Raw genomic sequence first — 243,793 nt, 5'->3', positions numbered from 1 at the left:
GAGCGAAAGAAGAAAGAAAGTGGTTCGAGGAGAGATCAGACTCATGTCTGAATGCCACCAGGCCATCAGTGCTGTTAGGAGACATGACGTTAGATCACATTAACCTGCAGAGCCAGACTGAATGGGGGGCTGGGGGCTAGAGGCTAGTGGTTTTCCTCGCCTTCCATGTGGAAGTGGTAAGTTTTCAAGTAGGCTTTTGGCTTATCTGTCCTTCCCCGCTTTGTTTCAAACACCAAGTTTAGTACATTAGACATGAAGTACAAAAAGGATAGGAGGAGTGTAGGTGTCTATGGATTATTATTTCGTTATTTCATGTCTACAAGGCTCTGTGTGAAAGGAAAAATGTTAAAATGTCTAGATCCTGTAATTTCTTTGCTTTAAATTTTATCCTAAAGTGTGTTTTTTTTTCCTAACATGTATTTGGATTGAGAGTTTGAGTGCTGGTAGTCTCCAGCGGAGAGAGCCATGTCCAATTGTTGGTGAAACCCTGTGTTTTGCTATTAATGTTTAGTATTTTCTGTTATTATATAAATACAAAAATGAAAATGTACCAAAACACTTATCAAGGTTTTATAAATATAAATTGAAAAAAAAGGACATGAGAGCCATTTTGTTTGTGCGAGGCGTAGAAGAAAACAGCAAACATGTACTCCTACACGCTGCCCTTGAAAAGTTTTCCATCTGCCACGTCCGGGTCAGCTGACTATCTTTTATTAGCGCTTCATTAAAATTCATTAATTGCCTCCTTTCTCCTGGGCAGAAGCAGAATTAACAGAAGTGGAACTGTCACGTATTGGAACACGAGGCGCTCCAGTTACGCTCAAAAGGACAACACACACGTGCTTTAAAGTAGTAGATGTAAATTTTATTTACTTGTTCTGTACATAAAGGGTCAATACCAGCACAAGTGTTAACCATGGGAAATATTAACACGTGTCAATGGTATAAGAAAATAAAAAGGCACAATTCTTTTAATTCTGAAGTCCAAGACAGGCTTTCCTAGAAGTTGGGAACACAGTAATACTGTTAATGCCATTACTAAACAACTCAGAAGCACGAGAAGTTCCCCTCAAGGAGGGCTAATTGACAGTCAGGGTGTGTATTGCTTAAGTAGTAGGGTTTGATCAAGTCTCATGACGCCACGCTGGTCACAGACCAGGAGGCTATGAAATCAGAACCATGAGGAAATACATGACGTAAAGCAGCATTTGGCCACAAGCGTCTCCTTGCACACAGGCAACCAGCAGGCCTGTTTCCCTTTTGTTGAAGGAACACATCCCAGCAAAGAAAAAAGGAGCAAGTAAAAACCATTTCAACCCAAAGCTTTGAGGTGAGGAAGAGGCAGGTTTTTTTTTTTTTACTTATATATGGATTTTTTTTTTTTTACAGCAGATAAGGGGTGGACAATCCTATGTTTAAAAAAGAAATGATGGCAACATTCCCATCACTGACATGAGGCCATTTGCATAAAGAGCGCATTTAAATAAAGCTAGTTAAAAATCCTAAATAGACGAGTACATTAAAAACATTGGGAGGAGAATGAATGCGGAAAAATGCATTTATCAGACTCTCCTTTTATTTTATTTTTTTTTTTAAAGGCATTTATTGAAATGTAATTGGCTGACAGATTTTTAGGGGTATCCATGGGATGTGCTATAGTGGGAAGTGCTGTAGTGCTCGGGTGTCGCTTGCATTGCAAACAAGCTAATCTTTAGGTACAGCGTTGTTGTGCTCCAAGCCATGCAAAGACACCCCCCCCCACATAAATCCCTGGCTAGTCCATGGCTAAATTGTTGATCAGGTGGCACATATTTAACAACAACAAAAAAGGTTTGTCCATGACACAAAAATCACATTGCGTGTGCTTAGAATATTAGACTAGCTTCTTGTTAGCTCCTCGTAGCCTGAGTCCATGGGTAGCCCACTTTGTACAAATAATCACTCACAAACGCAACATACACGCCCGAAAATTGTCAAGCTGTGTGGTAAATATACACTGCGAACACAAATGTAGAAATGTAATGGAACCCGGTGTGAGAACACTGTTTTGTCAGGGGAGTCAGGTTTTTAGTTCGATCCGAGGATGTAAACAGTCAAAGCCTCTGGCAGCAGCGGCAAAACATAGGAAGAAAGGGGGTGGGCCTTGTCAGGGTACCGCCTCTCAGCAGGAAAAGCACAAAGTGACACTTTGGGAGGGGGAGAGAGAGAAAGAGAGGAAGGTTGGGATTTGGGGGGCACCCAAAAGACTCACGTACAGCTCGGTCCAGGCAAGAAGGTTCCAGTCACTTGGCTCGGGTCATTCAGTCACTCTCGTCTGGGTTCTGGGGGTCTACAATTTTCACGTGGGTGAATGGGAAGAGACCCCTGCGCCCGTTCACCTCACCCTCCCACTGACCACTGATGTTCATGCGCGTCACCTTGACTATGTCGCCCACCTGAGGGGAGGAGGAAGAGGGGGCGAGTTAACACAGGACCAGCATAGACAGAATGAGCCTATAATATTAGCATCTCACATATGTCAACAACATATCTGGATAGATTTCGTTTCACTACAAAGGCCCTGACCACATGGGAACGCTCATGGGAATTTTGGAAAAAAACATTTTTAAACACTTTTGTGCCATCATTCATATTCTCATGTGCTTGCTATGCTAACTACTAAGAGGATCTTTCGCAGAGTAAACCTTCACACCACTTGGTTTCCAAACTACGCACACATTTATGTGATTCCTTTACATCTGCAACAATATCTAATAGAACGTAAATGCCTGAGATTACATAAAGTATGTTTAATGTCAGGAGATGCTCCAATGGCGATCAACAAATCATGAGGGTGATGCACTTCTTCAAGGGTAAGATTGCACCGATCAAAACATCACGTCAAATAAGTTGATAGTCTTATTACAATAACAGCAACCTTCCTACCTCATACAAAAGCACAATAAGCATTTTGTCAAAGCGTTCCTTCAAAGCCATCCTTGTTTCGTCCTGAATAGCCCCACTACCATAGTGTCCTGACCGTAGCCTACAATGTGTGCGGTCAAACCAATAAAAACTAACTTAATACATTTTTAAAAAACAGAAATGGATTAAGCAGATGACTGCGAAGACTAGGGTTGAGGTGGTTGTGACATTAAACGCAACCTCATTCTGTTTAACACTGTGTGGTCTTCATCTGGACGAGAGAAGAAAAGCCACACACACGGAAGCGCACGTGAAGACACGCCATTTGTACTTTTAACTGAAGTTCCACTTCAAAAGGACAGCAGGTCACATTGTCTGTCACAATCATCTTTTACGGCACTCCGGAATGCCAAGAATGCTGCAGCCCAAAGCTTTGGTGGGATGCCTGACCGACAACTATTAAAAAAAAAAAAGGTCAGCTGGATCAATTGGTCAAAGAACCACAGTGCACCGAAACTAAGTAACACCCTCGTATAAGATGATACTTTGTTGATGTACACACAAATACATAGTAAATAAATGTGAATATTTAATCGAATTTGATTAATCAAATTATATGCATTATTGGCCTAATTTAAGCATTTTCAAACATTAATGTGGCTCAATGAATGACACATAAGAATGTAGAAGATGTGATAATAGTCACAGCCAAAAAACAGGAGCTCTCTCAATGCAAGCGTGTAAGATTGGGAAATGTGTATTTATGTCTAGTATATGCCTACTAAAATGTTATGTCTTCTATAGTGGATAATATAAATGTAAAGGGGGCTATAGACTTAAAACGGATATTAGTTGCAAACAGAATTTCTCTACACTAAAAAAATATTAAATTTATAAAGAATACTACTTCATAATGTGATCAATTATTTACAATTGTGCTTCTTTCGACTTCAACTACTTCAGAGTGACGCAACGGGGCCCTGCTGGATGCTCATGGTACATTTTATATATTTTATAAGTAGGGTATTCTACATTTGCAACAGTGTTCCACAGAGGAAGCATTCAAACGTGTAGATTTATTCGGTACAATCAATCACCGTACCACCGTCGTGGAATGGTATAAGCTGCAGCAAAAGCAGGCTATCAATTTTCACAAGTCATTAAACATGGCATCCAGCTCTCTTTTTGCAACTGTTCATCTTTTTTTACTTTATTTTGACAAGACGATCACACATGTTCCTACTAAATATACACCTAAACTTCCATTTGAATGATGGAGTAGAGGGATACATTTATTTCTTGTTTCCTGTGTGGTTTCTTAGACTCCCATGCTACATCAAATGATGACACATTCTCCAACACGTATTTCCCCATTACCTACTATTTGCAGAGCTGCTTAATTGACCGTGCAATTGCATCATTACTATGAAATGAAATATCCCATCTAGGTGGCGGGGTAGACAACTGCACTTAAGTAATCATGCCTAGCAGGGTTGGATGCTATTACATGTTCCTTATAATCAAGGCTAGGGGAGAAGACATAGGACTAATAGTGTTGCTGAGTATAAAAGGGAGTAAGCGCCAGCTGATGCAGTATAGACATTGGGTCTGCTTTTACAGTGGAGCACCTTGCAACCCTATTACATGTTTCAACATGTTAGCGGGAGTGAAGGCAGATCTCAATGAGATATCAGTCATATCCCGTGCTGTGCAACAGCGCTAATGATAACATTGCAGTGGATAATCTAGCTAGGCTACTGCCTCATTTGCCACCAAACTGTAACACAATCTCGACTCAACTCCCACTGTACAGATATCCACATGAATTATCGAGGGTCTTTGTTTGAAAAGGTTAACATTTTTACCTGAATTTAGATCAAATGTAATGTATAGCTCAAATGGGCTAAAGCAGAATTTGGCTGACCTGCCTGTGCTCTGCCAAGAGCTCTTAACAGTCTGTTATATTTCTAAAGAGTCTACTGCCGATAAGTGATTGCTCCAAAAAGCTCTTGGTGCAACAATGCATTTAGCTCCTAATGCACGAGTAGACAAGCTACATGTGCATATTGATGACTTGTCAGTTTTGATATTGTGATTGGTGCATGCTCCAGATTTCTGGTTCGATGTAAAATGTAATGGACAAACATTCACACTGAAATAAGGCATATGGCGTTTACCTCCAACGCAAGAGCTGTTTTGTCATAGGCGCAGGGCACTCGTTTCTGGATGGCCTTTGCAATGACGGGTCCGTTCTGCAACGACGGCAGCGGAGTGATGACGGCTCCGGGAGTGCCAGGAGGAAGCGGCGAAGGGGTCTGCGGCTGGGCGTAGGCATGGATGAGGGCGTGCGAAGGCTCGGGGATGCCGTAGCTGTTGGAGTTGCGGGATCCGAGGGTGGGCTGGCCCGGGTGGGGCGAAGGTCGTACCAGTTTCTCGACATAGGGCACAGGGATCATGCCGACGCGGCCTTCTTTGCTCTTGGCGCTCCACCATTGCTCCTCTGGCTTCTCCAAGATGATTAGAATCTCACCCTTCTTGAAGGGGAGGTCCTCTGCGTCGCTGCCAGTGAAGTCATACAGAGTCCGAACATACTCCAGGTTCTCTTCTTGGCCAACCATGGGCTGGATGGGACCACAGACTGTGCTTGGGTACCTTGGAGTTGATGAAACACAGGAGGGAGACATAAGTAATGTAGACTACACCCATGTAACTTTGGATTTTTCCCATGCAAGTAGTTAGTAAACCAGGACAAAATGGTATACTTTCATCAAGCTAGAAAGAGAAACCATGGGTGAGGACCCCCTGCATCATTGAATAATCTAGCCAAATGCTTCAAAGGTAAAGGTGGTTATAGGGGTGTTATATCTTGTGAAGAGGACTCTGATAATGTTAACATCTTTCAAAAGGTTGTAAACAGGTTTTCCATGCTACGGCTATGAAAATATTACATTTATAACAAAGGAACCACAAAAAGACAAATAAAGTTGATAGATTTAGTAAATTTGATGATTGTGAAGATTTGCTCCACAATAATCTGTTTATGAAGTTATCATATTGCCCCATATTGATTTCCAGTAGGCAATTGTGCTTATCGCAACATTCGGTAATGATAAATAGTTGTTAATAGAAACGTTCAACTGATTACTGTAATTTAATTTCCACTCATTCTCATGGGGAAATGTATTAGAAACCTGAATGAATCCAAGGCCAAAGATGGTGTTCAATTCTATGAATCCACCAAACCATGTATACATTTTATGTATTCTAAAGGAGGCTTTTACTTTAACAACCTCCCAAAATGTGGTATGACGCGCATTCTATTCATTTCGGAGGACTCCAAGCTGCATGAGTGGTTGTAGAGGAGCCATGTGCACCATCTTCACGTTTGTCTTGATCCTCCATGACATAACAGTCTGCAGTCTGCCTGAAAGTAGGTTACTTCTGATAAAAATAGCCAACCTAGATAAAGTTGATCTGCAGGCAATCTGAGGAGGAGACGACGTGTGTACTTTAATCCTTCCTACCTGAGAGCTGGTTCTATCAGCGTGGTCGTGTCCAGGTAGTGGATTTTGTAGAACTCCAAAAGGGCAGGGAGGTGCTCAAACTCCTGGTCCCCAATCTTAAACCTCTTACTGGGCAAAGAGTTGATGATATAGTGAGAGACTTTGGAGTTCTCAGACACAGACAGCACATAGTCGCCGGGGCAGGTGGACGAATCCCGAACCAGAAACATGCCATGTCTCTGTCCCTGTAACCTATTCTGTGCCTCTTGGCGTGACACGGGTCCGAAATACCAGGCCGAGCGATCAGATGAGTCAAAGCGAGCAGTGGACATCTCTGTTTAAAAATAAATTAAAAAGGTCAGCCTACAGGTGAGGAAAACGACAACCTGGTCTCTCGACTGGGGGTGTTGACGTCACTGCAAAGCGGAGGTTGCAGGGCAGCTCATTCGGCCGCCCCACCTTGCAGGTTGTGGAGCTCCCCTCAACCAAACTACCTGACGTGCTCACAAACGGCAGGCTCGGATCCAACTTTGGACCATATTGTGCTTCCTGTGGTCAGCAGGGTCGAGGAGGACACACAAAGAAAAAAAACTTCACACAAATAAACATGGACGGCCGTCAACGCAACAAATGTTCAATGAAGCTTCCCCTTTTGCTTCCTCCTTACGATAAGATTTTCGTCTAGTAAGTTATCTCCTCTGGTCAGGGTCTGTTCTGAGAAGGCGACGAAGCGGAGGGAGCGGTGTCCTCGCTTAGTCTGTTAATTCCTCATGTCTGCTCAACGTCGCCGGTGGAAAATTATTTAGCAGAATCTTCTCGGGGTCTTAAGGTAAGGCACGCGTCGCGGAAAGGCCTCCTTGAATCCCGCTTCTCGAGTCGGAGCGGACTTTGGAGGCGCCGAAGGAGAAAAATGGCGGCCCGCCACACGTCTTCTTTACCCGAGAGAAGATTGCACAACAGCGGCTGGTCTCGTGCGCGTGCATGTCACGTTACACGGGAGCGACCGCGCGCGTTCCTCTCCGCTCGGTCGCTTTGGAGTATTTCCCAAATACTTTGTCCTATTCCTCCTCGTCTGCGCTTCCCTACCGATAAGCCGAGGAGCTGGAGTACGAGGCTAAAAAATGGCGACGGGAGGGCAGGTCCCGCTCTTGAAGTGTGCACGTCACTGACGCCCGGAGGGGGAGGTGGGAGAAGGAAGAGAGCGAGGGAGGGGAGGAAAGCGGTGGGCGGGTGACGAGGCTGGGCCAGCCCCTCCCCCGCAGCTGTCAATCATGTTGCCGTGACGCAGCATTGGTGTACTACATTATCAGGTCCTGTATTTTAATAAATGCCATTTCTCACACAATCTATTATATTATTTATTTTCATAACATTGTGACCTTTTTTGTTTACTTTTTTTCTCTGAATATTTTGACTACATTTCTGCTTTTATTTTTAAATATTATTTTCCAACTATTTCAACGTTCTAGTGTAAATTTTCTTCTTGTAATTACAACTTCACTTCCATAATATTTAGACTGTATATACTTTATTAACTTAAAATAACTTGACTTGCTTTTCTTCTTGTCACTCACGCGCACAGCAGTGACCTGGAGTGATGCCACAAATGTATGGGAAACACATGTTCTATCAGTGCGTAGTAGCTCAAACTGAAAGTGAAACAAAAAATAAATGACGCAGCATTGTTGCATATTAACCAGGTAGTCTTTCATGATGTGAAGTTAGCATGATCATAATTGACATGAAGCTTAACATAAAGTTTTTTTAAGGTGTTAGGTAACAGTGACTAAGCGTGAAAAGCGGCGGGCAGCACCGTTCCTCTGCTTTTGAGGTTTCGGTCACCATCTCCCTTGTGGCTGCAGCTGCCTCAACAGAGCAGCTCTGAGCACTGCGACACTGTGTGCATGCTAATGGAGCTCAGACCATTGAGCATCAGCGGCTGTAGGGCTTGCTCGTTCCGTACACCTATGCCAAAACAAGCAAAAACATACTAAATATTTGTTTATCATAGACATAAACAAACACCATTGTGCTTGCTTGTGGACGGAGGACTATGAATACTTTCTTTGCATGATAATAAGAACGTTGAAGCACCATTCAGGTATGTTTGGTTAAAATAAGGAACCAGTAGGTCCAACAGCAGGCCAACTTTTAATACAAAAATAAAATAAAGTTTTGATTTGATACACTAGCTTCCTTTTGTGTCTTTTTTGTCATCTGGCCATTATACCCACAGGAAGTGAAAATACGAACTTGTTTAACAGAGTCACCAACACTTAAACATCAAAAATAAATGCCTGAGTCAGTCCGCTACCGGAAATATATTCCATATTGCATTCAGTCATTCAGTGGCGGGGAATAAAAAATGGACCTGAGCCATCCCGCAGGTGGCTGGCGGCGAGAGAGGTGATGATGAGCTGTTATCTTCTCAAAGCACTGTCGCCTTGACGTGGCCTCTGTGCACAGCACGAGTCCTCTTCTGGCGCTCCGCCACGGTGGAGCCGATGCTTTGTGTGAGCGCTGGCAGGGTCACACCCGTTCTGGGAGAGACGAGAGGCTGTTGTGTAGGTTGTTTGTCGTGCATTTCTATCGTTTCCTCACTGTAAACATTTCTTTAATGACATTTATTGGTATTTTATTTCTTTGATGACCTTTTAATTTATTTCTCAAGTGCCCTGAAAAGCGCCATCAATTCAATAAATGTAGCATAACAGCCATTAAAGATCAAATAGGTAGGCTTAATGCAGAAGATATATATTCATATTTACATACGTTTTTGCAGTTTGCAGACCCAGTTTAGGAAACATGTTGATGTCTGAGGATTTGCTGGAAAAAAAAACGTAATATAAGAAAAGTCAGGTAAATTTGATGCTCTTGATACTTTACCTGGTGCTATCAATGAGGTATGTTTTGGTCAGATTGTAGTTTTCTGGGGTGATCTTCTTGTTGAGCATGATGTCTGTCAGCAAAGCCTTGTAGCGTATAATCTAGAAGGCACAATGAGGAAGAGCAGAAGGTTTATTTTATCACGAGAAAACAGGAAGCTTTCCGACTCTGGAAACGTACTTCTTGAGACTGTAAACTGTTGGTGTTGTAGAGCTGCCGGATGAGGAGCTCACACTCCCGCAGGTTGGAAGCGCGGGGAGGATGGGATGATGGATTGTTTTGAACTTGTCTAGGCTGCGCTCCCGGCATCTCTGAGCCACGGTTAGGTCTGCAGTGTCCCACATTAGATAGATTACCCATCAGTGAGCTACAGATAGACATTTTATGGGGCCTATTATAATAGAGCCTATTATAAGTCAAAATGCATACTTAAGCAAATGTTTCATATTTTTGGCCCACATGAAGCAATTTCATGTAAATGAACTAACATAAAAATATAAGGCATGCAAAAGACGCATACAAAGACACTGACAAAATAGTCAACGCTGGTCACTAGGTATCAGTAATGTTACTGTAATATTCTGTGAGATACACAAGCACCAGACGTGCTTCTACTGCAGGTTTTAATGATCTCACAACAGGCTAAAACATGGGCCACAGTTTGTGTTGGGCTACTAAATCATGGCAAGCTGAAACTGAACTCTGAACCCCCAAACTCACTCTGCTCCCTAGAGAACATGACATGAGCACAAGACGTATGTCTTAAATTGCTTATGTATGCTTATTATGTTATATTGGGTAAAATGACTGTAAAGGTGACTATAGGGGTGTTAGTTCACATCTAGGGGGCTCTAATGTTGAAAAATCATTTAGAGGGTCGTAAACTAAGATTCCTTGTTCATAAATAAACATTTTTAAGCTGTGTAATCCCAGCATCGGGGTTAGGTTTTGGGCAAAAAAAATAATAAAACAAGAAAAAATAAAAATATAATAATAATATAAAATGAATAAAACAAGCAATAAAAAATACATAATTGGTGACTAATACAATTCTCTCTAGTCTGACTAACTTGAGATGTGTTGGGAATTCACCTGAGCAAATGGGTCTGTGAGGGTCCTTTTGCCTGAGTTGCTGGACCAAAAGCCACAAGACTGTTTTTTTGACCTATACAAAGAACAGCACTCAGTTTGTTACATAAAACTGAGACAATGTACAAAAACCCAAGCAAAACCTTTTGACGGCATTCAGGTCAATGCACTATTGGGCCCCGACAAATGAAGGTAAATGAACGTACTCTGTGAGTATTGTATTTTTGTAAAACCTCTGTAATTAAACCTCCATCTCACCTTTTCTACTTGACTTGGGATCCTCCATGATCAGCTTGTACTTCAACTCTGCAACATCCACACGACAAAAGGCACATCAGGGGTTCATGATGGAGGAAACAAGAGGAATGTTAAATAAACTGAAACACTGAAACCGGACTTCATGTCTACATCCAACAGACAGGACAACAGTGCCAACATAGTACGTACCCTGATTAAATACCTTTTGCATTTAATTACCAGGAGCAAGATAGATGTGGAGTCATTGCTATTGTCTACTAAAATGAAAACACTCTAGTACAGGGGTGGGCAATCTTTTTGACTCGCGGGCCGCATTGATATGACAAAATTTACAGGGGGGGGGGGGCAGACTATATATTTTACACGTAACAGTCCACCTGGTATTATTGTATCTGTAAAATTGTCATGCAATCTGCTATTATTATTTATTATTTTATATTTATATTTAAATATTTAAAAAAATAATAAAATATTATAATAATTACAATAAAATTAAAATAATAATTATTATGTTATTATTATGTAAAATATGCAAATATAACAATAATATATATAATTAATATAATAACTAGCATTAATATAATAATTCTAATAATCATAATAGTTCTAATAATAATTATAATAATAATAATAATTATTATTATTATTATTATGTGCTTTTTTTCAGGAGCACTTAGTAAACAACAGACCATGTCAAAAAAGGAAATTGATAAAACCATCAAAAGGTTGGCTCAGGCCATGATGCCAGGTTGTATGTTGAGTTTAAATGAAATACTTTGGAAAGATTGGGCGGGCCGTATTCAAACACTTGGCGGGCCAGATGTGGCCCCCGGGCCGTAGTTTGCCCACCCCACTAGAGTCTAGTATCTTATAGTAGGCGCTTTGCTTATGCTTTTATTTCGAAGCTTACTTGGCACAGGCAGGAAGTCACTGCGTGCACGAGCCCAAGTGCAGAGAGCTAAAGTGCAGCTAGCTAAATGCTAAAAAGTAAAGTTACTCCTCACCTTTGTTCTCCCTTCTAAGATATTCCACTTCTTCGTGAAGCTTCTCCAGAGTGTGTTTATGTTGTTGCTGTAAGAACTCAATATTCCTCTGTAGCGAGGTGACCCGGGGGTTTGAGTCGCCCTGACCGGACCCAGCTGTCACAGCCTTCGGCCCCTCTCTGTCCCTCAGGGCGGGCACATTCAGTGGCTGCAGGCGGTGCAGCGGTAATCGTCGTGGCGGGCAAGGAATTCCGAGACGCCCGACTCGGCTCCACTGTGGCAGGTGTCGCACCGGCGGGAGATTATTGTTGGACATGGCCTTGCTTCATCCGGCTAGCATCGGCATTAGCCCCGTCTTCTTGTTAGCAAAGTAGCGGCAACTTTGTAAGCTAAATCAGATTAGCAACATGGTTGTTTGTTTTCTTAGATGCGGACAAGCAAGTCGGCATTGTTATTGCATTTAATTACAACATTAATAAACTGCGACAGTGCTCCATATAACCAGACGGACAACTTAAAACTGCCCTACGTTCGGACGCCAAGTTGCTATGGCGACAGTACCCTTCCGTTCATGAGGCGTTCAATTTACCTCGGATTCACAATGACATTCATTGTTTCGTATTTAAAGTATTTAAACACACGTATTGGTACGACACAGATGTGAAATAAATATGTTAAAAGTTCACGGTATTTATACATGGAAACGTCAGGACCACGTCCGTACGGATATGTTGCCCAGCTCTTGTGTGTAACCAAGCTTGAGACCTGTACTGGTTCGCAATTGTAAAAAAAATAAAAATAAAAATTAATAATATTGTACTATTAGACCACATGTTCTAAAAATAGTTTACGGAATATCTTAAACGTTTTGAGTCGGGATGTTTTTCCCTATATATACAGGAAATTCCTAGTTTTTGAGAACCGAGCATTGCCCGACGTGACCTGACGATGTCCAATCAAAGGAGGTGTAAACAAAGCATTTTGATTGGTACAGATTTTAAGGGGCGATACTAAAGCAAGCAATTATATAATACTAACTACATTGCACTGCACTGCATATATAGTAAAGTAAATAATCTAAGTAAGCGAATATTGTCATTTTCACATTTTGTTTTTTGGCCCAAAAAAGAGCCCTGTATTAATTATGACAAAATGTACCTTAAAAAAGTAATGTTTATGTTATTTAATCAGTCCGAGCAATTTTAATTGGTTCCCAAGAGGTAGGCATGCCAGTCTGACTTGATGTGGAAAACATGACTTTCATCGCTAAATATTAACAAAATGCTGAGCATGTCTCCAAGAGAGTTAAGGACAGAAAAACACAATCACTGCAACGCGACCATTCCTTTAGCTTTATTCGTGTTGAAACTAACAGTAAGGGTTATATCACACACAGGAGACATTGAGATAGTGTCTTGTCATACAGATGACAACATGAAAATGCCTTGAAGTCTTTTTCTTTGGGGAAAAAAAGAAGAGATGGTATGGTACTGTTCCCTCAACATCTGCAGATCCATAAATACAACAACAGCAATAACTTAATTTACATTTCCTAGAGGCGATAGCGCACATGAAAATGACAACAGTCACAAAGTCAAATCTCTGGACACCTCATGGGAGAGTGCGAACCTTCACGATGGTTACACTTCATCTTTATCGTCATGGGATGCCACGACCGTGACAGGAAAGTCGGCATCCCGCTCAAGGACATACAGCAGAAAACAACACGTGCCCCAACCTCTACCTCCTCATCGTCGTCTATCTCAATGCCTGCACACATTTTCTTCATGGTGACCCCGAGCTGAGACGGTAATAATTGGGATGGCCAGTAGGAACCACTGTAGGGAACTATAAAAAGTGACACATGCATGGGTTTTATTTAGTAAAGAGGTCATCGCCACTGGATACTGACTGAGCAGGAAGAGAGGTGGGGCCCGAATGATATGATATTAGGAATGTACAATTCAAACAACCATTAGACACATGCTCACAGCTGTGAAGGAAGAATATAGCTGATTTTATCTTTTTTCATGACTAAAGGCCTCAAAGCAAATAGACAGTATAAGAGGGGGAAAAAGGTTTCTTGCATTCTTCTCTACCAACAGTGCTACTATACTGGATCTCTGTGTAAACTATCTTTAGCCTTTCAAAACAGGAACTGCCTTATAAATACAAAAAAAAGAAAAGTAGTACTGGGCCTCACGGTAGAAGGAGGGTGTGAAGGAGAATTAGGGCCACACTGGGTAACAGCTTGAGTAAAATGATGCAATCTTAGGAGAAAAAAGTTGTAATATCAAAAGAATAAAAGGCAGAATTCAATCAGAATATTGCGAGAAAGAAGTTGAAATGTTACGAGAACAAATCTGTAATATGCTGAGAAAAAATATATATTTTAAGAGTAGTAATTTTACCTGGTTAATACATACTGGGTTAATGATAGAAAAATAATTATTGCGATTATTTTATTGTAATAGCACACTTTTTCCTCATCATGACGAAAATCGTATTATAGCAAAAAATCGTGACATATGATATGTTGTAATATTAAGTGAAAAAGTTGTCATGTTATGGGAATAAATTAATATATAAAAAAAGAGAAAATTTTGAGTTGACGATGAAAAAAGTGCCTGCGATAATTTGAGTCAAAATAACACAACTTTTCCTCGTAACAAGAGGCTAAAGTTGTCAACCTTGCACTATTATAAATGTCATAGTATTGCAAGAAATAAGTCTTAATATGACTAGAAAAAGCTGTAATATTTGAACAAAAAGTTGTAATATTAAGAGTATGTTTATAATATTACATGGTCCTGTTAAGAGCAGAATAAAGTGGTAATTTTACCCAGTGAATTTAAAAATTCCCACACAAACGCAACCATCAGACCAGCAGCCCCCAGTAAATAAATTCCTGTTTTCACATAATACCAGAACTTATTTCTTGTTATGTTACAACACAAATAAAAGTCATCATTGTAGTTTTCTTTTTTCTTCTCCAGTGTGGCCCCCTCCTCCTTCGTAACCAGAGGACGTGTTGATCCTACCCGTGGAGTCAGAATGAGCTAATATTCACTCATGTGTGTTACAGCAACAGCAACATTCGCTGCACTGTGGCCATCAGTCAGAATCACAACCAGCCCCCCCTCCACACACACGCCAACATGCACACGATACACCTTTAAAGGCAGGCAACATTACGTTAACATTGACCATTTCCACCGGCCCACAACTGAGGAGAGTAAAGGGGATTCGACAGAAAGAATCCAGATAAAATATTTAACATTAGCACTCCAAATCAACACTTAAAAAAAATCAAGACAGAATCTTCACCTACTGACTACTCCGCAGCAAAACACCCTTTTTTTTTTTTAAACCCTCCTCACCGTAAAGCTTTTTTTTCATATTTTCTTAAGAAAACACTCACTGCATCCCTCTTGTTAATGGACACTCTCGCACCTAACACACAGTAACTATGATACAACTGCACTCCATGTATGGCAGTAGAAACAGAAATCAGTCAAAGTATATTGAAATAAAGCAAAGAAAACAATACTTGACATGTGTAGCATGTTCCACTCTGTACAGTACTTCAACAGTGCAAAAACATTCAGGCATGAGCGGCCGAGCAGCAGCCGAAATCCTAGCAGACTAACATTCAGACTGATGTTGACGCGGCCCCTCTCCTGTCCTATACATTCGCCTTTTTGATTATACGTGCTTTTATGCTGACATGATTGACAGATACAATGATGCAATGATGACAACAATGGGAGGGCAAGGGGGCGACTACGTACTGGACACAAGAAAACATCCTGTTTTTGGACCCACTTCTTCCACCTCCTCCTCCTGCGCCAGTCTCTCTTTATTAAAAGCAAGACGAGTCCGTAAAGTGTAAATGTAAAATCAAAAGGTATTATAAAAAGTACTCGCTTTTCGTGGTTTTGGCAGCAGTTGGTCTAATAAGCGATTGTATGCGCCTCTGGTTGAAGCAATGTACACTGTCGCAGGCAAGTCCTACCTGGTTGAAGACGTGGTCTCACGTGGGCATACATGTGACAATGATACCTCCATCTGATGAATCGTGAAGACTCATCAAGTCACCCGCTTGTACATCTTCAACAGTCGATACAAATGTCACGATCTCTCACGTAGGGCTTTCCAGTCCAGGTTCAATGGATGGCAGAAGCTCGGGATCTCACTTTTGTGAAAGTCACGATGAGATGATGAAGTTCGTCAATAATGTGCCGACAGATGACGTGTCGTGTCGCGTGCAGACTTCTCACACACAGAGCCCAGACTGCAAGGCGGTCAGGCGACGCTCTATACACTCTTTACCTGCGCAGAGAAAGAAGAGGGTCGGCCGTGCCGCTTCGGGCCTCGGTGACGCTGCTGGTTTGACGTGAACTTACATTTGCTAACACTGAGGATGTCTTCCTGTTCAGTGAGCAGCAGAGACAGTCCCTCCATCAGCAAGAGGGCTTTGTGGTAGCGCTGGATGGATGCCTCCCCCTGGTGGAACATCTCATCCAGAGCAGCAGACTGAACCTGCAAAGTCATCACAACAACATCAAGCCATTTGTTTGGCTCCTGTGGAGTGCAATGGCCTCTCCATCGAAGAGACCGAGGAACCCTTATTCAAGCGTATGGAAGAGAAGAATGCAGATTCTTTGCAATCTCCTATGGTGTCAAACAGAAGGGACATCCCTTTGAGGACAAGGGTGACCGGGCCTGAAGGTCCTGAAGCCCCAGACCATCACACTACCACCACCACATTTTCGATTTCTGGCTCCCGATTTTCGGTTTTTGCATTTGTCCTCCCCATTTTTGCCCATTCAAAGCATGCAGAAAATGCAACATTTAGCTTTTTTTCTGCAAGCGTGCTGCACATTGATATCAAATGATGTGTGCACATCTCCATCGATGTTATTATTTTATCTATGTAAACATATGGCTCTTTAAAGGGGTAAAATCCCCAAAATACAATTTGTGTTTGATATGTAAATTTCAGACTTGGGGAGTTTATAAAAGATTGACTTGCTTCAAGTGGAAAAAAATGGGTCAGGATTTTGGAAAGCTGACATTTTTTTGCCGTTAGGCACAAATAAGTGAGGATATTTAAAGGACTAAAGGATTTAAATAGTCTCTATTATAAAGTACTATAAGGCTGACGGGATGCATGACAAGCCTTCAGGGCGTTTTCACATATGCCAAGTTTGATTTGGTTCAAAGGAAATCTGGTGTGAGAACAGTGAGGTTTGTTTGAGCCGCATCTCAAAAACACACCAAAAACTAAACGTCACAAATGCCAAAACAAACAAACAAACAAACAATGAAATAGGGCTTCTTTCCCTTGTTTATCTGGCTTACCATCTGCACAGTGTGGCTGAAGAGCAGCCTCTCAGCTGTGATGGAGGTGATTTGGTCCATGAGACGCTGCTTCCTGGAGAAGAAGCGCTCCAGACGTGTGCTGAGAGAGCGGCACGATGCCACGCTGGACTTGTACAAGTCATTCAGCCGCCTCACCACTGTGAAGCCAATGTAAAAAAAAAGATGGTAACTCGGCTTGAGGAGCTGCCAAATTAGAGCGCTAATTACTGTGGACAGCTCATACCTTGTTTGACTGTGGCTGAGGGGTAAAGTTTGCCCTGTTTCACTCGCTCCATGGCTGTGTGGATGGCAGTGGACAACAGCTCTGCAGTCTTCAGGTAAAGAACCAACTGTTCCGCATGACTGACAAGACAAGAACACACAACAGCACCGTGTTGTATTAGCAGGCAAACTAAACAGTGTTCTGCGTGCTTCTTTTTTTGACTGAACTCGGGTCTCCATCCAGCGAACAGCTTCAAACAAAAGAAATGTTCATCATGGCTGATGTCCTCACCTCCACTCTCGGCTCAATGAGCTAATCTGATCTGCCACCAGGCTCTGCTGCTGCGGGAAGGCGGGGTGAGAAGCGTCACCCGGCACCCCCATCAACGCGACGCTGCGGGCCCCAGCCACCTCCATCAGACAGTAAGCGAAATCCAATGTGAAGCGCAGGCTCTGTACGGTGTCGGTGTGCTCTTGCTGCACGCCCCCCCCGCCACACACACACACAGAGACAGGAGACACACAAACGATGTGAGCGTTTTAAACAGATGGCAGGGTGCCATTTAAGTGCTGTGTCTACAACGTGTCCACTATCTGTTAACTGCGAGGGGCCACAGCGTGTTTGACATCAAGTTCACGCTCATCATTCTCTGTAGGCACACCCCCCCCTTTGTGCTTTGTGGACCTGGGCCCTCGCAGCATCCCTCTTACTTTTTCCTTTTCATAATGGAGCAGACTCCATTTTTCTGTCACTTTGATGAGTTGTGGAGGAAAGCCTTCATCTCACCTCCATCAGGGTCTCCTCAGGCAGCTCGGGGGCCTCAAAGGTAACTCGACCGCCCATGTTGGCCGTGATGGGATCAAAAAAATTATAACGAGGGCTGGAAGAGGCGTCAAAGCCGTCCCCGTAGGCGGCTGTCTGCGGGTAGCGGCTGGTGAAGGAGCCTGCAGGGCTGACTGAAGCAAACGAGCCTGAAGTGAGAAGAAATAGAGATGGCTGAAATTTTACTCTCCAATATGTTGGACTGCGATAAAAAGCAAGCACCTTTCAATTAACTCACTCGAAGAATTTAAACCACACGCTTGCTTTACTCAGAATGATGACAACTCTTAGCTCTACCGAGGATACCGATGTTGGAATTAAAAATCTAAAAAGAATCCTACCCGAGTACTTTCTCTGTCTGGATGCCTGAGGCGGGGTGCTGCCACTGGGAGGGGAGCCGATGGTGAAAACCACCTGTGCTGGGCTGCAGGAGCTCGGTCCAGGACATCCTCCACCACCTGAGGGCACCAGAGAAGAAGAAGGGGGAGGGGGGGCATTTATGTAAGTGGTGGGAGTTTTTCTTAACAGAATTGAGTGACACTCCCTACCTGCAATGTCGATAGCTTTTTCACACGCCAGGTTTTCCGTGCTGCCTCGGTCACTCACCGGTCCTCCTGGCCCAAAGGCCGCCATCAGCAACATGTCGGACAGCAGGCCAGCGCTTTGTGATCTGTAACACAACACGAATCTCAGCAAAACACCACTGGTGTCCTGATTCTAGGGTGTACAGTGATTCATTATGAGTAACACTTTCACCTTACAGAGCGTCATACATGTAATAGTAATACAGTAATGTAACAGTAATACAAGCTATACAGCAACTAGGAAGTGAAAAGGCATTGAGTCTTTTGGCTATGAAGAGATTACACATTGAGAGGAAATTGTAAATAGTTCATAGTGTTATATTTTTAAATAAATAACCTTTCATTTTGTTATTTGTGTCAATGTGAAAGTTATGCTTGAAATGTATCTTTTCACAAAAAACTGTTTTTCTCCCGTTTTTAGTCAGGAACTGATATTTTCCCGAAACGTACCTGTGTTCTACTACTGATTAATAAAAAAATAGAAAAAGGTCGAAGCAAACTTTTTTTTCTGATGAAAGTCTAATATTTCTTCACCATGTTTATGTAGCCCTCAAACAATATTCGGTGAAACAATCATCAAAAATTGCCAGTACCAGGAGGGACAGCCGGGCTTACTTTCCCAACTTCATGCTCAGGCAAACAGACGAGTTACTGTGCAACAGTATTTAAACAATAGTAGTTTTGTACAGTTGCGCCTCCCCCAACTTAAAAGTCACTCTACTATAGCCCCACTGTGGTTGGATTTTGCCAATAAGTGTAAGAATGAAAAACGACAGCTATCGCTGCACTGTTTACGACTCCCTAATAAGAACAACAGGGTTTATAATTGAGGGCAGCGACTGCCATTTCAGCCCTCACCTTCCAAATCCCCTGGTATCGTCATTCATCCTGTGGATGCAGTGTGAAGGCTGTGGGCCCTGCGTGGGCGCCGGCTGTCCTGCGTCTCTGGTCTCGACCGGTGCAGTCCTGCTGCTGGGAGAACCCATGACCAAACACTGCTGTGTCAGGAAGTTGACGAGGTTTGGAGAGCTGGGGGGCCTGGGGAATTCAAATGGAGGCATGGCCTGGAAATAAGAGGCAAAAGAGAAGACATGAATATATGAGCATTGTTTTAGCAGCCTTGTGCGCCTTAACTGAACACACAATGATTACCCTGGAGGGGGAGCCCAGGATGGTGGGAAGGGGGCTTCGCTGCATGAGCTCGCTGAGGCGTGGGGAAGAGTGTAGGGGGCGGACTGTCATCAGGCCTGCCGTGGGGACCACCACCGGGTCTGAGTGCTGCTTTCGGATTTTTTGCCTTCCGCTACCGGTGGTGCACTCCAAGAGACAGGGGGCGCTGTGGAGCCGTGTGCCCAGGCCCGTGGAGGCGTGGGGGTGCTTTTGAGCAGTGGGCCTGGATTCAGCATGCTGAGCAGCTGCAAGGTAAAGGGGCGGGGGGGGGGGGGGTAAAAGGCAGGTCAGGAGATCTGTAGCATTGGACAGCAGACAGTATAACATTGTGAAATATTATGCAGGACAAATAAACCACCCCCTGAAGAGCGTGTGCAGACTGTGACTAAAAGTGAAAGCGTACTAGTGCTTATGTATGAGAGGAAGGCTCAGGAATATATATATACATATATAATGAAAAAACACAATATATATAATAAAACAAAAAAAATACATTTATAAATTTCAGCACATAAAAATATTTTGAATAAAAAATACATATATATATATATATATATATATATGTGTACATATGAAATATATTAAAATATAAAACATTAAATAAATAATAATAAATAATATTTTAATATATTACATTATATACATTACATTCATTAGACTTAACATTAACATTTATTTAACATTAACTTAACACATAATTAAAATTCTTTCATAACAGACGAGGATGGGATTAGAGACTGCTGATAAAAAATACTTTTTTCTTTTTTTTTCTTTTTTCTTTTTTCTTATTTTCTAAGCAACTAATCCAGGACAGATATGAAAACCCTCCTTTAATTAACACAATTGATATGACACATTATTTCAGGCTTCTGGCAAACGAATGCTTTTGATGGCGATTTGCTCTGTGAATGCTTTGTCTCTATTAGGCTGCTTACATAACATCTTTGACTGAGCTCCTCGTTATCTCTTAAAAAAATAAAGGAGGGCAACATTGATCTGCAGTTAAGACTCTCATAAAGACAATCAGGTGCTTCTCGGAAGGTAATAAATCATGATAAAATCGTAAAATCAGGGCAGAGTTATGGCGAAGTAAGATTATGTATTAAAGTAAAAAGCAAACTACCTTGAGGGGAGAGCTGAAATGGTCTCGCCCCTCCCAAGGAGAGCCTTCGGGTGGTGGTCACTGTTCCGTAAGGTGGAGAAGGCCCGGTTCGAGCAAAGCCCACCGGGCTTCCGCTGCTACAGCGATGCACCGGGGTAGAGAGCCTAACAACATCAAGTGGGTGCATGTCAGTTAAAAACTCGAGGAGGTCAAATTGGCAGAGCAGTGCTTATTTTGGTGGGCACATGCCTTGGCGAGCCTTCTTGCTTGGTGGTATAAAGATGCTGCTCCAAGCGTTGGTAGTTGTGGACCTGAGTGGGAACGGGGATCGGCAGGGAGTGACCGTGGCTTCCGCTGTGACCGGCGTAGTTACTCCCCGAGGACTCACCAGGCCTGCCAGGAACAGTCAAACGAAACAATAAAATTCCCCCAAAGACCCAATTATATAAGAAAGAAGTGCACATATGACCGGGAATGCTTGGCTGTAGTTTACAACTGTTTCACAAGAAAAAAAATCGAATTTGGTACCTATTGACAGCCTGTGAATAGTCCTGTGATGTAAATGCAGTCTACAAAAATGACTGAAAACGCTGTCATGTACATGCCAGGCCAGTAGAGGGCGACGCCAATTTGTAAAGTACTCTTATGTTTACTCTCACTGTAGGAACTAAAAACAAATTCAATTGGCCTGAAGTTAGCTTCATAGGCTTGAAGAATGCATTTTTTTCTTTATTTTTGTCAAGTAGCTGCGTCGCCCCTAAAGTGTTGTTCAAATGGTCTTTGGACAACAACAACAGATTTTATGCAAGTTGGCCATAATGGCGGTACACTTTACTGTAGAGGTGTTCCAAGCACTAACGTTCATACGCCACTGAGTTTGGAGTATGCTTGAGTCAATGCATTCCTCTCTGTGGTGTTACCTGACACGACTCGGGGAGCCACTATAGGAGGGCGAGTGTGGTGGCGTTTTGGCTTGGACACACAAACCAGCAGAAGTCAGCAAGGAGCTAGATGGGCGAGGAGGGTAAGAAGGATTTCATACGAGAGAGATGATTAGATGCATTTGTTGTCTATCACGATGGAAGAAGGAGAGAAGTCAGATGCTTCTTACCCGCTGTTCATCAGACTGTCCTGCAGCACTTTGCTCTCGCTCGTCAGCTCAGCCGCTGCAGGAGATAACCACATCATCTTATATTTCTATGATCTGTTTTTAGGACAAGTCAGGTGCTCCATTTAGAGCACATCTAGAGTGGATGTCCAAAGGAGAAAGAAATCTCTTCTTACGGTTGAAATGAGCAGGCACTATGACAAAGTCATCCGTGTCACAGGAGGAGGAGTTCTTGCTGCTGCCGCCTCCTCCGGAAGAATCCTTGAGAAGAAACCCAGTGGCCTCCTGAGTGGGCGAGGCCAGTGCTTTGGCACGCAAATGCTGAACCTCAGCGAGGGATTGCTGCAGAGGCCCGGAAAAGAAAGGAGCATGAACAGTCAAAGAAGGACAAGACAATAGTGTGAAAGTGCTTATGCGAGGAGGGGAAGGCTAATGATGTGATGACCTGGGTGGCCCCCTTGAGGCCACACAGACTTCTACGTTAATCATTCACACACTGCAGAGATGATAGGAGACAAACCGGAGGAGAAGCCAGGTGGGAGGTGGAGGAGCTGCTGCAAGAGCTGGCTGAAGCAGAACTTGGGAAGCAGGTCATGGTCACAGTTGGAGTTGCTGTGGTGAAAGCAAAAAATATACAAGGTTCAATCTCTAACTGCTCTACATTACACAAGTATCATACCATTCAAAATACAGTGAAGAAAATAAGTATTTGAACACCCTGCTATTTTGCTATTTCTCCCACTTAGAAATCATGGAGGGGTCTGAAATTTTCATCGTAGGTGCATGTCCACTGTGAGAGAGATAAACTAAAAAGAAAAATCCAGAAATCACAATGCATGATTTTTTAACAATTTATTTGTGTGATACAGCTGCAAATAAGTATTTGAACACCTGTGTATCATCTAGAATTCTGACCCTGAAAGACCTGTTAGTCTGCCCATTAGAAGTCCACCTGCACTCCATGTATCATCCTGAATCAGATGCACCTGTTTGAGGTCGTTAGCTGCATAAAGACACCTGTCCACCCCATACAATCAGTAAGACTTTAACTTGTAACATGGCGAAGACCAAAGAGCTGTCCAAAGACACCAGAGACAAAATTGTACACCTCCACAAGGCTGGAAAGGGCTACGGAGCAATTACCAAGCAGCTTGGTGAAAAAAGGTCCACTGTTGGAGCTATCATTAGAAAATGGAAGAAGCTAAACATGACGGTCAATCTCAATCGGAGTGGAGCCCCATGCAAGATATCACCTCGTGGGGTCTCAATGATTCTAAGAAAGGTGAGGAATCAGCCCAGAACTACACGACAGGACTTGGTCAATGACCTGAAAAGAGCTGGGACCACCGTTTCCAAGGTTACTGTAGGTAATACACTAAGACGTCATGATGTGAAATCATGCATGGCACGAAAGGTTCCCCTGCTTAAACCAGCACATGTCAAGGCCCGTCTTAAGTTTGCATATGACCATTTGGATGATACAGAGGAGTCATGGGAGAAAGTTTTATGGTCAGATGAGACCAAAATAGAACTTTTTGGTCATAATTCCAATAAGCGTGTTTGGAGGAAGAAGAATGAAGAGTACAATCCGAAGAACACCATCCCTACTGTGAAGCATGGGGGTGGTAGCATCATGCTTTGGGGGTGTTTTTCTGCACATGGGACAGGACGAGTGCACTGCATTAAAGAGAGGATGACTGGGGCCGTGTATTGTGAGATTTTGGGGAACAACCTCCTTCCCTCTGTCAGAGCATTGAAGATGGGTCGTGGCTGGGTCTTCCAACACGACAACGACCCGAAGCACACAGCCAGGAAAACCAAGGAGTGGCTCCGTAAGAAGCATATCAAGGTTCTAGCATGGCCCAGCCAATCTCCAGACCTGAACCCAATCGAAAATCTTTGGAGGGAGCTCAAACTCCGTGTTTCTCAGCGACAGCCCAGAAACCTGACTGATCTAGAGAAGATCTGTGTGGAGGAGTGGGCCAAGATCCCTCCTGCAGTGTGTGCAAACCTGGTGAAAAACTACAGGAAACGTTTGACCTCTGTAATAGCAAACAAAGGCTACTGTACCAAATATTAACATTCATTTTCTCAGGTGTTCAAATACTTATTTGCAGCTGTATCACACAAATAAATTGTTAAAAAATCATGCATTGTGATTTCTGGATTTTTCTTTTTAGTTTATCTCTCTCACAGTGGACATGCACCTACGATGAAAATTTCAGACCCCTCCATGATTTCTAAGTGGGAGAAATAGCAAAATAGCAGGGTGTTCAAATACTTATTTTCTTCACTGTATATATATTTATTTTTTTATGAAAATTGTGACTTACTCTTTTTGATGGATGAGCTGGCGGCCTCCAAGAATGGATGTGAAAAAAACTCATCTACAGAAAACACAAGATGTGACATGAGTGGGAGGTTGTGTCTACACTGCCTTGATGGATGATTAGACAAACGGCGATTATTACAACATTATTTATAAAGCACTGTAACCTCTAGATTCACTCGAACCAGGATTTTTATTCCCAGCAGAGATTATATTCAACAAATTCCTTTAGCAATATTTTGACATCTTATTCATTTGACTTCTTTGTAATGCCTGGTTGCTTCAACAAAGTCATTTCCTGCAAATCATCTACAAAAGTACAGTATCCATTAATCAGCTTGTTTAAATACAATAAATAAGGTGAAACAAATAAGACAACAAAGCCCGAGGCTCAGAGCTAAAACCTTCTCCACCACATTGTGAAACTCAAGCCCAGGGGCCATATCAGGCCTGCGCTGCAATTTCATCACGAACCTTCAAAAATCAAATCTGAAAAATGGATCCATTATGTAGATCCCTTGTGATGAAAGTACACAAACAAGCCTTCTGTGCTTGCGATGCCAACCATCTCCACTCGTTATCGGTTATACAGTATCAGTGCGGGTTTGCCTCAAGCCTTCACTGCATTTACAGTGCAGTGCGTTCACTAACCGAAGTCCATGCGGTCCTTGTGATTGCGCTGCAGTAGGCCCCGTAAGAGATGCCTCAAATGGCTGGAAGTCTCTCTGGGAATGCTGAAAGACAGTAATTGTATTGTAATAATCACCCAGGGGCCAAATAGGGGAAAAAGAAAAGATAAAAAGATAGAAAAGATAAAAACAATAAAAAAAATAAAATGTTACTGCTCAGAATTTTGCAACATAAATGTAAAAATAATACAAATAATAAACATTTCTTTCCCTCCCACATTCCAAAAACATGCTAGGTTAATTGGCGACTCCAAATTGTCCATAGGTATGAATGTGAGTGTGAATGGTTGTTTGTCTATATGTGCCCTGTGATTGGCTGGCGACCAGTCCAGGGTGTACCCCGCCTCTCGCCCGAAGACAGCTGGGATAGGCTCCAGCACCCCCGCAACCCTCGTGAGGATAAGCGGTAGAAAATGAATGAATGAAAAAAAATAATTCTCTTCAAATTTAGACTTTCTTCTTGTGAAGTTACTGTTGATTTTTACATTTTAAAATAAAACGGGCCAATAAAAAACAAACAAACAAAAAAAAGCAGCGGGCCGCACTTTGGACACCCCTGGAATTTAAAACAGCCACACTCCAATTAGCAGATATTTTCAACCTTTTCCACTTACTTGGGGCTGAGGTTCTTGTTTTTCTCATAGAACATCCTAAGATCCTGGGGGCTGCTTGCCTACAAAATGACAACAAAAAAAAATAATTAGATGCTTTGACTGCTGAATTAATGTTAGGACCTTTAAATAAACGGCGGTACAGGTACGGTGTCAGAGAGGACCAGGCAAGAAAGACGTTTCTAGGTAAATGCTCGAAATGACTTTCTAAGATATGATTCTCAATGGATGACCCAACCTGCATGGAGAGCATTTTACCACCAGCTGAAGTGACATTTCATTAACTTTGAAGTTGACGTGTCACGATGGAGCTGTGGGGTACCGACATTAACATTCACGGGGAGCAGTGCACGTTCTCCCAGGTGAGGTCCAATATTTGCTCTCTTTAAGCGCTGCTTTTTGGCTCTATTAGCTATCTAGTGGAGTACTTATTTTATGAAGACATGCCCCGTTGTGATCATTAGCACGTCAGTCACTTCAGCGCTCATACAACGCTTATTACGTCTCTTGTGTAGCGTTTCTTCCTACCTGGAAGGGAGCCTTCCCAGTCAGGCACTGGAACACAATCGTCCCGATGCTCCACAAGTCGGCCTTGGCGTCATAGTTTTGAGACATAATGACCTCAGGTGCCTTGGAATGAGATCGAGAAGGAAAAAAAAAAAGATCAATACTTTCATTGGACTCCAATGGATTACTAATGAAGTGATTATGCATGCATTTTACAATAAAGCACTACTTTACAGACTTGGCTCTGCTTCATTCTAACAAGGTCACAGCTTAAACAATGTGGATTTAGATGGCCATCGTTTTTATTTAGAGGAGCAGACTCCATCCTATACTTGGATGCTTACCATGTACATAGGGGACCCACAGAGAGTGGCGGCCATCATGTTGTTCTGAAGGTACCTGGCGAAACCAAAGTCAGCTGTGGAGAGAGTTATTTTTATTGCCCTTTCATATCATTCTTGTATTGTATATGTTCTTCATGTACTGTGTGTACAGTGTGAGTTAATTTTGGTATAAGATCCTGATGTAAGATGCGGACTAACTTCATTTCAATTTGTTTTGATTGTAAATTTGGTACATTTTTGTACATATTTGAATGCCACACTGGCAATATCATGCCTCCTCCTCTATTTCGGTAACTTATGGTAAAGTGCAGGGTATGCTAAACTGCCTAACACAACAAAATTGTCTCATAATTATTTTAATAGTGACATCTGCGACAGTGAAATTGAATATGTGCATGCAAGCAATCGCAACCTACCAATTTTGATGCAGGTGTTGTTTGAGTGGGATTTGCGTCCTGGCGGGTAGGAGAGCAGAATGTTCTGGGGCTTGAGGTCCCTGTGGATTATGCCTTTGGCCTGCAGGACCCTCATGGCGCCCGCAATCTGCTGCAGGAAAACACGAATCGTGTCCTCGCTCAGCGTGCCTTTCGCTGCGTGACGACAAAACGGGGTCATTATTTTCCCCCAGCACTTATCGTCTCATTGTCAGACGACAAAAAAAAAAAAAACAACTCCACAGCAGCTTGCATCTGCTCACTTACAATGCAAGTAGTCGGCAAGGTCACCACCGTTACAGTACTGCAATGTGAAGAGAAAGGAAAAGATGAAGGAACATCATTTTATACAGGCAGGCTACACTCTGTTTCCTATCCATGTATTAAACTCCCGCCCCAAACACCGTGATCAGGAGCTAGATTAGGTCTTACTGTTCCGAACTGTACAGTGGTGACATGAACTATACTTTGCTGTTGGAGGAAATGAGGACTACGGAGCATCAGCAAATCAGGACATCGATTTTCTGCACTTCCAAGAAGAGGAGCCTCACGGTTACATGCAACATTAATAATTCTACGCCCCAAAAATAACCTGAGTGTTAGGATCAGATGTCCCCGCCTCGTCCTTGTGACTCAGAAAGCTGCTTTTCATGTGAAATAAAAGAAACAATTCTAGCAAAATCTATAAAGTTAGGATGTGTGGGTGGGTATGAAAGTACTGCATTTATTCATGTGTTTATTGACCATGAGGCTTCCTGTGATTACGCCATTCTCTTGTGTCCCCGCACGGCCAGCACAGGAGACAAACACAATCAGATAGATTGTATAAGGCCACAGCAGCGTGCGGACGCCATCCCCCCCCGGATGCCCTGCCTGAGAACGGGGCTAATTTTAGCTCACGTCCCTTTCAAAGCCACCCACAAAATGCTGAAACAACGCGGCGCTGAGCAAACAAAGGCCAAAGGCCGTGGCGGGGGGCTTACCTCCATCACCAGGTATACTGAGCTGGCAGTTTCCTAAAAAGTGGGAGATAAGAGTAGAGGGGGGGGCATGTCAGTGAGTGACAGACAAAGAAAGGAACAGGTGGTTCTGGAGATGGCAGATTGTGTAAACAGCCAAGTGAGTCAGTACATTTGCGTGGATGAGAAACCTTGAGCTAGAAAAACAAACCGTAGCGATAAGCAATATCGATGTGTACACTTCTAATTGAGACAAAAGACGCCTTCGAGTGAGAAACGCTGAAAACGTTTAGAGTGCTCTGCGACATTAATAACGAGGCAACAAATCAGCAGCGGAGTGAGAGACAGGGAGACACCAACCGATGCAAACATGACCAAACATTTCATCTTTACAAAACAACTTCACATCTCAGAGCATCATGGAGCGTACCTTTATGTTTTTCCTGTGAGGCAAACGTGGGCCTCGGTAAAAACAAACTCTTATCACAAGGCGACAGATGACTGTGGTCTGGAAGTGTCACGCTGAAGCCAGTGGCTGTTTTTTTTTTTTCCTCCTTTTTAAAATAATACATATATAGCTCAGCTGAATCATAGCCTCTGAGCTGTTGTTGTTCACCTGAGTTATGGCATCGATTCCCTACAGACTGCACATGATCCCTTTGTGTATCTCAAATAAAAATCCATCTATCGCTACTGCTTGTTTTTTAAATAATGATTCATATTAAATTTAAAATAACTTTGTATTGCCATTGTAAACCCGCTTGAAGCCAGACAAAACTTGTTAGTATATTGCAGCCAGCTTGAGTCGCACAGGAAATGGTCAGACTCACATTAACTCTCTTTAACAAGCGATCTTGATTTGAATACTCTCAGCCAGGATTCTGACGGCATAATAACCTTGGGCAAAAGTCACAGTTTCAGCTCTATATACCACCTATCATCCACTCCTGAGTGACCCCTGATGTGGGTAATGTCAATCGACAACGATGACAACAATGCAACCATACTGGCGCTGCTCAATGCTAACGAGGCCGCTAACGCCGATGATATCTTTTGGAACACGCCAGTGGTTTCAACACAGTTTTAGTCATAATCTGGGAAGTATGACAAATGAAGCCGTGTATCAACGGCCGTGACCTTCCTGAGCCCGAGTTCTTCTTTTGATTCCTCAAAAAAATCTATGAAAAAAGAGCACCTTTGTATGGTTAGACCCTGTAATGTAGGCCAACATTCCTTTTTTCCTTAGGTCCTCTGACATCTGATAAGATTCCTCAGTCCGGTTTGAACGCTGCAATTCTTGTCGTATGACAGTTCAAGCCCCACCCTAGGAAGTTCCAAATGTCCAGCAGAAACTCAAGCATGAGTTGCCTTGACTGTTTGTAGGTTGAAAGCATCCGTGACTGTTGACGCCAGAGGACTACTTCTCCATGGCGCCAAGACGCTAATACTGGTATTTAAATGGGCACATGAACTGGCTAGGTCTGAGCACCAGTGAGCACAGTCAGGTAATACAAACCACTGATGCACCAACAGACATTGTGTAAACAATATCTGGGTTCAACAGGACACAAACCCGGAAGTGAGACTTAAAAAAAAAAATTAGTCGGCCTTAAGGGTGTTTTTAGGAAAATAAACACTGCAGCGTCTCAGCAGAAACCACACAAAACCAGACTACCGCGTCGCATGAGACAGAAGTGGGTCATGTGGTACCGACATGGCCAACAGCCCATCTGCTCAGCGTGGCGAGCACAGACTGACGGCAAACCGGGACGGTGGGAGGTGAGATAATTAAGCTGCAGTTGTGGTTATAATCTAAGAGGGTATTACTACATACCTGAAAGTCCAGTAATGCTACAATGTTTTCATGCTTCAGTTCCTGTATCATAAAAAAGACAAGGTGAATGTTTTATTTGGCGGTTACCTTGGAAATTAATTTGTTATTGAAGTCCATCTTCAATAAATGATCTACATTTCCGAAGAAATAGGATATAAATAAAGCATAAAGGGCAGCAAAATCGTGGAAGACACATTAGTCACGCCTGTGTAGGAAACTCTAGTATTATGACATTTTTATAAGAGGGCTTCAACTACTAAAAAAGGTGTCCAGACAGTTTCATCTCACCTTGAGTATTTTGATCTCCTTCCCAAGCAGTGTCTGGGATTTAGCTAGGTTCTTCTTGTTGATGCATTTCACCGCCACCTCCCAGTCATGTTTCTGCAAAAAGAAAATGTATACTTATGTAGAAATTCACTCGGAAATTAAACGCTAATACTGAGAAAGGCAGTCTGAACAAAAACAGCAAAGTATATGAAAGTCTTGTGCAATGCCATATTCCTAATTATCATTATAACCATGCTCATATAAAAGTACTGTTCATTTAAAACGCCTCACATTTAACATTTTGCGCTACTTAACTTGGTATTCATGTCCCAATAGCATGAGGGGTGCATACTGTATTAAACATGACTTTGCACCCCAGTCATAATGTGTTTGCAAATGAGTTCCATTCTCTTGCTGCAGTAACCGTGATGTTGGACATTAACATGTGACATAAAAACAGAACATACATGAGGCACACATGCTGGCTCCTCCCTCTACTGAAAGGGGGGGGGCAGGGAGGCTACACGTGCAATCTGGACCCAGATTACATAATCACCTGCCCAGTGGAACAAATCAGAAGTGGTGTGCAGTGTGAGGGTGTTTACCAGCTCATTTTTACAACACTTCCTATGCCTGATGCAATGTTGTTGTAAGGGTACCAGGTCCAGTGCATGTGCTCCTTAAAAAAACGGATGCACCTATGTTGTGTTGCTGTCGCTGCTTTGCCTATGTGCTTTAAAAAGCGCTATACCACAGGCCTCTTCTGTTGGTGTCGTGCTTACCTCCGCAAATGCTCTTTTATGATAATGGCAGTTTGTGTCCTAATAACAATAATCTTTCGTGCCAGTTGAGTAACATGTCACAACATGTTTAACAACCGCATCGCATTAACATAACCAACCGTCTATTCGTATCGGTGAGATGTGTGATCACCCACAGCAGGTGTGTGATATTATATTCCATGTAAAATACTCACCTTTATGTTTTAGTAGACATTAATATGATTTTAAATAACATCCTGCTCGGTCAGGCAGCTAGGCCTCTTAAGGTCGCACCGTGAAAACAAACAACAAATGGCTAACACCAGGCATCACTAGCATTAGTTTAGCTTTCCATTTCACACAAATGTGCTATTAAACGTTATTAAAATATACTGACAGGGCTGTGCTGTGCTTTTTAGGACGGACAATAACACTTACCTCTCGGTGTCTGCCTTTAAAGACGACCGCAAATGCGCCATGTCCTATTAGGTCCTTCCGACTGAACTCGAATCTCCCCACCGTCTCCATGATGCGCCTCGGTCCGCTTTAGCTCTACTTCGACCGGGGCAGAGAACCAGGGCGTCTGCGGTCGCCCTTCTTGCTAGCAAGCTCGCCTTTCTCCTCCGTCAAGCGGGGGCAGCAGTAGGGACGGTCACCCCCTCTTTCACTTGCCAGGAGCTGCCGTCCAGACAACAAGCGGCCCTCTTTGCTCATGTTCGCTAGTTACGGAGGTTCACTCCCGACGAGGCCGAGGAAAGATTTCCATTTTCCGGACACCGAGCTCCTCTTCCCGGAGTGGACCGAGCGGCCTCGCAGAGGGCTCTTGTTGTTCCAGCTGTCTCTAATGACGTGCCACCTTAAAAGCAGCTCGCGCTGCGTTTTGTTTATATACAGGAGCTCCTCGCCTCTGTCGTCTCAAGCGTCAAAACGACAAAAATAAGCACTGGCTGTCAACTCAAAACCTCACTTATAATATCACATGAGTGACTATGGATAAATGCAACCCCTAATCTCTTTTGGATCAAAGCTTGGTCGAGCCAAGTCACAATAGCATCGATGGTCCCAACAAAGCAGACGGTGTAGTCGGGACTGTAACGCGCATGCGCAGAGTCATAACAGCTGTAGCTTTGACGTCAGATGGGGTGCTCCAGTAGTCAACTGTCATTATAGGGCAATCGTGCCAGGTACATGTAATAAGACCTAACCAATTATCGCAGGTTTCTCGATATTATTAACATAATTCGTTTTAATGTGGCTTTATTCTTTGAGTTTAACAATATTTATCCGTGCTTTAATGATATTCTATATATTCACCTTGCTAGCTAATTGGATAGCTAATTGAGGATTGCTACAGCTACAACCATAACAAGTCAATTTTGAATTCAATATTAAGAAATTGACCTCTTTACGATCTTCTAAGTATGGTTTTTAATAGTAGTAAAGCCCTCTAGACATTAAATAACACGTATATAGTCACCTTTGTGTTTGTATGATCTAATATAGTAGGTATGATCAGAGACATATTACAAATAAATAGCATAACAGACTTACAAATGGCTTTGCACTCGTATTAGTCGTTATAGTAGATATAAGAAGGCTAGATTAGACATTTAAGATGTAAATAAAACTCCTGTTCATGTGTGGCACAGTAAATGGGGGCGGATAGATTTGTGGAGGACAGGAAGTGACATCAGAGTTTCAGAGTTGAGTTGTAGCTTGTCACCATTTATGGTCCCAACAGTATTATGATTATGTTATTGTGCCTGTTCTAGCTTGTCACACCTAGTGGCCAATGTGAAACATTACATTCACAATTACAACAGCACCTCTTCAGGGACGTTCGATTGTTCCGAAAACACTGCACGCAGCAGCAGGAGGACGACTTCTCTCGGCGAACATAATCTGACATCAAGAAGCAGTCTTAGCTCGGCTGACAGGGAATATGAGATAGCAGCCGGTCGACACTGGGACACGCAGACTCACATTCCCAGTGTGGCGTATTGTGCTATCAGACTGGTGCTGTGATGCATTCTAAATGCATCCACAACAACAGTGTCATGTGTTTAACTGTGTCGGAAAGTAGGCCTCTGATCTTTAACAATCTGCTTTGCAGGGCAGCAGTTTTAAAGTTTGCAATTATGCTCATTTTGTTATTGAGTCAGAGACTCCTATAGAGCAGCTACACACAATAACCTGCACATAAAGCGTTCGAGTTCTTCCAGAATCGGCACCTATTCAGCTGTATTTGTTTGGATTCCGTGCTCCCTCTGTTTAATGTGCTCCCACCCACAAAAAATGCAAATAAAATATGAAGACAATGTGTTACACCAGGGGTCTCAAACTCAATTTACCTGGGGGCCACTGGAGCTTGGGTCTGGGCGAGGCTGAGCTGCATCAGGTTTTCAAAAAAAACAAAAACAAACGCATTTATTAAAAACAGAAAAATGAATAAACTTTGCTTTGGTTCCGATTTTCTACAAGAAAAGCTCTGATAAAACATTTCACTGTTCTCAAATATCTTACTTTTTATTTCTCTACACAAAATAAGATCAAGAATAAAGAAAATCAATCAATCAGTAATAAATAAATATAATAATAATAAAAAAACGGCAAATAATAAAAACTTAAGAAACCACATATAGTTGGTGGGTAGACAAATGATTTTTTTCAGATTAAAATGAACAAAGCATTATTAGAGCCCTGTAGACATGACAAAACACGACTATAGTCACATTTATACTCTTTTTATTTACAACATATTGCGCAACTGCAGGGTCTTGAGACACATGCTAACTCACAAACTAGAGAGCTAGCGACCTAAACGGTAGCCTTATTAAGTTATTTCCTTTAAACTTAAAACGCCAAAAACTTACCACTTCCACACGGATAGGGAGGATAACTATTAACAGTTATTTAACCTTTAACATGAACATTAATCAAACGTAATAATTTTTTCTGGGTACATGATACCATACAGCATCCATATCAAACTTGCGCAGGCCGCACTAACATTAAAGTTTCATATCAAGGCGGGGGCCTCAAACTAGTGTCCTGCGGGCCACATTTGGCCCGCGGGCCGCGTGTTTGAGACCACTGTGTTACACTGTATCAACATATCTGCAAAAGGTCTTTCATTATTGCTACAGCTGTAACTCGTGACAATTACTGCAGCCTTTGCTATTGGCGTGAACCATTATGAATGATAAAAAGCGGTTCATCCACTCCTCACCTCTTTGCTCTGTCATCCTTTTTGATGAGCTGGTCGTCAACAGATCGTGTGCCTGCCGCCACACTGTGAAGGTCACCGCTTCTGCAGAACCATCTGGGCGGCGAAATGAACTTGATCAGCATAATAGTTTTGTCTGCCATCTTGCATCGCCGGGCTCCAGTGTGACATCCCGGCCAATAAGGTCAATGGCAGGTAATTAAAGTGAGAATCTGTGGAAGGAAACTCGATAGCAGACAGCTCTGCGTGCTTGGAACCTCAGCATATGAGGTTGAGCCTGGTGGTGTACAAAAATGGTCAATTATTACACCCTGCTCTGTATTAAGTGTAATATCCACATTAGAGCAACAGGAAACAGCACCATCTGGTGGTGATCCTAACATCAACCTAATTCTAACATCAACAAAATCACAATTAAACATTTTTTTAAACCTACTTTCTTGATATTTTATACCACAACTGACCTAAAGACTCGGGGGGAGGGGGAGAGGGGTGTTAAATTTAGCTTCAAACTCATCTGGTCTGACAGGAAATGAAAGGGTGCGCCTTTCCTTTTCTTGGAATGTGGCCGCTGATGCTTGCCAGAGCACATAAGTGAATGAACCACGCTAACATGCATGCCCCCTCTCATGGGACCAGAAACCCTTTAAATGCCCGCAGCCAAGGTACCGGGGGCACCTCGGCAACTATTTGGGTGTTTCTCAAATGTGAATATTTCATTTTTAGTCACGCATGAAAGCAGACGTATTATTTTTGTGTCTGATATGTTCCAGTTTGTGTTGGCTCATATTGATTTGGTGCGTCTGTGGCCTAACTGATTCCCTTATTAATTGAAACAACAAGCTGCGGATTAATCATTAGTTGCAGTCCTAATTAATTCCTTCCAAAAGGTCAGGTGAAAACCAAAATATACAATTTTTCCCTGAGGCAATCAAATTAATTCAAACATGAGAACACTTTTTTATAGAAGATAATTAATGGGAAAACAATTCAAATAATTACAACAGATGAATTAAATGGAAGAACGAGTCCTTCATTTATTTTCTATGCCGCTTGTCCTCATGGGGGTATGGAGCCTATATGGGCACATACTTTTTTTTTTTCATAATAAAAATATTTCAAGTACAGTAAAGTCTCGTTATATCGATATCGGTTAAAACGAATTACTACTTATTACGATACTATTTTCATTTCCCGGCAAATTTCTAGTCTTTTATGATATAATTAGCTCCGTTAGTACGATACACGGTTATTATGATAATCCGGTTACTACGATGCCCTTTTCATCTCCCGCCAGCCAATTTGGTCTGCTTATATCGATACAAAAGCAGCTTAAATCAATCTTTGCTTAAGGATTTCAATACCAAAAAAGAACACGGCGAACGGCTGCTTCCAGTCAACTTTATTTTTCACACTTCCACCACCAGAGTGCAGCACACACAGCGGAAAACACCCGTCCCTCGCGCCTACCCCTCCGGGTGGCAACACCTTCCCTATCGATAGTTCCGGGGTGAATTATGTTCCGGGGTGAATTATGTCCCGGTAACCGGTAATCACTACAGCGTAAGTTTATTTTTATTTACTGTAGTACAAAATGTATTGTAGTACAAAAGCATGCTAGATACGCAATCCATGAACTCAAGGAGAAAATTACATGCCATATCAAAGATCCGCCCACTTTTAATGCAGTTCGGCGCAGGATCGGATATATGGATAGTCCGGTTATATCGGTATTTTTTCCGACTCCCGAGAATATCGATATAACGAGACTTTACTGTATATGCTACTAAAATGACATTCTTTTAGTCATCGAGTTTGCCTTGTAAAAATGCAGCTTTTTTTCCTCTTTTGAATGAATTTTTGACTTAATATTTTGACTTAATATACGCCTCTTTTTCTGCCGTTCTCTTTGAACAATTTCCAATCCAATTTCCAGTTCCTGCTACAATATTTTCACTTCATTCTCTTTTAAAGTCTTGGAAATGGATGGGTGGAACTCCATGCTAATAAAATATTATCTTTCTGTATATGATTGTATTCTCATAAAATTACAACTCTGTCAATCTTATCATTAAATTGTTTTTCTATTAAGACGTTCACTTTATTGTAAAATTGCTGGAAACCAAGTACTCTCAAATAGTGTGACAATTTATTTTCTTATAAAAATATTTTACATTAGAAAACACACGTTGAAATACACACTCGACTTGGAGCAACTCAAATATATTTTGACGTTTCAAACTGCAGTTCAACGTATGACAGAGCGAGAGAATAAAAATCAGTCCGGGGTGAGGAAAGAGAGCAAGTATCCATAACCGTTACAAAAATACAACCAGGCTGATGCTTCTGTGGGCTGAAAATGACAAAAAAGTTCTGCTCACGACGACACAGATGGTCCTGGACTCCATCGTTCGGAATGAAAATAAAGTCGTCACTCGGACATCTCCCCGGAGCTCCAATGTCTCCCGTCTGAGATGCCGTCCATCCAGCATGCCGTTTGTGTCTCTTCCTCGTGACCCCCCCCCTGCAAAGCTACCAACATGCCAGGCTCGCGTGTCAATCACCATCTGTCCACTTCAACTCTTTTTACAAGCTTTTGCTGCCAGGCTCAATAAAACTGAATGTCTAACCTCATCTAACTGTTGTTAGACCTTAGAACTGGACTCATGTCAATCCACCGGGCCTCATTCACCCACAATTCTTAGGAACAAATGTATGCTTAAATGTTACACAATCAGTCTAAGTCTAAGATGACCTCACGGTGCGAAGGAAACATGAATGAGTGTTTAATGTCCTGGCATGGACATATTTGCTTTTTCAATGTACTTATACGGCAAGGGGAAGGGCTTCGATGCACTTATATGGATTATCGAGGGCTTTTCATCTCCTGATATGACAAACGGAAGGTGTGTCATATCCATATATGGACCATTGAGGGTTGACCATAACCGTTCTTTCGTATGACGGAGTAGATTTCGAGAACAAAGTCCTAAATTTATGAGAAAAAAGTGGGAAATTTAAAAGAAAAAAAAGGTTGTAAATGTACAAGAATAAAATCGTAAGTTTGAAATAAAAAAAGTCGCAAATTAACAAGAAAAAAAGTCGTAATATTACCTTTACCCAAAGCCTGTTCGGGCTTTGGGTATTAAAATAATCTGTGATTTTGAGAATAAAGTCGTGATTTATGAGAATAAAGTCGTACATTCACGAGAAAAAAGTGGGAAACTTCCGAGAAAAAAGTTGTAAATGTACAAGAATAAAGTTTTAAATTTGCATTAAAAAAAGTTGCAAATAAAACAACAAAAAACTCGGAATATTACCTTTACCCAAAGCTTGTTCGGACAGAGTATTAAAATTATCTGAGATTTTGAGAATAAAGTCGTACATTTACAAGAAAAAAGTGGGAAACTTCAGAGAAAAAAGTAGTAAATGTACAAGAATAAATTTAAAATTTGCATAAAAAAAGTCTCAAATTAACAAGAAAAAAGTCATAATATTATCTTTACCCAAAGCTTGTTTGGATAGAGTATTAAAATCATCTGAGATTTTGGGAATAAAGTCGTAGATTTACGAGAAAAAAGTGGGAAATTTCCAAGAAAAAAAGTTGTAAATGTACAAAAATACATAAAAATAAATAAATTTGCCTTTAAAAAAGTCGCAAATTAACAAGAAAAAAAGTCATAATATTACCTTTACCCAAAGCCTGTTCGGACAGAGTATTAAGATTATCTGTGAGTGAGAGAATAAAGTTGTGATTTATGGGAATAAAGTTGTACATTCACAAGAAAAAAGTGGGAAATTTCCGAGAAAAAAAGTCGTAAATGTACAAGAATAAAGTTTTACATTTGCATTAAAAAAGTTGCAAATTAACAAGAAAAAAAAGTCCTAATATTACCTTTACCCAAAGCCTGTATGGACAGAGTATTAAAATCATCTGAGATTTTGAGAATAAAGTCGTACATTTACGAGAAAAAGTGGAAATTTCAGAGAAAAAAAGTCATAAATGCATAAAAGTTGTAAATTTGCATAAAAAAACCCCCAAGGCTAAAGATCACATTTTCATAACTTTTCACAGGTGTCTCAGGCAATGCCTGTTATGACGGAGAATTCAAATAATCAGAGATTCTTTATTAAATTAAATTAAAAAAATAATAAATTAAATTAAAAAATAATAACTGTAATGCCTGTTACGACGGAGAATTCAAATAATCATAGATTCTTTATTTAATTAAATAAAAAAAATTAATTAAATTAAAAAATAATAACTATAATGCCTGTTACGACAGAGAATTCAAATAATCAGGGATTCTTTATTAAATCAAATTTAAAAAAAATTAAATTAAATTAAAAAATAATAAGTGTAATGCCTGTTACGACGGAGAATTCAAATAATCAGAGATTAAAAAAAAAAAATTAAAATTAAAAAAAAATAAAATGTACGGGTTCCTTTGCCAAAGGTCACAAAAGTAGTTTTTTTAGGTCCACATATTGAGAACGAACGGCTTTTCGCAATTTTATTCGATAAGGTGACAGCTTTTAATCCCCATATGGAAAACATAGTACCTAGATGACAAAATGGTGGGCCCTTAATGCCCTTATATGGTAAATAGAAGGACTTTAGGCCCATTGTTGACTTGTTTGGGCAATCGAAGAAGAAAAAATGTATACAAATGGAGAAAGGTGACATAAAACTAAGCACCTCTAATGAGTGAATGAGGCCCGTTGTCCTGACGTCACTTCTGTTCCTGCACACATGGGGACACATCCTTATTGCAGTCCCATTAAATGAGACCATACTGGGGGTATATTTTGGTCCACCGCCAGCATTATGAATTGGATTTTGGAGCCCTGTTGAATTGGCTTCAGCCGGTGATGTCATCAGTAAATGTATAACATTTTAATTAGTGAGCTTAAGTAAAACTCGTCGGGGTACTTAAATGGCAAAAGTCAAATCTAATTTCCCGTCTGCGGCCTGATAGCCTTCCATTAATTGGATATAGAAATATCATAAAGTGTCTGAAAAAAGGTCAACCTGTTCCTTTACTTGGTCTACACTCTAATTGGTGTGTGCTTGTTCCGTGTAACTAATAACATTGATTTGTGTTTCTTGTAAAGTTTAGCTGCTCAAAGTTTCACCTCATCTATCTTTGTAACTTCTTTTTCAGACCATTACCTTTCCCATTCGAAGCGGATTGAAGCCCACCTGTGTGTTAACTGTACAGTATGTACTAGGTATGCTGCAAGGCCTTTTAGATAAACATCAAATGGCTTGAGAAATAAATAGGAGCAAAATTAGTACTTCATATGAAGAGAATGTTCCAGTTTAAATGTAAGCTGGGTGTCTTTAAATGAGTTCTTTCTTTGTTTTGGCATCATAGCGGTTGAGAGCAGAGGGCGAGCCAGAGCGTCCAGAGAGGCGGCAGCAGCCACAAGGCGGACGGGGAGGGCCGGGCGCCTAAAGGCGAGGCGGTGTCCGACGTGCACGAGCACACCTCGTAGCCGTTCTCGGCGTGGTCCGGGTGTTGGCGCACGTTGATTCTCGTCTCGGTGCTTTTGGGCTCCGCGCCCGGAGAGTCCGACTGCATTTCGGTGCACAGCAGCCAGTCTTTGGAGATGAGGCGGGGGTAGCCCTCCTCCGCCTCCATGTCGCTGCTGGGCACACGCCAGTACTCCTTCCCCTTGAAGAAGTAGGACGAACCTGGAACGGAACATGGGATTTCATTGGAGGCTTCGGGCATGCAAAGCGCAGAAAAAAAACCTCATTAGAATCTTCTAAATATGTTTTTAAAACAATATTAGAGTCCTGCAGACATGAAATAACACCCCTACAGTCCTGTTTACCCTCATATTACCTAATATAGTAGACATGGTAACCGATAATAAAGTGTAAAAACTCACATGTTAGCAATGGGAAGGTGTAGCATGATGTTATCATCCATCTTCACTATGACTATCTTTCATTACGCCACGGAGACTGCTGCCCGCTTTAAGCATAGCAACTAGTTAGCTTCCGATGTACTTATTCTAAACTTAAGAAAGCATTTGAAACAGTGGGAGAAAATGTAAGAAGCAAAAAAAAGTACCACTTCCACACAGAATGGGAGGAGAGCTCTTTTTTCACTCTGCACCCATGACTGACTCAATGGGCCAGTGCAAGTTAAAGTAATGTCGCTCAACATAATATTACTGACACCTAGTGACCAGTGTAGAGTACTACATATGACTTTTCTTGCAATATGGCTAACAATACTAATAATAAACGGTATTTATCTGTACAACCTATTGTAGGAGTTGCTAGCACCAGCATCGTTCAAGCATAAATAAAGACAGACCTGCCAACCTTGAAGAGATTTTATCAGCCCCCATCTCCAAAGTGGAGCCCACCCCATTTGGGGGGCGGGAGGAGTCAATTTTTCATTCTTACTTATCTGATTGAGCATTAGCCTTGCCAAACCATCAGCGCCCACACACTGCAAACATTCACGCACGACACCTGAGACACAGCACATATAAGCCTACGCTTGGGTGTTTATTAGCTGTTTTCCTTCCCGTTCTGAATACCAACAAGTGCTTTATCAAAGGTGAAGCTGAAGGATCAATCATGTAAACAGAACGCAAAGTTTGTTGGCTAAATGCTGACTTTGATACAGCTCCAAAGTTGCTCCTCCATGCAATGCCGTATGCTTTGGTGTATGCCGAGAGTCTATGGCGGGGTTGGGCAAACTTTTTGACTCGCGGGCCGCAGTCAGTTAACAAAATTGTCCGGAAGCCAGAATTTTAATTTGATACATGCAAACTGTCTTACGTTTACGGTCCACCTGGAATTATTTATCCGTAAAAGTGTCATACATTCTGTCCCTTTTTTTCAGGAGCACTTAAAACATCAGACCCCATCAAATAACTAATTTATAATAAATAATTTTAATTTTAATTTTAATCCGGCAACATGACTTTCAAGTAGTCTGAGTCATGTTGTAGTCGGGGATGTTCACATACTCTTTAATATGAAATTTTTTTAATTTTAATTTTAATTTTAATTTTAATTTTAATTTTAATTTTAATTTTAATTTTAATTTTAATTTTAATTTTAATTTTAATTTTAATTTTAATTTTAATTTTAATTTTAATTTTAATTTTAATTTTAATTTTAATTTTAACCTGGCAACATGACTTTCAAGTAGTCAGAGTCATGTTTTAGTCAGGGATGTTCACATACTCTTTAATATGAAAAAAAATAAAAATAAAAATAAAAATAAAAATAAAAATAAAAATAAAAATAAAAATAAAAATAAAAATAAAAATAAAGACAAAAATAAAAATAAAAATAAAAATAAAAATAAAAATAAAAATAAAAATAAAAATAAAAATAAAAATAAAAATAAAAATAAAAATAAAAATTATTTTTTTTTCATATTAAAGAGTATGTAAAGAGTAAAGAGAAAATTAAAAGAGAATAAAGAGTAAATTAAAATTAATGTTAATTTTAATTTTAATTTTAATTTTAATTTTAATTTTAATTTTAATTTTAATTTTAATTTTAATTTTAATTTTAATTTTAATTTTAATTTTAATTTTAATTTTAATTTTAATTTTAATTTTAATTTTAATTTTAATTTTAATAATTTTAACCAGGCAACATGACTTTCAAGTAGTCAGAGTCATGTTGTAGTCAGGGATGTTCACATACTCTTTAATATGAAAAAAAATTACATTTAATTTTAATTTGAAATTGAATTTGAAATTGAATTTGAATTTGAATTTGAATTTTAACCAGGCAACATGACTTTCAAGTAGTCAGAGTCATGTTTTAGTCAGGGATGTTCACATACTGTTTAATATGAAAATGTTTTTAATTTAAATCTATGTTGTACGTTAAAGGTTTAAATACTTTGGAAGCAACTGGCGGGCCGGATTGAAACACTTAGCGGGCCGCATGTGGCCCCCTGCCCGTAGTTTGCTCACCCATGGTCTACGGCCTCCTCGTGCTTGCATCGACTCCCTAGAAAACTTCTCTCTGTGCGGACTCACCGTCAGACCACCGGATGGCGTCATCCAGTTGCGGCGGCAGCCCCTTCCACAGCGTGCTGTCCTTCGGGTAGCCCAGATCCATGCGTCTCAGGTGGTCGTCGTAGCGCCAGTAGCGGTTGTCCTTGAAGAAGTAGGTTTTTTCGTTGTGAAGCCACACAAAGGCGGCATCCACTCCCTCCAAAGGCAGGCCGAAGTCGCTGATTGGGCGGGGGTAGCCCTCCTCCACGATGTTGTCTTTAAACACCCAGTACTTCAGACCTGAAGAGTGTGGACAAACATTGAGGCTGTTTGATTCTGCAGAAACGACCGTTTAAAATCCTACCTTTAAAAAAGACAATTTTGTGGTCTCCGGGCCTTTCGTACACGGCGTCCACGCTGTTCACACTGGCTGGAAGGCCTCTCCAGAATCGATGAATCTGAGCCGGACGCAGTGATACCAGGTTCTTCTCACGTGTTAGTCGCCAAAAGTACTTGCCTTTGATGGAAAGAAACCAGAATAATTTGAGCTGTGTGGTTATTTCTTACAGGATTCTACTCAAACAAACTCACTTTCATTCGTTCATTCATTTCATTCATGACAAAACGTGTGCCATATTGTACATATGTTTGCAAACCAAGGCAAAATTGTGGTTCACTAACCAGAGCGAACTCTAACTGAGGTTCCACTGTATCTTTAATCTCTTAGCTTATTCATTCATTCATTTTCTACCGCTTATCCTCACTAGGGTCGCAAGGGGTGCTGGAGCCTATCCCAGCTGTCTTGGGCGAGATGCGGGGTACACCCTGGTCTGATCGCCAGCCAATCACAGGGCACATATAGACAAACAACCATTCACACTCACATTCATAGAACATGCAAACTCCACACAGAGATGGCAGAGTGGAATTGAACTCGGGTCTCCTAGCTGTGAGGCCTGCATGCTAACCACTCGACCCAAACTAACTTTTAATATTTAAAAACCACTTTATCGATGATGCATTGTTACCCTCATTTGAGTATATCATGCAGATACTGCAATTGGCCTTTCTGTCGCAAATTAACAAAAAAAAAAAGTCGTAATATTACCTTTACCCAAAGCCTGTTCGGGCAGAGTATTAAAATCATCTGTGATTTTGAGAATAAAGTCGTGATTTATGAGAATAAAGTCGTACATTTACGAGAAAAAAGTGGGAAACTTCAGAGAAAAAAGTGGGAAACTTCCGAGAAAAAAGTGGGAAACTTCCGAGAAAAAAGTTGTAAATGTACAAGAATAAAGTTTTAAATTTGCATTAAAAAAAGTTGCAAATAAAACAAGAAAAAAGTCGGAATATTACCTTTACCCAAAGCTTGTTCGGACAGAGTATTAAAATCATCTGAGATTTTGAGAATAAAGTCGTACATTTACGAGAAAAAAGTGGGAAATTTCCAAGAAAAAAAGTCGTAAATGTACAAAAATACATAAAAATAAATAAATTTGCCTTAAAAAAAAGTCGCAAATTAACAAGAAAAAAAGTCGGAATATTACCTTTACCCAAAGCTTGTTCGGACAGAGTATTAAAATTATCTGAGATTTTGAGAATAAAGTCGTACATTTACAAGAAAAAAGTGGGAAACTTCAGAGAAAAAAGTTGCAAATGTACAAGAATAAATTTTAAATTTGCATTAAAAAAGTCTCAAAGTAACAAGAAAATTTTTTTTAATATTATCTTTACCCAAAGTTTGTTCAGACAGAGTATTAAAATCATCGAAGATTTTGGGAATAAAGTCATACATTTACGAGAAAAAAGTGGGAAATTTCCAAGAAAAAGAGTCGTAAATGTACAAAAATACATAAAAATAAATAAATTTGCCTTAAAAAAAGTTGAAAATTAACAAGAAAAAAAGTCATAATATTACCTTTACCCAAAGCTTGTTCGGACAGAGTATTAAAATTATCTGAGATTTTGAGAATAAAGTCGTACATTTACAAGAAAAAAGTGGGAAACTTCAGAGAAAAAAGTTGCAAATGTACAAGAATAAATTTTAAATTTGCATTAAAAAAGTCTCAAAGTAACAAGAAAATTTTTTTTAATATTATCTTTACCCAAAGTTTGTTCAGACAGAGTATTAAAATCATCGAAGATTTTGGGAATAAAGTCATACATTTACGAGAAAAAAGTGGGAAATTTCCAAGAAAAAAAGTCGTAAATGTACAAAAATACATAAAAATAAATAAATTTGCCTTAAAAAAAGTTGAAAATTAACAAGAAAAAAAGTCATAATATTACCTTTACCCAAAGCTTGTTCGGACAGAGTATTAAAATCATCGAAGATTTTGGGAATAAAGTCGTACATTTACGACGGAAATTTCCAAGAAAAAAAGTCGTAAATGTACAAAAATACATAAAAATAAATAAATTTGCCTTAAAAAAAGTCGCAAATTAACAAGAAAAAAAGTCATAATATTACCTTTACCCAAAGCTTGTTCGGACAGAGTATTAAAATTATCTGAGATTTTGAGAATAAAGTCGTACATTTAGAAGAAAAAAGTGGGAAACTTCAGAGAAAAAAGTAGTAAATGTACAAGAATAAATTTTAAATTTGCATTAAAAAAGTCTCAAATTAACAAGAAAAAAATTTGTAATATTATCTTTACCCAAAGCTTGTTCAGACAGAGTATTAAAATCATCGAAGATTTTGGGAATAAAGTCGTACATTTACGACGGAAATTTCCAAGAAAAAAAGTCGTAAATGTACAAAAATACATAAAAATAAATAAATTTGCCTTAAAAAAAGTTGCAAATTAACAAGAAAAAAAGTCCTAATATTACCTTTACCCAAAGCTTGTTCGGACAGAGTATTAAAATTATCTGAGATTTTGAGAATAAAGTCGTACATTTACAAGAAAAAAGTGGGAAACTTCAGAGAAAAAAGTTGTAAATGTACAAGAATAAATTTTAAATTTGCATTAAAAAAGTCTCAAATTAACAAGAAAAAAATTTGTAATATTATCTTTACCCAAAGCTTGTTCAGACAGAGTATTAAAATCATCGAAGATTTTGGGAATAAAGTCGTACATTTACGAGAAAAAAGTGGGAAATTTCCAAGAAAAAAAGTCGTAAATGTACAAAAATACATAAAAATAAATAAATTTGCCTTAAAAAAAGTCGCAAACTAACAAGAAAAAAAGTCGGAATATTACCTTTACCCAAAGCTTGTTCGGACAGAGTATTAAAATTATCTGAGATTTTGAGAATAAAGTCGTACATTTACAAGAAAAAAGTGGGAAACTTCAGAGAAAAAAGTTGTAAATGTACAAGAATAAATTAAAAATTTGCATAAAAAAAGTCTCAAATTAACAAGAAAAAAATTTGTAATATTATCTTTACCCAAAGCTTGTTCAGACAGAGTATTAAAATCATCGAAGATTTTGGGAATAAAGTCGTAGATTTATGAGAAAAAAGTGGGAAATTTCCAAGAAAAAAAGTCGTAAATGTACAAAAATACATAAAAATAAATAAATTTGCCTTAAAAAAAGTCGCAAATTAACAAGAAAAAAAGTCATAATATTACCTTTACCCAAAGCCTGTTCGGACAGAGTATTAAGATTATCTGTGAGTGAGAGAATAAAGTTGTGATTTATGGGAATAAAGTCGTACATTCACAAGAAAAAAGTGGGAAATTTCCGAGAAAAAAAGTCGTAAATGTACAAGAATAAAGTTTTACATTTGCATTAAAAAAGTCGCCTTTCTGCTCACCACAAGCCAAGTCACATATTTGCATTAAGTAAGATAAATGAATGTATTAAAAAACGCACAGTACGACCTTATTAAACATTTTGGAAAAGCTGTGTGTGTTTGCAGATATATTAGCCACACGAGCTAATGAGCATGAAAAGATAAAGTCCATATTAAAGAGATAAGACGTCTACAGCAAAGCAGGCGGGGGCTTATTGGAGCGTTTTGTTTGGAACATAAAATTCCGTGATGGTGTGAGGAGAGCCCCGGGAGCAACACATCACTTGGCTTTCTATTGATCGCTGGAGCGCCCACTCCGTGCCCGCAACCCTGTCTCTTCCTCACAATTGATCCTCGTTCACCTCGTCTCCCTCTCTCGTAATCAGCCCGCGTCTGTCTGTTTCTCTGCTACACGCTTTGTGCTTTCGGCTTTTTAAAATACCTTTGAAAAAAAAGGCCTCCCCTCGTATTTGGGCGACGGCATCAAAATGGCCGGCGCATCTGTCTGGGGCATCTTGTACCAGCCTGCGAGGGAAGGACAGTGAAGGAAGGGAATGTTAAAACGGAACCACAGGATAAAAAGACGCTTTAGATGTGAAATGTTTGCTTCAATTAGGTGAGCCTGAGATGCTCTCTTGCTGACAAGCTTTCACCCCCCCCCCCACTCCACTCCCACCCTTCAAGTGCATTTACCCACAGGGATAATAAGTGATTTCAAGTAGTGACGTGGTCGGCCTGCCAATGATGAAGCCATTAACCTCACAGGACTGTCACTGTGAGTGGGAGGCAGTCAGACCATCCGATTGTAAACAAACATGTCCTTTCATGGAGCGTGTCGACGCAACACCGCTCCCTAGCGGTCAGCAGTCGGGACCTAGGTCAAGCTAGATCCAGCGGATGAAAGACTAGTAATGAGGAGGAAACGGGATTCTCATGTCTATTGAGCCCTTTAATTAAAGAAAAACAGTTCAATTAGAAGCACGGCAACCTGGTTCAGCTCGCTTTGGCTGCTAATTAACATAACAAAAGGTACACAGTATGCATCGTGGCTGCCTGACAGCCACCCCAAGGCGTCATTGTTAGGGTGCTGAATACCCGACAATTACTTTATCTTGCCCTACTTCCTCCAAACTCACTAATGGTATTTTGTACTGACAATGTACTGTGATGGACCGTGGAATCATTTTACCACTCTTCATGATAAAACGCTAGAAGTGAAGTTTCCTGATTTTAAAAATATATGAAGAACACAGATGGACTCATGCTGTGTATTTATAACATGACAAGACGTGTGCCATATTGTACATATGTTTGCAAACCAAGGCAAAATTGTGGTTCACTAACCAGAGCGAACTCTAACTGAGGTTCCACTGTATCATTAATTATTCATTCATTTTCTACCGCTTAACCTCACCAGGGTTGCGGGGGTGCTGGAGCCTATCCCAGCTATCTTCGGGCGAGAGGCGGGGTACACCCTGGACTGATCGCCAGCCAATCACAGGGCACATATAGACAAACAACCATTCACACTCACATTCATACCTATGGACAATTTGGAGTCGCCAATTAACCTAGCATGTTTTTGGAATGTGGGAGGAAACCGGAGTACCCGGAGAAAACCCACGCATGCAAACTCCACACAGAGATGGCCAAGGGTGGAATTGAACTCGGGTCTCCTAGCTGTGAGGCCTGCATGCTAACCACTTTAACACTGTGCAGCCTCTCTCAGCTTATTTTGTATGTATTTCATTTTCCGACAAATCAATGACAAAAATGGAGGTTGCACTGTATTACGCATGATCTACTCTTTCCTTAGAAATTTCCTTAAAAGTAACATTTCATTGTTGAATTGTGCAAATGTAAATATATTATGTTCAAAACGGTTATGTAATCGAGGAAGTAAGACCTTAGGGTGTTTGCAGGGTGATGGATCAGTGTGCTTGTGTGTTTCAGAAGGTCACAAAAGTAAAGAAAAAAAAAAGATTATCACCGAAAAGGTCATAAGCTGAATTTTATGCCTTTGACATCCAAGCGGTGCTTAAGTTGTGGGAGTTGCATGAAATGCCAGGCACATCCTCTACTCACAAGACAGACGATCTGTTTTCCGGAAGGTCCAGCAGCACTGGTGGGTCTGCCGTTTGGGAGGGGTTGCCCGGTTGTGTGGTGTGGGACACGGAGTCTCGGACACCTGAGGAGGATGTACAAGTCATTTAGAAGATCTACCAGGGATGTTTTTCACTGAGGACCACAAGGACAAACCACTTAGATGTGCTAAAATGCAGGAGATATTTGCTGTGGTATCATAAGCATCATACATTTTCTTTTTGGAATATTACGACTTTATTCTGGTAATATCCTACATTTTTACACAACATAATTTTGCAAAAATTACAACTTTATTTAGTTTTGGTTGTTTCTCATAACATAACTTTACATTACTTTCTTTAATACTTCAACTCCATTCTACTAAAATTATTTTTCCTCATAATACTTCACCTTGACTTCATTCTTTGAATTAAATTATTGCAATTTTTTTTAATTTATGACTTTATTCTCATAATATTTCGACTTTATTCTTACATTATAAGTTTTTCTGAAACCTAATTTTCCAAAAATTACTTTATTTTCTTGGTAGAATCCAACTTTATTCTGTTAATATTTTGACTTTATTCTCATAAAATTACAGCTGTTTTTTTTCAATTATTACTGTCTTTCTTCTGGTAAATTTTCTTTTCATAATTAATTATGAAATAATAATAATTTCTTGCCATAATATTTTGACTTTATTTTCGGAACATTCCGGCAAGCTAATTTCCCAAATATTCCAACTTTATTTGCTGTTGTCTTTGTTTCTCATAATATCACGACTATAACTTAATGCTGCTAAAATGCCATTAATTTTCCTCATAACAATATTCTTGTAAAATAACGACTTTTCTCCTTCGATTATTAAAACTTTTTCTCTTTGGTCGTTAGTTTTGTAAAAAAAAAAACGTACAATTTTTGCTAGTGTTCTTGTTAGGTTTCATATGTATATATCTTGTTAAGTTGTAATTTTAGAAACTATTTTAAGGCCGCATATGGCCCGCGGGCCACAATACGGACACCCCTGCTTTATATAATGGCAAAAGTATCAAGACACCTAGCTATGAGCGAGAAGACCTCAGTTAGTTTTGTATTAATAACGCAAGAAGAGCAGCACAGATTCCCACAAAACATTTGGACAGATTGTACAAGTGCACAGCAAGAACCGATTGGATTTTGTGAGAATGGGAATACAAAGTGGCCAAGTTATTTCCTCTCATCACCTATTGTTGTAAATGGGGCCGTAAATCCCCCCGATGCTTTTAAAATTCACTTATTTCCGTTGTCCTCCTTCACTGTGCTTCCCTCTGCATTTCATTCCCACCTCCATGCCCATTATTCTCTCTGCTGCGTGCCGCCTCCATCAACAAACGCTGCGATAAGGTCAAATGCCCGAAAGGCACCCAATTATCTTTATCCATATTTTTGGTGATCAATACATTTGCAGTGCTCGCTCAGAGTTGATTCTTACCATAGAGTTGCCAGACGCGAACCTTGTCTTCATAGGGTAAGTCATACTTCAGAGGGTCTCCGACAGGACCCTGGTAGTACGGTCTCATAATGGACTCCATGGCTGACGTATGGACCAGGCCGATGGCGTGACCAAACTCATGGACGGCAACCGCGTACAAGTCCATCCCGTGAGAGTCTGGACCAGAAGGAGGTGAAGAGATCATTAGATTTGTTAAACGTCACAGCTATTTGTGTCGTTTGATAGTGTTTTTCTACTAATTATTACGGGGTTGTATAATACTAAAACATTGTTCTGTCCTCATATTTTGACAGTATTTTTGTCCAGTTACAATTTATATACAGTACACATGTATATTTGGTCATAATATTATAAATGTATTCTTGTTTTGTTATTGTAAAATGCAGCCTTCCCACTAATATTGTGTTTTTTCTTGGAACTTTTTCACTTTTTCCCACATTCTGTATTGCCTTTTTTGGTTCATAATATAATTTCATTTTATAGTGTTTTCCTACTAACCAATTATTATGGGGTTGTATAATACTAAAACATTGTTCTGTCCTCATATTTTGACAGTACAGTAAAGTCTCGTTATATCGATATTGTCGAGAGTCGGAAAAAATATCGATATAACCGGACTGTCGATATATCCGATCCTGCGCCGAACTGCATTAAAAGTGGGCAATAATGCACTCGACATTGTTCTATAGTATAGAACAATGTCGAGCAGCTTAAATCAATCTTTGCTTAAGGATTTCAATACCAAAAAAGAACACGGCGAACGGCTGCTTCCAGTCAACTTTATTTTTCACACTTCCACCACCAGAGCATGTCACGAACGCCAGCATGTACATATGAAAAACAGTGATTATTGCAAGCGATAAAAAGATATCTGAATACAACACAATTAAATACATGTATTTGTACGCTTGTGTCTTCGTTGGAATAGGTGTGTATGCTATGTCAGTTGGTTCTTCTGTTGCAGGCATGTGTTTGGCCAGCTATGTGGGGCGGGTTGAGCATGACCTGTGAACCAGGAAGTGCGGGAATCGGTGTGTGTGCTGTGCTCTGGTGGTGGAAGTGTGAAAAATAAAGTTGACTGGAAGCAGCCGTTCGCCGTGTTCTTTTTTGGTATTGAAATCCTTAAGCAAAGATTGATTTAAGCTGCTTTTGTATCGATATAAGCAGACCAAATTGGCTGGCGGGAGATGAAAAGGGCATCGTAGTAACTGGATTATCATAATAACCGGGTATCGTACTAACGGAACTAATTATATCATAAAAGACTAGAAATTTGCCGGGAAATTAAAATAGTATCGTAATAAGCAGTACTTCGATATAACCGATATCGATATAACGAGACTTTACTGTATTTTTGTCCAGTCATAATTTACATACAGTACATGTGTATATTTGGTCATAATATTATAAATGTACTCTTGTTTTGTTATTGTAAAATACACCCTTCCCCCTTATGTGTTTTTTCTTGTAACGTTTTCACTTTTTCCCACATTCTGTATTGCCTTTGGTTCATAATATCATTCCATTTTCTAGCGCTTTTCAAGGCACCCAAAGTGACCCCATTATTCATTCACACCTCACTCCCGGTGGTAAACTACATCTGTAGTCACAGCTACCCCCCCGGTAGCCATTTGTGTCAAAAACGCTGGCAAAACCCCCCCCCAAAAAACCACAAAATATTTCTCCCCGGGGTCATGTGATACGTTGACCTTCCGGTCAATGGAAGTTCAACGCGACACCTTGGTTTTGCTGAATTTGTAATAAAATCGTGGCATGCGAAAACCGATGTTTGACCGCATATCACACATCTGAAGGTGTCTATCGAAGCAGACGGACGCTGATTGTCCACTTCCTTTGCTGTTTCCTTTCTAGTTTAGTTCCCCTTTGGATACTCTTATTTTCTCTTTCACTTCCTTTCGTATCTCGTTTCCTGTCCTCCTTTGGTCCACAACTGTTTCCGATTCTCCTATTTAAGTTCAGGTGTGCGTCCTTTCCTTTTTTGGTTCCTTGATTGACTGCCCTTTGTTTGACGCGAGTCGTTTTACAAGTTGGCTTGTTTCCTGCCGGAGGAACCTTTATTAAAATTATAATTTTTTTACCTGCAAACATTCCTGTGTCTGCATCTAAGGGTCACGACCATGCTTGCCTGTGACGCTGATTTCTATACAACACCACAAGGTGAAACTATTACGGAGCAAACACCTTCCTTTTTGAATGAATTCACTTCACAGTAAATGTTAGCAGCATTTTGTTCTGCAGGGATTCACTGTATAATGTATTCCATACAAATGTTACTAGTATTAAACATCAGAGTGCAAAGTTAACCTTTGCGTAAGCGTATATTTTGGGATATTGTCCGAAACACGCATGGCATATTGGGAAACCAGACACGTACGGCAGATGTTACCCAAAAAAAAAGGGAGTCAAATGTCGATAAGAGCGTTTCCTCTTATCTGCTAGCTCCTTTAACTTTGTTACTTTTGTGAGTTTTGTTTGCGTGTTTATGCCCTTTTACAAGTGAAGCCTATAGGTTGTATTTTAAGAGGCGCACAAGACAGCTTTTGGTGGCTGTTAGTGCTGTCGGCCATGTGGCGGAGAGAGATAACTATGGTAATACCGCCCGAGCCCTCGGGCTGCCAATCACAAGCAAAGTGCAGGAGAGACACGTAAAAAGGCTGCAGGCGATTGAAGTGCATTTCCCCATAATGTAAAAAAAAAAAAATATATATATATATATATATATAGGAAAAGAGAAGGTCTCTAAAAACATCCTTGGTGGTCTCCGCCTTCATTAATAGCTGGTCTAAAGGTTTAGATTGGCAGTAATGGAAGCATCAGTGTGTGTGTGTGTGTGTGTTTGGGTGCTGAAAGACAATCGGGAAACATGAACACCTGTGAACGGAAGATGCCAAATGGAGAAAATGGGTGGAAAAAAGAAAAGAACATTTTGGACAAAATGTGACAAATTTGAAGAGCTTGCAACCAAAAGGCGCTAAATCCAATTTTCACTAAGTTGCATGTTTTTCATGAGTTTAATAGACCTCTGTCATGTGTATCCAAATCACATATTTTGGTCTTGAAATCATTTAAAAAAATATGAAAAAAAGTGATATGAAATTTATGCTTTCAACCAAAAGGCGCTATTTCCATTTCAGATTTCAACCAAAAGGAGCTAAATCCCTTTCTTTATTCTTTATTCTGATTGGCCCAAGTTTCCCATCTATTGATAATCTGACCAATCAGAGAGAAGAATACAATTGGCACTGCACATACAGAAAGCCAGTATCAGTGCGCATCCTGTTTTGTTTGTGTACATTAAGTACACGTATGATAGTTACAGTATGTTATGCAATTCAGGAGAACACAAATTGTGTTTTTCATGAGAAACATTATTTTACTTGTACTAAAAAACATACAATGTAAAGAGTTTGTAATGAGATGATTTTTGTCGAAATCCATCATTTCAGTCAAAAGGCGCTAAATCCGAAAATAAAAATAATTAAAAAAATATATAAAATACATGGTGTGTGCAGGATTTTTATAGCATACATTTTTATGACCTATATTGATAGCTCTTTCATTTGCAATATAGACTTGATGACCAAATAGATTGATATGTGCGTAATTAAAAATCATTGATTTTCTCGAAATCAGTCAAAATGGATTTAGCGCCTTTTGGTTGCAAGCTCTTCATTTGTTTTCTTTTGTTCGATATTTTATTTTGTGTTTATGTTTTCATTACCACAAAACTTATGACTCGATTGTTCAGCATTTTGTATATATTTTTTCTCCCAGCTAGAAAAGAGTAAGATTTCAACACAGGAAGTGTACAAATTGCAGTAATCCCTCGTTTATTGTGGTTAATTGGTTCTGTGATAAGTGAATTTCCACGAAGTAGGATTCCTTTTTCATAAGTTTAATATTTTAATATTTCCAGCCCGTATTTGCCAATATGGTTGCCATAATAAGAGAAAAGAAGACATAATAATACATAAGTAAGACTCATGCTGTGTGTTGGAGCAGACAGGAAGTGACTTTGGGGGTTTAAGAGTTGAGTTCCAGCTACAGCCCCCAACAGTACGCCGTGTTAGGGATTAATGTGTTTACTCTAAGATAAATCAAAACTGCTATAAAAGCCTGTTGTTCCACCTATTAAGTCTGGTGCTTGTGTGTCTCACCAAAGATTACAGTAACCTTACCGGCACCTAGTGACCAGCTCATATACTGTATATCAGTGATTTTCAACCACTGTGCCGCGGCACACTAGTGTACCTTGAGAAACCGTCAGGTGTACCTTGAGGAATTATCCAATATCACTTTTCATAGTTAACATTGATTAATCATCATTTGCAAATATTACTATAATCACAATATCTTTGAATGCATCTTCTTAATGCCTTATGTTTGTATTTTAGTTCATTTCGCCAAATACCTACAGTCATCCGTTACTATTAAGGAATTAATTAATACATGATCGTTGCTATTTGTTCAAACATACTGAAATACAAGTGATACGTAGTATTCTGCAGCAGTAATGACACAAACCTTTGAGACATTACCTCACATTACAGTACTTTAACACTGCATGAAGTCAGCCATGGCATGTCCAACATCACAGAGTGAAAAAGTTATTCTCCCATTCCCTGTGGAAGTGGTACATTTTGAGGCTAACTGGTCAGCTTGTTAGCACACCAGTTAGGGGCTATTTACGTAGAATGCCAGCAACATTTACAATTAATAGGAACGTATAGTTGACTATAGGGGTGTTATGTCACATCTACAGAGCTCTAATAATGTTTGACTTTGATTTTCTTTGCTCGAATTCGGACAATAGTGGCGCAGCGGAGCTCATTCTCCAAACAGACTCCTCCAGTTCCGTTCCCACAGTGAACGCTACACTGACTTGATGTATTTGTGTATATATGTACATCCATGACATCCAGCCAATAATATTAAAGTGCCAAGCGGCGAGGGATGACAGAGACACATGTTGCACATGTTGAATCATGTTGAAAGACAACCGTCGCTCATACTGTATACTGGTATACTGGGTATACTGGTATACTATACTTCATGTACAAACACATTGGCTCCGACAACCAAACAATACGACTGAATCACACAGCATATTTATCCGAGGAAGTGGGCTAATGAAGCCTTTGACGGTGACTTATGTTATGGAGAAATGTAATTATAACAACACACAATAAACACACAGTGTCAACTTTTGGATTTAGCACAGAATGCTATAAAACATAGCCTGCAGCCCAGATGGCGACTTTAATGAGATTGTGGAGTAGCAAAGCACTGGATGGAAATAAGAAGGCCGCCAGCTAGCTGAGGGCTATCCTCTTGGACGGGATTTTCATTCCTAGCACTGTCACAGTCCAACAACCCTTCTGAGGTCGTACAATTTGGAATTTAACCAGATTTTTCCGGGTAAATAGAAATAAAAAGTTTGCTTTTTTTGGGGGGCGGGGGGGATTTTTGTGACTTTTTTTGGCGACACATAATCCAGCTAATGGAGAAAAGTATGTTAACAGAGGTGAACTTTACTCTAAATAACGTTTTTCACAAAGTACACCTGACTTGTTTATCAGCATGTTGTTGATTCAAGAAAATGGAATCCAAACATGGAGGATCAGGTCACGGCGCTTCCATCAGCATCAATCTAGTTAAAAGTCCAAAAGGTGACGAGGTACTATATTGGAGAGATGAAACTAAACAGGAGCACGAGCATGGCTGCCGGCAAACACAATTATCCAAGAGGAAAGTGTTGTGAACTTCTCATTTCACAGTAACATGAGTTGGCAGCCTGGAATGGAGCTCTGTCACTTCATATAATAGAATCCATTAACTCCACAACAAAACTTTTAATTCTTTGAGAGTGAACAAACAAATAACATTTACAATTGGGCTGCCACATTCGTCATGGCACTGTGATAATGTTGAATAATTCTATTAGTGTTATATAATGGAGGGTTTTTTCAAAAATGGTTTTCAGACTTCATTCATTCATTTTCTACCGCTTATCCTCACGAGGGGTGCGAGGGGTGCTGGAGCCTATCCCAGCTGTCTTTGGTCTCGCCAGCCAATCACAGGGCACATATAGACAAACAACCATTCACACTCACATTCATACCTATGGACAATTTGGAGTCATGTTTTTGGAATGTGGGAGGAAACCGGAGTACCCGGAGAAAACCCACGCATGCACGGGGAGAACATGCAAACTCCACACAGAGATGGCCGAGGGTGGAATTGAACCCTGGTCTCCTCACTGTGAGGTCTGTGCGCTAACCACTCGACCGTCGTGCCACCCTGGTATTCAGAGTTCTGCTAACCAATTTTTACAGGGTTATATAATATAATACTAAAACATATTACAGGGTTGTATAATACTAAAACATTGTTCTGTCATAATATTATAAATGTATTCTTGTTTTGTTATTGTAAAATGCAGCCTTCCCGCCAATATTGTGTTTTTTCTTGTAACTTTTTCACTTTTTCCCATTTTTTCCTCATTCTGTATTGACTTTTTTTGGTTAAAATTTAATTTTACAACGCTTTTCTACTAACCAATTATTATGGGGTTGTATTATACTAAAACATTGTTCTGTCCTCATATTTTGACAGTATTTTTGTCCAGTTATAATTTCCATACAGTACAAATGTACATTTAGTCATAATATCATAAATGTATTCTTGTTTTGTTATTGTAAAATGCAGCCTTCCCCCCAATATTGTGTTTTTTTTTGTAACTTTTTCACTTTTTTCCACATTCTGTATTGCCTTTTTTTGGTTCATAATATCGTTCCATTTTATAGCGCTTTTCTACTAACCAATTATTATGGGGTTGTATAATACTAAAACATCGTTCTGTCATAATATTATAAATGTATTCTTGTTTTGTTATTGTAAAATGCAGCCTTCCCGCCAATATTGTGTTTTTTCTTGTAACTTTTTCACTTTTTCCCATTTTTTCCTCATTCTGTATTGACTTTTTTTGGTTAAAATTTAATTTTACAACGCTTTTCTACTAACCAATTATTATGGGGTTGTATTATACTAAAACATTGTTCTGTCCTCATATTTTGACAGTATTTTTGTCCAGTTATAATTTCCATACAGTACAAATGTACATTTAGTCATAATATCATAAATGTATTCTTGTTTTGTTATTGTAAAATGCAGCCTTCCCCCCAATATTGTGTTTTTTTTTGTAACTTTTTCACTTTTTTCCACATTCTGTATTGCCTTTTTTTGGTTCATAATATCGTTCCATTTTATAGCGCTTTTCTACTAACCAATTATTATGGGGTTGTATAATACTAAAACATCGTTCTGTCATAATATTATAAATGTATTCTTGTTTTGTTATTGTAAAATGCAGCCTTCCCGCCAATATTGTGTTTTTTCTTGTAACTTTTTCACTTTTTCCCATTTTTTCCTCATTCTGTATTGACTTTTTTTGGTTAAAATTTAATTTTACAACGCTTTTCTACTAACCAATTATTATGGGGTTGTATTATACTAAAACATTGTTCTGTCCTCATATTTTGACAGTATTTTTGTCCAGTTATAATTTCCATACAGTACAAATGTACATTTAGTCATAATATCATAAATGTATTCTTGTTTTGTTATTGTAAAATGCAGCCTTCCCCCCAATATTGTGTTTTTTTTTGTAACTTTTTCACTTTTTTCCACATTCTGTATTGCCTTTTTTTGGTTCATAATATCGTTCCATTTTATAGCGCTTTTCTACTAACCAATTATTATGGGGTTGTATAATACTAAAACATCGTTCTGTCATAATATTATAAATGTATTCTTGTTTTGTTATTGTAAAATGCAGACTTACCCCCAATATTGTGTTTTTTCTTGTAACTTTTTCACTTTTTCCCATTTTTTCCTCATTCTGTATTGATTTTTTTTGGTTCACAACATTTAATTTTAAGGCGCTTTTCTACTAACCAATTATTATGGGGTTGTATAATACTAAAACATTGTTCTGTCCTCATATTTTGACAGTATTTTTGTCCAGTCATAATTTACATACAGTACACGTGTATATTTGGTCATAATATTATAAATGTATTCTTGTTTTGTTATTGTAAAAATCCCCCTTATGTGTATTTTCTTGTAAGTTTTTCACTTTTTCCACATTCTGTATTGCCTTTTTTTGGTTCATAATATCATTCCATTTTATAGCGCTTTTCAAGGCACCCAAAGTGACCCCATTATTCATTCACACCTCACTCCCGGTGGTAAACTACATCTGTAGTCACAGCTGCTCCCGGGTAGACTAACGGAAACGTGGCTGCCAATTCGCGGCAACGGCCTCTGTGTCCACTACCAATGATTCATTCATATTCATATTCATATTCAGACACCAGATTGGGCAGCACTGGAGGCAAGGTAGGTGGACACCCCAAATACATATGGATACATAATACATGTTCCTCTGAGAATATTTTCTTTGCAAACCAAAAAGTGTGGCCATATTTGCTGAAGCAGGAATTTGTGATGTTTCTTCACAAACAACACAACGTCAGACTAAGCACTTTTCTTCTCCATCTTCCCACACGAGAATGTCTACAATAGAAAATGCTATTTCATGTTTTCGTTTTTTTTTTTAAGAAGTGGAGGGAAAAGTTGCTAAAGTAAACCATTGGTCCTTTGCTCTTTTCCAGCGTCTTCAATCAGGCGAGTTGGCAGCACGCTTTCATTTAAAGAACAGATAGAGTGGCTGCAGTGCAAAACAGGAGGCGTTGGAAACACCCGGCTGTTGTTTCAGCAAATCGTGCTTAGTTTGCAGGAATGACAAAGACAGCGTGCCATTTCCATGGAACAGCTTCATGCAAGAGCAAGGCTGGATTTCTTTTCTGCCAAACGTGCACCAAAGGTCATTTGCAACTCTGTAAGGCATTTTCACTGTCATCACACTTTTGGGACTAGGACCCACACCTTTGCAGTTTACATTTTTTACATCTGCTCTTATCTGCATCATTTGCTGTTTGCATGAAATAAATCCCTCTTAGCACAAAAAGGTAAACAGATAAGTTATCCACTAGTGAGGGAATACAGTGAACGTAATGAGATAGATAAAGGCCTGTAATGTGATACGGAAAGGCAAATAAGAAGGTGTTCATTATCTTGATATATAATCATTACGCAATAACACGCCACATGACTTTGCACCCGTAAATAGCACATTTATTTAGTCAGCGTAAGAATGAGACGTTTAAGTGTGAGGAGTCGTCCAATGTAGGTGTCTACGTATCTAGCCTACCCATTTACTGGACGGGTACGGAATGGTTCTTGTTGTTATCGTGGACCGGTGTGGCTGCTGAACGACTATACTGTGTAAGAACATGTCGTTGGCTGCCTCCGTCGGGAATGAGACAATATTTGGGGGTGAGATTTGAGGAAATTGCTGTAAGCTGATGATAGGAGATGGCACAAACCTCCTGGTCATCAAGACCAGCCCGGGAGGCCATTTATGGACTGCGGCGTTTTTTTTTTTATAGAAAATAAACCAAAAACACAAAAAACATTTTAAATAATTCTCCAAAAATAAAGTGAAAATCTAAAATAAATAAATAAATAAAATCTTTTCAATGAGAAAAAAAAGTCACAATTTTACAAGCCTAAACTTGTAATATTATGACAAAAATAATGTCATTTTAGTAGCATAGATCTGAAATATTAAGGAAAAAATAAGTACATTTTTTCACAACATTGATTAAAATGAGCTTGGGGAAAAAATTAAAATATTATGTGAATAAAGTCATAATATTATGTATGAAGATTATTCAAGAAGAAAATAAACATTTAGAAAATTTAAGAAAACAGGAATTTTTTTTTAAAGAATCATACTAATACGGCTTTTTAATAAGGCTTTGTCAATAGAAAAAAAAAACAAAAACACAAAAAACATTTTAAATAATTCTCAAAAAACAAAGTGAAAATCTAAAAAAAAAATTAAAAATTATTTTCAATGAGAAAACAGTCACAATTTTACAAGCCTAAACTTGTAATATTATGACAAAAATAATGTCATTTTAGTAGCATAGATCTGAAATATTAAGGAAAAAATAAGTATATTTTTCACAACATTGATTAAAATTAGCTTGAGGAAAAATTACAATATTATGTGAATAAAGTCATAATATTATGTATGAAGATTATTCAAGAAGAAAATAAAATTTACAAAATTTAAGAAAACAGGAAAAAATATTTTAAAGAATCATACTAATACGGCTTTTTAATAAGGCTTTGTCAATAGAAAAAAAACAAAAACACAAAAAACATTTTAAATAATTCTCAAAAAATAAAGTGAAAATCTAAAAAAAAATATATATATATTTTTAATGAGAAAAAAGTCACAATTTTACAAGCCTAAACTTGTAATATTATGACAAAAATAATGTCATTTTAGTAGCATAGATCTGAAATATTAAGGAAAAAATAAGTATATTTTTTCACAACATTGATTAAAATGAGCTTGGGGAAAAAATTAAAATATTATGTGAATAAAGTCATAATATTATGTATGAAGATTATTCAAGAAGAAAATAAACATTTAGAAAATTTAAGAAAACAGGAAAAAATATTTTAAAGAATCATACTAATACAGCTTTTTAATAAGGCTTTGTCAATAGAAAAAAAACAAAAACACAAATTTTTTTTTAAATAATTCTCAAAAAATAAAGTAAAAATCTAAAAAAAAATAATAAAATATTTTCAATGAGAAAAAAGTCACCACTTTACAAGCCTAAACTTGTAATATTATGACAAAAATAATGTTATTTTAGTAGCATAGATCTGAAATATTAAGGAAAAAATAAGTATATTTTTTCACAAGATTGATTAAAATTAGCTTGAGGAAAAATTACAATATTATGTGAATAAAGTCATAATATTATGTATGAAGATTATTCAAGAAGAAAATAAACATTTAGAAAATTTCAGAAAACAGGAAAAAATATTTTAAAGAATCATACTAATACGGCTTTTTAATAAAGCTTTGTCAATAGAAAAAAAACAAAAACACAAAAAACATTTTAAATAATTCTCAAAAAATAAAGTGAAAATCTAAAAAAAAAAATATTTTCAATAAGAAAAAAGTCACAATTTTACAAGCCTAAACTTGTAATATTATGACAAAAAATAATGTCATTTTAGTAGCATAGATCTGAAATATTAAGGAAAAAATAAGTATATTTTTTCACAACATTGATTAAAATTAGCTTGAGGAAAAATTACAATATTATGTGAATAAAGTCATAATATTATGTATGAAGATTATTCAAGAAGAAAATAAAATTTACAAAATTTAAGAAAACAGGAAAAAATATTTTAAAGAATCATACTAATACGGCTTTTTAATAAAGCTTTGTCAAAGTAAAAAAAAAATCACATCAGAGGAGATTTGAATTGAATGTTTGAATTAAAAAATAATGAATCTGATTAATTGGATAAATAATTTTTCATTGATGACCTCAAAGTATCAACATTTAGTATTAGAGTGTCTAGCACTGCCTTCATCCTGATGGGCATTGAATGCACCACAGCTGCTCAGGTTATCACCGGAATTCTATTCCACACATCCACGGTGACATCACAGAGCTCTTCATATCTCTCGCCCCTTCAAAGTGTCTAATAAAATGGTCTGGGGAGCACGACACCACAACATCTTCAATATACCCCGACGCGGCCGCTGTGCCGTTCTTTAAAATGTGGCCCAAGGCGTTGGCAGGTTCAAAACTAGACGGCAGCCGACCTTTAGTCGGGTCCACTTTATGGCTTCTTCATCTGCTCCACATCCATAACGTAGCTCTTAAATCCGCTCGGTAGTTTTTGCGTCACCGGATCCTTCATCCTTATCCTTTTATCATGAAGTTGGTATTAAAAAGTGAGATTTGGGGCTTGGAAGTTGGCAACATGTTGCATTGCCAGTGCGCCACTGGGGGGTGACGGAAGCAAAGCCTGCAGCAGGGGTGTCCAAGGTTTCCTGTGAGGGCCCCATTGTGAAAAGTGAACGGATGCAAGGGCCTTGATATTTAGTAAAGCAACTAAATATGTAGATATGCTAGAAGGTACAGTAAAGTCTCGTTATATCGATATTCTCGGGAGTCGGAAAAAATACCGATATAACCGGACTATCCATATATCCGATCCTGCGCCGAACTGCATTAAAAGTGGGCGGATCTTTGATATGGCATGTAATTTTCTCCTTGAGTTCATGGATTGCGTATCTAGCATGCTTTTGTACTACAATACATTTTGTACTACAGTAAATAAAAATAAACTTACGCTGTAGTGATTACCGGTTACCGGGACATAATTCACCCCGGAACTATCGATAGGGAAGGTGTTGCCACCCGGAGGGGTAGGCGCGAGGGACGGGTGTTTTCCGCTGTGTGTGCTGCACTCTGGTGGTGGAAGTGTGAAAAATAAAGTTGACTGGAAGCAGCCGTTCGCCGTGTTCTTTTTTGGTATTGAAATCCTTAAGCAAAGATTGATTTAAGCTGCTTTTGTATCGATATAAGCAGACCAAATTGGCTGGCGGGAGATGAAAAGGGCATCGTAGTAACCGGATTATCATAATAACCGGGTATCGTACTAACGGAGCTAATTATATCATAAAAGACTAGAACTTTGCCGGGAAATGAAAATAGTATCGTAATAAGTAGTAATTCGTTTTAACCGATATCGATATAACGAGACTTTACTGTATATGTAAATTTTTAGAAAAAGCTGCCTGGTCTTCAACTTTCTCCTTGAATATTAGTTTGTAAATTTTACTCACATAGTATTTGGACTTTATTCCCAAGACATGGTAACTTTATTCAGTTTGCTTCTCAACATGTTACAACTTAAAAAAAATGTAATCCTGAAGATTTCAACTTTTTGCTACTGAAATGATATTATTTTTCCTCTTAATATTATGTGTTTATTCAAAAAAAAATGCATATTTTGTTCTCGTTAGAATACAACTTTTTTCCTGTAAAGGTTTTCCATTTCTGTTTTTGTTTTTTTTTTTACATTTTCCAATGATTTTCATTTTTGTACATGTTTCCTCCTGTACATCATGAATATAACTTTACAACTTTTTTGCCACTAAAATTTTGTGCTGATTGTTTTTTTTTTTTTTGCTGCTGTTGTTGTTTTTGAGTTTTCTTGTTACATTAGCATAATTTCCAGTTTATTTTTTGGAATATTAAGTTGTAGGAAAAAGTCATAATGTTATGAGCACAAAGTAAAAACATTATGAAAATGAACAAAAAAAATTATAAAATAAAATTTAAATAGTCTGAAAATAGAACAAAAAACACCCCAAAAGTTGTAATTTTAATAAAATAAAGTCAAAATATTAAGAGAAAATATTATTAGTCCCAGTTTAAAAATTCTGTACTGACTGTATGGCCGCACTTTGGACACCCCAAGAATATATCGAGCATCTCCATTTAAAATGATTGTTGACTGGCAAAACACGGAGTTAAAAACAACCCTTAAAAAAAGAGAGAGGGTTTGTATGTTTTCAGTGACCTAAACATAAAATGAGTGTGGACAAAAGACAGATTAAAAGTAACAAATCATGAGGGCCTGAGCACGAAAGCGATAACCTTTTGAAGGCCCAATTGTATCTTTTCAATTCTAATTGATTTTTTTGAGGGATGAGGGGGGGATAGATAAGTTATTTAACACGTGTCACAGAACAGATTGTGTTCAACGTTGGACGTTCCACTGCAATTTTAAATATCAAGTCACAAATGTCACAACGAAAAGAGGAGACTCAGCGCTTCAAAAGTGCTCGCCAACATCTGCATTCAAGTGCTGAAATGTCATCAGTGTGTCATTGGGACCAAATAACTCTTATTGATTGTTTTTAGCCGCAGCATTCAGACAACCGCACAGTAAACAACACTCTTTATCAGGACTGGTGATTTATTGCCGTGAATTGTCTATTCTTCTTTCATTTTTAATCGTGGCCCAAAAATCACTGGTTATGTTTCCAGCTCCATACTGGCTTAGCATGTTAGCATTTTTAAAAAACATTGTATTTATTAACTATTAATTTTTTAACATTAACATTTTTTTGCCATTTTTATAAGAATTAAAGACATTAAGCGCTACCATGCTAGGTGTTGCATGCTAATGTTAGCCTTTTTTATAATTTTTATTAGTACACACTTACATACACACTTGGTGTTATAGTGGTAGCATGTAAACATTATCATGTTAGCATTGCTATCATGCTAACATTATCACAATAGCATTTTTATGCATTTTCATTCATTTGCACATTGGCAGACACACTATTTTGCTAGCTTTATCATGCTAATGTTAACAGAGTAGCCTTTTCCAGCATTTTTATTAGGACACACTTACATACACACTTGGTGTTATAAGTGGTAGCATGTAAACATTAGCATGTTAACATTGCTATCATGCTAACATTATCACAATAGCATTTTTATGCATTTTTATTCATTTGCACATTGGCAAACACACTATTTTGCTAGCTTTATCATGCTAATGTTAGCAGAGTAGCCTTTTTTACCATTTTTATTAGGACACACTTACATATGTACACACTTGGTGTTATAAGCGGTAGCATGTAAACATTATCATGTTAGCATTGCTATCATGCTAACATTATCACAATAGCATTTTTATGCATTTTTATTCATTTGCACATTGGCAGACACACTATTTTGCTAGCTTTATCATGCTAATGTTAGCAGAGTAGCCTTTTCCAGCATTTTTATTAGGACACACTTACATACACACTTGGTGTTATAAGTGGTAGCATGTAAACATTAGCATGTTAACATTGCTATCATGCTAACATTATCACAATAGCATTTTTATGCATTTTCATTCATTTGCACATTGGCAGACACACTATTTTGCTAGCTTTATCATGCTAATGTTAGCAGAGTAGCCTTTTTTACCATTTTTATTAGGACACACTTACATACACACTTGGTGTTATAAGTGGTAGCATGTAAACATTAGCATGTTAGCATTGCTATCATGCTAACATTATCACAATAGCATTTTTATGCATTTTCATTCATTTGCACATTGGCAGACACACTATTTTGCTAGCTTTATCATGCTAATGTTAGCAGAGTAGCCTTTTCCAGCATTTTTATTAGGACACACTTACATACACACTTGGTGTTATAAGTGGTAGCATGTAAACATTAGCATGTTAACATTGCTATCATGCTAACATTATCACAATAGCACTTATATCCATTTCATTCATTTTCAACATTGGCAGGCACACTATTGTGCTTGGTTTATCATGCTAATGTTAGCAGAGTAGCCTTTTTTTACCATTGTTATTAGTACATACTTACATAAACACTTAGTGTTATAAGTGGTTATAACGTTAGCATGTTAGCATTACTATCATGCTAACATTATCACAGTAGCATTTTTTTCCATTTTCATTCATTTTCACATTTGCAGACACACTATTGTGAGTAGTTTATCATGCTAATGTTAGCATTGTAGCCTTTTAGCAATTTTCATGAGTAAAAACCTATATAAATACTTAGTGCTATCATGTCAGGTGTTAGCATGTTAGCGCTATCATTCTAATATTCGCATAGTAACGTTTTTAAAATGCTAACATTAGCATTGTTGGATTTTCGCTCGATAAGTAGAGACTTATCTAAACACAGTGCCACCATGCCAGGTATCATTCATACATCAGCATGGTGCATTCAGGTGAAACGGCAGCATTGATGTTCTCGGACCCATCACTACCGTATGCTGTTTGTTTGACTTGGTCACAAATGTTCTCATAACGATGCAGGGTGAAATTGAAGTCAGATGCTGTTTCATACACAACAGGCAGAAAGTTTCCCTGTCCATTCACCATGTTTGCAGTATGTGTACGCCGTATGCAGTATATACTACCTCCACGTGGGTACCTGGAAGTAACTGCACCGTCGCTGGTGCTTCTCAGGAGAATCACTCATTTACATTTGCTTATTGTTACTCCGGACAACACTCACTTTCAGCACTCTGTGTGTGAACTTGCTAGCGCCCCGTCAAAGAGACTGAATGATTGACAGGAAGGTTCACTCAGGGTGAGTGAACCCATCCCGCTAAACAACTAACGCACCCACGTGTTGAGAAAGATGCACAAAGTGAACTCTCTTGTCATCCGGCCTGTTTGGCAGCGAGCGAGGAGGAAAACAAACACACATGCACATGTCAATATCGTATGGAAGCAGGCAAAATCATTGAGTTTGTGTTTGTTTACCATGCGGTTAATTGATTTATTGATTATCGTGACGAGCCTAATCACGACCAAAAGTCAACTAAAGTAACACGTTCTGCTATTGACAAGCAAGTTACTCAATTCACAAGTAAGAATCCAATTACCGTATTTTCTGGACTATAAGTCACTCTGGAGTAAAGGTCGCACAAGGCCAAAAATACATAATTAGGTAGAAAAAAAACATACATAAGTCGCACTGGAGTATAAGTTGGATTTAATTTATTTTAATTTATTTTACAAACTACTTGACTTGATTAGGTCCTCTTGGAAGGCAAACTCTAACATTAATAAAAGAATAGAGAACAGGCTAATAGGTGTAAGATATGCTAACACAATGCTTATTCAGCTATGTAACATAAACAGTTTTTTCATTTATAAGTCGCTCTGGAGTATAAGTCGCAGGAACAGCCAACCTATGAAAAAAAGTGCGACTTATAGTCCAAAAAACACGCTAATTAAGGCTGACAATTTGGACCATAACCCATGACAAGCTAAAACTCAACTCTGAACCTCCAATTTCACTTCCTGTCCCCCTGTCATTAAGGTCCCCTCGGGAACACAAATAAGGTGACACACTCAAGCAGGAATTATTGCTTATTGCTTATCACTTATCGGCAATTAACTGCGATAAACGCGGGATTGCTATACCTCCTGAAGATTGTTTGTGTATCTCATTTATAGGGAATATGTTTGACCTCTTTAAAAAGCCACCATTATTTGAAGCATTTCTCCTCTCCTCAGTGTGAGGACATATTAAACTTTTAAATTCAGATCATAATGATAAATAAATATTAATAAAAGAGACTGAACATGAAACAGGCCTGCTTGAATTCTTAATGAGGCCAGTGTTCTAGTTTTGGATAGAAGAGTTTCAGTCACAACAACTCTGGAATTAAATCTGGAATTTCCTACCTGGTGATCTGAAGGTCCAAGCCTCGTCGTCGTCAAAGTGCGTATCCCCAGCGGTGAACCTCTCTCCCGGGAAAAAGGCATGAGCCACGGTGCCGCCGGGCCCGTCAAAGGGATATCCATCATTGTGGTCGGCTTTGGTGAAGTCGATCTGAATGTCGGCGTCGCTCCCTGCCACCTCGTGGAAGTTCAGCGGTGCGATGTCACTCCACACCTTCAGGGCGTAATACATGAGGGCTCGAACCGTGTCCCTGCCCAGTAAGGCCGAATCCTTCGGGAAGGTCCTCACTCTGAGGGAGAGGGTGAGAGGGGATATTGGGGTGAAAGAAAGGGAATAAAAGCAATATGTCACACACGGTCTGAGAGTCCCAGGCAAAGCTTTCATCTTCTGTGAGACCTTGCAGCTGTTCCCGTGTCTGAAACCACTGGGGAAGGTGACCTTTTCTGTCAAAGTAACAATTCTGAGCACCTGCCGCACAGGCTTAATAAATCCCGACTGTTTTTCATCACATTTTGTGCTACTTGTGTATGATGTGAGGCAAAACATAATGGGATACAATACAAGTGCTGTATCAAAAATGTGGTCTAAACAGAGATAATAATGCTCTTTTTTTTAGATGATGCTTTTGTCAGGCACTATGACATCATTCATGATGGCGAGCCATCTCTTTAGCCTTTCCTCCTGGTTCCTTTCTAACACTCACTTTGTATTAAAGGAAGTGCAATTTATTTGGTTACAGCACTGGACTTTACAACGACAAGAAACATGGACCAAGAGCCTAGAATGATGGATGTGCAGAACATATAAAGCAGTTACCCCTCTAGACAGTCAAAGCATGTGTGCGTGAGAGCGAGAGCAGTGTTGTGTGCTTGTTTTTTTGTCTGTTTCTTTTTCCTGAGTCATATTGTCATATTCGTTGTGCAACTCTTGATTGTGCTATGTGAGTGTATGTCTGTTTCAAGAAGGCCTTCTATGAGAAGCTATTAGACTGAAAATGCACTGAGCTAATACGCTAAATCCAAAGATGTGATATTGTTCCGGTATTTTTCTGTGAGTCATACCTAAGCCTTGTGCAACTCGTGATTGTGCTATGTGAGTGCTGTGTGTTTCAAGAAGGCCTTCTATGACAAGCTATTAGACTGAAAATGCACTGAACTAATAGGCTGGATCCAAAGATGCAATATTGTTCCAGTATTTTTCTGTGAGTCATACCTAAGCCTTGTGCAACTATTGTGCTATGTGAGTGTTGTGTGTGTCAAGAAGGCCTTCTATGAGAAGCTATTAGACTGAAAATGCACTGAGCTAATACGCTAAATCCAAAGATGCAATATTGTTCCAGTATTTTTCTGTTAGTCATACGTACCTAAGCCTTGATTGTGCTATGTGAGTGTTGTGTGTGTCAAGAAGGCCTTCTATGAGAAGCTATTAGACTGAAAACGCACTGAGCTAATACGCTAAATCCAAAGATGTGATATTGTTCCGGTATTTTTCTGTGAGTCATACCTAAGCCTTGTGCAACTCTTGATTGTGCTATGTGAGTGTTGTGTGTTTCAAGAAGGCCTTCTATGACAAGATATTAGACTGAAAATGCACTGAGCTAATAGGCTGAATCCAAAGATGTGATATTGTTCCGGTATTTTTCTGTGAGTCATACCTAAGCCTTGTGCAACTCTTGATTGTGCTATGTGAGTGTTGTGTGTTTCAAGAAGGCCTTCTATGACAAGATATTAGACTGAAAATGCACTGAGCTAATAGGCTGAATCCAAAGATGTAATATCGTTCTGGTATTTTTCTGTGAGTCATACCTGAGCCTTGTGCAACTATTGTGCTATGTGAGTGTTGTGTGTGTCAAGAAGGCCTTCTATGACAAGCTATTAGACTGAAAATGCACTGAGCTAATAGGCTGGATTCAAAGATGCAATATTGTTCCGATATTTTTCTGTGAGTCAAACCTAAGCCTTGTGCAACTCTTGATTGTTCTATGTGAGTGTTGTCTGTTTCAAGAAAGCCTTCTATGAGAAGCTATTAGACTGAAAATGCACTGAGCTAATAGGCTGAATCCAAAGATGTAATATCGTTCTGGTATTTTTCTGTGAGTCATACCTGAGCCTTGTGCAACTATTGTGCTATGTGAGTGTTGTGTGTGTCAAGAAGGCCTTCTATGAGAAGCTATTAGACTGAAAACGCACTGAGCTAATACGCTAAATCCAAAGATGTGATATTGTTCCGGTATTTTTCTGTGAGTCAAACCTAAGCCTTGTGCAACTCTTGATTGTGCTATGTGAGTGTTGTCTGTTTCAAGAAAGCCTTCTATGAGAAGCTATTAGACTGAAAATGCACTGAGCTAATAGGCAGAATCCAAAGATGTAATATCGTTCTGGTATTTTTCTGTGAGTCATACCTGAGCCTTGTGCAACTATTGTGCTATGTGAGTGTTGTGTGTGTCAAGAAGGCCTTCTATGACAAGCTATTAGACTGAAAATGCACTGAGCTAATAGGCTGGATCCAAAGATGCAATATTGTTCCGGTATTTTTCTGTGAGTCAAACCTAAGTCTTGTGCAACTCTTGATTGTGCTATGTGAGTGTTGTCTGTTTCAAGAACGCCTTCTATGAGAAGCTATTAGACTGAAAATGCACTGAGCTAATAGGCTGGATCCAAAGATGTAATATTGTTCTGGTATTTTTCTGTTAGTCATACCTAAGCCTTGTGCAACTATTGTGCTATGTGAGTGTTGTGTGTGCCAAGAAGGCCTTCTATGAGAAGCTATTAGACTGAAAGCGCACTGAGCTAATACGCTAAATCCAAAGATGTGATATTGTTCCGGTATTTTTCTGTTAGTCATACCTAAGCCTTGTGCAACTCTTGATTGTGCTATGTGAGTGTTGTGTGTTTCAAGAAGGCTTTCTATGACAAGTATTAGACTTGAAACTGCATGGGCCAGCCATTCTGATTCTGAAGGTCCTGGGTAAATTTGATTGACACATAAAAGCGTCCAGGAAGCAGCGCAGCCAAAAGACACGCTACGAATGAAAATAATTGACTGTTGGGAATAAATGAAAGAATTTTATGGAACAAATACTAGAATTGAAGTTGAGAATGTGGGTCAGTGCGACTGAGAAGGCCTTGTTGGCCCTGACGGCACTGTTCCTGAAAGCACCGAGTGAGGTCTGAAAAAGAGTCGCACCTCATTGGTATGCGTGCACAAAGCCACATCCAAATAGGATCACATCACGTACTCGGTGGCGAAACTTTTTTCCATACACAGATGTGCCCACACAGCGACTTTATTCACACCGCTAGCAGATTCGCCCTCTGACTGCCGCTCCACCGTTTTCCAAGGTCGTTGCAAATTGCTCAACCTCCGCAGACAATTCACCTGCTTATTAAACCTAATTCAGATGAACGAGTGCGTGTGATTGTGTTCTGTGTGTAAATATAAAGATATGTGGATCCAAATTGTGTGAGCTGGCTCGGGCAATTGCGGTCAAGTCCGTCACAAGGTCAGAGCCCTGCTGTCCTGCATCCAGGATGATGTACGGGGTCCAAGGGAGATGCTTGTTTACATTAGAAGACTGTAGGTGCATGAAAAATGAGCCAGGTGTTATTTCCCTGCGGTGGCTTGTCGACATTAGATTGAACTCCACGCACCGTGGCAAGGATCTATCTTATCAGTGTGCAAATTTTAATCGCGCAAGGCCACTGCAGATTTCATGTGGATGATTTTTTTTTTCAGGCAACCATTTATGCAAAATGTGCAAATAAATCGCCATGAATTTTCAAACAGAAAAACAAGCAGGGATGGGAATAACGGCGTTTCAAATAACTTTTTTCAGTAACGGGTAATCTAACTAATTACTTTTACTTTCAGCATAACGCCGTTACAATTTTGACTCTCCGTTACAGCACGTTACTGTAGTTACTTTTGCTGGTGACTAGTTACTTTTGTAATGGAGTAACTCATTTAGTAAGTCAGTTACTTTTTTTGAGAAGTCACTAGTAACTATACTTACTTTTTTTTAAAGTAACATGCCCAACACTAGGGCTGCACGGTGATCGAGTGGTTAGCGCGCAGACCTCACAGCTAGGAGACCCGAGTTCAATCCCACAATCGGCCATCTCTGTGTGGAGTTTGCATGTTCTCCCCGTGCATGCGTGGGTTTTCTCCGGGTACTCCGGTTTCCTCCCACATTCCAAAAACATGCTAGGTTAATTAGCGACTCCAAATTGTCCATAGGTATGAATGTGAGTGTGAATGGTTGTTTGTCTATATGTGCCCTGTGATTGGCTGGCCATCAGTCCATTGTGTACGCCGCCGCTCGCCCGAAGACAGCTGGGATAGGCTCCAGCACCCCCACGTCCCTCGTGAGGATAAGCGGTAGAAAATGAATGAATGAATGCCCAACACTGAAATCAAGCACTAACCAATGCTTCACTATATAAGAAAATGAGCCGCTGCCGAACAGAATCGGAGGTAAACTTTAAAAAGGAGCCCCAAACTTCAATGTCAAACTTTTAATTACAGTTTAAAATACCCGGCAGAAAGAAAGCCACTGCCAGATTCCAGTGCGTGATTAAGCTGTTGGCTGTGTGATTCCAACACAAATGTTTACTTTCTGGGATTTTCACGACCATGACCGACAAGCAGCTGGAAATTGATAAGCCAGCAGAGGAAGTGCATGCGTAAGATTGCAGCGCCGCCGCATAAAGCCCAGTGGCTGTTAAACAGCAACACACCTCATGAGAGAGCATCATTGACTCACAAATAAATACCTGAGAACAGAGTGTGCTGTCAGACCAGTTCACATCAATCAAGTATAATACAGACGCAAAGAAGCGCTTACATCAACAAACCCCCACCCCCCAACGCGCACTATTGAACAGGCAGGCCAGCACGGACAACTGACGAGAAAGAAGGAAACAGGGCAGTGTGGTTTTAATGTCACAACATTCATTCCTGCTGCATGCGAGCCGACTTTAAACAAGTTAACCGTTTGTAAATGTGGGCATCACAGCTATCCGTGTTGGCGGTACGGTCAAAAGAGTTCAGTGTTCCACCATCAAATGCTCCTCATTTCAAGAGGATGCTTGGTTGAGATGAAATGATATTACTGTGGAAGTACCGGGTGGGACATGACCTTCAGTTTGTTAGCAAGTTTCTGAAAAATTGACCAAGGTTATCACGCCTCCAAAAAGTTAAGAACGGTTTCATTCAACTCAAGTATCCAGCATTTGTGGTATTTAACTTTGTAAGACATCATCTTCTGTGAGTGGATAGAGTAGGCTAGCTTACGTCAGAGACAGGAGAAGCCAAAGCTTATAATTGTTCGCATATAAAAAACAACAGCTTCAAAATCCAGCCGGACCCTTTGTCAGATCGCTGCCTGAACCTGGAGTAAAGAAAAGGCTCCAGCCCACTTCAAGTTAGACACAATTAACTTGGCAATTAACCCCGGAGCGATAATTTGCATCTCCCCTGCTCCCTGGAAAACAGTCCCGAGACTAATAGGCTGGAACTGCTAATACTATTTAAAGAAGAAAATAGACTTTCTTTTTGCCCTTTGTTGTTTTCTTCACCTTTCTCCGTTTGTACATTGAAATGTAGCATGCAAAGGTAATAATAGCTAGTGTGAAACCCGGTGACAGCGCACTACTGTGCATCCGTTCCAAGTGAATGCTGCAGTTAGAAACCAGAAAAGCACATTTTGTTCCTCCTAGGTCCTAAACTTCATAAAATATATCAAAAAAGCATCAACACAAACATAAAAACTGGTGATAAGTACAGTAAAGTCTCGTTATATCGATATCGGTTATATCGAAGTACTGCTTATTACGATACTATTTTCATTTCCCGGCAAATTTCTAGTCTTTTATGATATAATTAGTTCCGTTAGTACGATACCCGGTTATTATGATAATCCGGTTACTACGATGACCTTTTCATCTCCCGCCAGCCAATTTGGTCTGCTTATATCGATACAAAAGCAGCTTAAATCAATCTTTGCTTAAGGATTTCAATACCAAAAAAGAACACGGCGAACGGCTGCTTCCAGTCAACTTTATTTTTCACCCTTCCACCACCAGAGCGCAGCACACACACCGATTCCCGCACTTCCTGGTTCACAGGTCATGCTCAACCCGCCCCACATAGCTGGCCAAACACATGCCTGCAACAGAAGAACCAACTGACATAGCATACACACCTATTCCAACGAAGACACAAGCGTACAAATACATGTATTTAATTGTGTTGTATTCAGATATCTTTTTATCGCTTGCAATAATCACTGTTTTTCATATGTAAATGCTGGCGTTCGCCGTGTTCTTTTTTGGTATTGAAATAAGCAAAGATTGATTTAAGCTGCTCGACATTGTTCTATACTATAGAACAATGTCGAGTGCATTATTGCCCACTTTTAATGCAGTTCGGCGCAGGATCGGATATATGGATAGTCCCCTTATATCGATATTTTTTCCGACTCCCGACAATATCGATATAACGAGACTTTACTGTATTACTTTATTGCAGCGGTTCGCAATTATTTTCCGATCTCACAATAGAGGCTATAATCCCTACTACTAATCCCCAAATGTAACCCACTCCAACCTAAAACTTAACTTTCCGTCCCCTATCCTAGCCCTGGATCACATCCACAGCAACCCACGCAAGTATGAGTCTTATTTACTCTTATTATGTCGAATATATTGAATATAGGCGACTATAGGGGTGTTATTATCAGTTAACAGCAGGGGTCTACATGCTAATCCTGTACAGCAGGTTCTTCGTCTTGTGATGCTGGATTGACGCCCACACGTTTGCTTTGCTGCAAATGTACCTAAGAGCAATGATGGCTGACCTCTTCAAATAATCTGTTATGTGAGAAATTACTGTACGCTGGCAAGACAAAGTCTCAAGGAGGTTTTTAATCAATAAGCCATGACCAACTCGCTCACAGCTACAAGTGAGTCCCGCTCCCGCTATGCATCACTCTCATCCTTGGAGCCGGTAGGAAGCAGCAATCTTTGTTAGGGAAGACTAGTTACCTGGCATATCCGTCTTCTGGTTGTCCATTTACTCAAATGTCCTGCAATAAATAGTACAGCTGGACGCCAGGATGTAATACGGCCGCATAAAAGACTCGGTGTAGATCACCTGCTGGTGTGGACTATCAGCTAAAACCTTCCATCATGATGCAGTTGTTGGTATTCGGGTTATAGATAGAAAATAACAAGAACTGATGTTGTCAAAATAGTGTCACTACATGGCAACTACTGTTACAAATAAACATAGCAGAGGTGTGGACTCGAGTCACGGGACTATAGTCACGTCACTAAGTCATCACAATATTGCCATGACTTGAAAATGTAATGGTAATATTTTAATTTCATTTGAACATGCATCAGATTACAATCGAGTGCATCCCATAATCAGTTCCCAGTTCCACATGTCCAAAAGGAGTAGGAAGAAGCAAAGCTTATTAAATCCTACCCCTCCATCTGGTACTTTTACAATCAGTAACTGTTACATTTGCTCACTTCCTGCTTTCTAATATATTAAAAAAAAATTTTTTAAACTATTTTGTATTTTTATAAATTTTTTGTCACGTACCAAAGTACAAGGTGATATGAGCATCCAATGCCATAATGGGTACCATAGTAAGTGTCAATATAGTGATATATACAGTGCATCCGGAAAGTATTCACAGCGCTTCACTTTTTCTACATTTTGTCATGTTACAGCCTCATTCCAAACTGTATTAAATTAATCTCTTACCTCAAAATTCTACACAAAATACTCCATTATGACAATGTGAAAAAAGATTTTTTTGACATGTTTTGAATTTATTAAAAATAGAAAACAAAAAAATCACATTTACATAAGTATTCACAGCCTTTGCTTAATACTTTGTTGATCCACCTTTGGCAGCAATTACAGCCTCAAGTCTTTTTGAATATGATCCCACAAGTTTAGCACACCTATCTTTAGGCAGTTTTGCCCATTCTTCTTTGCAATAAGTCTCAAGCTCCATCAGGTTGGATGGGAGACGTCTGTGCACAGCCATTTTCAGATCTCTCCAGAGATGTTCGATCGGATTCAAGTCTGGACTCTGGCTGGGCCACTCCAGGACATTCACGGAGTGGTTCTGAAGCCAATCTTTTAAGATCTTGGCTGTGTGCTAATGTCTACTGTCTATATGGTCAAGGTACATGACCAGTCTACTGAGGTCAAGAGCGCTCTGGAGCAGGTTTTCATCCAGGATATCTCTATATATTGCTGCATTCATTTTTCCTTCTATGCTGACTAGTCTGCCAGTTCCTGCTGCTGAAAAACATCCCCACAGCATGATGCTGCCACCACCATGCTTCACTGTAGGGATGGTATTGGCCTGGTGATGAGCAGTGCCTGGTTTCCTCCAAACATGGCGCCTGGCATTCACACCAAAGAGTTCAATCTTTGTCTCATCAGACCAGAGAATTTTGTTTCTCATGGTCTGAGAGTCATTCAGGTGCTTTTTGGCAAATTCCAGACGGGCTGCCATGTTCCTTTTACTAAGGAGTGGCTTTCGTCTGGCCACTCTACCATACAGGCCTGATTGGTGGATTGCTGCAGAGATGGTTGTCCTTCTGGAAGGCTCTCCTCTCTCCACAGAGGAACGCTGGAGCTCTGACAGAGTGACCATCGGGGCCTTGGTCACCTCCCTGACTAAGGCCCTTCTTCCCCGATCGCTCAGTTTAGAAGGCCGGCCAGCTCTAGGAAGAGTCCTGGTGGTTCCAAACGTCTTCCATTTAGGAATAATGGAGGCCACTGTGCTCATTGGGACCTTCAAAGCAGCAGAAATGTTTCTGTATCCTTCCCCAGATTTGTGCCTCAAGACAATCCTGTCTCGCAGGTCTACAGACAGTTCTTTTGACTTCATGCTTGGTGTTTGTGCTCTGACATGCACAGTCAACTGTGGGACCTTATATAGACAGTTATTATATTTCCAAATCATGTCCAATCAACTGAATTTACTGCAGGTGGACTCCAATTAAGCTGTAGAAAGATCTCAAGGATGATCAGTGGAAAAAAGATGCACCTGAGCTCAATCTTGAGCTTCATGGCAAAGGCTGTGAATACTTATGTAAAAGTGATTTTTTTGTTTTCTATTTTTAATAAATTAAAAACATGTAAAAAAAACCTTTTTTCACATTGTCATAATGGAGTATTTTGTGTAGAATTTTGAGGTAAGAGATTAATTTAATTCAGTTTGGAATGAGGCTGTAACATGACAAAATGTAGAAAAAGTGAAGCGCTGTGAATACTTTCCGGATGCACTGTAATCGTCGTCAAAAATGTACATTTCTTGTACTGAAACGTAACGGTGGAAGTGTTCCTTTACAACCTCCATGACAATGTTACAGTCGTCGTACACTTCTTGATTCATTCGGTTCTTCTTGTCCTAACATACAGGTGATGTATTGGCCTTCTATCTTTATCCCCCCCCAGGAGATTGGTTTGGCCCCTCTGGGCTGTGTGCCCACGGTAGGCCAACTTCCTGAAAGAGACTCCTTTCTTAAAGTAAAGCGCTCCATTCAGTTCACGCCGCTTTTAGCTTCTTCCTTTGCACCCTCGTGCATTCTGTTCCTGTCAAAGTACAAAGTACTGTTGGTCTTTTTTTTGCCCAGCGCATCGTGCATCTCTCACATCCTTCATTACTAAGTGACATTTGACGAGGCAAGTCACAAATGAACAGCATCAAGAGTGGGGATGGCGTACACTTCTTTAGTGAATGTTGCAGTTTTTCTACCACAGATGGTGGGCAGCAAAGACATCCAAACTTTTTGAAACAGGACTAAGAATACGGCACAGGAATCACGCCACTTATATTCAGGAAATTATTTTAGAACTTTAACCTCGAGTCTACCTCCCAGGAATAAAGTATATTTATATTAAATGCATGAGCAATGTTTTTTTCCTCCCGCATCCAAATATAACCTTTGTACTAAGTTAGAATATAAGGGTATAAATCTAAACATAAAACGTTGTTTGCATTGCAAACTATTTTCACACCCTGCATGTTTTCCACAGTCGGGTACCCACTGCAGCCTGAGGCAACGCTGCACTCTGCTGAACCGAGACGCTGACCTGTCATTTGGCAACCATCAGCCGCGCACCAAAACGAAAGCAAGTGAAGCGCTAACAAATAAAAATAGCTATCATTGTTATAGTTCCAGTGAAATCTATTATCTATTTTTCTTGCGAGACTCGAAGGATGAAATGCTGCTGACAACAAAACAGCAGGGGCAAACAAACCACAGCCCTTCAGCGCTTTCGCAGGCTACTCCGATGGACGAGGAACAAAGCGCTAATACTCTGCTTTCCCCTCGTCTTATCTGTGCCAAAACCACATAATGCAATAAATAAAGAAAGAAATAAAAACGCCACGACAACAGTCAGTGCACAATAAAAGAAGAGCAACAAGTGTGAATAAACTCAGCAATCAAGGCTCAATAAAATGTGCCTGCTGGTAGATAAAATGAACAGAGGGAGCTAACTAAGCAGCCATCAAGGCGGTGGCTTGCCAAAGTGATTATCATTTATCCCCCTCAGGCACCGCGATGTCGCTACCAAATTTTAAAGCAATCATTGCAACGGCTATAAAGACATTTTGGAAACATTGCCGACCTTGTGGCTCATCTTCTCCGGATATCATTTCACTGCGGATACAACTGACCAGGAAAAAAATGGAATATTTATTAGGCTTTATATGTCTGAACAGCCAAATTTCCCTGAAATTGTGTGCTATAAAGGGTTACAAATATTCATTTTTTCAAGATATTTACACAATTTGAATCAGACCAACACAATTGAATCATGTGTCGGCCCGGCCACAAACCACCGTGTCGCCATTGTCATAACCAATGTCTATCGTACTTTTTCAAGTCCGCATGATCTACGATATCTCTCACCACAAAATCTACATTTAAAGTCCAACCTTCATCATCAAATTGTTGTCAGTGGCTACTTTTATTTAGCACTGACACCCAATTAAAAATGTATGAACAATAGTCACTTATACATGGACCCAAACGGAAAGAATCTAACCTTTGTATACACCTCATTCCCAAAGAAAAGTGCCAATCCGAATGAATATATAATCGGATTCACAGGGGTGGAATATTCCTTTCCCTAATCCGATTGAGGTATCTTGTACCCGCTTAAAGTTGTTCTTCTTTGTGGTGTTTTTCTTCTTCTGTTGTTTTCGTGTGCATTACCGTGCATTACCGAATCTAAACCCTTCTATACTTTATTCACAAGTCCAGTTTTATTAAAAAAGAAAATATATATCTATATAGAACATTTCCTAAGTTTATTTATAAAATATTAGCAAGATTGAATTTGATCTTTTCCTGTTTAAATTTATCCCGGGTGCGTTCTTTCAGCGCATGCTCAGATATGACGTAACACGCAGATCCAGACGTTCTTCATTTTAAAAATGGAGGCCAGCAATCGGCACTAGACTGCTGAGGAAAGTTTGTTTTTGATCCAAACTAATTTCAAGACCGGACAAATGAAAAACCGGCAATACGGAGTTATTCCAACAAGTGAAAGAAAAACTCAGGTAAGTCGGTATCACGTGATGTTGATGTTTACGTTTTACTGGGCATGCCCCATTGACTATTCTTTAGACAAGAGATTGGAATATTCCTTTCCATGTATACCATTGTTTTCGGAAAGGTCATTCGGAAAGAGAAAAACTCCTCAAGTAAACGTGGCTAGTGACTCCCAATGTGTGGGATGCTTTGTTTGGGCATTGGACTCCTCGGAATGATACAAGACAGGGAAAACAGACTTCATCTTGTCAATATTGAGACAATATTGCATGAAAACTGAGACTGTGTACTAAAACCGAGGCAAAATGATTTCAGTCAAAAACCGTGTGACAAACTGGGGCGTTTGAAACCCGTGTTTTTTTTATGTACTCACGTCCCACTGCTGTTGGCAAATGAGAAATTGAACTACAAGTACGGTATTTTGCGATTGAGTTCCCATCTCTTTGCCTCGCCTGATTCCGTAGGCGAATCGGCGTCGGCCAACAAAGTTGTAAAGCCCTCTTTGCTTGCAACCAATTACTCAGCTGTTTTCCACCCAATCAAACTGCTGATGCATGGTTAGCGTGATCGTATTATTTTATCGTGTAGTGTATAAACTGTTTATTGATTCTGTGAGGGGGCCCACACCTGGAGCTCTAATCGCTGTCTGTGAGCCAAAAAAAAAAACAAACTAAAATGATTGATTACAAATAATTCTCTATTCTATATACAGGAGAAATAAGATGAAATGTAATGTTAATCTAAAGGTCTCTAGCTTGCAAGGCCAACATTGAAATCAATGTGATTCATACACGGGTATTCCCGTCATTCCGGTTCATTCAGTAAAAAGATACGTCCATTCCGTTTATTTTGGTCAATTGGTCGTTAGACTGTGATCAGCCTTGTGGAGTCAGTTCGTTCACTCATGTTCACGTTCGTTCTGACCCAACAGTGCAATAACATGTGATGACTAGTGTTGTGTCGGTCAGTCATGAACGAACTAGTTCTTTTTTGTGAACTGAATGAACAAGGTCGTTGAAAGTGTCGGTCAATCTCTCGGCCTCGGTCTTTCAGGCAGGTAACCCCACCCACTCACAGAACAAGGTGCAACGATAGGATAAGACAGGCAAGGACGCAGATAGTCCCGCCCTGCAAAAGGAACGGTGAACTGACTCTCCAGCCAATCAAAAAAAGCATTTGCAACTGAACAGATTGAACGGGTATTTTAGGGGCGGTGACCTTGTTCATTCCGTTCACAAAAAATAAGTAGTTCTTTTGACCCGTTCGTTCATGACTGACACACCACTACTATGCAACTTTCTACATGATCCGGACACAGTCCGTAGAATTGATCATTAAGCATCCTGTACCTCCAAGATAGATGCCTCTTGGTCCATTTGTTCTGAGTGTTCAGGCTTCGTTTCCTGCGGCCCATTGCCCCTTCAGGCACAGGCACGTCTGGCAGGGAGCACCTGGGAGTTTTCATGAGTCCCAATGTGGCTTGATCTGTGGGAAGACAAAAAAGATAAAAGTTGTCCCTCGCCACTTTAAATGTTGCGGTTGATTATGACCCATCATTGGTTAAAAAATTATATAATAATACAAGCGTAAAGGTGACTATAGGGGTGTTATTTGTGTTATTAGCTCTAATAATGTATAATGTGAAAAGCACATTTGACGTATTTCTGACCTAAATTAAACATTTTCAAGCATAAAAATGGCAAAACTACAATACAAATATTTTATTGACAGTCATTAAGACACATTAAAATACATGTTATAATGCGACTCTCCCAATGTTATCATGTGTGAATCTACAGTATAGTATGGCTTATTTTTTGTCTTTTATGTCTACTATATTGGTTAATACAAGTTAAAGGTGACTATAGGGGTGTTATTTCACGTCTGGAAGGCTCTAATAATGTATAATGTGAAAATGCAGATTTAAGCAAATTTGACGTATTTCTGATCTAAATTAAGCATTTTCAAGCATAAAAATGGCTAAACTACAATACAAATATCAGACAGTCAGAAGACACATTAAAATACATGTTATAATGCGACTCTCTCAATGTTATCATGTGTGAATCTACAGTATATAATGACTTATTTATTGTCTATAATATATTGCTTAATACAAGTTAAAGGTGACTATAGGGGTGTTATTTCACGTCTGGAAGGCTCTAATAATGTACAATGTGAAAATGCAGGTTTAAGCAAATTTGATGTATTTCTGATCTAAATTAAGCATTTTCAAGCATAAAAAAGGCTAAACTACAATACAAATATCAGACAGTCAGAAAACACATCAAAATACATGTTATAATGCGACTCTCCCAATGTTATCATGTGTGAATCTACACTATATTATGGCTTATTTTTTGTTTTATATATTGCTTAATACAAGTTAAAGGTGACTATAGGGGTGTTATTTCACGTCTAGGAGGCTCTAATAATGTGTAACATGAAACTGCAGATTTATTTATATTTATATGTATTTCTGACCTAAATTAAGCATTTTCAAGCATAAAAATGGCTAAACTACAATACAAATACAACGCAGTCAGAAGACACATTAAAATACATGTTATAATGCGACTCTCCCAATGTTATCATGTGTGAATCTACACTATATTATGGCTTATTTTTCGTCTTATATATTGCTAAATACAAGTTAAAGGTGACTATAGGGGTGTTATTTCACGTCTAGGAGGCTCTAATGATGTGTAACGTGAAACTGCAGATTTATTTATATATTTATATGTATTTCTGACCTAAATTAAGTTAAGATAAATGAATTATTTCAAGCATAAAAATGGCTAAACTACAATACAAATACAACGCAGTCAGAAGACACATTAAAATACATGTTATAATGCGACTCTCCCAATGTTATTATGTGTGAATCTACAGTATATTATGCTTATTTTTTATTTCTTTTATGTCTCCTATATTGGTAAATACAGGTTAAAGGTGACTATAGGGGTGTTATTTCACGTCTAGAGGGCTCTAATGATGTTAAAAACAGTATTTAGAATGTCACAAACAAGTTCTCTTTTTAGCTTAAAATAATTGTTGTTGTTTCTGATGCAGCTTTATCGTTTGAGCAATCAGGTTCTTATTCGCGGACGACCATACATTAACGTTGCTAACACATGTACTGTCTTAAAGTGAATATCTCTCTCTAGCTCTCTGCACCCCCTCCAGTCATGCGTCGTGAGCTGGGCAAGCGGTAGGTGTGAAAAAGAATTGCATGGAGGGGAGTATGAGGATTTACGGCGTAATGTTTACGAGAGAGAGCAGGATGTGCACTTATCATGCTTAGACCGTCACCATGTTTTATTCACCTCAGTGTAATCTCCAGAGAGATTATAAATTTGCATTCAGATCTAACTCTGCTTGACACATGCTGTAGCCATGCGGTAAGCACGCGCACGCAAACACACAACGCGGCCGCATACCAAAGACTCCGGTCTCCTTGAGCCCTCCAAACTTCTGCATGGCTTTGATGGCTTTGGTCAGGGCCTCCTTTGTCTGAAGCTGCCCTGTCACGGGGTCGGGGGGTGGGAGGTAACCAAACTTGCTCAGCCAGTCCTGGGGGGGAGAAAATGCTTGACATGAACTTTCTAGGCTGACGTACTGTAGCTGTTGAGGAGATCGAACACCTGATCGGGTTTACTGTTTGACATGATGTGATTCTATTCACCATTGGAGAGAAACGGGGCATGGATGAGTTCATCACAATATGACAGCAACAGAATATAATAGTGAATATGATTCATTTGTTATTACGGATCTAGGGTTTTATACATGCAAAACAGCAGGTGGCGACAAAGGCATATATCTGTATTGGATAATCGGTACGTGACAAAAAATTTAAAAAAATAAAAATAAAAAAATCATAAAATAAAGTTGGCGGCACGGCTAGGAAGACCAGGGTTCGATTCCACCCTCTGCCATCTCTGTGTGGAGTTTGCATGTCCAAAAAAAAAAAAAAATAAAAATAATAAATAATAATTGGCCACTCCAAATTGTCCATAGGTATGAATGTGAGTGTGAATGGTTGTTTGTCTATATGTGCCCTGTGATTGGCTGGCCACCAGTCCAGGGTGTACCCCGCCTCTTGTCCCAAGACAAGAAAATGAATGAATGAAAAATGAATAAAGTTTTTTTTAAAAACTTACATTATACTAGGAAAGCAGGAAGTGAACAAATGTAACAGTTACTGATTGTAAAAGTACCAGATGGAGGGGTAGGATTTAGTAAGCTTCTTCCTACTACTTTTGGACATGTGGAACTGGGAATTGATTATGTGATGCATTCAATTGTAATCTGATGCATGTTCAAATGAAATTAAACCATTACCATTACCATAACGACATAATGATGTTTGGATGCCAGTGTTACATTGGGCAAAATAATTGTGGGTAGTCGCCATCATGGATATCGGCATGGACGTGTTGTCCTTTATTAGACAGCAAACTAAACAGCAATAATAACATAAACAAACAACAAAGCCTTCAAGGTGAGTCTAAGATGGATGCCACTGGTGTCTACGTTGACTGACAGCAGCAATGGAAAGCCCGCCGGATCTGCAATTTATGGTTGTATATTTTTTGCGCTCAGTTAGTTCTTCCCCTTGCTTTAAATGCACATGTTTACGCCACGCCGGGAAGAGCGGTGCAGCTGAGGCTGTGTTTATGCTGATGAGTCGTCGCAGTGATATTTCTGTACTCATTTTGCCATGAAATTGCATTTGTGTTAAAACCTGCCCAAGCCTTTTCTTATCGCAATTCATCACTGGGCAATTTAGCTGTTTTTTTGTTGCTAGAAGCGTACATGCGAAGACATCCCCAAAATGACAAATCATCTTCCTAGTTATGCTTGGCCTCTTTCATTTATGCAAATAGTTTTCATCTACTGCAGGTTCAGTATGCCAGCTGTTGCGGTGCCAATAAATCAGCTTCCTGTTTATTCTGACACTGACAGCATATTTCTAATCTGGAATTAATATCCAGAGTTTAGTGGATTAGCCGTTTTAGCCTTCAGGTGCCTCTCGCGTTTGGTCTTCAGCCCAAGCCCTTTGCTTGCGTCTGCATGAATTGTTGCTCTCTTCAACTATTTTACACAATAACATATTGAGCGGTTCAGTAATTATGTTCAGCATTATGACTTTACTGTCTGGCTACTGGAATGCAAAGAGTGCTCCTCCCAGTTTGTGTGGAAGTGGTACGTTTCTAATCTTACTTTGTCCCAGTCTGTTTGAAACCCTTTTTTAAGTGTCGAATAAACAAATTGGAGGCTAACTCATTAGCTCGTTAGCATGCTATGTTTGAAGCGGCAGCCGCTTTTTGCACCCCTGCAGGTATCCTGTAGCCTGTGCATTACAGGTGTGCAATGTGTTGTAAACAAACAATAAAAACAGTGTAAAGTTGACTATAGGGATGTTATTTCATGTCTATGGTGCTCTATGAGTGTACTATGAGTGAAAAAATTGAATCCTACTTTGTGGAAATTCACTTATCGCTTGATTTGCTCAAATTTGCTCAAACCCACCGACAGTACAATACTGATATTTTCACCTTATTGGAGCGTTTTTCGGAGCTAATTTTTGACGTTTTCGGATTTATCGCTATGATGTCATAATCCCGCATATCAACCCAATGTTTAATGTGTAGTATTTTGTCATTTAATACACACGTTTTACACAACTACATGTCACCACATGTTGAATATGTGTCGCAAAAAAGCCTATCCCAGAGCTAATGCTTGGGGTTTCTGCTTGAACTTGTGCTGGTATCTCGTGTGATGTCATGCATAACAATTTTAGTTTTGCTGGCATAATTTCCCCCAAAACATTGCTTAAATTCCAAACTGCATGACCTCAGGGGCGTTAGATTCCCTGGACCCACAGTCAAGCAAGGGCATCAGGGTGACTTAGGAACATGACTTGCTGTGGCAGAAACCCGAAAGTGAAGAAGACAAATAGAAATAGATTTCCACGCCAAGGATGCACATGCAACCTTAATTACCCTGACTAGCCCTGTGATGGAATTCTGAGAAGTAGCCTCCTTCATCGACTTGAGTGGAGCCAGATATCTTGGCTTGTCGATGAAGCCAAAGCACTCAGGGTCAGGAGTAACATAATGATTGTCATTCCATGGGTCTCGGTTCGCCATGGCGGCCGGCATGCGCAAGAAGACCGTGACACAAAAGCAGCCAAATTAACTTCTGCCATCATCCATTTTACTGGACACACCCCATCCTGGTCCTGTTCTATTCTATCCATTCACGGGACGATGCCTTTTTGAAAAGTCACTATCCTTCCTGGCATGCTTAAATAGTACATTTTGCAAATTGCTTTCTTCCAGTCAGAGTATATTCATGGGTGTTACGGTAAAGTCTCGTTATATCGATATTCTTGGGAGTCGGAAAAAATACCGATATAACCGGACTATCCATATATCCGATCCTGCGCCGAACTGCATTAAAAGTGGGCAATAATGCACTCGACATTGTTCTATAGTATAGAACAATGCCACGAACGCCAGCATGTACATATGAAAAACAGTGATTATTGCAATTTGTACGCTTGTGTCTTCGTTGGAATAGGTGTGTATGCTATGTCAGTTGGTTCTTCTGTTGCAGGCATGTGTTTAGCCAGCTATGTGGGGCGGGTTGAGCTTTTTGGTATTGAAATCCTTAAGCAAAGATTGATTTAAGCTGCTTTTGTATCGATATAAGCAGACCAAATTGGCTGGCGGGAGATGAAAAGGGCATCGTAGTAACCGGATTATCATAATAACCGGGTATCGTACTAACGGAACTAATTATATCATAAAAGACTAGAAATTTGCCGGGAAATGAAAATAGTATCGTAATAAGTAGTAATTCGTTATAACCGATATCGATATAACGAGACTTTACTGTATATTCATTTACAGTAGTTTGCTTTTAGTCAATTACCATTGGTAAACCGATGAGCTGACCTCTTTCTGTTTTATTCAAATGGATTCTTGCTGCTCCTGTTTGCATCATATGGCTGCTTTCGCTTTCGGCTACACTCCGTGATCCATGTCAGACACCGGCGTAATGATGGATGAATTGATCGCTAACAATTCAGTCGCTGTGTGAAATTGCACCACTTGTCCTCAACCACCGGAGGCACTGTTGATTCAGTCGCAACTTTTTTCCCCAAGGAAAAAGGGTGTTTATACTTGCTGGCCACAAACCGAGCTTTTCTTCCTGTCGCTTCCAGAGCAGCGAATTCAATCCTGTTTCAATATACATATTTATATAATAAATTAAAATATTTTTCAAAAAAAAAGTTTGCATGTTCTCCCTGTGCATGCGTGGGTTTTCTCCGGGTACTCCGGTTTCCTCCCACATTCCAAAAACATGCTAGGTTAATTAGCCACTCCAAATTGTCCATAGGTATGAATGTTAGTGTGAATGGTTGTTTGTCTATATGTGCACTGTGATTGGCTGGCCACCAGTCCAGGGTGTACCGCGCCTCTGGGATAGGTTCCAGCATCCCCACGACCCTCGTGAGGATAAGCAATAGAAAATGAATGAATGATAAAAAGAGGCTTGGCTTTATATTCCAAAGCGTATGTGCTTAATTGAACATTAATTTCCCCCAACCTTCATTAAGGAAACGCAGTCAAACACCCATCCTTAATTAATGTTACCCAAGTGTGACTCCAAATCATTTGATCATGAGTCACACTCACAGTGTCAAACTGTGATTAATTCCATCATCCCAGCATTGCCGAAGCAAAGGATGCTTTGTAAGTCGAAATGCATGCTATATATATCGCAGATATTTGATTATCTTTGATGCGGGAATGCAAATGGAAAGGCGTGTGTGAAGCCAGCGTTTCCCTCGCCTGCCGAAACAGAAAATGTCGTCCACTGTAATGAAGGAACTCCAGCTGCCCGTGTAAGTTTAGTGTTTTAATCTGTGATTAAGTGTGGCACGAGTGGGCCCACGCAGATGGCCGAGACTTGCAGTCTTCTTTAATCATGCATTATTTAGACGTACAGACGCAGACAAACATAAGAGCACAAAATGATGGCCAAGACTTAGCTTTTGATGATCGAGGAAACACTCACATGTTGGTGTTTCCTGTGTTGCGCCTGGCAAGGAAATGAATGCTTTAGATCGGATTATTATCCCGGGGTCACAGAGCAAAACTAGATTTATTATTTTGAGATATCTGATTTATATATGAATTTTCCAGTACAGCGCAAATTATCTGCAGAATTGATGTTACGGAACAGTTCATGTATATAAACAATGTAATTGTGACGGGGCTCCACATTACATTACAAGTGTTATGACCATAGATGTTCAACGTACTGTACTGAAAGGGGGTGGATGTGGATCTGCTTCTCTAAAATGGACAGCCATAAAAGCATAACCAGCATGTTCTCATTGCTGACAATTCCTTCTTCCAATAAGCATGCCTCTCGCTCCCCTGATATTGAATTAAAACCGTGTCAACATGACTAGCAGCTGACGTTCCACCTGTTTTTTTCAAGCGCTTTAGCTTTATGTGCCAACACTAAATCGGTGGCTAAAAACGTGCTTGTTTTTCCTCTGTGGGACAAAGTGAAAGAGTGAAATCATTTATGCCTCTCATTAGCACAGATCCTAGCGAGTTCCCTGTTGAGAAAAGATAAACGTGGGAAGCTGTACTGCACAGGTGTCCACCCATTACCCAGTGGCCCCGATGGGGCCTGTGTCAATCATGCACCTTTTTCTTCCAAATGTGTTTATTCTTTCATTCATTCATTCATTTTCTGCCGCTTATCCTCACTAGGGTCACGGGGGGGGGGGGGCATTTTTAGATTTTTCATCTGCAGTCCCTGAATTATTGTCTTCCAAATGTATTTTTTGTTAATATTCTGGCGGATCTGGAACTTATTTATTGGGTTTTCGTACATTTTGCGCCTCCGTTTCTGATGTGGCAACTTTCAGGCTGAAAAAGGGTCCTAAGACTGAGACATTGTCAACTGGTGGGTCTCAACCATCCTGGGTCTTAATCTTGTGCTTGTATTCTGATGGGATTTTTTTTTTCCCCCAGCGGAAATGTGCATGCGCGTCTGTTTCATAAAACAATGGCAAACAGAGTGAGACCTCTTGTTGCTTCCACCCCATCCAGTTTCCCCATCTGGGAACAAAAAATCTACACATCGAGATGCAAAAGAAATGCAGCTCCTTAACAGAGTTGAAAAGCCAGCTTTTCAAGAAATGCTGCAAAGGTCCAAGAGACAGTATGAATTGCTTGAGAAAATGCACGTCACAAAAACCAGCTCCCTAACAGTGAAAGATAACATTGATTCATTATTTTTGTATCGTTTATCCTCACAAGAGTCGCGGAGGTGCTGGAGCCTATCCCAGCTGTCTTTGGGCGTCAGGCGGGGTACACCCTGGACTGGTGGCCAGCCAATCACAGGGCACATATAGACAAACAACCATTCACACTCACATTCATACCTATGGACAATTTGGAGTGGCCAATTAACCTAGCATGTTTTTGGAATGTGGGAGGAAACCGGAGTACCCGGAAAACACCCACGCATGCACGGGGAGAACATGCAAACTCCACACAGAGATGGCCGAGGGTGGAATTGAACTCAACTCTCCTAGCTGTGAGGTCTGTGCGCTAACCACTCGACCGCCGTGCAGCCACTTTATTCTTTCATTTTGACAGAAAATTACGTGAAGTTCTTCTAAGCCAGTGATTCCCAAAGTGTGGACCGCGGCCCCCTGGTGGGCCGTGGTGGTACTTCCGGCGGGCCATGAGAGGTCATTAAAACTCTGATTCATTATTTTTTTAATTATTTTTATTGTAAAATATTTATTGCACGATAATAAAAAATATTTATAAGCCTAAGTAATAACCTATTGAGTGTTATTGACCTGTCACAATATTTTAGGAACCTTATACAGTTTATGATTGGAACGTAGCTCTCTGGTCATCATGCCAGTCTTGAATGCAGTTATGAAAAGTATGAGAATTAATTAGAATAAAAGTTTCGGCTTCCCTTAATTCCCCTGCTTTCATTTCAATCCTGAATAATAATAATAATAATAATAATAATAATAATAATAATAATAATAATAATAATAATAATAATAATAATAATAATAATAATAATAATAATAATAATAATAATAATAATAATAATAATAATAATAATAATAAATTAATTATGGAAAAATAATTGTTAGAAAGCCCATAATTTACATTGCATTGTATGTTCAGCTTTGAGTGCCGTTTGTCCTACGGTGTTCAGTGGTCAGTAAAAGCACCACAATGCGGGACGTTTTTTTCAGTTGAACAATTCATAGATCTCTGAGCCTTATTGCGCCTCATACATCATATCACCAGGCTGATGCTGTGCGTGAATGCATAGACGTGAGTTTTTGGCTTTATTGTGGGAGCTGTGGAGTAGTTTGGGCACCCTTTTCACAAAGTTAGACTCCCTTGTTCATCGCTGCTAATATCAGTATATCAGTATTTAAGCTAGCTATGATTAACGGTTATTCTAGTGAGTGTCATGTTTGCTTGGTTTCTTTGTTGAATTTCTGTGTGTAGCGTGCCTTTAGCTCATCATTATACAGTAAAGTCTCGTTATATTGATATTCTCGGGAGTCGGAAAAAATACCGATATAACCGGACTATCCATATATCCGATCCTGCGCCGAACTGCATTAAAAGTGGGCAATAATGCACTCGACATTGTTCTATAGTATAGAACAATGTCGAGCAGCTTAAATCAATCTTTGCTTAAGGATTTCAATACCAAAAAAGAACACGGCGAACGGCTGCTTCCAGTCAACTTTATTTTTCACACTTCCACCACCAGAGCACAGCACACACACCGATTCCCGCACTTCCTGGTTCACAGGTCATATGAAAAACAGTGATTATTGCAAGCGATAAAAAGATATCTGAATACAACACAATTAAATACATGTATTTGTACGCTTGTGTCTTCGTTGGAATAGGTGTGTATGCTATGTCAGTTGGTTCTTCTGTTGCAGGCATGTGTTTGGCCAGCTATGTGGGGCGGGTTGAGCATGACCTGTGAATCAGGAAGTGCGGGAATCGGTGTGTGTGCTGCGCTCTGGTGGTGGAAGTGTGAAAAATAAAGTTGACTGGAAGCAGCCGTTCGCCGTGTAGGAACAATTACCGGGTGTCCTCCAAATGAGAACAAATTCATCACTTTAAAAAAAAGTCTGTGGGCAGACAAACAAATACCTCAACTTCCTAAGGCCACAGAGGACGCTAGAGCAGGGGTCTCAAAAATGCGGCCCGTGGGCCAAATGTGGCCCGCAGGACACTAGTTTGAGGCCCCCGCCTTGATATGAAAGTTTAATGTTAGTGCGGCCCACGCAAGTTTGATATGGATGCTGTATGGTATCATGTACCCAGAAAAAATTATTACGTTTGATTCATGTTCATGTTAAAGGTTAAATAACTGTTAATAGTTATCCTCCCTATCCGTGTGGAAGTGGTAAGTTTTTGGCTATTTAAGTTTAAAGGAAATAACTTGAAGGCTACCGTTTAGGTGGCTAGCTCTCTAGTTTGCAAGTTAGCATGTGTCTCAAGACCCTGCAGTTGCGCAATATGTTGCGCAATATGTAAATAAAAAGAGTATAAATGTGACTATAGTCGTGTTTTGTCATGTCTACAGGGCTCTAATAATGCTTTGTTCATTTTAATCTGAAAAAAAATATTTGTCTACCTACCAGCTTTTTTATTATTTGCCATTTTATTATTATTATTATATTTATTTATTACTGATTGATTGATTTGATTGATTGATTTGTTTATTTATTTTTCATTTTATTTTGTGCAGAAAAATAAAACTTAAGATATTTGAGAACAGTGGAATGTTTTATCAGAGCTTTTATTGTAGAAAATCGGAACCAATTATAAAACGCAATTCTGCCACCTTGTGGTCATTTTTCAGCTTCAAACTTTACCAACATGTGGAGTTGCATCATTACCTCTGAGTTAAAATAGCATAGGCAAAATAATTATTTAGTTTACCTGTTTTTTTTTTAAACTGTGTTTGGTTATAACTTGGCCGGCACGGCATTCTAGTGGTTAGCGCACAGACCTCACAGCTAGGAGACCAGGTTCAATTCCACCTTCAGCCATCTCTTTGTGGCGTTTGCATGTTCTCCCCGTGCATGCGTGGGTTTTCTCCGAGTACTCCAAATTGTCCATAGGTATGAATGTGAGTGTGAATGGTTGTTTGTCTATATGTGCCCTGTGATTGGGCACAGCACCCCCGTGACTCTCGTGAGGGTAAGTGGTAGAAAATTAATGAATGGTTTTAACTTAATATTCTGTCCCCTCGTTGAGGGCACGACTGTATAACTAAAAATGTGTTGCAACGTTATTAAAATGTAATCACCGAAAATCATCATCTATCCCACACATTCTCCATGCTTCTTAAGCTTCTCTCTCGTTCACGTACGTGGGAATGAAATCGTCCAATGATTTATATACATTCTATTTCATGCTACATTATCTTATGAATAAAATTAGTTGCCTCGGAAATGTGATCCCAGTGATATCGCAACTATAAACCTTTTTTATTTTATTTTATTGATATTCGTGCAGGGCTGCACGGCGAACGAGTGGTTAGCATGCATGCATCGGCCATCTCTGTGTGGAGTTTGCATGTTCTCCCCGTGCATGCGTGGGTTTTCTCCGGGTACTCCGGTTTCCTCCCACATTCCAAAAACATGCTAGGTTAATTAGCCACTCCAAATTGTCCATAGGTATGAATGTGAGTGTGAATGGTTGTTTGTCTATATGTGCCCTGTGATTGGCTGGCCACCAGTCCAGGGTGTACCCCGCCTCTCGCCCCAAGACAGCTGGGCTAGGCTCCAGCACCCCCTTGACCGTCATGAGGATAAGCAGTATAAAATGAATGAATGAATGATATCAGTGCATAGTTTCCGCATGGTTTCAGCATCTTCTAGCAATCCATCTTCACCAACCCCATCCTTAAATTTGTGCATGTCTAACGGCTGACTCATCCAAGAGAATAGATCCTTGTCTTCCAGCTGGTCTGGATGGTGTTTTTATGCAGGCTGGCAACAGTGAAGGCTTTACAACTTAGTGTCAAAAAGGGAGAAAGCGCGAACCTCGGCAAGGCCAGTGACAAACAGCATTCTGTATTTAGCGTAAAAGCTCATCCTCCTTGCGAGAGACCCCGACATCATGGAAGAATTTTCCTCCCCACAAAAGGTCAAAGTGCCCCCTGACTTTCCCCAATGCCCTTATAAAGCTCAGCTTGTTTTGTCCTTCCTGTTGGTGAGATCTTCCACGCAACAAAGCATCTGTTTTTCTCAGTGAGCAGCTTCTAAGAGCCTTTAAATGTGCTCACCGGGATACAACACAACCTAACATTTCAATAGTCATAGTCAGTGAGTTTAGTGCAGGGGTGGGCAAATATTTTGACTCGTGGGCCGCATTGAGTTAAGAAAATTTTGTTAAGAAAATTTTCCTTGAATTATTCCGTAAAAGTGTTATACTATCAGCTGTATGTTCTCATGTCCCTTTTTTCAGGAGCACTTTAAACATCAGACCACATCAAACTATGTAATTTCATTTGACAGTTTTCCAATTTACAAGTCATGTTGCAAGTTTGTATGTTAAAAGTTGAAATAAGCGACTGGCGGGCCGGATTCAAACGCTTGGTGGGCCGCATGTGGCCCCCGGGCCATTGTTTGCCCACCCCTGGTTTAGTGAGTTTAATTCCAATTGTATATTTTGGCACTGTGAGGTCTAGCACTGAATAGACAGCCCTCGAAGCTTATTTAATCCTACCCAATCGTTTGTTCACTTCCTGTATTCAATGTACATGATTGACTTAGAGTCAGGGGCATCGGGCAAAGTCAAAGTCAACCCCAGGACCAAGTCAAAGTGCACCATGGCCACCCATCCCCAACTCCCCTCTACAACATGTAGCATCGGCTACATTAGTTTTTACAATCGCTTTTCCCTGCCTTAAGGCAGGAGTCACATCAGTAGCCTCGTCCCCCAGAGGCAACAGGACTGCATTTTGACTACTTTGACCAATGTGAAGAAAGTCAGAACCGACTGTGTGGGTGAAACCTGTCAGACAGGGTGCTCACGTGGGTGGCGAGAAGGAGAAAAAGACTCAAAAACATGACCCACAAATTCACAGGTGGGGATTTTGGAGGGCGACCAGGCACGGGGCAATGCACCTCCCCTGCCACCAGATGTTTGGTCTTAGGCCCATCTCAGATAACGCACTCCCTACACTTGTCCATATTTAGCTCAAAACCCACAGGACCCCACTCGAGTTCCCAAAACGGGCCTTTGATTGGGAATGGTGGACGTCACGGCGTACAAAAACAATCTGACATGAGATCCGTTGTCAAAAACAACGTGAATAAGACCAGGGAGACAAAAAGTGACTGCAGAGTCGAACTCTCAGGCGAAAACTCTCCAGGAACATGGATGAGCGGGCGCGGCATTTTGCTCCTCTTTAGAAGCCAAGCGCAACCCGAGCATGACCCAAGTCAAAGAGTCAAAGCAGTTACCATCCGAGAGCGAAGCAGGAACCCATGAAAGAGTTCACACAAGCTGCTAGCTTGAAGGTGGCAGGCCGTAGTCCGGTGCACCTGCACACCCGAAACCTTCCCCAGTGCTGACCAGAGCTCCGACATGAACCGGGGGTCCCCCGTTTGACATGGAATCTGACGGCAAGCCAAAACGTGCAACTCAGGTTGACCCAGACGCATGTGGGCCATGTCCGTGGCGATAGTGGAAGATAAGGGTGGGCGAGGAAGGCAGTGTTTGCGAGGGCGGACTTAGCCTGTTTATTGCCCTCAGACATCATAAATATACAGTCTTATACAATAATGGACACGGCTGGAAACATATGCAACCGTAGCGCTCTTTGAAGCAGTTGGACAGCTTTCCTTACTGCTACAAATTCTTTACTTGAAAGTATTCCACTATGGTGATGTACCCAGCAACGACAGCGTGCGTGATTATATCAAGAGCACATGATAAGTAAAAATGAAAGCAGTAGGAAAATACGCAATTGCCTGAGGAAATGGAGTATTTGGTTCACCTGGGCAAGGTGAGGATGTGATCATGTGATCAAGATAAGGGAATAAGCATAATACTAAAAGTCCACTGGGTCGGTACCAGTTGGTGCCAGTTCACGCCTATGCAATTTTCTGTGGCGCCTAGTGTCACCAATAAGGTGCCTAGTGGCTCAAACTGCCTCCCAACTGGCTCATGGTGGCCCGTAACGCAGGCAAAAATTGAGTTTGGTGGCAAGAAATTTTTTAAAATGTTGAAAATCTTCACATCGGCGCTAAGTGTCCACCAAGTGGAACCAAATGTCGCAAACAATCCGCCTATTGGAATCCACTGGAATGTAATGGCTAGCCAAGTTTCGGCAACGATGCTAGGAGTCCATTGGGCTGGTGCCAGTTGGTGCCAGTTCACGCCTATGCAATTTTCTGTGGTGCCTAGTGTCACCAATAAGGTGCCGAGTGGCTCAAACTGCCTCCCAACTGGCTCATGGTGGCCCGTAACGCAGGCAAAAATTGAGCAAGAAAAGTTTTAAAATGTTGAAAATCTTCACATCGGCGCTAAGTGTCCACCAAGTGGAACCAAATGTCGCAAACAATCCACCTATTGGAATCCACTGGAATGTAATGGCGCTAGCCAAGTTTCGCCAATGATGCTAGGAGTCCATTGGGCTGGTGCCAGTTGGTGCCAGTTCACGCCTATGCAATTTTCTGTGGCGCCTAGTGTCACCAAAAAGGTGCCGAGTGGCTCAAACTGCCTCCCAACTGGCTCATGGTGGCCCGTAACGCAGGCAAAAATTGAGCAAGAAAATTTTTAAAATGTTGAAAATCCTTGCATCGGCGCTAAGTGTCCACCAAGTGGAACCAAATATCGCAAACAATCCACCTATTGGAATCCACTGGAATGTAATGGCGCTAGCCAAGTTTCGCCAATGATGCTAGGAGTCCATTGGGCTGGTGCCAGTTGGTGCCAGTTCACGCCTATGCAATTTTCTGTGGCGCCTAGTGTCACCAAAAAGGTGCCGAGTGGCTCAAACTGCCTCCCAACTGGCTCATGGTGGCCCGTAACGCAGGCAAAAATTGAGCAAGAAAATTTTTAAAATGTTGAAAATCCTCGCATCGGCGCTAAGTGTCCACCAAGTGGAACCAAATGTCGCAAACAATCCGCCTATTGGAATCCACTGGAATGTAATGGCGCGAGCCAAGTTTCGCCAACGATGCTAGGAGTCCATTGGGCTGGTGCCAGTTGGTGCCAGTTCGCGCCAAAGATTATGTGATTGGCGTGTAGTGGCTTGATGTGTCAATTTTCTCATGTATTCCAAAAAATGAAACAATATTTTCTCAAAAAAATTTCTGCCACAATTTTGCCTCCATTTGTGTACATTGTCAGGTTAGCGTGCAATTATGGCGTGTGTTGTTAGCACACTGAGAGTCCAACTGTCCTCTTGTGGTAGTTTTTACCACAAAGCGTCCATCATGTTAGCATCCTATGAGCTAGCTTACAAATGGCATCCAGACCCGGACGTTACGTCTATGAACACGTTCCCAATTGTAGTCCCGTCAAGAATCACGTCACCAATGAAGGTTAAAGAAGCCTTAAACGCTCATTCATCATTTATATGCATTTTCAATTGTTTTCTGCATGTAAAATTAGAATTGTAAAACAATAAAATTGTGTTTTCGGCATTCTGGAACACATTCATTGGGAAATGGGAAAACATGATTTGGTTAACATCAATAAAGGTTGCTAACCAAGGTTCCACTGTATTCAGTGTGCTTTGTGATTCATTTACATTGCTTCCTATAGAAATAAAATGTTTCAGCTTTGGTATAATTCATTTTTTGGAACGGAACCAATGATGTATCATTCCGCCGATGTATTCTTCCACCATGCAACTAGTTCTCCTCATCTTCTTGTACAATATGAATAATTTATTGGAGCACATTGGTAACCAGGGAACGAGCCAAGGATTTCCTGTTATTTCCCCACCAATATGCTGTATAACTGCTGTGCTACACTTTACAAAATATCCTCCGTTATAAGTTTATCAGCTGTACTTATAATGAGGTGACTTAAAGCTGAACTTTAAACTCCATTTTTTGCTTCTAGGCCAAAAACAGTAAATGTGAAGAACTCTTTTTTTCGGTGCAGTTACTATTGCTGTAGTTCACGGAAACCGCTGTATGATCTTTGGAGTCATTTAGTGCGTATATGGTGCCAACACCTTGGGATGTGCTAAAGGCACTTTTGAAGTCAAAACACTGTAAACAAAATACTGGACGTAAACGAGCAGGAAATGTGTTGTTTTGGCCCAGATCCCACATATAGCTGCTTGGTGTTAAATCTGTGTGAAATTAAACACTGCTTCTCTGTGTGCACGACACCAACAGCATATGTTGACTCCTGAGGTCATGCTTAATCAGAGATGTTCCTTCGCTCCGTGTGTGTGTGTATGTGTGTATGAGAGAGAGAAAGAAACAATCACACTTGCAAGTGTGATGAGTGTGGGTGAGAACAGGGAGAGAACACACATTTTGTAATCAAATTGAGATTTAGCGCTTTTGAGGATACAAGTGCAAAAGGTGTGAATTGGTTTAAAAGCATCAGGGTCGTTCTCCTGAGACGGGTACCAAAAGCGTCAAGCATAAAGTATCACTTGTTCTGTGTCAGGTTGTGAGGAAAAACTTGCCACGTGTTTGTTACACGCGCAATATTGCTCACGAACGCAAACCAAGGCAAAATTTTAGCATCAGTTTTGGATGTTAACCAGAAACGGGCGCTGTTGTATTATTTACATTCACAGCTCAAATTGATGGGGAGCCCCCCAGGAAATTATTTTGATGGGTAAAAAAACAAAAACAAACAAACCCCGAAATGGTTTAGTATCTAATCTAATTCCTGATGGAGGTGTCTTCATTAAGGTTTAACAGCTGATAATGGCAACTCAATCTGAGAAATTATGTCACGACTTAAAGCATGACTTAAGTTTTTCTGTGTATATACATCAACAATATTGTGCGTTTGTTGTGTGATAGCGGTCCATGGGAATATTTGCACAGTGCAGTGGTACCTTGGTTAACGTGTTTCTGGTTAACATCCAAAACTGATGCTAAAATTTTGCCTTGGTTTGCGTTCATGTGCAATATTGCACATCTAACAATTACCCATCTTGTATCACAGAGTATATTTTTATATGGTTATAGTCTGTGTGCCACGCCCCTTGCAGTCACTCCAAAAACTACGACAGTCAGCATTGTCATATTGATGCCTATGAAGGTTTAACAGCTGATAACGGCGACTCAATCTGAGAAATTATGTCACGACTTAAAGCATGACTTAGATTTTCCGTGTATATACATCAACGATATTGTGCGTTTGTTGTGGGAAAATGATAGCGGTCCATGGGGATATTTGCACAGTGCAGTGGTACCTTGGTTAACGTGTTTCTGGTTAACATCCAAAACTGATGCTAAAATTTTGCCTTGGTTTGCGTTCATGTGCAATATTGCACATCTAACAAATACTCATCTTGTATTACGGAGTATATTTTTATATGGTTATAGTCTGTGTGCCACGCCCCATGCAGTAACTACAAAACTACGACAGTCAGCATTGTCATATTGATGCCTATGAAGGTTTAACAGCTGATAATGGCGACTCAATCTGAGAAATTATGTCACGACTTAAAGCATGACTTAGATTTTCCGTGTATATACATCAACGATATTGTGCGTTTGTTGTGGGAAAATGATAGCGGTCCATGGGACTATTTGCACAGTGCAGTGGTACCTTGGTTAACGTGTTTCTGGTTAACATCCAAAACTGATGCTAAAATTTTGCCTTGGTTTGCGTTCATGTGCAATATTGCACATCTAACAAATACTCATCTTGTATTACGGAGTATATTTTTATATGGTTATAGTCTGTGTGCCACGCCCCTTGCAGTCACTCCAAAAACTACGACAGTCAGCATTGTCATAATGATGCCTATGAAGGTTTAACAGCTGATAACGGCGACTCAATCTGAGAAATTATGTCACGACTTAAAGCATGACTTAGATTTTCCGTGTATATACATCAACGATATTGTGCGTTTGTTGTGGGAAAATGATAGCGGTCCATGGGAATATTTGCACAGTGCAGTGGTACCTTGGTTAACGTGTTTCTGGTTAACATCCAAAACTGATGCTAAAATTTTGCCATTTTGCACATCGAACAAATCTTGTATTATGGAGTATATTTTTATATGGTTATAGTCTGTGTGCCACGCCCCATGCAGTAACTACAAAACTACGACAGTAGTCATAATGATGCCTATAAAAATATCCAAATAAAATAACATTCATAACTTGCGCTCTTCATATCATCCTAGTTAGATTCTATCACTACAGCTATGAGCTGTGTTAACCTTCGATAAACCGATATATCCATTATAGTGACAGGCCTAGAGCCCTGTATACATGAAATAACACCCCTATAGTCAACTTGACACCTATGTTACCCAATAGAGTAGCATAGAGAAATAAGCTATCTTAGACATAAATAAGATGAAATTGACTCATTCGGCCATGCTCTACACTGCTAACCTGCTGCTAGCACTCGGCTAACGGGTAGCTCCAGCTTGCTGATAAACACGAAACCGCAATCCTTTATGAATGAATTTATTTTTGTTCAAACAGACATGTAGCGAAGGATTTCTATTCATCATTAACTATGTATTCCTATGCTATCCCTTTTATTATGCATTTTTATTTATTCCCTTACTTTAAACTGCATAAGTGACGACATGTAAAAGGTACAGTGTCAATGAATTATCAGGAGTAAATATGTAGAAGGGCTTCTTCATAAACCTTTTCAGGCATATTGAATTGTGCAAATTCAATTCAAAACCACATGATGCTGCTTTACCACACCTTTTTATAAAATAAATCAATAAAAAATGATCCACAACGACAATAGTTACACAGTAATGACATAACAAAGTATCGTTTTTGCTCATGCACCGTGGAGCCAAAGCTGTCAGGTCGGGGCTGGTAAAGCATCGGTCGTATTTAAAGCAGTGCAGTTGATTAAGAGAGAAAGATGACATGAGAGTTCTTAGTGTTTTGCGAAGTGTTTTAAGTGTGCTATAACCTTTTTGCATTGCACCACAGCGCCTTCCATCCCAAAAGGCTGCAAGGCGTCTTTCATCTGACGACATTTACCAGACTTAATATACAGGATAATTGCGCTGTGGTCGAGCAAGGCTGGCTGCTGCTTGTTATATGTGGCTTGCGAGCATGTGGCCATGAAGACCACATGAAAGCTTGCTTTACTCCTGCGGTGAAAAGAGCCAGAAATTCTTTTTTGTCTTTCTTCTATATATTATCTTTTTTTCCCCCCCTTCTTCAAACGAGAGGTTAAGCCATAAAAAATCTGTGGCCTTGGGATTGCGGAGAGCCACACAGGCTGGCACATTGGAAAGATCATTTTGAAGGAGAAAAAAGTGCACGGCAGAGAGTTTAAACAAACAGAACGACGCCAGAGTTAGGAGAGATGAAACTCAAAGCTGAGGCAGGCGAGCGGTAGAACTCCGTCAATACAAGTCGGGTGTTTGAGGGTTATATTCATCTTCCAGCATAGACTTCAAACTAAAATGCTTCTATATTAAAGTTTGAGACCTGCACTCATTAAAGCATACAGTATCTAGCAGGGATGGGCACCCAAACTCGGTGTCTTCATGTAAACTCAGTGCAAAATGAATGCAGACTCAGCGACCTGCAACAAGGGCTTGATGGTGATATTGAGCACGTACCACCTTGTAAGTAATGTACTGTAGCATCCTGTCAGATACGCTGTTTTTAAACTTTATTGCAGACCTAAACACAGCGCACACATTTTGTCATCGCACGTATATCGCTTCAACGTTACAACACAAGCTGGTTTTGCTGACATAACCATTGCAATTTGTTGTGTATTTTATTTCATTGTTATTTTAATTGTACAGTAAAGTCTCGTTATATCGATATCGGTTAAAACGAATTACTACTTATTACGATACTATTTTCATTTCCCGGCAAATTTCTAGTCTTTTATGATATAATTAGTTCCGTTAGTACGATACACGGTTATTATGATAATCCGGTTACTACGATGCCCTTTTCATCTCCCGCCAGCCAATTTGGTCTGCTTATATCGATACAAAAGCAGCTTAAATCAATCTTTGCTTAAGGATTTCAATACCAAAAAAGAACACGGCGAACGGCTGCTTCCAGTCAACTTTATTTTTCACACTTCCACCACCAGAGCGCAGCACACACACCAATTCCCGCACTTCCTGGTTCACAGGTCATGCTCAACCCTGGAAGCAGCCGTTCGCCGTGTTCTTTTTTGGTATTGAAATCCTTAAGCAAAGAACAATGTCGAGTGCATTATTGCCCAGGATCGGATATATAGATAGTCCAGTTATATCGGTATTTTTTCCGACTCCCGAGAATATCGATATAACGAGACTTTACTGTATTATTGAAGAAATTATGTCACGACTTAAAGCATGACTTGAGTTTTTCTGTGTATATACATCAACGATATTGTGCGTTTGTTTTGGGAAAATGATAGCGGTTTGCACAGTGCAGTGGTTACACGTGTTACATGTGCAATATTGCTCAAGAATGCAAACCAAGGCAAAATTTTAGCATCAGTTTTGGATGTTAACCAGAAACAGGCGCTGTTGTATTATTTACATTCAAAGCTCAAATTGATGACTGCTTGATTTGTATGGAGCCCCCCAGGAAATTATTTTGATGGGTAAAAAAAAAACCAAAAAAAAAACCAAATGGTTTAGTATCTAATCTAATTCCTGATGGAGGTGTCTTCATTAATGTTTAACAGCTGATGATGGCGACTCAATCTGAGAAATTATGTCACAACTTAAAGCATGACTTAAGTTTTTCTGTGTATATACATCAACAATATTGTGCGTTTGTTGTGGGAAAATGATAGCGGTCCATGGGAATATTTGCACAGTGCAGTGGTACCTTGGTTAACGTGTTTCTGGTTAACATCCAAAACTGATGCTAAAATTTTGCCTTGGTTTGCGTAACAATTACCCATCTTGTATCAAGGAGTATATTTTTATATGGCTATAGTCTGTGTGCCACGCCCCTTGCAGTCACTCCAAAAACTACGACAGTCAGCATTGTCATAATGATGCCTATGAAAATATAGAAATATTGCTAACGTTCATAACTTGCGCTCTTCATATCATCCTACTTAGATTCTATTGCTATAGCTATGAACTTTTAATTTTTAATTTTAATTGTACTATTGAAGTATTTAAAGTACTATTTTGTTCAACTTGCATGTCACAAAATATGTAGTATACTGTTATACTAAGTAACACTGTAGTATTACGCACACCGGGGTCCCAAAACCCCCAAAACAAACAAAAATGTCATCTGTTTATATTTCCTTGGTAATTCCACTCATCCATTCATTTTATATGCTGCTTATCCTTGTTATGATCGTAGGGGTGTGCTGGAGCCTATCCCAGCTGACTTCGGGCGAGAGGCGGGGTACACCCTGGCAGCATTTATTGGCAAAAGACATTGGTGATTGGCAACAGACATTGAAAGGTGTGATGTTAACAGAAAAAATGCTATTTTTTACTATTAAAAAATTGGTGCAAATTGGTGCAAAAGTTTGTGTTTCAGGGCATTTTTTCAGGATATAATGCAAAAGTAATAGAGAGAATATTTTTAATAGTATTTGTAACCTAAATTTAGATGAGATTATGGAGCATTTTGCGCTTAACGGCAAGTAAACGAGTGAAGTACTTTTGCGCTGGAAGTATCAATCATCTCATTCATCCTGCAGCAGCAGACTTCATAAGTGTGCATTTCAACCTTGTTTTGCAAACTAAATGAGGAGAGAATGTGACATTTACGAGGGTTGTTTTACGATATGGTGGAGGCTACGACTTCATCAACTTAAGTCAGCAAATTGTCTCTTCTGGTCTGTGTCCAATGTTGGAGCTGAAATCTGGAAAAGCCGGTTATGGCTCAGTGCTCTGTTCAGTGAAAAGCAGCGGAACTCATATAATCATGTTTTTGTACAGGAAGGGCTTTGAGGCTTCTTCTCCTGTGGTGTGAAATTTGGTTTTTGAAGTCGGAAAGTGGGTGTCTCACTGCAAAATTGAGAGGACCCACGATGGTAGAACCTCTAAAGTCGTACAATACAGTACTCAGTAGCAGGTTTGACAAATACACCCACCCAAAAGTCAAGTGGATATGAGACGGCGGATCTGATTGGCTGTCTGTCAAGACACGGGACGATGTTCGACCCAAATGAAGGTTGTTACTGATGCCGAGTCCAGTCAAACACTCATCAACCATGAGGAAAAATGTCTTCAAAGTTCTCGTCTCCTTCAACGCCACACAGTTTCCTGTTTGGAATTTGCATTAGAGCACCAGCTGGAAAAGTGGAAGAAAGTTGTATTCTCTGATTCATTCATTCATTTTCTAACACTTATTTTCAAGGGTCGAGGGGGTGCTGTCTTCGGACAAGAGGCGGGGTACACCCTGGACTGGTGGCCAGCCAATCACAGGGCACATATAGACAAACAACCATTCACACTCACATTCATACCTATGGACAATTTGGAGTCGCCAATTAACCTAGCATGTTTTTGGAATGTGGGAGGAAACCGGAGTACCCGGAGAAATGCACGGGGAGAACATGCAAACTTCACAGAGAGATGGCCGAGGGTGGAAATGAACCCTGGTTGCCTAGCTGTGAGGCCTGCGCGCTAACCACTCGACCGCCGTGCAGCCCTGTATTCTCTGATGATTTAAAAAAAATGACTGATCATGACTGATTTTATTTTCTTCAATGGAACAATGGAGCTTCAGTTTGTGCAGGGGCGTCAAACGGCAAGTAGTTGACCAAAACGTTTCAGCTCAAACGTGTGCTCTTGAAGGTGACGCGTAATTATAAATAGCTGAAAATAAATATTTTATTGTCCACGCCACCTCGTATGTAATAATAGATGGATGGATTTGAAAGCCACTATTCTGCAAGCAGATGGCACCCCCCCCCCCCCCCCACGCCTACTGCAGCGCTCAATCACCTCATTACACAAGTACTTTCATAAAATAAACCCACAAAGGAACACGCTTTTGTAATGATGCTGGACGTGCTGGCTTTCACACCTAGTTTCCACTTGCCGATATCGATATGTCATGGTTTCATTACACGTACGCTGGCCAGCGAAGGAGGAAGGCGGTGCCACGGAAAGCAACAAAGTGCGCGTTGAGTGTGCGTCTCTGTGTTTCAGAGCGAGTGTGTGACAGAGAGGATTAAAATGCGGCTGGTAAATGAATCATTTAATCCCCAGCTTAGAGACAGCTGGTTCTACAGAGAGCTGAGACACAACTCCTGTCTGTTGATGGAGGCGCTGGGGGAGACAACAAGAATCACACAGACGGCGGAGGAGGGAGGAAATGAGAAAGGAAGCCTTCTCTTCTCCTTGATCTTCAACCCTAAGTGACCTGGAGGTGTCTGCTTAATGGGGACTGCTGATTGTTCAATCCTTTTACATACGGAGCCGAGGATGGCGGGTTGGAGGGTTGGAGGGTTGGAGGGTTGGAGGGTTGGAGGTGGGGTTGCTCATGGAGGGAACAGAGGTAATTGAAAGAGACTCACCGCAATGTGATGTAATCCAGGGAATGCCACTAGGTGAGTGTGTGGTAACGTAGACCAGTGGTTCTTAATTATTTTCTGTCATTCATTCTGTCATTTTTTTTTCATGGCTGCTCCCAGTTTTAAATACTATTGAGAAGCTATTTATTAATTTATGTGTACAAACCTCTGTATGAGTTGCTGGCACCAGAATCGTTCAAGCATTAAAAAAGACACTTAGAGACATGCCAACCTTGACAAAATGAGGAACACTGACACTAAAAGCTACTACCTCATACCAGACGCACTGACATAGACCAGTCTGTTTTGACAGTTTTTGTTTTTTTTTTTTTTTAGAAAGTTTGGCCCCTTAAAAGATCTTTGCTCACTTTCTAACCAAAATGTCACGGGGGAGAATCAGAAAAGGTCAGGGTTAAGACGGTGGAAACACTCGTTTTCATGATTTTTACAATTAAAAAGTAAACCAATGTCGGCACTATGGCTGGCGTTCCACTATATGGTTCTATATCGTTAGACAAGTTCTTTTTCATCCCATGTGGCACACTTGGGAAAAATATCAGCAGCACAAAGAGAGAACAAAAAAAAACAACATACAGAATCAGTTACCCTCCGATCGGAATCAGGAGAGAAATCAGCTATGAATAGACTGCTCCATAAATGGACACATCAGATCTAACACCGGTCAATGACGTATACAAATGCATGTTTACCCAACCATCACACACGCTGTAAATAAAGCATTCAGTAAATAACACAGCCATATCGACTATGAGTCCCTTGAAGATAATGGAGTGTAGCTGCAGATAGGCATCTCAACAGATAAAGGATAAAGGCACTGAATCAGAGTCGGCCACTTAGTCCGGTTTTTGAAGTAAATGTCCAAAAACAGCCACAAAAAGCCCAAGAAGGAGCAAAACAAATTTGTATTTGAGTTGATCCTTCCTTTTGATGCTTGTTGAACCCTCGTGAGGTTGGGTAAAATCAACCACGATGTAATCCGCCACAGTGGTTCAAGGGAAAGTTTTTACGTGGTTGTATTCCGAGAAAATTTGGGTTGGATGCCATTGCCTTTAGAGCAGGGGTGGGCAAATATTTTGACTTGTGGGCCGCATTAAGTTAACAAAATTGTCCGGGGGGCCAGAACAAATATTTAACACACACACTATTTCATGCTGATACATCAAACTATGTACAGTAAAGTCTCGTTATATCGATATTCTCGGGAGTCGGAAAAAATACCGATATAACCGGACTATCCATATATCCGATCCTGCGCCGAACTGCATTAAAAGTGGGCGGATCTTTGATATGGCATGTAATTTTCTCCTTGAGTTCATGAATTGCGTATCTAGCATGCTTTTGTACTACAATAAATTTTGTACTACAGTAAATAAAAATAAACTTACGCTGTAGTGATTACCGGTTACCGGGACATAATTCACCCCGGAACTATCGATAGGGAAGGTGTTGCCACCCGGAGGGGTAGGCGCGAGGGACGGGTGTTTTCCGCTGTGTGTGCTGCACTCTGGTGGTGGAAGTGTGAAAAATAAAGTTGACTGGAAGCAGCCGTTCGCCGTGTTCTTTTTTGGTATTGAAATCCTTAAGCAAAGATTGATTTAAGCTGCTTTTGTATCGATATAAGCAGACCAAATTGGCTGGCGGGAGATGAAAAGGGCATCGTTGTAACCGGATTATCATAATAACCGTGTATCGTACTAACGGAGCTAATTATATCATAAAAGACTAGAAATTTGCCGGGAAATGAAAATAGTATCGTAATAAGTAGTAATTCGTTTTAACCGATATCGATATAACGAGACTTTACTGTACTTAGAAAGCAGCTGGCGGACCGGATTCAAATGCTTGGTGGGCCGCATGTGGCCCCCGGGACGTAGTTTGCCCACCCCTGCTTTAGCGGTTCCATAAACATGTTCTACTTCAATCACCTGATGGTCTCGCCACAGGCAGTCACAAACACACCCATGCGGTTTCCGATACAAGTTGCTAGCCAAGGACACTTTGACCTCAAGCCTAAGCTTCAGCTGCCCACAGCAGCTCACCCTTGTCACCCCCGGCTCATTTTTAGCCTTTACCGATGCTTCAGTCAAAGGCTCCAGAAGAGGAGATTTATCCGACAAGTCAAGTGAGAAGATGCTATCTTGTGCCTGTCCAAAAATCAATATGTAGTAGTCCGACTGCAACCACAATGGCCGCCATGTAGATGACAATGACAGGCTATAAAAAGCATTGACTTATAACTATGTAAGTGAGAACTGTATAATGCTAACACAGCAGGACAGGAGGAGTCATAACATGTTTCCACAAGGCGGTGGTCATATTCTGCTGAAAACTTGGTTTTCCTCTCAGTAAAACAAACCCTTGCCAATGAAGTGCTATTTTGGAACCGTAAAACCACAGCATGTATTCAAGACATTGCTGCATATCCCCACCCTTTTAATGGGTTAATATGTACTTCTGTAGAGTAATGAAAAGGGCACAAAAAGTACATTTACCATAGCATACTTTGCAGTATTATTATATATTATGGAGCTGGTCTAAGATCTGTTTTTAAATGTCACTTTAAATCATATTTCACCCATCAAATTTGATCTTATTAATTACGTTTTGGCACTTCATTATGTCTTCCAAGCGTAAGGCAGGTGGAAGTGTGCCAAGGGAAGGAAAAGTCATCGCTATGGAAGTGAAAAGGAACATCATTAAAACCTCCCACCAACATTGGCAGCACTTTGGGTTTGAACTCTTCAGCTGTTCGACCGCCATTAAGCGTAAAGATGCTATCCTAGCACATGTTTAGGGATCTGCTTGTGTGGAAGCTTGGCCATGGCCAATGGCTGGGAGGAAATGCATGATGGGAAGCAGGTAAAACAGTTGTTGTTTTTATTCTAAATTCGTATTGGTAATAGTCTTGTATATTTCTTAGCTATCTTTTGAGTGTTAAGTTGCTGTGTGAAGATTTTAGCATTGTTCCTAAGATGGTACAGTGAGAGTGTAATTACCTACATATCTGTTTTTTTTCCAAATTTAGAAGGTGCAGCTTATACACCGTAAATTATGGTCATAGCACATATTACTTGCAAACACCCAATGCCTGGCTGGAATAGCATTAATGAGTTTCATTTGCAGAGTAGTGTTCATGCATTGTTAAAACAGCCCGAGCATGATATAAAGACCAACTCCAGGACTACAAAGGTGTCAGTCATAGCGGGTGACATCATTATCATCCACCAAAAAGCCTGATTTTATTCTTGCTTCAAAGGGAATTCAATGCACAGTAAAAAAAAGAAGCCATCCAGTATTTAAAGATAAACAAACTTGAGGGCTTGTTGATTCAATTAGGCCGTGTCCGCGTAACTGGAGTTCCTTTTAAATGCAGAAGATTCAGTGGCTCCTCCGAGGGAATAAGCCTGGAAATGTTCTTTGAAGTTCCTTGCCTCCGTGGGTGGGAATGTGGCAGGGCAGCAGGCCAACGCCACAAACACATGGATTGAGTAACGCCTGCCCAGTGTCCCTGCTGCTGCATTCATCCCATAAGCCACGCAGAGACACACACACACGCACACACAAGTAGTGCTGCGTGACAGATTCGCACAGCTATCACATATGCGATCCTCTACCAGAAATAATCCTTATCTCTTAAGTATATGTCCGAGAGGGCTTTTTTTTTTTTTTTTTTTTTATTAAAGTTGAGGCTGCAGGCTACCAATACATTGTATATGTGAGCCTCCACATAAATCATTCCATTTGTTTCTTTCCTATCACACTTTGTCTGGAGGTTAATTGGCTCCTATTTCTTTTACATGACCTTATGAGGAATGATATCGCTTTCACAGCTTCAACTACAAACGTTCCGCAGGAATATACGTTGTGTATGGGTATTTACGGGTTAGACGTGTTATTTATAGGAACACAGGGTCGGGCAAAGGGGCTTGGATGGACGTGACAACACATACTGAAAAGAGCTCACCGCTGGTTGAATGATACACACCCCACAAAGGCCAGTGGAAATGGGACTCTGAGACGGACAGAAATGAAGCAACATTGACTTTATGGAAGCTTACTTGTGTTTAATGTGGTTTTAAGTTACTTTATAGGAGGTCGCATGTATGACGGGAGATAACTTTGACGCATAAAGTGTTGAAATTCCGTCTAATTCAGCCGTCACTCAGCTTTATAACAATTCGCAGTACTACCTCCGCTCTTCCACCACCAAGAACGGCAGATACCTGACATTTCTACCTTAAAGCTCCCTCCATGCCACGTCACAACCTCCGATGCTCGTCTCCTTCATGTCAGACCAACATAATCCCTGCCAGGGCAGAGTCAGTCTTATCCTGCTGTTCACGTTGAAATATTAATTGCACTCAGCCCCTGTGTCTTCTCCTTGTACAGTGGAATCTCCCATTTTGAACACTGGTCCATCTCTGACTTGTTTGAATCCACAAGAAGTACAGTAACACCTTTGTTTTCAAATCAAACAGTTTTGTTTTTTTAGGACAAAATTCACCCAAAATGTTATCTTACAATATTGTGTGTAACAAACTACTACTAGTTTGCCTTGTACTGTAGTATTCCCCAGAATTTGAACACCCAAAGCACGCTACGCGTTGATGACTCACTAGCTGTGCATTTTTTATTGAGTGCGAGTCCTAAATAATACAAAAATGACGTCCACTCCCCTCCTCCCTGTCTGCTCCTCACAGGCTTCCCAATAATGGTCCATGAATAAGGTAAATGTTTAGTTTAGCTTAGCTTGGTTTATTTAACAGGGACAATGTGCAAACACATTTTTAGATTTTCCATCTGCAGTCCCTGAATTATTTTCTTCCAAATGGATTTTTTGTTAATATTCTGGCGGATCTGGAACTGATTTATTGGGTTTTCGTACATTTTGCGCCTCCGTTTCTGATGTGGCAACTTTCAGGCTGAAAAAGGGTCCTAAGACTGAGACATTGTCAACTGGTGGGTCTCAACCATCGTGGGTCTTAATCTTGTGCTTGTATTCTGATGGGATTTTTTTTTTTTCTCCCCAGCGGAAATGTGCATGCGCGTCTGTTTCATAAAACAACGGCAAACAGAGTGAGACCTCTTGTTGCTTCCACCCCATCCAGTTTCCCCATCTGGGAACAAAAAAAAACTACACATCGAGATGCAAAAGAAATGCAGCTCCTTAACACAGTTGAAAAGCCAGCTTTTCAAGAAATGCTGCAAATGTCTGAGAGACAGTATGAATTGCTTGAGAAAATGCATGTCACAAAAACCAGCTCCATAACAGTGAAAGGTAACATTGATTCATTATTTTTGTATCGTTTATCCTCACAAGAGTCGCGGAGGTGCTGGAGCCTATCCCAGCTGTCTTTGGGCGGGAGGCGGGGTACACCCTGGACTGGTGGCCAGCCAATCACAGGGCACATATAGACAAACAACCATTCACACTCACATTCATACCTATGGACAATTTGGAGTGGCCAATTAACCTAGCATGTTTTTGGAATGTGGGAGGAAACCGGAGTACCCGGAGAAAACCCACGCATGCACGGGGAGAACATGCAAACTCCACACAGAGATGGCCGAGGGTGGGATTGATGTTTATTTAATCGTCATATTCGAAGGTGATGGAAATCACCATGTAAAATTGCTAACGCTAATCGGTAGTACGTATATTGGGTTTTCAACACACATTAGTATTGCGCTAGCACATTTGCTTAAATGTTCATTAAATGTAAGGTTTCACTGTATGATTGGACTTGTGCTTACTTTGAATCCCATGCAGAACAAAGCATTGCTGGCTTCCTATCCATATTTATTCACAAGATGTTTTTGTGTAGCAGCATCTTCGTGGGGTGGCTCAATTCAATTTTGTGGAAGCAGATAGCGGTCGGAGAGTGACTTGGGGCATCACACCATTCTGCATGCTCTGAATGTTTGGTGAGAAGTTGCATGTGTGGAGTAGTGTTGAGACGTCCCCAGAGTTTGAGCAGCACAGCAGGCAAACAGGAAACCATCAGTCACTTGGCAGGAGAAGGCGCTACAGAGCGTGTTGGCGATGGCAGAAAAAGATATGGTGATTGGTGAAGTTGAGCTGTCTGGCAGCAGGTTTCGGTCTCCACCAATCAATCCCCAGCGGGTCATAAAACCTCGTCTGCTGCAAATCTTAAGCTTCAACAATCAATATTACTCTTCTGAAAATGATGAAAGCCATCCTCAAAAAATGTGATGCCTGTCCTTGTAATATTTTTTGGACTCATTTCTTCTCTCTGGTTGGTCATCGATCCCGAGCACTACCTTATGCCGTGGCACTCAATCCCAGTGGGCACGTGGAGTAAAAGACCATGTGACCTAATTTCCTGTGATTTTAAGATGGACGGGAGCATCAATCTTAAAATTGGCATCATAACTCCTGTTTTTGCTAATTTGCATTGGAGACAATAGCGTGTGTGTGACTGACTGGAAGAAAAGCTCTGACTCTCTCATCCCTTAGTAACAAGCGGCGACGCAAGCTGGAGAAACTTTTTAACTCTAATACTTTACATTGAGGGTGTGAGTGGTTAGCGCGCAGACCACACAGCGAGGAGACCCGAGTTCGATTCCACCCTTGGGCATCTCTGTGTGGAGTTTGCATGTTCTCCCTGTGCATGCGTGGGTTTTCTCCGGGTACTCCGGTTTCCTCCCCATTCCAAAAACATGCTAGGTTAATTAGTGACTCTGAATTGTCCATAGGTATGAATGTGAGTGTGAATGGTTGTTTGTCTATATGTGCCCTGTGATTGGCTGGCCACCAAGTCCAGGGTGTACCCCGCCTCTCGCCCCAAGACAGCTGGGATAGGCTCCAGCACCCCAGCGACCCTCATGAGGATAAGCGGTAGAAAATGAACAAATGAATGAATGACTCTACATTGAATGAAAAGACGGTAAATTAACATTTCATGGACAATAAGTTTTTTTCCACAAACTCTATATTATTGTAACAAAAAGTGTAGTGTAAAGCTTTTCTATCTGGTTCCTGCTAACGTTTGGTCTCTACTTGCTTGCTCGAAAAAAGCTCTCAATAAAGACTCCAGTTGCGTTTGAGTACTTTGAAGCACTGTAAAATCACAAACAAACTGTGATATTCAGCATAAACCAAATGTTAGTTCAATGCTAATTTACATTGGAAATCCCATATACAGTATGCGCTAGCAATTATCAATGATCTCAGTTAAATCGATAACGATATAAATACTTATACTACCTCATTTGGCCTCAGTTGCTTCAAGATCATCAGGGTTAATTGGTTCCGGTGGGAGTCCTTATTTACATATGGAATATTTCCGTAGTTATGGCAGAAAAATATATATATTTTACATGATTAGAGCATTAACGCAGACATAAAGACATAAATAAGAGTGTTACTATAAGTGTATTCCCTAGAAGTGGGCAGGAAGTGATGTCAGCAATTCAGATTTGAGTTTCAGCTTGTGGTGGGTTTTATTGGGTATTATTGTGCCTATTGTGAGTTCATTAAAAACTGCAATAAAAGCCTGTTGTTACGGCCATCAAGTGCTTGTGTGTCTCACCAAACATTAGACTAACACGACTAATACCTTGTTACCGGTGTAGAATACCATATGTCACAGCGTCTTTGAAGGCATCTTCTTATATTCATATGCGTATTCCTATTAATGGAGCCATTGCTATGCATGTACATGCTTACTTAATTGGGGCAAAACATATGAAACATTTGCTTCAGGATGAATATTTTCCATGTCCATCATTTTCAAAAGTGCACTGCAAAGCATTGAAACTTTACTTTGTTTTCCCCACACAGTTTGACCCTCCAGCGCACCCGAAACTTTTGTCACCAGCTCGAGAGGAGCATTTCTAAAAAAGGCCATCAAAACAAGACAAACAGCAAAGTTTTATTTAGAATCCCCTACAGCTCCAGGCTGTTAAAAGAACAACACAGACCGGGAGGTGATGAGCAGCCTTCGTGACATCAGAAAGGTGTTATCTGAGAAAAGAGGAGTACCAAGAGGGAATAGGTGCCGTGTGTATTTAGGAGAGAGAGCGGGAGTAAGCACAGGGTACCTGCAGGAAGACATGAACTGTCCAGATATATGCTATTTCATTAGCGAGGAAAGGCAAAAAAAAAAAAAAAAAGCAATAAAAAGGGCTGCAACTAAACGACAGCCTGCCTGTGGATCAACGGATTCTCTCGCAGTCTTCAACTCCTACCTGCAGCGGTGAGCCTCACAGCAGGAGGAAGTCTGACTTCAAGGCTAAAGAATGGAGACTTAGATTGGACAAAATGAGCTGCAGAGGGAGTTTGCTTGTCTTGCTATCCGACACGGCAGCAGCTTGGGGATTGGGGTCAAAGTTCAGTCTTTAGCAGGTACTTTGTGACTCAGAAGAAAAAACGGGTGCTGTGAGTTCACAAAAACACCTCTGTACTGATTTATGTGTTGTATTCATAAACCTGTGTATTATCTAATAGGTTTTAATATTACATTGAACTGACAGGAAATGCTAAAGCTTTTTTTTTCCTGTTTTCACCAATTCTCTTTACAACTTAACAGTCAAACAGACGACTGAGAAGCCTGAGGCTCAGAGCTAAGTTCTTGCAGACAATAAAGCGCCTCCGACTGGTTCTTTATGATATACGAGCATGTCAGCATGTGAAAGGACCCGAGCGACACAAACACCCACTCCAGAAGTCTAAGAGATGAGGAGATGTAGACGTTCCCCAGCCAGGGGAACACCACTCCATTAACTTTACACCGGTCTGTGTTGCAGGAATTGCAGTATTTACAATGAACTTCCTCTTTTTGATCGCTCCGTTTCTCAGCAATATGTTTAGTGTAGAAGAGTACCGATATCGGTACCGATATCGATACCGATATCAGCAGCCACTCCTTCAAACTAACGTTAGGTCACATCTCACATTATGCTTATTTCATTGTGATATTACTGCATGTATTTCACAAATAAACACTGCTTGTGCAAAATAAGAAAAATACAGTCGTTCCTCACTACACTGCGTACTCTCATTTCGTGTGGAAGTGGTACATTTTTGGCTTCTTACTTTGTTCTTCCTCATCACTGTTTTTTGAAACACTTGAGGTTGAGAATAAACAAACTGGAGAAGCTAACTGGTTAGCTTGTTAGCATGCTATGCCAGCGACGGCCATCTATTTATATCCCTGCAGTGATCCCGTAGCCTGTGCAATTTGGTGTAAATAAAGAATAGTGGTGTAAAGGTGACTGTAGGGGTGTTGTTTCATGTTTACAGGACTCTAATTATGTTAACATTGACACAGTCTGGTCTGAAACCAATTAATCACAATAAACGAGGGGGGACTAAATGCGGAACTCGACATCCTGACGATGCATGTTGTGTGGAACGTCATCACTTGCGTACCAATATCACCATCGGCAGAAAAAAACAGTACCAAAATGAACCAGTATCTAATTTATACACCAATACTATTGGACATCCCGAGTATAGTCTCTTCAAAATAAACTTTCTGCTGGTTATTTTCATGAAATTGAAAGAGAAAGTGACACTAGAACTTTAATTCAATGAATATGCTGGTTATGCTGATTTTGGGAGTGCGTGGAGTCTTTTTGTTGACGTCAGTAGCGCTTTAAACAAAAGCGACATTGGGCAAAGAAATGAAAAATATGCCTGCCTGCTTCTGAAATGCGGTATAATTATATGATTGCAGCGCTCTTGCTTTGAAACACATCCAGGTTATATAATATCAATTGAGCAATTAGGAGATAATGGGGAGTTGAATAAACTTTTGAAACAACACACACTTGCCTCGGAGCAAACATCACGGCAATTCACTAATATTTGTACTGAACATAAAATAGAAATGATCTCTGACAATGGATGACAAAGAGATTTAATTAACGATAACATTTGCTGGAAGATCTATCTTTGAATTTGATCTTTGTGTCTTTTGAGATAAAGTAACCATGAGGCCATGGACTGATAGCGGACCAAAATCCTCCCCCCAAATTACTCCGGGCTCAGGAATACACCCTGCACATACAAAACCAGAGGGAGAATACTCATGTTACAATGTTCCTACTTCTGTTAACAGCTGCTGGTCTTGTCATTTTATGGCGTCTCCTGTAGACGCTATCCCCAAACACATCCAGCACATTCTGCTACAGAGTCGGCTGTACCGCTCAAGACGGCGTCGGCTCTGTTTCCCTAATAATTAATGCAAGTGTCAAAGCGGCTGTCAATAACACATGGGCTGTCGGAGCCGTGGATTTGTTTTGCACAATAAAAAAAAAATGCAAGCACTGAAAATAAAATCAGTATGTAGTCGTAGCTTCCCGCCATTTTTAGCATTCATCTGCGTGAATCTTTGGCCTCATAAAAGCAGAAGAAATACTGTCAAGTAGCTGACATGTTGATTATGGATTGTTGTCTGAAAATGCATGTATACTGAGAACATTTGATATCCAATACCCAATATCTTGAAACATGTAGTACCTGTGACTGTCCACTGTCCACTTTATTTTGGACTGCTCGCCAGCCAATCGCAGGAGGAAGTACCCTGGGCATGCACACACCGAGAGAACACGCCGTGGTATCAGAGATACCAACTCACCATCGCCTGACTGTGAGGCCAACACTCTAAACACCAGTCCACCGTGCGACCCTTAAATGGTTGTTTATCTATATGTGCATTGCGATTGGCTGGTGACCAGTCCAGCGTGTACTCCGCCTGGAGTCAGCTGGGATAGGTTCCAGCCTACCCCCACGAACCAAGTGAGGATAAGCGGCATAGAGGATGAATGGATGGAAAACCTGCTTATTTTCTGCACTACATGTCTCCACTATAAGGTTACGGGTATGCTGGAGCCTATCCCAGCTGTCTTCGGCTGAGAGGCAGGGTAGACCCTGGACTGGTGGCCAGCCAATCACAGAGAAAACCTGTTTAAAACCGACTAAATACGTTTTTTAACATTATTAGAGCCCTCTAGACATGACATAACACCCCTATAGTCACTTTTACACTCGCATTACCCAATATAGTAGACCTAATCAGAGAAAAAAAGACATATTAAGCATAAATAAGACATGATATTGTTGTTCTTTTTTTGACTTCCTGTTCTGGACAGTTCATGACTATCCATTCATCACTGGAATCTAATATTAAATGTACACATGCGGTATGGAGTCCGCTTAAAAATGTGCTGTGTCTTAGTATCCACCTGAAATATGCCGTGTGTGTTGTCATCAAACAGTGACGGAATGTGAGAAGGCATATTGCAACAATGTGACAAATCTAACAGAAAACTGTGCTGATTTAGTAATTGCTCCAGGGTCTTCTGCCTGCCGTCAACAAACTCCTCCAACTCCAGGTGGATATGTAAAGTGGAGAGTAGCTGTGTTGCAGAAATATTTGATCTTTCCGTGACCTAGTTTACTTCTCTATGGTTAGTCAATGGTTCCTATCCAGCTTTTTACCCAAAAGAAAAACCACCACTGGTGAGCATAAATCCATCCATCCAGTTTCTATGCCGCTTATCCTCCCTAGAGTCGCGTGGGTATGCCATTCATACTCATATTCATACCAAAGGACAATTTAGAGCGGCTAATTAAGGAAGGAAAGCGACCAAGTGGGCCACTGAGCTGACTTTGTTCAAATCAAAAAAGACAACACAGGAATTCTGCACTAAAACGAATCAGAAAGTTGATATCACATTCATTCAGCTCATTTGTTTGCTCATAAGGCATTAAAGCGGTGCTTGGCGGATCCGCATTTCACAAGAAGCAGAATGGCAGTTAATCATCAGTTAATAACCGTGTCCCATATCCCTCCTTCCCGATCTAAACATCATTTCATTGTTACGATAAACCTGCACAGAGATGAATACTCTGGGCTTTGGGAATTCTCTGAGATTGTGTGGTTGTTTTTCCCCATTACATGCACAAATTAATCTTGATTATTTTCCTCAAAAAAAAAAAAAAATCTATTTCTTGCATCCCATGACTCTGATGGTTCTAAATCCGGATGAATCCAGATTTGAGCAATTCTGAAATGTGTGTATAAATGTTGACTATTTGGACAATGCCACGGTCTGCTGCCTCCAATCCAGAAAATAATTAAATCAGGCATGCAGAAATGAAGGCTGTCAGTTGTCAGATGATATTCCCTGCATGCCAACAACGGAACCAATGCTAGTTTTTAATATAACACACTGCATGCCTGTTATATGTTGGATTACATTTTCAAATTGGACCGATACGTGAGGTTCACTTAGTAACGATATGTTGCTAGGTAACATCACATTTATATCTTACACTGAAAGTCTATTGATTAATTTAGCCACCCGCAGGTCGTCTTATTCGGGGCCTACTCGTTTATGAACGCAAACTCGCGAATGGCAAGTTAGCAAACAGCACAGGTGTTATGAGATTAGACATGAGATTTTCATTATGATTTATTTTGTATTTAAAAACTGTATTGAAAGAGGTGTCATCCTACAGTATATTTAGGTAATCGTTTCTGTTGATTGTTGGGAACTGATCGTCAACTGAATCCGTATTTTCCGGACTACAAGTCGCACTTTTTTTCATAGGTTGGCTGTTCCTGCGACTTATACTCCAGAGCGACTTATAAATGAAAAAAACTGTTTATGTTACATAAACACTGGACACCTTTTCTGTTCATGTTTATTTTTTTTTTGTGTAGCTGAATAACCATTTTGTTAGCATATCTTACACCTATTCAGCCTGTTCTCTATATTCCAAGATGACGTAATGTCTGTTTTGGTCAAGTAGTTTGTAAAATAAATTACCCGCAAAAAATGCGACTTATACACCAGTGCGATTTCTAATTATGCATTTTTGGCCTGGTCAACTTATACTCCGGAGCGACTTATAGTCCAGAAAATACGGTAATATGTTCCAGTCACCCAAAAATATTGACAAATATACAGTTTATAGGGAAGAATTGCATTGTTTGTATACTCAATTTTGTGAAATGATACAATAACAAGAAAGCAAAGTAGTTTCAGTACAATAGTACGTAAACCAAGACATTATATGAAAGCCAAAGCAAAATTTCAGCAAAATTTTTTTTATGAAAACCAAATTATGCAAAAAATCTACAGTGTACCAAAACCGAGGTTTGACTATATTTTTAAGAACACAATTAATGAATTCACAGATTATTAATTTTCTTTATGGTTGTAAAACAAAATTTAGTCAAAGATGGTATTCTGTATATTGACCTTGGTTTTAGTTTAGATTTTTCGAGTCAAAATCAACCCACAGCAAAATGTAAGTTACCTTTACGCAAAGTCCCCACATTAGGGTGTGGTGGGGTAATGGAAGTCCTTCAGGTGACATTAAGTGTTGGTCTCCAGCCCATACAGATTGCCTGAAGGCGTGAGGTCAGCTTAGGTAACGGTTTCAGACGCTATCTGGGTTGGAGCCAAAGTGAAGGTCTAGAGAGAAACGGCCAGCCACAAGTCAGTCTAGGGCTGTTCCCCTCCAGCAAGAATTTTATCCTAACATAGAGGAATCTCGGACAGGATGAAAGGAGACATTAAATTCCGGGTTGTTCCATTCACTGTTGTGTGATCATTACGATCTTGTAGAAGAGAGGCAATTCTCTGAAATAAGTCTTTTTGACTGTTCCCAATGGGAAAGAAACGAAGAAAAAACTTAATTAGCCAATAAGTAAGAACAGGCACATAAAAGTCGGACTTTTGTGTTCTGCTACAAAAAGATTCTGCTTTATTTGTATTTTATGAGAATTCCTATGACCACTGTTCAATATCATATCACCCAATAAATTATGACACAATACAAGAATGGCACATTGCGGCATCGACAATACGCTAGAACCGCGGTTTACAATATGAATCCATTCAAAAAGGTCAGACGAAAGACAACACGTAGGTTTTCTACAGCATCAGTAACGTCTAATGTGGTCATTACACGTTTTTGGCGGGACTACCAGTGTTTAAAAACTCACTGATTGTGTTGGGAATCGGCTGTTAGTAACCCTGCTTCCTGTATGCACACTCTATGATGCTACACAACCACTATTGACTTACAGTGCATCCGGAAAGTATTCATAGCGCTTCACTTTTTCTACATTTTGTCATGTTACAGCCTCATTCCAAACTGTATTAAATGAATCTCTTACCTCAAAATTCTACACAAAATACTCCACTATGACAATGTGAAAAAAGATTTTTTTGACATGTTTTGAATTTATTAAAAATAGAAAACAAAAAAATCACATTTACATAAGTATTCACAGCCTTTGCTTAATACTTTGTTGATCCACCTTTGGCAGCAATTACAGCCTCAAGTCTTTTTGAATATGATCCCACAAGTTTAGCACACCTATCTTTAGGCAGTTTTGCCCATTCTTCTTTGCAATAAGTCTCAAGCTCCATCAGGTTGGATGGGAGACGTCTGTGCACAGCCATTTTCACATCTCTCCAGAGATGTTCCATCGGATTCAAGTCTGGACTCTGGCTGGGCCACTCCAGGACATTCACGGAGTGGTTCTGAAGCCAATCTTTTGAGATCTTGGCTGTGTGCTAATGTCTACTGTCTATATGGTCAAGGTACATGACCAGTCTACTGAGGTCAAGAGCGCTCTGAAGCAGGTTTTCATCCAGGATATCTCTATATATTGCTGCATTCATTTTTCCTTCTATCAAAATGTTCCTTCTGACAAAAAGTAGAAAAAGTGAAGCGCTGTGAATACTTTCCGGATGCAGTGTACATACACTTAGGACACTGATACATTGTTACTTACGTTGGAAAGGCACCGGGCTTCAGCAACAGTTTGTCGGCTAGTCCAGCTGCATTCTGGCCCATATAAGGAAGCCCGCCTATGTGTGACATCACAATGCTCCAGTTTTGCAACTCCCTCTGAAACAAAGTGTTTTGAGCCATCCCAAACGCCTTTTAGGGCTCACTTCCAAATGCCCAAACCTCATTATCGGAAACATTGGCATCGTTTAACACGAGAATACAAGATTCAAACTACATTTATAAGACAGAAAAGTGGAATAGTAATAATAATTCCCCTTAACACAAACATGGAGGCAAACACCAAAGGCCTCCCCAATGTCAAATATTTGTGTTTTGTCTTTGGCGTCTGAGAAATAAAATCATGTCATTGTTCCGAGTGTATTCCATTGTTGAAAGTTAATTCCCAGACAGTCTCAAAATGTGTTTTCGTTTTCTTTCCATTTCTTTGGATTGGAGGAAGCAGGGTGTCTGTCCTTTGATTTGAATTACCAATCGAGCCGAAAGGCTTGGGTGCCCATCACTCCTACAACAATGTCAGAGATGAAATCAGCTATGCGCCCTCCTCCAGGCTCCGGGCAACGCTTTTCTTTATCCTAACGAGCAAACAAACACGCTTAGAATTTATTACAATTCAGTCTCCAAAGGCAAACATCAGAGGAGTTTGGCTCGTTGGGTTTCTGGACTGTTTGACTTGAACATGTGTAAAGCGGAGCAAACCTCAAGGAAGCACTAAAATTACCAGTTCAGGTTCTTTGAATGGCACTGGGATTCTTCATCTTGCATAGTCCTGTAAGGGGTGGGCCTCTCTTATAAATAGGAAGGCCACATGGAGTTGATTTGGGGGTTATTACGTAGGGACGCTGAGAGTGAGCCAGCTTGTTTCCAACCCGCATTTACCATAAGTCATGAAAAGAGTGAATGGGGTGGGGTGTTCTTCCTGCTCCGTCCTGTTTTGTCCATTACTTCTCTGCGAAACTCACTTTAACTCGCCTTTTGTTGATGCCAAAATCGCATGCACAACAACAGTCTGTTTTATTACAAAGATGGCATCATCATCTGGTCCTCAAACAAACAACAAACAAAAGCTTTCTTCATCTGACACCACTGAACTTTCAAAAATACCCTTTGTGGATTCAATAAGTGCACTTCAGCTCATGATGATTAAGGTCGTCACCTCAAATCTGACAATGCCCAACCTATTCTGATGGATTCCCCTCGAGATGGATGTACCCAGGACAAATGAAGGGCATGCCCACATGGGAACGTGTAAAATGTGCTTGATTCTGCATACTTTTGACTAAGAACCGGCTGTCGTCAACCACAAAACAGTGATAATTAGTATATTTGGAATAACCGTGGGGCTATTGATTAATTTAGCCACCTGCAGGTCGTCTTATATTCGGGGCCTACTCATTTATGAACGCAAACTAGCAGATAGCAAGTTAGCAAACAGCACAGGTGTTATGAGATATGTGATTATGATTTATTCTGTATTTAAAAACTTAAAAGTATATTTAGGTCATCGTTTCTGTTGATTGTCGGTTAACTGATTGTCAACTGAATCCAATCAATATGTTCCAGACACCCAAAAATATTGACAAATATACGTTTTATAGGGAAGAATTGCATTGTTTGGATACTCAATTTCATGAAATGATACAATAACGGAAAAGTAAACTAGTTTCGGTGCAATATTGTACAAAAACAGAGACATTATTTGAAAGCTGAAGCAAAATTTTTGCAAAAAAATTTGATGAAATCCAAATAACCATGGGGCTGCACGACGGTCAGCTGGTTAGCGTGCAGACCTCACAGCCAGGAGACCCAAGTTCAATCCCACCCTCGGCCATCTCTGTGTGGAGTTTGCATGTTCTCCCCGTGCATGCGTGGGTTTTCTCCGGGTACTCCGGTTTCCTCCCACATTCCAAAAACATGCTAGGTTAATTGGCCACAGGTATGAATGTGAGTGTGAATGGTTGTTTGTCTATATGTGCCCTGGGATTGGCTGGCCACCAGTCCAGGGATAGGCTCCAGCACCCCCCACAACCCTCGTGAGGATAAGCGGTAGAAAATGGATGCATGAATGACCTTGATAGAGTGAAGCCTAGGAATCGAAACGGCAAAGTGGCGAGGAACATTGTTCTACGTTGTTTTCACACAGCGAGTCCTTCCTCTGTGGACTATTTACTGATCCGATTTTTTTTCCAAACCCTAAAAATAGGCAGACCCGGCCTAAGCTCACACCAGCTGACTCAATTTTGATGTGATATTTAGGTCTAAAGTGGAAAAGGAAGATTGATTCAGGCCTTGACCGTGCCGTATAATGATTGGGTGAATTTACGTATCGTCTAAAATCTTCCTCGTTGCTATCTTCAGTTGAGTTAGGACTTGTTGTTTCCTCATCTGACCAATGTAGATGGTGTTATGAAGTGCAGTGTAATGTTGCGAGTACTTAATATATGCTAGTTTGCCTTATTGAGTGAATTTAATAGCATCATGAACTCTAAAGTGATGCTTCCAAGTTCTTACAAGCCCCTGGAGGATATCACACTTGAAGACATCTCGCCAAACTAGCAAGAAAAAGAAAGCCATAAAAAAAAAGCCTGATTTCCATTTCTCTGAGAGGATGAAAACGTGACTTTACTCTCTATGACGATCGTTATAGAGAAATTGCCAACATTCAAGTTGTCTTACTCCTCAAATTATCTCCTCGCCCTTAATATGCGTCCCCTGGTGCATTTCTGCAGAACAGACCCAAGGTCAGAGCGTTCGCTGGAAGTGGGACAGCAGAGCTAAAAGTATCCTAATGATCCAGGCTGAGGATGTAATAACAGATTTGCACAGAACCAGGAAAGCTTATCTGATGCGAGTTATTAGTTCTCTATATGAACCACCCTACGGAATCAACACTGTTAAACCAAAGAAAGGAACATTTTCTTCCCGGTTGGTTCTTTTTCCTCCCTCTTCATTTTACATATGCCATCTTTACTTGACCCTCGCTTATTTCAGCGCAGCAATCCCTCATTCGTACGTCTGCTGGACTTTCACTGCATCCAATTTTCTCACTGAGCCACCCCCCCTATCCTGTGGCCCTTTGGGTGTAATCAGGCAGACCATGATGGGCCTCCTACGTGGGGAGACGGAGCTAAAGGTAGGAAGATACACTGAGAGTGTAAAAGCTGCATATAAAACTGGTGATATTCACCAAATTTCAGGCAAACACCGTGAGGGCGATGGAACCAGTGGTAGAGAGCCTGGCTGGAATATGAAAAAAATACCCTATTGTTCCCTTCTGTACAAAAACTGAATTATTAAAAAGAACATCTTCCATCTTGCACACCAGCTCCATACATAAAGTTGAACCATTGCTGGCTGGGTGATGGAGGACTAATGTTGCTCGGGAAAAAAAATGAGACGGAGAGTATTAACCACATCTTTTAATTGGTTCTGAAATCAGTTTGAAGTTTAAATAATTCACTTGACTGCATTACATATTTGAGGTATTAGTGAGCGGAGTATTTTATTTTCATCCAATTTCCCACCACAAACACAATCAACTGCCAAATAACCCAAATAGAATGCCAAGTTGAGGTTGCTGGCATCAAAAGAGTCCAAGTGAGAAACCCTTTCCTTTTGAATGATATCAGACGCCGCATGACTGAGGTAACACAGGCAAAGGGTTAGATTTCTTGTTCCTTTTCCAGGTTCCTATGCAGGCTTAAGGAAGTCCAATTTAAGAATTTCCAAGACCAGCAGATTCCACACAGACGCCCTAGCGTCAGTACTCCAGTACTCCATAGTGGTGGGCAAAACCGTTCATTTCAGTTCATTCAGTAAAAATATATGTTCATTTCAGTCCTAGCGGATCCGAGCGTCTCAACTCCCCGGTCCGGCGTTCCGAACCCCACCCCCGCTCGAGGCTCTGACCACTGCACTCACCCCCACCACCACTGGCGCCGACACTGTGATCGCGCTGCACTCCTTGTAATAGAAATTATAGTCGGAATAAAAAAAAATTAAAGGTTTTTAATGGTTTTTACTATCTTGAGGTGCATTAAAAACAATAATATAAAGTACAAAATGTCAACAGACGTAAATGTAAAAAGCCCAAACCCTATAGCCCTTGATATCAAGTATATACGTATTATATTAAATATTAAATGTGCTTTGTGCCATAGAAAAAGAAAATACTCAACTTCAGTGCAAACAAATATGAAATAAAATATTTTAAACATTCAGATAAATGTGCATTGAATAACTTAAGAATGCACTCGAAATGGAAAAATGAATATGAGATATGATTAGTCCCGCCCTGCAAAAGGAACGGGTACTGACTCTCCAGCCAATCAAAAAAAAAAAGCAGTTGCAACTGAACGGACTGAAAGGGTATTTTAGGGGCGGTGACCTCGTTCATTCCGTTCACTGAAAAGAACTACAGTAAAGTCTCGTTATATCGATATCGGTTATATCGAAGTACTGCTTATTACGATACTATTTTCATTTCCCGGCAAATTTCTAGTCTTTTATGATATAATTAGTTCCGTTAGTACGATACCCGGTTATTATGATAATCCGGTTACTACGATGCCCTTTTCATCTCCCGCCAGCCAATTTGGTCTGCTTATATCGATACAAAAGCAGCTTAAATCAATCTTTGCTTAAGGATTTCAATACCAAAAAAGAACACGGCGAACGGCTGCTTCCAGTCAACTTTATTTTTCACACTTCCACCACCAGAGCGCAGCACACACACCGATTCCCGCACTTCCTGGTTCACAGGTATTGCTCAACCCGCCCCACATAGCTGGCCAAACACATGCCTGCAACAGAAGAACCAACTGACATAGCATACACACCTATTCCAACGAAGACACAAGCGTACAAATACATGTATTTAATTGTGTTGTATTCAGATATCTTTTTATCGCTTGCAATAATCACTGTTTTTCATATGTACATGCTGGCGTTCGTGGTTTCTCTCGTGTGTATAGAATCTATACAAAGAAACCACGAACGCAGTTGGTTCTTCTGTTGCAGGCATGTGTTTGGCCAGCTATGTGGGGCGGGTTGAGCATGACCTGTGAACCAGGAAGTGCGGGAATCGGTGTGTGTGCTGTGCTCTGGTGGTGGAAGTGTGAAAAATAAAGTTGACTGGAAGCAGCCGTTCGCCGTGTTCTTTTTTGGTATTGAAATCCTTAAGCAAAGATTGATTTAAGCTGCTCGACATTGTTCTATACTATAGAACAATGTCGAGTGCATTATTGCCCACTTTTAATGCAGTTCGGCGCAGGATCGGATATATCGACAGTCCGGTTATATCGATATTTTTTCCGACTCCCGACAATATCGATATAACAAGACTTTACTGTAGTTCTTTTGACCCGTTCGTTCATGACCGGCACACCACGAGTACTCTACCCATCCAGTTACAGCTTTCAACCATTCATTCAATCATTCATTCATTTTCTACCGCTTATCCTCACAAGGGTCACGGGGGTGCTGGAGCCTATCCCAGCTGTCTTCGGGTAAGAGGCAGGGTACACCCTGGACTGGTGGCCAGCCAATCACAGGGCACATATAGACAAACAACCATTCACACTCACATTTATACCTATGGACAATTTGGAGTCGCCAATTGACCTAGCATGTTTTTGGAATGTGGGAGGAAACCGGAGTACCCGGAAAACACACACGCATGCACGGGGAGAACATGCAAACTCCACACAGAGATGGCTGAGGGTGGAATTGAACCCTGGTCAGCCGTGCAGCCCCAGCTTTCAACCAATCATCGGTAAAACTGATTGATGACGATCGCACGTCACACAATCTTTTGATCTAACGATCGGAATGATCCTGCTCCGTTATATTTACTAATCAACTTCCAAGTTAACTTTCTCGGAAGTGGGACTTTGTTTACTTGGACTACACCATCCGAAACTAAATGTTGCTGCTGCTGCAGCATGACATTCATTCCACGAGTGAAATGCCAACTGTCTTTCATTGTGAAGTTGCCACAGGAAGTTGTTGGCTGATAGAGCTTAGGACCTGAAAATTAGGTCTTTTTTTTTTGCCTCAAAGCTTGAAATATGAATAATTGAACACAGAGGTGAGCTTTTCGATGAAGAGGTTCTGGACGAGAGATTAACGAGAAGACTTACAAAAAAAAGTCTTGACACAGGCTTTGTGTAAGAACAATGGCGACTGGATATAATGATATAATGTCCTTCAGGTGAATGTTCTCTGTAGATCCCAGGGGAAGCTTGTCAGTTACTGTATCCCAAAAAAATGAATAACACGATGAGCGCAAAGCGAAAGTGTACGGTGTTTTAGATGTTATGGCTCAGGTGCTGAAACTGCACATCGGCACGGCGCAGCGACGCAGTACATCAACCGGGTGGCGGCAGAGCAATAATACAGCTGATGTGTGCCGGAGTGCCCAACGGGAGGGTGTAGAGCCACGCAGCGTACCCAGCATCACAACGTGGGAGTGCAAACATAAGAAAACATCACAAGTAATCATCCAAATGAGCATATCATTACTTTTGTGATGAAGTGCTTTTCATATTCTTCGGTGTTACGTACAATCGTGACGCCCTCAACTGTGATCTGATGATATCGTCCTGTGAGGGAAGCATGACACCGTCCTCAAGGCCCCCCGCCCCCCCTCGTGCACCGCATTGACAACATGTGAGCAACTAATCATCAGCCGAGCTGCTCACACTGATTGTTTCTGTCTCTGTTAAATTATGTTCCCTATCACTAATGAACTTGAAATTGCAGTTGCAGGCGAATGCTGAGAGATGCTGTTGCCAAGTAAACATGCCAAGGAAAGAAATGAACCGGAGGGCTGGAACGCCGGCTGATACCGCTAAAGCCGCAAACCCTTTGGGTCATACAAAACCTGATAGAAAAAGAAACCCTGGAATCAAGAAGTAAAACAGTTAAAGTCAGGGGGCACTTAAGTGGTTAGCACGCAGGCCTCACAGGTAGGGGACCCGAGTTCAATTCCACCCTTGGCCATCTCTGTGTGGAGTTTGCATGTTCTCCCCGTGCTTGCGTGGGTTTTCTCCGGGTACTCCGGTTTCCTCCCACATTCCAAAAACATGCTAGGTTAATTAGCCACTCCAAATTGTCCATAGGTATGAATGTGAGTGTGAATGGTTGTTTGTCTATATGTGCCCTGTGATTGGCTGGCCACCAGTCCAGGGTGTGCCTCTTGCCCAAAGACAGCAGGGTTAGGCTCCAGCACCCCCCGTGACCCTTGTGAGGATAAACGGTAGAAAATGAATGAATGAGTTTGAGTCACTATCATGGACTCATTAATGTGCAATGAGATTGGGAGCTTGGTGAAATATACCAAACACCTATGCTGCCTCTTGTTCTGTGTGCCATTGTGTAGTTGAAGAACTTGTCTTTCCAGATTAAATGTCTGAATTTGGTCTTAATTGGGGGGGGTCTGCACCCATAAAAAGACCATTCGTCTCCTTTTTCCACAACTGTTAATCGCGATAATCATGCACCTCATTGCACATACAACAACTTTAGCCAAAAACTTCCACCTGTCTTATAGTTCTTTTTCATTTATTGTAGTTTGACTGACAAATGAGACCTTCCCCCGCAGAGCCTGCAGAGACATTCAACAAAACTATCCACCAGAAGCGGACGAGCACGGAGAGTGACACTTTCATGTCTTTGAATTTGTAGTCTCAACCGTTTGACTTTCAGCGTAAATCTCCAGAGTGTAACATCTTCTGTGGGTAAGCTTTAAGCAACAAAACATCAGCAGAATGATGTCATACACAAGGGAAGTGGGTTTAAAAAAGGTTTAATGGCATCTTTTTTGTATTGTTTCAACTGTTTGAAAACAAAACCAAACCCTCAAAGCTACACTGTTATGAAGAAGTTGCCAACTGGGTGCAATTTGGTTCAGTTCAATACTGAAAAGAAAGATTAGGAATGAGAGGAGCATGAAAACTGCGGCAGAAGCTCCTGAATTGAATTTGCTGTATGCCTGGGATTGGAAAATAGGACCAAATATTGTTGCCTTTCGGTTCATGTATGGACTTTTCGGATAACCTAACAAATCAAAGGTAATAAAAAGAAAGTAAAATAACAGCTAACAGTCATCCGATGTTGCAATCTTTCCTTTTTCTGGGCATTATAACACAAAAAACAAGTTAATTTGAGCTAGCTTACAATGCTGTCATTGGGATACACCTATTTCGACTACTATGAAGCCCTCGAAAAACGTAGCATGGTTTGATATCCATGCTGGGATCATGCATTAGCACGTACAATGATGATAATATGTAATAGTTGCAGTTTTTGGATGATTTAAAACACGCCACAAATTTCTTTCCTAAGCGCATTGATACACATACTTATGCTAGTTCCACTCTCCTTGGGATGGCTGTGTCTTCCAGCACAAGACGTGTGCGTCAGTCATCAGGTAAAAAAAAAATGCTGACAGCAAACAAGCATTGTGTTGAGTCTTTGTAGCAAAATGGAGAGCTAGGTATCCGCTGAGACGAGCGATTAGCAACGCGTCGTGTTAGTCCGCGAGGTAAAAATAGTTTTTCGTGTTAGCTAGTCAGTTATGTAAATGGAACACTGTTGCGTTTTTTGGAGAGTTTTTTTTTTTGGTGAAGGCTTTCGTATCAAAATAAGTATTTCCCATGACGCCCATTGCTAGCTAGCTCATATTAACCCGTTTCCTCACATAAGGATTGTTAATGATGTGTGGTGGTTTATATGGTCTAAAAAAATGTTGACAAAAATATAGTTTGTTATCAATATGTGAGACAATAAACATTCCAAAACACACCAGCAATGTTTTGAGCCACAATGAAACAAAAATTCAAGTTTTTTTCATTGTACTTTTCTTAAAATGAATATTAAAATCTCATGACACCCCTACGTTTCAGGTTCCGCTGCACTTTCCTTGCGAGAGGTATCAAAGTTCAGCGATACGGTGCAGCGGACCATGTCCTGATGTCCAAGATGTTGACATCTGCCTCCACCTTCCCCGTCAGTATTTCACACCGCTAGTGAATATGAATCAGGAAAAGATGCAAGGCATGTTGGATGCAACGAAAGGACAGTGCTGCTTCTTCCTACTCCTTTTTAGACATGTTGAACTGTGCGTTTTTCAACTTGTTGAGTTTATCTGAAAGAAATAAACCACTCCAGACCACACCGTGCTGCGTTTGAGCTCGCTGAAGATGGCCTTCCTTGAAAAGTGTTATCTTTTCTGAAAACACTGCCACGACGAGGACAAGGATTTCTGCTTTTGAAATTCTTCCCACGTGCATGATGTGTGTTTTGATGGCAATGAATATGCTTTTCCAGTGGCTAGGTAAACCACTTGACATTTGGCTTCCCAAGCAGTCCAATGGGAAGTTTGCTGGCAATTTCCATGCGTGAGAAACGCCTTGATGGAATAATCTCTCATGCCTGGTGGGTTCCTGGCTGTGACAGTGAACCCCCCAAACACCCCCCCCCCCCTTGCAGGATGCTATAGCAAAAGCTCCAAGTCATGGCAGCACACATCCCCATATTCATAGTCATCAAATGCAACTGTTCGTCTTTGAGTATTTGAGTAAGGAGGTTTTGCAAGGCTGTCCCTGCCCATTGGACTGCAGTGGGTTGTTAATATTCAAATCAAGTATGAAGATTTAAAGAGGTTAAATATATATATTTTTTTAAAAAGATGTGAGAAAGTTCATCTCCATGATAGTAAACTTACCACCCCGGTGTCCTCTTGCGCGGTTGGAGAGGGAGCAGCTCCGCTCAGAGGTAGCAGCCACAGAACCGGCACCAGAAGCAGCATCTCCGCAGATATAATCCTCATCCACTTGGCGGGTGGAAAGAAGAACGGGAACAATTTTCACGCCCTTAAACCAGGCTGGACCCGCAGGGCTCGAACAACGACCCTTTCAGTAGCATCCAAAATTCCCAGTAGTCCAGCTGACTGTTGAACGCAACATAAAACACATGAAAACAGGTGCCGCGGCTATTTGGAAGCATCACACCAGTTTGTGTCGACGAGGCGCTTTCAACTAAGTGGTGGGATTAAAAAATGAAAAAAGAGGAAGTGTGTTGTTTCAAAATCCGCCAAGAAGCGCAAATGAGCTCCACTCATGACTGGAGTGGCTCCAGCTCTGCTCAAAGTAAGTCAGCTGCCGTACGAGCGGCTCAGAACAGAGCGACCATTAGCGTCAATTTAGCCGACTTCCGGGATGGACTGCCAAAATAAAGCCACGCCCATTTTTACCGACAGTGCATGTACACATTTTGAATGATAATAAATTATATTTCTATAAAAGTAAAGTGCCTCATCTAAAAAGAATCACATTCTTTGGCATGTGTTATGTATTTTGAATTGGTATAAATTCTATTATTAATTTATAGTATTTATTTTATATAAATATACTGGATTTATTTATGAGGCTCGAGAAAATGGATGGATGGAATATTTATTTATGTCAATATATATAAGATAAGTCTCCAGTCCAAAGTGCTGATGAAAATTAATAATATGCTGCTCAATTAATATAATAAATATTTATTTATTATTATAAATATTCTTATATAAAATATTATTATATTTTATTTATTTTGTATTTATTTTTATTGTATATTCTTTAACATTTTTTAATATTTTTTATTTTGCAGTTTGAACTGTGAACCTTTGGACTTTTATTTTTATTTTGATCAGATATGACATATCGCTTAATCAATGACAATCACCATTATAATCAAACCGCAGTAAGTAATAATACCAAAAGATGTCACATTAAAAAAAATAGAATAAAACAAATCAGTCTTTCATCAGTGCCCCAAACTGCGAATAGCTCATGCTTTTACTCTGAAGTGAGTTTGTTCCATTTCCTGTTGGCTCCTTGGAACACGTGTGGCTTTATTTAAACAGCTGTGAGAGAGTTGGACATTGAGGGCATCCTCCTCTCAGTGAAGCTTTTTTGATTTTATGAGTTATCAAAAAAAGATGACATCAAACATAATATGATGCCATTTAATGTTACAAAAAGCATTTTAGAAATTGTACTTAATTGATTTAACTGCTGCTTAATTACCCCCAAAATCCATTAGGAATTTAAAAAAAAAAAGATCTTTCAGGTTGAGATTATGTTTGTTAACAGTTTTTGGGTGACTCACAAAGAATCATCCACGTGTTCCTCCGCTCCAAATAAAGTTTACTGTCAATGAAAAACATCTTTTGTTGGAAGTACTTGCATTTCATGTCCTTATTGTGGGAGCGTAATGACAAACAAGCTCGCTCAAGTGGAAGAATGAAGTTCAAGCCCCCAATGTGGCAATTAGCCACCTTCCTCTCGCAAAACTCCAAATCCTTATTAGTTTCAGCGGTGCTGACCTGAAGATGAGCGTGCTCTGCTGGTGCCCCCCCCCCGTGGAGGACAGTGTGCACAAAGACAACACTTTGTGGCAGGAATTGTAAAAAGAAAGTCATCATTATCGGCATTTCTAGGAGGATTCCATGTGCTTGTTTGCATCATGGAGAATCTTCATAGAGATGTTGGAACACAGCTTGAAGGCCTCGGCTTTAATGTCTTCTTATTTGGTGTACTGGAGCCCCAAGACAAATGCTGGCATATTTCTCCTCTTTAATTCCCTCCTGTTATGATTTGGATTTCCAAACTACAAATTGGACAATGAAAGGAGAGCCCGCGTCCTTCAAAACAGGAATAAACACATGAAATGTGATCCATGAAATGATAAAGTTGATTTTCCTGGATGTTCCAATCTGGCCAACAATAATCTTCCTCTAGAATCAAACAGCATGTCGTGTCGTCTTCTAACCTTGGAAGCTGTCCTGCTCTGCAGCTTAGTCATGCAGGATGAGTGTCCTTGTTTAGTAGACTCCTCCTGTTCCAGTTGCCTTGCAAATCTATTGTTCAAACCTCCAAACAGAACATCGTTAGAGGGGTGACGGATGAAAAGACTGGGATTGGGGTCTGATGCTGGGAAGGCCTGGGGGAAGAGAATTCATTCCATCGCATGTTTCTGGCGTAATGTGCAAGCCAGATAGTCAGCAGGTGCAGGAATAGCAAGGATGTAGTTGGAGAACCTTGGGACTGGTGATGGAGCCGAGTTGGAGAACCTTGGGACTGGTTATGGAGCCTAGTTGGAGAACTTTGGGACTGGCTATTGAGCCTAGTTGGAGAACCTTCGGACTGGTTATGGAGCCTAGTTGGAGAACCTTCGGACTGGTTATGGAGCCTAGTTGGAGAATCTTGGGACTGGTTATGGAGCCTGGTTGGAGAACCTTGGAAATTGTTATGGAGCCTAGTTGGAGAACCTTGGGACTGGTTATGGAGCCTAGTTTGAGAACTTTGGGACTGGCTATTGAGCCTAGTTGGAGAACCTTCGGACTGGTTATGGAGCCTAGTTGGAGAACCTTGGAACTGGTTATGGAGCCTAGTTGGAGAACCTTGGGACTGGTTATGGAGCAGAGTTTGAGAACTAGGGGACTGGCTATGGAGCCTAGTTGGAGAACATTGGGACTGGTTATGGAGCCTAGGTGGAGAACCTTGGGACTGGTTATGGAGCCTGGTTGGAGAACCTTGGGACTGGCTATGGAGCCTAGTTGGAGAACCTTGGGACTGGTTATGGAGCCTGGTTGGAGAACCTTGGGACTGGTTCGGGAGCCTAGTTGGAGAACCTTGGGACTGGTTATGGAGTCGAGTTGGAGAACTAGGGGACTGGCTATGGAGCCTAGTTGGAGAACCTTGGGACTGGTTATGTAGCCTAGTTGGAGAACATTGGGACTGGTTATGGAGCCTAGTTGGAGAACATTGGGACTGGTTATGGAGCCTGGTTGGAGAACCTTGGAAATGGTTATGGAGCCTAGGTGGAGAACCTTGGGACTGGTTATGGAGCCTAGGTGAAGAACCTTGGGACTGGTTATGGAGCCTAGTTGGAGAACCTTGGGACTGGTTATGGAGCAGAGTTTGAGAACTGGGGGACTGGCTATGGAGCCTAGTTGGAGAACATTGGGACTGGTTATGGAGCCTAGGTGGAGAACCTTGGGACTGGTTATGGAGCCTGGTTGGAGAACCTTGGGACTGGTTATGGAGCCGAGTTGGAGAACTAGGGGACTGGCTATGGAGCCTGGTTGGAGAACCTTGGGACTGGTTATGCAGACTGGTTGGAGAACCTTGGGACTGGTTATGGAGCCTAGTTGGAGAACCTTGGGACTGGTTATGGAGCCTAGTTGGAGAACCTTGGGACTGGTTATGGAGCAGAGTTCGAGAACTAGGGGACTGGCTATGCAGCCTAGTTGGAGAACATTGGGAATGGTTATGGAGCCTAGGTGGAGAACCCGAGGACTGGTTATGGAGGCTGGTTGGAGAACCTTGGGACTGGTTATGGAGCCTAGTTGGAGAACCTTGGGACTGGTTATGGAGCCTGGTTGGAGAACCTTGGGACTGGTTATGGAGCTTGGTTGGAGAACCTTGGAAATGGTTATGGAGCCTAGGTGGAGAACCTTGGGACTGGTTATGGAGCCTGGTTGGAGAACCTTGGGACTGGTTATGGAGCCTAGGTGGAGAACCTGGGGATTGGCAGGGAGAGAGAAGAGAGGGTGAGACATACCAGCAGATACAGCAATAAGTATCATAAAAGTATCATTCAGTATGGTTGTGATCATCCCTGTGATTGCTGTCATTATTATAATAGCATTATAATTAGCTGTATCCACCTGAATGTAACCAGATGGATACACAGGTTCATGATGGACTTCCAGCTACCTTGGAAGAGCATTGAACTCTTCTTCCTGTTGCAGCAGACAGAAAAACAAACCCAACAAAAAATATATATATATTTTTTTTTACCAGTTCAATGAAATCAGATCGCAGGTAGCCCCAAATGCCCCGCCCCCACAATATCAGCATAGCAAAGCAAGCGTGGGAAGTCTTGCCACAACTTGCAGAAAGTTTGACTCTGTAACATGAACTTTTTGGTTGTTGCTAGGACACATTAAAATTAATCACCCCATACAAACTGTTTTGTCACCTCCTACACAATTTGTGCAACTATGATTGTGATTTTATGTCAACACGGCTTTAAAATGGGGATTGTCTTTTTTAAGAAAACAACATTCTTTATCAATGTCCCGTTCTATAGAAGTGCAAATGACATATGACATAATAATATAACATAAAAAGTGTTTTACATTCATACCAAGTATTCATACCAATCCCTCGTTTATCATTATAATTTGTAGATCATTTCAACTTGCAATAACAATGAAGAATTACTGACACCTAGTGACCAATGTAGAATACTACATTCACTATTTGAATGTGGTTAAAAATGCTTCATTAAGGCAAAAAATACATACAAATTACTTACATATATATATAGTTTTTGACTAATAATTGGCTGTTTTCAACCAGCATGATTAATTAATTTATTATTCAGTTATGTTTGAAAAAGCGTGATAGAGTGAGGCCGTGAAATTCGAAGCGTGATGTGGCGTTTCTCCACATGTAAACATCATTTGTCCAGAGGGAAGATTTAAAAAGAGATTTAAATGTTGCTTGTTGCATTTTGGCTCTGAGATACGCAAACTGTCGCAAAGATGAAAAAATAAATAAATTTAAATAAATAAATAAATAAAACATTTTGTTAAAATTTCAATCCAAAAACAAATGCTTTTTATTTACAACACACTCTGCTGTGGGGTTTTCAAAATCCAGTTTTCCGCCTGTCTTCCATAAAAGGGAGCACAGGGCAGTAGAAAATAATGAAATATATCCATCTCAAGAGAAAAAAATGCAAATGCTCCAGTGTGGTAAACACATGATATACAGTATGTAATGATAACGATACACGTATGGATGCAATGTTGCTTTGTGGTCCACAATTAAAGAGGATGAAATTATGCACGCTTCCCATCCGAGTGCAGCGTGCCCCGGTTGGCCACCGTACTTTTCATTCCATTAGCACCCATTTCAAAAGCTGCTCCTCTGCCCCAGTGTTCCACCACGGTATGTTTTGCATATGTTATTTTTGTGGAATGTCACAACAGGAAGTCAACACCCGCCGCACATTGGCAGTGTGCTGGAACATCCAACGTGTAGTTGTTGGATCTCTTCTCATTTCTTGTCCCCTGCAGGCCACTTTTATTGGGTCCATATTGTGCCTAGCAACAAGCAGGCTCTTACGTCCCTCGTTAGAGTCATTTTTGTGAGGTCAATAAACCTTTTTTATAATCAGCGGGAAGCCGGCCTCATACAGGAACCCTTTCATTGGAATTAAATTGTTTTTATTTTTGCATGTACTGTATCTAGACTAGTCTATATAACAATAACAATTATTTTCTTATTATTGAACTAATTCAATCCCATCCATTTTTCAAAGGACAACCTCTTTACTACCGGCCATTTTAGACGATTCAAGGCACAGAGACTAATGTGTTCTATGGCGATATAAACATGGACCTACCAAAAGAAAGATTAAACTCACATCTTCCATCAGAAAAAAAAAACAAAAAAAAAACTCTATGTTTTTCAGTTCTTTAGTAATCTGCCTTGGAACATATGTAAGTTTCAGGAAAATGTCAGTTTCCAACTAAAAAAAGTGAGAAATCAATTCAATCAATCAATCAAAATGATGATACATGTTTTTAATATTTTAATATGTATCTATTTGGGATAGTGATTGATCGGCCACCAATCAATATCGGCTGATTTCCATAAAAAAAAAACCATGTAATCGGCACATGCCTATAAACTCCATTCAAAGCTGATCACAAAAAACGATTGGCGTGCGGCAGCCAATCCAACATAACCGCTATGCCACGCGGGGATGCCAACGGAATGATGCGCCTGGGGCTTGCTACAGGCTGTACCAATCGATGCCGCCATGTTTGATCACTCCCTTATGAAACTTATTGTCTGGTCATTATCGGTACCAATAATTATCAGCCCGATATCAGCATAAAAATGCAATATTGGTTGATATCAGTATCTGTTTTTTCCCCGATCATGAAAACCTCACGTGTTCATTCCACCGCAGGAGATATGTCATGCGACACATATATGAATATCGATATGGATATCGGTATCGGTATCGGTAATTGAGAGTCAGACAATATTAGCATATGGCTTTCAGCCAAAAAGCCAATATCGGACACAAAAAACTTCTTTCTATCTGCGATTAATTGTGATTAAATATGGGTTAACTATGGACAAAAGGTGTGATTAATCATGATTAAATATTTTAATCGATTGACAGTCCAAATTAATTCATTTTTGTAACTGTTTTTTCTTATTGTCTGCTTTTGTATACTGTAGTATGATAATTGTTGTTTTGATAATTGTTGTTTTGGTCAAAAATACATGTTGTGAATAAAATGCATATATGAAATGTGAATTCAAGGGATGGAAAAATGCAAGAAGAGGTCCAAACCACTGTGTGCCAACAAAGCAATGCCTATATAAAAGTTTAAAAGGAATCAATGATGCGAACCTTTGTTTTGTTCTTGTTGGATCTGGAAGTAGCAAAAAGGATGAATAACAGTCAAAATTGCAGCAATTCTGCTTATTTTCCATTCCGCAAATAATAGCAATAATGCACCATAAATTGCAGTCGAAAATTGCATGTAAATACTGACGGAACGAGATACACACGATTTTGTTGTTTTATTGAGAGCTTTAAAATAAGCCGAAGAAGAATACAATATTAGTGTGAATGCTTGATGTCTGCTAAATTATCAAACTTTATATTCACCAAAGTCCATGCGATGAAATAAATATAAAAGATGAATCTTTGGTGTGTTTTTCCCTCTGCCTCGTGTCCCCTGTTGTTTTCACTGTGAATGAATAAATGGAAAAACTAGGCTGCAGGATTATTGATATTGATGCTATGGCCGACTCGTCTCCAATCCTCTATTCAGCACAGCGTGGTTCAATGCAAACCAGCAGAAAAATAAAAGCCCGTCTTCGGCCTGATGCTCTACAGAGAATCAGATTAGAAGACACGAGTGTTTTATGGAGAGCAGTGCGGCTCTTGTCAGTTCCATTATTCTATGTGTTGCTTTTTCTATAAGGTGCACTTAAGCACAAAGTACAACACTCGCTGTTTTGTTATATAAAAAAGAAAAAGACCCCAATCAACGTGATGCAAAGCGTGACTCGAGGAGAGCGGACTTACTGTTGACGCTCCCTGAATGACACACGCAGCGGCCCAGCAATCGCCTGAGCATATGTTGCAGGAGGGGCACTGCCCCACCAGATACAAAACATGGTGGTTACATTTGCAACTTTTTTTGGGGTAAATAAAACTCATAATAGGGCTGCACGGCGGATGAGTGGTTATCGCGCAGACCTCACAGCTCGGAGACAGGGGTTCGATTCCACCCTCGGGCATCTCTGTGTGGAGTTTGTATGTTCTCCCCGTGCATGCGTGGGTTTTCTCCGGGTACTCTGATTTCCTCCCACATTCCAAAAACATGCTAGTTTATTAGCCACTTCAAATTGTCCATAGGTATGAATGTGAGTGTGAATGGTTGTTTGTCTATATGTGCCCTGTGATTGGCTGGCCACCAGTCCAGGGTGTACCCCGGTAGAAAATGAATGAATGAATGAAAACTCACAATACTGTATGTGTTGTTTACACTGTCAATTACTACGGCCTATTCTTCACCAAGTTATGGTTAAGCAAATTGTACACATTTTTGGCGAAGCATTTTTAAGTATAAAAATGTCTAAATGAACTAAAACACAAATATAACATAGTCAAAAAATGCATAGCGACACGTTGAAATGTAGTATTTGACATTGACAAAAAAAACAACAAGTGCAAAGGCGACCATAGGGGTGTTATTTTATGTCTAGAGGGCTCTAATCCTGTTACAAATCATATTTAGAAGGTCGTAAACAGGCTTTCTATGCTCTGACGGTTTTATTTATAAATAATAACTTGGGGACAGAGCGGCACGGTGGTCTAGTGGTTACTGCGCAGACCTCACAGCTAGGAGACCAGGGTTCAATTCCACCCTCGGCCATCTCTGTTTGCATGTTCTCCCCGTGCACGCGTGGGTTTTTTCCGGGTACTCCAGTATAATACTCTGCTAGGTTGATTGGTGACTCCAAATTGTCCATAGGTATGAATGTGAGTGTGAATGGTTGTTTGTCTATATGTGCCCTGTGATTGGCTGGCCACCAGTCCAGGGTGTACCCCGCCTCTCGCCTGAAGACAGCTGGGATAGGCTCCAGCACCCCAGCGACCCTCGTGAGGAAAAAGCGGTAGAAAATGAATGAATGAATGAATGAACTTGGGGACATAAATGTGACAAAATTCAAACCTGCGGCAATCAAGTCTGGTGCTTGTGCATCACATTAGAGTAACATTACTGGTACCTAGTGACCAGTGTATGATAGTAACGGGGTCTTTAAACGTGTCTTCTGAATCCTGTATATTTTTCTATTTTAGTTCATTCATTATCTATGTGGTTCGGCTGGAGCCTATCCCAGCTGGGGTACACCCTGGACTGGTCGCCAGCCAATCTCAGGTACTGTATTTTAATTCTTTAAAATGATGGAATTTTTTTTTGTCAGATGTTGCATTTTCTTTTCTAAAATTTGGATTGAATTCCAAATTGTAGGACTAAAGTATTTGACTTTCAAGGTCCCACGGTGGAGTACTTTCTCTCTCTCTGGAGATGCTGGAGATGACACCCTCAGCATCCTTATAGCTTGGTTCCATCTTTCCTGTGTAAACATGCTGTCTGTTACTGTCAGTGAAAGGTGAAAAGACATGTTGACACTCCTCTAATGGAAATCGTGCTCCGCCGGTGGCATCGTAGCGACCTTAATTTAGGTCATCGGTGAGAGCCATCAATGATTTACACCGACGCTGTTCGGCTTGAGCGGAATCTGCAGGTGTGCAGCCGCCATCATTCATCAACATTTACATTTCACCTCCAATTTGCCACAGTGGCAGTTCAGGTGGCTGCCTTCCACCTTCTCTCCTGCAGTGAATGCCATCTTTCTTGCGGGTTATGACGCCAAGAGAAGTTCAATTAACGAGCCCTGATTAAAAGGATTTGCTCTTTCCATAGCTGGGATTAGTTTTTGGACTGTGCCGACATGCACAACATTTAATATTGTAATATTATGACTTATTGTGACTTCATCATTGTAACAGTACAGCTTTTCTTGACTTCACTTAATACTTTTTTTTACATTTGTAAAGGCTATAACATTTTACTCGCAATATGACATTACTGAGGATCATAACATTGTTATGATTTTTATTTTGTATTCCATTTTATTTTAGTATTAATTATATTATTTACTTCTTATTTACACTTCTATGCTAGGAATACGTTATGTTAGCCATAGCATTTCAGTATGTGGAATCAAACTATGGAATGGATTGAGTAAGGAAATCAAACAATGCACAACGATGAGCCAATACAAGAAATAATATTGCTAAATATGAAGAGTCTTGAACCAGTCATGATGTGCTATATATATCACTATATTGACACTTACTATGGTACCCATTATGGCATTGGATGCTCATATCACCGAGTATTTCGGTATGTGACAAAAAAAAACAAAAAACAAACTTAAATTATATTAGGAAAGCAGGAAGTGAACAAATGTAACAGTTACTGATTGTAAAAGTACCAGATGGAGGGGTAGGATTTAATAAGCTTTGCTTCTTCCTACTCCTTTTGGACATGTGGAACTGGGAACTGATTATGGGATGCATTCAATTGTAATCTGATGCATGTTCAAATGGAATAAAACCATTACCATTACTTCACTTTCTATTTTTTTATTTGTTTATTGATACCCCCTCCGCCCCCAATAATTTTGCTATATTTTTCTAGTATTTTCTTTGGTTTGTTTTTAGCCCAATACAGCTCCAAAATGAAAAAAAGATGGAGTCAAGTTGACCAGAAAAGTGGTAGAAAAGAGAGTGAGAGGAAAAGCTTCTCAAGCGTGACCTTAAGGCCTTGCCAATGACTTACTTAAAGATGAGGTTACAATGCCAAATGTTTCAACTCTGACACTTTTGCAAGCTGCCATTAAATGCTTCACGTGTCTTTTGGCGAACCTCACAAGTGCTGATGAGGGGAAAAAGAAAGAAATTGAGACTGCGTTTTATCGTCTGAAAGCTGCGACAGCGTGTCAAATGTAGACGACTAGCATCTTTGAAGTACCACGGCCGTGTACTTATATATATGTAGCACAGACTGTGTCAAACATCAAGTGTATTAAACCCTCATTCCGCATTTTATTTCAAAAACTGAACCTACCAGTGTTGTGCCGCCAGGGCCAGCAAAGCTCACTCTGCTGGCCTAAACAGTTCCAAATGCAATTCTAGTATTTGTTGCATATAATTGTTCATTTAGTCCCAACAGACCATTATTTTCATTTAGTAGCGTGCTAGCCCTACATGTTGCCATATCAATGTAATCTTCCCAGGGCCTTCAGAATCAGGAGTGCTGGCCCATGTCACTTAAACATTAACAACAAGGCTGTTTCTTTAACCAATCACATTTCAGATTTACTTCGCACGGCCAGCTCGCAGGCGTACGGTAATGTCAGAACTTTCAACTCGTATGATTTCTGTCTGAAAGGTATTCGTAACTCTCGGAGTGTGCCTGAATGCATCATTTATAAATATCTGTGTTCTCGTGGACACACCGGCAAACAGAAATAAAACATGCTGCCTTGGCGGAGGCCACTGCAGTAATTCATGATTCATGATTCAAAGCAGTGATTCGCTTTGCGAAAAGCACATGGGGCAGTGCCCCACTAGATCACAACATCACTCATTAATTTATGTTAATTGACGACTGCATATCATAACCATTGGCTAAGGGTTCAAAATTAATGTGTCAATTCTCAATATTTTAATTTCCCAGTATATCCCGATTTCCCTACTGGCCTCTGGGGCAGGTATGGTTGTGCCCTCTGAATCCTTCCTAGCGACAAGCTGCCACACAGATGTGACTGGGGGCTAACTAAATTGTGTTTCAGTTATGATGTATTTTTAGACAAGTTTTCTTTCTTAAAAAAAGTAATCCACTGTTTTTCAATCAAAACATGCTGTATTATTATCACTCAGTGCCAAAGACATAATTAAGTATATGTTTTAATAATGCCCATCTTTTATGTTTTTTTTTGCAGAAGAGGCAAAAAAAGAGGTGATGACGCAACTCTGCATTTCACTTGAGAGCGATTTTAAGCCATAAGAAGGGACACAAGGTGACGTAAGTGGATTTGATAAGAGTTGGGTCGAGATCACGTGGATAGAAAAATCACAAAGGGCAGGAAGGAGGAACTAAGGACGAATGTCACGTGCAGACGGTTACGCATCATAGGAAAATGTTAATGTATGCACACGCAGTTCAGTTCCAAATGTGAAGATTTTAATAGTAGCACGGGCGCCACTAGGTTCTGAGGATGGGGGGGCTCATTTAATTTATTTATATTTTTTATTTTTTTTGTAAAATGTGCCTTTAATCAATCTGCCTTTAACTGTGTGCTGGAGCTAACTAATTGCTACCAGCAGTGATGAATACAGTAAAGTCTCGTTATATCGATATTGTCGGGAGTCGGAAAAAATATCGATATAATCGGACTGTCGATATATCCGATCCTGCGACAAACTGCATTAAAAGTGGGCAATAACGCACTCAGCTTAAATCAATCTTTGCTTAAGGATTTCAATACCAAAAAAGAACACGGCGAACGCTTTCTTTTTTGGTATTGAAATCCTTAAGCAAAGATTGATTTAAACTGCTTTTGTATCAATATAAGCAGACCAAATTGGCTGGCGGGAGATGAAAAGGGCATCGTAGTAACCGGATTATCATAATAACCGGGTATCGTACTAACAGAACTAATTATATCATAAAAGACTAGAAATTTGCCGGGAAATGAAAATAGTATCGTAATAAGCAGTACTTCGATATAACCGATATCGATATAACGAGACTTTACTGTACTTACTTTTGTGGAAAAACGTATCGTATATCCATTCTTGGAATGGACTGGGTAATGGCGCAGTGAAGGGGCTCCACCTTACACCATGAAATGGACAGATTTATGATTATAAATTAATGACAGGTAATGCAAATATTTATTTTATCTCCTATTCTTGCCCTATTATATAAAATTTGTCATATTTTTTATTAAAATAATTTTTTTTTTAAATTAATAAAAAAGATAAAATAATTTGGGGGAGCTTAAGAACATTTTAGGGGGGCTGAAGCATGGGGTTATATTTGTATATAAATTATTATTTTTGGTTATCTTGGTATGAATGTTTGGATATTTCAGCTGTCACAAAAGCAAAAAAAATATTTGTGTCAAAGTGAAAGTTATATTAAATGCATCTTTTCAGCCTTTTTTTAGTCGGGAACTGATATTTTCCTGAAACATACCTATGTTTTGCTGCTGATTACTAAAGAACAGAGAACGCTAGTAGTGCCTTTAAAGATCAGTCAAAATGGTCTGCAATGACCGTTACTGAAGGGGCTGTCTTTGGAAAAATGGCTGGGATGGAATGAGTTAACCATGAGGACGAACAAATTACTGATGACTACTTTTTTCACTTCCCTAGCTGGAGTAGCACATCCAGTCGCATCCGATTCAATTAAAAGACGTGAAATAGTGAACAAAGCAATGCATAGCTAATGTGCTGTTAGTTGCCCCCATCTGAATGTGTGTTAATTACGACCAAATTGATAGACAGCCACTGATTCACAATGAGCTGATCTCTGGGAGACATTTGCATGATAAGATGATTTCGCTTTAAAAAGACCCGGTCCACCAACCGGCAAGGATGTTGCACACATGAGCTGGCCTGGAGTCAAACTTCAACGTGAAACCTTGTCCAATGTCAATATGGTTGTTCTGCAGCATCTTGCCTCCATATGCACTCGGCTATACGGAACAACATCCAGCCACAGGCTTGGAAAAGGGAACATTTTGACCATGACGGGATAAATGTCATCTAGCACGCTGAGGTGAGTTGAGCTAAGGAAACCTCCCACTCAATGTGGCAAAGATTCACGGTAGTATCAAACCTCGCACCTCGCTGACTGATAGAAGATTTCCACCACCGGTTGAAAGTCACTCCATTTCATTACCGTTGGAATTTATGAGGTCAAATAATATGACTGGAAAATCCTCTCAACTTTGGGAAACAAAAGTAGCAATAGATCAGGACTAGGCGTCTATGGTCTGTGGGACGTCTTAAATGATGTTTTTAAATTATTATTGGCTCTTGAAATGAATTTGAGTCCAACAGGAAAGCAACCACCTCAGAAACAATACCTCAACTGACACACGACGTAACCTTCTCACTGCACCGTGTGGGCAGAAAAATAAACATACGCCTGTGCCATCCTGCCGCAAAGCATGCTAGGCAGCTTCATTATTTTAAATAATCTTTGTTTGTAATTTTTTGGAAAATTAGTTGTAACGTCACATAAAGACAGACAAAATATTATGGGGAAGAAGTTTAAATACCATATTTTCAAAAAAATGCATAATTAGGTAGAAAAAAACATACATAAGTTGCACTGGAGTATAAGTTGCATTACGTCATCTTGGAAGGCAAGTTCTAACATTAATAAAAGAATAGAGAACAGGCTGAATAGATGTAAGATATGCTAACACAATGCTTATTCAGCTGCACAAAAAATAAACATGAACAGAAAAGGTGTCCAGTGTTTATGTAACATAAACAGTTTTTTCATTCATAAGTCGCTTTGGAGTATAAGTCGCAGGAACAGCCAACCTATGAAAAAAAGTGCGACTTATAGTCCGGAACATACGGTAGTTGGAAAATCCGAATAATAATAAGGGCAGAAATGGAATAAACGGTGTGAATGGTGTGAATTGGTTGGTGACCATGCTGGTTCCAGGTCTTTTCGGGGAACGAGGGGGGACCTTGCAACGCTCGTGCAGGGTTGAATGTTTGCCATGTCTGGGGCTTCCACTTTATTCCCCTTCATTTAATATTAGCTACAACGTCTCATGTGGTGACAGCAGTGAAATAAAGCTTTCCTTGAATTCCTCCATAGTCCTCCACAATCCCCCCCTCAACCTGGGGGCTTCCTGTCCTCCACCAAAGCAAGAACATCATTGATTCATACGAATGACCCGAGAAGCCAAATGTCAAATCAATATAATTTCACTTCTAACATATCATATAGTCCAACTGTACACCAGTGAACACTATTACAGTCGCTACTGTACGTACTGTATCCTTCCACCGACTCACGTGGAAGCTGAGAGCAGCCTTTCTGTCTTCAATCCATCTGGCCTGATAAATAAATCTGGTTCGATCTTATAAATTCTGCTTGTTTACGTGTTTGTGCTCAGCGAATGTGAGTGTACGGCGCCGCTTGGGGGAACACAGCAAGAGAAAGAGAAATATAATATATGTGGCGCTTCCAGTTAATTGTTGCAGAACACAAATCCTCCAAAGGATTGCTTTATGGGTTCAATAACTCGGACTGTGTCTACTGTATTTTTGTAGAAGCATGTTGGATTCATCTCACATTCTCCTCCTGGACATTGTAAGCAGGTCTCATTCCAGCTTTAGCGTCTATTATCGTGAATGAATGATTCTGAATGACTGTTTTTTGTGGTCAACGCATTTGCCGACTTACAGTATGCAGTAATATAATCCATAATATAAATCTCAAGTTTACGAGGACATAAGTTGCAATGACAAAAAACATGGAATAGTAATGGTACAAGACACAAATAAAAATATAAAAAATAAACATTGCAAATTTAAAAAATTATATTGTTGCAAGAATTTTTTTTTATTTACATGAACAAATCAAAATATTACAAGCTAAATGATGATATAAGAATGTTGGCACAGTTTTATAGGATGAAAGTTGCATTATTACAAAAAAGTCCAAAATATTAGAAAAACAAGATATGCAATCAGAATGTAATCATAAAAATGTTGTATTATTACATACATAGGCTTGTAAAAAAAATACCCCCCCCCCCCATATACGCTGCAACGCAAACACAGTCTCTGTGATCATCGAGTTGATGTGTTCCACAAACTGTGACTGATGGCACCCACAGGAATTAAGCTCATTATTTTGTGGGATTTGAATATTCATATTTCATTAAACACTTGAATGTGTCTTTTCTCTGCAGGGCTGGTTTATTTTTTTCCACGTGCAGATTAACCCACATTAACGTGTTTTATTGCACATGAATGATATTACAGTGTGGAAATGGAATTATAGCTATATTTTCAAGTATTTTATTTACATGTGTAAATAGAAGCTCTAAAAAAATGACAGGAGACACAAAGCACAATAGAAACCCCCCCCCCCCCCCCCACATGCTATTGAAAAGATAAACGCCACTTTCAGAAAGGCTGGACCTTCAAAATGCCACTTCTGGATTTAGTGTAACATAATCCACCTGCAATCTCCAAGCAGCTTCTGTTTGAAGCTTCTGTTGTTCCTCGTAAATCGACGAGAGGCCCCCTTTTCTTTGGGGCAAATGAAGGTAACAAAGACTAGACAACCTCTAGCAGCACTTTCTGTCCACATCACCTTCCGTGGATTTGTAGCCATGCCGCTGAAAGCCTCATGACATGAAGATAAGTAGTCTTTCAGTGAAGCAGGACCGTGATAGTAATCTGCCACTGAAACTGCTCCTATGTCGGGAGATGATGCTTTGCGTTGGATGATACTGGTCATCCGTTATCCATCATCTCTCAATAGAAGAGATACTGTATCTGCTTAGTCTTTCAGTGAAGCCGGACAGTTATAGTAATCTGCCACTGAAACTGTTCCTGTGTCGGGAGATGATGCTGGTCATCAGTTATCCATCACCTCCCAAGAGAAGAAACAAAACAATATTTACTTAGTCTTTCAGTGAAGCAGGACAGTGATAGTAATTTGCCACTGAAACTGCTCTTGTGTCCCGAGATATGTGCTTTGTGTTGGATGATACTGGTCATCTGTTATCCATCATCTCCCTATAGAAGAGATAGATATTGCATCTGCTTAGTCTTTCAATGAAGCAGGACAGTGATAGTAATCTGCCACTGAAACTGATTTTGTGTCTGGAGATAATGTGTTGCGTTGGATGATACTGGTCATCCGTTATCCATCATATTCCAATAGAAGAGACAAATAGATATCTGCTTAGTTTTTCGGTGAAGCAGGACAGTGATAGTAATCTGCCACTGACACTGCTCCTGTTTCGGGAGATGATGCTTTGAGTTGGATGATGCTGGTCATCCGTTATCCATCATCTCCCAATAGAAGAGATAGATAGGTACTATATCTGCTTAGTCTTTCAGTGAAGCAGAACAGTGATAGTAATCCACAACTGAAACTGCTCCTGTGTCAGGAGATGGTGCTCATCATCCATTATCCATCGTCTCTCAATAGAAGAGGCAAGTAGATAGCTGCTTCGTCTTTCAGTGAAGCAGGACAGTGATAGTAATCTGCCACTGAAAATGCTCCTGTGTCGGGCGATGATGCTGGTCATCCATTATCCATCATCTCCCAATAGAAGAGACAAATAGATATCTGCTTAGTCTTTCAGTAAAGCAGGACAGTGATAGCAATCTGCCACTGACACTGCTCCTGTCTCGGGAGATGATGCTTTGCGTTGGATGATGCTGGTCATCCGTTATCCATCATCTCCCAATAGAAGAGATAGATAGGTACTATATCTGCTTAGTCTTTCAGTGAAGCAGAACAGTGATAGTAATCCACAACTGAAACTGCTCCTGTGTCAGGAGATGGTGCTCATCATCCATTATCCATCGTCTCTCAATAGAAGAGGCAAGTAGATAGCTGCTTCGTCTTTCAGTGAAGCAGGACAGTGATAGTAATCTGCCACTGAAAATGCTCCTGTGTCGGGCGATGATGCTGGTCATCCATTATCCATCATCTCCCAATAGAAGAGACAAATAGATATCTGCTTAGTCTTTCAGTAAAGCAGGACAGTGATAGTAATCTGCCACGGAAACTGCTCTTGTGTAAATTATGCTGGTTGCCCATCATCCATCATCTCCTGAAAAAAGACATGCTGTGCATTGGATGACTGACAACCAGCATCATCCAACACAGAACATCATCGCCTGACAGAAGTGCAGTTTCAGTGCAGATGACTGTCACTGTCCTGTCAGCAACAACTGCAATCAAGTGTTTGCGATAACGTGAAGTGTGCTGTACGTTTTTAGTTAACTGAAAAATATGCTAATCGTGGTGTACGTCTACCCAGGTTCAATCAGAAGTGTAACAGCTGACTGAGAACACGTGGATGTAGCCGATGGTGTCATTGATTCAAACGCCACCATGTAATTACAGTGTTGAAAGGTCATGTTCATCTTTAAAAAAAAAAAAAAAATCCTACTTCTTTCTGCCTACTTCCAGTTTTGAAGGCAAGCTCATCTAATGTTCCTTTGGCTTGAGTGATATTGATCTATACGTCTCCCAGGCAGCAAGTGCTCCTATAAGCACATTTTCCCAAATGCTGAACCATGAACAACGTCTATTATATGGTCCACTCACTCACGGATGCTAGGCTAAGAAGCAATTGAAAAATATTAGACAGCAACCTTTTTCCCCCATTGATGTATTTCATGTTAGTTCTCTTTTTAGCCACACTCGTCTTCTTTTAATCCCAGTTTAGGTGCACTCCTTCCACTCCCGAGCTGAGTGTTCCATTAACACCACATGTCCCACAAATGTGATTAATTCGCGGCGAAGCGCACTTAAAGCTCCTGCAACACAAACAGCAGAGCTTGGAATACATGTGAACATACATCCCCGGCCATCAAGGAGCATTCCCAATAAGTATTACTCCTGCTCAATCCTAATCGTATAAACTATGCGGCCGCACGAATGTAAGAAAGGATTAATTACAGGATGAACCAGAGCTCTACAGACGTTGCCATTTTTCAATTTAACTGGATTATCATCGTCTTCTTTGGCGCCGTGAAACCGCCTGAGCTGGCGGCACTCTGCAGCACGTTTGCCCGCAGACACTTCTTACTTCCTACTTACTGTTTGCGTCCTTCAGTGAGCAATAGAGGCAATAGCTAGCTTTCTTGCATAAGAAGATTTATAGTCATATCTCTACTCTGCTTTGTCTCACTTCTTAATCTCCCTTCGCCACCTACCTGGTTCTACTCCCTTGAAAAAATGGCATGAAATGCTGCCTGTTCACTCACAATCGTACATCCTGTTTTTCATAGGATTCAGTTGGTGGAGGACAACGTTCACCTGATTGGTTCATGCTAACGAGGCTCCTGCTCTGGTTGTAGAAGGACGAGGACAAGATGGAGGTATCATGTCTCACAGCTGGTCTGGGACCGCTTTGGTGTCCTTTTGGTGGAATTGGGGTAGCCAGAGACCACCGCCCTTTTCTAGTTGGGAACCGATATTTTCCTGAAACTTACCTATGCTCTACTGCTGATTACTAAAAAAACAGAAAAAGATAGAAACCAACTTTTTTGGTGATAGAAGACAGGGGTCTCATCTTTCTTTTGGTAGGTTCCATGTTTATACAGCCATAGAACACAATAATCTGTGTGCCTTGAAAGATCAGTCAAAAATTGCCTAAAATGGCTGATACTCAAGGGGTTTATTCATTCATTCATTTTCTACCGCTTATCCTCACGAGGGTCGCGGCGGATGCTGGAGCCTATCCCAGCTCACTTTAGGCGAAAGGTGGGGTACACCCTGGACTGGTCACCATCCAATCACAGGGCAACTGTTTTGAAATATAGCTGGAATTGAATGGTTAATAACACACTCACGCAATGTCTTAAAATCAAGACAAAACATGCGCTAGATCAGGGGTGGGCAAACTTTTTGACTCGCGGGCCGCATTGATATGACAAAATTTACGGGGGGGGGGGGCAGACTATATATTTTACACGTAACAGTCCACCTGGTATTATTGTATCTGTAAAATTGTCATGCAATCTGCTATTATTATTTATTATTTTATATTTATATTTAAATATTTAAAACATAATAAAATATTTGAATAATTACAATAAAATTAAAATAATAATTATTATATTATTATTATGTAAAATATGCAAATATAACAATAATATATATATAATTAATATAATAATTAGCATTATTATAATAATTATAATAATCATAATAGTTCTAATAATAATTATAATAATCTAATAATAATAATTATTATTATTATTATTATGTGCTTGTGTCCCTTTTTTCAGGAGCACTTTGTAAACAACAGACCATGTCAAAAAAGGAAATTGATAAAACCATCAAAAGGTTGGCTCAGGCCATGATGCCAGGTTGTATGTTGACTTTAAATGAAATACTTTGGAAAGATTCAAACACTTGGCAGGCCGGATGTGGCCCCCGGGCCGTAGTTTGCCCACCCCTGCGCTAGATTGTAAGCCAAACTGGGAATGCATGCAAACAGAGGCAACATTGTGGTGTACATTTTTGACATCAACCCAAACATGATAACGGGGGAGGATGCTGACCGAGGTTCCACAACAATACGATATTTTTTGCTGATATCTGATATCAATATCACCCATCTGTGTGATTATACTGTATATCTTATCTTTATACATCTTATCATATCCAAGACTTTTCTGTTCGTCTCTGTATCACCCCCCCACTCCCTCCTCTCCGTGTCCGTCCATCCTTTCACATTCGTCCGATTTCCAGAATTAATCTGGTTAATGGGCCTCGACTGTGCAGGCGTGCCAAAGATGAACATGCACCAAGCTGCAAACATGCATGCTACACAAACACAAACACAAACACACAGTCGCTAGCAGTAGCTTGGTGGAAAATATGTAAACAAATGCTCACTGAACATGATTTATCTTGGCTGAAGCATCCCAAAGGAGCAGGAAGTGTTTGATTTATGTGCGCAGTGATTAGATTATGTAATGCTTTAGGTAGCTACCAGTAAGTGGAGGAGGCGGAGTCCAGTACCAGAAGGGACCCTAGCAAAGGGGAGGGGAAGTTGGGGCTTTTTCCTTAATTGCACTGCCAAACGGGACATCTGGCTACATGTGGTGGGGGCCAAAGAGCAAGTGCAAACAAATATATATATATACGTATATTGTTTTTTTTTTTAAACAAGAACTAGCCTTTTTAACCTTCTTGATGTCACTCTTTTCACGTTTGTATGCACCAATGGACTTGCCCCACACTGACATTTTTAAGATAATTGGGGTCAAACCGGAGTCCCCGTAGGACTGTTGAACGTGTGACTGGATAATCACAAAAGGTAATCTAAGCTTCCCCTACCAGACAGTAGATAAAGAAAGTCACTCAATGACATGATAGCCCCTGAATGGGAAATGAGGTGAAATGTCCCTCAGGGTACCTTTGCCGAGGGTGGAGGGGTTGTCTTGAATTGGAAGATTGCTTGAAGTCAAAGTCGAATGTTGTGCAGGTCAAACTAAATTTACGGGACAATATGCTACAATATGCCATTTGGGCAGGGGCGTCAAATGGCAGCTGGCGATGTGGCAATGTTTCAAGGGACGACCCTCATGACTGAAGGCCCTCATCTGTGTGGTAATGACAGCAGTTCCCACCTCACGAAAAAAAAATATTTTTCACTGGTATTCAAATTTGTCATCTAGTACACTGGAATAGCCCATCAAAGTGGCCAAGTACATTCCTTATACTAACAACTGCAATGCTGCCTCTGTCCACCAGAGTAGAGGGAGGCTGATATCATCGCATCGCTCCAATGAATGCATTGCTCGGACGTAATGCAGTATGAGAAAACTTTAAGAGTTTATTTCAAAACTGTATTGGTATATGTTTGTATATTTACTACGTATACCTTTTGAGTGTTAATTTGCTGTGTGATGAACTCAGTGTTGTTTGAAATATGACACTGCGAGTCAGAGTGGTCACGACCGGCCCCTGCTAAAGAAAGAGCTACCATTTGAACACTGACTCACGAACGGAGATGTCACAAGATTAGCCATAAATTAGGCACACCGCTGGTTTGAAGGTTTAGGAAAAAAGCAGCAGCTCATACACCCACCGGACATGACGGTAATTTAATGTTCAGTGCAATTTCACAGTGTTCCATTGATGTTAAAATATTAAATTGAATTTTCATACAAATGAGAAGCAATGCATGTGTTTTGTTCCTGACAAAATGAAAGGATCACGGTTTAAAAAAAAAAAAGTCTCAGTATGATGTGGAATAAGCTTGGAAAAATGTGTCAGTACATGTTTTGTGAATAATATATGAGTTCAAGCACCAGTATATCCTCACTGGCTGAGGCTGCAGTGGCTCAGACATACGGTACAGCTAAAGCAGAAGAACACTCCATCCACCTTCCCTTATCTCTTCTTTGACAATGAAATATGGAGGTGATAGTCAGATCTGAGGAGCGCGAGCTCGCCGCGTGCAGCGATGCCAACACGCATCGCCAAAAACATGCTATCAAGCGCAAACACACAACCTTTGAGCCCTTAAGCCTTTAATCTGGAGATGAGTTGCAGCCTGCGAGCCTGGACCAGATTTGCGGCATGTGTCAGTGGTGTGTCGGTGCGCTCGAACAGCGCATGACTTTGACCGCGACCCTGCAAATAAGCCAGATCGCGTTCGCCTCTCACTTGGAAAAGATCGGTTGTTCGTAGAAGCTCAGCGCAGAATACGCGGGCTTCTTCGCTCCGTGTTGGCAACGTTGGGAATCGCTCTTTGTTCCATAAAAAAATTGATGTCCAAACTTTTTTCCCGAACTTATAGTAATATGCCATCTCTGACTGAACACGTATGTTGTATTTCTAGTACAGTAAAGTCTCGTTATATTGATATCGGTTAAAACGAATTACTACTTATTACGATACTATTTTCATTTCCCGGCAAATTTCTAGTCTTTTATGATATAATTAGCTCCGTTAATACGATACCCGGTTATTATGATAATCCGGTTACTACGATGCCCTTTTCATCTCCCGCCAGCCAATTTGGTCTGCTTATATCGATACAAAAGCAGCTTAAATCAATCTTTGCTTAAGGATTTCAATACCAAAAAAGAACACGGCGAACGGCTGCTTCCAGTCAACTTTATTTTTCACACTTCCACCACCAGAGTGCAGCACACACAGCGGAAAACACCCGTCCCTCACGCCTACCCCTCCGGGTGGCAACACCTTCCCTATCGATAGTTCCGGGGTGAATTATGTTCCGGGGTGAATTATGTCCCGGTAACCGGTAATCACTACAGCGTAAGTTTATTTTTATTTACTGTAGTACAAAATGTATTGTAGTACAAAAGCATGCTAGATACGCAATCCATGAACTCAAGGAGAAAATTACATGCCATATCAAAGATCCGCCCACTTTTAATGCATTCGGCGCAGGATCGGATATATGGATAGTCCGGTTATATCGGTATTTTTTCCGACTCCCGAGAATATCCATATAACGAGACTTTACTGTATGTCAAAGCATGAAGGACGTTCCGCCCAGCATAGCGACCACTAGGGTGCCTCCTCCTGACGGGAACCCGGTGCATTCATGGAGGACGTCTAATGTATACTAGTCATAGTTGGGTCCTTGAAGTTCGTTTTTCAAAGATCATTCAGTCGCCCACGCCGTGACAACCACAACAACACAGTCAGTCCCCCAAGGTGAAAAGTTGACCTGAAGGAGGCAACACTTGCCATCTCGTAGCTCTTCAACAATAGTCGCATTCCTGCTGACCCAACAACGTCTGTTCAAGAGCAGCATGTGACAAAGTAGAAACTGTAAATACTTCACGGTGTTATATTTGTAAATACATAATTTTGATGTATGTAGTTTAGATATTCATTCATTCATTTTCTACCGCTTATCCTCACGAGGGTCGCAGGGGGTGCTGGAGCCTATCCCAGCTGTCTTTGGGCGAAAGTCAGGGTACACCCTGGACGCCAATTAACCTAGCATGTCTTTGGAATGTGCACGGGGAAAACATGCAAACTCCACAAAGAGATGGCCGAAGGTGGGATTGAACTCTGGTCTCCTAGCTGTGAGGTCTGCATGCTAACCACTCGACCGCCGTGCAGCCTTTAGTTTAGATATATTAAAGCAAAAAGAAATACTGTCAAAGTGAATGTCTTTTCACAAAAAGCCATTTTCCTCCCTTTCTTTTTAGTCAGAAACTGATATTTTCCTGAAACTTACCTATGTTCTACTGCTGATTCCTAAAGAACGGAAAAAGGTAGAAAGAAAAAAAGTTTTTCCGATAAAAGAAATCTAAATCGAAATGTTTTGGTAGGTTCCAGGTTTATATGGGCATTGAACACAATATTCTGGTTGCCTTAAAAGATCAGTCAAATTGTCGAAAATGGTTGGTACTGACGGGGTTCAGTAAAAGTGGACATGAATTAAAATACAAACAATATAAGACATACAAAAGACGCTGCGAATGATATGTAGTATTCAACACTGGACACTGGGTGTCAGTAATGTTATTACACACCAGACTTGATTGAAAAACAGGCTTTTATTGCAGGTTTGAATTATCCGCAACACTTTCTGTTAATATGTCTACTATATTTGGTAATAGGAGTGTAAAGAAGACTATAGGGGTGTTATTTTATGTTTTGAGCGCTCTAATAATGTCAAAAAATATTAAATTTAGAAATAAGGAATCCTACTTTGCGGAAATTCACTTATGGTGGCCAAGACTGGGACCAATTAACCGCCACAAACGAGTGATCAGCGTATACGACGCAGATGGTTATGAAAAAGTGCACAACGTTAACAAGAGTGTATTTCCTTTGACCTCAGGAGTAAACACGAGAACACAAAGCTATTTAATTTTCTAAACCGCATCGATCCGTCCTTTCCCATGAGTCCAATATATACGGAGCCATAAGAAGTCACCCAGGGTTACCGGGCCTGAAGTGATCCTTTAAAAGACGACTGTGAGACACCAGGGAGCAAGAGGCATCATTTCCAGCTCAGTGAGAGCTGCTTAAGTGAGCAATAGACGAGGGGGGGGGGGGACAATCGGGACAATTGAGCACATCCTCAATTAGAGTAAAGCTCAGACATTGATGGGATCGGGAGCATAAAGGATCGGGCCACTCCTCCACTTCTCTATCCGCTGTGTTCATCGGGGAGGTTCTGGTTGCAGCCGACTTGCGTACGGCGACGCGGAGCAGATAAGAGCCATTGTCATACGGGCTATTAACCGCTCTCATTTGCAAGGGCGTTGTAAGGACGCCAGATTGGAAAAGAGCTGCTTTCAAACCAATGTAGTCATCTCATCTGCCCTGGGCTTTACACGGAATATCCTCAAATAAATATCTCTTTAGGAAAGCAGCAGCTTCAATAAACATTCGCTTCCCGGAGATTCCTCTTTTCATACACACGCTTAGAAATCCATTTCTACGAGGTCGCAGCGAAAACAGATTCACCTTGAACATTTGTAGTTTGACGATCTGTCAGACGGAAGCCTGCTGAGGGTCAATATCAGTATTTCAGATGTTCCGTTATCATTACGTCCACGCCTTTGTGCTGTAGACATCTGACATTCCCACCGGGAGCATTTGCATTCAACTCAGGTGACGGCTTCCGAGGATCACGTCGTACATACAGTCAAGGCAAAAATCTGGCAGGACCGATCTTGTTTCTTCAGTTTCTTCATTTTAATGCCCGGCACAAATAAAGGTACCTTTATTTGGACAAATAGAATGATGACAACAAAAGTACAGTAAAGTCTCGTTATATCGATATCGGTTAAAACGAATTACTACTTATTACGATACTATTTTCATTTCCCGGCAAATTTCTAGTCTTTTATGATATAATTAGCTCCGTTAGTACGATACCCGGTTATTATGATAATCCGGTTACTACGATGCCCTTTTCATCTCCCGCCAGCCAATTTGGTCTGCTTATATCGATACAAAAGCAGCTTAAATCAATCTTTGCTTAAGGATTTCAATACCAAAAAAGAACACGGCGAACGGCTGCTTCCAGTCAACGTTATTTTTCACACTTCCACCACCAGAGTGCAGCACACACAGCGGAAAACACCCGTCCCTCGCGCCTACCCCTCCGGGTGGCAACACCTTCCCTGTCGATAGTTCCGGGGTGAATTATGTCCCGGTAACCGGTAATCACTACAGCGTAAGTTTATTTTTATTTACTGTAGTACAAAATGTATTGTAGTACAAAAGCATGCTAGATACGCAATCCATGAACTCAAGGAGAAAATTACATGCCATATCAAAGATCCGCCCACTTTTAATGCAGTCCGGCGCAGGATCGGATATATGGATAGTCCGGTTATATCGGTATTTTTTCCGACTCCCGAGAATATCGATATAACGAGACTTTACTGTAGTTCATAGGAGTTGAATGTTTTGGCAGTAATTCTGGTGATTATGAAGAAAATATCAGCTCCTAAATGAGCTAGTTTTGTTATCACCATCATATCTATTCAAACAAATGCGCCTTTCGTTGGACCAGGCATTAGAATGGATGGATAAAGTGAAGAAACAATGGCGGTCTAATGGTTTTTATCCATGACTGTAACTTGGCTCTGTACTGGAACTGAAAGTGAAACCTCCTCACAGAAGCCGTGCTTGATATTCCACTGAGATGACTGTCCAGACGTCAGGACTACACAACGGCTGCAATGCTTGAACAAATCACAGGTCCCCGTGGTGGGGCTGTCTTTGGAATTGTTCGGCTCCGTGACGATCTGGTAAGTTCCTTGTCGTGTGAGGCGGGGGGTGTACAGCATTATCGACCATTTGTGATGTTACTACTACTTTTTAGTACTATTGTATATACAAGGGGTATATAATAATAATAAATTCATTAACTCATTCAACCCCATCCATTTTTCAAAAGACATCCCTCTCAGTAGCGGCCATTTTTGATGATTTTGACTGATTTTTTTGTGTTATTATTGTGTTGTAGGGCTATATAAACATGGTACCTAACAAAAGTAAGATTGTACAGAAAAATATCAGTATCAAATATCATCCTCACAAGGGTGGCGGGGGTGCTGGAGCCTATCCCAGCTGTCTTCGGGCGAGAGGCGGGGTACACCCTGGACTGGTGGCCAGCCAATCACAGGGCACATATAGACAAACAACCATTCACACTCACATTCATACCTATGGACAATTTGGAGTGGCTAATTAACCTAGCATGTTTTTGGAATGTGGGAGGAAACCGGAGTACCCGGAGAAAACCCACGCATGCACGGGGAGAACATGCAAACTCCACACAGAGATAGATTGAACTCGGGTCTCCTAGCTGTGAGGTCTGTGCGCTAACCACTCGACCGCCGTGCAGCCCAATATTTTTTTTTTTTCAACAAAACAAAAAATAAATAACAAAAATAAAAGGAGAAAAAAGGCTTTTTATGAAAAGGTAAAATTCCAAGCATAATTTTGTCAGCCATATATATTTCGCCAAAATATCTAAACAACAACTTGACAACAAAAAAAATTGTTTTACATGAAAATAATGTATTTTCAATTATACCACTATGAACTATTTGCAATTTCCACATTTGAAACTGAACTGTGTGCAAGCGTGCGCATGCATTAAAATACATACGTCCAATTTTAGTCTTTTTTTGGACAAGATGTTGTTATATCCTACCCCCCCGCCCCCCCGCCCTTTTTGAACCAGAACCGTCCTGCAAATATGACACCTCATACTCTCAATTAAATGAAATTCTGACATGAGGGGAAGGCAACCTCACCCCCCGACAACCCCCCCCCCCCCCCCTTGAGACAATTTGTACATCCTCTCCAACCTTTTACTTCAACTCCTGACACTCCCTTCAGATCCCGAAGAGCACTCCTGCCCCGCACCTTCTACACCGGCCTCTTGTGTCGAGCTGAGAGCTGAGCTGCTGACATGCATTCACAATCATGCCGACTCTCTCACGTAGCAATTTATGATTGGCCACTTGGCTCTGCGCCGTCGGTGATCAACTGATCAGTCAGAAACCCTCCGCTTGCCTCCGCACTTCCTCAACACAGATGTAACCCTTTAAGCACAGTCGCGGTGGTTCTCAATTATTTTCTGTCATGCCCCCACTGTGGGACAGAAATGCTATGTTATACTGATAATATTGATTTATTTATCTGGACTGAACAGCCCGAACTCGAAAGTGAGACCAGCGAAATGCAACAAAATGAGAGAGCAATGGAGCAAACAAGCATACACACGGCTTTTGACATTGGTATTCTTCCATTTGACCCATAAAAAATATCGAGCTGCTGAAGAAGAACATGTTAAAGGGGACCTATTATACTCATGTGTTGAGTTGTTGACTCCGATAGAGCAGCTACACACAAGATCTTGCAGGATCTGCACCTATTCCAGTTCAATTTCCTTCTATTTGTACTTCCCGATAAAATGGTCTGTTTTAATTTATTCCGCCCACCACCCGCCTCCGGGGATGCTCACACCCACTCCACTCCACTCCAACCTCACCTCCCCAAGGATCTAGATCAGGGGTGGGCAAACTACAGCCCGGGGGCCACATCCGGCTCGCCAAGTGTTTGAATACGGCCCGCCCAATCTTTCCAAAGTATTTCATTTAAAGTCAACATACAACCTGGCATCATGGCCTGAGCCAACCTTTTGATGGTTTTATCAATTTCCTTTTTTGACATGGTCTGTTGTTTACAAAGTGCTCCTGAAAAAAGGGACACAAGCACATAATAATAATAATAATAATTATTATTATTATTAGATTATTATAATTATTATAATTATTATATTAATGCTAATTATTATATTAATTATATATAATATTATTGTTATATTTGCATATTTTACATAATATTAATATAATAATTATTATTTTAATTTTATTGTAATTATTATAATATTTTATTATTTTTCAAATATTTAAATATAAATATAAAATAATAAATAATAATAGCAGATTGCATGACAATTTTACAGATACAATAATACCAGGTGGACTGTTACGTGTAAAATATATAGTCTGCCCCCCGTAAATTTTGTCATATCAATGCGGCCCGCGAGTCAAAAAGTTTGCCCACCCCTGATCTAGATGCTTTTTTGTCTATGGACTCTATCCACATATACATCGGCATTACACCACTACACCTCCAATCTTGTTGTACATCTTGTATAATGACAATAAAGGCCATTCCATTCCAGGAGCACTCATTGTCGCACACACTTTGTCAGAGGCACCGTTGTTGCGGTGGAGCTCAGAAGTGACATGTCTGACATTAATGCACCTTTTCCCCGTGCTGCTTCTGGCTCCAGCAACAGTTTGGCGGACATTTCACATTCATGTTCACAAAAACTGTCCCGTGTGAAATGCCGTTGACAGATGAAAATATTTTTATCTTGCTGGAAATCACCGAATACTACAAAAACAATAATGGGCTTGTTTCGGTGGGGGAGGGCAGAGAGCATATCACGCCTACAGCCACACCCATAAGGAAGTCGGCTCCTCTGTGACATCACAAAGGAACACTTTTGCAACGTCCTCTGAAACCAAGCGTTTTGAGCCATCCTCACTTTTTTCAGGGTTCATTTCCAAATGAGCAAAGCTCATTACTGACACTTTGGCGTGGTTTAACACCAGAAGACATCATTCCAACCACATTTATAGGTCAGAAAAGTGTAAAAAGCATAATAGGTCTTCTTTAAAGTCAATCTCTGGGTGTTCGGCAGACAGAGATTTAAGGACTGGTGGCCAGCCAATCACAGGGCACATATAGACAAACAACCATTCACACTCACATTCATACCTATGGACAATTTGGAGTGGCTAATTAACCTAGCATGTTTTTGGAATGTGGGAGGAAACCGGAGTACCCGGAGAAAACCCACGCATGCACGGGGAGAACATGCAAATTCCACACAGAGATGGCTGAGCGTGGGACTGAACTCGGGTCTCCTAGCTGTGAGGTCTCCGCGCTAACCACTCGACCACCGTGCAGCCCAGAACATACAATAAACATATAACACATAATACACTATTTTATCTGTAAAAGTGTTGTACTATCAGTTGTATGTTCTCATGTCCCTTTTTTCAGGAGTACTTTAAACATCAGAAAAAAACTACGAAATTGAATTTTACAGTTTTGTTGCCTTTTTTTTCATGTTGCTAGCTTGTATGTTAAAAGTTGAATACTGGAAAGCAACTGGTGGGCCGGATTCAAACGATTGGTGGGCCGCACGTGGCCCCCGGGCCGTTGTTTGCCCACCCCTGACTTAGATGATGAATAATTCTTGGTTTATATTTGATTTGATTAAATCATATACAGGCGACACGGTGGACGAGTGGTTAGCGCGCAGACCTCACAGCTAGGAGACCAGGGTTCAATTCCACCCTCGGCCATCTCTGTGTAGAGTTGCTTTTAGACGTACACTTTCTTTATTGTCATTGCGCAATAACACAGCAGTCAAATTGCCAACAAAATGCCGTTGCCTGGCTCCCGTTAAAATAAAATAAAAAATAAAAAATAAAAAATAAAAAATAAAAAATAAAAAATAAAAAATAAAAAATAAAAAATAAAAAATAAAAAATAAATAAATAAATAAATAAAAAAAATAATAAAAAATAAAAAATAAATAGGGCGGCACGCAGTCGAGTGGTTAGTGCGCAGACCTCACAGCTAGGAGGACCATTGTTCGATTCCACCCTTGGCCATCTCTGTGTGGAGTTTGCATGTTCTCCCCGTGCATGCGTGGGTTTTCTCCGGGTACTCCGGTTTCCTCCCACATTCCAAAAACATGCTAGGTTAATTGGCCACTCCAAATTGTCCATAGGTATGAATGTGAGTGTGAATGGTTGTTTGTCTTTATGTGCCCAGTGCGACCAGTCCGGGGTGTACCCTGGATAGGCTCCAGCACCCCCGCGACCCTCGTGAGGAAAAGCGGTAGAAAATGAATGAATGAAATCATATACATGAACGTGCACTTCTTCTCATTTTTGCTGTTGACATTTTTCAACATATCCCTATGGAAAACTATGGCACAGTAATCATAACATCATAACAGTGATCATTGGCTAAAAAAAAAAATCCTACAATTACAGTAAAGTCTCGTTATATCGATATCGGTTAAAACGAATTACTACTTATTACGATACTATTTTCATTTCCCGGCAAATTTCTAGTCTTTTATGATATAATTAGCTCCGTTAGTACGATACCCGGTTATTATGATAATCCGGTTACTACGATGCCCTTTTCATCTCCCGCCAGCCAATTTGGTCTGCTTATATCGATACAAAAGCAGCTTAAATCAATCTTTGCTTAAGGATTTCAATACCAAAAAAGAACACGGCGAACGGCTGCTTCCAGTCAACTTTATTTTTCACACTTCCACCACCAGAGTGCAGCACACACAGCGGAAAACACCCGTCCCTCGCGCCTACCCCTCCGGGTGGCAACACCTTCCCTATCGATAGTTCCGGGGTGAATTATGTCCCGGTAACTGGTAATCACTACAGCGTAAGTTTATTTTTATTTACTGTAGTACAAAATGTATTGTAGTACAAAAGCATGCTAGATACGCAATCCATGAACTCAAGGAGAAAATTACATGCCATATCAAAGATCCGCCCACTTTTAATGCAGTTCGGCGCAGGATCGGATATATGGATAGTCCGGTTATATCGGTATTTTTTCTGACTCCCGAGAATATCGATATAACGAGACTTTACTGTATGTTTGAATCTACCCTGTCTGTGACAGTCCATGAAAAAATGTTGTCTTAGTTGAGACTTTTGATGGTTTTGTCTCCTCGCAGTGCAGACACGACATAACAGAGTGACTAATAATGTGTTACGCAGACACTTACCTCATCAGGAAAGCCTCACCATTCCAGTCAGGAATCCACCCGCTGACCCCCAGACTACACTGCGCTCTACCTGTGGCCTTCGGCGTGTTTAACAAGGAACACGAGAGCTTTCTTTTTTGTCTGGTGCTCTAATTAAACGCCCGCCATGTCTCGTGTTCAGGTCTCGGCGGTCTTCGGTTGTGGAAAACTGCTCTTGCTGTGCGGGGCTGATAATTCCTCATCTCAATATGAGGATTTCTCAAGAGAGGCTGGAACACCAAAGCAGAATAACAATGGTAAATATGACAAAAGGGGAATCATACTGTATATGTATGTGACTCATCGTGGATACCTTCTTGTCCAATGTGTACAGTAGGTTCTGTTTGCCTTCTGGCATAGAAAAGGTTGGGAATCACTGCTTTGATGTCTCACACACTTGAATTGAATTTAAGGTTACATACCTGTGTTTGTGTGGCCTCGCAGGGCAACCAGCAGGGGGGCGGTTTCATAGCCGTCATCCCATTTAGAAGGGGAAAAAAAATGAGCATCTTCTTTCTGTGTATTGAACCCAAACACGGGGGGGTCGGTGTCAGAGATCTCTTGTTGCTTCGTGGGTGGCAGGTAAAGTGGCTGCATGGCCACCAAACACGACACTATAAAAGCAGGAAAATAAAGTATGAAACATGAAGCATGCAACCTCTAATACAGGGGTCTCAAACTCGCGGCCCGCGGGCCAAATGCGGCCCACGAGACGCTACTTTGAGGCCCCCACCTTGATACCAAAGTTTCATGTTGAAATGACAGCTTAAAGCTGTGTGCACACCGGACACAATTAACATGATTTTGCCCCGCCCAGACTGTTACCCTACCCTGTTACCCCACCCTGTTTTGCTTTGGATTAGCAATGAAGCTAAAGGCTTATGACGCTGGGTACAAATAAATGCAGGAAATGATTTGGAATAAAACGTAAAAATACACGTCAAGATAAAGCATCTCATCAAACATGATTACTGAGTACCATGCTAACTTGCTAATTTGGTCAAATTATTACGTTTCATTCATGTTCATGTTAAAGGTTAAATAACTTAATACTGTACATTTCAATCTGAAAAAAAATAATTTCTCTTACGTTTTTCTTATTTGCTGTTTTATTATTATTTTACTTATTTATTACTGATTGATTGATTTATTGTCTTTATTCTTAATTTGTTTATTTTTTGTTATCTTATTTTGTGTATAGAAAAATAAAAATGAAGATATTTGAGAACAGTGGAATGTTTTATCAGATATTTTGGTGTGTAAACCCGGAACCAAAGTACTGAAAAAGTGTAGGGTATAGCAGAAGCAAAAGCATTAAAGATAGTTTTTTTATTGATTTTTTTCCAGTTTTTAATAAATGCGTTTTTTTGTTGTTTTTTTTTAAACCTGATGCGGCCCGGCGTCACCCAGAACCTCGCTCCGGTGGCCCCCAGGTAAATTGATTTTTAGACCCCTGCTCTAATATGATTCCATATCTTATTTTCCTCCTTCCTGTTCTCTCATACAAACAATGGATGGATATCGTTTGTCTAGCATCCACAAGGAGGAAGTAGCATGGTAAAGATCGATCGTATTGACGCAGGAAAAACAATAAAACATGTACTAGGTTTGACAAACCACATTCATATCTCAAAGACTGAAAACATAATGAATCAGTTGGTTATGCACTGCAGGCTCCACTAAGGCTATTCCGTCTCATTTGGGTTTTCGTTTGGCATTTTGGAGCGGATTAACGACGGAAATGAGTTTGATTGTTGCAATATTTGTATTCCAAAATTATCTTTGAGCGTGAACCCAAACCAGGCAAGACCAAAGGGTTGGATGGGAATTGTGGGATCGTCAGAATTGTCAGATCCAAAGGCTCCAGAGGAGAAAGACAATGGCGACTCCCCAGCGTTAGGCATGGGTGCCCATGGTCAGCCATTTTGTCTCATTAGAGGCTTTTCCAGCGTCGTGGCTATTCAGTGGCTTTTGTATCGAGAGCTGCGTTCCACAGTCTAGAGCCAATAAGGACGGGAATGAAGGCAGGTGGAACAATGGATGGAGACCAGGGAGAAGCTTGCCTGTGAGAAGAAGCCAAGACACAGAATCAGACAACAGCAGGAAAACCGAACCACAACACCGCCGTTACTGCTTTCTCACCTCGGAAAAAAAAAAAAAAAAAAAAAGAGCCAAGTATTCCCGCTGTGTTCCCACAACGTTTGACTGTCCATCTCGTCTGGGGAAAGAAGAAGCGATACGGAGAACAACAAGCTGAAACGGACTACACAGCAACTCGGTATCTGGCTGGGACTGGAACAAGAAACTTTAAGATAAAGGAAGCACTGCAGCCATAAATCACAGCCGGATGGGATTGGAACGTGTCTGGTGTTGGAATACAAAAGGAGGGCGACGGGGGGAGTGAATGATGCCACAATACAGGAAAGTCAAAGTTCCACATAGAAACAAACAATCACAAAGGGAGGTGGGAGGGGGGGAAAGAAACAAATAGAAAAAGGAAACAAAAGTCAGAGGAGCTATGGCCGTGATAAGACACAGAGATTCATTCATAACAACGACGATGGCGCAATGGAAAAATAAAACTTGCTTTTAGACGTACACTTTCTTTATTGTCATTGCGCAATAACACAGCAGTGAATTTGCCAACAAAATGCCGTTGCCTGGCTCCTGTTAATAAAAAAAAAATAATAATAATAAAAATAAAAAAAAAAATAAAAAATAAAAAATAAAAAATAAAAAATAAAAAATAAAAAATAAAAAATAAAAAATAAAAAATAAAAAATAAAAAATAAATAGGGCGACACGCAGTCGAGTGGTTAGTGGTTAGGAGGACCAGGGTTCGATTCCACCCTCGGCCATCTCTGTGTGGAGTTTGCATGTTCTCCCCGTGCATGCGTGGGTTTTCTCCGGGTACTCCGGTTTCCTCCCACATTCCAAAAACATGCTAGGTTAATTGGCCACTCCAAATTGTCCATAGGTATGAATGTGAGTGTGAATGGTTGTTTGTCTATATGTGCCCTGTGATTGGCTGGCCACCAGTCCAATAAAAAAAGTCCGCCTCTTGCCCCAAGACAGCTGGGATAGGCTCCAGCACCCCTGCGACCCTCGTGAGGAAAAAGCGGTAGATAATAAATAAAATACTAAATACTAAATACTAAATACTAAATAATACATGTGGAGAAAAATATAAACAATGTACAGCGTAAACAGTAATTTGTACAAATAATTTACATACTTTAGAATAAATAACAATCATGTAAAGTTTTGTTTGTGCGTGTGGGCAGGTAGAGAGGCTTATTTGGCATTGAGCCGTCTGATGGCCAGGGGGAAGTAGCTGTCTCTAAACCTGGTTGTTCTACAGAGGATGCTGCAGAGCCTTCTCCCTGACGCCAGGCGAGAAAACAGTCCATGCTGGGGGTGTCAGAGTCAGAGTAGATCCGAAGGGGTCTTAATATTTTATGGTGAAAAGTGTCTTTTACTACAGTATTGAACTAAACACAATATGGGGCTTACTGGGGCTTCCACACTGGAATCCTTTGGTGCAAACTAGATTGGCCTGATATTGCCATTCTTACACAAATTTGACACAATAATAATATATTAAAAAAACATCTAAAAACCACATCTAAATATGTTTTTTTTTTTTAGATGAGGCTTGAAATATCACTCCTAGCTAACATAATAGATGGTGTGTGTTGCTATTAATGTCTTCCATAGGCGGGAGCAGAGTGGGTGGTGGACAGGAAGTAGGGTTTCAGCTTGCCATGGGTGTTTTTATTCGGGATTATTATGTCTGTTCTACCATCGTCTGGTGAAGGCTGGTGCTTGTGTGTCTCACTGAAAATGACAGTAACACTACTGACACCTGGTGACCAGTGTAGAACACTACATCGACATCTTTGAAGGCATCTTTTGAATGCCTTAAATTTGTATTGTAGTTTATTTAGCTATTTTTATGATCTTTTATTTTTAGGCAAAAAACATACGGACCATATTCTTTGACTGATGGCCATCTTTCACCATGAAACTGCATGATTAATTGAGATAGATTAGAAAAACTGAGCTTCCATAACATGGCCGTCATCCGACTTGTAGGCGTTGTTCTCAAACCAGCCTCCAACGCGTCTCCTGCAAGGCGACATTATTGCCGCTCAGCAGTGAGGCGTTCACGACTGTTGAAAAACAAAAGACCCTCATGGGGCGCGGGTGGATGATTGCTCTCCCTGCTTCCCACTGAGCTTTTCAATTCTGCCCAACTTGGAAAAAGAAGGTGGTTGGCAGCAGCTTTGCTCACCTTGCTGGGTAGGAGCTAATCCACTGCACTCCTGATGCCTTCAGCGGGAACCAAAGCAGGATTCTTCCTTCCAGGTGGGATATTTTAGGTGTGGATTGGACATCCGTCAATCTCTACATGATGCATTTTGGAAAGATCAGCGGTACTTTGTTTTGGGAGATATACGGGATAACTTTCCCCTCAGTGGTCTGCTGATTTGATGATGTTTGCCTGTAGCTACGAAGACACACTGAAGCTAAACCAAATCTTATACTTTATTTGTTGCTTGAATTTTGGCCCAACCTCAGCCTCTCCAATATGAATAACATAAAAAGCTCTCATATTGGATGTTGAGCTCATGCTGGCATTATATCTTTTTAGATGGAGCCTGTGGGGAGCTGACTCTGGTTTAATGATGTTTTTGTATTTTATGTACTTTACGAGAGGGGGGGGGGGGGGGGGGGGGGACTGTGGATTTGTTAGTTTCTTTGTTTTTAACTAATTGGGACACAAGTAGAATGAAGTCGTCACTCGCTACACTGCAGTTTGAACATCACACCCACACTCGCTTGCGGTTTTTCACAAATTAATGAATAAATTACTGATCACAGGTCAGTGGTTGAATACAGACTATTGTGAAGTGGAATAAATAAATATCAATTAAATCAGGGGTTTCAATTTACTCAATTTACTTGGGGGCCACTGGAGCTAGGGTTTGGGTGACACTGGGCCGCATCAGGTTTTTTAAAAAAAACCCAAAAAAAAACACATTTATTAAAAACAGAAAAATGAATAAACTTTGCTTTGGTTCTGATTTTCTACAAGAAAAGCTCTGATAAAACATTCCACTGTTCTCAAATATCTTACTTTTTATTTTTCTACACAAAATAAGATGAAAAATAAATAAACAAATCATGAATAATGAAAATCAATCAGTAATAAATAAATATAATAATAATAATAAAACGGCAAATAATAAAAACTTAAGAAAGCACATATAGTTGGTGGGTAGACAAATGATTTTTTTCAGATTAAAATGAACAAAGCATTATTAGAGCCCTGTAGACATGACAAAACACGACTATAGTCACATTTATACTTTTTATTTACAACATATTGCGCAACTGCAGGGTCTTGAGACACATGCTAACTCCCAAACTAGAGAGCTAGCCACCTAAACGGTAGCCTTCAAGTTATTTCCTTTAAACCTAAATAGCCAAAAACTTACCACTTCCACACGGATAGGGAGGATAACTATTAACAGTTATTTAACCTTTAACATGAACATTAATCAAACGTAATCATTTTCTGGGTACATGATACCATACAGCATCCATATCAAACTTGCGCGGGCCGCACTAACATTAAACTTTCATATCAAGGCGGGGGCCGCGTGTTTGAGACCCCTGAATTAAGCTTAAGCTTAAGTTGTTAATTAGCTTAAGTTATTCTAAATATGGTTTTTAGCCCTGTAGACACATGTATTACCCAATATAGTTGACATAAGAAAAGAAAATAAGACATCTTAGACACAAACAAGACATTCCATAGACTCACACTAGTGGTGAGCAAAACCATTCATTACAGTGAACCGGATCATTCCGGTTCATTCAGTAAAAAGATCCGTTCATTTCGGTCAATTGGTCGTTAGCGTGTGCATAGACCCGGTCAGCCGTGTGGAGTCAGTCCGTTCACTCATGTTCACGTTCGTTCCGACTAACAACACGTGATGTTGACTAGTGGTGTGTCGGTCATGAACGAACGGGCTTTCAGTCAGCTAACCCCACCCACCCACAGAGTGAGGCGCGACGATAAGATAAGACAGGCAAGCACACAGATAGCCCCGCCCTGCAAAAGGAACGGTGAACTGACTCTCCAGCCAATCAAAAAAAAGCATTTGCAACTGAACGGACTGAACGGGTATTTTAGGGGCGGTGACATTGTTCATTCCATTCACAAAAAATAACTAGTTCTTTTGACCCGTTCGTTAATGACCGCTAACTCACACAGTACGTTAGCATTGTCTCATCAATTTAACGTTCTGCCACCTAGTCAGTGTAGGACAACATTCACAAAGGAGCTGCTGTCAGCCACAACTCACTCCACTCACACTGCTAACCATGCTAACACTCAGCAAGTCTATAGTAGCTAGCTGACAGATATCACACTCCATGTAATATCTTCCAAATGACTTATATTCCTATTTCCGTTCATTTAGTCAGTATTTTTCTTGAAATATACATCAATATCAAAGAATCCTGATAGCGTACAAAGGAAACGCTTCCTTATAAAGTTAAGCACACATTCAAAATGAATTCAATCCGAAACAAGACGTAGCCAATCCTGCACGCAGTTCAAAAGGAAGGCATCAACGTTAGCATGCTGAATCCTAATCACACTGACAGCTTTTATGCGGCTTTCAAAGAGGAAAAAAAAAAGATTGTATTTGAAACATCTGTGCAGCAATAACAGCCATTGATTCCAAGAAATAAGAAAGTGGCTTCAACTTTCTTTACTGTGAGCTTCCAATAACAACCTTGAATGCCTTGGGGGTGGTTTACTAAGAGGCATCTGTCAAAGCCATTTAAATGGATATTTGGCCAAAATAAAAGCTGTTACCCGACTCAGTCCTTTCCAATTCGCCTCTCTAAAAAGACTTATTTTGTGTTCTCTATTACACTCGCACAATGCCTGGGGTGCAAGCATTTTTTTTTATTATAAGCCTAATGCCATCCAGGATATTGAACAGTTGAGCAAAGGGACCCGAGGACAAGCACATCATCTCAGGACCCTGAGTGTCTTTATTATGGACAAGGCCAACAGTGAAATATGACGATGTTTGATTCGAGTCAGAGCTTTCTTTGGTCAAAGAAAAGAGCCAATAACACTCGCTGTTATTTACCCATACCGCCCCCGGAATATTGCTCTTGAGCAGGATTCCTTCTTCTCCGAGTGCTCTACACTTTCATATACAGGTGGTCCTCGGGTTATGAACCAGCTCCGTTCCTAATACGCATTGTAGGGATGTCTCAAGTTTTCACGAGAACTTGCGATAATAAAAATAACTCCATTCATATCATCAATGAATAAATGAAAACCAACATCCACACGACCCAGTTTTCCCACCTGGGAAAAAAACGACACGTGAAGATGCAGAGCCTTCGTCCCAACAGTAAACACTCACTGAGACAATGTAAATACAATTTGTGTGTAATCACTAAAGAAATGCTGCTCTTTAATACAGTTTTAAAAGCAGCATTTCAAGAAATGCTGCAAATGTTAGATAGTACAAATTAAATGAAATATTATTATTATTATTGTGAGTGGTTAGGGGCGGCACGGTGCTCTAGTGGTAAGCGCGCAGACCTCACAGCTAGGAGACCAGGGTTCAATTCCACCCTCGGCCATCTCTGTGTGGAGTTTGCATGTTCTCCCCGTGCATGCGTGGGTTTTTTCCGGGTACTCCGGTTTCCTCCCACATTCCAAAAACATGCTAGGTTAATTAGCGACTCCAAATTGTCCATAGGTATGAATGCGAGTGTGAATGGTTGTTTGTCTATATGTGCCCTGTGATTGGCTGGCCACCAGTCCAGGGTGTACCCCGCCTCTCGCCCGAAGACAGCTGGGATAGGCTCCAGCACCCCCCGCGACCCTTGTGAGGAAAAGTGGTAGAAAATGAATGAATGAACGAGTGGTTAGCGGATGAGTGGTTAGCATGCAGGCCACGCAGCTAGGAGACCTGAGTTCGATTCCACCCTCAGCCATCTCTGTGTGGAGTTTGCATGTTTTCCCTGTGGATGCGTGGGTTTTCTCTGGGGACTCCGGTTTCCTCACACAAAAAAAGGGCTACTGTCAGCCGCAACCACGCCAAAAAACATCAGCAAAGTCAACTGTAACGTGTTGGAAATCACAAAACTTACAAAATACTACACATAACTGCCAGGTCAGTACAAATTTCTTCAGCTTGCTAAAGGATCTGGTCCTATGAAAGCCATGGTAAAAACTAGGTAGTGGTTTTTGTTCTTTCTGTCCTTTCATTTAATTCTCAAGAGGACTGTGGCTGAACAACGCAACGAGCTCTAGAACGGGTCCCTGTGTTTATGTACCAAAATGACGTTTTTAATTCATTTATGGCCGAGAGATTGGAACCACGACTCGGTGTAAACCGACGACCCCCTGGATGACGTACTGACTGAAGTGATTGCAGATCTGGAAGGCTCTCTTCAGTCACTGTAATATGAGTCAATGTGGTTGCAAATTGATTTTTGACCTTGTTAAGACTCCATCTTGACCCCAGGAGCTTTCACAGAAGGCGTGGTTCAATCCCCTGCTAAAAGTAATCACTGAAGTGATCAACGCTCTAAATGACCACCAATTTTGGACACAATCAGCTAAAAATGCCGCACTAATTTGTTTGTTGTTTGACTTGGATCTGAAAATCTGTGGTGGTTAAGGATTAAAATTATGAGCAGAATACATCATTCTAAAAAAAGTAATATAACATTCATATAACACAAGACAAAGGATTTCTTCTTGTGGGCTCTGTGCTCTCAATACACGCCCCCTTTGGAATAAAAAACACTTGTCTAACAACTCCTGTTGCACATCTGGAAACAGATTGAATCTTCATTTTGGACCTTGGAACCCAACAATTTTAAGGCAGGGGGGGTCTTCAAGTGTCCGAGTATTGAGCGGTAATTTTAGTGTGTGCTGTGTTGAAAAGGTGAAGCATGAGTTGAATGCCGCAGTAAGTTTGAACCCCGATACCGCCACTCCGTCAACTCTGAACCCCCACCACGAGCAACACACAAGTTTTATTTATTAAATGGCGTATTTCCTCTTGTTATGTCTACTTTATTGGGTAGTAAGAGTGTAAAGGTGACTATAGGGGTGTTATTTCATGTCTAGAGGGCTCTCATTTTAAACAGGCTGACGATGATCCAATAATATATTTTATTAATATTGAATACTACTTTGTAAAAATTTTATCACGGTTGGGTCAGGAACCAATTAACCGCGATAAATGAGGGAATACTGTTGTACTGTAATACTAATATCCCCAGATACCATGCTCAGGGTTAGGCAGTATCGAGTTGAGCAATCTGATTGGACAACTGTTTTGAGGCAATGGTATGACATCATCACTAGAGTCTCAATTTTGAACATCGAAAATCCACATGAACATGGCCGACTTACTGACAACATCAAAACAATGTAGAAGCAAAAACCTTAATAGCGGCTCCCAGCTGACGACAACCGAGTCAGACAAGTGAGTTGCAAAAGAGACAATAGCTGCTAACTGCGGGGCCCCAACAGAGCCAAGATTAGATAACAGGATTTGGGACACAAGTCAACTTAGAATAATAAACCCTTCCCAATACGAAACGATGAAAGCCGTCCAAATCCCCCATGCAAAGATAAGAAAGGAGACTTGGCACACATGTTGCATTTTGCTGTCAGTTTTCAGAGTCTTGCCACCACAGGCGTTTAACAAAGACAAACCCGAAGACTGGAATTTGTTCTTCATGACAACCTTCATAGGAATACAAACAAAGTTGGCAGGAATTTTTGGAGGTGGACGAGTTGGAATATCAGTAGTTAGGTTAGTCGGGTTGGTGAGGGTATTGATAGTTCATGAATGAGTTGATCCGTTGGTTGTGGTGGGTAGTTAGTTAGATTAGTAATAAGTCGGGTGAGGTGGTAGGTTTGTTGGATTAGTGGTAGTTGCCAGAGTCTGCATTGGATGAAGTAGGTTAAGGTTGGTTGGTGGCTTGACCAGTCCATAATAGTACTTACTAGTAGTAATTAGGTTTTTGGATTTGGGAAGGTCTGTTGGTGTAGGCCAGGGGTCTCAAACTCAATTTACCTGGGGGCCACCGGAGCTAGGTTCAGGGTGAAGCCGGGCCGCATCAGGTTTTCAAAAAAAAACAACACGCATTTATTAAAAACTGGAAAAAAAATCAATTAAAAAAAACTATCTTCAATGCTTTTGCTTCTGCTATACCCTACACTTTTTCAGTACTTTGGTTCCGGTTTTCCACACCAAAATATCTGATAAAACATTCCACTGTTCTCAAATATCTTCATTTTAATTTTTCTATACATAAAATAAGATTAAAAAAAATAAACAAATTAAGAATAAAGACAATAAATCAATCAATCAGTAATAAATAAGTAAAATAATAATAAAACAGCAAATAAGAAAAACGTAAGAAACCACATACAGTTGGTAGAGGAATGATTTTTTTCAGATTGAAATGTACAGTATTAACAGTTATTTAACCTTTAACATGAACATTAATGAAACTTAATAATTTGACCCAATTAGCAAGTTAGCATGGTACTCAGCGTGGTAACTTTAACAACATGTTTGATGAGATTCTTTATCTTGACGTGTATTTTTACGTTTTATTCCAAATCATTTCCTGCATTTATTTGTACCCAGCGTCATAAGCCTTTAGCTTCATTGCTAATCCAAAGCAAAACAGGGCGGGGTAACAGGGTAGGGTAACAGTCTGGGCGGGGCAAAATCATGTTAATTGTGTCCGGTGTGCACACGGCTTTAAGCTGTCATTTCAACATTAAACTTTGGTATCAAGGTGGGGGCCTCAAACCAGCCAAATGTGGCCCGTGGGCCGCGAGTTTGAGACCCCTGGTGTAGGCCATGAGAGATTAAGGTTGTTGAGGAACGTATGTGGTGAGGTATCGGTAGTTTAAATGACTAGTTTAGTGAGTTAGTGTGATCTGTTGAGGTTCCTAAAGAGTATGTATGAAAATATGTTTGGTTGGGAATGACGGGACCCTTTGATTGAAGTAGATAAAGGTCGGTTATGATGAATTGAACAGTGGGTCAAGGAGCTAATGAGGTTGGGTCAGCTGGATAAGCAGCTTCTGTTTAACTAAAATACAAAAGACTGGAGTGCAATGATCCTTCACTATAAACAAAATGTTCATCTCTCTCCTCCAGCCTGCACCCAGTGACTCCCTCACCCGCACACAATCTTTCTGTACGCCAGTACGAGTTAATGAAATTGCAAATGTCAAGCACAATTGAGTCCGGGGTCACTCAATGCAGATGCAGCGAGCTTAATTTCACTGGAAATCAAATGGTGATTTAATATATGGCCCGTAGTTAGAAATAATGGGCGTATGAGCAACTGGCTATGGTACTGGTGGAGGTAAGTAGGTTGATTACTGATCGCTAGTTGATGGGCTGCATTGGTTGGTTGAGAAATTATTTTAGAGTTTTTCTTTTAACCAAAAAAACTGCAGAACCAAACCAATTATTATGCTCCCCAGGTTCGGAGTTTTCCCGGATTGTTAATTCACCAAAAAGTGAATCTTTTTGTTCATAATGCACAGGTTAAGCATAGCACTTACCAATCTTTTCAGAGTGGGTCAGAGTTCATTTAGAGTGTTCACAAATGCACGAAAAAGAAAGACTAACCGCTCACCTGCCAGAAAGCATGTTAATTCCTCAAATTGAGCTAAAATCCCCAAACGAGCAAGGTTCAGGTTTGTTTTTAAATTGCCTCAATCTTCATTGCCTTCATAATATATTTGAGGTCATTGCAGCTTATTCATTCTTGCATATTATTAATGATGTTAAACGTTGCTCGAGTCAAGAAGGAAAGTCACATTTACCCTTGGTTCTGACATACAAAATATGTAAAGCTGAATTTTACATAAATGTCAGACATGCTTAAAGGGAGAACTTGCCTTTATAGGAAAGGGTGATGGGCTCATCCAACATCTAAACCTTCCTCACCAGCCTCTGTGATTCCTCAGTGGTGGCACACAATTTGCTGCAAAGCTCACCTTATCAAAAGCATTGCAGCTGTACAGGAGGATAAAGGCCAGAAATAATCAAATATGTGCTGTAAGGGCCAGCAAGGCCTTCTCTTACATTCTTGGGCTAGACCAGGGGTCTCAAACACGTGGCCCGCGGGCCAAATGTGGCCCGCAGTACACTAGTTTGAGGCCCCCGCCTTGATATGAAAGTTTAATGTTAATGCGGCCCGTGCAAGTTTGATATGGATGCTGTATGGTATCATGTACCCAGAAAAAAATATTACGTTTGATTAATGTTCATGTTAAAGGTTAAATAACTGTTAATAGTTATCCTCACTATCCATGTGGAAGTGGTAAGTTTTTGGCTATTTAGTTTAAAGAAAATAACTTGAAGGCTACCGTTTAGGTCGCTAGCTCTCTAGTTTGCGAGTTAGCATGTGTCTCAAGACCCTGCAGTTGCGCAATATGTTGTAAATAAAAAAAGTATAAATGTGACTATAGTCGTGTTTTGTCATGTCTACAGGGCTCTAATAATGCTTTGTTCATTTTAATCTGAAAAAAATCATTTGTCTACCCACCAACTATATGTGGTTTCTTAAGTTTTTATTATTTGCCGTTTTATTATTATTATTATTATATTTATTTATTACTGATTGGTTGATTTTCCTTATTCTTGATTTGTTTATTTATTTTTCATCTTATTTTGTGTAGAAAAATAAAAAGATATTTGAGAACAGTGGAATGTTTTATCAGAGCTTTTCTTGTAGAAAATCGGAACCAAAGCAAAGTTCATTCATTTTTCTGTTTTTAATAAAGGCGTTTTTTTTTTTTTTTTTGGAAAACCCTATGTGGCCCAGTCCCGCCAGACCCTAGCTCCAGTGGCCCCCAAGTAAATTGGATTTGAGACCCTTGGCCTAGACACTATCACAGTGGCTTTCAAGTTTTGACCAACCGTGCTGCACGCTACGTACGTCATGAATCCTACGGGATGTCCCTTCCTGCCACCACGACCACGATGGATCTCCAAAAATGTGATGCTCTATGGACCGTCGAAGTGAAGGCGCAGGCAGCCGTGTGCTTCTGTGTATAGCAGAACAAAAAAAGTTGAGGTTTTTGTTTATTCTTGGTGGCTTGGTAAACTCATCATGGTAATCTTTAATTAGTGATTACTGGAGGTATGAGTTATGTTGTTCATTTATACATTTTCTACCGCTGATCCTCACAAGGGCGGCGGGGGTGCTGGAGCCTACCCCAGCTGTCTTGGGGCGAGAGTGGTGGCCAGCCAATCACAGGGCACATATAGACAAACAACCATTCACACTCACATTCATACCTATGGACAATTTGGAGTGGCTAATTAACCTAGCATGTTTTTGGAATGTGGGAGGAAACCGGAGTACCCGGAGAAAACCCACACATGCAAACTCCACACAGAGATGGCCGAGGGTGGAATTGAACTAGGGTCTCCTAACTGTGAGCGCGCCAAACACTTGACCGCCGTGCAGCCCTATGCTGTTCATATTTTTAGAAAATTATTTAATCTCCAAAAGGGAGGCAAGACAAAAAAAATCACAAATATTGACCTACATTTAAAAAGTTAAATTGTAATATTTGTTCCTTAGCTGCACCGCTTCCAGTACAATATGCAACACAAGAAGCTGTGGAAGCAAGGGCCAAAACTGTTTAAAAACAGCCACATGTAGACACAAAGAGTACCACTTTTCAATTTGAAGTGTGAATGCTTTAGATAATTCTCATTCAGAAAATTGAATGGAACCTTCTAAATAGTCCTTTTCTCTTTATATCTCTGACAAATTCATTTCATTTCATATTAAAGTGATGCAGTGTGTCGCTTATTCCTTTAAACATCCATGCTTGACATTGCAATCGAGAACATTAGGACATTAAAATAAGTTAGATAGTGAATTTAGATAGTGAAGATGATGCTCTAAAATGCTGAAAAAATGATCACCTTTGGGCACGCTTGATGCCAGTATTTCCAGGAGGAAAGCGGAATGTTCTCCAGGTGGTGAAGATGGCCTCGGGGCGGGCATCCACTCTCTGGAACTGATGTCCATTTTGTCAGCCCTTGCCATCCATCCCCAAATGTTCTTACTTGGATTTAGATCAGGGGGACATGCAGGATGTTCCAAAAAATCGTGAACTGCAGAATTGTCCTCAGTCATAAGGGATGGCCTCTGCAACATCTACACATTGTCTACCACATCTACCACATTCTGCAAACAAAAAAACAACATGGTTGTTTCAACACTTCTAACAGCATAACTGAGTGTTCAGCATAATACTGTATTCATTATTTCATGTAATAAAATGCCCACGTTTCGGGAGTTGTAAAACAGTACACTAACCAAGGTATTTGGCAACAGTGCTGGTGGACAGACACTAGCACATCTGGTTTAGGGTCTCTTTAGGGCTTGTCTATAACAATATTTATTGCTGATCATCGCACGGCTCTGGGGGGCCTTAAACAGGTTATCTTTCTGAACATTTAATCTTTTATGAGCTTGCCTGCGGTCGTCTGGGAGAAGTCTGGGAATGATTTCTGCACCCCGGTTTAACTGCCCACTGGGTCACAGGTTTCAGACGCAAACACCCTGAGGATGTCCGACTATGAACAGATTGAATGATACGGGGGGGGGGGTATCAGAAACATCGCAGTTAATACAGTAGTTGGAATTTAGGTTTGATGGGCAGTGGTACTCACACGGGGCCCTTTCAGCAGGAACATTCCACAAATAGATCATTAATTGAACTTTATTAACAGCTTGGATGGGGAACAGAAAACAGGGTCAGACTGGAGCTGAGTCCAAAATTAAAAGATCCCATATAGAACGGGCGAGGCGAGGTGCTTGAGTGAAATAGCAAACAGAGAGTGACGGAAATGATCAACAATCCTTCACAGAAGGAACATCAAGATCTGCGGATATGTTCCTGACAAGACGAGGGAAAGTGTCGTTAAAGCATGAAAGCAAATGTGATACATGAACAAAGCGAACCAGTCAGCTAAGGCAGCCAAATTAAGATAGTTCATTCTAAACTCTGATGTCATTCCGAATCTGCAGATTCTCAAATCATGATGGGCAATTACAAAAAAAATAAAAGTAACCAGATAACACTCAGGCCAAGGATTCTCCGTGAAATTGGAGTTGGCTGCTGGTTAGTAGACGGCCAAGGAGTCTTCAGGAAGTGGGAGGCTGGAAGGTCTTCGAGGAGGCGAGCATGGCACGCACTTTGGCCATCAGATCCTAAAGATAGATCGACACAAAGAAATGAGGCTCAATGAGGGAAACGGTTCCCATGATGAAGTCGTCTTGGAATGTCTATCAGGGATACTTGGGAATGGAGCCGATGCCAATCTGCACTCCTTATTTGTTTTTGTTTACTTTATGGAATTATAAGGTTTTAGAATGCTTTTACCCTTCTTTGCTGTAAAGCACTTTGAATAACCTTGTGTGCGAATGGTGCTCCATAAATAAACTTGCCTTGCCGTGCCTTAAGTGACTGAAACATGATTTCCTTCTGGAATGAATTAATAACCAAAAGTGAAGTACCACTGCGCTACTAATCAGTCGCTACGTCTGTATCTGTCCCAGCACAACTGAATGGCGACCAGGCCTTCCCAGCCAATACCAATGATGGAGACAGAACCACACTCATGTCCCCAGCTCCTTGTATAGTCCTCGGGGTCTGGATGTCCTTGGTCGTCCCGCTTTCTGGTATTCGCCCGACTCTGCACAAACTCCCTTAATAAGAAGTCGGGCCATCTCCTTGAGCACAAAGCTTTGCGGAAGCTGACTGGGATTTTACCAGCTTGGACGGAAAGGGCAGACGCGCTCAAGTTACAAGTGTGTAAAGCACTTTGCACACCAGGGAGAGGCATATTTTCACAGCTGCTACATGGTAAGAGAACCTATCTGCTTCTTTTGGAATGCACTTCCTGCCTTCCTTTGGAGGCAAACATTTCTATATCCCGTTCAATAGATTGATACCAAAGAACATCTTTAGTTTGGACTTTCCTTTGACGTCCTCCGGGGACGCTCTAGCTCGCATCCCGGGCGTGATTCGTTTGCACATGGACAAATACCCACCCGTGAGCTCTGCTGACAGATGAGACAAATTAACAGCTGTAATCACAGAGGAGGTGGAACTGTCATATCACATCACTCAAAAGGCCATTTCAGTGGCCCCCGGTGACTGCAAATGTACACCACATACACACACACACACACACACACACTTGTCTGCGATGACATTCTGTTTGCACGAAGCCTGCAGTCACACACACTTCCTCCACAGTCAGGGGTGTCAAGGTGTGCATGAGTCAGGCCACCAGCCGCTGTCAGTCTGCCATAAAGACCCGCTTGCAGTCTGTGAATTTTTCATTGCGTATTCTGCCTTTTGATTATCTCTTCACCTGTGCCTGCAGCTAGCGCCACCTTGACACTTGTCTTGTGTCCTGTTTCAAACCTTTTTTTTTTTTTTTTTTTGGGGTCTGCAGCTCCTCTACCATTTGGATCCACAAAGAAAGATTTGTGCGTTGATTTTGAGTTTGAGTCATTACCACAGTCACTCGCTCAGATTGACTTTTTCCAGTAACTTCTTTCAAAGAAACATCAAGCAACTAAAGTTTATTACCGAGAAGATCTCTAACAGAACGAAACGCTTGAACTTGAAATGAGCACCCTGTGGATTTCCTCCAAAATAGGTCGGACTTTTTGGTGAGGACTCAATTAAGACAGTTACAGAGAGATTCCGTTTACTTGATCGTGAGGGATCCAACATTACCGTTCGATGGGGGGCCTATTTGGAACGTTCTACTCAAGTCAAAATGGATGCCAAAAAAGAAAAACAATAATGGTGAAGTTGTACGCAACTATTATGACGAGAAGTGCAGTGGCATATGGTTTTTGACAAAAACTACTGCTGGAATTATGGTTCGGTTTGCGCCTACCAAAGTAGTCCGTTCGCCCGGAATTGAGTGGCCAAGCAAAGCATCTACGGATTAGTGAATTGGTCTCTGTGAAGAATAGATAAATCGTGGCTATTTTAGAATTTTCGGACACTATAGACAGATTGCGGCCAGGGACTTGAATCATCTTCATTGTGTGTGTACACTAATCCCTCGCTAATTGTGGTTAATTGGTTTCGGACCAGACCAGTGAATTTCCGTGAAGTAGGATTCCTTTATCATGAATGTAGCATGTTTGTAGTTAGCCTAGAAAAGCTGTTTATAACCTTCTAAATACAGTTTTTAACATGAGAGCCCTCTAGCCATGAAATAACACCCCTACAGTCACCATTACACTCTTGGTACCCAATATAGCAGACATAAGACTAAATGAAACACATGCCTGTGTGTTGCCTTGCCTTCTCAAAGTAACCTGACTTTGGAATTTGTATTTTTTTTTACCACTTAGTGACCCCTTAAATATATTTGTGTTTCTCGTAGTAGAGATACTGGATTTATCATCACTTTTCAAGACTGACTTGCCAAAGGCAACAGTCCAGTTGCTTCCAATTGTCTTTAAAACCCCGTCAAAGCTCCAACACCTTAACAAAACTCGGCTATCTCAGCTCTCAGCATCTTTCTGATCCAAGAAAAAGTGCAGGATTGCAGGTATGCAAGTTACTAACACTATGTAATGGATCCATCACGCTGCATATGAAACAAGTCGACCACGGTGAAGATGAGCAAGGAACAAAAGCAGACACGATGACAATGACGAGACGAGATGAGTCGACTAGCAACAAGGCTATTAGAAGCTGTTGAATTATTCAGGGTGTGTTTGTAAAACATCACGGAAGGGGGGTTTTAAGTCGTAATAAGTGGCTGCGACTATCTTCACTCTGCAGAGAAACAGCAGGATGTCGGGAGGCGTGCTGTGATACAAGCGGGAGAAGAGATGTTTTGTATCCATCAGCGGGTCTACGATGTGTGCTTCTATAACTGGTCAGTCATTACTTGAAACTTGGAGCCGAGACACACGAGCAGCGACATAAACATCTCAGTGAGCAGCTATCCTTTCCCCATCCTTAAGCATTCCAGTTTAAAGCTTTTCACAAATCATTACAATACATTTTTCTTCCAGGAACAGTACGTGCTGGTGCATCACATTATGGAAAGCAGCTTGATGACGGCCATAAATTTGACACTGTAATGTTAAACTGGGTGGAGCGGAGAGAATGTTGACCAAGGTCGCAGTATATTTGGGTGAGTGAGTGTGGGATTATAGTGACTAATGTGTTTGCTTGTAGACAGTAGTACAAGCACTATACCACCCAGTCACATTTCAGGCCAGTTAGTCTCCAGAAATTACAGTTCCAAAGATGGATTTTGTACCTCTTTGTTCTAACCGCTCTGAGCTACAACGTAATTCCAAATTCACTTCTTTAGCAAATGCTCCTCTTTTCCTTCCCAATAAAAGCAATGCCCCGGTGAAACACAATCTATAGGTGATCCCGCTTTAATGTGAAGCTTAGAGCCATCGGATTTAATCAAACCAAGTGTGGACTGTCCTAAATCTCTGTTTCGCTTTCTTTCCTGGCTGAGCCGCCGTCGCTTGTTGACCAAAATGGATAATAAATTGAATTTGTATTAGTTTTAGTACAGTCCAAGGTCAAAAAACATTTTTTTCCTGGGCCAACTCGTCACCATCCCAAAACCTTTATTAACCTCACAGGGAACATTTTCCCTTCTTAACTATAAAAGCGTATGAATTAGTGCAGACAAAGTTGACGTGTTAGCAGAAGTTTCCTTGAATGGCACTTTCCCGTCGCCTGGGAGCCGCAAATATTGAGGAGAAATGGACAAAAAAGGGTATTTTGAATGGCAAATTTAGCTCCAAGGCCCTGGCAGAGAGCTCTCGCATCAAGACCAAAGTTATGTGGATCTTGGCTGGGAGTTGAGTTGTCACGGATTAGGATAAAAGCGAGAAGTTACTGGAGCACTGACGGTATTTTTTGTCATTTAGTCCCTTAGCATACAAGTTTCCCAACTAACGAGTCGTCTCTTGGGTTGTTTTTTTTGTGCTTTGAACTACAAGCTAAAGCCGAGGACAGCTTGTGTCAATGTGACCATGGCTGAAGATGACAATGGATCAAATAGCATTAGCAAAACGAACGTACATGATCGGGATCTAATTGACTTATTGTGTATTGTTTAAAACTACGACAACATGACATGAAAAGCACTAAATGAATACAGAGCCACCGTCCACCAGTACGAGCCTTTAGTCTACTTGTTGATGTAAACCGGTGGTACTCGAGTACTTTCTATTCAAGAGTCAAATTGTATGATGAGTACGACCCCTCCCCGGACAGTTCACCGCTACCCCCAAGGGGGCCCTGCCCCACTATTTGAGAAGCGCTGGTGTAAACAAACATCGGTAACACGGAAAACATGACAATTGCACGGGCAGCATACAATCAAGGCACAATACCTGAGTTATTTTGGACTGAACAGCGGATACTATGGAAGAGGCCACTGGCTCTTCTTTCTCCTGAGAAACACCCCTGCAGAGTGTAAGGAGAGGAAAGCATCGTTAGACAAGAGAAAAAGCATTGCGGGGAGAAAAAGAAGGAAACCAATGACGATAACGGGAGACGTTATGCAATATGTATGATGTGTTTTAAAATGTTTAAAGCAAAACCGGAATGTGGAGCAGTCAAAGGAAGAGGCAAGGAGTAGAAAGTGAAGAAAAAAACCTTACCAAAGGGTTTGTAAAGGATAAGCAGTGGAAGAATTCAAAATTGTATTTGAAAACTTTCGGCTTACCTGGACTGGGCCAGGCTGGAGGCGGGGCTTGATGAATGGGACAAGGCTCTATTGGGTGACGGGTAAGGTGAAAGAGAAGAACCTGCCATTTTCTTGGCAACCGAGGACAAGGAGCTCTGCCTTTTGGCAAGGGGGGACCTGCGAGATATAAAAAAAAAAAAGTGGCAAACAGAGGGATCTTAAACATTTTGAATTCAGACAGCAATAATTCATCTGGGATGGCGGATGAGGAGAGACAGCGGGGCTTTTGTATTCAGCAGAGCCCTGCTTTTTAAATTAATGCTCGGGAAAAACTGTCAGTTCCAGTTTCCATCAGTGTCTTGTTAGCGTGTCGACTAAAGCGCATTACACGCCACAATGTATAAGGCACACGCTGTAACGTTAGCAGTCTGTCACATATCGCTGTTATTTCTGTAAAACCCTGACATGAAAATACATTAACATTTCATCGAGGACATCTGCTCGTCATGACAGGGCTTCTCACTCTACAGAAAGCAGGAAGTTGCCCGACATTGCCAGGCGAGAGGGGCGTAAGTCTATAAATACTTCACAAGCAGCACTGTCTGTTATTGGTTTTAAATGAGTCGATATTTGGGAGGTTGTTGACACGAGCGGATGGCTCAATTTCCTGTGTCCGATAAATTGGGGATTGTACAAGCGACTATATTTAGTCGCACTTGTGACTGACGGCTGCTTTAATTGATGAAGTGAGCATAACCACGTTCATTAGTTCAGAAGCAAACACTAATTAGCAATGAGCAGCACATCCATCATTGAAAACGCACTCTGTCTTCCTACTTGTTGTTGTGGTGTTTTAATGGCGGCCTCAAGACTTGCGCAGGACTTTGTACTCTGCACCGGTAGCGGTGCACGCCAGTGCGCTACAATCGATGCGACAAACATAACCCTTGTACAATTACCTTCCCGATTACTTTAGATTGCCTACACTTTTCCAAACGGCTCCTATTCACTCTCCCCCCCCCACACTGATGACTTTAAAAAAGCCAAACGAAACTTTACTGCAGCCTGTCATGTTAAAATAACCGGTACCAGTTACACGTCTTCGTTCTGCTAGGAAGCCAAAATAGAATGTTACGTTGATTATCAGTCTTACAAGGCGGTAACAGAAGTGTATCACTGTCTCCACACCCGAGGCTGCAAATGAACAATTGATTGCTCCTACTGATTTTAGCATGAAGGTAATTTCCTCTTACAATTGATGCACCGTGACTGCTATAAATGCAAGGTGAGTGCCGTGTCATTGCATAGCCCGTGCAGCGTTTCATCACCTTGTATGAGCCCACTATGTGTACACTTTAAAAAATACAAATAGGCTTTGCTACACATCTTAAAGCCAGGAGCTATTGCTATTGTTTGTATCATCCTGTCCTACTCCTGAATGTTACGTTGTTGAATGCGATATATGGTATTTATTACATTACACTAGTGCAGAGTTCCAGTGGAAAGAATATGTAAAAAGTGGATAAAGTGTATAACAGCACTTCCTGAGACGCACACTGTCAGAGACAGGTGTGAACAAACACCTCATTAGCATTAAAAAGTGTCAACACAGAACGGAATGTTCCCAGTAGGGCTTACTAAAAGCACTTTTTAAAGGGTCTAAATTCCATCATCAAGGCTAGATTTTGTGTGGGAGACTTTACTTAAAATTGCTGACAAATAAGTATAATATGAGACCTTGAAAAAAAAAGTCAGTGTTTGCAGGGAGCCTCACCTGGATGCGGAATGTTCCCTGGGCAGACCGGAGCGGCTACTGTGATGATGAGGGTCGCGCTCTTTGACATGTCGCCTTTCTGATGACGGACCATCCCTGCCTCTTCTTGCCGGGGAATATGAACGGGACCTTGTCAGAAGAGGACAAGGCAGAGCTCAGGAAACAAAGCACAGGACTTTAAACTGAAGGGTGGAATGAAATGGCTGGAAAAGTCAAAAACAGGGTTCAAATGGTGCAGAGTCAATGCAGTTAAGTTGGAAGGAGTCCAGTCTTACCGGGATCGGTGTGATCTCTTGTAGGCACTGGGAAGCGAATGTCTGCTCTTTGGCCTTGAGGTAGATCTAGATCTAGATCTTCTCTTGTGTTTTTTCTTCTTTTTGTCCTTTTCCCTTTCCCTGTCTCTATCCCTGTCCTTCTCTCTCTCCCTCTCTCTGTCTCGGCGTCTCTCTCGATCGCTGTCCCGGTATCTGTCTTTTTTGTCAGCGCTTCTGGAGGTAGAGTTGTGCGACGACGACGAAGACGAGGCGGCCTCCCTGCCGCGATGGCTTCCCCGGCTCTCCTTGTGAGGTCTTTCATCCTGACGATACGCAGGTGTTGCAGAGGACGTTTGCGAGGGCGGCAGTTCAGACAAAAGAGAAAGGGCCTCTTGCATCTAGAAACAGAATGGAAGCATGAAAATTCAGCAAGGGAATTCTATTTTTCAATTCAGTGCCCCGCTTGCACTTAGTCATTATTCGAAAGACACAAAAGGCCCAGTCATTGATTAAATACAACAGTCTCTTTGTCAATTTGACGTCGGTGAGAGTAAAGGAATTCCCAAATGCCTTATCTCACAGTAAGCGATCAATAACTGGGCCATCCATTTAGAAAGATGCAAGAGATGTAAACGGCCGGCTGGGTAGGGAACGGTTACAAACAGCGTCTGTAACTTCTTTACTCGGTGGGGCTATTGTGTCTTTGTTGTGCCTTGCAGTGCACTATAAAGTGAACACAAGCAGTTAAGTCTGTATAAACAGAACAGCAAAAAAAAAACAAAAAAAAAAAACAGGGTGATTCTCAAGTATTTTCTGTCCTGCCCACCCTAGGGAGGAGATTTATTTATCTGTACAAACCACTGTATGAGCTGCGGGCACCAGTATTGTTCAAGCATGAATAAAGACACTAACACACCAACCAACCTTGTAGAAATCTTGACTGTAGTCCCACACCTTTCCGTGCCGCTCCGTGTTTTGTCTTGACTACTGTTCTCCGAGTAATATGACTCGATCAAGCTTTTTCAAACATTTACACAATACAAAATAAGCAACAAAAGTACGTATGATGTGTGCTGGTATCGGTATCAACCGATACAAGGCTGCAATATAGTATCGGAGGTGAAATATGTAACTGCAATGTGCTCCATGAATACTGGAGCACTGTCAGCCATGGTTTAGCCACTCAAAAAAAAAAAAAACCCTTGCAAAATATGACTCCACACTTCCCCCCCCCCGGAAGCTGCTGTTGTTCTGATTGAAAACCATTGTTTGCAAGACAAAACAATGAAGTTGCTTGGTGTCTCTAATTAACCCGATGCTGCCCCGTCGGCTCGCATTAGTTTGGTCTGCTGCTGGATGCACGCTGAAAAAGATAGCCCGAGTCCATCAGTGGATTAAACATGACCCGAAATCTTGTGAGGTCAGATTTCATCTTTCCGGGTTGAAGCTTGAGTTGCTATTGAGGCCATCCCATTTTAGAAGTGCAATCAGTGGAGCACTACTGCTACTACTACTTTTCAATTTAATTTCATGCTGATGTAAACGTATTTCCACTGATTGCGTCCGCCTCGGCCGGCAAGTGGCCTAAAACCCAAGTGTCCGATGCAGACGTAAAGCCCCATTCTCACTGGGATTCCTGAGCCAAGCACAACAACTAAGGCGGAAAAAAGTAATAAAAAAAAGAACCAACCAGAAAATAGGGATGGGCACAATACCACCGTTTATTGATTTTCTTCTCGACAGGTTCAGTGAAGTGAAGTATGTCCGTCCATCATGGAGGCTCTCGGTAATCTAACATTCAAATCACCCCCGTTATGGTTTACCTCTGGAATAAAAGTTTTTTGTCTCCAAAATGTCCATATATGAAAGGTGTACTTTTTTTTGCACTTTTGACTTGAACTACCGCTGTGATGAAACTTCTTTTACATTTTTAATTTACTTGAAATACAATACATTCATTTTTTTTCTACCGCTTAACCTCAGGAGGGTCGCGGGAGGTGCTGGAGCCTATCCCAGCTGTCTTCGGACGAGCAGCGGGGTGCACCTTGGACTGGTGGCCAGCCAATCACAGGGCACATATAGACAAACAACCATTCACACTCACATTCATACCTATGGACAATTTGGAGTTGCTAATTAACCTAGCATGTTTTTGGAATGTGGGAGGAAACCGGAGTACCCAGAGATGCAAACTCCAGAGATGGCCGAGGCTGGAATTGAACTAGGGTCTCCTAGCTGTGAGCGTGCTAACCACTCGTCTGCCGTGCAGCCCGATGTTGTTGACATTCATACCTATGGAAGTCGCAAAATTAACCTAGCATGTTTTTGGGATGTGGGAGGAAACCGGAGTACCCGGGGGAGAACATAGAAACTCCACACAGAGATGGCCGAGGGTGGAATTGAACTCGGGTCTCTCTTGAACTCACTCACCATGCTACCCCAATACAACACAATTCAAGTTATTTTCATTTATCAAAAGAAATTAACTTGAATTAAACACCTTTGTTTTCGTTGCATTAAATTCTTCTTTTTTTGAATGCACACAGTTAAAACTGAGATCAATATTCATAGACAGCTATGATGTTTAAAAGCCATATTAAATTAAATAATTAAAAATGTGGATACTCGTGTCAAGTGAATATAAGACCTTTACATTTTTTTAAACCCTTGATTGTGTAGCTGAGTAACACTTCTTCCTTTTGCTTACATGAACCTGTTCCTTATGGAAACTTCCTTAAGACAACATCGGTTATGAATTGGCCCACAAACATAACATGATCATATTCAACCCAATCCCTACCACGGCAAACCCTTTAAGAGATGGGTGAAACATAAACAAGGGCAAGTGAGGAATGCAAACAGAAGGGATGACGAAGAACACGGACAAAAGCAGGAGGGCAAATCAGATAAAGCGGCAACGTCTGCAAAGTGGAGTTCGGGTGCATGGGACAATCAATAGTTATTTAAAAAACAGTCAAGGAAGTCGGGAGAGGAATATTTATCACACCTTTCGGCTGGAGCGCTATCGGCAGTCGGGGGCTAGGGCAGAGATAATGAAATGATGGGGAAGCAAAGCAAGGCTTGTTTAAAATTAGGTCTGACTTATGGGAATCTTTTCCCCTACACAGACTGGCAAGATATACTTAAGTTTCAATATCAGCAAGAGGAACGATAAGTAGCAGGCACTAGAAGATGGGAACGGTGGAGGAAGAGGCAACTAAAAGATTAGGAGTATATTGGTGGCATTCTCTTATCACATAAACGGTGTATTGATTAATGATATATGAAGTATTGGTCGAAAGATATTTCTTAATTTTTTTTTTCCACATGAATGTTGTGCCTCTGCCAGTGATGACTCCATAGTAAGGATCGACCGATATATCGGGCCGTGCCGATGTAGTTTTCCACGGCATGATTTACAGACAGGCATCCATGGGCCGCTTTGTGTTGCCGGAAGACCCTGCAGCACACGCAGACGTGGTACCCCTCCCGCAATGCGAGTGGTGAAAGCAACATTACCAACAACAAGGGTAAGTTTTAAACTTTTAATTAGCCTCTAACAGTTGAACTTAGTTTAAGGGTTAAAGAGCACGCGCACACGCACACACACACACACACACACACACAGCGGATTGGAGCAACCGCGTCTGCTATCAGAGGTCTTTAGCGTGCACAACACAAACTTTAATGATGAGAGAAATGTTTTATATATAGTACTGAATTGTGTCAGTGTATCGTGAAAACGTGTTTTGAGCCGTTTGCCGTTATCAATCTAGCAGTAGCAAAGTTTTTCAGTCGCGTCGGCTCAGCTGGTGTGAGTGTGTGTGTTTGTTACTGTGTGCAATACCCAAGTTGTTTTAATTATGCTTAAATATATATATACAGTAAAGAATCGATATCGGTTATATCGAAGTACTGCTTATTACGATACTATTTTCATTTCTTGGCAAATTTCTAGTCTTTTATGATATAATTAGTTCCGGTTATTATGATAATCCGGTTACTACGATGCCCTTTTCATCTCCCGCCAGCCAATTTGGTCTGCTTATATCGATACAAAAGCAGCTTAAATCAATCTTTGCTTAAGGATTTCAATACCAAAAAAGAACACGGCGAACGGCTGCTTCCAGTCAACTTTATTTTTCACACTTCCACCACCAGAGCACAGCACACACACCGATTCCCGCACTTCCTGGTTCACAGGTCATGCTCAACCCGCCCCACATAGCTGGCCAAACACATGCCTGCAACAGAAGAACCAACTGACATAGCATACACACCTATTCCAACGAAGACACAAGCGTACAAATACATGTATTTAATTGTGTTGTATTCAGATATCTTTTTATCGCTTGCAATAATCACCGTTTTTCATATGTACATGCTGGCGTTCGTGGTTTCTCTCGTGTGTAGAGAAACCACGAACGCAGTTGGTTCTTCTGTTGCAGGCATGTGTTTGGCCAGCTATGTGGGGCGAGTTGAGCATGTGCTGTGCTCTGGTGGTGGAAGTGTGAAAAATAAAGTTGACTGGAAGCAGCCATTCGCCGTGTTCTTTTTTGGTATTGAAATCCTTAAGCAAAGATTGATTTAAGCTGCTCGACATTGTTCTATACTATAGAACAATGTCGAGTGCATTATTGCCTACTTTTAATGCAGTTCGGCGCAGGATCGGATATATCGACAGTCCGGTTATATCGATATTTTTTCCGACTCCTGACAATATCGATATAACAAGACTTTACTGTACTTTATTTCCTCAACATATGTGACTAAGTTGAAAAGAGTTGAATCCTACTCTGTACAGTAGGTGTTGTTTTATTTACATTTAAGTTAAAATATTTGTTTTATTCTATTTCATAGTCATCACTTGAATAATTAAAAGCACCAAACACTTTTTTTACTTGAAAGTGTTTACTTGAATGTGTGTTTACATTTCAATAAATGTTTGTTTAAATTTGAGACCTGTAATGTTTGTTATCATAGTCATTTTTTCATGTAAATTGAGGAAGCAAAAGCAGTATCGGCCACAAATATCGGCCCAAGCAAAATCGGCCATCGGCTAATAGTGATGGGAAAAAATCGGTATCGGCCCGAAAAAATCCACATCGATCTATCCCTACCCCATAGCTTACTTTAAATCCAAAGTAAATTAAAGACAGCTTTGTGTACTACACTATATATAGTATAGTATGTAAAGCAATATTGCATATTGTGCCTATCCAAAGTCCTGATGTACCAACTGTATTTCCGTGCAACCCCCCAGGAACAAAACAGGCCTCATCCAACAAGATGGTGTCAGTGTCTTGTTCGGGTGCCAACAATTTTGCCCCTGTAGGAACTGCTTAACTGTGATTTCAGCAAGGGTGAGTAGGTTAATGGTCCAGTTAAATTATGTAGGAACATGAACACAATGACAATTACAGAAGCTCCTTTATCAAACATTTATCTACCTCAAGCCGCGTAGATACGTCGAGTTCCGCTCTCTTGGCCCCCAGCTCCCCCGCTAATGGGCTGCGGAGAGTTTGGAGGAACAGCGCTGCCTTCCTCTTCCTCTCCGCCTGCAGCTGTTTCTCCTTGGACTCTTTGGATGCCTGCGCCAGCTTCTCCCTGGCTGCAGCGGCGAGACGATCCTCCAGTTTCTGTTTGGCTGAGATGAACAAATAGGACAGTTACATTTGAGGCTTTTTGTTTTCTTACTGCTGCTCAACACATTTCTTGGAGCTTGAAAATAAATAAGCGCTACGTTTCGTGCTACCTTGCCATACGAGATGGCTAATGAGCAGCAGCAGGATTGCGGAGTGTTTAAAATAAGAAGGTAGAATACAAAAATGAAAGAAATTACAAAAATTTGACGAGGAAAGGATGGTGGGATTTATTTTCTGCTTGCTGTCAGATCAAACAAAAGTCGATGCTTACAGTTTGCCATTTCCTGCACTTAATGATAAGCCAAACTGCGTTTGTGGCGGCAGAAATCTGAAGATGACATAAATCCAAGTCAGGGGCATATGGGAAGAGGCGAGGAGAAATCTGCATGACAATGGGGGTGGAATAAATTCACAGCTCTGAGAGATGAAGAAAAGAGACGGAGTGACAGAAACGGGTGGAAGGAACGTGAGCGAGCTGAGAAAGCACCAGAACCAGATAAGAGAGAGAGGTATGAAGACCATGTGAAAAGCTTCATGTTATGCAACTATTAGGGATACAGTTAGGAAATGAGCTACAAAAAATTGCCAGTGGTATACAAACTTCTTCCAGTGTGGCCAACAGTCAAATTAAAAATAGTACAGGGGCTTCACATACACAAGTGAGAATGGAAGAACCTGATTTATTTGAGGAATCCCATTAATTTAGTGCATGTAAACGTCGCATGTACAAAGTAAAGAACTGGAGTAGTTATCACTGGAAACCACTTTAAGTGCACGTGGCGCTTTTCCAGCCCATCGATACAGATTAGCATTCAGCTGCCCGCCACTGATTCTCCTGCAATCTGATCAAGTTAGGCTCGCTGACCGACAGCCACTTTGCCACACAGCCAAGCAAATTCAATCAGCTATTTATTAGGCTTTTCAAGCCTCTTTCTCTGGCGGTCGGTCAGCCCTGGAAAGGGACCGCGATGCTTTGAGACTCGTACGTTGAACCTTAAGTGCGCCTGTCAGCTCCCTTGATGGTGAAAAGTAGCACATTTGTCTGAACTGTCCGTCTGAAGTGTTTGTCTTTCCGGGCTCCAGTTAGCAACTGTCTTTATGATCCAGATAGCTCTTCCCCTCTTTACTTAATTAACTGTTTAAAAATAATTAATCAGCCAAGTTAAATATGTAAATATGTGACATGCAAGAGAACAAAGTGAGGGGTTATCTTGAGTGCATTTCAGGGATAACAAAATTCAGTTATTGACCAGCTCACGGATCAGAGGCTTGACGTTAAAACATTATTTGGAGAAGCTGACTGGACTGCTGCAGGCTCAGGCATCCATCAGACAGCTTTAGCCGGAACTGAATGTGGATGCCAACGTTGGAACAAGAATCAATTGGCTAACACTTTTTCAATAATCTCCATAATCTTTTTATGGATTTGCAAATCATTATAATGGCTTGAGGCTAATTGAGACGAATAACTTCCAAAATGGCTACTTCCTAGGAATAATGTATATAATATTATTGGACAATATTGGCGTAACATTTTCTTTTTCCTCATCGGCCTGTATCATGCTCCACAAAGCAACAAGCTCAGTATGGCCGCAGCCTGCAAATATTTAGGTTATGTCTTCAGATTGTAAATATACAATTCCCGATTATTGCTTGATTATTATTGATTATTATTATTAAGTGTTTGCGCATTGTGCGGCTCCACCTAAATAGTAATGCCGAGTACTACTGAGGTATCACTGCTTATTGCAGGATTTGTATTATTCCCCACAAATAGTGTTTAATTGGCGAAATGCATCCATTAAAAGAAGCATAATGTGTTCATTAGCACCATTTATAGGGTGGAGCTGCTGCCTGCATCAGTATCGGTAAAGAAGTGCTGTACAAACTAAGATATCAGTTTGAAAGCCAACATGGAGCACCTTAAAATACATGCAAATAAGGTGAGATGGTGAATTTGCCACTAAAATAACCCCTGCAAGAATCTAAATCTTATTGCAAAACTTTCATTTTACCATAATATGTTTTGCCAACACGTCTACATTTTTTAAAACAAGTATTTTATGAAAGGAATAAACAATTCAGTTTCCACTCAGCGGCTTGTTTATTTTTCTTCTTTTCTCCTCTGGAAAAAGCAACAGTATGGTGTCATTATTTTTAACTGGTTTTTATCTTAACTTGTTTTTATCCCAAAGGATATTTTTTCCAGCAGAAATGTAAACATGAAAGTAAAAACAGAAATGGCCCAATGGGACAATAATAAACGTAAAAAAACCTGAATAAATAGAAGTTTGTTTTGGCTGTTACCTTGTTTGGCCTCCAGCTCTTCCAAGCTGAGACATGGTCTCTTCACCTCGGGAGCACTAATGGTTGGTGGCTCCTTGATGACCACGATGGCAGCGGCGGCGGCGGCAGCAGCGGCGGCGGCGACAGCGGCAGCACCGACCACAGCTTCCAGACCCTCGCCTTCCAGCAGCTGCAAACCATGCTCATATGTTGAGGAAAAACCATTTCAACCACATGACGTTAAGGATTACATTTCTAACCTTGTCCTCATCCGAGTCGTCATCCAGCTTCACTCGATTTTTCTCCAGCGGCAGCAAGTCATTCTCCTTCGCTTTGATGGCAAAACAGATTGGAGCAAAGGAGGCTACAACAGCACAGAGACAGACAACAAAAATATCCATCAGTGTAGCTTAAAAATGGAACCAGCACAAGAGACAACGACAAAGTGAAGTTACTTGGGCTGGACCTTCTCCTTGTACATCAACACCACCAGCTATTCATGAACATGCAAATGAATAGTCCAGACAACATGTGCAATCACGGTCGCTAAATTTATTTATTTTTGCCCAGGCCAAGATCTGCAGCCCACTGAAAACTCTGCGATCCACCAGTCAAGAATAAATGCTCTAGCCTCCTGTGGCCTGTCACTTGTTAGCGCTATCTGTGAAAGACCGTCTTCATTTGCAAACGTGTGCATCTATCTTGAAGATTTGGGCCGACGCCAGACATTTCCAGTCCGATAGTGCTAACAGAAATCGCTAGTGTGACTCCCATACTATTGGAAGAGGGAGGGGGGGAGTATTTACCCAAGCAGGAATGGCAGAAGGGAGAGGAGAAATACCTTTGCTCATTTTGGATTCACTGCCAGACTCATCCGACTGAAGCTTGCCCATCTAAATAAGAGAAATGACAACACAAGAGTCACACACAAAACATATTCATTGCCCCCCCCTACACACACACACACACTTTTTGAACATAATAAAGAAGAATGTGACAAGAGACAGATGGTACTAAGCAAGTTTATACTTCCAAAATGGTCCGCCTTCACTTTTACGATGACTCTCTAACTGCTCCATTCGTAAACGAGTATCAGTAAAATGTAATTGAGAGGTTTTACTCAACCATGAATAGAAACAAACTACTGGATGGAGCAGAGAGCAAAAACTTATTTTAAAAGACGGAAAATCAGTTTTAGAGGCCACGTCTGGAGATTCTCAATATTGGCTTTCTCATCAGTATCCAATATTAGAGATGGGATTTTTGGCTCTTTAAGGGGAGCCGGATCTTGGTGAGCCGTTCCTTTCAAAGAGCCGTAACAAAAAAATGGCTCATTTTTATATTTATTAAGAAGCCAGCCTGGCCTTAACTCATTTTATCTTGGAATAATCACTAGGAGGAATGAATTTAGACATCCCAGCAATATGACTTTGAATTATTCTGAAATACTGATTATAACATTTTAAAGTCTGATATGGATTAATTGTAAATATTCCACAATGTGGTGCTATAACGCTCTGCTTTGACAGTGACGTCACTGTTCTGAATTACCCATGTACAAATTCTGTGTATGTGTGTGTAAACCATGACTTGAATACGTAACGGTTCTCAGCTGCGAGTCGGTTCCCATCGTTCATGTTAATGAGCCGTTCAAAAGAACCAGCTCGTTCGCGAACATCTCAACACTATCCAATGTACCAACATCTCAAGCACTTTATTACCATTGCTGATAAAGGCAATTGGACATTGGATAGTAGGCTCCTTAGCTACAGCAGTAGTTGCCGTCGTCACTGTGCTGCTTGTTAATTCTATGGACCAATAAATCAATAAATTGCGATTGCATTGAAGAGAGTGAATTTGGCTTCCTGCAAAGGATTAATTAGATTTTAATCATTTCTTACGGGAAAAATGTATTCGGTTAGAGTACACTTCAGTTAGAGTACACTTCGGTTAGAGTACACTTCGGTTAGAGTACACTTCGGTTAGAGTACACTTCGGTTAGAGTACACTTCGGTTAGAGTACACTTCGGTTAGAGTCTGACCTTCTGTGACGAATGAATGACACTAATCAAGGTTCCACTGTATTTAAAATTCAAACGCCAGACTTGGAAATAATTCCAGACATACTGAACAGGCAAGTATGTTGCGGTGCTAAAAAACAAGAATACTGCTAGGAACCAATATCGCATTTTAACATCCCCGGTAAAGTCTTCTACAGCAGTACAACAAATACCGAAATCCCGTATAGTATCTAAAGCCCCTTTAACACAGCCTGCTGCAGATGGGAATTCTTCTTTCCTATTCCAACAATATTCCAGCAGCCAATAAATTAGCCTCCCAGATTGTGTTTGACTAACCCCAAGTAGTAAGTGCATCAGCATCTGCCTTGAAAATATGTATTTTTAACTGGGTGTTTTTCAAGGCTTCCACTTGCATCCTAAGTTGTTGCCACAGTGTCCTACATGGTATCGGTTGCTGTTTTTTTTCGTCTAGTTTATTAAAATGCAAAAGTTTCACCTTAAGTAGGGCAGGTTTTTTTTTTTTTTTTTACTAGTTTCACTGAAAGTCAGTGCAAAAGCAGATTTTAGGATAACTCCACCACAATAAATGAACACCAGTGCAAATAAAAACATGTTTCAACCATTTGCTATAACACATATGATACAGCACAGTCTGAGAAGGGCAATTTTTCATAATGCACACATCAAAAGCTTGTATTGGGGACAGAATAGCAGAGCAGCTCCATCCTGAGATTTGCCATAATGGATCACACTCTGACAAGCTAATGAATTGGATTCATCAAAAAGTAAATTGCTCCATAGAAAACTTTCTTCACCCCCCCACCCCACCTTAAAATTGAAAAACTCCAAAATTAGCATGATCATAATGAACACGGCAAGGTGAGAGAATTAACGGCAGGGGGAGGTCATTATTTGCCTTGGAGGGATGAGCAGATAAGTGTTGAGTAAAGGGTTACAGTGCGTCCTATGCGGTGTACCGACTGAATGACAAGTGGCTTGAAGAAAATAGCTTGCATGGACACAACACAGTAGTATGTGTCGTGTATTCATTTCGCCTAAAGTGCTTGAAGGCGCCATGTCGTGTACAAGTGTTATTAAACTGCCCATGTATGTACTGGGGGCTTTAATTTGTCTCCTTGTTGGTGTAAGCATCGCCCCTCCCCTCTGGCTTCATCTTCTTGTATATTTAATGCTAGAGTAATGTGAGGGGTGATGATAAATAGCAGTAAATGTAACATATACTACAGTGCAATATATATTTCCCCCCCTCTTGGTGGTGTTTTTTTTCGACTGATGCAACGTACACTGCAGAGCAACTTATAGTCCGCAAAAACACGATGACGACAGCACTTGAAATTGACCGCATCTCCTTTTCGAAATGCTCATCTTGGAGAAGATTCAGAGCAGAGAGGCCTGCCGTGTGGTCAGCTTGCCATCGAATGCATATGGGTACGGGTTAGCAGGGATGTCGCAACACCAGCTAAGAAAGCTTCCCACACAAACCTGATGCATTTAGTTCTATATTCTATTATGTCTGCTATACACAATACCGGCTTGTAGCTTTGAGTGTGCGTGTGGTCATAGAAAGAGGTCAGGTCTCCACTGCGGCTTGTTGGTGGGATACTGGAATTTTAATGCTGGTGAGAGATGGGCAGCTCAACTGAAGGTGCTTTCAGGCACACAACAGTAAATGTCAGGCCACCTGGGCTGGTGTACTGTCAGGAAAGTGTGCAGAAGGATATGTCTGCTCTTTGTCTGATAAGTGTGTGTGTCCACTGGCAAATGCAGCACATGTAGATTTTGTCGACAGGTTGTTTCAATGATTGGAATTCATAACAGATTCCCTACATAATAAACCAGCGTTGTGATTTGTCGTGCACTTTCAGTTAGGCGTTTTTAAAAAATTTTTTTAATCTGAAGCATTTATGTCATCTCTATGATGGCAACTGTCAACACAGCTCTCTCTCATAGCAGCCATTTAATTGGTATGCCAAGCATAAATATGTGAGGTGAGAGGTACTGTTTGCACCCCATGCACTGGTTTGTGTGGATGAATTTTGCCCCAAATTATAATATTACTGACACCTAGTGACCGGTGTCTTTGAATCAGCCTTCTGAACGCCTTATATTCTCGTTAGTTATGCTTGTAAATTCTAGGAAAAAAACGCATGACACCAGTTGTATGCATCTGTGTAAAAGTGGCAGCATTCAGTGGTTAATAAAGCTGAATGCTAATAGCATTAAATAAAAGCAGTCAAACATATAGTGCTTATAATACCTCTGCCAAGCTTTTTCCTTCTTTCTGCATGAAGTAATTCTTCTTATACTCATAATAGGAGTTGTACTGATTCCAAGGCTGCAGAAAGTCAAACCTAGAGTGGAAGAGCATATGCTGTGTGAGGATTACGCTCCTTAACAAGATGAATTGCTCCTACATGATCTCGAGGGGGGAAAGCTAAAAACGTATATATAGTTTGTTACTCGCTGTAAGAACACTCACCGCGGATCATTCTTGGCACGGACGCTGGATTCAAATTTCAAACCATTCCTGACAACGTATTCCGCCAGCTTGTCTATGACAGCCTGGACGTCCAGCGGCGGGGGGATTATAGCTGGTGCTGCTGCCATGGTGGCGACTTGAGCTCCAGCTCTGTAATTGCTTTCAGGAGAATTGAAAGATGTTCAACAAGTTAAAGCCATTAGTGACCTGCATCCTTGTCTGGGTCTCAAGACTCAATTTAGACATATACTGTTATATCATACCAGTGTAAGCAGGGAGCAAATTTTGAATCAGATTAGTCAGTTTTCACATACATTTTTCATGATTCATCAGTTTCCAATTATGCCTTAAAAATGCTCAATTTTACTGCATTGCATGAACACAAAGAAACGATGGGAAACAATTACATTTGGATGTATCAACAGCTGCAAATGAACTGAAACGTTCAAATACTACACGATTTGCCCAACACAGTAGCAATGCACATCCTGTATAGCAACATCTTTTCCTGTCAAACATGGTCATTTTCTCAAGAAGCCGCTTGTTCAGGTTGTATTGATCCGTCTCCTTCCACAAAAGTTTCACTAAATTGTGCCTCTCATTATTCTCAAAGAAACGGTATTGTCTATTTTGGAGCCGGCAGAAAAACTTCCCTTGACATTTAGTTAATGAATGCGTTATTTTTGACAGCCCTACTTCTATATGCATGCAATGTAACCGAGTACTTCATACCTCATCTCTGCAATGGTAACAGGTGCAACAGACGTGGGGACTTGAGAAGGGTCAGCAGTTGGCGGCACCATGGCCATATTTTCAATGAGGGAGGATGTCCCCGACTGTGGAAAAGCTCCCGAAGAAGACGTGAGGGTCATCCCGGACGAGGCCACGCTGCTGTAGTAGGCGCTTGCATCTACTCCTGGGGGAGGTGGGGCCATGCAGTATGTTCCATCAGGAAGCATGTAGTAGCCATAGTACATGGCCGCCGCATTTGCTGTAAAACAGATACGAACATGATTGCATGACGTATCATCTATAAATGCTTCACTTGTACGCATGGCAAGTAGTCGTGCTACTTGGATGCATGTGACAGAATGAAAATAACACACACAAGACTAGAGGTGTCCTAGATATATAATCTTTGAGCATGAACTGATGATGTCTGCTCAGATGAGAGGCAAAACATTTTCTAAGACAACCGGAACGGTCAATGAATACACACAACCCAATTCATTCATTTGAAGTGTCATGCTATAACAGGGGTCCCAAACATACGGCCCGCGGGCCAAATATGGCCCGCAGGACACTAGTTTGAGGCCCCCGCCTTGATATGAAAGTTTAATGTTTAATGCAAGTTTGATATGGATGCTGTATGGTATCATGTACCCTGAAAAAAATATTACGTTTGATTAATGTTCATGTTAAAGGTTAAATAACTGTTAATAGTTATCCTCCCTATCCGTGTGGAAGTGGTACATTTTTGGCTATTTAAGTTTAAAGGAAATAACTCGAAGGCTACCGTTTAGGTCGCTAGCTCTCTAGTTTGCGAGTTAGCATGTGTCTCAAGACCCTGCAGTTGTGCAATATGTTGTAAATAAAAAGAGTATAAATGTGACTATAGTCGTGTTTTGTCATGTCTACAGGGCTCTAATAATGCTTTGTTCATTTTAATCTGAAAAAAATCATTTGTCTACCCACCAACTATATGTGGTTTCTTAAGTTTTTATTATTTGCAGTTTTATTATTATTATTATTATATTTATTTATTTATTATTGATTGATTGATTTTTTTTATTCTTGATTTGTTTATTTCTTTTTTATCTTAATCTGTGTAGAAAAATAAAAAGTAAAATATTTGAGCGAACCAAAGCGAAGTTTTTAAATTTTTTTGTTTTTAATAAATGCGTTTTTTTTTTTGGAAAACCTGATGCGGCCCAGTCTCACCCAGACCCGATCTCCAGTGATCCCCAATTAAATTGGGTTTGAGACCCCTGTGCTATAAACATAAAATAATGCAAATGTGTGGAATAGTGGAGCAAATTATTTTTTCTACTTGGTCTGTGGCCAGCAGCGATGCCTTTTTGCGTACTACCAAGTACTACCATTTGAACCATCTCATCATCAGTGTTGGGCATGTTACTTTAATTATTTACTTTAATTAGTTATAGTTACTAGTTTCTTCTCAAAAACAAGTAACCGAGTTACTGAGTTACTCCAGTACAAAAGTAACTAGTTACCAGCAAAAGTAACTACTGCCCCCCTAACAGCAAAAACGGTACCATTACAGAGGTTTGCATTTGTTGCAGTCGACAGGTGTTTCTGTGGGTTTGAGTTGCTCACACAAGACGTGGACAAAGTTTTATTTTGGGGACATAATGTACATTTTACCTTTGACATCAACAAGGTTAAAGTAGTGTCTGTACTTCCATTTGGCAAATGCTGTCTTCTCACTGGAGTTCTCGTCACTCGCCATTTCTCACTATGCTGTATCGCACTTTGGAAGTGCTCTAAATACCCAACCACCCAAGTTCTCTGATTGGCTGAAGACGCAATCTTACTAAAACCTCAGCCAATCCTCATTGCTTATGTGGTTATCTCTCCCCCTCCCTTGTCACTCGGCAAAATTCTCACACCCTCACTGCGTTGCGGATTAGTTATGAAGTCGGTGATGTATTTTTAGGCATCTTCAGTAATGTGCAGTAACGGGGTGTCGAAAATTGTAATGGTGTTATGCTGATAGTAAAAGTAATTAGTTTGATTACTTGTTACTGAAAAAAGTAACAGCGTTAGTAACGCCATTATTCCCATCACTGTTGACTCAAGGAAACATCCAATAGACACAATGGAAATCCATGTATAGAGTGGAACAGAATCCACTCTAGAATAGCCTAAATGTGATTCATTTGGATTTTTGAAAACTAGGACTGAATACAGTGGAACCTTGGTTAGCGTCATTAATCTGTTCCAGGAGATCCGACTAACCACAACGTAACCTAGCCAAAACTGAAATCATGTAAATCCAATTACCCTAACATTTGGTGTATATTTTTAAATCCACATTTTCCCAGATATTTTGTTTTGAAAATAATCTTTGTGAGGCTCCACTTTGGAGACTTGGCTCAGAAAGCTTTGACGCACTATGTTGACCTCCAGCAAGATTTGCGTCATTTCAGCGCTGACACTACCCCCTGCATTTTACACGTCAATCAATCAGAATTTGAATCAAACTGGAGCCCGGGCTGAAGATTTACGGCTGTTGGGTAGAGAGCATGTAAATGGTGCTGGGCGTAATCACGGCGAGGCCGCCGCGTGAGCAGCAGCATTCTAATTGCTCTCCTGAGAGTAACACATCAGTACACTGCTTGTGCTCGGACCTCAAGAGCAAAGTAAAGGTGTTCTTTACGAGGCTGTGATGTTTTCACTGTTGCTGAGGCGCTTTATTGGTCAGTGTTACGCTTACGCAATAACATGTCTGTTACAAGAACTCACTTTGTATCAAACAAGTCAGGAACTATGACTCATCACATATTATTCATAATATTGCACTTTTTTTCCAAAGGAGCAGGACAAGGCAGCTATCCAGCAGGATCGACGAAACTAAATAGTCAGCGTCGATGAGGGGATGGCGATATTAACACATTAGTCACTGAACTAGTTAACTTTAATGGGAAATCCAATGTTCTTTAATCAGGAAAATGGAAAGCAAACACTGCAAGCTGCCATTAAAAATGTGTGCTGTTGGTAAAATGAAGACCTTTACGGTCAGATGACTGAAATAGATATTGTACAATTGACTGTTCAATTGATTAGAAGCTCCCTTGTAATTTGCATTAGAATGCAGAGCATTGCTGTCCGTGTTCCGTAATTCAAAACAACTGAAGATGATAAAAGCAGTTGAGACATTACACTTGATCTTAAAAACCCCTGAGTGCTTTAAGCCAAATAGGGATAACATCACAGCGGTGTGAAAGGACGGCGAAATTGAGGGTCGATGGCATCATTGCTTTTCTGCATGAGCTCACCTTTGAGCATCTTTGTGAGTTGAATTTTGTTTTTTCCTTACATTAAATCCACAAAGCGATAATAAAAGGATTGGTACATACTGTTATAAAGGCTTTCCTCTCAGTATTTCCCACAATAACAAAATGCAATTTTACCACTCAAGACCACAACTAACATAAATGCAGATGTTCTTTGTTGTTTTCAAACAAGCCAAGCATCGCAACCTGGATGGCAAATGCACATCAGTGGTGTTAAATGCTAAGGTCACCGGGTGCCAATTTAAAAACATCAACAGCCCCGGTGCTGAAGCGAAGAGCGGGTCAAAAGGGCTCTCTCCATAACTGCATCACGGAAGAATAAATTGCAATAATGGACAAGTTAACACTCACGGGTCAGGCTGGACCGACGGCCGTGTTGTGCAAGACCATTCACAATGTACATGCAGAGATACGAGTATTGCAGTAAGTTATACAGTATTGATCTCATGGAAAGCGGCGGATGTGTGAATGATGTATTCTTCTAATATTAAAACTTTATTACTGGAACATTACGACTTGAGTCACATAACTTGCAAATTTTTGCCTCATAATTTAATACTCACCCCCTAGTAAAAGCCCTAATATTGTACTTGCTATTGTATGTGGAACTTTGGTTTTCCTCATTAAGTCCTTCCAAAAGATCAGGACGAATTAATTTCTTCCAGACACACAAAAACATCAACACAACACAGTTCAAGAACATTTAAGTGAACCTTCTATGCTTTTTCCACTTTTGTGACCTGGAAATGTTAGAATGTAGTATCACCGTGTTAAACGATGCCAAACTATTCGATAATGAGGTTTAATAAGGTGCGGAGTGTGTTCAATGAACAAATAAACACTCACGGTCAGCTGTGTACTGGGCAGTTGCACTGGATGCTGGGGGATCTGATGCTTCCTCAGGGCCGGTTGATATTGCAGCCAAGCCGTTTCTTTCCTCCTTGGCTTTTCGAACCAGTGCCGCAAGGGGATGGTCCGGATCCATCACTCGAAGCGGCTGGGAAAGGGTCAGTGAAATAGTCAAGATGTGACCTTTGTATTCAAACGTTTGTCTGGGGTATCAATACCACTCAGGGGCGTCACTTGGTTCTGAGGATGGGGGGGCTTAGCCCCCTGGAGATGCACAAGATATGAATGAATGTAGTAGACGTTTAAAAAAATCCAAAAAAGAAATAAGGAACAAGAACCGGGATATAACTTTCCCACTTTTGGACAGATTTAGTAGAGATACTCAATTGTTTTAGGCCACCATTAAATGTACACAAGTACACACAATCTACACTGCAAAACTGCTGCTCAAGCTCAGCAACCATTCTGATCAATGATATAATAATCATTATTATATTATTAATTAGCCTATTATTATTACTTTCATCAATATTCTTCTTCTGATTACTACTAGTAGTAGTAATAGGCTAGTATTAGCCTGCTTATTGGCTTGCCTAATAGCCTGCTTTTGCCCTATTATATGAAATTTGTCAGACATTTTTTTGCAAAAAAAATAAAATCAATTAAAACAAACAATAAAAAAATATCAAATTATTTAGGGGGACTTGAAAACATTTAGAATATTATTTAGAATATTTAGAACATAGAAGTCCCCCCAAAATAGCCCTAATGCTTGAACATACCGTTCCTTAAAGCATTTATTCTTACATCAGCTTGGCACATCGCTACTGTAAAAGTTGTTTTCCAGGCCAAAACACTAATTCAATCAATCAACACTTCACACACTTGGTTACCTTCATCAGCTCCTCCAGACGTGAGCACTTTTTAGGTGCAAACAGGCTGGGGTGAAGGTAGCTGCCATCTCCGTCGTCATCCGACTCATCAGAATGAGATTCTATAGCAAAAAAAAAAAAAAAAGGGGGGGGGGGTGAGCTGATTTGTCCTAAATGTTTGACAAAACGTAAGACTATAAAACTCACCTTCTGGCTGCTCTTGTTTGTCAGACGAGGCCAGATTGTACCGACCTTCCTTCATGGCCTTCAGGATGTGTTTGTAATAAGGATTCAGGTAATGGTCAAAACGAAGAAAGTCAAACTGAGAGTTACGAGCCTGCTTGGCTTTCAGCACGATCTCAAACTGAGCACCCTGCTGACAGACAAAGTTGGCTGTCCGCTCGATGATGTTATGAGTCTTGATGGTTGCCGGCTAAAAAAAAAAAAAAAACAAACAAACATAATATCTCTTTCTGAAAATCGACAAAGCTATTTCACAAGACTTTTTTTTTTAGATTTGGAAACCTGAGCTTTAGAGTAAAGCGTGCCTCATGATCTGTAATTTGATTTCACTACTTTTATGCTCTACCTTGTTCAGAATTAAGTTGATGTAAACCATACAGCATAAATAATGAAATTGAATATGATATTATAACTAAAAAAAAAAAACACACACCACACAGTCCCATGGAAGCTGAATGATGATGGTGATGGTCTGGTCAAGGATAACACAGTTGGGGTCAACGTGTCAAACAACAACGCTTAATGCCAAGTACAAGTACTTCTATTTCTGAGACTTTTTCTATGCAAAGCAATCCAATGCTCATTTTGATCACATAAATTCTGGAAACATTTGGGGGGGGGGATCAGTGGAACACAAAATGGTCCATCATTAATTCATTATTGTTCCCCTTGTGTGCTTTCAATGATTAATCATTGTCATTACCTAGACAGTAGAGGGGACGTGCTGACCCGACACACGTGTCATCGGGATGAAAGTTGGAATAAATATTACCTTCTTAAAAGACACCTGCCAAAAAGATGGCAGGGTCAAATGCTAATTGTCTAGTATTTTTGCTCACCGCAAACTTTGCGCGACAGGAAATGTGTGCATAATACTTATGCAACACATACACACAACAGAAAATCTTACCTGGAAGCACTGGCGATAGATATCGCCTCCAAGACAAAATCCAAGGACAATACCGAACTTCAATGTAATCATCATTAACAACATTCATTATGTAGTTTGCAAAGATAGCCCGATAGCTTTTCCAGCGTGGAGTATTTGTTGAATATTATTTATGATAATGAATGATGATCTGAATAAAATGTATGAGTTGAGGCAGCAATAACACTTTAAAGCAGCCAAACTTTACAACAACCTGGTGAGACGAGTTCTTACACAACTCCTGGCTTATCATTTGTCCATAAAGAAATGATATGCATAATGCTTCTCTGTGTATTCACAGGGGTGTTATAATCAGGAGATAGGCATAATGCATATACATAAAAGAAGAAACCTTGTGGGGTAGATGATTGGTTAGTCCCAAAATATCCATTGGAAAACGCACAAGTGGTTTGTGGAAATGTGTTGGTGGCAGGGCATCAAAGTAGCATGGCAACACAACACCGATTTCAACTAGAATGAACAGCGCTATTAATATGAGCTCACATGCAGGACTAGCCATATAATGCTAATGCTGTTTTCAAAATGCTGGGGTATTTGTTTTTGTTTTACAATTTTCATCAGGAGCAAGTGATGTCGAAACCAGATGGTCCCACCCTTAACTTCCCAACACTTCCCTGTGAATTTCTGTTGGTTGTTATATATATATATATTTTTTTGTATTATGCCCCAACAAGAACTCTCCCAATGGTAACATCTGAGCGTCTATATGACAGTATGTCTACTACAATGCATCCGGAAAGTATTCACAGCGCTTCACTTTTTCTACATTTTGTCATGTTACAGCCTCATTCCAAACTGAATTAAATTAATCTCTTACCTCAAAATTCTACACAAAATACTCCATTATGACAATGTGAAAAAAGGTTTTTTTGACATGTTTTGAATTTATTAAAAATAGAAAACAAAAAAATCACATTTACATAAGTATTCACAGCCTTTGCCATGAAGCTCAAAATTGAGCTCAGGTGCATCTTTTTTCCACTGATCATCCTTGAGATCTTTCTACAGCTTAATTGGAGTCCACCTGCAGTAAATTCAGTTGATTGGACATGATTTGGAAATATAATAACTGTCTATATAAGGTCCCACAGTTGACTGTGCATGTCAGAGCACAAACACCAAGCATGAAGTCAAAAGAACTGTCTGTAGACCTGCGAGACAGGATTGCCTTGAGGCACAAATCTGGGGAAGGATACAGAAACATTTCTGCTGCTTTGAAGGTCCCAATGAGCACAGTGGCCTCCATTATTCCTAAATGGAAGACGTTTGGAACCACCAGGACTCTTCCTAGAGCTGGCCGGCCTTCTAAACTGAGCGATCGGGGAAGAAGGGCCTTAGTCAGGGAGGTGACCAAGGCCCCGATGGTCACTCTGTCAGAGCTCCAGCGTTCCTCTGTGGAGAGAGGAGAGCCTTCCAGAAGGACAACCATCTCTGCAGCAATCCACCAATCAGGGCTGCATGGTAGAGTGGCCAGACGAAAGCCACTCCTTAGTAAAAGGAACATGGCAGGGTGTCTGGAATTTGCCAAAAAGCACCTGAATGACTCTCAGACCATGAGAAACAAAATTCTCTGGTCTGATGAGACAAAGATTGAATTCTTTGGTGTGAATGCCAGGCGCCATGTTTGGAGGAAACCAGGCACTGCTCATCACCAGGCCAATACCATCCCTACAGTGAAGCATGGTGGTGGCAGCATCATGCTGTGGGGATGTTTTTCAGCAGCAGGAACTGGCAGACTAGTCAGCATAGAAGGAAAAATGAATGCAGCAATATATAGAGATATCCTGGATGAAAACCTGCTCCAGAGCGCTCTTGACCTCAGTAGACTGGTCATGTACCTTGACCATATAGACAGTAGACATTGGCACACAGCCAAGATCTTAAAAGATTGGCTTCAGAACCACTCCGTGAATGTCCTGGAGTGGCCCAGCCAGAGTCCAGACTTGAATCCGATCGAACATCTCTGGAGAGATCTGAAAATGGCTGTGCACAGACGTCTCCCATCCAACCTGATGGAGCTTGAGACTTATTGCAAAGAAGAATGGGCAAAACTGCCTAAAGATAGGTGTGCTAAACTTGTGGGATCATATTCAAAAAGACTTGAGGCTGTAATTGCTGCCAAAGGTGGATCAACAAAGTATTAAGCAAAGGCTGTGAATACTGATGTAAATGTGATTTTTTTGTTTTCTATTTTTAATAAATTCAAAACATCTTTTTTCACATTGTCATAATGGAGTATTTTGTGTAGAATTTTGAGGTAAGAGATTAATTTAATTCAGTTTGGAATGAGGCTGTAACATGACAAAATGTAGAAAAAGTGAAGCGCTGTGAATACTTTCCGGATGCACTGTATATTGGGTCTTACAAGCGTAAAAGTGACTAGGTGATAGGGGTGTTACTTCATGTATAGAGTGCTCTAATGTCAAAAATCATATTTAGAAAGTCGTAAACATTCTATGCTCTAACTATGGAAACATTCAATATATATAGTATCGTGCTGTAGCTACACTACCGCTCAAAAGTTTGGGATCACTTTCAAATGTCTTTGTTTTCCAAAAAAAAAAAATTTTCATGCATTTCACAAACAATTAAAATGAATGAGATGATTTTCAAAGAAGGATCTACATTTTTGCATTGAGGCTACTATCAACAACTGTCAGTCCTCTGCATCAATCTTCTGGTATGGCTGCTAATCCAAGTTCATCATTTTATAAGGCTAATAGATTATTAGAAACCTATCTAAAAAATCTCTTACCATGCTGTTAACTACTCCCTTCAGAGAGCAGCACAAACTGGGTCTAACAAGGACAGAAAAACGATGCACAACTGTGCAAGAAGACAAATATCTGAGAGTGTGTAGTTTAAGACAAAGACGGCTCACAGGTCGTCACCTGGCAGCTGTACTAAATAGTACCCGTCAAACACCAGGGTCAGTATCAACAGTGAAGCGGCGACTTCAGGATGCTGGACTTCACAGCAGGATTGCCAAGAAAAAGCCATATCTCAGACTGACCCAAAACATTTCCAAGTGATCCCAAACTTTTAAGCGGTAGTCTAGTTCTCAAGCGAGTGCCGTGTTTACAGTTTTTAATCACATGCGTAACCACAAAACCGCACAAAACACGAACCACCTGCACGCCCTTTGAAACCACTGGTCGAATACGGCTTCATGGTAACTTAACAGGCAGCGGAGTTTGATGTTGTGCAATGTCAGACACTACAGGAGGCACTCCGGAGCACCTTCAGGTTAAAGAATTAAGTCTGGCATTCGCTCTTATGTTTGTGAGCACGGTTTTCATCTTCAAGGTCTGTCAAGCACAAGTGCAATTACTAAGAGTTTGATTGAAATGACTTCTGCTCAAGCAAGGCTGTGGGCTTTATCACATTGTTCATAATGTGTGTTGCATTCCATAAAGGCGGGGTGGATATGCTGTATTTCCATCAGTGAGCCGGTTAAACTCACCAGTTCCACGTCGGCAGGGATTTCAAGTCCTTCAGGAGCAACAAATGGTTCTTCACTCTCTTCTGGTTCTGGCTCTTCTGTGCATGTAGCAAACAATTGGATTCATTCTTATGTAGACTCAATTCTTATTTAATACAGCAAAAAAAAAAATACTACATAAAATGCAGATAATAAACTGGTTGGTAGTGGTAAGCAAAGCAAGGATGGTGTGACGAATAGCTAGATGAAAAAGGGGGTGACTAATTGGGCGAGAATTACTTTCATTGCAAGCAACACAACAACATGACATATTTTGAGCGATAATTTGTAATTACACTGAAATTAATCTTCTGGCTTCTGTGCCCCTCGTGAATTACCCTGCAATTACAAGTGATAAAGATTTGATTTATGTTGCCATTTGGAGTCCATGTACATCTGCCCATAGGTTCACATACGGACTACTAATTTACAGTAGTCGTATTGCCTCTGTCGTGGTTTTTTTCTTACCAGTGACCTTGTTAGCATCCTCCTCCTCCGTAGGCTGGGATGGGTCATAGTAGTCTGCGCTGTACTTGAAGGCCACTGCATTGTAGGTGCCTTCATCTGCCAGGGCCTCGCTCAGCCGCTTGTATTCCTCTTCTGTAAAGCAATACTGCATGTATCAAACCTCAATTGTTTTAATGCAGAAGACAAATGGCTATGTCGATGAATAAAAATGGCCGGTTTGACCTCAACGTTGCCTTGTTCCTAATGAAATTCATACCTTTAACTTCATTAAAGCCACAAGGACAAAATTCCTACTAAAACTATCAATATCGCTAATGCTCTCACGCTGTCCCTTTAGTGGCCAGATGGGTAATAGACTGAATGAATGGGAGTCAGGCTCCCAAATTCAAGGGCAACACAGCCATATTGGATGAACCCTCGATATGCGAATGTGTGTGTGACATCCATCATTAGCCACGTCATTCTGTCCTGTCAGTTTGGGCACAAGACACCATATTTCACTTAAAATGATGGGTTATTCATTCAATTAAGTGACTGAGTATGTCTTTCAGCAGAGTGATTCGACACCAAACCACCCTGTTTCATTAGCATGTCAAATGAGCGAGATGGAAGTAATCCAGCTGAGTAAAAAGTGATCTCAATAGAAGTGGCTCATGAGCTCAGTGGCAAAGCCAGTGTGTCATTTTCCACAGGAAAAAAACAGATGGTGAAAATCAGAGATCTAAAAAAAAAAAATTCTTTCCCGGAGAAAAATAGTCCTAGGCAATGTGCATAATAATTTGCTTTAATTTAACACGACATTTGAAGAACAAACCCATAACGTTGTATGGTGAGTTTAGCAACAGTCTGCAAATATACAGTATATATACAAATTACACAATGTACTGTGTATATCTAATTAGAAAAATGGACATTGTTGAATAGAAAAAATATGTTATAATAATAATGTTTAGACGTGGTAAAGCATAATGCTTTGTAATAACTATATATGTGCTCTAACCATCAACAGCGGAACTATCCATCCGTCCAGAAGCTGCAGCCTGACCCACATGAGTTAGGGCTGAAGGTGGACTACGTCATCGATTGGACGAAGATTGTGAAAAGGGAAATTGAGAGACACTTACCCGTCCCATATAAGGAATTATGCTATCATGATAGCGCCGTAACTGTACAGCACAGATTACCTGGACTGTGCTGTAAGGTGGTTTAGAGTAAGCAAATCAAACGTTCCTTTTCTGTGTCATGCTGCAAATGGCCTGCAAAGTTACGCCCCGTAACTTCTCCTTCCCCTGTTTCTGAGGAACACATTTTGCCTAACGTTCGGCAAACGTACTAACCAGCCAGGATCAAAATGAAAACAATGTATTGTACACGCCTACCTTGTCTCGCCTCTTCTTCCAGCAGGTCAGTGTGCAAGGCCAGATATCTTTCTTCATCGCAGAGCGCCTCGATTCTGGCCTCCTCCTCCGACAGCTGGTAGGATGTGTTCCACGACCCGCTGTCATACTCTGAAAGGTCATGTAAATGACCACGCCCATCATATCTGTTGAATGATATGCAGGATTAGAGAGAAGACAAATACTTAGTCACTAAAAATACCTACTTACCAGGGGAGGGTGGGATATAAAACCCCTAAATGGTTATATCAAATATTCTGTTGACTTGCACTTGCAATACACTACAATGTGCCGTTTTCTCTCAGGAATAAAAGTAATATTACCTATTTCCATCCTAAACACATACAAAGAACCCTACATTGAAAGAAATGCAATTAAAGCAACTCCCCTTACCTTACAGGGTTCCCCCTGTATACCTCATCAATATCTGCAAAGAGAATTACATTCACACAAACCCGAGTACATAAATACCTATCCGCAAGAACGCAAACGGACGACATTTTCCTGGGTGCGTCCCTCTACGCCATCTCTCAGTTGGAGTATCTTCAGGAAGACAAAGAAATGGGGTGCCGGGGTTGGCATTCGGGGTTGCCGGGACCCCTTAGCCTACCTTGCTGGGGAAAGAACTGCGTTATGTGATAAAGACACACATACAGAGGCTGTACACATGAAACAACGTGGGCCACTGCCGGTCAAGGTGATTCAAAAGAAAATTGGGTGCGTGCACGACTGGGCAACACACAGTGGCTAACTAACCACAATGAGATTTGTCACCATGAATCACCTTTGTTGCAGTAACTCTGGCCTTGTGGGCAGGACATGTGCTCAGTGAAGACAGGTATTTTAGGCAGAATTTAATTTGAACAGGAAAACCAAAAGAGGACATTCACATTTGATCTGCAACTCGTATGCCATCGGTAAACATTTCCAGAGGAGATACTTCAAACGTGCAAACAGTGCAACTTAACAATACTAATTGCTTTTAATATACAGTATTACTGTATTAAACTGCGTTGCAGTCGATCAGTGTTATCTTAATAGTTTAGCATCCCGTCTGCGAGCGATGCAGACTTGGGATTTCCAAATGTTACTCTGGAAATGTCTTTTGAATGGCACAAATCTTCCAAAAACACATCTGTATATGGAAGTGCAACATTTGTCGTCAGTTTTAGGTGGTTTCAGGGCTTCTGCAAGACTAACTCCAACCAGTTCCTTCAACTTTGAAACAGGCTAATAAGCAAGATAGATAGTTAGCATTGTGTTTCGGTTTAAGTGTTCAACCGACCTATCGATCATGATGCTCTTGTCCCCCATCCATGGAATAAGATGTTTTCCATGTTCGTGGTAAAGAGCCCTTTCGTCGTCTCGGAACACTTTACAGGCGTAGCCAAACACCAAAAGATCGGCGTATTTATCACTGTCACTAGCATCCTTAGCCGGCTTGTTGTTTGGGTCCTTCTTTGCCGTCCCGCGACGATACATCTCCGAATGGTTAATTTAAAAAAACGCTAATGTATGTAGCAAAACAATACTTATGAGTCTAAGGTAATCAAAGAGCTCACGGCGTGATCAGATGCCACGATTATTTGTTTTTGTTAAAGCTAAGATACACAATTCTCCGTGCTGTCGGTCGCCATGTTGAAAATATGTAAATGTAGCAATGTGTCCGTTCGACACTTACGTCATAGCGAGCAACCGTATTAAATTACTAGCATACATATATATAAAATATATAAACATTTAGTTGAGCTTCTATTTACAATGAAATTATTGTTATCATTTAACGCAAATGCCATTAATTTGTAGATTTATTTGTAAGTTCGTGGGATATGTGGTGAATGTGCGAGTCGGAAATGGAGTGCTTGAAAGTCAGTCTCAGCTGGGCTGGTTTGGGTGGGAGAAAAGTCAATGGCTTTATTAGGACTATTTCAGGGCGGCGAATCCGAATGCCTCCTAAAATGTTCATTTTTTTTATTTACAAAAAGTATCAAATTCAATATCTAGTGGCCAGAATATGTGTTTAAATAAGTAATCGTTTTCCTATTTATTTAAAACTACCAAATAGTACATTTGGAATTACTGAAAGTGAACAAATGTATTGCAGTTGATATGAAATTTACTGTATTACACAAACAAAAAGACTGAAATAATAATAATTTCATAGTGGTTTGTGAAATGCTGTGCTAACGCACTGTATTCACTCACATCTTGGATCCTCCTTCTCCTTGGAGGCATAGCCTCCTCTGTTCTTATACCCTAGTGATTCTTCTGTCAGACGGGGAACATGTAGGAGGGAGAAAAATGAGTAATCTGCAGAAAAGTCCTGAAATAGACTCTTCCCGAAATGCCTGAGAGGATGTGGCAAGTCTCGGTGCAGTATCGTGATGATAAGCGCATAATCGAACCCAGGTCCTCCCCATCTACTGAGTGTGGGGCCTACATAACTCGGCCACTCGCCCAAAGTCAGCTGGGATAGGCTCCAGCATGCCCCTGCAACCCTCGAGAGGATAAGTGGCATAGAAAGCGGATGGATGGAAGTACACTTTTTACCAGGAAAAAAAAAAAAGTTTGTAAAGTGCCAATGTAATTCATAAACGGAACGACTGCATCTAAAAATGGCTGTTAAGCCGGTGAAGAACTTGTTCTGGAGACAAGGGGCCTTATAAATCATCGAAGAACAGCCCAAATGAAGCCGCATGGTAAGGTTGGTGTGATGGTTTTGGCCAACAGATGAAAACACTGTGTGATATTTGTTATTTTTGAAAGTCAGATTGTAATTGAAAATTGATCTTTCTCTCCTGTGCAGTCAAAGAGCATCAGAGGTGAACTTGACCACTGAAGGTGAATGCAGATCACTCCATCAAAGAAAACCATGGCTGATGCTGCACACACTTGACATTTGAGTCATGTATGCTACTCTTTATTGTGCTTTTGTTTTGTTCTGTGTAGGGTCCTAGACAACCACGATGTATCCACCAGTTGTTTATGATACTGTATGTTCTAGGGATGTCATAAAATACGACAATATTGTCATAAAAGGAGATATCAGAACATATCGGTGTGTTTTTGTCTGCCAATGGTTGGGGTGTTCCATTAATTAATCACACAATTAATGAAAATTAACTCAATTAATGCAGGAAATATGCTTGATTGAGATGAAGCATAGAACAGGTATACTCCATTTTCAAAAATGCAGCAGTCTTGTAACTCCCAAAGCTTTTATCTCCCCCCTCTATTATTTACTACCCATGCTCGTGTTTTGTTCAAACGTATCCATAGGCACAGCCTAACACCCTCGTGAAAGAAGTGGGAGACAAGGTGCAAAGAGACTCAGGCTTGCAAAAGCACGCTTACTGCGTCGCTGCTCACAGCAAAAACTAGGACAAATAAGAGACTGCATCATAATATGCCTGTGTCTGTCGCCCTGTCGTTGCGCCTTTGCAGTTGCATCAGTAAGCAGGACTTTGCAGAATAGAGTGGGCATCTAACACAGGGGTAGAGAACCTATGTGCCAGTACATTTGATGACTGCTTCTGGATCTCAGGCATTTTGTAACACAATAAAAGGTAGTTATTATTGTAGCCAAATACCTTTTTGGCTGACTTTTCAAAGTAAGACAATACGGACATTACAGTGTTAAAACTGTGTTGTGTTCAAAATATAAAACCTTCTCATGCATTTTAATTAGGGATGTCTCCCCATAAAATGCAATATGGGTTGATATCGGTATCAGATTTTTTCCAGATCATGAAAACTAATATTTAAAAAAATGCTGTATACAACATATATGTCCATTCGATCATATGAGATAAGTCACGTTAAACATATCGGTATCGGCTGATAACGGTATTGTAAATTTAGAGGCAAATCAGTTTTCGGCCCAAAAGACAATGGATATATTCAAGAAAAATATTATTCAGCATTTAGTTGCTATTTTGACTTAAAATAATTAGTATTATTTCCGTCCTTAAATGGAAATTAACTTTAGCTTAGTGGACCGCTTTTCATCAATTCTCTGATGGCAACACCAGGTCCCTTAGTTATGTATAAAAAAAAAAAATAAAAAAAAACATTTTTTTTCTTTAAAAAAAAAGATTTTTTTCTTTAAAAAAAATCTTTTTTTAATTAAAAAATTGTTTTAAATGTTTTTTTTATAAAAAACACTGCTTCATGTGGTGCTTAGGAGATGTTGAGTAAAGTGACATAAAAGTTTTCAATTTTTGTGTCACTTTATTCAACATCTTCTAAGTGCAGTTTTAAAAATGTAGATAAATAAATCAATAAAAAAAAATAAAAAAAACAAACAAATAAATAAATAAAAACACAGTACAAATGATTGAAACAATATGACCAGAGTTTTCCATTTTTGTGTCACTTTATTCAACATATTCTAAGCGCCACAGAAAGCAGTGTTGTATTCCGGTTTGCCACCCGATAGGAAATGGGTTCATATTACAGGTTTGGTAATAACGGATCATTTCACCTTTACGGCTTCTCTCGGGCCAGTACGGATATCCAGTTTCCCTCGAAGGCAACGTAATACATCAGGAGGAGGTAAGAGCCGACTGTGAGACAGAAAGCTACACAGCAAAGCTACCCCTACGCCGAAGGCATTTATGAGTATAATTTATGCCTCTCTCTTGCTGACTGCCACTTATAATGTGCACATGCAGGTGACAAATTGGTCTAGCCCGCACGACTGTAATTATTATGTAGTTTTATCGTAACACGCATGCCCATTCCTGACACGCTCTCACTCACACTCTCTTTTATTCCTTTTACAAAGTGTCTAAGCATAACACGCCATAACTTGTAACATTATAATGTTTGACAGCACCGTACAAACTGCTTCCCTTGTGTTTTAAGAGTAAACACAACAAGTAAACACCACACATGCGCTTCTGGTATGGTAATATTGAGCTTTTGTGGTGATGATGAGCCGGGGTTGGCAAGTACTAAAGTCTAAAGTGGAATTGGCAGCTGAAGAGTCTGGAGTCTTTCAAAGCGGAATCTCATCATTTGAACTGTCCTGAAGTTGTACAATTGTAAATTCAGACTACAGTTGCGCAAATAATGCAACGCGGACCACCTCTGCAGTTGTAAGAAAAGGGTCCTCGTGTTTATTTAATACAGCTTACTTCATGAATAATAGCAATGACGTGAATTCCCAGAATTCAGTCCTTATCTGGTCATGCCTTGTCATGACCGGGCCCAAGTACTTTGGCAGAACATCTTGGACTCCAAACACATCTTGTGTAACAATCAGGTCACGTTGGCTTCCCAAAGTCAAGTAGCCCTCTTACGTTCGACTTAGTTTACCCAAAGACAAGTCATATTCCCCCCTTTTGGGGGTACCAAACCCCCAAAACAATGAAAATTTCTCTCGAACCAGTCACTGTTACCATTTCTGCGTTACCATTTTTCGAAGAGAAGTCACATATGAAGTTCAAGGGGATCTTGCTACACTGGCCAAAATATTGGCGTGCCAATGTTTTTGGCCATGTCCATATACACTACCACTCAAAAGTTTGGGATCACTTGCAAATTTCTTTGTTTGTTGCTACTATCAACAACTGTCAGTCCTCTGCATCAATCTCCTGGTATGGCTGCTAATCCAAGTTCATCATTTAACATCTAAACGAAAACTAAAATCTCTTACCATGCTGTTAACTACTCCCTTCAGAGAGCAGCACAAACTGGGTCTAACAAGGACAGAAAAACGCTGCACAACTGTGCAAGAAGACAAATATCGGAGTGTGTAGTTTAAGACAAAGACGGCTCACAGGTCGTCACCTGGCAGCTGTACTAAATAGTAGCCGTCAAACACCAGGGTCAGTATCAACAGTGAAGCACAACTTCAGGACTTCAGACTTCATGGCAGGATTGACCCAAAAAATTTGACCCAAAAAATTTCCAAGTGATCCCAAACTTTTGAGTGGTCATGTAAATTAGGCCAAAAACAGGATCTTTGGTATTTTTGGTTTTGAACAGCTGCCATACATGACAGGGGTTGGGAGCTCAAGGACAAAATGTATGTCGTATAACTGCTAATAACTTTAAAATGTTACTTTAAACATTTTAGTAAAGGTTTTAGGATGTCACTAGATGGATCCTAGAACTTGTTTATTTTCCAATTTCATTTCTCCCATTGGGAAAATAAATAATTACTTATGTCCTTCCTTATGTCCTTAACCAACATGGCAGAATCCAAGAGATGGCTTATACATGAGCGATGGGGGTTTGGGTATTCGAGGTTGAGAAGAGCATGACAAGAAACTTTGATTGTTTTAATCCATTTGTTGTCGTTGTGATCACCAGCCATGGCGTCTCAGAGTAATATGAATGAGAGCTCTGTAAAAATGAACCTAAACCTTTTTGACAGGAAGCGTGAATGATGGCTTAATCTCTTCTAAAGCCCAACAATGCAAAATTGCACTGAACACATCTTACATACAACACTGCCATTGGAAACAGGAGTTAACATTCAGAGAAAGATTCTCCCAAATTCCCCCAAGTCAGCATCTTCTCTCATTTGGCGGATGCATGTCAACTAACATTGTCACAAATTGACTCAATGGCCTCAGTTGACAAGTGACATGTCAGCCATCGGTCCCATGATTGGCAGGTTGGAAGAGACGAACCCAACAAGGACGGCCTGTCATTCTTATTTACTGTAAGAGTAATACAAATACAAAGTTCGACGGCTTTGCTGATTCAAGTGCATTTACAGTATTGACATTAGTCAGTGGGGGGTTGGCGCGCAGGCCTCATAGCTAAGAGACCCGAGTTCAATTCCACCCTCAACCATCTCTGTGTGGAGTTTGCATGTTCTCCCCGTGCATGCGTGGGTTTTCTCCGGGTACTCCGGTTTCCTCCCACATTCCAAAAACATGCTAGGTTAATTGGCAACTCCAAGTTGTCCATAGGTATGAATGTGAGTGTGAATGGTTGTTTGTCTATATGTGCCCTGTGGTTGGCTGGCCACCAGTCCAGGGTGTACCCCGCCTCTCGCCCGAAGACAGCTGGGATAGGCCCTCACGACCCTCACAAGCATAAATGGTAGAAAATGAATGAATGAAAAAACATTAGTCAGTGGCTTACCAGACTATTAGAAAGCAATTTTTTGGAGACCGGTATATGAGATATTTGCTTTCAGCACTGTTTATTTACTTTGGTCTTTATGGAGTCCAAGATAAGCGTTTACAAAATCTACCATATCTCTCTGTTTCTCTGTCTCTGAATCCAATTCACACTCATTTACATCAGAGTCATTGTAGAGGCCTGCACTCAGGTAGTCTTGGGTTTATAGGTTTCATTCATTCATTAATTCATTCATTTTCTACCGCTTATCCTTACGAGGGTCGCGGGGGTGCTGGAGCCAGCCAATCACAGGGCACATATAGACAAACAACCATTCACACTCACATTCATACCAATGGACAATTTGGACTCGCCAAAGAACCTAGCATGTTTTTGGAAAAAACCCACGTATGCACGGGGAGAACACGCAAACTCCACACAGAGATGGCTGAGGGTGGAATTGAACTCGGGTCCCCTACCTATAAAGCCTGCATGATAACCCCTCGTCCGCCATGCAGCCGGGGTTTATAGGTTTAGTTTCTCATTTTCATCAGAATTTACTGGCATCCAAATGCACCGCCTTGTAAATCTTTAGAAAGTCTCTTACCAGAATAACACCAGACATCGCATCTTAAATCTAAAGTTTTGTTTTGGGACTGATAAAAAAAAAAATCTTTTAGCAACCATTTACATTGATGTAATCAATAGAAGCTTTCTTCAGTAAATTGACCTTTTCCTATATGGACCCTTTTCATGAATTATTGATATCCTGAGTGACAGCAGCCCTTGGCAGAATGAAATTAGTGTGGCATGCAGCCCATTTCATCCTGACCAGCGCCTCAGAGTATACATGCTTTCATGAAGGCCAGACTTGGCATTTCACTGGCTGGGCTGCCGGTCGGGGCCATTCAATCACAGAAAGTACCTGTGACACCTCCACTGGAATGGAAGGCTCTGGAGGAATGCATGGCGCTCCCTAAAAGTGAACTTGGAAGATTCTATTCCTATTCCCTATAATCACTTTGTGGGGTATTCTTTATGGAAACCAACAGCTAGCACTCCTGAGATTGATCGACAATTCTTTTTGTGTTTGAGTTTGAATGCTTCTCAACTTTTAACACACAGAACACCTCAGCGGGAATCATTCATCAGTCCACAGTCTGTCTCGGCCTTCCTATTCTGGCATCTTTTTATTGCATGGTAGCATTCATGGCCATGTTTGACTTTGATTCATGTAAAAATGGAAAAAAACCCAAAAAACAATTTCTCAATTCATATACAGTAAAGTCTCGTTATATCGATATCGGTTATATCGAAGTACTGCTTATTACGATACTATTTTCATTTCCCGGCAAATTTCTAGTCTTTTATGATATAATTAGTTCCGTTAGTACGATACCCGGTTATTATGATAATCCGGTTACTCCCGCCAGCCAATTTGGTCTGCTTATATCGATACAAAAGCAGCTTAAATCAATCTTTGCTTAAGGATTTCAATACCAAAAAAGAACACGGCGAACGGCTGCTTCCAGTCAACTTTATTTTTCACACTTCCACCACCAGAGCGCAGCACACACACCGATTCCCGCACTTCCTGGTTCACAGGTCATGCTCAACCCGCCCCACTTAGCTGGCCAAACACATGCCTGCAACAGAAGAACCAACTGACATAGCATACACACCTATTCCAACGAAGACACAAGCGTACAAATACATGTATTTAATTGTGTTGTATTCAGATATCTTTTTATCGCTTGCAATAATCACTGTTTTTCATATGTACATTAAGCAAAGATTGATTTAAGCTGCTCGACATTGTTCTATACTATAGAACAATGTCGAGTGCATTATTGCCCACTTTTAATGCAGTTCGGCGCAGGATCGGATATATCGACAGTCCGGTTATATCGATATTTTTTCTGACTCCTGACAATATCGATATAACAAGACTTTACTGTAATTATCACCAACATAGGGCTGCACAGTGGTCTAGTAGTTAGCGCACAGACCTCATAGCTAGGAGACTCGAGTTCTATCCCAATGCATGTTCTCCCTGTGCATGCGTGGGTTTTCTCCGGGTACTCCGGTTTCCTCCCACATTCCAAAAACATGCTAGGTTAATTGGCCACTCCAAATTGTCCATAGGTATGAATGTGAGTGTGAATGGTTGTTTGTCTATATGTGCCCTGTGATTGGCTGGCCACCAGTCCAGGGTGTATGCCTCTCGCCCAAAGACAGCTGGGATAGGCTCCAGCACCCCCGCGACCATCGTGAGCATAAGCGGTCTAAAATGAATGAATGAATTAATATTGTTGGATAGCCTTTTTCAAATTCAGAAGCCAATGTTTCTTGTCAGAGACTAATAAATGCAATAAAAGAACAGAGTGGACTAAGAAATAAAGGCCAAAAGCTAGTCCAAAGACAAGCAGGGAGATGCCAAAAGCTGATCACCCGTCTGAGACAAACCAATAAATGGGTGGACAAACAGCCAGTGGACACATCCAAGGGAAATTTGTTTTTTTACCCCTGCGGGGAAATCTTTGAAAAGTGTGAACCACTCCTTGAGTAAATGATGTATCGCACAATTCACTCCCAGAGACCGAGGCTGTGGTCAGTGCAAAGCAAAGGGCTCATTCATCTTGGGAGTCTGTAATGGAAAAGCCAGCTAACAGCCTCTGACAGTCGGAAAACAGGAGGCTAGACCTGTGGAATGGATGCGATAGTGGGCGTCGGTGTGAATCATTAACATACCCACTTGGTAGCTTCATCAGCCTAAGTATGTCCAACAGGGGCGGCACTCGGTAAAAAAAAAAAAAAACCCAAATCCCCCCAAAATATAACAAACAAGAACCAGGATATAACTTTCCCACTTTTGGACAGATTTAGTAGAGATACTCAATTGTTTTAGGCCACCATTAAATGTACACAAGTACACACAATCTACACTGCAAAACCGCTGCTCAAGCTCTGCAACCATTCTGTCCAGTGGACAGGGATCAATGATATAATAATCATTATTATATTATTAATTAGCCAATTATTATTACTATCACCATTATTTTTCTTCTGATTATTACTAATCAGGAAGCTAGTATTAGCCTGCTTATTGGCTTGCTTATTAGCCTGCTTTTGCCCTATTACTGTATTTTCTGGATTTTAAATCGCTCCGGAGTATAAGTCGCACCAGGCCAAAAATGCATAATTAAGTTGAAAAAAACATACATAAGTCGCACTGGAGTATAAGTTGCATTTTTTTGCGGGTAATTTATTTTCCAAACTACTTGAGCAAAACAGACATTACGTCCTCTTGGAAGGCAAGTTCTAGCAATAATAAAAGAATAGAGAACAGGTTGAATAGGTGTAAGATATGCTAACACAATGGTACTCTGGAGGATAAGTTGCAGGAACAGCCAACCTATGAAAAAAAAGTGTGAATTATAGTCCGGAAAATACGGTATATAAAATTTGTCAGAGATAAAAAATAAATAAATAAAATTTTGAAAAATGTAAAAAATCAATAAAAAATATGAAATTATTTAGAAGGGGTTTAATAGGCTGAAGCCCACCTAAAATAGGCCTAATGATGTCTAACTCGACATCACATTCACCATCCAGGTAGAAATATCATTTTAATACATTTCAAATGCGCCAATAGACCGGCGATGTTCTGATTGTGGAGCAGTCGGGTCATCTAATACGGTTTTGGATTAAAGCATCATAACAAAAATCCTTAACAATGGACGTTTTTGTGATGGTGTCACTTCCCGATGAACGCCAGCCCTTCGCCTAAAACTTTCCAATCAATTTAACAACCCCTAATGTGTGCTGATGTGAAATGCTGTGAAAACGTTTACAGCCTCCATGCGGCGGTCACGATGCATGCGATAGGAAACTCGAGAAGGAGAGTGCAGCCCGTGGGGTTAGAGGAACATTTCACCATGTCAAATATAATATTATAGGATGTCTTCCTCCAGGGTTTCATAAACCAAGCAGTGGCTCTGAAATGAGCTGTTGTCGTGTCAGTCGTATTGCTGCACTCTTTTATTATTAACCGCTGGTGAGCGGCCAGGGTCAGCAAGGCCTTCTCTGCTGGCCCAATCACTGTCAGGAGCGCCGTCTGACATTTACAACTTCAATTCAAGCATTTGTTCCGCCAACAAGAAATCATCAGCTGTTGCAAGGTGTTGGGTCCGGATGAGAACATGCAAACTCCGCAGGTCCCCCGATCTCCTGACTGTGTGGCCTACATGCTTACCACTCATCCACCGTGCCACGATTATTCAATGACATGCATAATATTGAGGTTTCTGAGGACACGCCTTCTTTTTAAGATGTTTTATCCTGGCAAAAAGGTAGCTATTTAAGCCTCTACAATCAAACCTTTGCTCTTATTGATCTAGAACAGGGGTGGGCAAACTTTTTGACTCGTGGGCCGCATTGATATGACAAAATTTACAGGGGGGGGGGGGCAGACTATATATTTTACACGTAACAGTCCACCTGGTATTATTGTATCTGTAAAATTGTCATGCAATCTGCTATTATTATTTATTATTTTATATTTATATTTAAATATTTTAAAAATAATAAAATATTATAATAATTACAATAAAATTAAAATAAAAATTATTATATTATTATTATGTAAAATATGCAAATATAACAATAATATTATATATAATTAATATAATAATTAGCATTAATATAATAATTATAATAATCATAATAGTTCTAATAATAATTATAATAATCTAATAATAATAATTATTATTATTATTATTATGTGCTTGTGTCCCTTTTTTCAGGAGCACTTTGTAAACAACAGACCATGTCAAAAAAGGAAATTGATAAAACCATCAAAAGGTTGGCTCAGGCCATGATGCCAGGTTGTATGTTGACTTTAAATGAAATACTTTGGAAAGATTGGGCGGGCCGTATTCAAACACTTGGCGGGCCGGATGTGGCCCCCGGGCCGTAGTTTGCCCACCCCTGATCTAGAACGTGTTAAACTCAGGCCTGCGGGGCCTCTGCACTTTCATCCGGCCGGAAAATAACATGGAGATGGCCCTCAACAAAGGAAGCGCTCGCAGCATTCTGTGTGCTCAAGCAATTATTTCTGTATCAAATACTCCTCTGGCAATGCCAAATAATAACAGACGCACAATAACAGACAATATATAGCAGGGCTTGCACAACCATTGTTACCATGGGTGCCAGATTCAGAGCGAAAGTAGCGATAATTTAACTGTACGCGACTGGAAACTGCACCACGTGTACAAAAATATCATCCAATACTTCTTTACAAGAGAGGAGAAATATGATCTCAGAGAAGAAGTACATTTGAAACGCTAGGACAACATTATGCTCGCCATAGAATTTCAGTTTGTGGACTCAAACTATGGAATGGATTGAGTAAGGAAATCAAACAATGCACAACGATGAGCCAATTCAAGAAACAATACAAGCAGTTGATGTTTGCTAAATACAAGGTGCTTTATATATCACTACTATATTGACAGTTACTATGGTACCCATTATGTCATTGTTTGGTCATATCACCTCGTATAAAATAATAAATAAAATAAAATAAAACAAAAACATAAATAAATAAAAATAGAAAATGAAAAAAAAAAATAATTATATTAGAAAGGCAGTAAGTGAACAAATGTAACAATTACTGATTGTAAAAGTACCAGATGGAGGGGTAGGATTTAATAAGCTTTGCTTCTTCCTACTCCTTTTGGACATGTGGAACTGGGAACTGATTATGGGATGCATTCAATTGTAATCTGATGCATGTTCAAATGAAATCAAACCATTACCATTACCAAAATAACACCTTAAAAAGGCACAAGACAGTCAAAAGTGATCATTAGAACTACAGCAAAGCATGCTGGGAAACATGCAATACATCTTATGTGTTCCTGAGTTGTTACGCTTCTAAATATACGTACATACCCGCAAACTTTTCAAACGCCTTTTCAACTCTTGCTCTTAAAATATGACACAAGAAGTTGCCAGCTCATTGCTGCCTTGTGGAATAGTAGACCGGCATTTCTATTAACCCGCTTCCACCAGCTACTTCATTAGGGCGACGATGTAGTAGTTCCTCAAGCTGCACCTTGAAAAGATGCTGGTAACAGTTATACTTTCATACATTCCCACAGTGGAGAAATAGATGTATTTCCTGTTCTTTTAATGAAATGATTGAGCGTCACGGTGTCGATGTGATGCATGCGTGGATTTTGACGCATTCTTAAGCATTAGTTGACGCAAAAGTAAACTTTCTCTGACTTTCTGGAAATCAGATAAGGCCTTGAAGCGTGCCTTGTATGTAACGTCACAAATAGTCGGGGCGCCAATTCTGGTCAAATATTCAGCTTTCATATATAAGATGTGGAAATGTGACGCCTCCAGCTCATGCCCATACATATTAATATATCCTGCAATTTTAACAAGGGAGAAAAAAATGGGGGAAGAGATTTTATGTGCATTGCTTGAGACTGAAATATTGACTGGGAATGATAGTCTTGTTATAATACCAATAGCCAATTAAAAACTTTCGTTTCATTTTGCAGACAGGCAACCTGCTGACATGTTGTTGTCTGGAATTGCACCCACTGTGATCAATTATATAATAATCATTATTATATTATTAATTAGCCCAGGGGTGGGCAAACTTTTTAAATCGCGGGCCGCATTGATATGACAAAATTTACGGGGGGGGGGGGGGGGGGCAGACTATATATTTTACACGTAACAGTCCACCTGGTATTATTGTATCTGTAAAATTGTCATGCAATCTGCTATTATTATTTATTATTTTATATTTATATTTAAATATTTTAAAAATAATAAAATATTATAATAATTACAATAAAATTAAAATAATAATTATTATATTATTATTATTATATATTATTATGTAAAATATGCAAATATAACAATCATATTATATATAATTAATATAATAATTAGCATTAATATAATAATTATAATAATCATAATAGTTCTAATAATAATTATAATAATCTAATGATTTAATAATTTAATAATTTAACAATCTAATAATCTAATAATCTAATAATAATAATAATAATAATAATAATAATAATAATAATAATAATAATTATTATTATTATTATTATTATTATAATAATAATAATAATAATAATTATTATTATTATTATTATTATTATTATTATTATTATTATTATTATTATTATTATTATTATTGTGCTTGTGTTCCTTTTTTCAGGAGCACTTTGTAAACAACAGACCATGTCAAAAAAGGAAATTGATAAAACCATCAAACGGTTGGCTCAGGCCATGATGCCAGGTTGTATGTTGAGTTTAAATGAAATACTTTGGAAAGATTGGGCGGGCCGTATTCAAACACTTGGCGGGCCGGATGTGGCCCCCGGGCCGTAGTTTGCCCACCCCTGAATTAGCCTATTATTATTACTATCACCATTCTTCTTCTTCTGATTATTACTAATCAGTAATAATCACGCACGCTGGAAGCTAGTATTCGCCTGCTTTTGCCCTATTACTGTATTTTCTGGACTACAAGTCGCTCTGGAGTATAAGTCGCACCAGGCCAAAAATGCATAATTAGGTTGAAAAAAACATACATAAGTCGCTCTGGAGTATAAGTCGCATTTTTCACAGACACACAATAACAGACAATATATAGCAGGGCTTGCACAACCATTGTTACCATGGGTGCCAGATTCACACCGAAAGTAGCGCTAATTTAACTGTACGCGACTGGAAACTGGGGAGAAAAAATTGTGGGAGATTTTATGTGCATTGCTTGAGACTGAAATATTGACTGGGAATGATAGTTTTGTTATAATACCAATAGCCAATCAAAAACTTTCGTTTCATTTTGCAGACAGGCAACCTGCTGACATGTTGTTGTCTGGAATTGCACCCACTGGACTCGATTCCCGGTACAACTCACATCATCCATTGTATTTAAATATTCAGATTTGTCCATTTAACTGCATTAGTCGTGTATTTCCTGTATGATTCCAATACTTTTTAACACACAAGTAAAAATATGGAAGTGACTGCCGACTGCAAGCAGTTTATTGACATTTCATTGACAGTGAAATGTGTCCAAGCGGAAAGAGTGGTTAGGCTGAACTAAATAGAACTGCATTTGTCAAAATTGTGGGGGTGGCCACTGGGGTGGCCGGAGAGTGACCAAGGCTGGCTGTGGCCACCCCGTAACTCCCCCATTCTATGTCATATTTATTATACACCATGACTTTCTACAGCCTGTGTTGTGTCTTTAATGTAAGTGTGATTAAGCTAATAGGCTAACAAGGAAGTTGTATTTGATAATAAAAATACATCAGGGCTGCAAGCCGGTCATGTGGTTAGCGCGCCCGAGTTCAATTCCACCCTCGGCCATCTCTGTGTGGAGTTTCCATGTTCTCCCCGTGCATGCGTGAGTTTTCTCCGGGTACTCCGGTTTCCTCCCACATTCCAAAAACATGCTAGGTTAATTAGCCACTCCAAATTGTCCATAGGTATGAATGTGAGTGTGAATGGTTGTTTGTCTGTATGTGCCCTGTGATTGGCTGGCGATCAGACCAGGGTGTACCCCGCCTCTCGCCTGAAGACAGCTTGGCTAGCCGCAACCCTCGTGAGGATAAGCGGTAGAAAATGAATGAATGAATGAATGAAAAATACATCAAGAACACAGTCGGACTCATATGGTGTATTCACAACACAACGAGACACGCCTCATGTTGTACGCCAAACAGAGACGAGGCAAAATTGTGGCGTAAATTTCCAACGTCAAACTAAAAACATCATCCCGGGTCGGTCCACAAAAGTCCACATCATCAGGAAGGGGGCCGGTGACGCCACACACATTATGTCGCAAGAACGTCTTCACAGTCCCGCAGCTGACATTGAGCCATCTTCAGTGTAGCGTGTGATTTCTTCACCTGCTTGTTTTTTGTCTTGTTTCTTGCCTTTGTGGTTTGCAGTATTTATTTCAGTGAATGATTCCCTCCTGTGTGTGTCGGCATAAAGTAATGGCAGCGTAAATTCATCCAACCCCCCCATCTCCCCCCCACCCCGTCCATATTGTCTGTGCTGTTTGTTTTATGTCTACTTTCCTTGCGGTGTAATGCTGAATAATTCAAGACCACATATTGTATATCAGCAGTGATGGTGGGAATCCCCCAGGGTGAGGCTATCAGGAATTGATGTCTTTGTAATTGAAGAAAGAAAACTAAAAATGTTCTTCACGGTGTTCCAAAAGTTTTCCCAGTTAAGAACAGAACATTTTTTTATTTTTGATAGTTTAATTGTCTTTGACAGATTAGATAGAGATACAAGTGTAACGCTGGTTGTTGTTTTATTTATGTATTTATTCATGTTTTGTAGCTCCGAGGTATACGTACGCCGCTGCTCTGAGTAGGAGAGAGAATTTGTGAGTGAGACATTGTTTACAAAAAGACACCCGCTCCCGACTTCTCATCTCGCTTATTTAGTTGATCTTTCTGCTCTCACAGGTTGTTTGAGGCTCAGCATTGTGTGGGTTCACAGTAGATGAAGGTTCTGCTAGGGAACAGCAACCCACATTCAAGTGGATCATGAGGGAATGTCAACAAATGTGCAAGTGCCCATAAAGAGAAACAAAAAAGGGTCAAACAATTGACACATCGCACAAAGGGTCTGACTTCAGTGCGAGGCATCAAAACGGAACACACGTGTGCCATCCTGTGAGCGTACCATATATTTATATGCAGAGTCATCGTGTTGTCATGGTAGCAGCCTGCAATGAAATTTTTGATGTTTCAATCCTGCTGCTCCAGATTTATCAAAGTTAGGTAAGGGTACTGTATACTGTATTTTTGTAAACCAGTTTCACGGGCACTGTGAGCAAGTGTTTAGAACGCAGGCCTCACAGCTAAGAGACCCGAGTTCAATTACACCCTCAGCCATCTCTGTGCAGAGTTTGCATGTTCTGTGAAAAACATGCTAGGCTAATTGGTGACTCCAAATTGTCCATAGGTATGAATACAGTAAAGTCTCGTTATATTGATATCGGTTATATCGAAGTACTGTTTATTACGATACTATTTTCATTTCCCGGCAAATTTCTAGTCTTTTATGATATAATTAGCTCCGTTAGTACGATACCCGGTTATTATGATAATCCGGTTACTACGATGCCCTTTTCATCTCCCGCCAGCCAATTTGGTCTGCTTATATCGATACAAAAGCAGCTTAAATCAATCTTTGCTTAAGGATTTCAATACCAAAAAAGAACACGGCGAACGGCTGCTTCCAGTCAACTTTATTTTTCACACTTCCACCACCAGAGCACAGCACACACACCGATTCCCGCACTTCCTGGTTCACAGGTCATGCTCAACCCGCCCCACATAGCTGGCCAAACACATGCCTGCAACAGAAGAACCAACTGACATAGCATACACACCTATTCCAACGAAGACACAAGCGTACAAATACATGTACATATTTAATTGTGTTGTATTCAGATATCTTTTTATCGCTTGCAATAATCACTGTTTTTCATATGTAGTACATGCTGGCGTTCGCAGTTGGTTCTTCTGTTTGTGTTTGGCCAGCTATGTGGGGCGGGTTGAGCATGACCTGTGAACCAGGAAGTGCGGGAATCGGCGTGTGTGCTGTGCTCTGGTGTTCTATACTATAGAACAATGTCGAGTGCATTATTGCCCACTTTTAATGCAGTTCGGCGCAGGATCGGATATATCGACAGTCCGGTTATATCGATATTTTTTCCGACTCCCGACAATATCGATATAACGAGACTTTACTGTATGTGTGCCCTGTGATTGGCTGGCCACCAGTCCAGGGTGTACCCCGCCTCTTGCCCGAAGACAGGCTGGGATAGGCTCCAGCACCTCCACAACCCTGGTGAAAATGAATGAATGAATGAGTTTCACAATCTGCCATAAAAATAAAAGTAAGGAAATGACACGGTCGTTGATTTGATTGGACGAACTGTTCAAAAAAAGACCGTACACGACACAGCTGGATTAGGATTATTAAAGAAAGAGACGTGGAGAAGAAGCACCTTAGAACATTCCTACTCAATTGAACGTTCCTTGGCGGAGGTATAATAAAGAATAAAGTGAGATGCAGGATGATGGTAATGGTCCACTGAAGTCCACTGGGAGAAGTGCACTTTAGCACTTACGCACTTTAGCAATCAAGCACTTTTGTCTCCAAATTCATGGTTTGTCAACTGTGCACAGTTTTAAGCCTATTGTTTTACTGCTTTTATTCATTTTTTCCTACCGGTACCAGGGACAGCGCTTCCGATTTAAAGAACAGTAAAAAAATAGCTTGATCACTTTTCTCCCGCTTACGATGCTCCTGCTCCAGAACACGGACCAGAAGAAAAGAAATCTATCTTGATACAAAAGTACTGTAGCCTGACTACACATACTGCCGGTACATAACCAACAAAGTACTTTTTCTGATCTATTCCCTGAAGTAGCCGTAACCAATATGTGGGCTTGGTTTTAGTAGTTCTCACCCTCTGGTTTAAGTGCTTGGATGTCAGGTGAAACTCAGAGTTCCTTACATATGAGCGAGCAGATAGCTGAAGTAAAAAAAAAGAAAAAAGATGACCGATTATTAGGCATAAAAAAAACACAACACAACACAACACAGGAAGGCTTCATTTGGTATCAACACAAGCACAGGACTGTCCAGGCCGACTGCAACATCTGAGTACCAAATGTCATCCATCAGCAAAGCAAACGTCTTTAAATGCTGATGCAATGCGGCAAAACGACTAGCAAGTCCAACCAGAGAAACGACAATGATCCAACAAAGTAAGGAGCTCACACCTGAACTAAATAGAAATGGGAAACAGGTGCCAGGGATGAATGCAAGGCAAAGGAAAACGGAGCAGAGCAACACAAGAAGTGAATACAAAATAAGGGCACGAACTGAGAACTATAATGCAAAGAGTCCACTGGCCGGCGCCAGTTGTTGCTGGTTTGCGTCAATGCAATTTGCTGTGGCGCCCAGTGTCGCCAATAAGGTGCCTAGTGGCTCAAACTGCCTCCCAACTGGCTCGTGGTGGCCCGTGATGGCGGCAAAAATTGAGTTTGGCGGCAAGAAAATTTCATTCATTCATTCTCTACCGCTTATCCCAGCTGTCTTCGGGTGAGAGGCGGGGTCCACCCTGGACTGGTGGCCAGCCAATCACAGGGCACATTTAGACAAACAACCATTCACACTCAACTCCGAGGGTGGAACTGAACCTGAGGTCTGCACGCTAACCACTCACTCGCCGTGCAGCCAAGAAATTTTCAAAATGTTTAAAGTCTTCATTCCGCCAATTGCTTGATGGAAGTTGTTCGAAGTGTCCACCACATAGAACCAAATATCACAAACAATCCGCCGATTGGAATCCACTGGCATGTAATGGCGCGAGCCAAGTTGTGGCGATGATGCTAGGAGTCCACGGGGCCGGCGCCAGTTGGTGCCAGTTCGCGCCAAAGTTTATGTGATTGGCGCGTAGTGGTGGACTCCTAGCATAATAGGAAAGGAAGGACAGAGCTAACTGCCGCATCATGACTAGCACAATCACTATATGCAAATTTTTAATTATCCATTGTATTTGAAAGACAAAAGGGAAATATGGAATGCCAACAATTGGATAATAGGAAATGATGTGAATTGGGAGGAAGGGTGAACAAAAACACAACTTGTACCTTCAGTTGAGAAGGATACGAGGGAAAGGAAGGAGCCAATTGGCTGCCACGGGCAAAACCAAGGAGGCGATGAAAAAAAACTCCACAAAAAAGTCAAACACAAAGTCAAAAGAAAGTCGACATTGACACAATGTGGAACTCTAAACTTTGTAAATGGCTGATTTTCCCAACAGGAAAAAAAAAAGACCTTCATCGTGTTATGCTTGAAAAACCATCCACAACTGAAAGTGATCTTTGTGACCTTCAAATTGAAAGGCCACTTTATAAGTTTTCTCCAAGTTGTTTTATTTACTCGGAATTTCACAGGAATTGCTTACAAGGGTGGGGGTGGGGGTCCAGACAATGGACTCTCTCAGTGGATATGTTTATACGCATTTACATTCTGGAGCTAAACCCACAAATGTCAGAGGATTGAAAAGGGCATCATGGCAGGGTGTACAGTTTTTGTTGCCTTGTTTGTGTCCGACCTGAACCTGCTACTCGTGGCGGGAGGAATGCGGTGGCGAGGTCCAAGAGCAGACGACGAGACATCCTTCGTGGATGCCATCAGTCCTTCTAATTATGGAAAGGCTTTGGGTTCTGGGCTCTTTGGAAAGGATGGCCAACTGGGCCATCTACCAACATCTACAGTAAGCCTTGATCTGCTTTAATGGAAGGTTTGGAAGGTTGTTGTCAGGTTTATCGACTTTGGACGTTCTGAAAGCAAAGTGTGAAATATTTAGCAAAGGGCTAACCATTGGTATTCTTTTAACTTGGTCTGCCCCCATCTTCTCTCCGACTGGCATGCTTCTGCTCCACGTACTGTATGTATGGAGGTCAAAGCCTACAACATTATAAGAGACCGTTTATGGACGTATTGGAAAGAAAAAGAAAAAAACATTGATGAAAAGGAAAGAATGTCAGCAGGGGGAGATGAGAGTACAAGCCCAGAGAAACTGGGAAGACTGGGAATTATTGGGCTATGCCAATACAGAAACAGTCACCATTGTGAGAGTGAAGACATGCAGCTCCATGAAGCAATATTCACTCTCCATATCCCTTCTCTTTTTCAATTAATACAATCATCAAGGCCACCCAACAGCTTATACTTGGACTTTTCAGTTTGGTTGCTTTGCCTCCAGTTCAATTGATTTGGTCTGGACCCTTGAGACCCACACAGTAATGCACTGAGTGTGGACATTTTAAAAGAATTGAACCTGTCACTATTGATGTGCTGGTGAAGACAAGGTGATTCTCAATTCGAAGACAAATCAATAGTACACCGAGGACCAGTGAAGGTTCATAACCACATCTCTCTGGTGGCATTAAATCCACGTGTGTTCATGTTACCGAACAACAAAGTCAGCTCATACAAAACCGTTGAAGTTCTAGCATTTGCTCCTATTCAAACATGCTTCCGTTTATTCAATGTTGTAACCTCAAGGTTAATCAAGTTAATTAATCAGTTTGTCATAATATCTCATTTGGCTTTTATGTACTCAAACTGGACCGTTTGAAAACCCTTGAAATAACACAAGAGAAGCGTCCTGATAGGTTGAATTCATCTAAGGGCAAAGGGAACAGATTCTGCACATTGTTGCTGATACCAACAAATAATATTCAGTTCATCTTCTGTGCCCCCGCAGATTACATTTAATAAGGTCATGAACGCCACTTACCGTATTTTCTGGACTATAAGTCACACTTTTTTTCATAGGTTTCATAGTTTGAAACTCCAAAAACTCAAAGCATCAGTTTGCTGATTTGTTCAATCCATTGTTGCCAACCTTTCAGTCAGAAAAGTAGCTATTGGCTGTCCGGTAAGTCAATAGATGATGCCATAGTCTAATTTGCATACAATGTTTTAAAATGCCAGAAATAAAAAAACAACAATCTCATAGGAGAAAAAAAGTTTATAAACACTTACTAAGTTTATAACTACAAATCAACCAAATTAATAGAAAACTCCCAAACGACGTCAGAAAAAGTTGCTAAGTTTGAAATATGTTGGGATGTCGCCAGATTGTTGCCAACACTGGTTCAGTGCTGTCATTTTTCGAATGCAGTTCCGTATATTCTGGACTACAAGTCGCTCCGGAGTATAAGTCCCACCAGGCCAAAAATGCATAATTAGGTAGGAAAAAAACATACATAAGTCGCACTGGAGTATAAGTCGCACTTTTTGCGGGTAATTTATTTTCCAAACTACTTGACCAAAACAGACATTACGTCCTCTTGGAAGGCAAGTTCTAACATTAATAAAAGAATAGAGAACAGGCTGAATAGGTGTAAGATATGCTAACACAATGCTTATTCAGCTACACAAAAAATAAACATGAACAGAAAAGGTGTCCAGTGTTTATGTAACAAACAGTTTTTTCATTAATAAGTTGCTCTGGAGTATAAGTCGCAGGAACAGCCAACCTATGAAAGAAAGTGTGATTTATAGTCTGTAAAATACAGTATATATATACATATATATAAATTTACATATAAGTCGCTCTGGAGTATAAGTGGCAGGAACAGCCAACCTATGAAAGAAAGTGTGATTTATAGTCTGTAAAATACAGTATATATATATATATAAATTTACATATAAGTCGCTCTGGAGTATAAGTGGCAGGAACAGCCAACCTATGAAAAAAAGTGCGATATAGTCCGGTATATTCATTCATTAATTTTCTACCGCTTATCCTCACGAGGGTCACGGGGGGTGCTGGAGCCTATTCCAGCTGTCTTTGGGCGAGAGACCATTCCAGGGCCACCTGGACTGGTGGCCAGCCAATCACAGGGCACATATAGACAAACAACCATTCACACTCACATTCATACCTATGGACAATTTGGAGTCGCTAATTAACCTAGCATGTTTTTGGAATGTGGGAGGAAACCGGAGTACCCGGAGAAAACCCGGAGAACATGCAAACTCCACACAGAGATGGCCGAGGGTGGGATTGAACTCGGGTCTCCTAGCTGTGAGGTCTGCGGGCTAACCACTCGACCGCCGTGCAGCCATACGGTATATTCTTTCTTTTAAAATATGTAAAGTAATTTCTTGGATATCAGAAAAAGAAGAAAATATCATTATTCACTGAGTGAACGTCTTTGTCAGAAGGCGGGAAGATTAAACGCATCAACAAACGAGTGACTCTCAAGGTATTATTTTCCAGTGGGCTGCAGGTATGTTGTTGTTGAGCTCCGGTATTGATGTCCTCAGCCCCCATGGGGTATTTGGGCATGTTAACATGGAAACTGCAACAACATCAACATTCTAACATAGTGTTGCTCCTTTGTAGAGGTTTTGAGACATGCACAAATGGGCTCTCTGAGCAACGAAAGTCAATACTTGTACAAGACGGGGCTGTAAAAGCCTCCACAATGAGGCAGGATGTGTCTCATTAAAAATACACAGCACAATCTGTTGATCTTGGAGCACATTTGTATTTGCGCGTCCAACGGGGTTGTCTGATACATGCTAACGAATGTTTACACATTTTATATCAGCGCTTTTTCTCTTGTTGTTTTTCTAAACTTAATTGGGGAAGCGTGTACATACATCTGAACTATTTCCAAGGCTTGTCACGCATTAGGCCCCGTGCAGTCACTCAACTTGTTTTTGAAACATTTTTTTTTCTCACTTCTGACTGATTGAAATTCTGATCAAATGTTCTCTGAAAAATGATTGCAGATGTTCTGCATGAAATGACTAAGCACACACGCAGGAAACAAATCTCCATGGAGCAACTCCTCCACTGCTGGATGTCCTTCACACGTTGATGAGTGGGACAAATGCAAACATCAACAGAAAAATCATAAATCAACCATACAGTACTTTTGATTCAGACTACCCCACTCACGCCAATTTTTTAAACCATAAAACCACATGTCCCTCAGAGTGACAATGTCATTGTGCACCTTTTATCCTTCCTGATAACCATTGATGGATTGCCTACGAAATCTTGCATACATATTCGTAATCCAGTCTCTTGACTCGCGGGTTTGTTCCAAGTCAACAATTTTAGAGCGTAATCTCTACGGCTTTTCACAAACAAGGTTGCCCAAAGTGCGACCCAAGGGCAAAACAACTGCAAATATGGAGAAATCTGCACTGATTTTGCAAGAATAAAGCCAAAATATTAAGCAAAAAAAAAAGCACTGTGTCCCCCGTTAGGGCTCCAAGGGCCCCCTCGTCCTGTTCGATAGACAAGGGACAAGCACAGGACTGTCCAGCCTGACTGCAACAGTTTGGTGCAGCACAGGAAATGCCCTCAGGTCGTTTGAAGTGCGACCCGAGGGCAAAACAACTGCAAATATGGAGAAATCGGCATTGATTTTGCAAGAATAAAGCCAAAATATTAAGCGAAAAAATATATAATTTCACTAAAGTTATGTCAGAATTTTACAAGGAAATTTTTTTTAAATTTTTTTCATATATATTTTTAAAATATTATTTTATATTTTATTTTAACAAACATGTTAACCCAAGAGACGGCCATGGCTGCACAGCATGCTAACGAGCTAACTAGTTAGACTCTAATTTAGCCTCCAACCGTGAAAAAACAATAATTTCACTATAGTTATGTCAGATTATTACAAAAAACTATATTTTATATATATTTTAATAATTTTACATTTTATTTTAACAAACATGTTAATCCAAGCGATGAGACGGCCTGAGCTAACTAGTTATCCTCCAATTTATGAATCTAAGAGTTTGAAATAGAGTGGCAAAGAAAGACAAAATAAGAAGCCATAAACCTACCACTTCCACAAGATATAGGAGGAGAACTTGCCGTGGCTCTATGCAATGACTGTAATGTAATGATGTAGCAAAGGACAAATGGAGAGCATTTGCGTGTGTACATAATTCATCTTCAATCCATAACGTGCACAAAAGGAGCCATTTTGTGGAGTGTTTTTACCTGACACTCGTCTGATGTCAAAGTCTGAGGCACAACACTGCAACTGTTATTCAACACAGGTGGTAGGCAAATAAGATACAAGTATGCAGTGATGTATTCCAGCTTAAAACACGGGACATTATGAGCCCATTATGCCCATCACAGGATGCCTTCGGGGATGATGCGGGGCTGTGCCGCGTACCGTCAACAAAGGCAAGAGAAGCAGCCAGCTAAGGACGTGGAAAGTAGACATGGAAATCACCTGCAGACACATGGAAATAATTCACTGAACTGAATTGTAAATGACTTACAGCTGTAATGTTGGGATTGAACCTGGCAAATGTTAGAACCTCCTACACCTGAAGTGATAAAAGCTGTAACGGGATGGAGGGCTGAGATTGGAACGTGTCAAAACACACCATGGTGTTGTGAGCCAGGGAAGGCCTGGCAGTTTGCCTGGTGATGCTTAAAAAATAAAAAGCCATGATTAGGTCCCTGGATGTGTCTTAATCATGAAGCACCAGCAATTACATTACATCTGCACATCGACTGTGGAAGGATTTCATTCAGAGAATTATTGAATTATGAAGGGCTACAATAGAACTGAACGGTCATAGAAATTCTCCAATTATATGCATCATGGTACAATAAAGTCTCGTTATATCGACATCGGTTATAACGAATTACTACTTATTACGATACTATTTTCATTTCCCGGCAAATTTCTAGTCTTTTATGATATAATTAGTTCCGTTAGTACGATACCCGGTTATTATGATAATCCGGTTACTACGATGCCCTTTTCATCTCCCGCCAGCCAATTTGGTCTGCTTATATCGATACAAAAGCAGCTTAAATCAATCTTTGCTTAAGGATTTCAATACCAAAAAAGAACACGGTGAACGGCTGCTTCCAGTCAACTTTATTTTTCACACTTCCACCACCAGAGCGCAGCACACACACCGATTCCCGCACTTCCTGGTTCACAGGTCATGCTCAACCCGCCCCACATAGCTGGCCAAACACATGCCTGCAACAGAAGAACCAACTGACATAGCATACACACCTATTCCAACGAAGACACAAGTGTACAAATACATGTATTTAATTGTGTTGTATTCAGATATCTTTTTATCGCTTGCAATAATCACTGTTTTTCATATGTACATGCTGGCATTCGTGGTTTCTCTCGTGTGTATAGATTCTATACACACGAGAGAAACCACGAACGCAGTTGGTTCTTCTGTTGCAGGCATGTGTTTGGCCAGCTACGTGGGGCGGGTTGAGCATGACCTGTGAAGCAGGAAGTGCGGGAATTGGTGTGTGTGCTGCGCTCTGGTGGTGGAAGTGTGAAAAATAAAGTTGACTGGAAGCAGCCGTTCGCCGTGTTCTTTTTTGGTATTGAAATCCTTAAGCAAAGATTGATTTAAACTGCTTTTGTATCGATATAAGCAGACCAAATTGGCTGGCGGGAGATGAAAAGGGCATCGTAGTAACCGGATTATCATAATAACCGGGTATCGTACTAACGGAACTAATTATATCATAAAAGACTAGAAATTTGCCGGGAAATAAAAACAGTATCGTAATAAGCAGTAATTCGTTATAACCGATATCGATATAACGAGACTTTACTGTATATAGAAATCAGTTTTGTTATTGCCAAATGGGATCAAACAGTTGCTCGATTTCAACAACACTAGGGCTAAGGCCACGGCCGGATGTGCATTTTATCACCTGGTGGTGAACATGCATGCCTACAAAGCAATTTGCTGCCCATTATCTGCACATGCACTGGAAACGACATTTATCAGTGACTAAACCCTACAAGCAGAGAGGCGTTCCCATGAGGGATTCCCAGCAGGCTACGGGTTGAAACCACTCTAACATCTATTTATTTTCCTTCCCCTTGCAAGTTCAGCTTATTGAATCCTATGATCCTGGGCTGATATCTGCCGGGGTTGCACGGAACAGATATGAAGGGTTACTATTTACAATCACGCCTCTGAACCGCAATGCACATGTGGGAGGCACTCGAGAGAAAGCAAAAATAAACAGCGACGCTGCTGTGGTGTACACTACATTTCCTTGTGAAAATACCCCCCTTCATTTAGTATATTCCTTCACGTAACCCCAAAGTTGGTAAATCTGTGCTAATACAGCGTTGTATAATGAATGAAGTGATGGCACATGTCGATAGAGCCAAGCCAAAATACTGTAGAGCAGGTGAGCTCCAGTGGCGTCCGTAGGCCTATTTAAAAAAAATCAATAAAAATGTTTAAAAAAATATATAAAAAAATATCAAAATGTTCTTGAGCCCCCTAAATAATTTGATATTTTTTTTACTGTTTTTTTTTCTTTTTTACAAAAAAATCTGACAAATTTTATATAATAGGGCAAAAGCAGGCTAATAATCAAGCCAATAAGCAGGCTAATACTAGCCTACTAAGACTGCCAGTAGTAGTAGTAATAATCAGAAGAAGAATAATGATGATAGTAATAATAATAGGCTAATTAATAATATAATAATGATTATTATATCATTGATCACTGTCCACTGGACAGAATGGTTGCAGAGCTTGAGCAGCGGTTTTGCAGTGTAGATTGTGTGTACTTGTGTACATTTAATGGTGGCCTAAAACAATTGAGTATCTCTACTAAATCTGTCCAAAAGTGGGAAAGTTATATCCCTGTTCTTGTTCCTTATTTGTTTTTTGGATTATTTTCATTTCATTTGAATGTCTACTACATTCATTCATATCCTGTGCATCTCCACGGTGCTAAGCCCCCCCTGTCCTCAGAACCTAGTGACGCCCCCGGTGAGTTCATCTGTAAAGTGGAACCAATCCCTACCCCTCCAAAAAAAGTAGAAAATTGGGTCAGTCTCCTGATATTCTTTGTCAGCCGATATCCACTGCGGCTTTCCTGTGAAACTTTGAGGCGGGTTATGTTTTATAGATTTATAGTTATGTCATTTTTGTGCACAGGACTGCAAATGCAAGCGGCGCTGCTCCTTTATCCTTTTGAGCGGTCCTTTCTTCTAGCTATCGTCGCATATCTCTCCCCCTTTCAATCTCCCTGCGTGATACTATCTCAGACTCCTTCATCTGGCTACCAGTCACAGCTCCCGTTGCTCCGAGGGGGTTGTGGTGGGGTCTTGTCAACTGTCGGGACACTTTGTTCGACCTGTGAGGAGGCGATGAAGAGATTAGAGGGTTGCCCTCACGGCGTTACTGAGACGTTGGGAAGAGGAGGAGAGGGAGTGAGAGGAGCGGCAGACATGTTCACGACAGCCACGTTGGTGCTCGTCTGACAGTCCTTTGCCGTCAAGAGATCATGACAGCGTAAATACCAGACAAAAAATGATATTGAATTGTCAATTGCGTCATATTCATGTATGAAAATTGCAACAAAAACAAATGAAACCTGGACAAATAAAAAAAAACATTCATTCATGGTATTGATTTGGAGAGCAATCACATGATGCAGCACATTCCCACCCCCCATACTGTAAACTACACAACATGACATAAGACACTGAAACATAAACACGAACAAATGAGCTGGCGCATCAATTTATCATTGAGTGAGTTGCAAATTTGCATCGCCGGCAGAAGTAATGTATTCACAGGTCTGAGAATCGATTTTTCATCACGCCTCCGGTTTGCAAACACGATAATTCGTCAGGTTGAATTCCTCCGCCGTCAACCTCGCATCCCACCGCCTGCTTCCATTGGTGCCAGTTCAGATTTAATGGCCTCCCGAAAGCCTGAGAGTGATGATGGATTACAGTTATTTTCAGTGGTGATTTTGTATGAAAAAAATTGATGGGGCACCAACCTCATAGAAGGCTGCATATGGTATATACGCACATATTGTAGAAGGTCCTAGAATGAACTTATAATGATAACACTAATGGATTAGATTTTATATAGCGCTTTTCAAGGCACACAAAGTGCTTGGCAATGAAATGAACCCGTTATTCATTCATTTTCAGTCACATAATGGTGGTCGTAAGCTATATCTGTAGTTACAGCTGCCCGGGGGTAGGCTGACCGAATCGAGGCTGCCAATTCAGACCTACTGGAGAACCATTCACATTCATACACAAGTGTGGGCAGCACTGGGAGGAAAGGTGTGTGAAGTGTCTTGACCAAGGACACAACTACAGTGACTAGGTGGAAGGAGCGAGTATCACACTGCCAACCTTCCAGTGTCTGGACGACCTGGTCTTGGTCATTTGTTCCTAATGACAAATAAACACAGAGGCGTGGCTAATTTATAGCTATCTCATGACACCTCCTTTACTTCAAAACTACTACCACCGATCATTTAGCTACTGTGGCTCTCGCAGGTCAGTCAGTAAATGGAGCCAATCGTGAACCCACAATGAGCTCGTCAACCCATTGGAAAACGCAAGTCATTACACAATATTACATTCTGACTCATGGTATCATCTTACAAAGAACGCTAAATTCATCACGCAGCAACTTAACAGTCAAAGATCGCTAAGAAAAATACCAATATATATATAAAATACCAATACCAAGTACCAATACAAGTTAAAAAAAATTATTGAAACTTTTTCCCATAATGCATTTTGTCCCAGCAAAGCATTTATTTGGTTATTGTGTCCAATGATGCAATGCTGCCTCGGTCCACCAGAGGCAAACAGACGAGCACAGAACACAGAGGGAGGCTGACATCATTGCAGCACCCTGGCAGCCATTACCAGTGAAATACTTTGCTAATTTATTTCTTTTAATTTCAGCTTTCTAAATACATATTTGAATATTATTAGAACCCTTAACACCACTATAGTAACCTTTATACCGGTATTACCCAATACTGTACAGTACACACACTAAAATTAAACAAGTCATTTATGACTTAAATAAGATTTTTATTTGTGTGTGTTGCTATAAACGTGTTTCCCAGGGGAGATGGGTGATGAGTGTCGACCAGGAAGTGACATCAGCGGGTGAGAATAAAAGTCTGTTGTGCCGGCAATCAAGTCTGGTGCTTGTGCGTCTCAGCGAACATTACAGTAACAGTACTGACACCTGTAAAATACTAAGTCAGTGTCTTTGGATGCCTTCCATTTGTATCTTAGTTCATTTAGCCATTGTTATGCTTGAAAATGCTTCATTTAGGTAGACATTTGCTTCAATATGCACAATAATAATATACTTTTTATTCTTATTTTATCAGTTTTATTTAATATGAATGTTTTTTTCCTTATTTCACACATCTTTACTTCTTCCTTTTCCTTGACACTGCACAAGCTACGTTTGTCGTCTCATTATTTTAATACGATTTGCTTCTGGCTCGATTCCTAAACCACCTCAACTTTCCAAATGCTTCACTTTTGCGAATCCGTAAAAGCAGGAAGTATACACCCCAATTGCATTTGACTGTTTAATTTAAAATCAGCTGTGGTGGAGTATAAAGGCAAAATCGTTAAACCAAAGAAGCAATAGCAGCCAAATGCTCGTCTTGGTTTAATACTTTACCCGACTCCAATTTGTTTGCACATAAGCACAGACTATTGAGAGAAGTTTAATAACAGCAAGCAATGTAATGCCATAAATGTGAGAGTTAATGACAGGCTTGTGTGTATCTAATTTCAGGCATCATGAGAATAAACAGAATGATGGAGGCAGGAATGAGAGGGAAATGAACGCCAGATGCAACAACTTCACTCCACTCAATTCCTTCTCCATTGGCCTTTCTTTATTTGTTTGGCTAATGGCTTTTGTGTTGTTCATTTAGGCTCGGTAATAATATTCCTCCAATGGTAACCCGACTCGTGCTTTCCTCCGCTTGGATTTAAATATCTGTTTGTGATGTAACATTGCGTGGCAACGACAACAGCTATCGCCCGTGAATCTTTAAAGAGCCGCGTAAAAAAAAGCGTGCAAACTGCGGTGGCCCGAGGGCACGAGGAAATGTATTTATAATGTGCACGGCTCCATGCACTCAAATGTAAACATCATTTTTAAAAGTTGCCTTTGTTTGTTTTTACTATTCTATTCCCCAAGGAAGTAGTCATCGGGGATGTAATCCAAACTAAAGCAAGACGTCACCCATTTGCAGTGTATGACTTATTCAGCTACTCCAACTTCGCTGACAGAAACGATATTTTAAGCTAATGCAAAAAGCAGGGAAAGATGGTGAAAGAATAAAATACATGATTATAACCTCCTGACCTTCGGACACGGCAGAAATACTCAACAGTATGAAGTTTGATGGTTGAATGGCTCGAATGGCACAGGCATGTTGCTTGGCAACCATATCAGCTTTTACACATAGAAGGCACACTCAAACCCCAGATTGACAAGAGCTAGAACCAATCAGATGCATGGACATAGATAGACACACCACTGATCCACGTAGGGGAGAAGTACCGTCCCTGCGAGGGTGGGACCCAAGAACAGACTTACTTCTTTCTTCTCCTATTAGATGGACTGAAATCCGATATCAGATCCACCAATATTATCCAGTACATCTTTACCGACGCTGATGTGGTTCGACAGTATCGGTCGGACAATATTATAAAACATTCCTCGAAAAAAGTGATAAAAATATAATTATTTTCAAGTTTTTCAATTTACTGTACTCAGACATAAAAATATCATAATGGAAATGTTTAATTCAGGGGTGGGCAAATATTTTGACTCGTGGGCCGAAGTAAGTTAACAAAATTGTCTGCGGGGCAATAACATACAGTAAAGTCTCGTTATATCGATATCGGTTATAACGAATTACTGCTTATTACGATACTATTTTCATTTCCTGGCAAATTTCTAGTCTTTTATGATATAATTAGTTCCGTTAGTACGATACCCGGTTATTATGATAATCCGGTTACTACGATGCCCTTTTCATCTCCCGCCAGCCAATTTGGTCTGCTTATATCGATACAAAAGCAGCTTAAATCAATCTTTGCTTAAGGATTTCAATACCAAAAAAGAACACGGCGAACGGCTGCTTCCAGTCAACTTTATTTTTCACACTTCCACCACCAGAGCACAGCACACACACCGATTCCCGCACTTCCTGGTTCACAGGTCATGCTCAACCCGCCCCACATAGCTGGCCAAACACATGCCTGCAACAGAAGAACCAACTGACATAGCATACACACCTATTCCAACGAAGACACAAGCGTACAAATACATGTATTTAATTGTGTTGTATTCAGATATCTTTTTATCGCTTGCAATAATCACTGTTTTTCATATGTACATGCTGGCGTTCGTTGGTTCTTCTGTTGCAGGCATGTGTTTGGCCAGCTATGTGGGGCGGGTTGAGCATGACCTGTGAACCAGGAAGTGCGGGAATCGGTGTGTGTGCTGTGCTCTGGTGGTGGAAGTGTGACAAATAAAGTTGACTGGAAGCAGCCGTTCGCCGTGTTCTTTTTTGGTATTGAAATCCTTAAGCAAAGATTGATTTAAGCTGCTCGACATTGTTCTATACTATAGAACAATGTCGAGTGCATTATTGCCCACTTTTAATGCAGTTCGGCGCAGGATCGGATATATCGATAGTCCGATTATATCGATATTTTTTCCGACTCCCGACAATATCGATATAACGAGACTTTACTGTATATTTAACACGCTTAAAATTTTCCTTGTACTATTTGTCTAATTTTATCTGTAAAAATATTATACTATCAGCTGTATGTTCTTTTATGTTTTTTTTTTTACCAAATAAAACATCCGATTTGCAAGTCATGTTGCCAGTTCGTATGTTAAAAATTTAAATACATAGAAAGCAACTGGCGGGCCAGATTCAAACGCTTGGTGGGCCGCAGTTTGCTCACCCCTGGTTTAATTAATGGAATAATACAAATGCGATACTGGTTTAATATTACAATAAATTGACTATTATTATTATTAAGTTGAAATAACTTATTTACAGTAATTGAAGACGCATCCTACAAAGGAATAACAGCGGCAGTGACTCATCCTCATCGATTGACCTTGACTATTTATAGTTCTTTTCAAAGACAACAAAGAGTTTACAAGGGCACGTGCAGGTGCAAATCCCAAGAGAGTGCCGCATAGTTTTTTTTGTTCTCAGAGCGCTTTGTCATATTTCTAACCAATAAGGACACGGCAGCATTTTTAACGGATACAACCTCTGCATTCGAAAATCAATTTCACGTGAAAAATCAGTTGATAAGTGAGCGCAAGGAAAGGATTTGCTATTAATGGCATATTTTAAAGCATCCCAGCTCACAATCAAGGAGAGGAGCCAACAGAACACAACGAGGCAAACAGATGGGTACCATCACATGGATGTAATCGGCAGTATAATCATTCTGGTGGGAATCATTCATGTTGACGTTTATTTGAGTTTCTCCGCAGAGATAGTATTTATGAAATCCTTCCGAAACGTCACACCTGTTTTCTCATCTTCCTTGAAAAGAAGCCATTTCCCAATGATTACGTGGTGTCAATCAGAGTGTGACAAATGATATGTAATGGGCTATTACTGCACGGGAACTCATACCCAGCAGATTTTCACCAGAGAGGCGCGAGATTGGCAGAAAGATGCCTGGAGGAAATCAGAGCTGATGAAAAAGGCGCCAGAGAGATGGTTACAAGGACCAGTCGGCCTTTTCGAGAAGGCAGAGCGCAAGAGGAAATGGGTCTTTGGTGGCCCTCTTATATGTTTTGAGGCACAATCTGAGGTTATTACACAAGCCAGAACTGCTGATCGTCCTCAAGGTTGGGGGCTTTGATTAATGTGAACGTCTAACTGTTGGCCAATTGGGAGACATCTTGATCAAAACATGACCGATAGTTACAATGACAGACCAAGGAACCTCAAAGGCTCAACATGTTTGATTCCTTTCTGCAAAAACCTCTGACAAAGTCAGTTCTCAAGCAAAATACCAATTAAAACACGATATTGTATATAAATACTGACTCACCATCAGTGCCTACCTAGAGTTTGTTTTCCAAAAGAAGATCACAGCTTGGTTTGATATGTGTGTGAGCGCAGTTTGTAAAAATGTCTTCAGTGCCATTGTGGAAAGTTTTGGATCATTCCTTTTAACTTCAGCCCAGGATCTGAGAAGAGATAAAACCGTATTTTAAGAAGCTGCTGTCGAAAAAAACGATAACAAAATCTTTCTCTTCATGGAAGCAATGGCCGACTTTGACTCAGTAATGTTTTTGGTACTCCCTAATTTTCGTATGATTACATTTTCATTCATTCATTCATTCATTTTCTACCGCTTATCCTCAGGGATAAGGGTCCGCGGGGGGTGCTGGAGCCTATCCCAGCTGTCTTCAGGCGAGAGGCGGGGTACACCCTGGACTGGTGGCCAGCCAATAACAGGGCACATATAGACAAACAACCATTCACACTCACATTCATACCTATGGACAATTTGGAGTGGCTAATTAACCTAGCATGTTTTTGGAATGTGGGAGGAAACCGGAGTACCCGGAGAAAACCCATGCATGCACGGGGAGAACATGCAAACTCCACACCAAGGTTGGGATTGAACTTGGGTCTCGTGCTAACCACTCAACCGCCGTGCAGCCCATTTACATAAACATTTCTGTGCATTGTCTTGGTTTTTGTGCAATATTACGTGTAGTATGACTATTCCATTTGCCCTGTACTGCATGGTCATGTGAAATCGAGCGCCCAAACCAGGCACACGATGAATTTGAAATTATTATTACGAGAAAAAAATGGTGTCACTTTTACATTTGATTCAACCAGACTCTGTGATTAGCAAGTTGGCCACACAGCCAACAGATCGTGAAGGTCTGGGTTCCTCTCAGATTCTAAAAATGTCCAAATTGACTGGCAACCAGTCCAGGGTGCACCCCACCTCTCGCCCCAAGGTCACCAGCGACGCCAGTGAGGATATGAAATGAAACTGAATGAATGACAAACAACATTTTGGTGGTTTCCCAACATATGTACCTGTACGTCTCCTACAGCCGCTTTAGCTGGCATCGGTTCCACACTAATTTAAATGAGCTCCCAGTGTAACGATGGACTTAATGTTGTGATTGGCTAAGAATGCTAGCTGTTTAAGCGACGTGGTTTGAACCGAATGTCAGCTGACTTGTGAACTGAAGCAACTGAACCATCAAATCGTAACAACTTATATGTTATTTGCTTGTTTGGGGGGGGGGGGGGTAAAACAGCAGAAAATGGGTTTTACATGTGCCAATGCTTTGTAAGTAATTGCACATTTTCCACGTGCCACGTTGTCAACCTGTCGTTTTGATCTATTTCGGGAAACACGGGTCAATATCTTATGTGCTAAACACGAAGGACCCCTGATTACATGACATTTATTCTACCTTGACAGATGCTGAGCTGCCTAAATATTAGTCTTGCGCTGTGGGCTGCTATGACAAGATGACAAAATTGCAGGATTGGTCGGAGACTAAGTTACATTTTAATTAATTTTGCTACACTCACTTTCTCTTGCTGCCAACTTATTCATTATTCATTTAGTAGAATGAACAGCAGTGATTCTCCTTTCCTCTCACCGAGTACACTCCCAGACAGAAATACAAAAACAGTTTTTAAGGATGCATTGAGAAACTCGGTCCCAAATCCTCCAAAAAAATCATGGCTCTGCATTTAGCTAATTGTTAGCATGCATTTTAGCTCTCTCATCTCTTTGTATAAATTATATACGGTCAGGCAAAATGATCTGACACCTTTGTAAGTTAAATAAAAGGCAAATAAAGTAGGGCTGTCAATCGATTAAAATATTTGGTTGTGATTAATCACATTTTGGCCATTGTTAACTTGCATTTAATCGCATTTAATCACAGTTAATCACAGTTTAATCACAGGAAAAAAGTTTTTATGTATAATAAGTACACAAAATCTCTTCTGTGGTAAACAATTCGATGTGCAACTACAACGATAATTACATCAAATTTGATGTAAAGGGATATCAATTTGGGGACTTTGGGCCATTGCCTCAATGCACCTTTTCTTCATGAAACGTACAAATGAAAATAACTAAAACACACGCCAATAGTCATAAAACATTTCATCCAACTTGCAAACCTAATGTCATTTCATTTCTCTTTTAGAACACATTGAAATACATAGAAATTAATCATTATTCATTAAGTTATTCATTCATTCATTTTCTACCGCTTATCCTCACCACAGTCACGGGGGTGCTGGAGCCTATCCCAGTTGTTTTCAGGCGAGAGGCGGGGTACACCCTGGACTGGTGGCCAGCCAATCACAGGGCACATATAGACAAACAACCATTCACACTCACATTCATACCTATGGACAATTTGGAGTGGCTAATTAACCTAGCATGTTTTTGGAATGTGGGAGGAAACCGGAGTACCCGGAGAAAACCCACGCATGCACGGGGAGAACATGCAAACTCCACACAGAGATGGCCGAGGGTGGAATTGAACACGGGTCTCCTAGCTGTGGGGTCTGTGCGCTAACCACTCGACCGCCGTGCAGTTCAACCTTTGAAATATTGTGAGGAAAGCTAAGAAAATCAATAACGTTTTCAAGAGTTTTAAAGGCAAAACCCAGTAGTTGATCTTATTATTATGAAAATGTTGTCATGTTGCATATGGTGCGTTCTGTGGCTGCAACAAAACTTAGTTTGCCATTTTAAGAGATATTGGTACTATAAAAGAAATTGATAGTTAAGCATTTACCACATGACAGGACAATAAATGACTATTAAAGATTGCCTGGTCTTTAATAGTTTAGTGCTTTTTGTATTCTAAATTATTTTCCGACAACAGGTAAAAGTTGTTATTAGGCTGTAGATGTCGATTAATGGGGTAGTGTGCTTTATACTTGCTTTAAATTCAGTGATATGTGAAATTAGCTCACACAAGTTGAAACGCTTGGGGAATGAGCTATTTCGGTTCGGACTGTGTTGCCAACGCCATGCTGTGAATTATGTGACGCTTCCGTCAGAACTGTCACACGAGGTCCTAAAATAAACACTAGCCATCAAAATCAATCAAACTAAAGAAAAGATTTTTTTTTCTTGATGTTGCGTGTGTTGTCTTGTTATAGCTTATATGACTGTTAAGTCAAAAGACGAGAAAGCAGGTCATTTGTTTCTATTTTAAAGCACGCTATTCAAAGTGTCCTGATAGAGAAGGCCTTTGGGAGGTGGAGAATATCAACTATATGATCCAGAGAATTCATGAGGGACACGGGACATCGAATAGAAAAAAAAAAAAAAAGACCTGAGGACGGTTAAGCTGACAGTGAATGAAAGAAAAGTCTTTGCGACAGAAACATGACTTGAGAGACGAGTGTTTTTACACGGTACCCAAACGTCCACAACCTTTCCCAGGTTTTTCTTGCATGAAAAATGTTCGGTGCCTTGTGAGCTGAGAGAGTGTGTGGACTGACCGTAAAACCTTTGGAGGGTATCAGACCTGAGGGTAGGGATTATAAAGGGCATTGGTGAGTCTATTGTCTAATGCAAATCATGATGGGGAGGATTTTGTAGTGGTGTGTCGGTCTTGAACGAACGGGTCAAAAGAACTAGTTCTTTTTTTTGCGAACGAAATGAACGAGGTCACCGTCCCTAAAATACCCGTTCAGTTGCAAATGCTTTTTTTGGATTGGCTGGAGAGTCAATTCTGTTCCTTTTGCAGGGCGGGACTATCTGCATGGTTGACTGTCTTATCCGATCGTCGCGCCTCGCTCTGTGGGTGGGGTTAGTGGACTGAAAGACCGAGTCTTTCTTAGACTAGGTCTCAGTCTCAGAAAGACAGAAAGACCGAGGGATTGACCTGGTCAATCTGTCGCAATCTGTCTCATTCGTTACTGGACCGTAACGCTGAACCGAGGAGTTGAGACGCTCGGATCCGAAGGGCTGTCTTAGTACTTCAGATTTCAAGCAACGTCATCACGTGTTGTTGTGCTGTTGAGTCGGAACAAACGTGAACATAAGTGAACGGACTGACTCGACACAGCTGACCGGGTCTATGCCCAGGGTGAGATCACAGGCTAACGACCAATTGACCGAAATGACCAGAATTACCGAAATGACCGAAATTAACTGATCTTTTTACTGAAAGAACCGTAATAATCCGGTTCACTGAAATGAACGGTTTTGCCCACCACTAGTACTTTATACTTTCAGATACAGAGCTTTAAATTTGGTGTCTGTTTATGTCATACAAATGATCTGCAACTCTAGTTGTGCTATGTGAGTGGCTTATCATGAAAGCATTCCTACGGGAAGCTATTAGACTGAAATACAGTAAACTATTAGACTGAACCTGAAAGAAGAATAATAAAATCTAACACTACACTGTTACTGATTTTATTTATAAGCTCTCAGCTTCCTGTCTTTTGTCCCCCATTCTGAGACCAAGCAGTATAGAAGGGCTTTTTGTGAACAAAAGAATTGTGATGAGATTTTCTGTGACTGTCTGTGCTGTTTGACAAGCAGGAGTCCCAAGTGAAGATGCAGACTTCTACATTCCTGACATGAGAAGCGCACTATCTTGTCTCTGTCTTGTTCAGGACGAATCGTGATCGGTTAAGAACCCACAGGGATGCAGTCGCTATCCTGGACTGTGGAGGTCAAGAGAGCACTGATCCAAAAGACAACATCCCGACCCTCACTCATGATCACAAGGTTAATCACAAGGTTTCACATCATACTGCCTTTCCTATAGTGGTGGCTTCGATTCTCAGTGACTTCGACCTGTAAGACGTAAAGACTAAACCAAACAACCTCTAATAACTTCGATAATAGCCTTTCTTTAGCTTTCTTATCCAAAAGGGGACTATGTTGAAAAGTTGGGGACCTCTCGGTTGCTGGACACGGTCCATAACTGCTTAGACCGACCAGAAAACAGTCCTCATCTCCATCCTAAGACCTTCTGCTGTTTAGTCCACAGATAGTAAAGCCAAGTTCCTATGGAAAGAGCTACTGTCCCGAGTCCAGGCGTGACCCGCCT

The 243,793-nt window shown here is 40.6% G+C and overlaps 5 protein-coding genes across 6 annotated transcripts; all 5 read right to left on the bottom strand.

Annotated features, from left to right (window-relative positions):
- Positions 1-840: 840 nt before the first annotated feature.
- On the bottom strand, positions 841-7,587 carry crkl (CRK like proto-oncogene, adaptor protein). Its single transcript, XM_058055255.2, has 4 exons — positions 6,902-7,587; positions 6,429-6,741; positions 5,082-5,556; positions 841-2,435 (listed from the first exon to the last, which is right to left on the bottom strand). Exons 2-4 carry the CDS (start codon positions 6,737-6,739, stop codon positions 2,301-2,303), a joined length of 921 nt encoding a protein of 306 aa, XP_057911238.2. The 5' UTR covers positions 6,740-6,741; positions 6,902-7,587; the 3' UTR covers positions 841-2,300.
- Positions 7,588-8,208: 621 nt separating this feature from the next.
- ccdc74 (coiled-coil domain containing 74) lies at positions 8,209-12,474 on the bottom strand. 2 transcript variants are annotated; one of them, XM_058055268.2, is made up of 7 exons: positions 11,645-12,473; positions 10,641-10,688; positions 10,386-10,458; positions 9,474-9,621; positions 9,294-9,394; positions 9,180-9,233; positions 8,209-8,947 (listed from the first exon to the last, which is right to left on the bottom strand). In XM_058055268.2, the coding sequence occupies exons 1-7, from the start codon at positions 11,937-11,939 to the stop codon at positions 8,836-8,838; spliced, it is 831 nt and encodes a 276-aa protein (XP_057911251.2). In that variant the 5' UTR covers positions 11,940-12,473; the 3' UTR covers positions 8,209-8,835. The 2 variants fall into 2 exon arrangements, with proteins under 2 accessions (XP_057911251.2, XP_078650401.1); XM_078794275.1 differs by lacking the exon at positions 8,209-8,947 and having other exon boundaries at positions 9,289-9,394; positions 11,645-12,474.
- A 486-nt stretch (positions 12,475-12,960) lies between these two features.
- Positions 12,961-31,840, bottom strand: ulk1b (unc-51 like autophagy activating kinase 1). The gene is made up of 27 exons (XM_058055218.2): positions 31,170-31,840; positions 29,992-30,084; positions 29,704-29,745; positions 27,894-27,926; positions 27,178-27,214; positions 26,893-27,066; positions 26,477-26,550; positions 26,154-26,255; positions 25,629-25,687; positions 24,977-25,059; positions 24,330-24,383; positions 22,517-22,608; positions 22,173-22,338; positions 22,000-22,054; positions 21,809-21,895; positions 21,138-21,281; positions 20,910-21,052; positions 19,769-20,031; positions 19,475-19,680; positions 18,581-18,702; positions 18,374-18,490; positions 17,997-18,181; positions 17,502-17,686; positions 17,232-17,350; positions 16,988-17,145; positions 16,030-16,165; positions 12,961-15,955 (listed from the first exon to the last, which is right to left on the bottom strand). Exons 1-27 carry the CDS (start codon positions 31,257-31,259, stop codon positions 15,900-15,902), a joined length of 3,075 nt encoding a protein of 1,024 aa, XP_057911201.2. The 5' UTR covers positions 31,260-31,840; the 3' UTR covers positions 12,961-15,899.
- Positions 31,841-38,338: 6,498 nt separating this feature from the next.
- On the bottom strand, positions 38,339-127,809 carry mmp17a (matrix metallopeptidase 17a). The gene is made up of 10 exons (XM_058056569.2): positions 127,387-127,809; positions 81,515-81,647; positions 79,424-79,559; positions 66,483-66,769; positions 49,238-49,414; positions 47,767-47,869; positions 46,124-46,206; positions 42,308-42,460; positions 41,986-42,243; positions 38,339-39,655 (listed from the first exon to the last, which is right to left on the bottom strand). The coding sequence occupies exons 1-10, from the start codon at positions 127,489-127,491 to the stop codon at positions 39,330-39,332; spliced, it is 1,761 nt and encodes a 586-aa protein (XP_057912552.2). The 5' UTR covers positions 127,492-127,809; the 3' UTR covers positions 38,339-39,329.
- Positions 127,810-173,345: 45,536 nt separating this feature from the next.
- sfswap (splicing factor SWAP) lies at positions 173,346-206,781 on the bottom strand. The gene is made up of 19 exons (XM_058064165.2): positions 206,406-206,781; positions 205,103-205,266; positions 203,724-203,855; positions 203,238-203,314; positions 198,790-199,015; positions 198,604-198,704; positions 197,708-197,858; positions 193,557-193,815; positions 192,825-192,983; positions 192,603-192,696; positions 189,145-189,196; positions 188,564-188,667; positions 188,325-188,493; positions 185,823-186,019; positions 180,394-180,770; positions 180,119-180,247; positions 178,384-178,521; positions 178,049-178,121; positions 173,346-173,854 (listed from the first exon to the last, which is right to left on the bottom strand). The coding sequence occupies exons 1-19, from the start codon at positions 206,600-206,602 to the stop codon at positions 173,789-173,791; spliced, it is 2,865 nt and encodes a 954-aa protein (XP_057920148.2). The 5' UTR covers positions 206,603-206,781; the 3' UTR covers positions 173,346-173,788.
- Between the last annotated feature and the right edge of the window lie 37,012 nt (positions 206,782-243,793).

Source organism: Doryrhamphus excisus, linkage group LG10 (genome assembly GCF_037039965.1).
Source record: "Doryrhamphus excisus strain RoL-2023G ecotype Guam linkage group LG10, RoL_Dexc_Guam_v1.1, whole genome shotgun sequence".
Taxonomy (NCBI): Eukaryota; Metazoa; Chordata; class Actinopteri; order Syngnathiformes; family Syngnathidae; genus Doryrhamphus; species Doryrhamphus excisus.
This window is presented reverse-complemented; position numbering and strand designations above follow the sequence as displayed.

Excerpts from the sequence above, each read along its gene's own strand:
- sfswap (XM_058064165.2), bottom strand. The coding sequence starts at position 206,602 with ATGTATCGTCGCGGGACGGCAAAGAAGGACCCAAACAACAAGCCGGCT. Across the intron at positions 203,315-203,723 it reads GGATGCTAACAAGGTCACTG|AAGAGCCAGAACCAGAAGAG; the intron begins GTAAGAAAAAAA and ends CTACATGCACAG. Across the intron at positions 198,705-198,789 it reads CAAACAAGAGCAGCCAGAAG|AATCTCATTCTGATGAGTCG; the intron begins GTGAGTTTTATA and ends TTTTTGCTATAG.
- mmp17a (XM_058056569.2), bottom strand. The coding sequence starts at position 127,491 with ATGAGGATTATATCTGCGGAGATGCTGCTTCTGGTGCCGGTTCTGTGG. Across the intron at positions 79,560-81,514 it reads CAAGGAGACCGGAGTCTTTG|ATCAAGCCACATTGGGACTC; the intron begins GTATGCGGCCGC and ends GTCTTCCCACAG. Across the intron at positions 39,656-41,985 it reads CGCCATCCGGTGGTCTGACG|GTTCGTCCTACTTCTTCAAG; the intron begins GTGAGTCCGCAC and ends GTTCCGTTCCAG.
- ulk1b (XM_058055218.2), bottom strand. The coding sequence starts at position 31,259 with ATGGAGACGGTGGGGAGATTCGAGTTCAGTCGGAAGGACCTAATAGGA. Across the intron at positions 21,896-21,999 it reads GACAGTCTGATGAACAGCGG|CTCCTTGCTGACTTCTGCTG; the intron begins GTAAGAAGCATC and ends TCGCCCATCTAG. Across the intron at positions 17,351-17,501 it reads TCATTGAGCCGAGAGTGGAG|TCATGCGGAACAGTTGGTTC; the intron begins GTGAGGACATCA and ends TTGTCTTGTCAG.
- ccdc74 (XM_058055268.2), bottom strand. The coding sequence starts at position 11,939 with ATGTCCAACAATAATCTCCCGCCGGTGCGACACCTGCCACAGTGGAGC. Across the intron at positions 10,689-11,644 it reads TCTTAGAAGGGAGAACAAAG|AGTTGAAGTACAAGCTGATC; the intron begins GTGAGGAGTAAC and ends TGGATGTTGCAG. Across the intron at positions 9,234-9,293 it reads TACCTCATTGATAGCACCAG|CAAATCCTCAGACATCAACA; the intron begins GTAAAGTATCAA and ends TTTTTTTTCCAG.
- crkl (XM_058055255.2), bottom strand. The coding sequence starts at position 6,739 with ATGTCCACTGCTCGCTTTGACTCATCTGATCGCTCGGCCTGGTATTTC. Across the intron at positions 5,557-6,428 it reads CTGATAGAACCAGCTCTCAG|GTACCCAAGCACAGTCTGTG; the intron begins GTAGGAAGGATT and ends ATCAACTCCAAG. Across the intron at positions 2,436-5,081 it reads AAACAGCTCTTGCGTTGGAG|GTGGGCGACATAGTCAAGGT; the intron begins GTAAACGCCATA and ends TCCTCCCCTCAG.